Source organism: Falco peregrinus, chromosome 4 (assembly GCF_023634155.1).
Source record: "Falco peregrinus isolate bFalPer1 chromosome 4, bFalPer1.pri, whole genome shotgun sequence".
In the NCBI taxonomy this organism is placed as follows: Eukaryota; Metazoa; Chordata; class Aves; order Falconiformes; family Falconidae; genus Falco; species Falco peregrinus.
In genome coordinates, this window is record NC_073724.1 from 101027197 (window position 1) to 101315554 (window position 288358).

General features: G+C 38.1%; 2 protein-coding genes across 9 annotated transcripts; one reads left to right on the forward strand and one right to left on the reverse strand.

The window, feature by feature from the left end:
• Positions 1–2478: 2478 nt before the first annotated feature.
• On the forward strand, positions 2479–62574 carry SACS (sacsin molecular chaperone). Of its 2 annotated transcripts, XM_055802354.1 has the most exons (10): positions 2479–2678; positions 18612–19150; positions 29168–29318; positions 32211–32298; positions 35361–35446; positions 39130–39241; positions 40565–40711; positions 41994–43476; positions 45111–45202; positions 49160–62574. In XM_055802354.1, the coding sequence occupies exons 2-10, from the start codon at positions 19128–19130 to the stop codon at positions 60718–60720; spliced, it is 13743 nt and encodes a 4580-aa protein (XP_055658329.1). In that variant the 5' UTR covers positions 2479–2678; positions 18612–19127; the 3' UTR covers positions 60721–62574. The 2 variants fall into 2 exon arrangements, with proteins under 2 accessions (XP_055658329.1, XP_055658328.1); XM_055802353.1 differs by lacking the exons at positions 2479–2678; positions 18612–19150 and adding an exon at positions 25215–28909.
• Positions 62575–64528: 1954 nt separating this feature from the next.
• SGCG (sarcoglycan gamma) lies at positions 64529–203325 on the reverse strand. Of its 7 annotated transcripts, XM_055802362.1 has the most exons (11): positions 203124–203325; positions 165859–165946; positions 164001–164129; positions 134240–134366; positions 133630–133827; positions 116507–116608; positions 112846–112933; positions 99356–99475; positions 90808–90880; positions 69881–70004; positions 64529–68304 (listed from the first exon to the last, which is right to left on the reverse strand). In XM_055802362.1, exons 5-11 carry the CDS (start codon positions 133822–133824, stop codon positions 68131–68133), a joined length of 876 nt encoding a protein of 291 aa, XP_055658337.1. In that variant the 5' UTR covers positions 133825–133827; positions 134240–134366; positions 164001–164129; positions 165859–165946; positions 203124–203325; the 3' UTR covers positions 64529–68130. The 7 variants fall into 7 exon arrangements, with proteins under 7 accessions (XP_055658337.1, XP_055658338.1, XP_055658336.1 ...); XM_055802363.1 differs by lacking the exon at positions 164001–164129 and having other exon boundaries at positions 133630–133824; positions 134326–134366; XM_055802361.1 differs by lacking the exon at positions 164001–164129 and having other exon boundaries at positions 133630–133824.
• Between the last annotated feature and the right edge of the window lie 85033 nt (positions 203326–288358).

Here is a 288358-nt window from a genome sequence, read left to right on the forward strand (position 1 = left end):
ACCAATAAAAGTCGTGTCAAACTCAGCAGCAGCAATGAGACTTCTAATTTTACCTGGTTTTCACAGCTGGCATGGTGAATGCATCAATCAAATATTTATTTTTGCTTTTGTTTTAAAATGTCTCTGGAGGGGAAATTCAGCCTTCACCTGCTTCCCACATTGGAAGCCCAGCTGCTCTTCCAGGCTCGGTTTCCAGACTCAGCTGCCATGCTTTTGTGAGAAGATTGCTAATAATGCTAGCAGTTCCCAATCTATTTTTCACTCTAGGAAGGGAATTTCAAAGGAGGACTCTTGATGCCTGCTGCTTAAAAAAGATTTGAGCACTTTGTGAGAGAATAATTTTAAAACATTTTAAAACATTCTCTTTTCAGTGTCCTGTCCTACATTGCCTTCTGTCCTCACAATGCTTCCTGTGTCATCCATGACTTCATTCTCACCCCTCTATATGGATTTTTTTCTGCTTTCAGCATCTGAGATTGATAAGCAGGGCTAATGCCACCCTGCTGACCTCTGTGGCCAGCACAGCCCGAGGCAGTTGCAACCAACACGCGTGCCCTGCTTGGGAAGCAAAAGGTGTCATTCTCAGCGTGCCACTGCATTGAAGCCAACGCTTTCGGCAGCTAAACTTAGGGGCAACACGACAGCTGTGTGAGATCATTGTGCTGCAGGAGCTTAGCCAGTGGGGCAGGGTTCTGGAGACTGGCACTGCATGTTATCCTGGCTAAACAGTCTGCTCTGCCTGGTTACAATGTCCTTTTGTTTCCTTGAACTCAGAGAGGATTTCTTACTGTGACCGTGGTGAACTTTCGTAAAGCTGAGATATGATGACCAGAAAAATATGTTTTTCCTGGTCTCTGTGGTACAGAAACCAATACTGTAGGGCCAGTTTTGTTGCTTACTTATGGTCAGTACCTCTCGACCTTTCTCTAAATATTTAGACAAGTGCTCTCAACATAAGGATGTTGGCCTCCTCTGGTAAACTGCTTGTGATAACACAAATGATTTCTATCAGATGTACTTTAACATGAAACAGGCCTTGTAAGATTAATAAATCCTTTTATACAATGCTGCAGAGGCCTCTTGGTGTTCTCAGTGTTACTTTAACCTTCAGTATGAGAGAAGTCAGCCTCAGCTCCTTGGCAGGAAACAGTTTTTATTTTTTTTAATCAAAAGCAGCAAAGTCACAGTAAAGTCCAGGAATTCTCTAAGGAGTCGTCCTCTGTCTGTATAAAGCTGCAATAGCACTGTGTTTTCTTCCTGTCAATATTTGTTTTCTCTGCCTCTGCAGGTGTTACCCTGTAGACAAGCTATTTCTAGTGCATCCTGTGCAGCCAAGGACTGCAGAGGGGAAAAGGGAGCTCCAGACTCCCAAGAAATCCCTAATCTCACACTTTCAGCCAGTCCCAAAGCTCTTGGAAAGTGCTATAGCACTGAATATAGCATTTTAAATGAAGACTGCCAGGGGTTGGAACCGTGTGTTTCTGGCTGTGGGTTGCTGGACCATGGGGAGGGACAGCACTCCACACTGGCAGGTGGAGTTCAAAGCAGCAGGACTGGCAAAGTTAGAAGAGCCTTCAAGGGAAAAGTTTCTTGGTTTTCCTTGGAGGACAACCTGACAGGTTAACATGGGTGACTAAGGTGAGAGAACGAAAAAAATCTTAGCAATGCCTTCAGTGGTCCTTTTTCTGTTAAAGGTTGTATTTGAGATCCCCAGTTCTTCTGAGGTCTGCTTTGTGCAGAGTTGATGACACAAGTAGAAGTATAAATGTGAAGTATCTAAGGAGCTAAATTTTAAAATGTGTAAGTGCTAACAGCTACCTGTGCCAACATGGAAAAAAGAAACCTAGCTTGGGATGCTACTGGTAGCACATAGACTTCTGAGCCTTGATGTAATCAGCACTGATGAAATTAATCTAAGGCAGTCCTACACAGCGCCAGCATACTTTACTGTTGGTAAAGGAAAGAAGCAAAAGCAGAACAGTAATGGTATTTACTAAAGCTGCTACACAGACAGAAGTTTTCATGGGCGACTTCTTCAAATTGTGAACATTTTGACACAGCAGGATAGTTCAAGCATGAAATAAATAGGTAGAAATCCTGTTATTTCTATAATTTAAGCTGAAAGAAATGTCAAAAAAAGAAATAGTGCAGCAAAGTGTCAGGAAGTAAATCTGAATTAAACAGAACAGACCATAACATTGGATCTGTTACAGGAGATACTTACTTCAAATACATGTTATGCCTTGAGTAACACCTCTTCCAAACACCAAATTTTGCCCTTCTGTCTCAGTAGCCTTCTCCACCCGATGACTACCCCGTGCCTGCAGTTTGTATTGCACTCCTGAAACCTGAGGTTAGTCAGGACCGTGTCTCTTTAAAAAAAAAAAAACACACAACACACCACACACACAAAGAAAGAAAAAAAAACCCACGCTGGGAAGGGGGAGCTAAAGCCTCTGCTGCATTGGGCTGTGTGGATACAGGGTGGCTGCAGCAGTGGTCACGCATCCCTCCACAGCCTGCTGATTTTGCGGAAGAGGGGGGGAAGGATCATTTTGCGGTCCAGATGCTGTCAAACACAAGCAACCAATGGAAGAAATGGCACAATGAGCAGACAAGCATGTGGAAGCAGTTTATGAAGAAATAGTTGAATACCGAGCTTCACCCCGGCTGATGCCGTAAGTACGAGCTCAATAGCCGATCCCGTAGCCACTGCAGTTGTTTGTGGGAGATGTTTTATGGGTGTCCCTGGTGCTTTTTGCACTCACAGGTGGAGAAAGCATTGACCGTGACGTGTTTCATAGTGTATTTTGGCAAATAACTGTATTGTCTGCGTCTCTGCAGGATTTTGGGGTGACTCGCGAGCTGCAGTGCGCTGGCAGGGTGGGTGAAGCATAGGACTCTTCGCACATGAGGTTGTTCTTTCCTGATGGCTGGCTGGGCTCTGCTCTGTAGATGTGCTAGCAGACTGCTGCAGTACCACCCTCTCTGTGCAAAGGCCTCTCTCTGAATTTCAGCGCTGCCTTCAAGCACTGGGACACAATGCATTTTTTCATGCTACAGTGGCTGACTTAATTTTAAAAAATCCTAGAATTACTTGCTACACAAACTTACTTCATGCCAAGTACTCTATTCTTAATTTTTCTGATGTATGCAGTTGTAGAAAGCTTATGAAATTCCAATAGCTTTGTGTGTTACCACTGGGAGACTGGTTCATAACATAGCTCTCCCAAAGACAGTGCCAAGTATGATTTATTACTCAAAGGAATGAATATTTTCCTATCACTGGTCTGTTTCTAGCTGAAGTAGATGTATGTATTTTTAAATGTAAACATTTGTTCTCATGGAAATCCAGCATCTTGTTCTTTGGCAAATGATTTTGTGTTTTTTATTCTGCACATGCCCTAATGATCTAGTACAGCTTTAAAAACAAGTGAAAAAGCAGAGCTAGAGCAAGTTTACTGCACTGTGTTTCTCAGCAAATTTTTTTGGTAATCAGGCAAAAATTTTTATTGTAGCTAAAACTATACACGTCAGTGGATTAAAAAACTAAGCAATGAGTATCATCCTTGTTATTGTATGAGAATATTAATTTTGCTTTCATCTAAGTACTGCATGGTGATTTGCTTTAAACCACAGAATATGATCTATTTGATGGCCTCTGTGGTTGTACCTTGACACTTACCGAGCAGCTGCAGAAACCACTACCACTGGGAGATCTCACTCCAGCAGCAGGGGAGGTAACAGCAGGGTAGCTGGGATGAGCAGCGGTGCTGGCGTGTTAAGGAGGATGAATAGTTGATGCAAGGAGGAGTCCTTTTTCGTGCATCTCTTTTTGGGAGCTGGCAGAACTGCAGCTCCTGATGCTGGTGTCTGCATGTAGCTACGCATTTCTGCCCCTATTGCAACAATGGCCTCAGTGGGGCTGTAAGGCAGACGTTCCCTTACGCTGGGGAACCCACAAGGAAGGTTTCCCGTTGATTTTGGAGTTGCACTCACCTCGTCGTATTCTTAGGGGTATTACAGCTCCATCAGCTGTTTATTTGAAAAACAACTTCTTATTGCTTGCTACCAGAAACTGAATTGTAAGAGGCCCAATTTAGCCCTTAATGAGCTTGTAACAAAATACTGCTACCTAGGGAGTGCTCCAGCAGTGAATGTGACTGCTGAGGCTGTGGTATTGTCAGTGCTCTTTCTGTTCCTTTCTCTCCTGTGGCTGGATTGTCACCTTCCCAACACCAAGCAGCATCTCTAGCTGTAAACAGGATTTCCAAAGACTGAGAGAGTAATCATTTGCATTGTCATGTGAGTGTTTTAAGAATACAAAAAGTCAATCCCACATAGAGAATTTGTGTTCCCATGCTAAAAATGTGCAGGACCGTCACGTAATTTAATTAGATAAAATTGTTTTATAGTCTGCTTACTGTCCTGTGAAGATGGTGGGAAAAGTTCAGCTCCTGTGTGCTTCCATTGTTTTCAGTAGAATTACACTGGGGTGAATTTGGCATTTTTGGGGCTAGTTCAAAAAACTTTTCTTTCTCTGTCCATCTTTCTTAATTGTTTTCCTGTTTGTCAGGCATTAATTATTATGGCCTTCAAGGCAACAGGCCCAGATTCATAAAAAAATAATACGAAGGACCTAAGATGTCCAAGTTAGAACCATGCTTGCCTGAGGGTCCCTGTAAAATCAATGGAAAAAACAGAGGCCCTTCCAGGAAAACTGATATGTTGCATACCTAAAATTAGCCAGTGGTCATTGTACTCCACAGTGTTTGGGGCTGCATGGACCTTGCTCTCAAAAGCACAGTTTCTAACATACTAGATGAGTTTTTATGTAAAAACATTAAAAAGTGTAGGGTTTTGTAATCCAAAAGAACATTTTCTTGAAGAGTTTAGATGGTGTCTAGCTTTCCAGTTTGTTCCAAGGGTTAATACAACACATGGAATTGAGAAAAATGCATGTCAGACTTTGAAGTATTTGATCTGTTGGAAGACTTAATCTTTTTAGAAATATGTTAATTCATTCAGCAATTTTTTTTGTTATATACACAATTACTCATCAATTATTTCTGCCTCCGCTAAGAAATAAAAGTCACACATTAATTTGGTACACTAGGTTTTCTCTGTAAATCATACTCAGATTTTTCCTATGAGTGTATATTTAATGGATATATTTGCATTTTAGTAGTCTTGAACTAAATCTTTAAATGGGGTGCTCTAGTTTATTAACATTTTTCGTCTTCTTCTTGATCAGCCCAATAGAAGACAGTCATTATTAGGAATTTTTAGCAAGTATGTTGTTGGTTGTGATGGAGGTACACCAAAGCTGTGTGAGGGAGGAAGGAAGGTTTCACACTGCCTGTGAAGAACCTACATGTGTTTACATACAAAGAAATGTGCATCCATGAAGGTCAGACTAGAAATAAATAAGGCTTAGTTGTCTTCCCTAAACTTACCTGTAGAAATTGTCTCCATCCCGGTGAAACCAAAACAAGGCAGCATTTCTGATAGGCGATGATTACACTCAGGACATGATGGGGCAGGTGTTTTGAGCTCCTCTGGTGACCTGTCAGGATGGCACAAATGTGCCCCAGGCTCCTTTCAGTGGTAAGATTTGGCTTCTTTTTTCTTACAGGAGAATGATACAGTTGATTGCATATCCCAGTTACCATTTATTTGAGATAAGACAGCTGGTGGAAAATAGTAAAGGTCAAAGCTTTAACACTCTGGTCTCCTGTGAAGAAGGAAATACCAATGTTAGTATTTGAATTACTAGTTTTAGTCAAAGGTTCGGTGAAGCAAAGGGAACAGCTTGTACCTTGTTTTAGGACAGGCTAATTTACCTGGCTGTTGCTTCGTTAGTTATATATGGTACACTGTGGAGCTCTGCAGCATTAACAACAACATTATTGTCGGGTTTTAACTAATGTAAGCTGAGATCCTGTAGAACATGCTAGTAGCTACAGAATGGTCTGATGCTCTTCACAAGCAGTCACCAGCTGTCGCTGAGTCCTGTTCCATAAAATCATTTGCGCTATGAAAGAAATTGCTAATGTCAGATGTCTGGAGACCTGCTGGGAGAGAAGGGGAATTACAGCTGGGCTCTCAATCCTTGCTTATGCTACCTGTGCTTTCCCCATAAACTGCTCCCTATAAACCTTCCCCTTCCTTCTCAAATTTCTCCCTCCATATTGTCTTTCTTCTCTGTCCCAGCACAATTCCTACATGAATTACCACTTCTGATCAACTCTCATGAGGGTTTTTTTTGCAACAGCAGTGTCCCTGGCCAGCCCCCATCCTCCAGCAGCATCTCACATTTCTCTTACTCCCCAAGGGTGAATTTGCAGGCTCTGGCCATATCTGTGTTACTAAATAAGAGAGCTACGGAACAAATATCTGCTCAGGTCCTTAGCTCTCTCCTTTGTGCTCAGAGGTGCAGCCAAGCTCACGCCTTGGGACCAGCACAAGCATGTGCTGAGCCAGGCACTCTGTCTAGAGCAGTCCATGAACAAGAGATGGAGCGAGCTGTCCACTGGAAGGTGATTTTTGCACTGTAGAGCATTGTGAAGTCTTTTTCCAGGCACTCATAAGTAATTTTCACTTTGTCACCTTCACGTTCATATTGCATTGGCACTGGAAACACTCGCCTGGCTCTTGGCATAGCCTTGTGTTACCGCAGCAGTCCTGTGCCGTGCAGTGTCTCAGCCTAACAGTGGTAATCCACCACAGCAAATTAGATTTAAGAATTGAAGAACTTAAAGTGTTTTCTGGTTTGTTTTGGTTACTTCTGTCAACATTAAGCTCACCTCTTTAAATCATACTGGTTGTCTGATGTTTATACAATGTATGTGTATGTACATGGGGACTTCCCCCAAACAGCAGTAGCCGTGTGGAAAACTCATCACTTTGGGACATACACGATTATATACAATAAATTACTTGGTTGCATATGTTAGAAAGCACTCCCCTACTGCAGAAAAATGGATCGTTAGAGCTGAAAGAGCTTTTCCATCTCTTCTGTGATGCCATGAAAACTGATTTATTTCAGTTTCTCATTAGCTGTGACAAGGATGATGTCAGAGAAGTTGTGCATGCCCTGTCTCATAAATAATAAATGAGAAGGACCTTGTCTCCTCTTTCTTTAATGGATCAAAGTTATAGCTGGATGGAAAAGGCACCAGCTTGCTTTATGGAACATAATGGAGTAACAAAATTGCTCAGACTCATTTGAGTGTATTGATCCCTGGGGATTCTGCCTGCCCCTTTATCTTGATATCTGGCATCTCTCTCACCATGTTGTAGAATACGACTTTGATTAAGAAGAATAACGATAAGCTCTTAAAGTTTTATTAAAAACTAGAAATAAGAGAAAAAAAGGCATGTTCTTTTTGGTTAGCCTAAACTCTGTAATATAAAAGTCTTCCAAATGCCCTTTCAGTGGAGCTTCATTTATTAATTGTTAATGTAACGACTCCAACCTGAAATGTGCTTCTCATTTCTTTCTATTACAGTGCTTGCAGCGAGAGAGAGCTTTGTTGTTATAAGCTTCTCATTAATCATAATTTTCACTAATAAGGTGCTGTTTAATCAAGTAGTTCAAAACACTCTGCAAACACTCGTGAATGCAGCTTTATGATACCCCTGTTGCTTAATATAGCTGTTTGTGAATAACATTATTTCTGTTTCATATGCTGAAATGTCCATATTCAGTCCCTTGGTCTTTTTCTTTCAGTGTTAGGCCACCTTTGTAGTATTTTTAATTAGGAAAAAAAAAAAAAAAAGAGCATTGAAATATGTGTTTAGAAAGTAATACCTAGTATTGGGTATGTTGTGAAGTGATAGAAGAAGAGACGACAAAGTACAGGCACACCAAATCTTGGCAGAGTTCTTCTGAGAGTATTTTTCAACAACAATTCCTGTTGTGAATGCCTCCTGCTAAATAAACAGGCTACATTTCAGTGCTTTCACACTGGTTTGCAGCATTAGCAAAGGAGTTCAGTACTCTCAGCTTTTAAAAGATTTTCTACCCACTGTCTTGGCATGCTGTATGGAGCCAATTCTCTGTGTTAATCTTGCTTCTGCAACATTTGGCATTCCTAGATGAAAATTTTCAGCATAGTGTGTCCCAGTTTAGAGACAGGCCCTCCTACTTATGAAGAAGCACTTCATACAGATAAATTCCCTGCTTAAAAGCATACTAGTCATAGAGAGAAAATGCCATACCATTTGTCATCAATTTTAGCTGACAAATGGCATAGAAATGAAAATACTTCTGGTCATGTCTGTCAAACTATTCATGCTTCTATAAGTATGTAGTGATCATAGGAGCCTGTTCCTGCTGCTTTTATATAAAACTGGACTTGGAAGAACAGAAGAGAAGAAGAAAATGTATTTATTTTTTATTAATAACAGTAACTGAGAATGAAATTTGACCTTGAAACAAACACTTCAGAAGTATTTATCTGTTGGTCTGAACAACACCCTGGCACACCAGGTAGATGAACATCAGTCATATGTCTGTCCTGGATCTTAAATATTACAGCCTCCTCTTCTGCGCTTTTGTAGTTACAGTCTTACCCTGCTGATAGCGATCCAGATGCTGCTGGGCAAATTATTTTCCTGACTTGCCACTAGACTAAGGCTGCCCTGCTCTATGCTTTCCTTGATTCCTCTCTTTTCCTAAGCATCAAGCGTAGGCTGCCTCAACCACTGTGCTTAGTTGCCAGCTGGGGTTAAACCACTATGTTGACAACACAAAAGTATTCCCAACCCATAAATACAAAATCATTTCATTCTAACCAAGAAATAAGGAGTGAATGCAGTGATCTGGTGACATGCCCCACAGGCCAATGAACTTAGTTGCTCTCAGGTAAGAGGGTAGATGTGAATGTCAGAACTCAGAGCTTCTCCCCACCCTTCCCCAGCTGCCATTTTCCAGATACACAAATTTAGAAACTCTCAGTTTAGATGTCCCAAGGGATTCCCAGGGCCTGGCTGTGCACAGAGGGCTTGGATGGGATCTCCTGGAAGAGAGCCGTGCTCTGATGTCGTAAGCTGTAAGAGCCTTCTTAGGGAGAAAACTGATCAGTCTCCAAAGCTGCCACTTCTCTGCTTGCATCTCCTTTTGGAGGGCTGCCGGAGAACCTCACTGCTCTTACGATTCATTCTTACCCACTCTGGGCTTGGTTTATTCTGGGACAATTTAAACCTATATATTTTTGTGCCCACAGAATCTAATAGGTCAAATAGGACTACTGCTTTTCCTGCGCTCATTCCTCTAATAGATTTACGAAGAATAATCTCACCTTTTCTTTGCTATCTTTTCTTCCATTCTCTTTGGCTAAAGAGGCCAGTTTCTCTTAGTCTCTGCTTAGCGGACAGGCTGTTGATTCCCATGGCGGTCCCTGTGGTTTCAAGGCATGTCTTTGGGAAACTCTCATTAGCTTCTTATTATTATCTGCCATAAAGGTGGTTCTGTATCTATGATTATTGTAATAATTTTCATCTTTTCCTGCTCAACTGATAGTTTTCAATGTGGTCAGTGTTTCTAAACTTCAGGAGATGAGATTTATGCCTTTTCCTTTCTCTGGAAGACAGTTTTTCAATGGAAGATATTAGGTTGACTGCATATTTTGTTGTATTTTAACTCATTTTGCATTTGCTTTTATGTCTTTAATTGGTCTTTCCTTTCTAAAGCCTTGCACACTCTTGACATTGCACAAAGGATCTGTAGTTGCCCAGATCACTTTTTCCCAGTCATACAGTACTAAACTCTGCTTGATTTATTAAAAGTATTTCCTACTAAAACTGTGATTTTGTATTCCAGAGTTCTTGGACAGAGATGATCTCATTTCTTCCAACCACAATGAGTTAACTCCCACCTCAGTTATGGAATTTCAGTTTCTTCAAGTTTTTTTCTACTAGCCATGTCATTTGATTGCTAAATTGAATTTAGCATATTGAATGCTAAAAATAAAAAAAAATAATTAAAAAAATCTACTTACCTCTGTTACAGGTTGCGCATGAGACTTTGTAAGTAAAAAGGCCGTATCTCAAATTATGCCCAGAAATCATTTGGAAGAAGCTGTTGCTGAGTAGGAGAGGCATCATTTGGTGAAGTCGTCCACCACACACAATCTGCAGTCCAAAACCGACAGGGTCCATGACATCCCTGATGATGAACCAGAGCTTAGTTTTGTTAGATGCAGTTATGTCAGCAATACACACTTGCCTCAGCTAGACATCCCTCAAAGCAGGGCTGTCTGAATATCTCATACCTCCTGAAGGAGAGAATGACTTGGCAGGGTCATGATGCTATCAAGATTATCGCATCATAAGCTTTCCAGTAATTCAACATGAAAAAAGTTTTTTTTTTTGCAATAACATCTGAGGACAGGCTAAGTGTTAGGAGAAGGCTTGGCTTCTTGAATGCTCCTTTGAGAGCTGGTAATATCTTCCCCTCCTTGAAAGTGCTGGGGGTATTCTGTAACTGTAGACTTGAGATTTCCTTGTCAGGCTTTTGTCAGTCAAGTGCAGATTTCTGAGTTGTAGGTCCAAGAATTTCAAACCTTGAAGAAGATACTGCAAAACACATTCATACAGTAAATAAATAAATCACATTTATGTATATCTGATACAGTTAGTGTTTTGTGGCTATCAATCTTGCCTGAATCCAAATATCTGTAAACAAAAGGGGGAACCTCCATATAATAATAAATGCTTATTTAATGAAAAAAATATTAAGTCAGCAATTGAAACAGCTTTGCTTCTTAGGACTTTCAGATTGCTTTGATAAGCAATTTCTTCCAATTTTCATTGCCATAATAATAATAATAATAATAATAATAATAATAATAATAATAATGAAAAAGACCCAGAACTGTCCTTAGAAGACAGAAAGTCCAACTAAAACCACAGCTGCTCCTAACAGCAGGCTAACATCCTTCCTTCCTGGTCCTCTGTGCTGCAAGGTGATCAGAGAGGAAGATGCCAGGCCAGAGAAAGTGGCAAGGCTAAGCTATCATACTGATAGCTGAGGTTACACAGTGTTCAGGGAATGGTAATGCCTAAACCAAATATTCATTTTACTGATTGAAGACAATTTTTTTTAAAGATCTGAACCCATCTGCTCCTAATTTAAAAGTTGAAGTAAGATCAGTAGGAAGATTTGAATATAGCTAAACCCTTCACCTGAAGGTAAAGTAAAAATTATTTTTAAAACATTGTGTGAAAGGATAACTTTCCACATATAAGCATTACTTATGATAATTACTTGGAGTTTGATTTACTTAATGGGTAATAAATTTTCTAAGTATATTTTTTTCTGCTTTGGATATTTGAACACAAAGACTTTATTATTTGTGATCATCTAAAACAAATAACCCAACTCGTATGCTGATTCAGTATACTTAAGCTTGAGTTGCCTGTTAGTAGTTTACCAGGTAAGAGGCAAAACAGGTAAAGAATTCAGGTGCCAAGATTAGGTATTCAGAATTTAGGGCATAACTGACTTTATGGTAAATAGATAATCTTCCTAAGTTCATCTTTAAAATAAGTTCATTTACTGTTTCATCTTAAGTGCATTCCTGCAAAGTGCACTTCAGGGGCACCCTTAGACTTCATGTGTCTGTTACAACGGTCTTTTGTGTACAGCACTGTATAGTGCCTTTAGGTGACCGTGAAGAGCATTAAGTTTTCCTTCTATTTCAGCCACTAGTAATGTTGCAAAACAATAATCAAGAGGTAAGCTTTCCAGGGTACTCTTGAAGAAAAGTGCTGGAGGGAGATATTTTTGTAGCGAAAAGAATCATTATAGAAATCCAAACAAAATCTAATTAAAAAAAAAACAAAGAGAAGGAAATGTGTAAAAGTACTCACCACCCCCGGGGAATCATATTTTCAGAACACTTGACCGAATACTTTTTCTTCCAGCCCTGTATCAAAAAATTCAGCTGCCATAATTATACTGAAATTTTAGTGGTTTTGTACAAGGGCTTAGTTCCTATCCTGCCCTTCATCTGGTTTCTTATCAGGGACTCACAAGACTGGTGTCCCACTGTTAGATAATTCATAAACTCTTGTATTAGCAAGTTTGCACGGAACAGTGTGTTCCTATGGTGGATGGCCCAGAGTAGTTTAGACCCTAGAAACTATACAGCTGCATTAGTGTTCAGCTTGGACCTAGAGTACCCTGCTTTAGAGCAAGCAAAGCTTTTGAATTAAGCTGGGTATCTCTAAATGGCATTGTATTGTGCAATCAAGTCATAATCCATATTCCTGCTGTTTTCTTCTCTGCTTAATAGCCCCATTGTTCATATGTTTTTGACTGCAGAGATCTTCAGGTCTCTGTATTATGTTTCCTAGAAAGCCTCAGTTTCCCGTTTTCATTCGAAACCCCATTACATGGTTCAGAACTGACTCTAAACACAAATGGGTTTCCTGTTTGTCCTTTTATGTGGCACCCATTGCTTTCAGTTTCAGAGGAGAGGTCTTAAAATCTCCAAGTTTCTGGAGAACAGCAGTGAGGTTTTAACAACCTGACTCTTTCCTTCAGTTGGTTTTATTTTTTGGTTGGTTGGTTGGGGTTTTTTAAGCCTTTTTCTCCAGCTGCTCTTCATTGTTGAGAAATCACTTTGAGATACTTCTATTGGGTATCTAAATTTTCTTCATCAGAATCTGATGAAAGGATTCTTTATGCATAATTCAACCACATAGTCCCAGATGGTTATTGTAAGGTCATTTGAATACCACAGGATCAAACTGTGAAGTAGTCATATTATTACAAATAATTTTTAGAGTGTTCATATTGTTGCATATAGCCATTCTTCCTGAGTCACCTTTTCTGTAAGTGAAGTATTGCAAATCTTGTGTTAAGCACATTTACTTCTTGAGAATTGTGTTTCCCTTGTTCCTTTGAGAAAGAAAAAGATGAAGCTGGCGCAGGACCTGTTTTTTTGTTGCAAGTAACTTAGTCTTATTCTTGAGAGGAAGTGTACATTTTTTTGGCCCCTGAGACAAATTTCCCTCCACTTCATGGCTTAGGGTAGCAACCAACTAATATATCCACACAGCACTGAGCTGCAAGGAGGTACTGGCTTAATCTTGAGAACCATAGGGCTATCAGCTCTGCTTAGTGCAGTGATGGTTCGTTACTGCTTTGCTGCTTCTGATTTTGGAGCCAGCAGCTGCTACGTTTGCTTGGATAACTCTAACTCTGAACTGTTTTCCAGTACGTGCTACAGATTTATCCATACCTAATCTACTGCTTACCATTACAGTCTAACTTCACCATCTGCTGCTGGAGGCTGTCATCTCTCTTAATAATAGTTTTCTCAGTTAATTAATTTCAGTGGCTGGCAGATGACCACCACACTGTGAGACAAAGATCAGGAGAGGGGGCTCACTCAGCCTGAGGGAGCTACGTAACCTTGCTGCAGATAACACACCTTAGCCTTGTTTTGGGCTTGCCCTGGGCTCCGGTGCAGGCTTTGATGAGCAATGTGTCTGTGTTCTCACCCACACTCTTGCTGGTGCAGCTTTTTTCTTTTCTGAGTCTCGTGGTTTGAGTAGATGCTAAAACTGCCTAAATCTAAACCAGATGCAATTAATTCCTAGAGCACCTTCATAAATCAGACTTTTCTTAAATACTTGGTTGGAAACCTCGTTCCTGCAGTCAAGGCTGAATAAGTTCCCAGATTTGTGATTAGCTTGGCAGAGCATTCTGTGGTTTTTGACCCCTCACTCCCCATGTGGCATATAGTCACTAGCTCAGGTTTAGCTGGAATTTTCTTTGTTTATCAAACCTCCTGCTATTCTAGGAACCTATGGCAATTATGGAGCTGCTGGTCAGTGATTATACTACTCAATGGGATCTAAGAGGGATAATTGTTGCTCTTTCTATTGCTGGTGTGGCCTTGAAACGACTAGGCACAAACAACAATATTTGGTCCAGAAAAACCCAATGACGACAAAATTGGCCCCACTTTTCATTTGTTAAATATTCTTATCCTTGTACATATATTTGTCATGTTTCATCAAAAAAGAGCAACGTCCACTGTGCCAAATATATTGAAGACATCACACTCTAGATAATCACTTTTGTACAGCTACTATCAATCTGTCCTCTGTATAAAAATCAACAGGAGTGCAGCATTTTGTTCATTATAATATTAATAGCATTATTCATAAAGTATTCCTAGTATTAATGCTATCAATAGTATAAAGTGTTGGCATTTTTGAAAGCTTTTAGTTTACTTCTAATCTTAAAATTGTGTATGATAAAGCATGAAAGCTCATGTAATGTATGACATTATAAATGCAGAGAGGTGTGCATTGCTGATGGCTCTGATTTATATTTGCTAATGGCCTGGGCTACTCATTTCAGTTGAATTTTGTACACCAAAACTGTCTGGACAATAAACATATTAAGGACATACCTACTTTACTTCCAGTATTTCTAGCTCACTGGCACATTATTGTATTACACTGTTTCAGGTCCATCTCAAATTTCTGCAGAACAGTTGTCTCTGAGAAGCAGCTCTGTACATTTGTGTGGTACCTGCAGTTGTGTGATAGCCTTGAATTTAATTTAACCTTTGATAGAAGTGCATTTTGAAACCAGCTAGTATACTAGTGCATTGACAGGAACAATTTGTACATAAGAGGTCTCTGTATTCTCTGTATTTGATAGCTGGATGGTCTTTTTCTTATGATTTAGCTGCTTGCTCTGGACTGTGCATGGGTCCTCCTATTCATAGTGAGTGTGCTCTAGGCTCATTCAGGTCTACCACTACCATTGCATGGAGGCAGATTTTAATTATGAGAATTAAGCCTGTCATATGTTTCTGCCTAAATAAATCCAGGAGAAAGCCAAATTTAGTGAAACAGTAGAACCATTCTGCATTTATAGTGGTACACTGGAGATTGCAAACTAGCCCTGAGATGACACCATAGTACTTGAGGTCAGGGATTAGACCTTGGGTATATTCAGTTTCCAGCTTGTTCTGCCTCTCTCGGCACTCATTTGCCAGCCTTCAGTTTTGCCAGGTGTCCTTGCTTTTTGCCTTTTTTAAAGGATGTTTCTGTCACACTAACAGGTTTAGAAGAAGGCACGTTTATAGTTTGTGTCATAAGGTGCATCTGCCTGTATTTGCTGGCAAAACCATTATTGGTAAAACCAAAATGATGTCATATGCATGAGGTAAAGACTTGTACATTTTCATTCAATTTACAGTTTACTGAGAAAGCATTTTGGGGGGAGAGTGAAATGTCCTGAAACAAAAAAGTGCATTTCCCCCATCCCGTTTACACATGGACTCTTTGTAGCTGTGATACTGAAAGGAGCCATGATTAGTGTGAGGTGATGGAGCCACGGCGTGTCCTTGAACCTTGAAGACAAATGGTAGGTACAGCCAAGGTTACCCGTGAATGCAGCAGATGGATGGGGCATCTTGGGCTACGCACACCCTGCTAGTGACCCAGCCATGCTGCAGCTCTGGTAAGCTCAGCTTACTCTCAGGGTATGCTGCTCACAACTGCTCTCCTGCTCGAGGATATATACCTTCTGTTGTTGTGGTCTTGTTTATTCCAACAGAGGTCAGCATAAGCAATAATGGTTTTGTGATCAAATTGTGCTTTTAAACTGTATAAAACATAAAGTGAGGATTAGCTACTGCTGTGCTTTGTTCACGAATTTTCTCCGCTAAACTTTGGATTGTGTTCAGTAATTATGATGGTTCTTGCATGCTTCCCATGCTACTGGATGGAGTATCAACAGTTTTGATTTAGTTGTTATTGCTGAGGAAAGGAACTCAGTGTATGTGTAGTTTAGACTGTATGTAGTAGAGTGTGAGTTTTAGGTTGATGCCAATATTAAAAGGATGGATAAGGAATTGAACAGATAGTCAGATAACCACTAATGATTTTCACACCAGAAATTTCTGGAATGGTATTAATATATGTGTATCTACCTGATTTGCAGGTAGAATTAGGTATTTGCATAGCTGTGCCTGTGGCTTCATACCTACAACTAATTACAGGCATCCATAAAAATGAAGACTGTTTTTACAGATTGACTACTAAACCTCCTTCACCAAAATTCAATTAAAGACAGACATAAAATCCTCCAGCAAAGGTGTTTCCTTTTAAAAACTAATAAAACAGACAGTAGAATATTGGCATAGGCAATGGTTGTAACTGTTTTTTCCTGGGACAGATTTATGGTTATGTCTATACTAATAAATTCAGTGACAGAATGTTCTCAGATGCTGCAGCTCTATGTCATATAAAACTACAAAGTAACCTGTATGACCACCTCAGGCACTGAAGAAGTGTAAGGTCAGGAAGTTAAGTATGCCAGGGTCAGTCTGTATCTGGTATCTGACAGCCAAATTGGCTCTCTTTCTTACCATAGGAGACAACATAGAGATGACTGTATCAAAATCTTTCTAGGATTGTAACGTGATCTGGTAGCAAACTGACAACACCATTTGGTCACATCCATGCTGGCAAGACCAAGCTCCTTCGAGGACTAACAGAATTATTTGCCAGTATAGAGATGTCACTTCGTACTGATATAACTTGCTCTTCTGCTAAGCAAACTGTTTGTTGAATTAATAATTTTTAGACTGCTTTCAGGTATTTTGGACCTATACATTTTTCGGACAAGGTGCCATTGCCAAAAATCCTAGAAGATATTTTTATTTTCTTAGGGTGTGTCAGTACCGAGAGCAAGTAACATACCGATTCATTTGAAACAAGGGGCCTTTCAGTGTCCTGGGAGAAATACAGGAATTACTGACTTACAAAGGATTTAGCTAGAGTCTTGTCAGCATGCAAGTCATGCACAGTCCTACGTGCGAAGTCATGCACAAAATTGCAATGAATTAAAAAGCTTCCCCGCAGCAACATAATAAAGGACAATCTTTGAAAGGCCAAACCCAGAAATAGAATGCAGACTGAGAAAGTGTGTCACTCACTAATTATGGAGAAGCTGTCTCTTAAAGTAATAATTAGCTTTCTATTATAAACCTATTTTTTTCTTTTTCCATCCCCAAGACAATTGAAGCTGCTCAAAACACTTTAAATGTTTTTCAGGTATGATTTTACTAATGATGTTTTAGGAAGAACATATAAGCTGGCCTAGTCTTTCAACTATGGCTGCATCATGGAGTGCCATGTCCCCCCTGAGCCTGGCTTTCCACCACAGTCAGAATACCTTTCCTGGGTGCTCCCCTCTCAACTGCAGCCCATTAAGCAGCAGGGCTGCAACGGTTTTACTTTCGATGGAATCATTCATACCTGGGCAAATGAAGCTGGATTTGCATGGCTCTTTGCTTAAGTCTGTGTTACTTAAGTATGACTTAAGTGTGGAACTTCTCTTTGAATTACATGCTAGATATACATCTCAGCATCTGTAGAGAGAAAGAATTATATTGAAGTCATTTTGTAACACATTATGCTATGTTAAATTATCTGTGATGCTTTTCACAGTAAACATGCATTCCGAAGTCATCTTCAGTCTGTATACTTTGATGTTGCATTTACTAACTGAGTAGGTAAATCCCCAAGTATTAAAAAAAATATAAATATATTTAGTTCACAAATTGTAGCCTCTTTTCTTTCATACAATTTGTATTTCAATATCATGCTTTCATAGTAAATTAATTCACCTTTTGCAATTTAGCCACAGTCGCTTCTCCTTCTGGGGCAGGAAAGAGTGTCTCTTCATTACTGTTTGAAGAGAGCCGTACAAAACTGCACATTATGGAAAAACTTGCCGACACTGTCAGAAGCTCAGAGAAGGATTTACATTTGCACATATGCAGAGCAATAATGGAATACCTCTGCTGTCCTCCCAGCTCTCTCAAGTGTATATTCCTTTGGTAATAACTTTAAATGTATATTGAATGAAACGATTTCTGCTGCTTGATAGCACATGCCTTGCCTCACTTATACACTGTTCTGGTGCTAGAAAAATTCTGTGTGTCAGCTTGAAGGAAATGGTTCCCGAAGGTATGTGCAGCAAGGGGGGATGTCGACTTATATAGCTGGGAGTGGGTATTAGCTGGGAAGACTTCGAAATCCTCCCTATGGAAAGTCATTGCAAGCTAGTTAATCTCTTCCCCTAGCGGAAAACCGTTTGAATAGAAACGCAAAATCCTTCCTCATAAATGTTTTTCCCAGCCTGTTATTTTCTTTGATGGCATAATTTTATATCAAGGTTGTACTAGATACCCTGGAGCTCCCGCCCTCCCTGCCCCCCCCCTCTCTTTTTTTTTTTTTCTTTTTTTTAATGCAGATACTAATTCAAAGAAAGAAATTGAGAACTTTCCCATTTTTCAGTGTACTTACTACAGCTACATATGTTCATTATTGTACTGATTGTGTGATACTGTACTGGAGGAAAGCAGGAAACCTCACTGCTCTTTTTCAGTTCTCCATGTGCTTAGAAGTAGTGTAATGCACAAGGCAGTTTATAATTAGTACCATGACTCAGTTAATACTGGTAACTGCAACCATGCCCTCAGAGGAAATGACTTCTCCATATCCTTCAGTTCAATACTGTTTTGCATTAATGGCCCACCCCTTTTGTCTTGTGTCTCTTCTTCCAGAACTGCTAAGCTGATGTTAAGAAGTGTCTTCTAGCAGGTGTGAGGGAAAAGACAAGTCAGACTTTGGCCCTCAGAATACTCTTCCAACCGTGCCTGCTTCCAGAAAAAAGGAAGACAAAGCAGAAACAGCAGCTTCCAGAATTCCACTCCTTCTCCAGAAGATAAATATAAATCAATTGCACAAGAACATAGCCTGAATTCAGTTAAAGAAACTAAACAAGACCTCCTTGCTTTCTGAGACCTGTCCTGTTAAGTCTGTTCCTAATTCTGTGAACAATTAAGCAAGTGGCTTTGAAAGAAAAGTGGAGAAGTAGCAGATGGTGAGGCACACAGACTTCTTTGGCAGTTCAGGGGTGGCATGAACATTGAATTGAGTTCCATATGCTTGGGCTTTCTACTGTCCACTGAAGAGGTTATGAGCCACCAAGCAAAGAAGATTAAAAAATAATTTTCTAGTCTGTAAATCCAACATCTGCTTCATGTTCCTATCGAGAAGATATCAAAGAAAAAGAGACAATGGAGATCGAGGATAAGAACAGGTAAAAAAAATCACTCCTGAGAGAATTTTCTGTTAGGCTAACATGTTCTTCCTCAGAACCCCATGGTCAGTAAGTTAAAGACTTGAGTCTGAAACTTGCCTAGTGTTTGTACAAAATTGCTACTTTTGAGGGTGAAATTAATTTCTTAAGTTATAAAATCATACATAGGTGGCAAGTTCTGCTGCATTTACTTATGAATTGTCTGTGAAATTAATGAGAACTGCTTGAAAAAATCAATCAGCCCTGTGAGTAATTAATTTATAGTCTAACATTCAATTTGCATGTACAGTCAATGTTCACTATGGCAATTTTTGAAAACACACGAAAGAAAAAGTCTTCTTCCAGCAGTTGCCTAACTTTGAATTTAACATATTGTTTTACTGGGAAGAATGTATGATCTCCCTAACAACTAAAAAGCTAAGCAAGTTCACTGTGTGAACAGTATCTAAAATCATATGAGATAAATGCTTATTTGGATGTTAAAGTTGTAATTAGAAGTGTTCTCATTTGCTGTCAGTGGGCCTGCGGGAAGACGACAACCTCCACCCTCAGCCTTGCAATCTGCAGGATCCCCGCTGGTGTGGGATAACATGCAGCCTCTGCTTTTTCCTGTTAAGAAGAGGTGTTTTTGGATTGTGTTAGAAAGTTGTTGTTAGCAACAGCTGACTGGTGTTTCAGGGTCTGTTCCACTGGCTTCCTGAGTAATTTTGTCGTGTGTTCCTATTGCAAGGTGACTGTGGGTTGGAAAATTTGGGGGTTTGAATCTCTCTCTTTTTCTTCCAGATTACTTAACTAGGCTCTTCTAATGCAAATTTTGTACATCTGGAAAACTCTGAGGTTTAGACACTGCATAAACCATCCATGCAGCAAGCTCTTCTATAATCCAGTAAGACATGAAGGTCCTTAAAGACCTAGTTTGATGATCAGCTTGGTTGGAACCAAGGAGTGAAATAGGACCAGAGATGAAGCTACAGAACTGCCAGGGACAAGAGCTGGAAAGTATGGATTGTCCTAGGCTGAGTGGCAGGGCCAATGTTCAAGCTGGAGACTGCATTGGAGAGTGGTGGGACTGGGAAAATCAGGCTTCAGAGCTGTAAGCCAGGGAGAGGCAAGCAGACTTGACACATACTTGACTTTTACATGTGAATGGCTCAATCTGTTCTGCTAAAAGCAGATTTCTTGCAGTGAGTGTTATTCATGCTGCCAACAATTTAAAATGCTATTTTTCAATATTGACATTCTTGGATACAATTAAATGATAGGCTTTGTTCCACCAAGCTCTTAAATGACAAACGTCCTGCCACGTTGGTTATGTAGGGATTTTTGCTCATTTGGTTCCATGCAGTTTATGGTTTTTATGCAAGTCTCAGTTAAATTGAGCTTCCATCAGACTATATTGTGATATTTCAGAATCTCCATTTTTTAAAAAATTGTTTTTATTTCAGTATCAGTCAATTATAAAAAATTACACATCTCAAAGATTTTCGTACAGTATTTTACCTGAGCTTCAGCTTTAATATTGATATTGTACCTGGCTATGTTTAATGGTATTCAAGTATCAGTTTTCAAATTGGTGTGCAAATTTAGGGCTTTAGATGCCTAACTTGGTGCCTAGCTTTAGTGTGCCTTTGTGCCCTTGTGATGTTGCACCAAATTAGTTTGCTTCTCAAATTTTGGTGTATGCCCTTTGTCTAGCATGCCTTTAATCCACTGCAAATATATGGCTTTTGGGGCAGAGCCAAGCTTTTATCCTTTTTGGAGGTTTTTTGTACAGTGCCTATAATAACAAGACTGCTCCCAGCCAGAGCTTCATGGAGTTAGTGATATATATAAAAAGACTGTAACTAAAGTACAGACTTCCAATCCAGGTTTTGACTTCAAAATTTTTTAGACTTTTTCTCTTCACTATATGTATTTGCTGCTATTACATTAATTAATGGTAACAGGGTTGCAATTCCTTTATCTTGCCATTTTCATTCCTGTTCCTATCAACACACAGATGCAATGCAAATATTAAAAAGAAAAAAAACCCAGAACTTCTTTTCCAGAAAGATTGTTCCAAGATTCATCCATTACATTGTAGATGGGTTTTGCTGTGATGTTACTCTGTGTTAAGCGCATGCTGCTGTTGATCTGGTTACTATGCATCCACAAAGATCTTTGGGTACTCAGGTGCTTTGAATTGGTCAATGACCTGAGGGTGTGAGTGAGTGCACTGCAGCTCTTGCAGTGTTGGAGCTCAGATGGGGATGCAGTCACACTACAGCTTTAGTTACCACAACACATCAGCTCCTAATCCAATCTCCGCTGACTGTGAAACCCTTCACTGCTGCAATTTTTTTTTTTTTTTTGGTGTGGCTACTTCTGTTCCATTTAGACACAAACAGGCTAATTGAAGAGAAGTTAACACAGGATTAGTTTACTTGCACTTAAGTCATACCCATATTTCAATAGAGATTTTACATAGATTATAATAGCAGACACATTGTATCTAATCAACTCTTTCCATAAGTATGTGCAAATATAAATACTTATGCATAATAAATAAGCATACAGTCTGTTGTACATCTAAAAACCTGCTCTGTAGCCTCTATAAGTATGCTGTTCCCTGTTTCACTTTCCTTAACCTCTGTAGAAGACTCCCTTGGCTTCTACATTTCCTGCTTCTCTTGTGTCCAAATATACAGAGGTATGCCAAGGGAGATGCACACCGTATCTGTTCTGCCACACTGACAGGGATGCAAACAATGATGGCATTTCCAAAAGCACCCTGTTCCCAGCTAGTGAAAGTTTTACCATTCAATTCACTGGAAGCAGTTAGAAAGTCTTTATGTCTTATCCTTGCTGAAGCTCCAGACTAGCACACCCTCCATGCTGAAAATATCACAGCTGCCTTGCGCTTTGTGTCTCAGCTCCATCAAAATGAACCAAATTAGCTCAAACAGCTCAAATGGTAAGAATTTATTAAATTGGGCAATACCATATGAACCAGGGTAAGGGGCAATTATGTAAGAAGTTTCATCAGTTAATTGGAAAGAAGAGTGAAATGCAGTGGTGGTGTAGGAGGCTGGAAGTACTTGATGATTTACCACATGCTACTTTATGTAGGACAGGACATGGAAACACAGCCTCTGATTGCCAGTGAAAGATTCTGCATCTCCTGTGTATGAGCGTGTTTGGAGCAGTATTCACTTGCAGTTGTGTGACTGGACGTGTTATGTAGCCCAGGAATCCCTTTCACTTCTCTGTGTTTTCCCAGAAGAGGATGCCCTGTGTTGGTTCTTCCCCTTTTCCTTCCTTCCTTCCTATCACTTGGCCTTACATATGGCTCAAGTTTATTCCTCTGTGCCATTCATCCTTCTGTTGTCTGAAGGATAAATTGTTGCTTGTATTTCTGTATGAAACCCTGTCATGAAGGAGACAGACCTGATACAGAGGTGGTAAAGAGCTAGCATTATCTGAAGGGATATTACTGGGTATCATCCACTCTCTGATGTACAGATCCTTGCAGAAGTACTTGAAGTTGTGGCTTTTCATAATTTAAGAAAATGATGTGTCTTGTATTTCCTTCTGTTTGATATTCTAATTTTCACCATGTACATGGGGCTTTGTTCACTGATGCCTAAAAAATACTATGAAGTTTTGGAGCATGATTAGATGCAGTATTCAGAAGCAATAGGGATGGAAAAATACTACTTGAAATGTTTAACGAATGTGTAATCTGAGGCTGCTGATCTCATTTTAATTATTGAGCAAATTTTCCTCACTTATGTAGAAAGATAATAGCTTCATTAAGTACTCCAGAGTGAAAATAAGAAAAATGTCTTAAGGTAAGATGGAACGCCTCCCCCCCCCCCCCCCCCCCCCCCCCGCCCCCCGATAAGCTGATTACTGTGTGTCCTAAATGGAGGTAAAAAACCTAGGCCTCGATTCATTATGGTATTTAGGAACCTAGGAACCTACATTAGGCACTGAAATCAATTTTCAAATTTAGGCTCTGCTTTTTTGATGTTTCAAGGTTAAAGTGGGTGTTCTAAATCTGGCCCTTTTATTGGCACCAGAGGCCAAAAGAAAACCCACCCATAATTTAACATATTGCTTATTAAAAATGCATACCAACAGCAATTCTTGCAACACGGTAGTCACTCCTAACGCAATTCTCTAAAGAGCAATTGAGGAGTTTAAACCAAAATGGTGATAAAAATAATCTTTTGCATAATTTGAAATGCCAAGCATTTTGTACTGGTATTCTGCTGTTTGTACCATCTGGAATAGAAAACCCTGTGATGCTTAGCAATTCCCATTTGTGGAGTAATGGCTACTGTAGTATAGTTAAGAGTAAGGTTAGGTCCTCTTTTCAAAGGCTTAATTTAAAGTAGCCTTAGTAGATCTAAGTAGATCTGAGAGGAAATTTTGCTTTGGCATTTGAGAAGATTTTGAAATTTAACCATCTGTTTGTGCCTTCTTGCTCTGCTCTTTATTTGCAAAGAAAAAGTAAAACAAGTTTTATAGGTTTTTTTTTATAAGTGCTTTCCGTTAGCATTTGCTTAGTGCTGCCAAGGAACTGGCCTGAGCATTAAAGCAGATAACTGAGATCAAAATCATTAGATGGAAATAAATGTTTCTGGTGCCTGTGTCTTTAAATCTTTTGTTTGTTTTTAGTACTATTTCAAAAGTATCCCATTCTTTTGATATTTGATGTTTAGAAATATATCAGCTTGCAAAAGGAATAAGGTAATACTTTCCTCCAGTTCTTTAATACTTGACTAAGCCATGATCACAGAGTTGTTTTCCTTAGAAACCTATAATGGTTTCACATGTGGAATGCAGAGTAGGAGAATTGATTTAAACTCACTGCACGAATCTATAATAAAATAGTTTCAGAAAAATACTTAAATTGCACGATAGATTTTTACGACAGAACTAGATATTTTGTTTGAATCAAATGCTTCACAGGCCAGAGGGTTTTTTTGATCATTTGGACTAGATAGGTCTATAGTAATTTCAGTGATTTCTTTCAAGAAGAAATTACTTTTTTTTTTCTGTTAATGGAACTATACAAATAAAATAGAAACTTTCCAGTAAGGAGTGGCTTTCCAATGACTAGCACGTGTGTCATCAGCAAATATGTTTATTCTCAAACTTCTTGAAAAGGCATTAGTAAGCAAGGATAAAGCAAGCTCCTGGCAATGACTACAGACCAATGCAATCCGTAATCTCCGGCTAATGTGAAATACACAATGTAATGTTCAAAACATCTGTTAGAAACATTTAAGGAATCAATTTAACAATGAAGGTAAGTGCTTACTCTGTCATAGGAAGTTTTGATTTCATGTTTGGCGTGCACCATCTTAAATCTAGATGTAGTTGTTGAGTCACTGCTACTTGCCTGCCAGCACTGCAGAATGTTATTTGCTGCACTGGAAGCTACTGCAGCAGGTTTCCTCTTGCATTAGTGACCTAATCATATTTGTTTCTTATCACACCACACACTCCTTTTGCAGACTCCATTCCATCTTTCTAAGCACACTGATAAGAAAGGTAAAGGCCTTGCATCCATCTCTTTCTGCTGCTGCACACTTCTCCTTAATTATTGGCAATATGAGATGGTTCTGCTACACAGAAGTTTCTGTTTTCAGGGAACTGTCACTATGAAAATGGCTTTCATTTCATTTTATAAAAATACTTTAATGTTGCAAAGACTCTTTCCATATTTTTTTTTATTTATTGCATATTGTCTTCTTGTAAGGGTTATATGACCTCATTGTGAACCAAACAGAGCACTTCTTTATAGCCACAGGAGAATTTTCCGTATGTATTTTTAAATGTAAATGCTGTTCTGCTTGGAAAAGTGGTTATAAAAATGTTATAATAGGAATTTCTATACGTAGTATTTAAAAATTCTCAAATCAGTCCCAGTCATTTTAGATTTAGAAGATTTTTTTTTCTACCTGCCGTGACTATAAAATTCCCACCTGGTCAGGTCAAATAGATTTTTTTTTTTTTTTACATTGTCACATACAAACATTAACAGTAGTTCTGCATAACAAATACACTTGTGATAACTTTAACTAGGATTGCAGAGCTTCCATAGTTCTGTATTCCAAAGAGATAAGCAAAACTAAAAATAAAAAAAGGTTGGGGTTTTTTTTTTGTTGCAAAAATCTGCAAACTGGAACAAGTACTCCCTTTTGGTGAGACAGTGTAATTTCTATATAGTCACTTCTCTAGAACATTTTTATTTAGATACCAGGAAAAAAACAACCACCAACCAACAAGCATTTACAAAGGTCACTGTCATAAGCTGTAAAAAAGATAGAGTTTGATGATAGATAATAGGGTATGTATAAATTGCTTTGTAATAAAAAGGAGATAGATATTCTGCATTCCTTGCCAGATGAGTGGCCAGGATGTTGCTAATAGAAATCAGTGTTTTAATTAATGGAGTGGCTTTAAATTCCAATTAAGTTTCTGCAAATAGGTTTCTACTGAAACTGTACTTGGAATACTTCTACTTTTTTTCTTTTTTTTTTGTAGAGTTTGAGAAGAGCTCATTTTCCCCCACTCTTTGGATCTGGTATCAGTATTGGTGTTCATTTTCCTTATTTTTGTAACTGAAATCAGTGCCTTCTCTTGTTAGGAGGCTATGACATGAAATTGGTAATTTGAAATTTTGGCATCACTGAAATTAGCAGGAGTCTTGCTTATTATCATCAATAGCAACATCTAGTCAAGAAAAAAAATGGGATGGGGCCCCAGAAGGGGCCAGAACTCCAAGGGTAACTGGCATAGCACAGCTCACGTCTTAAAAAACTTGTCTGTGGGCCTAAACCAAAATGTCCTTATCTGTTCTTCCAGTGGAGAGTTGTCCCTGGTTTACATACCATGTTGGATCATTTTCCTGAAGACTGGTGGTTGTTATAGGTCAAAACTGCACCAAGAAGCGTGACAACAGTTAAACAGTGCAGGTGATCAAAGGGCTGCATTGGAACACATGCCCTAGTCATGTTTGCTCTTGTAATACAGCGGTACTAAGAGGATGAACATCTTGCTTCTATCTGGATGGACAGAAAAACAACCCAACCCAAGGGCAGAAATAAACAAAAGGGAAAAAAGAATTAGAAAACACATAATAAAGGAGAGGCAATGAAAGTTGTCTCATAGTAAATAGAAATGGGACATTCATTCCTGCCAGTATGAAAAAACCAGCCTCCCTTGTAACATAAGGATCAGATTTATGAGGGGAACAGGTATGGCTAATTTCCATGAGCTCAGGATACCAGCTCCTTCCTCTGTCCAGAACCTTGCACAGCTCCAGTTCTTTATCACCAGTCCTCCCAACTCCTGCCCTGCTACTACAGAAGTCACATACTAGGCAGGGTCTGTGACACATGGAGCTTACTTCTCCCAATATTAATGTTAAATCATCACAGGACATAACCTGGGAGTATTGTCTTGTCCTGGGATGTGACATGGGTTGGGGAACTTTAGACAATCACTGACAGCAGGATTGTCTGTGCCCCTGAATGTGTCCTACCATTTGAGATGTTCGGCATAGAGAGGTGGCTGTAGCTGAGATAGCTCTGTTCCTCCCCAGGGTCCCACTCGAACAGTTGTGCATGCTTCATAAAATGCTAGATCACTCCTGTGATCCCAGTGGAGAAGAATTAGATTTTGCCAGTGTGGGCTGGTGGTTCAACTGGTCTGGAGACTATTTTAGTAGCTGATATGGATGGGACTGCATCAGGTTTCAACTCCTTCCATCTTGCTCAGTCATGCACATTTGTGCCCCTCATGCCGCACTTTTCCGCAGGTATCAAGACATAAAAAGATGAACATGAGAGACTGGAAGGCAGCCTTCTCATTCCTTTGGATGTAGTGTGAAAAAATCTGTGATGACAAATGTGAAGGGGATGTAACAAAACTGAAAGTTAAAACCATGAAATGATAAAAAAAATGAACAAACTCCAAAACTAAAGCAGAGTTAGATCCATCTTGTTTAAGTTAAAATAGGGCTGGTTTGGTTGTTTTTTTATTATTTGTGGTGAAAACAGGATCAGACCCACACAATTTCTAACACCTGTTCTAACAAGCTGTAGTATTAAATATAAAAATATTACTAATGAATGAAATAAGGCACGTTGCAGCACTGGCAAAACGCTTGTCTACCTCCATACTGTGTTAGATCCTGATCCACCTGACCGTAGTGAGATTTAAGCTGCATTCCACTTTAGCAGGCTCATCTTTTCTTAGCTTGATACACTTTCTGCTCATTGTATCTTTTCCCCCTTCCACTGAAACTCTGATACTTGTTGCTGCCAGGTAGCAGTTTTAATTCCCTGTCATTGAGTAAAGTCATAAATGTTTCAATTTAGTTAGGGACTAGCACTGAGAACATGTTGGGATTAAATGGAATTGTTGGCTGGTAGTGTGTAGTCCATCTTCCTGCTCAAAGTGGGAGGATCACCAATACTGGATCAGGTCAGACATGGCTAAGCCTTGAAAATACGCCAATATGAAGACTGCCTCTAGACAACCCGTGCCAGTACCGCACTACTCTCTTAGTGACAGGTTTTTTTCCTGCTGTCCAGTGTGAACCTCCAAAGCTGCAGTTTGTTGCCATTGACCCGTGTTAGCAATGCCCGTGTGGGCATTGACCCATCTTGCACTACTCAGAAGAGTTCAGTGCTATTGCCTCTGTAAACGCTTTTCAGGTAGGTGTGGGATGTTAGGGTATTGCACCTTGGTCTCCTCATCAGACTAAACGAGCCCAGCTCACCCATCTTCTCCCTGTCAGTCGTGTGCTCTGGGCTGACTGCGTTAGTAGTCCTCTGCTGGGATCTGGAGCCGAGGAAGCCCAAGATGTCACATTCTGGTCCCAGTATCCTAGGTCCAGACTCATCAGCACTGAGCACTCATTTCCCTCGATCTGCTTGCCACCCTCCTTCTAGAGAGGACGCTGTTGCCTCATACCCAGCCTGGTAGCCACCAGCCGCTTTGAGGCAGGGCTGCGGTTGGGCCCGTCACTGATGCACAGCCCATGGCGCAGAGCTCCGCAGGCGACAAACTTGGGGGGTTTCTGCTGGCCCCCTCAGCTCATGGGGGTCGCAGGGAGGCTAAAGCTCCATGCTCAGGAGAGAGAGCACCTTCCGGGAGTCTGGAATGGCTCAGAGGCTTACGGCGCACCCTGGAAGGTAAAGCAGAAGATCGATACCAATAAATATTGACGACCAATGAAGCGACTGGCCGAGGAGCGGAAGGATTACGTTTCCTTCAGTGCGCGGCGCCCCTGAGGAACACGGGGTTTACCAGCGGTAACTGTGTGTAACCGTGTGTGCCGCATGTGGCCGCGCCCGAGCTGCCCGCCGGCCTGCCCCGCCGCACGGGGGCGCTCGCCTGCGGCGCCGGCGGCCTCATGCCGCGCAGGCCCGGGCGGCTGCGCTCACCGCCTCGCCCCAGGGCCCCGGCAGGCGGCGGCAGCGACGAGCCCCGCGAAGCGGGCACAGGGCGGCGGGCAGCCTGCCCCAGCCCCAGCCCCAGCCCCAGCCGCGGGGCCGCGCAGGCAGGGCCGGGGGCGGCGGGCGGGCGCCTCTCACCCCCGCGGCAGCCGGGCCGGCCTCTCCGCCGGGCCGCTGCCCCTGCCCTCCCGCTGCGGGCCGGCCCCTCCCTGCCGCTCCGTGCGCAGCGCCGCCCTTCCCCGCGCGGGGAGCGGCACGGCGCGGCAGCAGCTAACGGGCCTTTGTGCGCCGCGGCGGGCATGTGAGTGGCGGCGGGGCGGGACGGGGGGGAGGCCGCGGCCGTGCGGCGCTGCGGGAGCGGCTCCGCTCGCAGGCTCGGCGGCTCCTTCCCCCGCCGGAGCGGGGCTGGGGGGGCAGGCGCCCGCCCGCCCATCCCTGTCGCCGTGCGGGCTGCGGCGCCCGTCTCGGGCCTCCGGGGTGCCCGAGGGCGAGGGCTGGTGGGCGGCGGGGCAGGGCGCTGCCTGCCTCTTCTCGTCCGGTGACCGTCGTGTCGTTGCAGGCTGGCCCGGGTGACCGTCCTTCATGACTGCTTGGGCTGCAGGACCTTCGAGCTGCCGCCTTCCGCGGCCGTGGGGGACGTGAAGGCGCGGATCGACGCGGAAGCCGGCTTCCCCCGCGCCGAGCAGCGGCTGTGGCAGGGCGGCAGAGAGGTGAGGGGCGGTGGGCGCCGGCGGGGCGGGCAGCCCGCACCCAGCTCCCTGCTGGGCTCGCCGGGTCCCCTGGTGCCTGGGCAGCACGGCGGGTGCGGGGCCCGCCTGGGGGGCCGGGAGGTCGTGTGGGCAGGCAGCCAACCCTCGATGTGTCAGCTTCTGTCGTTCCAGCTTTCTCGAATCTTTACTTGTATTTCTTGGCGGGGGGGCGGGCGGGGGAGCAGAAGACTCACCAGAGAATGCTGATGTGCTTTTTCTGGCTTCCGTTCAATCCTGAATTGATTTCCTACCTGCTGGCCAGCTTCAGCAGCGGGGCTGACATCGCTATGGCAGGAAGCTTTGGCAGGTTAAAAACTGAGGCCTGGGTACGGAAGGGAGAGTCAGATGAATGAGTGACCTTGCTCTGTTGACCTCAGCCTGGGGTCCCTGCTCCAGTACTGCTTGGCGTGCTCCCAGCCAGGCTTCCGGGAAGCAGGAACCTGGAGGTACTGGTGGGATGAGATGAGTAGAGGCGAGAAGGGGAGTGGGAGGAGGCTGGAAATTGGGGTTTAATAGGGCAAGGAGACTTGCAAATACATAGGCAAGAGAAGGCTCCAGGGGCACCTTTTTGTGGCCTTTCAACCTACAAAGAGGGCTTATAAGAAAGGAGAAAGCCTTTACAGCAAGGCCTGTAGTGACAGGACAAGGGACAATAGTTTTAAACAGAGAGGGTGGATTTAGATTTGACATAAGGGATACATATTTTAGGATGAGGGTGGTGAGGCACTGCAACAGGTTGCCCGAGGAAGTTGTGGATGCTCCATCATCAGAAATGTTCAGCCCCATCACTGGAAATGTTCAAAGTCAGGTTGTATGGAGCTTTGAGTGACCTCAGTTAATGAAAGATGTCCCTGCCCATGGCAGGAGGGTCGGACTAGGTGATCTTTACAGGTCCCTTCCAACCCAAACCATTTCATGATGCTACGAAAGAACTAGATGTTAGTAGTTATATTGCTCAAGAAGCTTTTAAGAACCTAAATGGGGAAAAGAAGTAGTCTTTGAGGGCCCAGGTTTGAAACAAACTACGCATGTAGTTTATCTTTTATTTTCTTGCCTGGTTTTATGGGTATTTGATTTTTGTTCTCTCCAGGCCTTCCTGATTTGGGAAGCAGAATGTCTGTATATCACTTTCTAAAATTTGTCTGGAAGTGAATATCTGAGCAGCACTCTGTCTGGCACAGAAAGCTATCTTTTGGCAGGGAATAGTCAGTGAGCTGACTGTAATAGCTATTTGGATATTTATTTATTTTTTAATATTAAACTAGAATACATATGAGGATATTTATTCTGTACTGTAGCAATTTTGAAAATTCTTTATAAACTTTTGAACTCCTGTTTATTGAGATCAAATTATTTTTTAAATTACATAGGTAGTAGAATATTCATCAGTCAATTTTTTTTCCACTGTAAGCTGCTACGTGCCATTTACAGTTGTTAAATAAAATCCAGTATCTCTTTTTCTCATAGTTTGTTACTGTGTTAAACGCTTAATGTGAATCTATTCAACCTCCTTGTTTCTGCTGGTGTTTTGGTACAAAAGTTGTCCCTGAGAAAATTAGGTTAGTCTATCCCTTTAATTCTTCGTGATGGATTACAGCATTCTGTGGATTCCTTTTGGTTTTGTGAGTCCTGAGTAGTTGGTGTACTCAGTGTAAGCTATTTTACATCTTGAGACAAGATTACCTGAAGTATAATATTTCTGTAGGAACTCAGAATGAACACACTGTTTTTGTAAGTACTAATTAAAACTGTTGTTAAGTAAAAAGGAATACAATTTTTTTCATATTAATGTTTTCAAATTATGACTACACACTATGGATTAGGACTGTTTGTTGCTTATTAAATAGATTGTAAGAATCTATGTCTGTGTAAGCATCAGCTTTCTAGTAATTTGTTTTTACCCGTCAAAGTGGGGAAGTAGTCCTGAACTTGCTATAAACGGAGATGAACATAATAATATAATTTCACATATTAAAATTTTAGTATAGTTTACTATAAATGGAAACTAATGTGAATTGGTTAAGTTTCTAATTAGCACAGTACAACTTCTAATTCTACATTTGTTACCATGGTATACAGGATAACATTTATATGACTATTTTAGCATCATATCCTATATGACTGGGACACACATATAATGTGAAACTAGAATTGCAACAAAGCTGTTATGTGCTGTCATTACTGAACAGTTTTCCCAATGGCTGTTAAGGAATTTGTTGCTTAGTTTGCCCCAGTTTCTCTGATGTTCCAGAGAGTCCGTAGGTCTGCATGTAGAGGTAATGTGGAGGTGAGGCTGTCAAATTCTTCATAGGTGTTTCTGTCACGTACTTTTGTCTCTGCTGCTTTGATCTGATACTGCTTAGTTTAAAACTCCTATGAAATTGCATATCCGTATGTACTTTTTGGAGTACATAGACCATGTACTTCCTGGATATGTTTATTTTCTTTACGGGCATGTACATTAGAAAAGTAAGTGCTTTAGTTGTACACTTCCAGAAGTTCCCAGAACATGCAACTTTTCAACCGCCAAAATGGCAGGCCATGGCCTGCTCTTAGACAATTGTCTCTGTAGACATTTTTTCCATTTGTTTTCAGCCATTTTTTTGTCCCATTACTAACAAAGTGATACTTCACCTGAGGAGTATCATTAGGCAAAGGAGGCCATCCTAGACATTGGATACTGAAAATGCTGCTCAAACTGAATACTTGATGTTTCAGAGGATTTGTGTACTTTTAGATAAAACCAGATTTCATGGAATAAATATGTAGGAAATGAAGGTTTTTTTTGTGTTTTTTTTTTTTTTTAATGCTGCATAATGTTCTGATCAAGATCTGTCTTATTTTTTATTTCAGTTATCTGATGGTATCAAGATTGTGGATCTTCAGAAGTCTCAAAATCAAGTTTTTCTAAAGCTTCAGTCAAAAGGGTTGAAAGGAGGAGGTATGAAAAATACTTGTCTCTGTTTATGAACTGGAGGGTCAAAGCGTTTTTGAATGGCATGTGGAGTTAGTTGAAATTACTCTCTTATCAAAATGAGAAGTAATTATTTTTTGTCTTAAGTCCTGGGTATCCCTTCACTTGTTCTTTTCATTATGCTCCAGGAAAATTAAACTTCTCTTTTTAGGTGCCTTGGTGTTTAATTTTTTCTTTGTAAATTCATATGTAGAAATTAGAGTATTGCTGTCCTTTGGAATCAGTAAAACTTGCCTGGCAACAGCATTAATAGTTGCCTTTTTTCATATAAAATAAGCTGAATACTTGTAAGCAATTCAGATAATGGAAGGATATCTTTTCTGTAACTACTGTGAAAAAAAACTGGAACACTGTAAAAAGCTTTTGATTTCCTCTGATTTTTGTTTGTTTGGTTTTGTTTTGATTCTCTATGTTTAGTTACATTTTTGTTACAAAAGTTTCATATCTGTTGGTATGGTATCTTGATTTAGCTTATGATACCTGAATGTCTTCAGAAATGCTCTAATTAAAATCTTTAATGATTATGTTACTTGGTTGCCAGTATTAATATTCTTTTAAACAATAACTTTATTATAAGGGAATGAAGTAAATGCTAATGGGATGAGAAGGAAACCTTTCTTTTCATGCAGATATTTTATTTGGAGTCACAAAATGTTTTATTTCTTAGCCTATGTAAGCCATGAGTGTACTGGATTAGGCTTTTCTAGTGACAGAAGAAAGTTAAATCTTTGTATGTTAGCCAGAAGTTCATATTCACATCCTCTAGAACCCGTAATGGTTAGAAAATACTTATGAAAGTGAACCTTATAGTTCTGTGGCATCAAATGAGTGTCTTTCTCTCCTTCTTGATTTTTTTGCTCTGATAATTTTTTGCTGTGTGTAGGCTGTGATAGACTACATAAAAAGCTTTTTTTTTTTCTTCTCTGAGCTGTTTTGTTTGGGGTTTTTTTGCCATGCAAGTATGTGGAGAAGACAGTGAAGTAGCCCTAAGGAAATCTTTCATGGGAAGGAGAAACTATTGCTGGTTTTGGTGCCTGGGAACGGAATATTTTTTTTTGAGATTTTCTTAGAGGTACCACTCTAAGCAGTCCATGTCTAGATGAAGCGCTCGCATTTTTCTGGCCCACAACTCTCATGTAAGTCAATCTAAGAGATCTGAAGGCTTTAGTATCAGCATTTTGTGTTCATTCTGGAGTCCTTCAGTTCTGAGATTTTTTTTCCTTATAGCAAATGAATCAAGGAAAGCCCTGAATTTCTAACCTCAGGAAGTGCATGGTCAGTAGTGCCAAGCACATTGGTTGCTGAAGTACTCTGAACATCACCCATGTCACCTTTGTGTTCGCTCAACACTGGTGTCTATCAAATAATGTACAATCTTTTCATATGATCACAGAATAATTTGTCTTGGAAGGGACACCGGGAGGTCTCTCCTCCAACTTTCTGTTCAAAGCAGGGTCAGCTCTGAGGTGAGATCAGGTTGCTCAAGGGTTGATCTTGTCAAGTTTGGAAACCCTTCAAAAATGGAGACTGCACAGGCTCTGGGCTCCTGTTCCAATGCTTGACTGCCCTTATGGTGGAAAAAGTTTCTCCTTCAGATTTGTGGAACCAGTTTTGTGTTAAATATGACCAGTGCTAATACTCAAGAAATATCAGTTCAGCTTTTGATAGGATGCAGTAAGTCATGATCTCTAGACAGGGTAGTTTTTGTGACATACGTGGAGCAGCTCTGCTCTTGGATGTAAAGAGTTAGAATGATGTGTATCTTCAGTCCTATCACTTTGAAGTTACTTGTCTTGTTTTTGTGGTTCCCATAGTGAAATGGGTAGTTTAAACACTTCCGCCTGCCTGCCCAACTTAGACTTGGAGAAGATTGGTTTCTTGGTTTTAGAGAACTTAAGAAACACCCAGGCTTTCCTACTGTTAATCAGTTCACCTTATTTTGGAAGTTTGCATAATGCATGTTGACTTCCATATACTTCTATATACTGTAAAAATAATAACAGAAGTTAGAAAACACTTTCCACTCTTTCAGCTGTAAGTTGCAATTTCTTGGTTTTTTTTTCATTGATGCTATTAAGTTACCTTAAATAAGTGATACAGAAATTTTGTAAAGACAAGACGTTTGATGTTGTGACGATGTTCTCCCAGCAAATAGATCTATCTATCCCTTTTTTCCACATTGCTGAGGATTACATGGTTGGTTTCCTTATCATATAATTGTTTATTCTATAATAAATATAATGTGTGTATTTGAATCTGTGTGCTTGATAAACATATCTATGCAGAAGAGGGGGGAGAGAGAGATTATTTACTTTATTAACTTTAAAAGGAAGTGACAGATGGGGCATCAGTTGAGGACTGCATCACTAACATTTGTTTGGAGCACATGTTTTAGAGGGTTTGATTTAGTGAGCTGCTCTTTAGCCTCAGACTGGAGTTTGAATTGAAGCGTATTGAGTCTTTCATTCTCTTAGAGAAGAAATTCATGATGCTTGGTAGTACCTTTCTGAGACTCTTTTCCCTCCTGTGCTAAGAAGCCCAGGTACCACCAAAGCTAGCGCAAGGCCTAGCACCATGGTATGCCAGAACAGGAGATGGACACTAGATCCAAATTGTACTGAGCTTGTGCGTAGCTTTCAGTAGGATCACCACTGGCTAGTTAGAGACACTCTTGCCCTAGAATACTGTCCTGCTACTTAAAAAGCCGTAGTCCTTTAGAAGTTGCTGCATTTGAACATCCAGTAGTTGGGAGTATAACTGGTGCCAAGACTTAGCTCCCAAATTTTTTTCCATCTAGATATGAAACAAGATATGTCTGCTATTTTGATAAAAATATTTATAATGTATTATTACAGTTGATTTTGGAAATACAAGATTGTACAGTATCAGGCCTTGAGTTAATTTTTTAAAAAATTTAAATCTCCCATAATTGTATAATGAGGTTGTGTGTGTGTGTGTTTGTTTGTTTTTTAATCTGAAATTAAGTGCATTGCAGCATAATACACAGATTCTTGTTTGTTTGTTATTAGGTCGTTTTGGACAAACAACTCCACCACTTGTTGATTTTCTTAAGGATATTTTAAGAAGATACCCAGAAGGAGGACAGATTCTTAAGGTATACAACAAATGGTATTTTTAGCAGTCATTTAATGTGCATGACATAATACCATTAGTTTAACACTTTCCAGTAAATCTTGCAGTTGTATCTCATTAGTTATTCATTGTAATAGAGGAGATACATGTTGCCATTTCTGTGGACAAGGCAAAGTGAGTCGTGGAATTGTGTTTTGGTTTGTTTTTTTATTCCTTGTGTTTAATGTTTCTGAGTTTGCTTGTCACAGATACCATTATAATTTATAAAATATAGATAAATAAAAGATAAATAGATAAAAATAAACACAGAAGTAATAATTAAATCAGAGACTTCATGATGTACTTTGAGTGAGCTATCAAAAATATTTATTTTGCCTATTACTTTATGGTTCATGTCTGCTATAAACTATGGTCAAACCACATAGTAGTATATAAAATTTTGGGAAGGTGTTATCTTAGTATAAGATTAGGAGAAGCTAGGGATCTTAATACAAGATTTTGCTGTGGAGTTTCTTGGTAGCTAAATACATTTTCCTTGGTGAACTATGACAGTATCACGAAGTTTCATTATTAGATTAAGAACACTTTCAAGATGGCTTTTGAGTGGCTTTTGGGAGACTTGCTCTAGAGTGATAAGCATAATGAACCCATCAGTTTTGTATGGGCTGAAAAATATTTTTAGTCTAGACATTGGTTTTCATAGTGAAAGAATGTCACAGGATTTTCTGAACTGAGGTTAGTGTTCTTTGTGGTGTTTTATCATTGGTCCAGGAGACTGCGAAGTTTGCAACATTAGGGCATGTTACGCTGTCGTGCTCTACATTTGAATGTTGAATGTTACATGTACAAGCCTAACAATGAAAATGACAACATTGATTTAAGCACTAAAGATTTTTTTCAGTAAATAGGATGGTGAACTGGTAGAATGGAGTTCACCTCACCTTACTTTAGATATGGCTGGAGCACCTCCCCTGTGAAGAAAAGCTGAGAAAGTTGGGGTTGTTTGGCCTGGGGAGAAGAAGGGTCTGGTGAGACATTATTGTGGCCTTCCAACATACAAAGAGGGCTTATGAGAAAGATGGAGAGACACTTTATGCCAAGGCCTGTAGTGGTGACAGGATAAGGGGCAATGGTGTTAAGCTGAAAGAGGGTAGGTTTAGATTGGACATAAGGAAGAAATATTTTAGGATGAGGATGGTGAGACACTGGAACATATTGCCTGAGGAAGTTGTGGATGCCTCATCATTGGGAATATTCAAAGTCAGGTTCAATAGAGCTTTGAGTGATCTGATCTAATGAAGGATGTCCCTGTCCATGGCAGGGGTGTTGGACTAGGTGATCTTTAAAGGTCCCTTCCAACCCAAACAGTTCTATGATCTCAAGAAATACAAATAATTCCAAATTTGTTAAATCCCACAAGGGGAAAGACAGGTGCCTATAGGAGATGATTTGTCTGATTTATCATAGCTTCCTATGCTAATGTTTGAAAGTGTCATTTTGAATTTTTTTTTTTTTTAAGAGCGTCTGGGGTGTTTAGTTCATGGTTGGATGTTAAACTTCTCAGCCAGGATGCTTCATCACATGGCTGTTAGGAGATTTATTTCCTTAGTATATGGGAGTACTAGGTTCTAACTAATTTCATTTGGTACAGATATATGTGTATATCTATCTGTATACATAAACCACACAAATACAGATGGTGTCAGGTGATGACAGTTCCTGCTGTCTCTTGGAAGGTTTTCTTTGCAACTGTGGAACTAGAAGTTGATTAATTTAGTGTGAATGCTTAAGATAAGCATATCTTCAATTGTTTTGGCAAACTGCATCCTGGATATGTTCTGAGCAGTGTCTATGCATAGGATGGGTGCTTACATTTTTACTGTTTCCTAGTACTAGTTGAATCTGTAAGATGCATTTGAATCATGAAAGGTTCAGACCTTCTTAACAATTTAGACCCAAATTTTCATTCCAACATGAAGAAATAAGGTAATTATTCCTTAATGTCCTTAGAAATCAGATAGGTATATCTAAAAGTAGAAATGTTTCTCTTTTCAACAGTTTACAAGTTAGAGTTAACAGGCTGTTATGGAGGGATTACTACCAGGAATTTTGCTGATCTGATTGATTTCACTGTTCGGATTCTTCAAATACAATGCTATTACCGCTGAATGTAGCAGATGCTCCGTGTCCCACAGCATGAATGCAAGTCTCTGACTACATTGTGGTTTCCATACTTAGTATTTAATATTTCTAGAGGCTTTGGCTATCTTTCTGTGTCTTCTTAGATGATTGCTGTGGTCAGAATTGCGTGGTTTTTTTTTAATTAAATACTTGTGGAGATTCTTTAAAAATGTATTACTTACGCTGAACTGTGGGTATATTTCTTGCTATCTCATTGTGCTTCAAAATTATGTAAAGTGGCAATATAAACAGTATGTTTTGGTTACTTGTGTGGTATGCCTTACAGACTGAACGTATTGTCACAAAGTGAAAAGTCTAGTGGATTAGGGTTTTGAAACCAGATATTGAATAGCAAGGAGCTTATTTTACTGTCAAGAGTGTGTTAGAATGCAACCTAAATATCTGCTGCTAGGTGATGTGTTTTCCTTAAGTAAAGATTCATCTTGCTAACAAGCCTTTTATTTTTATGCATAATTTAATGGAGTTTATGTTGTATGAGTACACTGCATGTGATGTGATGTATTTACATAGCTTTTCAATTCAGCTGAGATACTTCCTTATGCCAAACTTAGATACACCCACACAAACATACACACATGTGTGTACGTGTGTTTATATATATGTACATGTGAGTGTGTATCTTTGGAGCCCTGATACACTTTGATTCAGTGTAAACAGAACATTGTGTGAAGTTCAAATTCTGTAGGGATGTATAGTCGTGCTTATGTGTCTGCAGCGTATGCTGTTGATGTAAATGTGACTGGCTAGGCATACTTTATTAATGGTAGTGTTTACAGAACTAGTTTATTGACATTTTAGTTATTGGACTTTTCCATAGCTCTCACCACTACTAATACTATTTAACAAATACTCAGTCTTAATGTAAGCCTCTTTCTATTGCATGGGCTTCATTCAACAGGTGAGATCTGTTGGCTCATGATTTACAGAGTTACTGGTCAGAACCCTTTGGCAGCCCTTTGCTGAAAGGGTGTGAGAAGTGAGCACCATGGCTTTTGAATGGTTGGTTCATACTGTGAAATGTGAACTTAAATGGAATTCAGCTGATGTAAAGAAGAGTGCTGTATATTGCCCTTTTATGACTTGTTGCTTCACTGTTGTCTTACAGCTGTTGTGTGGGCTTAGCAGTGAACATTGATATTTTTGTTGTTATAATTTTTTTGTGCTGTCTTGCATTGTTTTTAGGCTTGAGCAACTCTAATTTGGAATAATATAGCAGTAACAGTTTAGTAGCTTATTTCTCAACTTTGTAACTGTTAGTGTGTGGAATTTGAGCTCCAGATTCAAATAATGTTTATAGTATTTGTCTGAATACTCCTTTTATAATGATGTCTGTTTTCTTTCAGGTAAACTGGATAAAATAATTTTGGTTGAAAAGTATGAAAACAATTACACTTGAGACAATTGCTTATTATTTTCTACAGCTTAAATTGGAGGGCCATGGCTAGAACATGCGCAACATTACTACATTATACTTTGTTTTTGTTTGTTTTTTTGCTGCCTCAGGAACTGATACAGAATGCAGAAGATGCTGGTGCTACAGAAGTTAGGTTTTTATATGATGAAACTCAGTATGGAACAGAAACTCTGTGGTCGAAGGACATGGCGCAGTATCAAGGTAAACATATTTTTTATTAATTTTGGCCGTTATTCTTCAATATGCATGTGGTTCTGTGTGTGTGGGGGGTTGTTGGTTTTTTTTCCCCCTCTCTCTTTTTTTTTTTTTTTCTTCTTGCTGTATGGAAGTGATCACCTTATTAGGTGCATATTTTGTCTATGTCCCAATATTGTTCTTTTCCAAAGCCAGTGTGGCAGTTGAAGGCCTTAAACTGTTTTCTTGTAGATTGTCAGTAGCAGCTTTCCCACTGCTTCCAGTTAATGCTGTTTGAGAAAGCCTTCATGTTCTGCTTTATTCTAAGTCCCTTCTTCCAGGGTGACTGTGTATCCTGTGGCTTATTACCCTGGGGTCACTCGATATTCCAAAATACAGGAAGAGATTTTTAGTAGAACAAATAAAGAAGGCTTAATAGGTAAGACCTAGGAAAAAAGAATTCTTGGGGTATTAGACAGTAATTTTTAGATTTTCTGTGTATTAACCTCTACATTTTGAGAGCTATCTCCAGTTCTTAATGTAAAGATGACCCTGACCCCTTCAGCGTTCTCCAGGCAGTTCTGTTTTCTTCCCTATCTTTTTCTCTCTCATACCAAACTTTGCACCATGCTGCCTGTATATTGCAAATGGAGTTTCTTGTAACTTTCAGGTTTTTATATCTTCTAATACAGCTTTGTGATAGAGGTCATTTATGTATTTATCAAACAAATTAGTTTGCATAATCATCCTAAAAGGCATTCAGCATGATTTGAAGATTACAGTGATGGATGATCCACTGCATCCTGTTTCTAGCTTTTTTCAGTTGTTAATTAGCTCCATTGTGTCTTCTAATTTGAATTTGTCTCACCTAGACACGGGTTATTGTTATATCTTGCCATGTATTCCCTTCCAGTGGAGGTTTTATTAGACCGTGTTAGTACATCTTTCAAACATCCTTTTGATAGACTGAACAGATTGAGTTTAAGCCTTGTGCCACAGGACACTTCTTTCAGACGTTTTGTTGTTTTCTGCATTATGTTCAGTTTTTCAGAATCATTCTTTTAAAATGTGGACACCAGAACTAGATACCACATCAGAATATAAATCTCTTAAGTAGCATATACGGAGGTAAATCCATCTCCTTGCCTTTAGCTTTTGCTGCTACTCTGTATCTCCCGTTCATCACCAAGCGTAATTTGATGTCAGCTTGAATCATAGCTTTCCCATTAAATTTGCACATGCATAATTTAAAGAAATACTTTCTTAGTTCTGTAAGTTCATTTCCTAGAAATTTTAAACAATAAAATGTTTCCTTCTGCCATCTTTTTAACACTTGCCTATTTATTATAGGGCCAGCGTTTTATGCATACAATGATGCAATTTTTACCCCTGAGGACTGGCATGGTATACAGGAAATAGCAAGAAGCAGGAAGAAAGATGATCCCCTGAAAGTTGGAAGATTTGGAATTGGCTTTAATTCAGTTTATCATATAACAGGTACTCTCAGTAGATATTTTAAAATGAAAATGTTGACATTTTAAATTGTTTAATTATTTTAGATATTCATCAAACATTTAGTATTTTCTCTATAGTGCATTTTAAAATTGGATTGCTGGCTAAGTTTCCTTAAGAAGCATTCATATTTCCTAAAACTCTAGAAGGTATTATTTGGATTTTGAAGGTTTTTGGAGGAGATTTGTTTCTTCTAGTAACATCAGTACTTAGTCCCTTATACTGAAATGAACATTCATTTACAATGTCATTTCAGTTATGCACTGCTTTTTATATTATAGAGGCCTATAATATAGGGTAGATATCTAAGTAGAAAATAAGTGCAAGTTTAGACTAGACTGAAACTTTTATGCAGGTTCCTTGCATACTAAGCAGTGATTTTATTTCATGGTAGAAAGGATATTCTGTAGCAGAAGTATTTACATTTACATTTGAGAGAGGTAGTGCATACTCTTTTACAAGCTGGTAGTATTCAGTCTTGAAACCTATTATTCTGGCAAAATGTTTTACCACTGTACAGAAGAAGCATATAGCGTAAATAGTGCTTACAGTCTACATAGTTATAATAGTACAGAATAAGAAGCAAATTTTTGCTGAAATAAGATCTTTAGCTTGTGAAGTTAGCTTGTAAGACAGGATGTTTTTTCACAATATTTTATCTAGTAGAGCATGAATAAAAGCTTAGTATGTTCAGTAGTTTGATAATTCTGGGAATTTATGCTTTTAAGTGTGCAAGATTACTGTTTGCAAGTCAAGATCTGCAAGTATGAATTTAATAGAATACATCTTTAGTAATTTTTTTTCTTCCTGAAAATATTGGAAAGATAGAATTACAGAGTTGAAAAAAATTATACTTTCTGTTGCTGACTGTTTGTTAGATTTCAAATAGTTGAATGACTATTTATATGTTTAATTGCAGAATAGGGGTGTGCTTGTTTCTTCCCTGTTTATAAGCACTGAATTATAAGTTATCAGAGTCATAGAATCATATCATGTAGGTTGGAAAAGACCTTTAAGATCGAGTCCAACCATAATCGTAGCATTTCCAAGTCCACTATTAAACCATGTCCCTAAGTGTCACATCTACACGTCTTTTAAATACTGTGGAGATGGTGACTCAGCCACTTCCCTGGGTATTATACTCATTCATTACTGTTTTATAACATTTGGGGTATTTTTCCCCCTTTTCAAAGTTGTTCCTTAAGCCTGTATTTGAAAAATGTGTTGCTTTAGGATTATTAATAGTTGTTGTTTTTTATGTATACAGATGTCCCTAGTATTTTCAGTGGTGACCAGATTGGAATGCTTGATCCCCATCAAACCCTTTTTGGATCTCATGAATCAGGCCAGTGTTGGAATCTAAAAGAAGATAGCAAGGAAATCAATGAACTTACAGACCAGTTTGCACCCTTCATTGGTGTATTTGGCAGCACTAAGGAAACATTTAAGAATGGAAACTTTCCTGGTACCTTTTTTCGTTTCCCACTTCGTCTGCAGCCTTCCCAACTGAGCAGCAATGTTTATGACAAACAGAAGGTTTTAGAGCTGTTTGAATCTTTCAGAGCAGATGCGGACACTGTGTTGCTCTTCTTGAAGAGTGTTCAGGATGTATCATTGCATGTTAGGGAAGCTGATGGAACTGAGAGGCTGATTTTTCGAGTAACTGCTAGTGAGAACAAGGCCTTGAAACATGAAAGACCCAATTCTATCAAAATCTTAGGAACTGCAATAAATCAGTATTGTAAGGGAGTTCCAAGCAATAGCATAACATGTGTGACATACCATGTAAATATAGTTGTAGAAGATGAGAGTGTTAAAGACTCACAGAAGACTTCTTGGTTAGTATGTAATTGTGTAGGTGGTCGAGGAATGTGTACTGAATTGGACTGTTTAGCTGATGACTTGAAATTTGTTCCTGCTATTGGAATAGCTATGTCTTTATCAAGTAATGGGGAAGAAAAAGCGGCTGTAGCAGACTTTTCAGGAAGAGCATTTTGTTTTCTTCCTTTGCCTCCAGGTGAAGAAAGCAAAACTGGACTCCCAGTTCATGTTAGTGGTTTCTTTGGTCTCACAGACAATAGGAGGAGCATCAAATGGCGAGAGTTGGATCAATGGAGAGATCCAGCAGCTTTGTGGAATGATCTTCTTGTGGTAAATATAGTGCCAAAGGCATATACCACCCTTATTTTGGAAGCTATCAAGCGAATGGAGACTGAGAAGAATTCAGATTTTCCATTGTCAGCTGAAAGAATTTATAGGTTATGGCCAGATGAGAATAAAATCAGGGTACCGTGGAAACCGATTGTAGTACCTCTCTTTAAAGAGCTGCTCCAGCATACAGTTATTTACTCAGTGAGTAATCAGTGGATAAAGGTAGAACAGGTGCACTTTTCTGAAATGGATGAGAGTTTGGAGTACACACAGTCTGTTCTCAACTACCTCCAGAATTCAGGGAAGCAGATTGCCAAGGTACCAGCAAATATTGCTAGTGCAGTGCATCTTACTATTTCTACTGCTAAAGCTGTGAAAAAAGTGACTCCTGCTGTAATACGGCAAGTACTGAGGAAGTGTGGGCACAGTGGACCTGCTGAAGAAAAGCTTCATCTTTTAGAATTTGTGCTTTCTGATGGAGTCTACAGTGAACTGATTGGATTGGAGCTTTTGCCATTACAGAATGGAAATTTTATTTCTTTTTCCTCATCTGTGTCAGAACAGGATGTAGTTTACATAACCTCAGAAGAATATCCCAGGTATACTTAATATTTTAAATACTGTTTGTTTGGTTTTGGTGGGTTTTTTTTTAGTTTAAATGTTAAAACAGAGCTTCAGACTGTTACTTGCTTATAAGCAAACAGGATGATAAGCAGCAGCCTGTACAGTAATGAAATAATGCATAGATAGAATTCATTTTTCTGTATATATGTACATGTTTGTGTGCAGATGTCTCCTTTGGAAAGTTTTACAGCTGCTGGCCATTATAATTTTATAAAGAATTGTGTGATCTAGGCTTTAAGGGAACACCTCAGGGTACATTTCAAATCACCATTTTTCTGGCAATTATAAATAGGAGGAGGTTAGAAATGTGCATACTAGGAAGTACATTAAATTAGGTAATGATAAGAGTGTTTATTAAACTTAAAGTTTGAGATTGCTTCAAGCTGGTTTGTTTTTTTTTTTTGTATGTGTGTTTTGTTTTTTTTTTACACAACATGCTTACTTTCAGTGAAGGGCTTAGTACTAATAACATACTGGTTTCAGAAATCAAGCAGATATTACCATGGTAAGAAGTGGGCTTGTCTTTTACATCTGCTCTCCCTATGTTCTTTCCAGTCCCTCTCCAATTAATTTTTTTTCTTTGCTTATTTCCCAGCTGCATCATGTTCCAATTTGGTTCACATTTTATCAGCCAAAAGAGCTTGCACTGACACTGTACAGGAGGGGATAGCAAAGAGCAGGCTAGCTGGAGTAAGTGACCTTCAGGTCACTGGGGAGAAAGCATGGCTGTTGGTAATGGACTCAGTTTGGTTAGCCTTATAAAACCGGTAAAAAACCATGTTATACCAGGCATAAATCTACTTGTTAGCTATGATAATACAGAAACTTGAAATAGTAATGCTTTATTTGCTTCTATTGTTGCTTGCAGTAATTATTTTTAATTTGAATGTCATAAATATGATAACTGACTTACATTAGGTGTTTTAAAACCACTTTCAATTTAAGAGTTTGGCTTTTTGCACATTCAAATTTGGAGCCTGCTGAAAAGGTAAAATAAGCTCTTAAGAATTTCTGTTAACACCTGTGGAAGAACAGGATTCTGTGTTGGTTTATGTATAATTAACATACCTGCTGTCAGAATTAAACTGGATAGTTATTTTTTATTTTAGGAAGACCAAAGCCCTGAAAAACTATTTAAGTGCTAATATAAAGGAAGGGAAGCGCAGGATGAGATGACTTTTGGTGACAGTAAGATGTGAAGTCCTAGAATTACATGTTGTATTTTTTGTATGCCTTCAAAAAGAATCTTTTAAGAGAGAATAGTAGGTGCAGTTTTACTTTTGTTTTTAAGAACATAAATAGATGAAAATTATTTTCTATTCCCAGTTTTAATATAAAAAAACCCAAACAACTTGCTTAGACCTGCTTTGAAAAGAACTGTAGTTGGAAAATTAGTTTCTTACTACTCTGTGCTTCTAGATGTATGATTTATTTCATTTATAAAGAAACACCCACTGAAAGCCCTATTCTGCATATGTAAGTGATTGCTTTGCATGCAACTGTTTTGCCATGATGATTACCATGCTGGTAATGGCTGTGCAGCAACATAAATGATGCTTTGCTAAAGTGTGTTTTGTTTTGTTTTGGTTTTTTTTTGATGGTGTGATAGATCACTCTTTCCTGGCCTGGAAGGAAGGTTACTTTCTGATGACTTGAAGCCTGAGGTTCTAGCTGCTTTAAAAGAAGCTGCCAAAAGCCGAGGTAATATGTCTCGTATTCTCCATATAGTGAAACAAATTTCTAATGGTTGAACACACTAGTTGTCAACTCAGGTTTAAAGTAATGTCTCTTTTGAAATTGAGTTCACATAAACAAGTTGGTCATCAAGGTATGATAGCCCATATTGTTTGAAGTGGGCATGACACAAATGAGAATTAAATCGACAAAAAGGCAAGGGAAGAAGGATGAAAATTTACAATAAAAGAATAGATACTTGCTTAGTAAGGCATGTGTTCAAGGTTCAGTAATTTTGTTCAAATAGTATTCCGCCACTCCAGATGGTCTGAATTGTATTTTGCATATGCAATAGCTATGTCATGATTTTGGCATTGTAGATCATCTCTTACCTCACAATTGCAATGACCACATCAGTGTATTTTTTTAAACCAGGTGAAACCAGCTTAAGCATCTAGCCTCAAGCATACTGTAGATCACATAATTTCATCAAGTCTTACCTCAGCCTTAATTCATAGCTTGTAGTTGTGTCCATGTGGACCTACTGAAATACTTCCTTCCAATCTTGGTCAAAAAACTTTGTGAAGAAGTTTGCTGCATCTGTAAATAAGATGCTTCTATGTTTAATTGCCTTCACAATTTATTTTGCTTCTTTTCTGTTTGGAATTTTTCTATAATTTACCTTTCCACCCTTGTGTTTCGTTTCAAATTTACCAATCAAATGCATAGTTTTGAGTCTCAGAAGTCTTTCCATGTAAACACAATTTGCAAACAAGTCACTCGTCAGCTTATTTTTAAACAGTACAAGAATATGGTAAGCTAATCTCCAATGTCTAGAAAATGTGCTTTAAGAAAAAGATTCTTATCTCTGGGTTTTTTTTAATTTGCTCATTTAATCAGAATTCTTTTTTAGACTGAAGATATTAGAACCAGACATAGAATACTATAAATCATTGTCTTGATTTGCTTTTCTGAATACCCTTTATCATGGTCTTCAGTCATTCAGTCACAGTGTATTTCTTCAGTCTGTGTTCTGACCTTTCCCCTTCAATCCTTTATATGTTCTCTGTTTATTGTTCTGCTTGTTCAGTTGGAAGCCTCCTTTCTCCATGGCTTGATCATTGCTTATTATAAAAAATAATAAGAAAAAAGAAAGATAATTCTGAGACAAGATGATAAATTTTCAAAGTATGGCAAAGCGCCCATGAAAACACTGAAAGAATTGGGAGTGACTTATTGCATAGTGTAAATATTTAAAATAATATAAATTGTATAGAAGATGTGAAATCAGTGCTGAGACTGTCAATAAATATGAAGAACAGCAAGTCTGAAACTGCTATAGAGAAAACCTTTGTTCTAAAAAGCAGAATTGTCAAAGCCTTTGGGTATATTATATGATGTGTGTCATGTATATTGTTGCAGTAGAATATGATTGTTTTAGTATTTTTTTCCTGTTACTTTTTCCAGTACTGTTTGTAATTTGTTTTAATGCAGACTATAAATTGTTGAAAGTAGTGATTGCTTTAAATTGTGCATCCAAACAGTGAATATTCTTAATCTGGGATAGAACCATAAAGAAATACTGTTTATTGTAGTAGTAATTTCTGGGACTTTAAAAGAACAGAAATATATAGGGATCAAGACAGTCACAGTGAGATTAGATGGATAGAGGATTGTATGGAAGACAAAATATTAGGTTTAAAAAATGCCAGTTCCTTGTGATGATACCTTAAATTGACTTTTGAGATGTCCTACACAATAAAATAAAAAATGGACCAAAACAACGAAAACAAAATACAGGTTTGACAGACTATATGCCATAATACATCTTAAACAGAAAAAGCAGAGGTGACTAAAATTGAAAAAACCCTATGTATTCATAAAGCAATCCCTTGCTAAGCTCCTTTTGGACATTCCTTCACTTCCAGGCTTGGTCTCTGAGTTGCAGCCAAGGCTATCTACTCTTTTTAGTTCCTGGGAAGTCTTTTGGTTGCATTTGAGGTCTTGCTTCTGTCTCTCTTCTTCCTCTGGCAGTTTCTTTGAATGATATTTTTCTAGGGACTTGTTCTTCGTTGGTAGTATTCCTCTTATTGATCAGAAGAACATATTTTTGTAAATTAATATGACAAGGTTAATTCTTCTAAATATTCTAGAAACGCTTAAGGACTTGAAGATAATCCTTTACAAGATTTTAGAGTCCTACTTTTCATTCTACCTCCTCCTAAGTTATTCTTCATTCTATTTTGCATAATTGTGAAGTACAACTGCAGTACCATAGAAGTTGTGCGTTATTATAAAAAGTATTAGAGGGGCTTTTGGTAGGTTTTGAAACCTTACCTGTTGCAAGTTTTATTTACATAGCTGTAGAAATTACATCAGAGAGATTCCTGATACAGTTGCAGAAATAGAAACTTCCTTGTATTATTTGAGAAGATGGGATGCAATTTTTAGAATTGTTGTACAAAGACAACCAGATCTTGTTATCTGATTTTTTTCTCTCCTAAAATGTGTACTGTATTTTTCTAATTAATAACTGTTGCTGTATTTAGTGTGTTAATGTGTAACTCACAGGATGTTTTCTAAAAATGGATTTGATTATATTCTAGCCCAACAGCTTCTCTGGGGATTTTCAGGTATGATTATTAACAGAAGATGTACTGGTTTGGATTGAAGCTTGATATTGTGTGAATTTGGTGATGAGCTATTCTCATTACCCCAGCTTTCTTGTAAAGAGAACTTGCCAAATAGAGCTGCTAAAATATAGCTACCAAAGATTAAATAATTGAGAACCTTGTAGTTACATGGACATTATCGATATTTTAATTTGTTTATTTATATATATTTAAATTCCTATGCAGGAAGATTTCCAGTATTTTAAGATCACATGTATAGGTTTTAAAACAGGATTTCAAAAATTCTGTGCTCAAATAATGGGATTTAAGCTTAGCTTTTAAGTAGATTCTTAGCTTGCTGATCCACTGCTGCAAGTATTTCTCACTTTCACAAGGCTGCAGTGTTTACCTGTGTTTTCTGTTTAGTAGAAATAACAGAATGCATAGCTCTGTAGGCATGAACTGAAAGAAAAAAAATCTTTTCTGAAGGATATCTGACTACTGACTTCCAACAGAGCAGGGACAGTAGATAATACCTTTAATTAGACTGTTGATTTTAAGGAAATGGCAGTGCTATCTAGAGGGAAGAATGATCTGAAATTCAAATAGATTTCTTGCTTCCATTTCTGTCATTGTTTTTTATGTCATTGAGAGGTAGTGGTATTTTTATATTCTGTAGCATTTTCTTACCCCTAGACATTATGTAGTTTTTAAATATAAGCTGTCTTAATGATAATTAAGAAATAAGTGTTAAGAGGGCTTTGATAATAAGAATAAAAGCACATACAACTAAACTTAATTTCAGCATTCCTTGCACAACTGAGTTTTGTTGCTTGCCAGTTTTAGTGTAAGATCCTCTGCATCTGAACTGCTTTTTGCTATATCTAATAAATAATCCTTCAGATCTATTTGAATTTTTGCAGCTATAGACAAGCAAATACATTAGGCTCTTATTTACCACTAGGGAAATAAGTGATGTAAAGAATCAACCAAAAAAACTCCCCAGAAGTTTGAAGCTTCTACTTTGATTGTAAATCTGTAGTTGCTATGTATGCCTGAGTTATCTTAGTGTCAAACTAACAAATGCAATAACATATTTATTGTTTCCAATTTGTGTTTATTTTTATATTAATATGGAATGTATTTGCTTTTAATTAACTTCTAAAAGCAAGGGGGGCTGGTATCTGCAGTTCTATTTAACAAACCATTTTTTTTCCACAGGAAGAATAGACAGGACACATGTCAGACTTTTTTTTTTTCCTTTCTCTTTTCTTTCTTTTTTTTTTTTTCCCTCCCCTAACAACCAAAAGCACTTTGTTATGTAGTACTGCTCTGTGATTTTCATATCTTTGTCCTTTTGTGGTAATTTCAGGAAGGCCATGCACTCAGCTGCAGCTTCTGAACCCAGAAAGATTTGCCCGGCTCATTAAAGAAGTTATGAATAGTGTGTGGCCTGGCAGAGACATGGTGGTACAATGGTATCCAGGTTTGGAAGACAAAAGTCACCCATCAGTTTCCTGGCTTAAGATGGTCTGGAAGAACCTGTATATACATTTTTCTGATGACTTGAGTGTGTTTGATGACATGCCGCTTATTCCCAAGACACCGCTGGAGGAAAACCAAATGTCTGTGGAACTGGTTAGATTTAGGAATCCATCACCTATCATTCTGGAAGATGAATCTGAGACTCAGCTCCCGGAATATTTAGCTGATATTATTCAGAAAGTTGGTGGAGTTGTACTTAAGAAGCTGGATATTTCTATCCAACATCCACTTATAAAAAAATACGTGCATCCACCATTACCAAGTGCTGTTTTACAAATAATGGAAAAAATGTCCTTACAGAAACTATGCAATCAGGTTGCATCATTCCCATCAACGCATAAAGATGCTCTTAGGGCATTCTTAGCGAGTTTAACTGATGCAAGTGAAAAAGAGAGAAGAATTATTCAGGAATTGCTAATATTTAAAAAAATTGAAAAATCATCTGATGAAAGTGTCCCTGTTTTTACTGGGCTAAAAGGTAGTAAGGTATTACACCACACTGCCAAAATACCTCCTGGTCTAAGATTTTCTATTCCAGTAATTGACAGCAGTGATGAAGCTACTATTCGTTTAGCTAACCTGCTGAAAATAGAACAGCTAAAGAGCACAGATTGCTTGAAATTTGTTATACAAGACATAAGAAGTGATTTTTATTCATACAGTGAAACAACACAGATAATGCAATGGGTTCTTGAAAATCTGACTTTTCTGAAAAATGAGAATACAGATGTGATAGATTGGCTCACATCACTAAAGTTTATTAAGGTTTCACAGGAAGGGGTAATGTCAGCAAATGAACTCTTTGATCCTGAGGTAGAACTTCTGCAAAATTTGTTTTATTCTGAGGAGGAAATTTGCTTCCCTCCTGCTATCTTTATGTCTTCAGATATACTTCATTCTTTGAGGCAAATAGGCTTAAAAAATGAAGCTAATCTTGAGGAAAGTGATATTCTGAGAGTGGCAAATAAAATTGAAAGTTTGCATGCGAACTCTAACACCAATCATGATTTACTGTTAAGAAAAGCTAGAACTCTTTTGATGATTTTGAACAAAAACCATACACTGCTTCACTCATCTGAAACAAAAGCTGCACTGAAAAAAATAAAATGGATTCCTGCATCTAAGGAAAGACCTCCAAATTATCCAGGATCCTTAGTTTGGAAAGGAGATCATTGTAGCCTGTGTTCGCCACCAGAAATGTGTGATATATCTCATGCAATTTTAGTTGGTTCCTCAGTTCCTCTGGTGGAAAATGTGCTGCTGGATATACAAAAAGCACTTGGCATCCCCACTAAGCCCAGCATAAAAGCAGTCTTAAAACATTTCAAGGTGGTGGTTGATTGGCACGGTTCTAAAACCTTCAGTGATGAGGACTATTATCAGTTTCAGCATATCTTGCTTGAGATTTATGGATTTATGCATGATCATCTAGAAGAAGGCAAAGAAGCTTTTAAAGCCCTGAAATTTCCCTGGGTTTGGACAGGTAAAACATTTTGTTCCCTCACAAAAGCAGTGATAAAGTCAGTACCTGATCTTGATCTCCAGCCTTACCTACATTATGTGCCAAAAACTATGGCAAAATTTCACCAGTTATTTAAATACTGTGGTTCAATTGAGCAGTTAACGCCAGACCATGTTTCTATGGTCATTCAGAAAATATATCTAAAAAGTGAGCAGTGTCTCTCAGAACAAGAGAGCAAACAAAATCTTCACATTATGTTGAGCATCATAAGGTGGCTGTACAGCAATCAGATTCCTGCAAGTCTGCATACACCCATGCCACTGTACAGTGGCAAACTTCCTTACAAACTTGCAATGAGGCCAATTCATGAGTGCTGTTACTGTGATATCAAAGTTGATGACTTAAATGATTTGCTTGAAGATTCTGTTGAGCCAATAATTTTGGTGCATGAAGACATACCAATGAAAACTGCTGAGTGGTTAAATGTCCCATGCCTTAGCACAAGATTGATTAATCCAGAAAATATGGGATTTGAGCAATCTGGGCAAAGAGAGCCTCTGACTGTAAGAATTAAGAACATTTTGGAAGAATACCCTTCAATTTCAGATATCTTTAAAGAACTTCTTCAAAATGCTGATGATGCCAATGCAACAGAATGTAATTTCCTGATTGACATGAGAAGAAATATGGATATAAGGGAGAATCTTCTGGATCCAGGAATGGCAGCGTGTCATGGTCCAGCTTTGTGGTCATTCAATAATTCTGAGTTTTCAGATTCTGATTTTCTAAATATAACTCGATTAGGAGAGTCTTTAAAAAGGAGTGAAGTTGACAAAGTAGGAAAATTTGGACTGGGATTCAATTCTGTTTATCATATCACTGATGTTCCTATTATTTTGAGCCGGGAGTTCATGATTATGTTTGATCCAAATGTTAACCATATCAGTAAGCATATTAGAGATAAATCTAACCCTGGGATCAAAATCAACTGGAGTAAACAACAGAAGAGGCTGCGAAAATTTCCCAATCAGTTTAAGCCATTTATAGGAGTTTTTGGTTGCCAATTACCACTGTCTGTAGAATCTCCTTACAGCTACAAAGGAACACTTTTCAGGCTGTCCTTTAGAACTCAGCAGGAAGCTAAAGTGAGCGAAGTCAGTAGTGCATCTTACAATACAGCAGACATTTATTCTCTTGTGGACGAATTTAGCATTTGCGGTCATAGACTGATAATATTTGCTCAGAGTGTAAATTCAATGGTTTTGAAATACTTGAAAATTGAGGCAGATGATCCTGGGGTGGCACAAGATGTTGTCACTATAAAAAAAAATCTCTGTTCTTCCAAAGCCTTGACTGCACCAAATATAAGTGTTTTAAAGGAAGCAGCTAAACTCATGAAGGTCTGCAGCAGCAGTAATAAAAAGCTTCCCACTGAAACACCAAAGTCCTCGTGTATCTTACAGATCGTAGTAGAAGAATTTCACCATGTATTCAGGCGGATTGCTGATTTACAGTCTCCACTCTTCAGAGGTACAGAAGATGATCCAGCTTCTTTCTTTGAAATGGCTAAATCGGGACAGATAAAAAGATCAGCTGATGAATTGCCACAGAAAACAGTAGATTCAACAACATGGCTTATATGTTCTTGTATGGACGTTGCAGATGCTTTAAAATTTTCATTACATGAAAGTGGACGAAGATTAGGTCTTGTTCCCTGTGGTGGAGTAGGAGTGTTGCTGTCTGAAACCCAGGATCAAAAGTGGCTTGTGAAACCTAATTGCAACACCATAGGTGAAGTGTTCTGCTATTTACCTCTACGAATAAAAACAGGCTTACCTCTTCATATAAATGGCTGCTTTGCAGTTACTTCAAATCGGAAAGAAATTTGGAAAACGGACACGAAAGGAAGGTGGAATACAGTATTCATGAGGCATGTTATTGTAAAAGCCTACATAGAAGCACTTTGTGTTCTACGTGACATGGCAATCAATGGCGAGCTAGTTGACTACAGTTACTGTGCAGTGTGGCCAGATCCTGATTCAGTTCATGATGATTTTTCTGTAATTTGTCAAGGGTTTTATGAAGACATAGCTCATATGAAAAGCAAAGAAGGAATCAAAGTATTTTCTGATGGTTTCTCTTGGGTTTCCATGAAGAACGTAAGGTTTTTAGATGACTCAATACTGAAACGACCAGATGTTGGACCATCAGCCTTTAAGATCTTTCTGAAGTACCTTAAGAGAACTGGTTCCAAAAATCTGTGTGCTGTAGATCTCCCATCTTGGGTAAAGACAGGATTTGAAGAAGCAGGATGCAAATACATATTATTGGAGAACACTTTCTCTGAGAAACAGTTCTTTTCTGAGGTATTTTTCCCTAATGTTCAGGAGATTGATGCAGAGCTGCGTGATCCTTTGATGCGTTATGTTCTCAATGAAAAAGTTGAGGAGTTCTCAGGAATTCTTCGTGTTACTCCCTGTATTCCCTGTTCGTTGGATGGACATCCATTAGTGACACCATCAAGACTGATCCATCCTGAAGGAAGAGTTGCAAAGTTATATGATGCCGAAGATGGAAGATTTCCTTATGGCACCACTCAGGATTATCTTAACCCAGTTATTTTGGTTAAACTTGTTCAGTTGGGAATGGCTAAAGATGATATTTTATGGGAAGATCTGATAGAACGTGCAGAGTCAGTAGCTGAAGTCAACAAGATTGATCATGCTGCAGCTTGTCTCAGGAGCAGTGTTATATTGAGTCTCATTGATGAAAAACTAAAATCTAGGGACACCAGAGCTAAGGAGTTTGCTGCAAAATGTCAAAGCATCCCTTTCCTTCCTTTCCTTAGCAAGCCAGCAGGCTTCTCACTGCACTGGAAAGGCAGCGATTTTCAGTCTGAAGCGATGTTTTCAGCCACTGATCTTTTCACTGCTGATCATCAAGATGTAGTTTGCTTAATACAACCAATTCTTAATGAAAATTCCCACTCCTTCAAAGGCTGTGGTGCTTTGTCATTAGCTGTCAAAGAATTTTTGGGTTTACTGAAGAAACCAGCTGTTGATTTGGTCATAAATCAGTTAGAAGAAGTTGCAAAGTCATTTGATGGTATCACATTATATCAAGAAAACATCACTAATGCTTGTTACAAATATCTGCATGAAGCAATGTTACAGAATGAGTCAGCAAAAGCTATGATAATTGAACAACTGACAAACTGTAGTTTTATTCTGGTTGAGAATGTGTATGTTGACCCAACAAAAGTCTCTTTTCATTTGAATTTTGAAGCAGCGCCCTATCTCTATCAGTTGCCTAATAAATATAAAAATAGTTTCCGTGAGCTATTTGAAAGTGTGGGTGTAAGACAGGCTTTTACAGTTGAAGATTTTGCTGTAGTTCTGGAATTAATAAACCAGGAAAGAGGGACCAAACAACTAACAGAAGACAACTTTCAGCTTTGCAGGAGAATAATTAGTGAAGGAATATGGGGCCTCATTAGAGAGAAGAAGCAGGAATTTTGTGAGAAGAAGTATGGTGAGATTTTGTTACCTGATACTCGTCTAGCACTTCTGCCTGCAAAATCTTTGTGTTACAATGACTGTCCGTGGATTAAAGTTAAAGACACAACTGTTAAATATTGTCATGGTGATATTCCAAGAGAAGTTGCAGTAAAGCTTGGAGCAATACCAAAACGCCATAAAGCTTTAGAAAGATATGCATCCAATATCTGTTTTACTACCCTTGGAACAGAATTTGGCCAGAAAGAAAAATTGACAAGTAGAATTAAAAGCATTCTTAATGCCTACCCTTCAGAAAAAGAAATGCTGAAAGAGCTCCTTCAGAACGCAGATGATGCAAAAGCTACAGAGATCTGTTTTGTGTTTGATCCTAGACAGCATCCAGCGGATAGAATATTTGATGAGAAATGGGCACCACTTCAAGGACCAGCACTGTGTGTTTACAACAATCAGCCTTTTACAGAAGATGATATTCGAGGGATTCAGAACCTTGGAAAAGGTACAAAAGTAGGAAATCCCTGCAAAACTGGACAATATGGTATAGGTTTTAATTCTGTTTATCATATTACTGATTGCCCTTCTTTCATATCTGGCAATGATATACTTTGTATTTTTGATCCTCATGCTAGATATGCACCAGGTTCAACATCAACAAGTCCTGGCCGCATGTTTAGAGATTTAGATGCAGATTTCAGAACGCAGTTCTCAGATGTACTGGACCTCTACTTAGGAGATCACTTTAAACTGGATAATTGCACAATGTTTAGGTTTCCTCTTCGAAATGGAGACATGGCGAAAGTATCAGAGATTTCCTCAGTCCCGTGCTCAGATAGAATGGTCCAAAATCTTTTAGATAAGCTGCGTACAGATGGAGCAGAACTCTTAATGTTTTTGAACCATATGGAAAAAATTTCTATTTGTGAGATAGAAAAAACAACAGGAGCACTGAATGTGCTCTATTCTGTACAAGGCAAAATCACTGATGGAGACAGACTGAAACGAAAGCAATTCCATGCATCTGTAATTGACAGTGTAACTAAAAAAAAGCAGCTAAGTGAAATACCTGTGCAACAGATTACTTACACAATGGATACGGAAGACTCGGAAGGAAATCTTACAACTTGGTTAATTTGTAACAGGTCAGGCTTTTCTGCCATGGAAAAAGTATCCAAAAGTGTGGTTTCAGCCCACAAGAATGAGGACATTACTCTTTTTCCACGTGGTGGGGTAGCAGCTTGCATTACTCACAATTACAAAAAACCCCATAGAGCGTTCTGTTTCTTACCGTTATCATTAGAAACTGGATTACCTTTTCATGTGAATGGACACTTTGCTCTGGATTCTGCAAGAAGAAATCTGTGGCGTGATGACAATGGTGTTGGAGTAAGAAGTGACTGGAATAGTAGCTTAATGACAGCACTGATAGCACCGGCCTATGTTGAACTGTTGATTCAGCTGAAGAAACGGTATTTTCCAGGCACTGATCCTACAGTATCAGTGCTGCAAAACACACCTGTTCATGTTGTGAAAGACACTTTAAAAAAATTTTTATCCTTCTTTCCGGTTAATAGACTTGATATTCAGCCGGATTGGTATTGTTTGGTGAAAGCAGTTTACAGTTGCATATATGAAGATTTGAAGCGTCTTTTACCTGTTATGCGAGCTCCAAATATTGATGGTTCTGATTTGCATTCTGCTGTTATCATCACATGGGTTAACATGTCTACTGTGAACAAAGGCAGGCCATTCTTTGACAATTTACTACAAGATGAATTGCAGCATCTCAAAAATACAGAATACAACATCACAACACGGAAGACAGTGGCTGAAAATGTTTACAGACTCAAGCATTTACTCTTAGAAATTGGATTTAATTTGGTATATAACTGTGATGAAACTGCAAATCTTTACCACTGTTTGGTAGATGCAGATATTCCTGTCACCTATGTGACACCTGCTGACGTCCGACTATTTCTGATGACATTTTCTTTTCCAGACTCTAATTGCCACATTGGAAAGTTACCCTGTCGTCTTCAGCAGACAAATTTGAAACTCTTCCATAGTCTCAAACTTCTGGTTGACTACTGTTTTAAAGATGCAGAAGAAAACGAAATTGTAATTGAGGGCTTGCCACTCCTTATTACTCTGGACAATGTTTTGCAAGTTTTTGATTCAAAGCGACCAAAGTTCCTAACGACATACCATGAACTGATTCCATCTCGCAAGGATCTCTTTATGAACACATTGTATTTGAGATACAACAGTATTTTACTTAACAGTGAGGTAGCGAAAGTCTTTGATATGAAAAGTTTTGCTGAATTGTTATCATCTGTGTTACCTAGGGAATACAAAACTAGAAATTGTATGAAATGGAAGGAGAACTTTGCAAGTGAATCTTGGCTTAAAAATGCCTGGCATTTTATTAGTGAGTCTATAAATATTAAGGAAGAGCAAGAAGATATGCAAGCAAAATTTGATGATGTTGTTGAAACCTTGAAGGACTGGACTTTGCTCCCAGGTGTAAGGTTTACTGTCTCAGCTAATCATCTTGTTGTGCCAGAGTGTGATGTTCTGCTGCCCCTCAGCATTATGCATACAGCTGTTTTTCCAAATGCTCAGAGCGATAAAGTCTTTCATGCTTTAATGAAAACAGGCTGTATTCAGCTGGCATTGAACAAAATTTGTTCCAAAGACAGTGCTTTAGTGCCTTTGTTGTCAGGATGTACAGCAAATATAGATAATCCTTCAAGCATTCTGAAAGCCATACAACATATGATACAGACATCAACTTTTAGGACTGAAAAGTTAGCAGAAAGTGACTTTGAGGCTCTCTTAATGTACTTCAATTGCAATTTATGTCACTTGACATCTCAGGATGACATTAAAATTTTAAAGTCTCTTCCATGTTATAAATCGATCAGTGGCCGATACATCAGTATTTCAAAATATGGGATGTGTTATGTTCTCACGAAAAGCATTCCATCAGTAGAAGTAGACAGATGGACACAGTCTACTTCATCAGCTTTTCTTGAAGAGAAGGTTCATTTGAAAGATTTGTATACTGTGCTTGGCTGTGTCTCTGTGGATGATCTTGAAGTGTACTTGAAACATCTTTTGCCAAAAATTGAAAGTCTGTCTTATGATGCAAAATTAGAACACTTGATCTACTTAAAGAATAGGCTAACTAGCATTGAAGAAGCTTCAGAAATGAAAGAACAGCTGTTTGAAAAGCTTGAAGGCATTTTGATCATTCATGATGTAAGCAGTAGATTAAAACCTGCAAAATATTTTTATGACAGGACTGTGAAAGTCTTTGAAGTTATGCTTCCTGAAAAATTCTTCATACCTCAAGATTTTTTTAAGAAACTAGAGCAGCTTACAAAACCGAAAAATCAAGCTGCATTCCTTCCATCATGGGTAACTTTTCTACGACATATCGGATTGAAATTCATAATTTCACAGCAACAGTTATTACAGTTTGCTAAGGAGATCAGCATGCGAGCGAATACAGAAAACTGGTCTAAAGAAACACTACAGAATACTGTCGATGTCCTCCTTCATCACATATTTCAAGAAAGAACTGACCTTTTGTCAGGGAATTTTCTGAAAGAATTGTCATTAATTCCTTTTCTATGCCCTGAACGAGCTCCAGCAGAATTTGTTAGATTTCATCCTCAGTATCAAGAAGTCAACGGGACACTTCCTCTTATACGATTTAATGGGGCACAGGTGAATCCTAAATTCAAACAGACTGATGTGTTGCAGTTGCTGTGGACTTCGTGTCCCATTCTTCCTGAGAAAGCAACACCTTTAAGCATCAAAGAGCAAGAGGGAAGTAGTCTTGGTGCGCAAGAACAACTCGAGCAAGTTTTAACTATGCTGAATGTTAATTTGGACCCTCCCCTGGACAAAGTTATCAATAACTGCAGGAACATATGCAATATAACAACTTTGGATGAGGACATGGTGAAAACTAGGGCTAAGGTCCTGAGAAGCATTTATGAGTTTCTTAGTACAGAGAAAAGGGAATTCCGCTTTCAGCTTCGAGGTGTTTCTTTTGTAATGGTGGAAGAAGGCTGGAAGCTCCTTAAGCCTGAAGAGGTGGTAATAAACCTTGAGTATGAATCTGATTTTAAACCTTATCTTTACAAACTTCCTTTAGAACTTGGTACTTTCCATCAATTATTTAAGCATTTGGGTACTGAAGATATTATTTCAACAAAGCAATATGTTGAAGTTTTAGGTCGCATATTCAAGAGCTCTGAAGGAAAGCAATTGGATCCTAATGAAATGCGCACAGTTAAGAGAGTAGTTTCTGGCCTGTTCAAAAGTCTTCAGAATGATTCTGTCAAGGTTAGGAATGACCTTGAGAATATGAGGGATTTTGCCCTTTACCTCCCCAGTCAAGATGGTAGGTTGGTAAAGTCTAGTATCTTAGTTTTTGATGATGCACCCCATTACAAAAGCAGAATCCAAGGTAACATTGGTGTGCAAATGCTTGTTGACCTTAGCCAGTGTTACTTGGGCAAAGACCATGGTTTTCACACTAAATTGATAATGTTATTCCCTCAGAAACTGAGGCCTCGCTTACTTAGCAGTATTCTTGAAGAACAATTGGATGAAGAGTCTCCTAAAATTTGTCAGTTTGGAGCATTATGTTCTTTGCAGGGAAGGTTACAGTTACTGTTGTCTTCGGAACAGTTCATCACAGGGCTCATTAGGATTATGAAACATGAAAATGATAATGCTTTTTTAGCTAATGAAGAGAAAGCAATAAGGCTTTGCAAAGCTTTGCGAGAAGGTTTGAAAGTTTCCTGTTTTGAGAAGCTGCAAACAACATTAAGAGTTAAAGGTTTTGCTCCTATTCCCCACAGCAAAAGTGAAACATTTGCTTTCCTGAAGAGGTATGGAAATGCAGTAATACTGCTTTACATACAGCATTCTGACAGCAAAGACATAAATTTCCTGTTAGCATTAGCAATGACCTTAAAATCTGCAACCGACAACCTGATTTCTGATACCTCGTATTTAATTGCCATGCTGGGTTGTAATGATATTTACCGGATTGGTGAGAAGCTTGACAGTTTAGGAGTGAAGTATGACTCTTCTGAGCCATCAAAACTTGAACTACCAACACCTGGCACTCCTATACCATCTGAAATTCACTATACGCTTCTTATGGATCCAATGAATGTCTTTTATCCTGGTGAATATGTTGGTTACCTTGTTGATGCAGAAGGTGGTGATATATATGGATCATATCAACCAACTTACACCTATGCAATCATTGTTCAAGAGGTAGAAAGAGAAGATGATGAAAGTCCCAGTTTTCTAGGGAAGATTTACCAGATTGATATTGGATACAGTGAATATAAAATAGTGAGCTCTCTTGACTTGTACAAATTTTCAAGACCGGAGGAAAGTTCTCAAAGCAGGGATAGCGCACCTTCTACCCCAACCAGTCCTACAGAATTTCCAGCACATGGACCAAGGACAATTCCACCTCTCTTCACTGGTAGAGAGAGCCACAAAACAATGTCCTCAAAACATCACTCTCCAAAAAAAATAAAGTCAAACTCATTGCCAGAAATATTAAGGGAAGTGACATCTGTGATTGAACAGGCTTGGAAGCTTCCAGAATCCGAAAGAAAAAAGATTATTAGGAGGCTCTACCTTAAATGGCATCCAGATAAAAATGCAGAGAATCTGGATATAGCTAATGAAGTTTTCAAACATTTACAGAATGAGATTAACAGGCTGGAAAAGCAGGCCTTTATGGATCAAAATATGGACAGAGCCTCGAGAAGACCATTTTCATCCTCTGCTTCTCGATTTCAGTCAGACAAATTTTCCTTTCAGAGGTTTTATACTTCATGGAATCAAGAAGCAACAAGTCACAAATCTGAAAGGCAACAGTATAAAGAAAAGTGTCCATCTTCCACGGGGCCATCTTCCTCGCAACGCTTTTTCGTCCCACCTACATTCAGGTCTGTTGGCAATCCTGTAGAGGCACGTCGATGGCTCAGGCAGGCCCGAGCTAACTTTTCAGCTGCAAGAAATGACCTTCATAAAAATGCCAACGAATGGGTATGCTTTAAGTGCTACCTTTCTACTAAACTAGCCTTGATTGCAGCTGACTACGCTGTGAAGGGCAAATCTGACAAAGACGTAAAACCAGCAGCCCTGGCACAAAAAATAGAGGAATATAGTCAGCAACTTGAAGGGCTTACAAATGATGTTCAGACATTGGAAGCTTATGGAGTAGATAGCTTAAAAACTAGGTATCCTGACTTACTTCCTTTCCCACAGATTCCCAATGACAGGTTTACTTCAGAAGTTGCTATGAGAGTGATGGAATGTACTGCTTGCATCATCATAAAACTTGAAAACTTTATACAACAAAAGGTATAAGGGATATGAAGAGTTTAGGGAACTGTTTTGTCAAGAGCTTAGGTGTTTCGTGTGATGAGATACAAATGCAACTGTGCAGATTACTGATCATCCAAGAGGTTACACATTGCCTAGCAGTTTAAAAGTGTAGTGCACAAAGGCGGACGGTACTGAAGTACTTAGAATTGAAATGTATTTAAATGTGGTTTTTTTTTTTTTTTTTTTTTTTAAACTGAGCCTGCTGTATAAGCAAACTGTAAAACATGAATATTTTTTAAAATTTGCAAGGAAACTGAGCTGCAAAAATTAGCTGTATGTACAATATTGTGATTAATTGGCATATTATTGAACTGCACTTTATATAACCAAAGCTTAGCTTTCTGTTAGAAGAAGCCTGTAATTATAACTCCTTATTAGATTTTATTTCATTTAATATAATGTTTCCAAAATGGTAATGTCAGTTTTCAGTGTACTAATCTTAAGACTGGACATACAATGAAATAGGAGATGGGATGGAAATTAAAATAATTTTGGAGGTATTGCTCCAAAGCATTTCTGTAATCTTTTGTGTTCTGTGGTTATCAGCTGGATCTGATTATCGATTTGCTGCACCATCACGTTGTGAACATTTAAAGGATAGTTCAGTACCTGTGAACTGGTACAGTTATTTTAATGCTGAATAATGATACTTGATTTAACATGCAACTTCATGTTATGCATTGATTGCATTTACTTTTATTATAAAATAATTATTTAATTTACTTTTTTTTTCTAGAGCCTGTCATCTTTTGTTTAATGAAAAATGCATGCGGATGATATAAAACTGATGAACATTATTATATGGTGTTTTATGATTTTTTTTTGAACACCAAAACTGTTTTCAGACATCTAAATGCTTGAGTTTCTTTTCTTCCCCGCCCCGCCCCTGGTGTGTGTGTGCCTTTGTGTGTGTACATAAATATATATATATTTTTCCACAAACATTGATAATAGTACAATTCAGTAACCCATTTTTGGTGTACACTGAGCACTGGTTTTTGTTACATGTTTAAGGGTGCTGCAAGGTAATGCTCTTTTTATTTTGCTGTTCACTACAGCCCTAAAGAAGTCTGATTTTTAGTTCACAGTCTTTGTTTTATTGTTTGTAATACTTTTGGTAATGTCATGCAATATGTTCAACATTAGCTGTTTGTAAAAAAAACTTTAAAAAAATAAAAAAAATATGGAAGGATAATGCTAAATGGAGGGATTACTCTTTGCTGGATCAGTCACATTTGACATAAATGTTAAATGCTTTCCAGTGACAGGCTATTACAATTGTTCACTTGACAGCACAGTGAAACCATAATTTTAACTTACAGAATACAAAGGAAAATAAACCACAGTGAGCTTGCAGGGCTGATAGAGCTGTGATAGTGTTGTAATCAAAAAACAAAACAAAACCTATGATGAAGGCTTCTTCAGTTTTGTGCAAATTATAAATGGCTTGTTCTCTTCTGAAAAACCTCACAAATTGTAGTGGGAGAAAATGTGATGTTTGGAAAACAATACTGCTTCTGATTGTGAAGCCCTATTATTATTTCTGCTATTAGATAATAAGTGCCATAATTTTAATAAAGAAAAATGCAAACATGTATTTCAGTCTGATGTGTTTTGGTTTTATTAAGTAGACTAAATTTACCTATTATTTCAAGCTTTCTTTTATACAGGTAAATACACAATCTTTTTTTCAATTAATTCTGAAAAAATATACAAATATTATTAAAAAGCAAAAAGCTATTTTCTTGCAATGACAAATGTTTGCAGTTTTCTCAAAGAAATTGTACATTTTGATGGTTTTTCTTTTCAATAAATAGCATTTAAGTAAAACACAAATCATGGTGTGCCATGAAATAAATCAGTTAGTTAATTCCCTACGTTTTTTAAATAGATTCCTTTGTGGCTCTTACTTTGTGCATTGTCAGGCTGTATTCAGGGTAAGCAAAACACTAACAAAAAGAAACAGTTCCTGTGCTTTTCAGTTTAAATGGAGCTAAAACATAAGGTAGCATGCAAACAAGAGAGGAGCAACATGAACTCTCAGTTTTAGGTGAGATCTTGAGGAAGGAGATCTTTTAAGCACATAACTGAGTTTTGTAAGTGACTTACGTTGCCTTACCAATATTGTTATGAACGACTAAACTGTCTGTGCAGAACTATTTTTAAAAAAAGTATTTTATTTTGTATATATTGTTGAGTGATGACACCGTGAAGAAGAAAATGGTCCCAGTTCTTAGGATCTGGAGCAATTTTAAATATTGAACCAAAGTAAGCAAGGAAACCTGAATGACACAGAAAAATTAATTTATTGTACTATTTCTGGGTTGATAGCATCAATCAGTTGCAAAAAAATTTACGTATGGATGCAGAGAGACAGGCAAGAGTGTCTCAATTGCAAGTCTCTTTATTTTTTTTAGTTGCTTAACTCACTGTAACAGCTAGCCTAAAGAGTCCTCACGAGACCAGGAAATCCTATTGCGATAGAAACTGATTTCATAAGTGCCATTTAATTCCTGCATAAAAATTAAGAAATAAATAATGAAATAATTGATGCTTCCATTTGGCTCAGCTGGGAGCCTCGGGAAATGCAGAACGTTATTTGTTTCTAAGCTGGGCATGGAAGCTCAGAACAGGTAGTATGTAATGATTCTTTAGTAGGGGTGTGTAGAAGTAAATGTTAGCATGTAGGTTCCACAGAAATACGTTTTACAAGTAACTCTGCACATTACACAAGTTCACAAGGGAGAGAATGTCTTTTCAGCCAGGTATATGTCCTAGTTTATCTTCCACAAGTACCAGTAATGTGTCTAGGAAAAGCAGCTTCGGTAGTCATGTCTCCCAGGATTGTAGTTGTGAGGTTTAGCAAAGATCCTGTAGTGGTTCAGGAAACCGGTTTAACTGTACTTCCATAGCTTAAATCTAAGGAACTGCAGTTGTAATAAGCCTTGGAGGTTTCTTACTCATCTTGTGGAAGCTTTAAAAGTTTTCCTCTCAAACAATGGCATTAGCACCAATTCTAAAAAGCACTTGCCTCAGCGATTGGTGACAAGATAGAGACCTTTTATCAACAAAATAGATTTTTGCATAGGCAACTACCGAAAGAAAAACAAATGGGTTTGTGGTATAAAGAGATGAAGCTTTGCAATATTTGTGCTCAAATAATCATCAAAATCAAGTTACTATGGTGATGTGAAAATCTGGATTTAAGAGCTATTAGGATAAGGATTACATTCACTTGGTACTTGGGTTGCTTTTAATGAGGCTTTAATAAAATCTACTGTAATTGCTCCAATTAAAGGAAGGTACTATCAGCTTTGAGCTTTCCAATTGCTGGATCTGAACACGTTGAGGATGGCTGGATTGGCATTGTGGAACACAGGCAGAAGTAGTAGTTCAAAAATAGTTAAATGACAGCCACAGTAGATGTTTTCATTTGAAGACTCACATTTTTGTCACATGGAAGTGTCTGTCAATGAGTTTTTCATCAAAACTGCTTATCTTTTTTTTGGTTTGCTTTCTGGGTAATTAATTCAGTAACTCTGACACAATTTTTTGCTTATTTTCACCTACTACAGATGAAAACAAAGGAATTACAGATGTCCAGTGAAATCTAATTGTAAAGCATTTTCTAAATTCTGGAAAGTGGTTTTGTAGTTGGGACCAAGATTTTTGTTCATATTTTTAAATATTGTTAATTTCACATTCTTACTCTTGGGAAGATAATTGTGTTTTAAAAATGAAAACATTAATTTAAGCTGTGTTTCATTTGAACACAAAAGAAGCAGCAGACTTTTCAAAATGTATAAAGTTTATTTAAGAACTCAGTTTTCAGTTAATTTTTGCAATTCCTTTTGCATAAATCTATAGGAAGATAGGCAAATGTCAATACTAAAGAACTGTGAAATAGAAACAAAGACGTTTTTGTTTGGGCAATCACCAATAAAGATTTACTACCATTTTAATATTTTTACTTTTCCACTGTGTAACAATCCCAACCAGTTACAAGACTGCTGTAAATAATTCTTTTTGAGGGAAAAAAAATATGCAAACAGTACAATTCATTATGCTGGGTAGTGGGTTTTTTCTTCTCCATTTGGATAACGCTTTTGAAAATAAACTACAAGTGCGTGCTCTCACTTTCCTGTGCCATAATTTTCTGTTAATCTGTAACTATTTACTGAAGTTTGATTCAAGCAGAAGCAATAATTTTGAAATATTAAAGAGAGATGGAATGACACCCACATGGAGAAACCAGAAATTATAATTCAGTGATGTATCAACTATATTGAGATTAACAACAATTCAGATCATCGCGTCAGCTGATTACACTGTGGTAACTTTGGCATAAACTTTGTTTCTCCACTAACTGCACGTAAAAGAAAAAAATCCCAAAGATATTCTTTAGTCACAAGAAGTTGCCATCCATGCTTTAAAAAACATGCACAACTGACATAATGCAACTCTACATTTTCAGTGTCAATTTTGTAGCGTAATGGAAAGAGGAATGAAATTTAAACAACGAAGGGGGCAAGCTGGTGATTTGGATGATGGCAGAACTGAGGACACAGCAGACCTCTTCAGTTTTTCTGTACTACTCAGAATCCACCTGTGAACTGAAGCAAGTCCAAAGGGTTTATCTCCACAAGAAAGGCAGCAGTTACTGCCGTGTCTAACTGAGAGGCCATAACACATAGTCGTGTTGCTAGCCAGGGAACTGCACCCCGATTTTGCTAGCTGTATGCCATGGCTTTGTAAAAATGTTATCTAAAACAGAGCAACTTCAACGTAAGAAGCGGCAACAGAAGTGGCTTACAAATACCCAGTAGTTCAGGGATTAGGTTACTGTTGTGATACATGGAAAGCCTGGATTCAATCCCTTGCTTTGTATTAACTGGCAAATCACATTTGAAAAATGTGCTTCCAAAACAGAAGCTTGAAATGCACAACTGAAAATGTTGTGTTTCCATTGCCAGCAGAATAGGCAGATTGTAACTAACATACTTACTTACAGTATCTGGCTAATACTTAGGAATTAGATTAGGTGAATGAGTAGTTTGGTATGACATGGAAGTGGGCGTGTGTTCCTTGATGTCAGAAACACAGATATGGTGACAATTCAAATGCCTAAGCAGTGGCTGGATCCTCTAAGGGCTGAAGTCCCAGTTTTGCTGTTACACTACATCTGGAAAAGACAGTAGGTAGCCCTCCACGTGACTTGTAGCAGCAGTTTTTAGGTAGCTGGCACATCCAATGGAATTTGCTGTCCTTTATTTTAAGACTCATACTTTTTATCCAATGAATAACATAACTCTGCTCATAATATGGTTTGCAAAAGCTTGCACATGAAGCTGGAACGACCTAAAATGACTTTAAAGGAATGCTGAAGAGACACGTTTCCGTTGCACTCTGTCTCAGCTGAGGGCTTAGTTGAGAGAGAGATGTAGTTGAGAGACAGTTGAGAGATATAGCTGTAGAGGCGAATATTCCTCTCTGTAGGGCCAACAGCCCTGGGCGCACACCTGGATATATATGTCTAAGCCCAGGAAAAGGGGATTTCAGAAATGGAAGATGTGTGACTTCCTACTTCTCCCTTAGGGACTATGTTAGCCATCAGAGCACTCTCCAAATAGCATGGGTGACCCTGATCCACTTGCCTCCTTTGCCTGAAGGGACCCAAAAGCTAATTTTATGCACGTCTCCTACTTTTCCTATTGAAGTTCTTCTGGTTTGCATTAATTGCTGAGGGCTCCACCCTGCTAATGAAGGACAATTTCAGTATTGCACATTAGACTCATTGGATAAATTACCAAGGCTGCCCTTGGGGCAGGAATTACCCAGGGCTTTACCACAGTAACAGTGGATACTGTTAACTGGGGGCTCTTTCTCAGCTCAGTCTTTTCTGGGTACCTGGGATCATAACTGAGCGCTGCGTTTCTTTGCTTGTCCACCAGAGCTGAAGTAGCAAGTTTAAAAACCAGCACAGTCTTAGCAGTTCTTTTGTTCTGATTCTCCTGCTCGAAGGATGATGATTCTTTCCTGTAATGGATGGACATTCTGTGTTTAAATAACAACTATGAGTTAAAATCTTTCTGCAAATAGACACCAAGGCACTATGTGATAGCAACTCCTACCTGGGTAATAATATTATTAAGTGTATACAAAATAGCATCAAAGGAGTTAAAACCCCATAAGGTTTAAACAAGAGACTATTAAATCAAATCCTGCTACCCAGAGGTGTGCAAACAATTTATTTGTGTTCAGTGCAACACTGTACAGGGGAATAGGTCTGCAGTGGTGTTTCTCTACAACATCAATAAATAGTTTGGCAACTCTGGTGAGCATCTATTTTGTATCCAAAGTCCTGATGTAAAAAATAATAAAGAGTACTTTTACTCTCTCCATTTGTGATAGTCTCTCACTCTGACAGGATCAGAAATATCAGTCAACAGCTACAGATGGGAATGAAACAGTCCTCTTAATTGAATCCTGTGGGCTGCAAAAAAGGATTTTTTTTCCCACCGCCCAAACAGTTCCTTGTGTCAGACAATCTGGAGCCACATATTATTTCTCTTTTTACTCGTCCAGCTGGCAAATTGCCTTGTTGAATTAGCATGTCCTAAAATATAAAAGGGTTTCAATGAGTATGCTGGTACAGGCAGAACAACAAACTATTGCTATTATAAAATATACTAACATATTTCTCTGCTGTACAGTGAACAGATTTGAGACACAGGGGGGAGGTATAAATGACTCCTGGAGCTTTTTGTATTAGTTATTTTTATATGAATCTCAGTAATAAGCAAATCAGCATATATGTTGCCAAATTAAAACAGAAAGCTATTAGCAAATTAACACCTTTTACATAGAACTTGTACAAATACCACATTTTTTGTATCTTGTGTTATTGCAAGAACAAAATTGCATAGACCATTTGCTGGCACTTTCTGAATTCCCCAAATAATGCGTTGTCTTAGCAAATAGTTCAAGTAGTTCCCTCAATTTAATTTCACCCACTAATGCAGTAAGTGTTTACATGTAGTGAGAGAAAAAAACCATGTAGCTCAAAAATATTAACAATGACATAATAATCTGACTGAATAATAGTTCAGCAAGGAAACATATTCCTTTTATTTTTTTAATGCTCTCTGTAAGGCTGTTTTCCAAGTGTTACTGACAGAACATATAATTTGATTCAGATCATTGTTCTGAAGTTGAAATGTTATTTGTGCTCTTCTCCTTTCACCCTGTAGTCCAGAACTGTAGATAGAGATTTGTTTCCTAAACTGAAGTACTTTGTTTTTAAAATTCTGAAAATTCTGCTTTCAGTAATGCTCTTCAGCAATAATATAAAACTGAGACTAGCAAGGGGATTGTGCAGCCTCTTCTGGTGCCTCACTGGCAGACACGACTGTATTCTTGGCAAGTGGAGCCCACGCCAGCCACCGACAAGTAGAGTTTTCCGTCCGGACACACGCAGATTTCGTAGAGCCCCTGAGAAATACCAGATCCACCCCTTGTACCCTCAGGCAATTTGGGCAGTCGCACAGTTTCAGCATCGAGCAAAAGCTGCATGGGAGAAAGCATGACAAATGGGCTTGTTAGAGATAATAATGCAATAGCGTGTCACAAAATGACTTTGTCTAGGCAGTGGTTTAAGAATAGCCTCCTACTGCCTATAGAGTAGTTATACACAAAGCTGCTCTGAGACTGAGGCTCTGGGCAGACACCAGAACATGGGAGGGATAATCTGGTGTCCATCCTCTTCCTTAGCAGAGACCTCTTGAAGTTCGAAAAGGACAAGTGCAAGGTCCTACATCTGGGTCAGGGAAATCCCAAGCATAGTTACAGGCCAGATGATGAGTGGATTGAAAGCAGACCTGCAGAGGACTTTGGAGTATTGGTGGATGAAAGAACAGTATGACTGGGCAATGTGCACTAGCAGCCCAGGAAGGCAATCACACCCTGGGCTGCATCAAAAGCAGCATGGCCAGCAGGTCGAGCGAGGGGATTCTCCCCCTCTACTCCACTCTCATGAGACCCAGCTGGAGCGCTGTGTTCAGCTCTGGGGCCCCCAACAGAAGACAGACATGGACCTGTTGGAGCGAGTCCAGAGGAGGGCCATGAAGATGCTCAGAGGGCTGGAGCACCTCTCCTGTGAAGGCAGGCTGAGGGAGTTGGGGTGGTTCAGCTGGGAGGAGAGAAGGTTCCAGGGACATCTTTGAGCAGCCTTCCAGCACCTAAAGGAACCTCCAGGGAAGCTGGAGCAGGACTTTCTACAAGGGCATGTAGTGACAGGACAAGGGGGAATGGCTTTAAACTGAAAGAGGGCAGATTTAGGTTAGACATTAGGAAGAAATTCTTTCCTGTGAGGGTGGTGAGGCACTGGAAGAGGTTGCCCAGAGAAGTTGTGGATGCCCCATCAAGGCTAGTTCAATGCCAGGCTGGATGGGGCCTTTGAGGAAACTGGTCCAGTGGAAGGCGTCCCTGCCCATGGCAGGGGGGTTGGAACTAGGTGGTCTTTAAGGTCTCTTCCAATCCAGACCATGCTATGATTCTATGACAAGAGTCAGAGCCCCTGCCTGCACACTGAATAGTGGGACATAGATTCTGCTGCTGCTGCTGGACCCAGGTCTGTCCTCTGTCCTGTCCCAAGTGCTGGAACATCACAGCTGTGCCACCTAGTTAAGGATGGACATACAGGCTGGTCTGGAGTTCCTCTGTGGAAGAAGTGGCACTGTACAGCTTCACAGAGGGGATAAACAGGCTGTTGTGTGTTGCGTGCTGCTGCTGCTGGGGCAGCTCTTAATGATGTCTGCAGATACCTCCCTAGTTTAACAACTCTGGGACCGAGTGTCTACCTCTGGGCTGAGGACCATGCTGGGATGCCTGGGGATCACTGTGCTAGGGGGGAGCTGAGCGCTCTCAAAGTTTTATTAGAAAACATTTCTCTAAACTAATACAACATTATGTCATTTGGTAGTAGTATTTAATATGACCCCTATGTAGAAGTCTTATTATTGGCACCATTAATTTTAATATCCTAAAATCTGAGGAATTAAGAGAACTTGAAAGACTTGAAGTCATTAGCTATATTCTGACAGCAAGATCAACCAGTTATGGAAACAGAAGAGCTTGTACTCACCACACCATCACTGCTGTGTAGTTTGATATCCATCTGGGAAAGAGCTTCAATATTCCCAGCTTGTGCTTTGATATTAATTCCTCGTGGTGCATCCATGCTCAAAGATCGAGTTGGTGATTCCAGCCTGAAAACAGGAGCAGGAAATCTGAGTAGCACATTCCCATATGTTCCTTTATTTTTGAAAAATAAGTAAATTTTGAACAAGCACTCGAAGGATCTCGCCTGAAGTCATACAAAAGAAGCAGCTTCTTTTTTCTTCAGGCAGACTTGAAAAAGGAGGTAGCTATTTAAAAACACCAAAGTATTCAAAATGAAAAATACAGATGAATTCATAATACAGACACAAGGTATTATTTCAGAGACAACTTTATGTTATTTCAGTATAAAAGTAATGTATTCTTTAAAACTCAAACCCATTTTTTGATTCTATAGTTTGAATTTATATTCATTTTGACATAATAAGATATTGAAATTAATAAAAATAGTGCAGTCTGGAAGTCTTTTAATCAACAAGAGTTTTGACACTGCTATCAGTCTGCTATCAGTCAAGATAGCAGAACCAAGATTTCACTCTGTGTGTGTGTGTTGTTTAACTAGATGGCATCTGAAAGTTAAAACCCAGTAACTTTATCTGAAATAGAAATTATGCAATAAACCAGAAAGTTGCAAACCCTACAGTGCCACAAGATGGCAGACAGGTACTGTATTAGCTGAGTAATCACCTCGCTGGGTCAGCTGTGCAGCACTAAGGATTTTTATTTTCCAAAGAGATAAGGCTTAGTTTCTTCAGAACGTTGGTATCATTTCCACAGTAAGCAGCAGGGATAGAAGTATTAATAAAAAAACATGAGAAGGAAAGAAAAAGCCTAAGCTCAGCAACAAGGTAGTGATTATATTGCTTCTTTTGACCGTCACCTAGAACTGCTTTGCCTGGAGGCACTGGGAACACTGCAGGATCAGGGTTGATACCTACTGGGTTTTGCTCCTGAATATTGGCTCACCCTCCCCAATGACACCAGCCTGAATTTTACATGATCAGCCAACATTAGCCAGATGAATATTAAGGCTAGAGAAAATGAATCAACTGGTGTCCCAGTTCACATCCATGTTACCTCTTCTATTCTGTATGTTTTCTAGAAACGTACAAAACAGTGTGGGTTCCATCCATCGTGCAGAACTCAGACATGTGCCCGGGTTCACAGGTCTGCACGTGCTCACCCACTGTGTCTTCTGGAAATGTGGAGTGGGGGGGTCTGCGCGTGCACGCACTTGCACACGCACTCCCAGCAGATGCTGTGATGGCTCCGTGCATGCTCAACAGCTGCCAGTCTGGACGAGTGGACTGTGTCCCAGCAGCTCCTTTGCTAGGTATGCATCAGGTCACGAGCCCTGACGCTGCCTGCCAATCACACGTTATAGGAATGAAATGATTTTGCACACAATCCTGATGTAGCCGTCTGTTGGGTTTCATTTACTCAGACTGCTTCAGTTCTTATTTCTTTTTGCAGTTAGCTCATTAAAACTAGAATTTAAAGAAGTCAGTTTGTGCTTGTGAGAAATTTCAGTTATATCTTAGAATACTGAAGCAGCTAAATCCAGCTGGTATCTTAAAACCTAAACCCATGATATCTGAGCACAGTCAAGCACAGCCACTGAAACTTCATTTTTTTATCCCCAAATCTGAAAATAACTCTGGCAATACTGGCCTATCACTGCTGGCCAGAGGTAGCAGGCGATTCTATCTTCTTTGATCTTCAAAGGTCCCTTCCAATCCAAACCCTGTGACTCTGTGTTTCTACGATCTGCCTCTCCCCGCCATCTCCTGGGTTAGTCACCTTCAATTAGTTTAAACGTCAGATTGATAATTTAAATTCCTAATGATGGATAACTGCATCATAGCTCCATATTGGACATAACCCATGACTCTGAGATGGCATGAACTTCTGCCGTGATTATGCTGAGTACAAGGGCACAAGTATGAGTCTGTTCTGTATCAGACATCTAATACAGCATTAGCAATCTTCATTAACTAGTGTTGGTGATTTAAGAACGCTATGACTTATGGGAAATCGGTTTTTCTCTGAGTGATTTACATGGGAGGTTTGTTTCATTGGGGTATTTTTCAGTGCACATTTGTATGCGTTATAAAATGGAGAATTAATGAAAGTTTGTATTTTCTATATTTAAAATTTAATATATTTTCATAAGTTAGTGTCAAGGTAGTTGAATATAACTGTTGCCATAGTTTTAGCAAAAAGCTATAAATCTTGAAATAGCTCGTTTTTTTGTAAAGTATTTCACCTACGTAAGTAATCTATATGTAGGCATAAATTTTTATTTCTAAGCTCCACTGAACATTACAAGAAGACAGACTGGGTAAGATTTTTGAAGAGCGTATCAGACCTGGATTTTGAAAAGCAATCAAACACTGGAGAAATATTTCTTACTTTATACCAAAATTAATGCTGGCAAGAAGCCTACAGACTTCGGAAGCATTTACAGATTTATGGTATCACTTACATATAACTTAAATTACGTGGCAGAATTACATTTGCTATATTAATCACAATCCTAAATTTCTGCTGTTTATAAAAAAAAAAGCAGTAAAAGTAAAATCACTGTAAAGCAGGGACTTTAAAGCCTTCTGGAACTATTGTGTGAGAGAGATTTTAGCAAAGGCCACATTCAGTAATACTAACGATGTGTATCTTCATACAGCATTCAAAGGTTCAGCGTCTCAGGTCTAGATGCACTAAAAGGGGAATGGGTACTTGGTGTAGAAATGATGTGAGAGTTGAACCTTGACTTTGAATGTCCCTTCTCAGTCCCCATTTGTTCCTGAAGACGCATGACTTCCTCAGTCCTTTAGACACTGACCATAAAGTTACCTAAAATTCTTCAGTGGTCCTGGCCCTGAGGCACTCCCAGTTTGTCACTGGTGGGCAGGTTTGGACTTCTCCTGTATGCTTAAAGGTCTGGGGACCACAGAACTGCCCTAGCAGAAGAGCTGAGTGATGGAGATACTTGTATGAACTCACAGCCTCTCGGGAAGATAAGAATAGAGCACTGCAATTATCAACACTGGTGGTGTTTTAAATACATATTTATAAAGCAAAATGGGCTTTTTTTTTATCAGTATCAGTGGATCTACTTGAAACAGATGATGGGAGGAAGTTGCTCTGCACTGCCGTTTGTGTCAGTCAGTCAGGAGATACACGACTATGTGCAGATAATGGCTGATAAGAAAGCTTCGGGATCTATTCCCTAGGCAATAAAAGGAGGAAGAGAGCAGGCTGGACTGAGCAAAACGTTGATGTGCGTCCCTTAAAAGTCTTGGCAAAACAATAATTTTGTTTGCTTGCAAATGCTGGAGGATGCTTGGAGACTGAGGAGACAGAAACTAATTGTCTTAAGAGTTTTTGGTCATTTTATAGTGTTTGTTTGAATTTGGGCAGTAGAATGATGAAGGATTATATTGTTATCAGTCACTTTATCTTTTAAAATTACAGGCACATAAATTACATCTAACAGAATGGAGTGATGGTCTTTATCATCTAGAGGAATTAATCTATGTAATGTACTGTCCTAAATGAGACATCTGTCACAGCCTGGATCTCATTTGGGAAGATGGATTCTGTACTTAGGAGTAGCTTCTAGGTACTGGGGTAGCTGCCAGGGGTCTATTAGCAAGTGGTGTGGTGCAAAAGGAATTGATTTGGACAGCGCAACATTTGATGCCAAGGACCTGACACCCCCATTATATGTGTCCTGAGGAGTACCTGGACTTGCTGTTATCTGACCCTGAAGACTGGATGCCCAGAAAGGCTGGAGCGCATTAGGCATTCTCCAGGACAGCACAACCCCTGGATTAATTTGATCCAAATGTCATCCTGTTCACCTACCCCAAGCAGTTTCACAATGAGAACCAAGATGTGAGGAGCTCAGGCAGTTGGGAGATATCCCTCAAAAGCACATTTCTAATTTGAATTAAGACACTCATGTAGGCGTATCCCCAGACTGTGAAGCAACAGAAACCATATCTAGGCCCACTTGCAGTGTAGGTAGCTTGCCTTGCTCTCCTTCACCCCAACCCCCGCAGACATGGGTGGGGGACTAGGTGGTCCCTGCTAATATTTCACAGCTCTGTCATCTGCTGGATGTCAGTCCAACAGTAGTCTACTGCAACTAAAGCAACCGATTACAAGGAAGGTAATATTTCTTCCTTGCTGGTAAGATTGTTCCAGAAGCTGACTATACTGTCCTGGCTGGCTGCCATGGAAATTTGGTGCTGAGATGTGCAGAATAATTCATGAAGGACTGTGTGAAAGTCTTCTCAGGGAACCTGGACAGCATCCAGGCTCTGGATCTGAAACCATCCCAACAGCCTAAAGGCTTGGAGATTCCCACCTTTCCCTACAAGCATATTGCTAACTCGTGGAGATACCAGATCACCAGAAATTGCTCAGATGGCTGTTTAGGGAGGACACGAGGGGAGTGACAGCCTGCTGCAGTCATGGCAAAGAAGCAGCTGATACTGCCTGTGCATGCTGCAGGAATATTGATCTCTTCTTTCATCCTGTTCTGGCAGGAGGTGGAGGGATTCCTGGTTATTCTTGTACCACAGTGCATTAGAAGGCTGGTTTCAGTACTGCAGGAGGAGCACCAGAGTCTGCTGGAGACCAGGTGCCCTACCACAGTGTGGGGTTGCTTGACTCTGAGAGGACAGAGGAATCAGTGAATTTGGGGAATAGTTTATTCCTTCCTTCTGGCCACTTTCTGTCCTTTCCATCTGATGAGTCAGCATGTCTCCTGAATTCAATGGGGACAGAATTACTCGGTATGACTTTAGATAAAAGTTCCCTACGTGTATGCATTTCTGCCAGCACCTACTTGAGGAAGAACAGGGTTACTGTAAGTGGACTGGACAGGTAGATGGACACTGCCTCTACAACTGTGGTGCACCCAACAACTGGTGTGCCCATAAATCCACACAGCTAACTCTTCCCCCCCCTTCCCCCTTGATTTTTGGTTAAAACAGGCTGATCAATTTTACCATCCAGAGAAGATTTTATGAAATGTAAGCCTGGCACTTCAGTGTTAAAGGAATGGTAAAGAATTTAGCATTGTATAGTGTATTAAGTATTTGAGTTAAATATGTTCTTGTATCAGTAAAAGAGAAACACCTATGTATTTTGGCCCCAACTCAGCTTTAAGTAAAAAAGAAAAGGGCCCTTGCACACAGGAGAAAATGTCAAATACAGTGGATTCGATTTATTTTACTTTAGATCATATTATTTCACAGCATTACGTTTGTTTAGATCATTAACCGGATATTGGTCTGGTGTTCACCTGTAGGGTGGGTTCTTTTTTGTGAAGCCCTTTTAAACACTGGAAGAACACAAGGTGGGTTCAGGCAGATCCTCAGTGCTGCCTAGTTCGTAATGTCTTTTCATTACAAGTTTTTCACAAAGCTTTCTGGTATTGATTTTTATGAAAGTTCATAAAATACAGTAATCTATCACTTCCACTTCTCTAATATGCTCAGTCTTTCTCCCATAGTGGTTTAGTACAATCAAAGTAAAAGGATCCACACAAAAAGATACACTCTCTCTCTCTCTCTCTATATATATATATATATAAAGGTTTGATTTGAAAAGAAAGTCGTATGAGGGAGCAGAAGACAATGAAAGATCCCATGCCCCTTGCTGCTTTGTAGGACTGAAGATGCAGCTTCACTCTTGTTTCTAGGCATCGATAGGGGAGCATGCATGGGAAATGCAGTATCAGAGAAAAGATTGAAGACTATGAAGAAAAAAGAGGAGATATAGAAAATGAAACTCAGAAGAGCTGAAGCTGGAATAATGGTACTTGCTCAACGGGTGTGTATTTCAATATTGTTCTTGTTTCCCTTGAACTTCCATGAAGATGCTACAGTAAAACATGATGACCACATAAGGATGTCTCCTACTTTTCTGAGTAAACAACTGTTTGACGCGCCTCTCAGTAAATGACCTCCATGACTTCTCAGAGTTAGAAAACATTTGAAAAAAAATCAGTGCTTTGACTATACTGTTCCAAGGCCAAATAAAGCCAGTACAGTGAGTCCAATAAGGTTGGCAGTTATGGCACAGAAGATCTGATCCTGCAAGCCTGCATTCCTGTGAAAGTAAGCACTGTGTGACTCCACTTGTACATGTGTAAGACTGGGTTAATCTTTTCCTGAGATTATGAATATATGTAACTTTTCATTCCTACTTTATTTTCATAGAATTGTAGAATAGTTTGGGTTGGAAGTGACATCTAGTCCACTGCCCCTGTCATGAACAGGGACATCTTTTATCCCTCCTGGCAGGAGCAGCTGAGTGAACTGGGGTTGTTTAGTCTGGAGAAAATGAGGCTCAGGGGGGACCTTATTGCTCTCTACAACTACCTGAAAGGAGGTTGTAGGCAGATGGGGGTTGGTCTCTTTTTCCCAGGTAAGAAGTGACAGGAAACAGCCTCAAGTTGACCAGGGCAGGTTTAGATTGGGTATTCCTTCATGGAAAGGGTAGTGAAGCATTGGAACAGGCTGCCCAGGGAGATGGTGGAATCACTATCCCTGGAAGCATTCAAAAACTGTGTAGTTGCTTAGAGGCATGGTTTAGTGGTGGACTTGACAGTCCTGGATTAACAGCTGTAATTGATGATCTCAAAGGTCTTTTCCAGCCTAAATGGTTGTATAGTTCTATGTTCTTCAACTAGACCAGGCTACTCAGAGCCCATCCAACCTGGCCTTGAATGTTTTCAGGGATGGGGCATCTACCACCTGTTCAAGTATTTTACCACACTCATCGTAAAAAAATTTCTTCCTTATGTCTAGTCCAAATCTTTTAGTTTAAAACCATTACCCCTTGTCCTATTGCAACAGGTCCTGCTAAAATGTTTGTCCCCATCTTTTTACCAGCTCCTTTTAGGTGCTGAAGGGCCACAAGCAGGTCTCCTCAGAGCCTTCTCTTCTCCAGGCTGAACAACTCACAACTGTCTCAGCCTGTCTTCACAGGAGAAGTGCTCCATCCCTCTGATAATTTTTGGGGCCCTCCTCTGGACCTGCTCCAACAGGTCCATGTCTTTCATGTGCTGAGCACTCCAGAGCTGAACACAGCTCTCCTGGTAAGGTCTTAGGAGAGCAGAGAGTAGAGGGGGAGAGTCACCTCCCTTGACCTGCTGGCCACACTTCTTTTGATGGCACCCAGGATATGGTTGGCCTTCTGGGCTGTGACCACATGCCAGCTCATGTCCAGCTTTTCAACTAGCAGTATCCCCAGGCCCTTCTGCACTGGGCTGCTCTCAATCCCTTCATTCCCCAGCCTGCTCTGACCCAGGTACAGGACCTTGCACTTGTCCTTGTTGAACCTCATGAAATTCACTTGGGCTCACTTCTTGAACTTGTCCAGGTCCCTCTGGATGGCATCCCATCCCTCAGGCATGTCAACTGCACCACTCAGCTTGGTATCATCTGCAAACTTGTTGAGGGTGCACCTAGCCCACTATGTCGTTGATGAAGATATTAAAGAGAACTGGTCCCAGTACGGGTCCCTGAGAGACACCACTTGTCACCGATCTCCATCTGGACATTGAGCTGTTGACCATTACCCTCTGGATGTGACCCAACCAATTCCTCATCCACTGAACAGTCCACCCATCAAATCTGTCTCTCTACAATCTAGAGCGAAGGATGTTGTGGGGAAACCACGTCCAAAGCCTCGCAGAAGCCCAGACAGATGACAGCCATAGCTCCTCCCTTGTCCACTGATGTAGCCACTCCATCATAGAAGGCCACTAGCTTGGTCAGGCAGGACTTGCCCTTGGTGAAGTCATGTTGGCTGTCTTCAGTCAGGTTCCTGTCCTCTATGTGCCTCAGCATAGCTTCTAGAAGGATCTCATCCATGATCTTCCCAGCCACAGAGGTGAGGCTGACAGGTCAGTAGTTCCCATGGTCCTCCTTTCTACCATTTTTCCAGTCACAAGGGACATCATCTGACTGCTATGACTTTTCAAATATCATGGAGAATGGCTTAGCAGCTACAACAGCCAGCTCCCTCAGGACTCCGGGACACATCTCATCATGTCTCTTAAACTTACAGATGTTCAGGTTTCTTTTCTTGAGGGAAACAAGAGTTAGGGGAGCAATGGCTACAGGCCTTATTACAGTCTATAAAGACACAGAAGCATTGAGGTTGCATAGGGGACAGCCTGTGAAAATGGGGCATAGAACACAGATGCTGCTGGCACGTAACCAAACAGCTTTTTCACATTAAGGAAGAAACCTTCTGATGCCTCTGGTGTACAGAAAAGGAGTCTTGCCGTGAATGCCTGCCCTCGAGTTCAAGTCTGACTTTGGAAAGGTGAAAGGGGAACTGAAATTAAATTAGGAAGTGATTGGAGGTTGTGGAGCAGAGGAAGAATAGGAAAGGTAAGAAATGAAGGAAAAAAGGCCCCAACCCACAAGCATAAAAGCAGGAAAAGGCAAATCTTTAACCTGTCAAGGAATTAATGTCATGAAAGTCAAAAAAGCAACCTAGAGGACTCTGTGGGCTTAACTGGCCTTGGTTCTCCGTAGGTGTCTGCTTTCAGCCCTGCTTTTGGAATGCATGTTAACCTTTAAAAGGCAATAGGAGTATATTGGCTTTTCGTTTAGTCTGAAAGCAGTCTAATTCACCAGCAACATCGCTAGACCTTGTAAGAGAGTAAACCATAGGCAGAGCATGCACTAGTTACACAGGAAAAAGAGATTGTTGGCATTTATTTATGGTCCGAAACCCAGAATTTCAAACCATGTTCTCTCTTTATGAGGAAGCTGGATTCCCGTTGACACAAGCTGAGCAAAACTAAGCTGGAATTGTAGAGGCGGATAGTGAGCAGCAGGCACACACCATTGCTGGCCAATTCCCACTCATATTCACTGATTTCCCAGCAGCTTGCTGTTTTGAGGTCAGGCAAGTGGGGAGCGCGATCAGGATGTAGCAAGAAGAATATGATTACCTAAAGCTACGGATCTTGGTCTTCTGCCTTCTGGCTTTTAGTTGTTTGCCAGCAAGTCCAAAGGAAAAGAAGGACAAAACAACAGGGCTGAGACCTCAGTCTTGGTATATGCCTAATTTCTGTTTTGTTTTGTAAAATTATTTTCTTTGGAATGGCTCCTAAAATTAGATCTTCTTGCAAACAGGAAAGATGAGTTTCACAGCATGTTCCAACAACCCTGTATATCTTAAGGACATGGAAGTATTAGTATTCAACAGTAAACTCTTGAAAGCTCTTATTGAATGTCACAAAATACAAAACAGTAATGACTCATTAAATCTTCTTCCCTGATCAGTTTCTGCACAGTAATGGAAACACAGCAGTTGCTTAGTCAAGCCTTGGCACAAAATTCTGGTTTGACATACCTACTGTAAATCTTTCAAAAGCTGACCGATTTTTCTTTCTAAAGTATCCCATGTTGCATCACAAGTACTGAAATTCCTCATTTAAAGGTGGAATAATTGCTTCCTACCTGGATGACGCTGTCTTCCATATTTCTTCCGTGCACTTGGATGCTCTAAGTATGAGTTTCACTGAGTTAAACTAAATGAACTATAATGAAAAAAATTGAAAAACAGCATCTATTTTCCCCTGTCAAGTCCATTACTTGGTCAATGGTTATATTACATCATCCCAATTTTTGTAGCTTAGTTCAAGGACCCCATTTTCAAAGGGTTATTGCTCCTGGGAGTTGCCTGCATTAGGACACATACTCCATTTCAGTAAGGCTAATGTCAATACCTACATCTCCCTTAACTGAATCTCAAGTTAGTCTATTATTTATGTGACTATAAAATATAATATGCAAACCAGTATGGTTTTAATGAATCAAAATTAATTAAAAATTATTTAGAATGAAAAAAATAACTTTTATGCACTTTCTTCCAAGTGCATCTGGCTATTTCTTTGTAGACAAATTTAGAGGAAAAGTTATAGCAGCACAAGATACAGCTTAATATGAGAACTGTACTTTCAACTTAAGCATGCCAAGGCTAATACCTCTCAAAAATGAAGTTTCTCTGCCAGTAATAAAAAACATCACCATCATCTTGCGAAAATAAAGAAAAGTTGTCTGATAATATCATAAGAAAACAGTGCACAAATGAATCCAGAGACACATACTATGAGGGTGACTGTTTAAGAGGCAAGTATACATACATAGGAACTGCATTAAAGAAAAATTAATTGGATGGAATGAAGCAGTTGTACATAAAGCACCCCATTTATCTAGTAATTATAAAGCTTTTCTAAAAACATCTTCAGTGGCACCATGTTGCAATTTGGAGACTGTAAAATAATGGAGTAATTAGTTGTAATCTGATTTTAAAATTAACTTTTTTTCTTGACTCTCTTCTGCTTATTGCTTAAATGCATTAATGAAAATGTCACTTTGGAAGGTCTATCATTTTGTCTCAAACCACTTGGGAATGTCTCAAAATGGGCTGGGCTTCGCTGGCAGTTTGTAACATCTCTAACCTCTAAAAAATAAGTCGCAAATGCACATTGTAATGCATGGAAACATCCTGAACACTTCAACAACAGCAGAGCTACTCTGAAATAATTACTCAAGGATGTGGTAGGGTCTGCTTTTGCTGGCAACATTCTTTCTTGGGACAATAATGTTCTTGACATTTACATACATACATATACTGACAGTCCTAATGAGTGAAGCACTAGCAGTTGTTACAAGAGGGCTACTAACAGAAGTATGGGACTTTTGTATGGCATGTGTAAAACTGCTGCAGGATTTTTTCTTTTTAAAAATAATTCCTTTTGGAAAAATAAAAATATGATTAAGTATTTTTTTCTGATATCAACAAGGTGTGAAGTGTTAATAAGGTATAGTTAGTTAGCTTAAAAATTAAACTCTCAAATCTATAACACATTCTGTATGATCAAGGAAATATCTTTTTAAAAGCTGCTTACATTTATAGCTAAATTTTCTGGAGGGCACAACGTTTATTGGATTCCCCTCCCAGATGTCTGCACTGGTAAGGGATAGGAGCACTTCATTACCTGACCACTTCATGGTTGAGTTCTCAGTTGTGGAGGTGAAAAAAAGCCCACTGAACCACTTTCCTATTTCCCTTTCTGTCAGCTCTCAGGAAGGAGCTGTCATCATAAGTGACACAGCTGGTCTTACTGTGCTTGGCTGGAATGAACAGGAGTCACAGTGAAAGGATAAAATCCCATTGATGCCAATGGAGTCAATATTTCATGAAGAGCCACTTGGTGGTGGAATGGAGAAACCAAGAAGTCAGATCATAAATACTCACTACCCTCAACTAAGCATAGCTCACCTACAGGGAATGAATTTTCTAAAGATAAAACAGTCTTAAAATGACCTTAAAGAATCCTGAGCCGCTGCAGTAATGGATTCTTAGACTTTTTGTGTGTTTTACATTAGATGATCACTGGATAGAAAAAAAAAAAATCATAATTAGATTCTGTGGATATATTTATTTGTCCATAGATAAAGGTATCAATTTATCCATGTATAATCCTGTATTTAAATTACTTTATCCACAAACTTACTACAGTCTTGTAACTCAGCTTGGATAGTGAGTTGGGTTTCTTACTTGTTCCACTGCTGAATCTGAGTGCCTAAATTTCAAGTATTACAACTTCAGAACCGAAGAACCCAAGAAACCAACCAGGACTGTGTTCCTTTAATGACTTCTTTGTTAAGAACTCCATGAAAGAAAAGCACAAACAATATAAGGTTTTTATCCTCTCTTATGCCTCAGGCTGTGGGCAATCTGATGATCCAAGATTAGAAGAAAAGAGAGATTGTGCTGTTTTCCTGATACAAATGTGCCGGTTTTTAAGCTTTAAGAAAGAAGTTAAATTACAAAATTTAATGGAATGGTGCAGAGCAGTACAGAAAAATCAGAAAAACCCTCAGAACAAGAATTGCTGGAGTCAATGGTACAACTGTAAAGGATAGTATACATGTGAATACAAGGATGGAAGGCTGACGCACAATTATTAGAACTAGTACAAAAAAGTCTGAATTTGATGCTATGCAGAAGGTTTTGAAGAAAGAAGAGTCAGAAAATTGATAGCAATGAAAACATCAAGACTGTACTTTGAAATTCTCAAAGTCTTTAGTGAGTATAAGACAGCTATGGATTTTTACCAACTTATAAGGAAAAAACACTTCTTTTAGGTAAATATGATGGTGTCATGACTTTCCTGAAAGGATAAAGTTCTAGCATGGCCAGGGCCTCCAAGCTAATTACTAGCCAGGAAGCACTCATTACCTTGTGCCTGATATCAAACAGGAGCCAGTAATTGGCAGCATTTGCTAATCCTAGTTACAAGGTTATATAAACTATGATTAACAATTTAGATGAATTTATGCAATATAGGGTTACAAGTGAAAAGCTTTACTCTGGGATTTGATCATCTCCCAGCACACTGCGTGGCCTTGTTTCTTATGATGAATTTTCATTCCTTCAGAGCTTAACCAAACATGGCATAGTCGATAAGTGCACGGTTCCTCTACAAAAAAAAAAAAAAAAAGTAGTTGCCTATACTAAGGAGTATAGGTGATCCCCCGTGCACTCTTCAAAATGAAGAGAGAGAAACAGGCAGTGCTAGGACATAATTACTCTGATCAGTTTTAGAGGTCTTATGGCTTAGGGGTGATCTCTGTGCACAAGCACAATTACAAAACCTGATCTGAATAACAGATGTTTTCAGTTCCCAAGGTTTTGTTAACAGAACTTGTTTTATGTAAGCGATATAAAAGAAATGTTCAAAGTTCTAAGACAAACGCACTTACATGTTCTCTTAAAAAGAGAATTAAACAGTAGCCAGTTTTATTGGTACTCTGAAAAGACTATGAGATTTAAAACATTTATAACCTACTCAGAAACACAGCAGATATGATTATTACAGTGTAGTTACCTGTTTACTAGTTCTCCATCCATCCTAAATATTAAGGTGTTTTTGCCTGTTTGTCCACTGTCACTCAATACAGTTGTTGAAGGAATGAAAACTAAAGATCGGAACTGAGATATGATTAAAATAGAAGCTTCTCTCAAGACTGACAGTTGTGATAAAGATGGTAAGCAGAGCTAATTCAAAAGAGGTCTCTGTGATGACCTCAATTTTATGATGTGCTGACTCTCCAGGTAATTAAAAACGGCCAAAGCTCCTCTGAATCTGATTGAATCTGGCACATCACAGATGTTTCCAGCACGGCCATCTTTTTCAAACGACTTTAATGATATTACAAAATAACTTACTGTATTATAAAATTTTACTGTCATATAATAACAGTATTTGCATCACTGTTGTAAAAAATCTGGTTAGTATTTTCATAAAATTACCCTCCAGGTTAAAATTTGCCATGCCTTTCTTTTATATATCTCAGGCTAATTTTTCTTTAATATGCAGAGGCACAGAAAGATTTCAAGCTAACTGGAATTCTTTGGTACATGCTGTTCATAGTGTCCACTTGTCCTGCATGAAAAGAAACACTCAAGTTAAGAGGGCTTTGCTGACAAGCAGGTCATACCCCTCCCCTCTGGTGATTCATTAGTACAGTGGCTGAACGCGCCAGATTCCTCACAACTGAAGTATCACAACTGCACACACAGGCTGAGGGACAGGAAAAAAAGTGTGAGTAGTGACAGTGCACATGTACAATATATCTTGGAAGAATTACTGTTGTTAGGAAAACCCTTTTTTCTTCCAGTGTTTGCCACATGCACGTCCTTATGGTGGGTGACTCCTGTTTCATGCCTCCCCCGCCAGCTCCGTTGATATACGTGCAGACAGGCGAAAGATAATGTAAGGGATGCTCTACCCAGCTCAGCATTACATCTTAGACCAGTGACAGCACAATCATAGACGTACAAATAGAGCTCCAGGTGGTCATCTGCAAGGTGTCTATAACTGTGACAATCATTAAAGAAGTTTTCACGGCAGCTTGCGCTCTGGTAGAGTATGCTGTAATCACTGATGACAAGTTCACTTTAGCAATCTCACTGAGCAGTCTGACATTGTCAGGTACTCAGTTCAACAGCGTAGGCGTAGAAATCATTGCGAGTTTGGTCTTTGCACTTCTGACATAAGCAGCCACAGAAAATACATAAATGACTGCCCCATACAGGCAGCAGAAGTAACTCTCTATTGATTTTAATGTGTTCAGTGACATCTCTGAAAAACTGAGGCTTTAGGAAGAGTATCAGCCACCTGACTGGCTTAAGTCACTTATGACAGTGGGCAGAAACCTGGCCAGTGTTCAGGGAGACCTTACCTGGCAAAAAGGACACTGACATCAGTGCATGGATCTCCCCTCCTCCTGTTATGGAGGTATCTCTCTGTTGCTCACCAGTTTCAGAGGCCAGCAGTCCTCTGCAACAGGACACATGCTGTAGGTGCTCAGGAGAGCAGCTCTGACTGCCAATACATCCATGTGCAAACAGGCTCACTAGGAGACCCGAGCCTCTGTTGCCACTGGACACCAAGTGTCCCTCCTACCTCAGGAGCGAAACCCCTTCCGTGAGAGCAGTACAGAGTCCCTCTGAAGACTCAGAATGAGAGAAGGCAGGATGACCTCATCTGCAGAGGTAAGTCTATCTCCTGTGGTCATATGGTCCATAGGTAAGACGATATCTATGCCCTGCAGGTTCATAACTAAACTGCAATGAACAAGATTTTGCAAGAAAATGGGTCCACACAAATAGCTCGTAACATAAGACAGGGAAAAGAGACTGTGCTTGGAAAATTCTTTTTGCTTTAGGATTAATATTCTCAAGTAAAATCACTGCTTAAAAGACCAGATGTGAAGCAGTACCCAAACCTTTGCTAATAAGGTATTTTTAAATACCTGAGTGAGAAACGCTTCTGAAAAGGTGATAAACATGATGCCCTGTATCATCTGATCCTTCTAAACTATGCCTTTTCACAGATTTGAAAAGATTTGAGTCCATCAGATGAATGGAAAGAAATTTGTTAAGCTTCTAAAAAAAAGTATTTGATGATGTTCTTAGTTAACCTGAATACAGTAAGGTACATGAGTGCAAATTTATATCTAGCAAATTAATGCCAGGGCTCATAGAACTGCATTGAAGTAGAAATATCTCACTAGTCAGGGAGCAGAGATGCTTTACAAACACTGAATCATAACTGCAGACTTACTTTTCCATTACATAATTCATTCTCTTCTGACTGGGCTTTTGATTTGCATAATGAATGCAAATAAAAATCACCGTACTTCAGCTAGACAGTATTTTCAGGCAATTAGCATGTAAGCATTAGTATTACTAGTATGATTAAGCAATGATCTAGCAATTATTTTTATCCTGGTTGCCTTTTATACATCTATTTCCAGATTTCCTTCATAATTCTTATGCATAGGGCCATAAAACCCCACAACTTCAGTTTTCAGCCCTTCTGTCTTATTACAGTTTAACCCTACCAAACACTTCAAAAGAAAATCATATTATCAATGGAGAATGGAAAGGATGAAAGTAAGCCTTCATAAAGAATCAGAGAGAAGTAGAAGCCATAAGAAAAGTTGAGTTATTGCATGCTACAGAAAAGAAGTGAAAAATAAAGAGGATATACTTATTCTGAATACATAGATAGGGAGGTCTACCAGCAACCCATCAGTACAGTAACCTACCTCAACCAAATACCTAGAAGGCAATAACCTGAGGGCATAATTATACAATATTCTATAACATTAAGTCAAAAGCTAGAAAATACATTCTGGTATGTTTTTAAGTGCCGGGCATAGGTATTTTATTAAAATATGAAGCAATGCTTCTGAAATTATATATTTAAGGTTTTTGTGAATGCCAATATCGTGCATTTGTTTAAAATACATGTTTCCCTGGGAAATACTGAAAGCTTTTCAGAATATACCCATACGCTGTTAAATACACCCATATATATACACACACACACATCTAAAATCATACCCTGACAAAAGCTGACTCTCTGAAACAGTGACATCATTCCTGCTATAGTGCTTTTCAGATCCAAGAAGGGTGGAATGATGTGGGCCACTTTGGAACACAGATGTAAACTCTCAGTTGAAGTACTGGCAAAATACCACAAAAGGTACTAAAAGTGATTTCCTACAGGATCTGTGCTCAGAAGGCGCAGTGCTGGCTGTCAGACATCCATATACAGCAAATATGAGAACGAAGCCAGTACTCATTCATGAGCATTATATTCATTATGCAGGGTATACAGTTAGTTAATAAATGGAAAGATGACGCATCTGTAAGCACATTTCTCTAAATCTGGGAAATGCGAATGCTCAGTTCAGAAACATTCTTCTGAGACTGAAGAGGTTTGCTCATCCATTGTTTTCCCTTAGAAAACTGCAAGCCATGTGGATCACAGAAGTGAACAGTATCGAAATGACAAAACCATGTATGAATTGTGTGTTTTTCAGGGATATAAAATATAGGAGGAATAGAATAATATGCTAAATAATATTCTAAAGTGCTATAAATTATCAGAAAAACATGTTGCCATCAGACTGGAAATAGGTCTAAACGGAGACACTGGTTTTCATATAGAGACTGTTACTTGGTAACTGGGGATATAAAAGGGTACGTGTGCTGTCATGAAACTCCAGATAATATCAGAAGAGGTTACTTCCAGTACCTAATATGGAACCTGGGGAGAAGCTGGCTTTTACGGAATTGGTATGAATATCTCTGTCTACAGCAGCCAGTTCCATTAGTTGCTGTTACGGATTTCTCACCTACATTTTGAGTCACAAGAGACACCTGAAAACAAGCTTCTATAATTCAGTTTGAATTCCTTCTTTTGGAAAGCAAGGTACCTGTTTTCATTAAAACTTTGCCATGATCCAGTCAGAGGTGGCAGCTAAACTTTAGAAAATCCCCAGAAGATCTGACCAAGGCAAGTTCCCATCATGCCAAATGCACATCCAAGTACAATAGCTGTGGCCACTTTCATGAAGAACCACGGAAAAGGTAATGCTTTCTAACTTTTTATAATATTCTAAATAATATATATATAATATATTCTAATAGATGCTTTAATATGTATAATGCTATGTTACATACAATACAATCCTATTGATTCTGCTATTCAGCAAGGAGTTTTGAAGCATCCATCCCCTCCTCATCTTGAGGGGAATGAAAAGTGTATCTGTTATCTCTATTTACCAGACTACAAAATAGTTCAGCAGGAGTAAAAAGCTGTATTGGGGCAAAGTCTCTGTTGAATGTCAGTCTTTGCACAACCGAGTAATCTGGCAAGAAACAGAGCAAACAGAGCAGATAATCTAGTGGTCAGGACATTCATCTGGTTCTTCCTCCAGGATTACTTTTTAAATCCTAACTGGACCCCCCTGGTCTCCTCCTACTCTTGGCTGAATGCCCTAAGCACAGGAATAACTTGTGCTTCCTCTTGCTTGCTCTCCTGAGGTCCTGTGACGACACCGATGAACAGGTTCAGCCAAAGGAGAGGGAACGTGACCCAGTAGGTCGGCACTTGCTGTCACAAAGACAGTCAGGTGCCTACACAGCTGCTAGGTGCAGGAATGCATCAGGCAACTGAACTGCACAGAGAAGTAGGAGTCCAGACGTACTTCTGTTCTAACTAATTACAACTTGCTAATTTTAACCAGGTACCCCCTCAGCAGTGTTTGTGTGTGGAGGATATTTCCTGGATATATCCAAATTTTCCCATTGACGGTAAACATGTCATTGAGATGTTTGTCAGACACTGTTTTTAGGTCTCCACTAAGTCCTAAGTTTTAACAAATTTTGTAAATGGAAACCAGGTATCTTACTTAGATATAAGAACTCCAGGAAAGAAATTAAAAAGCAAGCAATGTTATTTTAAACCCAGAAAAGCTTCAATTTTGAAATGTAATTTTTTTTTTTGTTATAACTCTTTCTACCAGCTGGAAGTAGGTGCAAGACATCTCCTTTTCTTTACGGGTGAGTCATGAATTCAATCTATTAGGCTGAAAAGGACTCTATATGCTTCCTTCAAATTACGGAATGAAAAGACCGTTACTGACCACAGTATAATTGCATTGCTCTGTCTCCATTACTTAGCTATAAAAAGATACGTTCTAACACACTTATCTGTTTCCAGAAAAGCAGTCTATCTTGAAATTCAGCATTTGGACAGGAAAGCCAGCAGAATGTGTAATTCAGAAGGCCATTTGTGTCAGCTTTGTTTGCAATCCTGCCCTAAATCTGAATGTCAGAGAATGAATGTGGCCTCTGTTCATATGACACAAGCTGAAAAGTTATGAGCATTAACAGCTTTCCAGTCAGCTCCTTGAAACATGCAACTACATTTGAAGTGGGTGGGTTTTCTTGAAGCAGTTTTCCCTATATTTAATGCTGCACACCATAATGCTTTATATCACATTCACCCAGCATATCACATTCCTATGGCACAGCACAACCACTGAAGGAAAAATAGAGGAAAAATAGCAGAAGATTAATAGATGGTGAAAGTGTGGAGGTAAGGCTTGAGGTGAGCAAATAAGTTATATTACCTGTAACTGGGTACTTGCTACCTTAATCTGGAAATGAAGCATATTGAACTTCAAAATAAAAGAAATACTTAAAATTGCATTTTAAATTTTCATATTGAATTGCTTTTCAGTTGGTAGATTCCTGTATTTAACAGTATGAAATGAAACAGAATATTTATAAAGCATTACAAAATAGCTATTCATTGGTAAACTTGTCTGAGCTCCTTCATAACGGCATATGCATTAATTTTGTTTACCCTGACGTTTAAGATTACCCTTGGAAGTAACCTTTTTCCAGCACAAACTTTGTAAATTGATCTTTTCTGCCTACTTCTTAACTTTGCGTCTGCACTGCAGACAAAAGCATTTACTTCCCGATCCTCCCCAGAAGCCCTCCATGAAATCACTGCCATCTCTGCTTTCAGACTTGACACTGATTATGGGTAGTAAAGACAGAAAAAACCCATATTAAAAACATTAAAGGACTGAGGCATTTTGAACTACTCTAGGTAAGAGCCTGCTAGGGCATGAGCGAGTGGCGCACACATCGCACAGCTTCATGCCCTGATATTCAGCATTTTTCTTAGGGTTAAGCTAACCCCGTTTCTAGTGCAGGTGTTTAGCAGCTCTGGGGTTTTTTGAAATACTAATGTCAGTTGCAATTGTCAGTGTTGATGTGGCCACATACACACTTCCTTGACATCGTAATAATTATTAGCCAACTTCTGTAAACTCTGGAAGAATCTGTACTCCCCACTGTTTTAAGTTAACTAAAGACAGAATTGAATGGGATTTTAGTAGTTACACCTGAGCTCTGCTAACACATAGCAACATTCTAGATCAAAATATGTGTTCATAGTTGACATGGTAAAAATCACTAAAGAGATAAGCCACAGGGTAAACTCATCCATGCAGGAGAGCTTATGAACGCTGTGAATTAGTCTTAGTGTTTTCCTTCAAATGATACCCTATTTCAAAAACAGGTGAAAAATTTATAATAATGATAGATGTATGTAGTCTGAAAAACTGTAATTGTTTTTAAACAAGTGCAGGTAAGAACTTGACACATAACATAGTATGACGGATGTAGAACAAAACTTAAGTTTTAAGCCTATTAAAATGTTCTTAATTGACGATACATTTGAAGCAAAGTAACAACCACTGAAAATAATTAATATGTATCCAATTAAAATTTGCAGAGACTGCCTTGACTTTGTAATTACAGAATTCAAAGTCTACTTTATCAAAATTGAGATAATCACAGGAAATGACAAGTTTCTAACATAATGAATCCAATCTCTACAAAACCAGACAATCTGTTCAGTACAATGCAGAATCCTTACATATTGGTCAAAGTCTGTCACATCCAAATTCTATCACAGTAGAAGGAACACTTTTTTGAAAGTGGACATCAACATGTAAAACCCAAGCTCATTCTGTCTTCAAATGCAAGCACAAGGTATCTTGCTGTAAGTAAATCTTGAATATCAAGGAGAAAATTAAAAGAAGTGTCTTAATAGTCTCCCTCTCATTTGAATTTTCAAATCGAGAATGGCAGTCACCAGGATACAGTGTTCTTGATAGCTTTAATCATCGTCCACTACTCTCTAATAGTTATCCCTACTGGAGAAGAAACACTAAGAAAAGAAGTTATGACAGAAAATAGCAAACTGCCAAAGTATGAAAGGACAGAAGTATAATTGTTAAAAAGATCCTGTTTCATTTCAAATTTTCCTTTGAACTGGCTTACAAAATGAAATATAACATGTTCATTAACAGAATGTAATTTGAGTTTATTACCTCATCATCACCAACATATAAACTGATTTGGAATACTCAAAATGGCATAGAATAACGCACAAAGAAACGGTATCCCAGAATTAAGGCTCTCCGAAACATACAAAGTAGTTTATAATGATTTTCTCAACTCAAACTGCTCTGTAGTCATACAGAGATTTGCACATTTCCAAATTTTTCTTATTAATCTGCTTCCTCAGATTGCAACTAGTTTCTAAAAATCTTAACTAATTATAGGCTGATGAGCTGCTGCAGACAAGGAACTTCTATTGTAACACAGTAGAAAGTGTCATACTTAAGTTTTCAAAGCTGAAAAATAGAAGTTTACAGAAAAACATGCCACAGTCTATTATGTGGCTTTAAATATTCACCATCAGCAATATATCATTCATAAGATTCAAAAATGCAGAGCAATGTATAATTTTTCCTTCAAAACAATAACTTGTCATGTAAAACTGAAAGTCATTAGTAGTTCTGTAAATGCTGTTGAAAATCCTGTGTTCAGAAAAATGTGAATATTTATCGCAAATAATGTTTACTTATTAGATTTATGTTTTTATGTATAAATTCTTACCTAAGCTGTTTAAAAGCTTCTGCTTTCACAAGTGGTGTTTCTACAGAGTGCTCAAAAAGTGCTCCTTCAGGGCCTGAAAAAAAAAAAAGAAAAATGCTATATTGTAAAAACTCAAATGTAAAAAAATTGCAACAGTGATTCATATGGCCACTTTGATACCAAAAATTGAAATAAGAAAACATACTAACAATAAGACAATTAAAATACAGCTACCATCCTATCACAATATTGACAGGTAATGTAGAAGTACATGTATAAATTCTTAAAGTGAAATCTAAAAAGCCTGAAGACAAAGAAATTTTAAAATACATGGGACAACAAAATAAGTAAATAAGATTTTTACTATGTAACTTCCGTTAGAGTTAATAGAGATAATTAAAATCCCACAAAACCTTTGCAAATATTACAGACCTAAATAATCACGTTTATTTTAGACTATTCTATACATAGCACAAATTCTGGCATGTCACTTCATTAAAGATGCCCCCCTATTTTTAGGCAGACTTGCTGAATACAAAATGGTATTTATGCACATAAACCAGTAATGACTAAGGGATCAGATAGTTTATCTCTTGAAATAAAGGTAGTTTCATCCCAACAAGGAAGAAATAGTGGGCACCCAATTTCACCAGAAGCCTCCCTGTTGAACCTGAAAGCTCTCCAGGTAACTCCATTTCTGCTCTCCTGAGGACCGCAGCCATCACAGTGTCACCAGCTCAGTGGCCATCTCCCACCCAAGCTTCACTAGGATCAGGCAACTAGCTGCATTAGTACAAAAGCCCATCAGCAACAGAGATGGCTCAAAAAAGCAGCTAAACACCAGCTGCAGCAAGGGTGGAGTCTCTCACCTTCTGCTCATTGGCTTTGTGAAGGCACTCACCTACAGCTGGAGAGGCCTGAGGCTGAGTGGCTGCCTTAGAGGATTCACATATCTAAGCACTTTCCAGGTGGATATGTAGCAAGGTACTGTGTTTTAATTGTTAGGCTATTACTCAAGGTGGCTATTCTGGCTGCTCTTTGAATTAAAAGAGAATGCAGTAACCCCCTGGAAAGAATTCAGGGCTGGAGAAAGCCTTAAGTCAGGGCTTTGGACTCCATCTAAAGAAACAAACTCTTAAGACACCTCTTGAGTGGCAGGCTGGTGAATCTGCATGCATGCATGCATGTGCATTCTTATTTAAATATTAATATTATCATAGGTAACATATTAAGTGCAAATATACATGTAAACAAAAGAAAACTGGGGTTTTTTTATGTTGTCTGGAAGACCTGATGAGATTGGGATGAAAAAGTGAAAGTACATGTAGAATCAGGCAGAGGGAAGGAAAGCCCAGGGGAAATGGATTATTAGAAAGCATGGTGCAGATGGTATAGATGTGGTATTAGATCTTATCAGGTGTCACATAAAGGGAAAAAATAATAAAAATTAGTGGGGGCAACATGGTAAAAGAGACAAAAGTAAAATCAAGAGATACCGTTAAAAATGAATACGTTGCTGAGCCAACTGATAGGAAGATAGCCCTGAGGAGGAGGACTTGGGGATGTTGGTGGAGAGAAGCTCAACATGAGCCAGCAATGTGCACCCACAGCCCAGAAAGCCAACCATGTCCTGGGCTGCACCAAAAGCAGCGTGGCCAGCAGGTTGAGGGAGGGGATTCTCACCCTCTGTTCTCATGGGACCTGGAGTACTGCATTCAGCTCTGGAGCCCCTCGCACAGGAAGGACATGGACCTGTTGGAGTGGCTCCAGAGCAGGGCCATGAAGATGCTCAGAGGGCTGGAGCACCTCTCCTGTGAAGACAGGCTGAGAGAGTTGGGGTGGTTCAGCCTGGAGAAGAGAAGGCTCCAGGGACACCTTAGAGCAGCCTTCCAGCACCTAAAGGAGCCTACAGGGAAGCTGGAGAGGGACTTTTTACAGTGTAGTGATAGGACAAGGGCAAATAGGTTTAAACCAAAAGAGGGCAGATTTAGATTAGATATCGGGAAGAAATTCTTTCCTGTGAGGGCGGTGAGGCCCTGGCACAGGTTGCCCAGAGCAGCTGTGGCTGCCCCATCCCTGGCAGTGCTCAAGGCCAGGCTGGATGGGGCTGTGAGCAGCCTGGTCTGGTGGGAGGTGTCCCTGCCCATGGCAGGGGGGTGGGACTAGGTGATCTGGAAGGTCCCTTCCAACCCAGACCATTCTGATTCTGTCACTTCATATGGGCTGGGGGAAAGTACTCAGGATGTCCTAAGCAAATATGAAATATGCTGCTTTTTGAGAAGAGCTCTAACTGAAATCATGATTCCTTAGAATGAAATCTCCTTAGCTTGGATTGAAGTGCACAGAATGTAAGAATTACCATACTAAATCCCTACATCCAGGAAGCAGGGATTTCTAAGCTTCTGTTTAAATTTTATTTAGCTGTTGATATCCTCTTCATCAATTTAGATAGGTAAGCATTTCTGGAATTGGCTAACTGGCACAAATGTAACACTGGAAAATATAAAATTCATTAATTCAGACAGGACTTTAACCCTTATTCATTAGCATTAAGATTATTTTGCAAGATAAAACCTAATGTCTGGCCTGACATAGTTAATTATTCTCCTGTTCTTGTATTTGTGCCGGTGGGTGTTACTAGGTGGCAACCTTACACATTGGAGATGATGATAAACCCCCAAACCTTAACGAATTAAATACGTTTGTCAGAAAATGCTGATTTGGTAGAACTAAGATATTTTACAGGGATAAGCTGAAATGTCAAAATGCCTGACTTGTTTTACTTGCCAGCTAAAGGTGGCAATGAATTCACGTTTCACTCTGAGCAGAGACTTCTGACATTGCGGTCCTCTGAGAATATGTCACGGTTCCTCACTGTACTTCATTCCACTACGTCCTACCTGATAATTCTTAGCTAAGCAAACATTTCACTGTTTTCTTTGCTCATATTTTCATCTTGGATTACAGTGAATAAGTTGTAATTTCAGTGAAATATATAGTGTCACAACACGATTTGTGCTAACAAAAGACTTATCTTGTCAGTAACTCTGAATGATCTCCAAACATATGATTTATCAGGGGAGATAGCCTGATCTTAATGTTTTCCAGTTGTAGCTCTGGGAAGTCTTTAGGTATGTCTGTGTTAGGAGGTAACATGACCTGAAAAGGGTGGATTTATACAGGTAATATACCTGGTGCTGAAGATCTGCTGCTCATACTATAGAGTTTTAGGGGATTTTACTTCGGACCAACTCTAGTCTCATCCTGTGGACTTCAGGCATATTTGCAGTTCTGATGAAATAAATGCATTCTTGCAGCCCATTTCACAGTTCAGGCTCTTCCAAAAGGAATCCACTGTATTCACTCCCTGACTCCTCAATGGTATAAAACAGTGGGATGTGAGAACTGTCAGAACCAACAGATCTGCAGCACAAGTGCAGTCCTGACTGAACAAAATGCTGTTGGGGAAGCACATTTTAGTTTGATGATTGTGGAAGGCATTTTTCCCCCCCCTTATTTTGTCTTTCCTTTTTCTTACTCATGCATGCATCTCCTATACCAACATATGATCTATGGTGTGCTCTTCCACTTGAGTATGGTTTGTAATCCATTTCTTTTTCTGTTAGACAGTTTTTAAATTTTTTCAGCAATTTTCAGTATTAGTTTAGCTGTACCGTGTCATAGGATGAGGTATAATGAAGATACAAGTGAATTCCCATTCTTAGATAAGCTGCATAGTTTCTTAAAATGCCAGCTGTATGAAACTGTATAGTTTGAAATTTCATGCCTTGCTACACTGCCACATATCCTTACACAGAATGACCGTGGTGGTAGAATTTGACTGTGTGCCAATTTCTTGATATCTAAATAACAGTATCACACAGTGAGGATCTTGGCGCAGTTTCTGGATGCAAGATCCATCTCCACCTTTTTTAAGGGCTATAGGAATAGCTGAGCATTTGATAACACTGCTGTTCTGGAGAGAAAGACTTATCCATTGTCACCTGGCTAAAGAAGGTCTCACCTGCTTCTTCCCGATCAGGTGGCCTGCAGTATACAACCACCACAATGTTGCCCATGTTGAGCCACCTTCTAATCCTGACCTTATGCTTATGCTCTCCGCTGGCTCCTCATCTGTCCCAGGGCTGAGCACCATGCACTACCACTGCTCTCACACATAAAGGGCAATTTCCCCCTCACCTTTCCAGCCCGTCCTTCTTGAAGAGCCTCTATTCCAGTGAACTATTTTGAGTGGCACATTTGTAAAGCACCTTACCTGTTTGCATGTTATAGTGTGTCATTACTGCAGATACAAGTCCTCAGGTTGAAAGCACTGAAACGGTCAGTGCATACTGGAGCAGCTCCAGGGAACCTAATGCTGTAACACTGCTTTACTGCCATTAAAAATCTAGTCTTATGTTTGCATTGTTATAAATTCTCCTGCTATGTTTGTGTGTAAGACCCACATTTTTTATTTAGTCCACTTGCTATAAACCATATAGTTTCAATTATTAGAAAGATCAGGGAAGGAAATAATCACTTCCATTAATATTTCGCAAAAGTAACATTAGTGGATACTCACAATATCATGAAATGGCATATCTAGCCATCACAGCAATAATCAGAGTAATAAAAGGTAAGTGGAGCCTAGTAGTTTAACTACATGAACACAGTCTATTACCTGCTACTGCTAACAGAATAACAAATACTGACTTCAAAAGGGAAAGACATGTCTCAAACTCAGCTGGGTGAGTTCTGTCTCCACAATAGACACCACCAGCATGGGCAGACTCTGAAAAGCTCTACTCTGTGCTCTGCCCAATTTTTATATAATGCCTCTGTCACTTTTAGAAATTCATACAATCACTACAGCACCTTTTACACAGAAGTTCACATTTGGTGATAAAAAATGAATAATGTTTGTTCGCATTTGAGATGTAGCTTGATAAGATTATAAAAGACATTATATGAACTATTTGTCTGTCTATGAAGGGGATGTGAGCTGATAAATCAGTTGCCTCTTCTAGTCCAATTTTTACATTTTTATCAAAGTCTGGACTTGTTGCATTAAAGATGACCAGATAGGCACTGAGAGATGTCAGAAACAGAAGACTGGCAAAACTGATTGGAGGATGGAATATCTATACAAAGGGAGATTTGTGAGGCCTGAGTGCAATTATGGTTGCTGAAGCCTTGTTTGAAATAAAGCAGATCCTTGTTTTAGGGATCGGCTCCTGTCTCTTGGTCCTCGATGGCCATGATGGTCTAAGCACCACTGTGGCTCACAAACAAGGCAGAGAGAACAGAGAGACTAAACTCCCCAGAGAAGCCCAATTGTATTGCTAGCTCTCAGCATGTGAAAACCAACAGCACTGGAGTCAGCACTACAACCCAGCAATTACAGCATTTAAATTAAAAAATATCTTTCTGAATGGCTTTATAAAACAGCATTGTCACTGCAGCATTCCCTCCTTGCTGGAGGAGACTGAAGCCCATGCTTCGCAGTGGTCATCTCTGGGGATCACACTCTGTCCTCTTCTTTTTGAAGGTAAACTGTGAAAGAGGATGAAATGAGAGAGCCAGAGGCAGAGCTTTGCTTTGCTGGTAGACATCAAAAGTGCTTGCTCCCAGCTGTCCCCTTAGACTAGGCACCTAACATTTTGTATGGCATTGCAAGACTGCTGTCCTGGGAGGTGGGACTGCAGGATGGAAGTCTCCTGGGTCAAGAAGGGAATTCAGCCCAGGTCTCCCACCCCCTAAAACATACACCCTGCTCTGAAAGCAGGTTTCCCCAAGTAACAAGTGATAGGATGAGATGAAACAGCCTCAAGTTGTGCCAGGGGAGGTTTAGATTGGATACAAGGAAAAATTTCTTCACTGAAAATGCAGGAGGATTCTGTTTCCAGCCAGTGCTGTGACTTTACTCCTTCTGCCATGACGATATCGTCAGTTATAAAGTGACTGGCTCTCTGCCAGCCAATACACTATTACAAGGTGGGTTTCACTGTCACCAGTGCCACCTGAATGTATAAAACCTTACCAGGACAAAATGCTGATGTTTGAAACCTCTGTAGTGGCATAACAGATGTCTGCAAAAGACATGTTACTGAAACAATATTAAAGAGGATGTAATTGGAGGACATGCTCCTTCAGGTAGCATTATTGTCATGAAGGGTTAAGCTAAGCTTCAGTTTCATACGCTTAAATCTAAATATCTATGATGTAGGTGTCACAGATGAGCTAGGGGCCCAATTTAGTTGCCTAATCATATGTACCTACTGTCATCTAAAATACCGTTGTACATCTTGTGGGGCCTCCGGCTGCCGTGATCAAAGGAAGCATCTCCTGTAGTACATAGAGTGATATCATGAGGTGTCTCACATACCCTGAGGTGTTTCAAACACTTCTGGATGCTTATGTTTTAGCATTTGAACTCAGCCACTATATTCAAGACAGATGAGCAAGTGACTGTGCTCATCCTAAAGCAGACAACGGCATTTGGTTGGCGGAAGAGCTCTCCACGTGCCAGCTCCAGGTGTCTCCTTCATGCTTGAGGCTGCACTGACTATGCTGACTGGAGGTTCAATTCAATTGTCTGAACATGGGCACCTAGACCTGTCCATGACCCCGTGGAGTATCTGAGACATTTCACTGATCATGGCTTTCCCCAGGCATTTGCTCTTTTTCGGAAAACAGGAAGATACTTCTGCTATTTTTTTCTACCACATGGGCGAGAAAATGTCTGACTGAAATCGTATGAGGTTAAACGTTTCAAATTGTTGGAAAATGACAGTTCCTGAGGCGCTGGGTTGGATTAGCTTATTCTTACACTTTTTCATTTTTCCTGAAATACCATAAATCACAGACGTTTGCTCTCTGCTGTATTATATTTTAGTTCTAAACTGTTAGGTTTTCTTACAAATCTTTACTGAGCTTTTCATAATTCACATAAATGAGGAGTAAAACCAAATAGTTCACTATATTGTACATAAAAAACTGCAAAATTTTATTCGTGTATATTAAGCCTGAGGTATTCTGTTTCTTATGGCATGAACTTTTCAAAATTTATTTCACATTGATCTTGTTCTCTATCTACAATGTTTAAAAAATTATCTCAGTATGCAAAGTATTACTAATTTATCCTTCATGCTAACAGTATCATATAAATCACAATTTTAATAAATTAATTTGAAGCAAAGTAGGCATGAATCTCCTCTCACTTATATTAATTTTACACTGAAATAACCTCATTGACTTTAATGGATTTGCTTTTGAACTGTACTAAATTGTGAAAAAGAAACAGGCAATGTGTCTTTCTACAATGTCTGCTAAAGTAAACTATTATCCTTGTAGTGTAAAGATTAATATTGGACGAGTCAGAATACATGCTTTAGCATAACAATGTCTACTCGTGTATGAATGATTTTTACTTACTTTGAGCAGAGATAGACCTTTTCCAAATCAGTTAACAATTATGCAGTTTTTCATATCTTTGTTAAACATGCTTTTCTATTAAAGTTTAGCATCCCTTGGGCAAACAATAATTATTTGATATGGTTTCCTGGTTAAACAAAGTTGTAATTTCAATTAGGTTAAAAACTAAAAAACTTAAGATAACACCCTCAGGCGTAAACAAAATTTATTAACACATTTATTATAACTTAACTTTGGCTTTGAAACACTAATTGTATAGTAACTACCACATTTGTAGTTTTGCACAGTGAAATTATATGAATATATCTATTCAAATTAAGACTTCGAGATTTCAGAGGACCAATAATTAGTTAAAGTTAAACATGAGAGTTGCAATCAGGTTAAAAATATTAAAAATGTAACTGAAAACAAGCTGCAGGATAATTTCAGTATTTCCTTTGATGGACTCTTCTGCTTAAAGAGGAATCACACCTTAATGTATCTGTTTTAATGCAACCTCACACCTGGAAAATGAAGGTTGAATTTATCAGGTGATATGAAACGAAATAGCTTTTCATGCAATAACTTCGACATCTTACTTTGTAAGTGAGTACTTTGGTGATTTGCAGAAACAGTCTAAGACAAACTTGTCTTTTGACAGATGACATTTTAAACATACTACAAATACCATCCTGTGACATATGTGCTACACACAGGAATACAGTGGCTTCCACTTTGAAAGATAAAACCATATCAAAATATCAGAGAATCTGAAACATTTTCACGAATAAAACTCAAAAGAACTCAAACTGGGATATATAGAATTTTTTCAGCCTCAGTTAACAGTGTGTACTGGAAACACTAAATAATACAGAAAAAAATGTGCTAGTACATTCCAGTCACTACTGGCTTTAAAATAAAAATACACATATATGGACATAGGTACATATTTATATATATATAAATAATTATTATTTTGCTGTTAAAAGTTCTTACTGATTATTTATTGAAAAAGGTCAGAATATCTACAGTTTTCTATTTCCTAATGATGTAAAACGAGAACATGTGTTCACATACAATGACATATTTAAAAATGCCATTTTAATTGTACTTTTCTTGTGGCTATTATTTGGACATTTCTTAAACTATTACAAACCTGTGACTCGAAGTTTATCTGTGCCAATTACAACCTCATTTTCATCCACTGTAAAAAGTGGCTTGCCATCCTTTGAGTTGATCTGAAATTGCTGACCGTGGAATTCTACCATTTTAGGACCTGCAAAGCACAGTAGAAGAACGGAATAATTACATCAGCTTCCTTCAGTTTTCTAAAACAATTGCTAATAATTTGAATTATGGTCTTAATAATTTAGTGACTCATTTAAGTACATTAGGCATCACAAAGCACACAGATATTCTAAGGATAGTGGCCCTATAAGTACTGAAATTGGATATGTCTATTTACATGATCTAATTTGTTGTTCAAAACTGTGCCTGGAGAGTCATGCTTTCAAGTTGGGTTTCCAGGGAATTTACTAAAGCCCTCACGAATCGACTGAGACAAACATTCATGTTCTTGGTGTTGAAACTGCTAAGATTCTTTGATCTGTCTGAATCTATCTTTTTTTTTTTTTTAAACATAGAAACTAATTATCAAAGTCTCTGCAGCATCCTCCCTTTTGATTAGGGAGTCTCAAATGCTTTAAAATTACAAACATACCATACAAGAGCAGAACTCTCAGTTCCCTGTAACAAATGATAGTTTAGCTCCACATATCTAACAAATGTTACTGATTATGTTCTTGGAATTTGTTTTCAAAAAGCTACGAGAATATTTGCAATCGGATCTGGTACTCCAAAAATTAAAATGATTGTGTGCAACACCGTCTTTATATGCTACCAGATCCTAAATTCAGTAAAACATCCTGTTTTACAGTATTGGCTTGGTAAGCAGGCATAAATCAAGCCCTTAATATTCCCCTTTCCAACAACCAGGTCAATTAAAAATTCACATCATGTAAGTTTGAATGTCTATTTGACAGGGTCATCATCTAAATCTATGTTCAGATTTAAAATTACAGAGAATAGTCAAAGCAGTTAATACTCCTTTTCAGCAATTTTTAATAAAGGTTATGCACTGACTGTGCATGGGACCCAGAGGCACTTGAGCTGCTTCCTTCCCAGTAAGAACCTGTCTTACCATGCCTGCATCCCATAAATGTTAAACACATTCCAGGCAGTAATTCTCAACAGAAATAGGATTAAATTTTTCTTTCCCATTAGATCTTATATTAAAATGGCATTAGGTGATGGATGATTGATACTGCCAAGAAATACATTCAGGTCTTTCCTAAAATCTGCATGCTAGCTAATGTGAGAGATGCATGCCATAACGTTCTATACAAATTCCTTATTGCTTCACTCAGCAGATGCAAAGTATTGCTTTAATTGCCCACCAAGTGCGGAAAGGGTTATAGAAGCCATAATGTCCTAAACTAGGACAACAATTCTAAGGCACAAAACCCAATATTGATTCTACTTGAAAAAGGTCAGGGCTGACCTCTGCAGTACATTATACTCTTTTGGACATGTGTACCCAGGTACAGCCTTACTGATCTCAAGCTGGCTCTTCTCTAAAGCTCCTTTGAAATTAGAAGAGCGTAGATTTAGATTTGATACTAGGAAAAATTTCTTTCCTGTGAGGGTGGTGAGGCCCTGGCACAGGTTGCCCAGAGCAGCTGTGGCTGCCCCATCCCTGGCAGTGCTCAAGGCCAGGCTGGATGGGGCTGTGAGCAGCCTGGTCTGGTGGGAGGTGTCCCTGCCCATGGCAGGGGGGTGGGACTAGGTGATCTTGAAGGTCCCTTCCAACCCAGACCATACTATGATTCTAAAATAGTGAGATGGCGGAAAACCAGAGAAAAATCTTAGACAGAGGAACAAGAGGCAGAACAGGATCTGTAGAAAAGTGCTCAGCCTGACTGAGCAGTAATTTTTAACAAGCTAATGAACACATCTATACCAAGAAATTAGAGAAGGCCAAAGCAGAGGAGACACAAGCACTGCCAATTTCTACTGATCCGGTTAGCATGTTCTCTGGCACTGTCTTGACCTGTGACCTCCCAGACAATGCCCCTGACCAGGGTCTGTTCCTCACAGACAGTGGGGATAAAGCTCTCCAGTTGTGGAGGGAAGTGGGTTTAGCTGAGAGTTGTGCCACGCCATCTGCCCCTGGGACAGGCTGTGGGTACAGGCCTGGTTTGGTTGCTGATGTAGACATAGCCTATCCCTACTTGCTGCATACTTTCCTATTTTAGATGTTTCTGGTCACCCTGTGAGTAACTCATTGAGGTGTTCAGCAATTTTTATTGCTTAAGAAAAGTTTGGTGCCTATTGCTCTTAACTCTTTTTTTTTTTTTTTTTTTTTTTTTTTTCCTGAGGAAGCATCAGGAGAATTTAAACATTGAATTTAAGCATGTAGAGGGCAGTTAGGCAGGATCTAAGATGGGTGTATTGTGAACTATATCCATTATATTTTAAAGCTAGACTTAAATAAGAAAAAAACTCTGCCAGCACTGAGAGCATTCAGTGTACATTATATACTTTCCGAAGGAGTCTCAACTGGTGGCTCTTAGAATCTAGAACTCATGGCCTTGCCCACGCTGAGTTTGCATCCAGATTTCTCTCCTGTTTGATCCTGGTCCTTACACATTCGAATAAATCTTCAAGAAGAATCTTCAGGTCCATAGTTTTCTCAAGACAAATGCCCCAGTAAAGTGGGACAAGGGCTGTCCTATAGACAATCCTCATTATCCAAGAATGGTATGGATAACTGATGTATTTTAAATCTTCAGAGAGAATGCTAGGGTAAACCAAACTTAAGTATATGTTTTATTCATGCTAGAGATGAGACATATCAGTATATGCAGAACAAACTTCAAAAAGCAATAATAGGCTTTTAAGAAATGGGAATAAATTTATATTACCAGAAGTAGCCATTAATTTCTCTTAGTTGTATTTCACAATACGTGTGCACTAGCTATACAGCAATAACACTAATTGTATTGTGATCAAAGTGAGGTTAATTGTCAACTCATAAACAGCTGCCAAATTAAATATCTGAAACTTTAATCTCTTAATTCCTAAATGCATTTTGTTTACAGCCCTAGTATATTAACTACATGTAAGTCAACTGATACTATGCAATCATACTTGTTGATAAAATCCTACAAATAAAACTTTAACATGACTGAACGCAGGTTATAGCATTTGATTGCTGCCAGGGGTGTCAGAGGAATTCTCAGGTCTATAGGCTATCCTTGCTAATCAGGCTGACCAATAATTGCACATTGTTTCTTTACATTTCCTCCTTTAACACCTGCAGTTCTGATTTAGAGTTGGTACATGACCATCGCATCACAAACCTCTTGACACCAAGGATGCCACTTTAAATGATGACAAATTGTTCCAAACCTGATTGATTTATTGCCTGCAAAACAGCACACTGCTAAACAGTCTTCCTTTTTGTTTCTCCCCCTCAATCTTGACTCCCCTAGGGGTTTTCCAGGGAAGGAAAGTCTTTTGTTCAGTCAAACATTTAAATGAGTTCCCTGCTACTGCTACCTGACCTTTGAATTCCAGGCCAATATAGGACAAGATGGCAAAGAATCTTCCATCAAAAATAGGGCCTGCCATAAAATACATATCCACAAATGTTTAATGTCAATGAAATTGGTAACACGTAGGCAGGCTCTTCAAATCCAGTTAGTTCTGCCAAGTACTAAATACTTTTAGTTTGTCTTTAGACCTTTCAGAAGAAAAGGCTTTCCAACACAAAGTGACTTACTCAATTTCAGATCTTTTCTTTTCTTACTCTCTTCTGCTAGCCGTTGTTTCTGATAACCTATGGCTGTCACCTACTCTGTATGTTCACTCTTCTCCTACCACGTAGAATCAGTGAAATGTTGAATATAAGTAAAAATCCTGAGTGCTTTGGGGTATTGCTATGCAATTTCATTATTTAGTTATTTTTACTCAATTAAAGCACCTAACTTAAAATAAGATCTCATTAAAAGTGTATTGATAATGTAATACTCCTACAGATTCAGTTCTAGTTCCACGAGTAGTAGAATACCAATAAATGTAAAGCCATTACTTTCAGAAGCATAAAAATAGCCAGATTTTCATATGGAATAGTATGGAAGTACTTGCTGATCTTTTATTAGAACGAATGCATTATTACAGAGAACATGAAGCACGCTGCATATATACATTTTATGTCCATATCACACATCTCTCATCACCTTGAAAAAACATCTCTAATACATTAATAGAAAACTTGCTGCTCCTGTTTCCTCTTTTCCTCTCAGCTCTCCTTTTATGCAATGGATGCAAAGATTATGTCCTCTCAGATCAAGGTAAAGATGCCTTACTCTCATCACTTCTTACACTTTTCTGTTCTCTATGGTTGAACCCAAGTCTAGATATCTTTAAAAAATTGGTTCTGAATGATGGTTGCAAACACTGATCATGCAGACACTGGCAACCCAAACTAGTGTTAGGTATTTAGGTGGCAGTACTTCCTGCTCTCAGAGCAATTTACTAAATTAACTAGATTAATCTAAATTTACTAGATTAACTAAACATCTTTATTCATCTAGGTAATATCCTTATAAAATACTTAAATATAAATAAATAAACTGCTTAAATATTTCACTGTAAAATGGATTATTGCATGTAGAAACCATGGCAGGAATAGGAGATCATGCTTCTCAGGCAGTGAACTGACAAAAAGGCTATGGTGTCAACTTTTCTCTCAGGCCCAATGAATCCATAATCTGTTGCACGACAAATAACTTCAACAGGAAAGGGTGAAACAGTCCTCAGACATGTAAGGTGAAAAGGAAAGTACTAAAGGAGATGAGGCATGACAATTTGAAACCCTGTATGCAGAGAAGACAGCTGATCTGAGTCTCTCATCCCTGAGCGAATACTTTAACTACTCTATCTTCTGTATAATGGATCATTCTTTTTCCTCCAATTATATATTTATTTTTGTTAAAGCAAGCCATTGGTGTATTTGCATAAGGTCAACTCCAACGCTGTTTCAGGAGTATTCTAAGCATGCCTATTGGATCTGGGCAGAGGACAGTGTGAGAGGACCGATTAAACAGACAAGGCCTGGCTTGCTGTCTAGTGCTGTTATATGTACTTTGGTGTTCTTTGCCTGGCCTTCAGCTTATTTTAGATGCCACAGAGTATCTAAGACTTCTACATCAGACTAGAGAGTCTGACATGGGGTCTGTAAGCAACCTGAGCCCTTCCAGAGTCTCAGCTGAAGACTGGGCAAGATAGAATCACAGAAGAATGCAAGTCAGGGGCCACCTCTGGAGTTCACCTAGTCCTACCTCCTACTCATGGCAGGGTCAGCTTGGTTGGAAGTTAGATGAAGGTGCTCAGGGTCTTGAGGTGGAATTTTAATACCTCTGAGGAAAGAGATTCAACAGCCTCCCTGGGCAACTTGTTCCCATGGTTAACCATTCTAACAGTGGTATTACCCACCGCCCCCCTGTCCCTGCCTTCTATCCAGCTGCATTTTGCCTCACTGCAAACTACAATCATTGCCTCTTGCCCTTTGTCTGTGCACCTCTGATAAGTCTGGCTTCATCTTGTCTCTAGCCCTCCAAGTAGCAGGCAGAAGTTAGGAGCCCCCTTTAACCTTCTGCAGGTTAAAAAACCACAAATTCTTCACCCTCTTATGCTTCACATGCTTTCACTTTCTGACCTTCCTAATGGCTCCCCGTTTGAGTCTCCTCATTTTGCTCATAGCTCTGTCACACCAAAGAGGACTTAAAACAGTATTGCAGATGCAGTCCCCCAGGAGTGGAAAGGTGCAGCTATTAGACCTCTCATTGCCACAAGGTACACTGCAGATATATGTTCAAGTAGTCCACCAGGATGGAGGGTGTGTGTGTCTTCTTCTGCAGACCTGCTGCGAAAAAAGGTAGGGATCTAGCTCCTTTTGGGCCACTGAACTGCCTTTGGGAGTCTTGTTAGCTTTAAGAAGTACTGATACACTTGAAATGACTAGGATTTTAGATGTACTTAATTATCCAAATTCTATAATAGATTATAGTCACAGTAAATTTTAGCTATTTTAAGCTAACCTTCACAAATTCATCTAGCCTTAACCAATGGCCAGTAATTCAATCTTCCTATTACTTTAAAGGAACGAAGTACAGGAACTGTTCTTACCTTTAGCTACCTTCAAATTATCATCCAATGACTTACGTTAATGATTACTATACCATACAAGCCAAAATATATTTGGGGTTGCAAATTTACTGAAGACCGTGAAAGTCAAGAAGGTAGTAAAATATTTAATAATTCCCCTTTCTTCACTTACTTTGAATTCCTTTCTCCCATTGAAATACAGAGAGAATGGGGCTACTCAGATGAGTAATTGCTCTCTGATACGAGACAGGTATCCACTATCTAGTTCTTTCTCCAGATAAAAAATGATTTCCCAAACATTAGCCTTTCAGAGCTAAGCTCTGTAGACTTACATGCATATTGCTTTTCTCTGCTGGACACAGAAGAGAAGTGACAGCACAGGATTCAAATATGCTTGGCCAGGTTAAATTTCCCCTTAACTGTGATGCTGGAATATTTAAGCAAGCTGGCAATACACACAAACTACCTGATTAACTTTTAGAGGATGTTTAAAAGTCTGGCTAAAGTCAGCATTGCTGACCCTGAACATCATCACATATATCTTCACAAAGATTATCATATTTGGGGACAGGGTGTGCAAGTTTTGCTATGCTAAGTACCTTACTACACATGGTACATAGACATCAATGACATTTTTTTTGCTGAAGAGGACACTTTTCATTTGAGTCTAAATATTAAACTGTAGCTGTAATGACTGAATTACATTTTTCATAAATAAGTTTTCAAGGTGATATGCATAGCTAGCTTTAAATGTATATTGACTACTACTAACTTTTTTCTGCTGTTTGCTTCTTTTCAACATTGTATCCATTCAAGTACACAATGGTCTCACAAAAGACTAACAGCATATGCATTTACTATAAACAGAAACACATCTGCCATGGATTAAAACAGGAAATCAGAAAAGTGGGTTGGTTAAGAACCCGTAGGATGTTTTAGCAGCCACCTGTGATTCTCTAAATATTGCCTGATGTAAGACAACTAAATTTTACTTTTAAATAAAACTAGCACATATGTCGTGATAAGATCATATTCATTGGTACCGAAAAATTTTTAAACTTCTGGAAGTAAAAATCCTTACTTTAATCCCCTTGGAACAAATACTCTAAGTTCTTGATCATAGGAAGACTTAATCACCTCAAAAATACTTCAATGAAGTTTCTGATTTATCTTTTTGTTAATTACTCCTATGTTGTATCTTTCCTTCTTATAACCCAGCTGGACAGCAATTAAAATTGTGCAAATAATCATCTTCCTGCAGTAGAAGGATCTTCAAGAAATATGTTCTGGCTTTTATCTTAAAGATAAGAAAGAATTTATTTGGACAAAAATGGAGTTTTTAATGAAAGCCTTCTGGGAAAAATAAAGAAGGAAAAGCTAAATCATTTTACAATGTCATTAATTAAGTCAAGTTTATGCAACTGGCTTCAGGGTTTTCCCCGCAAGAATACCATCAAACTCTTCTTACATACATCACGCTTCATTAACACTGTTTTCTTCCTATTATGTCTCTGATGAAAAAATACCGTAACATGAAAAAAAATAATCAAAATGCCGATAAGAGAACCAGAAATGATCTGACATTGGAAAGCAGTAGTTTATAGATGGCAATTAATGCTAATGAAGCAATATATTAGGTAGTGACACTTATCTGTTTCCTTAGAATGTTGCTCCTGTTTGAAAAAAGAGGGGTGGGATAGCACAAATGCTCTCATTGTAACAGCTGTTCAGATTAATGTAATGGATATGAAAATAGTCTCTAGGCAGAATTCTGACTGTAATTCTGTTTTCAGACTGCATAAACCATTTAGACTTTTACCATATTCCCATGCTTTCTGAGTGGTGCCGATTTCATGTTTCAAAGTACAGACCAGCAATCTAAATAAATTCCCTCTAGCTTTAAAATACTTTGAAGTGAACCCCTGACCTGGAGCTACTGATATTACTGTTCCTTGGTGTAAATGATTGAACTAGGAGGAAGACCAGCAGCCCACTGTACTGGAATCTGTTCTCACAGACCTTGCATGATTTTGGAAGCCTTTTTCCTTTGTGGTTTATTGTTTTTTCTTCTGAAAAAGCCATATTACAGGCAGGACTTAGGGTCTTCTGTAAGTTGAAGTCTCCTTACATGATCCTTGAAAAATGGACCTTTTCAAAAACTGGCCCTACTTTTCAGTAAATATAGTTGGCACCATGTTGCTTTTCACCCACTTAATATTCGGGAATGGAACAACACTGCAAAAATTGACTGGATTATATTAATCTGCTTGTAGGCTATATATGTAAGCATATATTTACTCAGGTGAAGCATCATTTACTGTTTGATACCAATGTTGCTCTTAAGTATGTGATCACTGATTATATTGTCTATATGTTTCTTTTATATATATTATATATTCTTATCATTCTTTACTGAAAAAATTGAAAAATTTACACTAAGTTGCTCAGGGTGTAAATCAAAGGTGATACATTTCTTTTTTATCCTGCAACTGACCAAGGCTTTGACATAGTTAGAACAGGAATCTTGGAGATAACGGTTAGTAGCTTTCTTCAATTGCTTTCTTGGATTTCTTGGATTATCAAGATTGGATTATCTAGATATTTCAGTTCTGAAGGTTGATGAGCAAGCTGTGATAATGACATCTGAATCTTATTCATGATTTTAAAGACAGGAGCTGTTCCATTGAAAATACTTAACATCTGTTCTGTAGACATCCTTGCCCTGCCTATAAGCATCGCTCTCCATGGCTTTCTTAATACCCTCTGACTCTCAGTTCTGTACCTTCCCACATCTATGCCTTGCTTAGATTCCTTTCTTGCTATCTGTGGGCCAACATGATTTTTTTAAGTTCCATTTCTCCCAGAAGTATTTTCAAAGCAATCACATCCCCATGATCCCTTAACTAAAAGTCCCATTTGCTTTTTTGCTTTAAATTATTATTTTTTAATTATTTACTTGGTTTTAATATGCATTTCGGTGATATATGAGGTTTAAATGATTTTAAAGAGGAAGTCAAACAAAATGTGTATCTGTCATCCAGAGGGATACCAAAGTAAAAAGAGTAGAGCACAGAATTAGTCTGTTTTTTTAGTTATGAACCCTATTATTTTGAAGGTATTCTTTCCCTGGCAAGCTATTAAATGTATTTGCATTCAGTGAGGCTTCTGAAAGCAGTGTAATTATGGAACACTGTCCAAACCACAATGAAGCCTATAGTATAATATAGCCTATATAGAAGCACATATAGTGCTATAATGTCCAGATAACTCCTGCAAGAAGCATGTCACGCAGGTAAACTGGGTAGCATGTAGAAATTTTAAAACAAGAGTGCTCATGGTGGAAGTTGCTTGCATTTGATGTCATTTTACTGTATCTGTGATTCATGAGGGAAACCTTTTTCATTTTTGCATAATATTTGCCTGTTGTCCTCGAGTGAGTACTTCATTGAAACTCCTCAAGTAAAGATTTGTTTCAGATCTCTCTTGTGAATTACTTCTATTAAAGACGGGGTATTTAAATCTGTCTTAGTAACATTAAAATATTTTAACAGGTCATTTAAATCCAATCTTCTATGAGTTAAAAGGTATTGTTGTTATGATCTTACAAGTGATACTGTATTATATTGTCATCTTTGGAATGATCCCAAACTTATCTATACAGCTCCTTCACAATGGCAACTACTCATATTTGTAAGATGAATAGAGTATTAAAACATAATTCCAGCATGCCGGCAACTGTGGAAGGCATTAATTCTTTAGCAAAGTCTTATGCATATGAAGTAAATCAGCCAGCCACCAATTTTTCACACTTCTTATATGGGAACATCATCTTATGCGCATGCATTTTATGACTGGCTAAGGACAATGGCTAAAAATACCGATGGTCATTTACTTTAATAGGCTATCACTTTGCCCCAGCCACTGTTGTTTGACCATATATTTAGATATTAACAGAGTTCTTTATCAAGTTTTTACTGCTCTTTGAACATTTTTCTATCAGGCTAAAATTAGAATGATTTAATATTAGTAATATTTCATGTTAGTATTTACCATGGTACCAACTACACCAGACAGCACATAAGACCAATTATTAACTAATTCAATACATATAATTGCCAGTCAAAAAGATTAAACATCAAATATTTCAAATAATATGCAAATGCACTCTAGCACTTCATTTTGATGTAGTTTTGATTTTCCCAGACTCAAATCATTATTTCACCATCTTATCTAAGTACTTCTTGTAGAGCAAGCCAGAATGCTGTCAGAGAACTTCACTGCTTCAATGTTGAATGTGAAGTGGCTTTGTACACTGAACTATTTTAAAAGATTTGAGATGCAGGTCTTCCAGTCTATATTCTGCTCTTTCCTACTGGTTTCCTCATATGCTGCCTAAGCTAGATACAGCCTCTCTGCACAGCCTGACAGCCTTTTGTCTGGACAACTCTTAAGTATTTGGCTTTCCCTTAGGAAAAGGTTGAAGAGGCTTGAGATGATAGGGTACAAAAACTACTGAACGGCATGTTACTGGGAATAGAGCCAGGAAAGCCAGGTGATGAAAAGCAGAGAAATAGAATTAAATTACCAATAAGAAGGGAAAATATGAAATATGGGTGATACTTGCTATAAATGATTCACCAATGATGAGACAGTTCCCATCCAGCAGAATTCTACCTGCTAAACACCACAGTCCATATTCTACAACATTTCCATTGACCCTTCTCTGTCTATCAGGTCTTCACAAAGTTTTCTTCAATCTAGATGCCTCTAGCCTTACAGAGCAGATGTTTTAAACTTTCTGTTTATTTAAGGCAGCACATGCCATCTCACTTTCTGTACAGATCTTTGTTAATGCTCTCAGAAGACTAAGGGTAACTGGGAAGGGAAAAAAAGAAAAGATGGTCTGAGATTTGTTGTTATTTTTGCCAGGCTTAATTTTCTTAAGGTAATATCTATACCCATTGGCTGGCACAATAAGTAAAGTATCTTTCATTTCAGTAAAATATATCCTTTACACTGCTTCCAGCACTGAAGCTCTCTTTGTTAACAGGAAAGATACACTATGGGTGAGTATCTGAGACTGCTCATTTATGGACCTCAGTTACAGTACAGGTGCCAAAGTCCAAATGGGCCATATCACTCTTCAGCGCTGACATTTCCCCACCCCCCCCACCCCAACAAAGTTTCTTAATTGTTCATGCAGAAACATTGTCTGAGAAGCAATACACCTTCCACCTGCCAAAGGTATGTTCTATTTCCAGCCTGAAATATGGAGGTGCCATATTTCCATAGGGACACAGTCCTTTAAGTGAATCATATTAAAATATGATGACAGAACGAGCAGCAGAAATGAGAGCAGCTTTTTTCACTTTCATGCAAAAGCACCCATTAACGATGGGGTGACTTGTCTGACAAGTGCCTAAACTCAATACAGGACCAAGTATTCATGAACATCTTTATAGCACACCTTTCCTATTAGCAGTTCTAGTTCATGCAGGCTGGACACAGCCTGTCAAACAATTCATCAGGCCTTTGGGCTACTGTGTAACATGATTTCACCTGTAAATTTCCCAGGCTGGCAGGGATCAGGTTGGATAAATTAGGGTGGTGGTCCATGATTTGTTCTGTGGTCTGCTTTTCCCAAACGACCTCCTGAGAACTTCTCATCAGGCAAGATGGACACATGACCACAGTGCAGATACACATCTGGTCCCACGATGGGTAACCACAAACACTATGTAGCAGTCAGAATCAACAGCATACATATTGTGTCACAGAAATTTTGACCATGTGATGTGTTTGGTTTGGTCATGTGGTTACTGTATAGTTAATTATTGCAAACTGATTTAATAACTTTACTAATAATATGAAACTGTACATTTCATACCTTAATTCTTACCAAAATTATATATGGATGCAACTATCATGTTTTCATAAATACTTAGGGGCATCTTCTTAAGAGGAATTATTCAGATCTTTATCAATAGATTGAATAAAAAAAAAAAAAATTGAAAACATTTAAAGGCCAAATCGTGATTAACTGTATAATTATACATCTTAAGTGGAAAAGCAGGCTCCTTTGTAAGTTTTAAATTACATATTTTATCTGAAGTTTGTTTGAAAACAGTGAGGCTTGCAAAATGTTCAATAAATTGATATAATTCTTCAAACAGGAATTGCCACAGAAGTTACACAGTCTCATCAGCATGGAAAAGCTGCTCATGAATGCTCATCTGGGTCCCAGTCTAGTAAACTATTTAAGCATATCATGTTAGTCATACAGTTAAATAAGGAGAAATTTATGCTTTGCTGCATGAGGTTCTTAGAAGACACAAGTTAATTAATTGTTACATTTTCCTCCAAAGTCAATAAAAGTTGAAAAATATTAACAAAACTAAGAAAAATTCCATTGTGTCTGACCCATATTGTTGCAATTATTGCCTGAAAAATACGATTTAAAAAGTTAAGGTCTGCTCATTCTTGCTGCCAAGATCTATCACCAACACGTAGCTAGACCTATTGATTTAACTTAGTATACCAAGGTATCTTATTGCTACCAAATATAGTAAAACATGTACATTTCCAAGTTGTGAACTGGCATTTTCTTTTAGGACATCTGCTTCAATGTATTTCTCTCTGGAATACTAGGAAATTGAGAGAGACATAGCTGTATTCTGTTGCATTTTCTTTCTATGATTTGCAACTACCAACAGACATTTACACAAGAAAGAGTAACTTCTGCAGTGACCTTTCTTGCATAACTGCAATAAAGAAGTGCTTCAAATATTTGAATTTGAATCTCCACCTATCTCCTATGAAGACAGGCTAAGAAAGTTGGGGTGCTTCAGCATGGAGAACAGAAGGCTCTGGGGACACCTTAGAGCAGCCTTCCAGCACCTAAAGGAGCCTACAGGAAAGCTGGAGAGGGACTTTTTACAGTGGCATGTAGTGATGGGAGAAGGGGGAATGGCTTTAAACTGAAAGAGGGCAGATTTAGGTTAGATATCGGGAAGAAATTCTTTCCTGCGAGGGCGGTGAGACACTGGCACAGGTTGCCCAGAGCAGCTGTGGCTGCCCCATCCCTGGCAGTGCTCAAGGCCAGGCTGGATGGGGCTGTGAGCAGCCTGGTCTGGTGGGAGGTGTTCCTGCCCATGGCAGGGGGGTGGGACTAGGTGATCTGGAAGGTCCCTTCCAACCCAAACCATTCTATGATTCTATGATTTACAGAATTAACGCTTAACTGAGAAATTGAAAAGATACTGTTGGCGTTTACTGAGTGGCAGCTAGACTTTTCAAGTATTACCATAATAGTAAAAAATAATCACATATTTAGTGCTTTATTTCTTCAAAGTGCCTTTCAAATATTCATTACAATGTTTCCAAAACAGTGAAAAAGGAAAAATCATTTAGACTTACCAACATTTAATCTGCCTGTGACTTCCCCATTTGAATTGCGAGCATTCACAGTCACATTGTGAGTAGACTGGAGAAGCAGTGATGAGTCCTGAAGTATGGAGAAAGAAAAAAAAAAAAAAAGAGTAGATTCAGCAGAATAATTAGAAATGTTAACAATTTTCAAAATTTATTCTAGTTATTACATTAAACTCAGTCACTGAAAGAGCTTTGCAGCTACAAAACCATACACAGGTGTTATCAAATAATCTGGGCATATATTTTTGATTACTTTCACTATATGAGATTTAAAAGAAGAAAAAAGTTATAGAGAATACTTCAGGTGAACAAAATCTGTGTTACTGGCCCAATGAACATGGTTGCTAACATTTTATCTTTTGGAAAAAAAAGCTTAAGTACTAGATTTACTACATTTCAATACATAATCAAGACTCCTACAGGACAGCCATTTAACTGAAGTGTGAGTACCCCAGTCTGCAAATTTATACTGTCATATTAACTTGGTGAGAAACATGCATATGCATTCTGCTTCCTCAGTGGTCCGTGCAGCCTGTAAGCTTTGGCTTGATTTTGGCACCTAGCACTGACTCTCCTGGTAAGGAAACTCACAGTGGGTGATGGAAAAAGTGGCAGGTTGGCTAGCTCAAAGCTGACTGTAATAGATGACAGTACAGATAAGAGTGTCAGTCTAAATTAAATCATCTCCTTGTCCACCACTCAGAAAGATGACAGAAGTCTATCAGCAGATTGAACAGCATCACCTGCGTGTCCACATCCCTGCATCATGATTTGAGCCTAATACACCCTATGCTGTTCCGTATCTGGTGTCCTAGTATACAAAATCACATCTGAAGGTCACAAAGCAATGGCACTCATGCTCAGTTTAACTCTCCTCACAAGCTGCATCACAGCTGGGACATTTGCAGAGCAATCAGTCTCATGCCTATCCATCATTGTGTGCTACTTATGGAAGCTAGAGCATGCCAAGCAGGTGTAATTGGTATCTTTATTCATCCCTACCACACCACACCACAATCCAGACTAGCTATGGTAGGCAATTCAAACTTTCATGTCATTCTTAAGACTGCAGCCAGTGCGGAATTACTTTACCAAAACATCCCCTTGTGTTAACTCACGGCTTGGTGTTGTGCTTGTTGAACTACTCCCATCATTTCCATAACTTATTCCCAAATGTTCCACTCATACTCTACACTTCAGGCCCGTTGGAGCCTCCTCAACCTTCTCCTTGTCTTGACGAGCAGACAAGTAATTGTTTTGAAAGACCCTGCTGCCCACTGTGCCCCATCAGACTAGGCATGGACAATTAGTATGAACTGGAAAAAGAAGGTCAACAAAGATCAGGTAAATATATTACGTTTAAGTACATGTGCTAAATGACTCACAAATCTGGGCATTTTTGTTACACTTATTTGACAGCTGCTGGTTGATCTAAAAAATAAGTTAGTAATTTGTAGTATCAAAAGTAAGTGCAAATCAACTGTTTTCTAGACCTGTGGCTTCCACACGTGTATTGTTGACTAATTAGAATCTAGTAACACATTGATAAATGCTCATCTTTTATCTTTCTATGAATATCTATTAGCTAAGATGCAGCGGTGTTGCCCACAACTCTTGTGTCGGGCTCATAATGAAGCCATAAACTTGTAATAGGCTCCAGAGATGATGCACAGCAAGTAGATTTTCTGCTACATACTTTCTTAGCACTTTGGAGAACTCATTAGGTGAGAAAAGCTGTTAGGATACTGCAAGGAGAAAACTATTAAGGCAAGGGAGAAAGCTGATATGATAGCTGTGAGTGGCCCAATTCTCTAACAAACAAATTTGGAAAAAGAAATCATAACAAATAAGCAACTTTATGAGAACAAATATAAAGATGGCACTCAGGAGATCAAACTATAGCCAACTAAGCCTCCAGAGAGTTCAAATATTTTAAAAAGCAAGCAAACATACAAACAAACCCCGTCTAATAAATTATCAGTTCATAGGGGGCAGAGACATGCCATAGCCTGAAGGCTCTAATTAATGCATCCTACTAATGATCATGATGGGTCATTAAACAGCTAAGCTTATATTAGATACTGCCACACCTCTTTTATCCTATACTGTACTAAATGTATTAAGAGCTGGAAGGAATATTAAAAGAGCACGAACGGTAGTTTAACATTGCATAACGATTTTTGGGGGCAGAGGGAGTTCTTCAGTATTAGCTATTCTGGTCTTAAAAAGTTACATGTCTTATTGGATAAACACCCTTAAGGGAAATTCATTTAAGCACATAAATAGTTCTCCCACTGCCTATGAGGCAGAAGAGAATACAGCATAAGAAATAAAATGGAAATATAGATTTACTAATGGAATTTCACCCTCTAAGTAAGAGCTGTTCTGCTACTGGAAATACCTGTTGCAGAAAGAAAAAGAAAGGCTTAACAGACATCAAATATGTTGGCATTGCTTAAATTTCAGTAATCGAGCATTTTAACAACCTCATTCTGATAAATCTATCTATATTTTCTCTTGCTATAGTGATACAAACACCAACTTTTCCCCTAGGTTCAGAAAAGTCTCATAGCTGGCTATCTCTTCTTGTTGAGGAAGATTATATGCTTGAAGTAATGAAAGAGCTATATTTGGCTTTCACTATCATTGAATACTTTATTCAGTGAAATGTCCCACTGGTTGATGACAATGTTCCTAAAACATGGCTTTATTTTGTGAGCATTTGGATTACAGATGATAGTTTTGAAAAATATTCATTTTGTTGGCCAGAAACAGATATTGCTCTACAAAAAAATTTACTGGAACAAGTTTCAGAGTTCACCTGGATATTTAAAAACCAATGCAGATTCTTTCTTCCTTCGTCTAAACCCAGTACTTCAATAAAAATTTTTCATACCATTTCCATTCTCAGTGCCATTTTAAATTCAACCTGCTTGATATTTTCTTTGACCAAGTATTTTATTCCTTTTTTATCTCAATAATAACAAAATTTTCTGCCTATGTAAAAAAGATTAAATCCTAAATCTTTTAATTTAGTCTTGCAGACTTTATATACATAAGTATATAAAGATATCATGTATTTAATATTGTTGCCCTAAAAGTGACAAAACCCGAACTTATTAGAGAAATTGTAACTTTTCCGATAGGATCCACTAGTTTTAGAAATACTGAAACCAATCTGTAATGGATGGATAAACAAAACAATCAGTTTCACAGGGAAGCCTGCATCAAAAAATAATCTCGCTAAAAATAATTTTAAAATTCTTACATACTCTTAAAATTTCAGCATTACTTACACACACTGACCTTTGTAACTCCTTTTTGAGCTACTTTTTATCATATGCCTAGGAGAAAAATGTTAATTCTACCACAGCATCAGAACATTGACCTTGCAGCTTCTAAAGCATGCAAAAAACCGTCTGCATGCACATACACCCCCCCCCCCCCCATATTTCCATGACACACACACACATTTCCATGACACACACACCCACACAGACAACCCCCCCCACACCCACACACCCCCCACATGCCCAAACCCACACCCACACATACTTCCATGACAGATGCCTGGACTTTGCCTAAATTAAACTGTTCATAAGTGCATTAATATTTCTTCAGCATTATTGAAAGACTATCTGCTTACCACTCGAGAATGGATTTCTTTGGCATAAAGAGGGAATAAGAATTCTGATTCCCCTTCCAGACGAAGGCCTTCTTTAGTAACACGCAGGTGTCCCATTCCAGTCTGAGGAGAAGATGCAAGAGTTATACGTATTTCGTTATTGTTGTTGTATTTTTTTTGTTCTTCTCATAAACTCAAAAATTTGCAGAGCTGCCTGCCTCTAGTCTATTGATAAAGATACCTATACTAATGCATTTAAAATTTTGAGAATTTGCCATTTCTTGCAGGAGTACGTTTCTTTAAGAAATTATAGCTTTTAAGAAAAATTTATAAAGGTCGGTTTTGGGGTTTTGTTGAAGAAAAAATACAGTATTACAGCCATTAAATTAAAAAGAAGTGCATTTATATTGGCTGCGTTGAAATAGACTTTGTACTTGCCTTCTAAAAATGCCATGAACAATAAAATTTTACACGAGTACTCACATAAAACAAACCTTAAGTTAACATCTCAAGGTTTATTCTATTAATAATGTATTTTACAAGGAATGTAATAATTCTAACTGTATTGAAGCGACAAAGAGGGATTTTTATTTGCTTCCATTTTCAGTAATTACTTCTTTTTAATTAATTTTTCATTCCTTGGTTTATTTTTTTTTCTGCTCTAATTGTAGGTCAAGGCTCTAAGTCTCACACTATCATCTTCTTCTCTCTTTATCACCTGCTTGTCAGTTTTTGTACCTTCCTCATTCTTAAAGACTCCCTCCCAAATTTAGCCCAGTTGTGCTCTTCCAGCACATATCTTATTTCATTCTTTTTCCTTACTTTTATGATTATCATAGAATTGATAATGTGAAAGATGATTGAGGAATTACTTCAGTAAATACTGTTGACGACTTGCAAGCTTCAGCCACAAGGTATTTCACTGGTATTTAGCTAATTTGTAAAGGATTCACCACTCACTCTACCATAAAAAGTGAGAGAAAACTTTGCAAAAAATTTGCAGACTTACAGTTCAGCCACATGTGAAAATATTTCAGGTCAACTGCTTTAAACTACAGGGAGTAGGTGGAAGGGCTAAATAAAAAACAATAAATCCAAAAAGTATTTCCACTCCAAGTATTTTTCAGGTTGTCTCCACATAAGCAGAGAAGAAGAGATATATGACAGGCCACTGATGATGATACATCAATAACCTGTTCATCTAATGAATTATGCCTACCAATGATAAAAGTTAAAACTTTAAGAGATTGCCATTGTTTTCAAATATTCTACGTTCTGACAAATGAGTTTATGTATTTATCTCTATATAAAAAATGCTAAATAATGTCTAACTAGCCTTCAATGAAAAACTGCAGCTATTTGAACAGGCTTTAAGAGAGACAAAGAAACAAGCTTTGTTAATTCCATAAGGTAAGAAATACTAATGTCAGCAGTTCATTCCACTGGAGAGCACAACTACGATTCCTCCTCAGCAAGGATTTATTTCAGGAGAGAGGCTTTTAGAGTAGTTATTTATGGAATATGTTACTCGGGGTCAAATATTTTACTGCTTTGAAATATATAATATACTGACTTTTCTCAGTGGAAGCAGACACAATTTTTAAATGCTACACCATTGCAAAGCTTTTAAAAAGTACCTGGTATATACTGATACATCTCATGAGGCAAAACTAAAAAAATACCTGTGATGAGTCCCCTACGGATTTCACAATCACAATTCCTAGCCAGCATGGAGTAATTTAGAAAGATGTTTTTCTAGTGAAAACCATGGATATTTTTTTCTAATTTGTAATACAAAACAGAGATCACTTCAACACTCTAAAAACACACAAGTTTTAAGACAAACACTTTAGAAAAACATGACATGAAATGTCAGGATATTCTAAAGAAATACCACTATCAAATGGCTTTCGTTTAACTAATTTTAGGGTCTTGTTATTTGCTCTGATCTCATGCCTTTTCCCATCAGGTGAAAGTAGAATATACTACACATCAGGTTTAAACAGTTTGCATATTTTTCTGGAATATAAAGAACTAAATAAACAGTGTATTATAGAGCAAGTATTAAAAATGACATTGACAAATCTGAAATTTAAGAAGGCAGAGGAAGAAGTAGCAATTAATTCTTGCTCTGAAGCTGATGGGGAAAATTAAAAAACTCCTGGGTGGCAATCTCCATCCTGCCTTTGGCTTTGCCAGGAAGAAATGTTTAGCAGAGAAAAAAACACGCTATAATGACGTTGAAAAAGAAGATTATGCAATTTACTCAGCACAGCCTTTCTAATGGATTCAGATTTTTCAGCAATGATTATTCTAAAAATGCTATATAGACAAAGGAATGTCTTTGACATCAGGAATAATATGCCATATGACAAAACTTAGCAATTAACTTATCTATACGTTCTTATTTTTCAGTAAATCCAGTCATATCACTCAGGATTACTTTGTACGTCTTCAAGTATGTCCTATTTTTGTCATCAGATTTTTCATTTAAGCATTGACACAAAGCTCACATTCTCACATATTTGAATAAGAGCCTCTTATCCATTCTCATTGACCACTGGGACGTGCAAAAACACACGGAAATTTAGACTTGGTTTACCTGCATAAGTGACTATCTGTGATGACTAACAGATAAAGTCTATAACATGCATGAGAACAAGAAAAATGTGGATTTCATATAATGATCCTCACTTCTATTACCTTTGTGACTAAACAATTATTATTTCCTTAGCATCTCAAGATTGTAAAAGTACTGAGTTATGCAGTGCTGTGATATGAGGAAATTCTATTATGCCCCTTTTATAATTGGCAAATTGAAGTTACGTGGAATATAAGAGAGGGATTTAGGATAAACAACCACCCTAATGCACTGAGATCCAATGAGAAGTTCCATGAAACAGAAGAGTATAATAGTTACACATAATCTCTTGACAACCACTCTGCTTCTTACATTACCAGTTAGGAGAAGGCAGTTATTATTTACTGAGTATTGTGACTTCCTCAGTGATGAACAACCTTGATGCTTTCAGTTTCAAGGTTTTGATTCCATTCCTATTCAAATCATTGAATTAAAATATTTCTATTATTTCTATTGACTTGGGGAAAGTGTCCAGGTATCAGTTAGATGTGGATTTTGATGCAGTTATACAATAAGCTATTGATTGTGTGTGTGGGAAGTGCTTCACTGAACATAGATATATGGCAAGTTTGGATTCTTGTTATCCTGATGTTGGTGACTGTCACTGCTTGAGTGTACTGGCCCTGAGCTATAACACATTATTGTGCATATAGCTTTGAGACTCGTTTTCTAATTACTCTCAGCCCTCAGTGAGGCAGGGACCGAGCTGTATAGAAGAGGAGGATGAAATGGTACCTCTGTAGACACTAAGCAGATTTTGCTATTGCTGCAAGGAGTTGACTGGCATGGAAACTGCTGGCAGCTGCCAAACCCTTATGCATCAAAGATGCAATTTAGCATCAGTGTTCACAAAGGTGTGACCAGTCTTCATTTCAAAACTGCTATGCATATTCTAATTGGAGTAACAGGATGTCTTCAACCGCACTAAAAGCATTTTTCATCATTTGAATATGCTCCCGAGGACCTAAGTGCTTGTAGAAACAGAGACAAGGCCTTCTACAAAAAAATCCAGCTGAGAGTGTGTTCAAGCCTCATTAAAGCTCAACAAAACTGAATTGCTTATACAGGGGTACTCCAAACAACCTGAAATGAGTAGCCACCACTACCAGAATCCTAGGTAAGACTCACTGTGCTATGGAGCATCTGGATGGGAGGAGTGTCTTGGGTGGGTTATCATTCTTTTCGACACAACAAATATAAAATATTTTTCCTCCGAAATAATGGGAAGCAGTTCCGTCCTCCACAAAGCCAGCAGAGGAGTGCAGTACGTCCACAAGCCATGGAAAGGCCCTAAAGTTTCTTTCAAAGGACTGTAGAAGGACTAAGTCTTTCTTCAGGACCAAAAAGTTCCAAAAGCCATACTGATGGCTCTGGTGGTATGGCCACCTTCTTCTGGCTATGAATATCTGTGTCAAAGAAAAGGGAGAAATGACTGGATAAAAGCAAGTTTAACAGCATCGGTATGGCTAGTGCTAAAGGCCTGTCTTGTTAAAACAGGATGCAAGAACTTTCCCTCTTTCACCTGTTGTTATAGTGGGACCTGCTGCACTGGCTCATGACCATGAAAGTCACGTGGAAGGAGATGCACAGTGCCGTAGGACTACTAGGTGTGGAAAGAAGATGTAGCTCTAGGGCTTTTGCACTCACAGCAACTTGCCCTCAGGTAGTTGAGCATCATGCTGTCTATGGATTATGGAGTCAAAACAGCATCAGATAATATTTTTGGGACTTGTTTCCCAAGCCAATATAATAATGTAGAGGTCTGCTGCTGTAGGCATGTGGCTTTAAAAACAAGGATGAGGCATGAGGAACATTCATTCTGTTTACAAATAGTATTTCTAGTCACCTCAATTCAACCAGTAACTGTAACTTACGTTTTCCTGTCAATATAGAAACTGAAACACATGGGGGCTGACTATATTGGGTCAACCACTCTTCATATAATTTCATATAATTTCTTATAATTTCGTATAATTTCATATCATATCATCACTATTGCTGCACCTTCTGACTTCACTTCAACTGCAGTCCTCAGACTCCTCTGGACAACAGAAATCAAACTTCTGGTCTATGTATCAGCTAATAGCTGCACAGGAAGATGTCTATTTTCCTCTTCTGGGTAGAGATCAAATACTGGAAAGATAGGCATATCCATATATTCGCATGGTTACAACAAAAAGATCTCCAAGTTGATTCAAACACTAGCTTTAACACACACTCAATTCCAATCAAGTGGCTCCTCTCTCAGGAGTTAACAGCATGTTTAATTTGTAGTGTCTGCTCCTTGAATATTCAAATTTTCCAAATATTAAAAATCCACACATGCTGTAGTTGCTGATTGGAACTGATAACGATATTAACTTCAGACTAGAGAGGGTGCAGCATTTCCATTCAGGTAACGCCTTTTCTTACTTACAGGATACTTACATCCTACTTCTAGGCCAGCCCAGGGAAAGACCTTGGCAAGTTCAGACCAAGACATCATTTGTTGTGCCCCAAAGCTAGTTCAATTAATGGCTTTATAGATCCAGCTTTCACTGCAGTACTTCTTGCAGAAATTACTATTTGGAGAACTTGCTTTGCAAACAAGAGTGTACTGTTTCATTGAGATAATAGGTCTGTGGGTAGAGATTGTTAAAAAGCAATCAGCAAAACAGGATTGGTAATGAATCTGATGAAACTCTCTGTTTGACTTACAATATCTATTTTGGAGCTAAGTACGTGCTTGGTATAATAATAACATTACTGATGCCTCATCTCGTTTTCTGTTGCAAGGACTCTATTTCCTGGGCTCAGACAGAGAAGGTTATCCGACTCCTCTTCTTAGGTGACAGTGGAGTCTTTTCTGTCAAAGACATGGGTCAAGTCAGAGCCCTTAGCAACAGCAAGCACTCCTGGAACAGAAGTTAGTTTCACCTGGCTTAGAGCTGGATACAGACTAAAACATTCTTTACAGATACGGGTAGAAAGAGGGTAGGTAATATTCCATGATCTAGAAAAGTAGATGGCCACTTTGAACTCAGTATTTATTTGAGGAAATGAAAGATGCAAATTCATCACATCGTTGACATTTGCTTAGTTTTGATAAGATTCCTTTCATAAAACAGGATTAATATTTAAGAAGCATACTGTCAAGATATTTTCAGGTCCTCCTTGTCCTGATATATACAATAACAGACTTTCTTAAGTAAAGAAAGGTATTAATTACAACAGGTATTACTCAAGAGGATAAAATGGCTTCTCAAAACAGATTCGGTTCCAGCTTCACTTCCTTGTTCAGTGAGGACCAAATTCCGTCTGTTCCTACAGACATTTCAAAGCTGGATAATACTCAGCTAATAAAAATGCCATTACATCTGGCGTTACATCTCCTGTGACTGATTTACTCAACATTAAAAAAATAGACCAATACTCCCACTGCTACATGTATTTATTCAGGAATTGAGTTTTCATAAGTTGGCTAATTCATTTTATTGTATTAACATTTGTAATTATGCAACTTAGCTAAGGAAATGGAATTAAATCTTTTCCTTTGATTTGTAAAGGTTGTCAAGAGGATTTTCTTCAGAACAACATCGCATGATCTTTATTTTTTGAATTCCTCTGTGGAATCAGGGATATTTGCACGGTGTATATGATTACACAGACTACGCATTGATTCAATATTGTAAATCCTATCATTTGTACGAGGGGATGTTTCATCTTATGGTCTCAGTGCTCTATGCCTTGTGTAAGCACACAGTGACAAGCATCTCCACCCTGACAGAATTTGCTGTCTAAATAGTCAAGATGATAAAAATGTGAGATGGAAGAAGGACAAAGAGATATTGCATTCATCACAAAGCACTGTTGAAGATGCCTCCAGCTAGCTCTGTGTGAAATTAATTAATTAAATAATTTACCTTATGTTTTGTCTTGCAATTATCATTCACATTCATTTTAAAATATCATACAAAATGGCAGCCACTGCAGTATATTACAATTAAAAACAGATCATCTCCATTAACAATCCAACTTAATTTTGAATTACCCAGACTTCCCCTCATCTTAGTATAACTGATAAATTAAAGTTTACGAGCAGAGTTTTGGTCATCTTTGCTAAAGGCCATCATGGCCACTTTTTGATTCATGGTACAAAAATTTAGTAGGAACAGATTTTATACATAAAAATATAATAATCTAATATGTTTCTCTGGTGACATTATTGATAAATGCATTTTTGTAAATCTCATCAAGCAAAATGTAAAACAAATCTGTTGAATTTTCCCTATACTGTATCACAGCAAGCTCTACTCCAGCACTGACAATAATACCAGCTTTAAAATAATGGCATAAATATATGCTATGCATCAATAAAATGGTAGCTTACCATGTATTTGTATAAATTAATTTTACAATGTACACAAAAAATAACAGCAATGACAAGGAAATGAAATATAAAGTTGGAAAGGGTGACAGCTTTTTGCAGTTCCTGTTGGATTACATATAGAATTGACAATTTCCAATCCATACCCTACTCCATAGTTAGGACCTGATCATATATTTTCAGATTTTTTATTTGGTTGAAGATGAATTTTTTTTTTTTAAATAAAACCCTGTTTTTCACTCATGAAATAAATATTTCAACATAAAAAGCAAGGAGAAAGTTTTAGGAAATTCATGTATTTCCCAGCACAGATAATGAGGAGTTTTAAATCAATTACATTTTCATTCTGTATTGCTTAATTATTATTACACTTCATTCAACTACATTTTCCCCACAGCTTTATGTATACAGAAATGTATATTTGGAAAAGTTTAGTAGCAGCAGTCAGTGCACCTAAATATAAGGCAATTTAAGTGTGGACAAACACGACTTCTCATAATCGTTCTGTCTGAGCAGACTTGAAGGTACAGACAAGGTTTTTAACCAAAAGACATTTTAAAAGCCAAAAAAGAAGTGCTTGAGAATATATGAGACCATTGTAATATGTACACACGTTATATACGGAGATGGCACCTGCATGCTCCCTAAAAAGGAAGTAGGTCAACTATTAGAACAAAAAATGAATCAACAAAACAGGTGATGGAGGTTTCAGGTCATTAAGGAAGTAAATGTGTGAAGACCTGATAGAGAACTGTGGAAAGCCTTTGAGGAAACAAGAATGTAAGGACTTCACATTTATTTCTGTGGACAGGGCAGGTACGTTTCTTAAACACAATGGGAAAACATGTGCTAGATAAAAAGGAATGGAAGAAATTGTAGGAGTGGTCATGTGCTTCTAGAATTTACAGGCTTGGGGATTTGTAAAAACAGTAGTAAGGCTACTAGTAAGATCTTTGTTACGTATCTGAAAGTCTTCAAAGACCTGCAGAGAATCATAGAAACCATTGGATTTTCTTGTTAATTCACACCAAGGGAAACAAAACTGGTGTATGGCTTAGCCATAGGCTATTGAATGGTTCTTCTGAAGAACTATACAGCTGGTTCTGACTCTGTCTTCTACATACTGGTCCACTATGGAAAACCTGTATGGAAACAGTTTCTGTGTGCGGTAAAAGAGAGAATCAAAAAACCAGCAGAACTCCAAAGGTATAATTCAATATGAATACTCCTGAAATTCTCTGGCAGGCAGATCTGTACATTTTAGGAGAACATATCTGTTTAATGGGAAACTGCTTATTACATAGGATTTATTGTCCTTTCCTAGTCTTGTCGTGCTCACAGGTCCCAATCTGGATGGAGGCCCTATTGTGCTAGACATTGCAGAAACACATAGAAGGTATTCATTAGCTGCAAGTACTAACATGACAGACAATACATGAACTAGAACATGACATACAAAGGGTTTAACCAAATGTATGTCTTAGGGAGCCACCATTTCCGAACAGCGGTTACTTTCCTGTCTGACTGATTTACTGAAGCTTGGCAGGCTTAGGTCATTTCAGTGTCAGTCTCAAAACTGACATGTCCCAAAAGTTGCACATGGAAAAACGGCAGTTCAGGAACTCTGCATAGTGAATGTTTCTGATCAGATGTCTGGATTTCATACATGAATGCATATGCAATTATTTGTATATGGAACACAGAAACAGGAATTAGATCCAAGTTTTCATTTTCTTCATCTTATGATTGATTCAGTAGGCTGGGCTTGACTTTGGGTACTAAATGGCAGAGTAAGTGCATGCCACAGCATGTCCCCCATCACTGTATCAGCACCTCTTTGGGAGAGTGGATTTTGAGCAGAAGAGGGCCTGCACACATCACTCTTGTAAGCACTCAGGCGCCTGAGATCAAGGTTGGAGCTCACACGCAGGCAAGGTGCAATCAGGTATGCACTTGGATCCAGGCACTGGGAAAGAAGCCTTCAGGTCCCACATTTTGCAAATGTTATTTGTTGTCATCAGTGTGCTCAACCTCAATCTGTGTCAACCTATGTTATTCTAAGAAATGTTACAGTAATTTTTCACTCAATATGTGAATTTCTGTAATAATATTGCTGAGTAAATGATAATTTGAAGACACATTAAAAGTCTTTATGGAGATTTAACCTCTTCTATGAATATAGAATAGAATATAGCTAATAGCACTAGAAAAATCAGACTGTTTCATGGACACAGACATTTTCCAGGTCATTCCTGAACCACACAAACTGTAAATTTCACCAGCTCTATCATTCATCACTACTATTTCCTACATTAGAACAGCTCTGCTTGCTCCTGGGAGCAAAAATACATGCCAAAAACCCAAGGAAATGTGCAGTTGAATGTTACTGATTGTGTCTGAGCTCAGAAAAGAAGGTACATCAGACCATAAGATCAGAACATCTGTTTTTCCTTTGGCAGAGTGTTTGCCAAAAGCAGCTTCATTAAGTTTTCCCATACAACTTAAAACTAGCAAAGCAGAATCAAAACCTGCAGTCAAGCCCTCACGAACTCATCTGTCCACAGACCTTACACCTGCATGTACACTAGAATCTCACTGTACTCACATCTTTGAAAACTCTTTATCAAGATTACAAATTATACCAAAACCAACATTTTTTTATTTAAACAAGTGCTCTTCCACACTCTTCCACATTTGATTCATAATATAATTCAGATTAATAAAATGCTTTAATAAAATACATTTTTATATGTACCTAAGTATATATCACAGTACTGAGAAATCTTACTTTCTTTGATAACAGCTTTTCTGCAGTAAGTATTTCAATATCTTTCAAAAACTACTCCTTCCATAAAATATTTAAATATTCACCACCTGACAGAGAAAATGGGAATGACTGTGGCCTGGTTGAAGGCAAATTATATTTAATGTATTGGAGAGATAGCAAAATACAGCTGTTCAGGATTATTCAGAGTAGAAACTATGGAATATTGGTGTTCTGATATGAAAACATTTTATTAAAAATTAGGATGAGAATTTGTGAATAATTAAAGAAATATTTCATTTCATTTCAGTATTAAAAAATGTAACATTCTCAAAATGGCAACTAATTCCATGGAGCACTGTTAATCATAAAACGCATGGAAAGGCTGTACAAGTTCATTAGTGTATGTCTTTGCAGTGAAGGAGAACTCTTGCCGTGAATGAGTGTTTTTTACCACACATTTTTATTGCTGTCTGGTCTGGTTTTAAATGTTCCAAATGATTGGGCATCTCCAATTTAATAAGGCATGCTATCACACAGTCTAGTAAGTCTCAGTGTCAGAAAGTGTTACTTGATTTTCAGTTAAAATTGTGCTTTCTTAATTAATCACATTCCTAGTTTTGTATTTTTCATATTTCCTTAATTACCTCCACCTTTGATGCCTGAATTTCTAAGTGCTTAAATCGTTGTTCACGCAAGTATTTGATTATAATCAGTTGGTTTTTTTCAAAATATATATATTTAGATCAAGATCAGTATCATTGTCAGCCAACTAATGTATATATATTATATATAGTTAGCTTTTCAACATTTTTGTCATACAGTTAAATGTAAATAAATTGATATTGCTTTATAGAAGACTTTGAAAAATATTTTAAAAGAATTTTTAATACTTTTGCTGTATTCATTATTAATTGCCCATGAGAACCCAAGAAGATTAGCAGAGTGGTATGTCTGCGATAAAAAGTTTCTGGGAACAGATATATCAGTAGAGCACTCATGCCAAAAGAAGAAAATACCTGTGAATAATATTTGGAAAATCCTGTATGTTTGTCTAACTGTAGCAATTGTCCTATCTATTCTGGTGCCAGAAATATGTGTGCATAAAAAGAGAAACTGCAAGTAAAGACCATACTCTAGCCTAAATATGCACACACCTTCCAATTCTCAATGTCTATGTCTTTTAGCCCAGCTGAAGTGCAGGCATGAGAGCAGGGTAAACATTTGGCCTGTTCTTAGGAAGAACTACACTTAGAATATGCATTGGTGGATTGGACATTTTGTGCTTGGCCCTCCATATACCAAATTAATTCCTGTCACGATAAGGTGATCCACAGGTTGTTCCAAGGCTTAGTATTAGGGCTTGACTCTCCTCATGTTAGTGACTCAAACCCAAGCAAGGTTTAACGCAGATGGCAGGAGAACATGGGAATGAGTGCAGATTTGAATCACGTTTGACTGACAGTGCATCTAAAACTACAAAGACCTGTCTGCCTCTTTTACTCACACTGTGTTTAAAATTTTTGTCAGAGCAGAACTTGCGCTACATGGCAAAAACCACACTGCAGAAAGGACACTACGTATTCTGGGGAACACTCTTGTTTTATGACTATCATCAACATGAGATACTGCACAATTGCCTTGACCTATCTCATTCCAGGAGATTGTGATAGCTGTGGCATCCACAAAAACCCATGGAAACATGGGTTTCTCCATCAGAGACTAAAACTGTTCCTGGCATTATGATAATGTAGCATAACCTAAATTATATCATAATTGAATTAATGTGGGCTTTCTGAACACGATTTGCTAGTGCATCAGAAATGGTAATCATCTGATCAGGTGCTTTTTTCACACCTCAGTTTTAAAGTACTGGCATGACAATCTATAAAATTCAACAGTGATCTAAAAATTTTGGTCCAGGGCTTCACTGATTACAATGTCGACACAATGGATCAGTATTATGGGCAAAGTTCTGACCAGGTGAGTACTAGTTCTCTATCTAATAGCAGGGTAGAACAGCTAAAGACCGTTATATTCAGGAGAAAATGTGAAATCAGTCTCATGAACTTAGTTTTCTCTAAGGAATATAAAGATAATGGAAAAATAAAAATGTAGAAAGAAAAAAACAAACACATCAGAAATCACTGAGGCAGCAATGCAAGCAAAAGATTATAGTAGTGAAATTGTATCAGTTACGTAACAAACTGAGAAGCCAAATACCTTGTTAATGCCTCCTACTGACCAGCTAATCTCTACAAAGCTTTCAGATGCTCACTGTTGTATAAAACATTGTTATACAGATTAGCTCAACATTGTCCAACTTTTCCAAATTTTTTGCCAGTCATGCAGCCATCTAGAGTCATGCCAATATGGACTTTATATGTTGGGTAATTAGTTACGGAGACACTTAAATAATTTAAGAATTCCAAAATACAGATTTTCAAACGTCCTGTTCACTTGTCCAACAGATCTAGGAATACTAACATTTCCGAAGTTAAACTATCTGATCACCATTGGACATGAACACAATCAAAATCTCATAAGGGACCATTTTACAAATAAAGCCTACAAGGAAAAAGAGGGGCCATATGAAGAGGTACTCATGTCCTTTTACTTAAGAACAAGTGGCTGCAGGGCTCAAGTGGGTTGTTGTACTCCCGGATTAAAATTCCTCCTTTCACTGAGAAAATCTGACTTTATATCTTCTCCCAGAGTTCCATGCCCTAACCAACCGACTATAGTACATTTGATGTTGGGAATCTTTTACTCTCTAGTAGGTTTTTTTCTGCTTCATATAAATTTATTAAATATTAATTAGAGCAGAAGCTACAAGAGAAACTTCTGTCTCCAAGGTGGGTACAGTAAACGTCTGACAGCTAAAGCATGTGTTATATCCAGTCCAATACAAAATCAGTTTTTCCATGTAAATCAAGACAGTTTCAACCAGAAAGACTGAGAATTGCCCAATTCTATAGTCTATATCACAATAAGGATCTGGAAAAGAACAATGAGAGTAAGGAGTATTCTTGCGTTCAATATATTCAGTATTCTTCTAGTTAAATATTTCAGGATCTGATAGTGTCTAGGAGGATGAACTTTCATCTCATATGATAGTGTCTAGTCTAATATAGCTGATGGCCTTGAAATTAAAATGTTACAAGCTAATTAGAGTCAGTGGACGATTTTAAAATTACGCAGTCATTTTAATCAATTAAGACAACAGGGTAAAAGAGGAATATATTTTTTCCGGTGAAGCATTTATCTTGTCTTTGTCAGAAGCGTAAAACAGATTAGCAATGAGTTTTTCAGAGGAAATCAGTGGTGTAATATTATTTAGAGAAAAAAAAGAAATTCTGTCTTGGCAACATCAGATGGCCAACCACAAAACAAATCTTAAAAGCAAAAATGATATTAAAGTGCATCAATATTTCTCTTCTGTTGGGAAGCTCAAAACTGGAGGCTGTATTATATGCATGTCTAATGAGTGCTGTGTAAAGGGAGATAATAACTTCCTGGAGTCTTTGCCTCTGCCCCTGTTCATACAGCCCAGGAAACTTTTGGCCTTCGTTGCTGCCAGGTTCACTGCTGGCTCATGCTCAGCTTGCTGCCCACCGGCCCCCAGGGCCTTCTCCAAAGAGCTGCCCCAGGCCAGGCAGAATCAGCCTGTGCTGGCGCCAGGGGCTCTTCCTCTCCACAAGCAGGACTTTGCATTTGTCCCTCTTGAATTTCATAAGGTTGGACCATACCTCCAGCCTGTCTAGGCTTCTCTGAGTGTCAGCCTGAGTCTTGAAAGTATTAAACAGTACCCCCAGACTGGTATCATCCGCAAATGTAGTGGGCAAGCATTCTGCCATCTCTTCTAAGTCATTGATAAAGTTGTTAAAAAGGATCAGTCCCAGGACAGACCCCTGCAACACTTATTACTGGCCTCCGTGTAGAGGAGGGTAACACATTAAACCCAATCTCCAGGGTCTTTTTCAAAATTTCTAATTTTCGTGCAAAACTAATTCTAGTATTACTCTGTTTCACCTTATTCACCAAGCTGAAGATTTTTTTATATTATATTTGATATAATATGTTCGAATCAGTCTTCCCTAAAACAGCTGAATATAATGAATTCACAGTGTTCTTCTCTCACATCCCCAAAAAACTTGAGACCCTGTCCACTGGAACTCTGGGAGAGAAAAAAAGAATGAGATATATCTGATCCCTGTAAATCAATTTGCACACCTTGGGGATGCTCATACATTATGTAACTGGAACAGTACGAGAAAAGGAATACATTCTCTGTTCAGGTTGCTCCCCTTTAATCTAGATTTTATGAAATGAAATTAAATTCTGTCCAGTTTAGTCATGTTCGTTTAATACTGAAGACCTCTCAAACAATGGAGTTTAGAAAAGTCTCCATCTTTCATCATTCTTCCAAGTTTCTACAAGGAGATTAAAATTTATTAATCTTGCAGCATATCTATGTCTAGTTCACGTTCTCCTTTATCGGCTTAGCTTGTTTGCATTTGTCACACTGTCTGGTTTTTGGGATTGAGACAGGAGATGTGTGCATGGATTCATTCCATGCCAGAGCTTGTTGAGGCTCTGTTCATAATTTCATTATTATTTTAATCTGCAACTATGAATAGACATAGCATGTGATTTTTCTATACTGCAAGTTATTATTTAATGAAAGATTTAAGGATGCCTTCCAGAAAAAGGAAGTAGTTTTTATCATATAACAGTAACTTTGATATCTAAATAACAATTCTGTCAACTTTGAGTGGGCTCATGAAAGGGCTGTGCTATAGAACTATGCCAATCAATCACTAAAGCATCAGCACCCCTGTGCACTATACTGCAAAACTGTTTTCCTAATAGAACTACATACTACCATCATGTTATATTTAAAGCTTTCTTCGGGCACAAACTCTCTTCAGAAATGTACTATAAAAATAACTTTAAAAACGTTTATCATGTTTTTCTGAATATGTTTATCAGCCTTAGTAATACAACTTGTTTCTTGTAATATTCTACAGAGAAATACTATTTTATTAGCTATTAATATTCTAATATTGTTAACAAGGATAACATTTTAATGTATTTTTAAAAAACTGAATCTGAATACTTTTAAAGTTTTAGCTAAAAATACAGTATCTATTATTAATATTAAACATGGTAAGTAGTATAACCTCTACATAATATACCTTGAACGCATAATAAATATAAAGTGTTATCACAGCTGACAGACTAATATTTGCCAGATAACTGGTGACTGCATAAGATAATATTTCACCATTACTTTTCTATTCTTCCCAATAATGGGCATGTTTAATTGGATAAGTAGGATATATAAGAATCAACTGACTAGACAGCAAAAACTTCTCCAGCTTGGAACACCAGAACCATAAAAATCTATTTCTGTGAATATATTGTTAACTCTCTTTTTGAAACATTAACCAAAAACTTGGAGGGATAAATGCTTAATTCCATCAGGAAAAGGACCTGATGATAGTGTTGGTAATTTGTATGTGTTACACACGTTCTTTACAAATCATATTTCCTTAGACACAGGAAAGGACTGTGATGCTTCAATTATACTTCCAGACTTCAAGCATGCAATTAACATCTATATTCTTTCTTTTTTTTCTGAAGAGGGTAGCAGGGCTTTTCTGTATGATACTTCTCACACCTTCAAGAGTTACTTCTTGTCTTGACAGATATACTCCATTATAACAATACCCAGAAAAAAAAGTTCTCCGTTCTTAATGACCTCATACATACTTCTGGTGAGGACTGTGACATACACGTGTACTTTGCACAAATGTTCTCATAGCTGATAATTAGCTGAAATATAGATATTTCCCTCAGATTATCCCAAATAAGTGAAGGCATTACATTGAAGTCACTATTTAACTGGGTATGTCATGAATACCGATTTTTTAACAGAGAATTAGGACAAGTCTTATAATCACGGCATTCATAGTCCACTCTGTGAAAGAATGAAAGCCTGCACTACTCGAGCTGTTATTTCACTGCTCTTCTTGCCAAGGCGGAAGGACACTGTTCCTCAGCAGATCAAGGCATTTGGTGCCTCACAGATAACTAGTAGGAGACAGGAGTTCCTAGAAGTGAAGTTTCTGAAACTATTTTTGTTAGTCCTGACTAACAGACTGATACTAGAGAAGAAACACCTAGTTTCGTACAAAGAAACCAGACCAACAGAAAATAATTTTAAAAACTCCTTAAAAATAAAAGCCTGAGCCACACAGAAAACAATTTTTAAGTTATTCATCTTCTCTGTGATTCATGATGTGCAGTCACTAAGTGCACATCTTCCATGTGAACTGCATAACAGAAAAATTGTATGTGATCGAAGATGTTCTGCATTGTAATCTGTATGACAGTAACAGTGCTGAAAAGAATTTATGTGGGGGAAGAAATTTGATGGGAAATCAAGCACTAGCAACTATAGTAGTAAGTAGGACTTAAAAATTAACCTACTTACTTTATAGTAAGAGAAAGTAGAGTATAGACATGCTTCTACGAAGATAAAATGGCCTTCACTTAGTCACAGAGGTGTAACAATGATAGATAATGGGACCTTTAACATTTTCTCCAGTAGCAGGGGCAGCGCTGTAGGAATTTACTTTTTTTTTTTTTTTCTTGTAACAAGTCTATTCAAATCTTCTGTGTATCACGACTGCATGTTAGGAGCAAATTAGCTTAACTTCAATATTCATTGATGCATTTTATTGCATTCTGACTAAAGCTACATCTTGCAGACATCTGAAAGCTACCTTTTAATCTACTACATGCAAAATTACATTATAAATATTAAAATATATATGACAGTGGAAAGTTATTAAATTTATTCCTGAAAAATATAGCTGCTTAGCCTCAAGCATGAAGTAGTAATAATTACCTCTGAGCTGTAATTAATTGGGCAAATAAATTGTTACATTTTAGATGCTGATAAAAAGGAGAAGGAAGCTAAGAAAAAACAGCGACTGCTAGCAATCTTTCAACACTAAGGAATTCTGGTTGAGATAAAAGTTACAGCAAACACACATATAAAATATAAACTAAACAGACACTGAGACAACAGGAAAATACATTCTCTTAGGATGGTTAGAATTCACCTTAATATAACGTATCAACAACCTCAGTATTTCAAAGATTATTACCAATACAGAGATACAGATCAGGAAGTATGTTCAAAGAGAATATACTTTCAACCGAAGTACAAATTACAGTTGAGAAGGAAGAAAAAAGAACCACCTATTGCGCACAGAGAACCTGATGTATATACAAAAACAAGGGGTGAGGCTGGGAATAGAAGAGAACATACAAAAAAATGGAAAACTAAAGAGGACACTTACTGGGGAAAACCACATCACTTTAAGAATCCAAATTGTCAAAGAAAAATTCACAACCAGGATGATAAGCAGAAGGAGAACAAACAAGTAGAGGCAACGCTTTCTCCATCCATAAATTCCAATTTTGTAGACATATTCATTCTTCGGCCTCTCTAGGCTAGTGCCTGGCGTTGTTGTAGTGTATTGTTCACGTACCATCTGCTATGTAAAGAAAAAAAAAGAGGCTGCTTAGTTGTTCAAGGTAAATTATAAATATTTATATAAAACCCCAAAGAAAATATGAAGATATAATTCTAACAGCAAGTTACTAGAAACTAGAAACTTTTATGAAGTTTTACCTGGATAGCATTTTCATCATTTCCCTTTCAAATTACATTTACATCTTACTTTTTGGTACACACGATGTGATGTTTTAATATATGGACTGCATCAATTGCCATTTTCAGGAGGCTTAAATTTATTTTATCCTATATAGAATGGCAATACTTTCTTCCCATTTTTCATAATATTCTAATTCTACCATCACAAAATATTTCATAGGATCGTATCATCATCTGTGGCTCATAGAACAATTTTATTTTACTGTAAAAATAGTTACAAGTGATAACAGTACCTTGTGAGCACAGGTTTAAAAACACTTCTATATATTCTTTCCTCAATTCAGTAATAAAATGCATTCTTTGTGTTGCAAAACTTAACTGTGTATCACTGGAATGCCAAAATATGTTAAGCTTCAGAATCTGTATATAAAGAAATGAAATGGTTCTTAATAACGTAAAGGAAATAATGATTTCTCAATTTATCAGATATTCACATTTAAAGATATATTAGCAATAAAAACATTACTTATTGGGTTTAAACAACTTCTTTCACTTTATGTTATTGTTCTTAAAGAAGCATTCTTTGAATTTAAAGAAATCTTATGAGATTGCACTTCCTTAAAATGTGAAGGTATTCACTAACTTCCACCTTTACAGCACAGAGATAACCAACAACTCAAACCATTCATTAAAGCTTAAAATTTCAGCCAAACAAATAAAATCTCAGCAGCTTACCTAGAACAACAGTGGGCAACATCTGTCTCATTTCCACCAATATAAACCAAACCAAAACAAACACAAGAGGATGTCAAAAGGAAAATTCTTATTTTAAGTTCAGGCACTTCCCATGAGCTAAGTATATCCACAGGCATCTTACATCAAAAACTGGTCAACTTTCCTACAGTATAATGTTCCCAAATGACAGTGCCTTCAGACAAGTTTCAACCAAGGTCTCCTCTCAATTCCAAATTTACTCCTGGGAATGAGATTACTGTGCTCTGCTCACACAACTTTCAAAACGTGATCATATTACATCTTTGCCTAGCTGATTAATTACTCTACGTCATTGAAGATCTTCTCAGGTCTCCTGCAGAGCTATCCTGTGTCTGTAGCAAGCTTGGGGCTCTCAGTTCTAACCCTCATCTTTAGAAAAATGCATTTTTTTGTTTCTGTAGCTTCTTATTGAACTACAAGACAGAGAATGAAAGAAAAGTTTACAATCAAAAAGAAGTTCAAGCATTATCTCTTTGCATATATATAGTAGTCATATTATTTCTGCACTTTCAAAAAGCTTTTGATTTGTTGTTTATTTACATTAAAAATGAGATGATCATCAGCAGTTCATAACGTAACTGTACTACAGCATTATGGGAAAATATTCTAAATAATTTTTGCTGCGCTCAGTCTCAGTTGCTCATGATACTGTATATATAAATCTTTTTATCTGCTGAAAATATTGAAAATAGCATAATGATTTATTAGTTGAGAATCAGATTCTGAAATAACATCACTGCAAAACATTGTAGATTTACAAGATGTTTCTTAATATTCACCACATGAACTATGCTTGTTTAAAACTATCAGATTGCATTTTTCAGTTCTGTGTATTACTCAAGCACCTGGTACTGATTATAGGATACCATTTATATGTGAGCCGCTACTACTTTTTTGCTGTTTTCCTGCTAATCATTGTATAACAAACCATATCGCTCATGCAGAAGTTTCCCTTTATTTTAAACCTATTTTAACATTCTCTGCCAAGTAAGACTAATTGGCACATTTACACATACAATGGGTTTCATAAAATGCTTACGAAAACCTTCACCCATACTTCCACAAAGATTTCTCTGAACACTAACTTACAGGATAGGATGCAGTTAACTGTTATCTGGCAACACCAACAGATCCACTTTGAGAAACAACCAGTACAGTTCTTGCTCAGATACAGTATAACTACGTAATACCCTACTATAGGGTATCCTCTGAGTTTCTTACTGTTTCCTTCATTACACATACTTGTTAGGTGTCAGTATAATAAGAAACAAGATAGATGACAGCTACAGAAATTTCTGTAGTAACAGAAGCCCCTTTCACAAGACAGACTGCTTCTGCCTGTTCCTTGGGTTGCTGTTTGCTACATCTTCAAGGCAAATTTCACAGCAGAAACACCATTGATAAAGAGTAAATTAATTCTCAGATCTTCATGTTTTTATGTCAGCCTCATCACAGTGGTCTCTGAGGCTGGGATTCATCTTACAATGTTAGATACCTAAAATTTAGCCTTCAATATTTGAGCCGGCCAACCTGGACTCTCTTTATGGTCAATGGAGATAAACCCACCCTGCTGGGAATTATTTATCTGACTTATTTCAGATGGATATTTCAGACACCTAGTGAACGGCACCTGAGACGTGTTTAACTTCTCTCCATAAAAAGAAAAATAAAGAGCCTGGGATGACTTTTTTTTATGTACATATCTACATGTTTTAGACATAAGCATTTGGTCAAACTAATTCCAACCAGAATAATTTCCAGAAGCATGTAATTTAACAGGAAGATAGGATTCTTTTGACTCCTCTTCTCCTCTGTTCCATTTTTACCCTGTAGTCAAACGTTTATTGTAGGAGTTGAGGGTTTTCCACATAATGTATTATGTACTGCTGTTTAATGAGGCAAGGTCAAAATCCATTATGCATTTCACCAAAAAGCCTATGAGTCTTGTGATTGTTTTCAGCCCTTCACAAATTCCACAGGGGAGATCTTCTCCCAGCACAGCATTGTTCCTTGCACAGATTCTTTTTTCCTGGCAGAAAACAGTTCTGCTTTTCCCGAGCATTACTAATCCTGCCAAAAATTGCTCTGGTGCTAGCAAATGGGTAATGCTAGCCTAGAGAACTGACTGCTTTGAAAAGGATTAAATTTTTCTACTTAATATAATATTTCATTATTTTTAAAGAGAATTAGTGGCCCAGTACCAAGTAATTACAGGGGAAATGCTTTAAGAATTGGTGCTATTGGACTGTTTCTTCTGGAAGAATCAGCTTCCCATATTACTAACTTACATGTTCATAAGCTGAAATCACATAGGAGAACGAGCTCAGACCTGTCTGGAGAAGTCAAGAGAGAAAGTCTTTTATAGGTTTGGGTTGTTTTAGGAAGCTGGGATGAAAGCAAAGCCTTAGACAGGCAGATCTCATGGTTGGCTGGTGAAGTCGCCCAGAGTTCAAGAGACACTCTTAGAATGGAAACAACAGATACTTAATACTATGATGAAAAATGTGACTGGAATAATCATGAAACCGTAAGTTGGTAGTGTAGGAGCATACTAAGCAGACACTAAGAAGGAAGTGGTTACCTGAACACCTGGGTGTACACAAGTTAGTGGGAGAAGCCAGAAGTTTGCAGAATGAACAATGACTTCACTAACTGTTATCCTTATACTCTCTTACATGGAGGCAGCAGAGAGTGATGGACTACAAAGAATAAGAATCATCCTGGCAACCTATAGTGCAGATAAAATGTCAATTTAGTTTCAGAATCAAAATTCTGATGTCATGCAAATGGGCCTTGAAAACATGTATTATTTGCATCAGGTCAACAATACCGTAAAAAAATCTTCTATTAATCGGAAGTGTAATTTCTTAGTATTCCTACTCAAGGGCCCACACAATCAGAAGTCAAATAAGATTAAGGTCAACTATTTGCACATTCCTTACGTATTTTTGTATATGTGGCCATAATTCATGGGCTCGAGGTCTATTATGGTAGTTTGCTATTTTAAAGTATTTTCCAATTATCATCGTCTGTTTTACTGGGATCTGTTTTTATCCAATTCTTGTCCACTTGCTGACTTAAAACAGATACTTAATACTAATTAGCTGCCAAAGATTTGTCACAGATTTTAAATGATGGTTATAACTTGTGAATTACTTGTACACTGCAGTTACTTTGACCACATGAGATTTTCTCCTGTGTTCAGGTGTAACATGTTAAAGTGTTGCATGTAATGCATGAAATACATGTCTATAGGAATATACATATGAGCTGCTGATGAAAGAGCTGTAGGTTCTCTACATTGTGTTAATAAAGCTGCCCTCTAAAAATACATAGCCACGACAACATTTCCTTGTATCTATTCCACCTTTTCCCATGCAAGACCTGGAGACTGGCTGTAGAGGAATTGTAGAGGAATGAAGGCAGGTTAATTAACATTGATAATATACAGCTGTGGGCTGGCTTCAGGGGTGGTGGGTTGGCTGACGTGGATAGGGTTTAGCTGTGGCTGGTTCCTGCTAAGTAGTTAAATAGCTCTAAGGAGTGTATGAACAGGAGTATGGGATGAAGAGAGTCTTGGAAGAAGCAAAGGGAGGAGAGAGAGTGCCCTGGATGTAGGAGAGGCCCCGAGAGAAGAAGGGTGCCCAGATGAGGAGAGGCTGGCTGGAAGATGAGCCTCGAGAAGAAAGAATACGGATGCAGTAGAGATGAGAAGCAGGGTGGACTGGCCTGAAGAGGATGAAAAAACAGCATGGACAGCAGATGAACTTCTGAAACCTTGTGGGGGATTGGTGGCCGTGCTGGGGCAAGGCACGGGAACTACTTATTGAAGTTAAACTGGTATGGGGTGGTAAAAGCCATCTTGTAGCTGGCTAGTTTTGAGAGTGCTGTGACAACTGGCCTCTCTGATTACCATGATTCAGAGGTCAGGCGACTTTTATATTAATACCTAGATATTGAAAAAAGTCCATTAATAATGTTACTGCTGGATTGGGTTAGTTTAGATATCAAGTTCAAAAAGCCATTCTGATAGCTCTGGAATATTAAGACAGCTGTGTTTTGAAGAAGGAATTTGCAAACTTATCAGTAAGCCTGCTTGGGAAAGCAAGCCTGAATAGGAAGCTTGTTAATTGCATTATTTTCAGAAATTATTTATCTGTAGGAATTGCTGAAGACAGAATACTATTACAATTACAGTAAGTACTCTCATTTTATTTCAATTGTAAAAACATGTTTTCACTGTTTTGTTCATAAATGGCCATGCTATTTTCTTGAATATAAATAAAATTATCCTTAATGCACAGTTCAGAACTGTACTACTGAAGTAGTTTTTCATACTGTAAAGTAACTAATAATAAAATTATTAGAAAGCATGATTTAAATATAAGACTACTTAGTTGGTTAATTTTATGGCTATTAATGGATTTCTAATTGGTTATTATTAGCAATTTATATTTTTGGACTGTTTCTAACTGTTGATTTTCAGCAAAGCGACAAAAAGCTTAGCATTCAAGAGAACCTTTTTTTAAATCAGAGTTAAGAAGAACTGGTGAAGTTTGAAGAAATTTGCATCATGTGGTCATACTGTATATGTTTGTTAGAAAGGGAACTTCAGTCCTCAGTGCTTCTACTCTTCCTTCTTTACATGAAGTCTATTCATTCACATGCAAGAAAGAAAATTCACAGTATGTGTGGGGATGAAAGAGGTGATAGTGCTAAACTGAAACAGTTCAGTAGAAAGACTATTTCAACCATTTAAACTAAATTCTTGTGCCACTATAAACAAACTGAAATAAAACAACCTGTCAACTCAGGCAAGTAAGAACTAATTCTATGATCTGCACAGAGTAGCTTCATGGAACATTATGCTCATTAATGTTTCTATACAATACATTGGGCTAGATGGTTATTATGGTATGAACATCAGAAGTACATTAAGACTTCACACTTTAGTGGCATTCAGGCACACACAGCTCTGCCTTTGCAGAGGACAGAAATAGCCCACCAATTAACAAACAGAAGTAGGGGCAGCTGCAGTATTTTCCTGACAGAGGAAGAACAGCTGTGGCAAACATGTTGTTCAAAGAAAGAAAAAAGAAGGGAAACTTTTGGAATCCATATGGAAAAGCTTTCAAGACAAATCAGAAAGGCAGGAAAACCTCAAACTTTCATGACTAGATGAAAATTTTCTAATTCCTTTCAACCCTTCCTCATTCCAACATATTGTATTTAATCATGCCTAACCCTGCTTTGCTGAGATCTGTGTGTTATTTAGTATATTACAGTCTGAATTGTGTCATCAGCTCAAAAAAGATGGATCCCTGCAGCATAATTTGTGGAAACTGGCAAAGAAATTCATATGGCCTAGTTAACTGTTTGCATACCCTGCAGTGCAAATTTACATAATAACTATGACACGGTCACAATTAACAGCTTTGCATATTTTAAGTACCACTGCAATAGCTGACAGGTAGTCACTGACAACATACGATGAAGTGCAATATTAAAAATGATTATCTAATATATGTGTACTTGTGAATTCATTTACAGTAAAAATGTTTTAAAGCTGTTTTCATTTTCAACTTTTTTTTCCTCCTTTAACAAACTCCCAAAATATTTATTGAATCAGAAGAAGTAATTTTTGTGGTACTTCCTTTAGAATCAAAAGGTCAGGCAAAAATACTAGACAGACTTTTTTTGTAATTTTTAATTTTTGCATGCTTTACTAACATTTTAATAAGTAGCTAGTTTCTGCTATGAGAATTCCCATGTCTTTCATGTAGAATGATTTAACTAAAAAAAAAAAAAAGTGAATCTTCTGTCTCTGAAATTCAGTCACCATTAGAGCTAAGTTTCCTTGAATGACCTTGGGTACTGTAATGGGGGAGTAAAAATTAAAATCTCGTAATTACTTACTGTCCTGAGATTTCTAACATATATGTCACTCTGTCCTGGTAGACAACAAAATTCTTCTCAAGAAAACAAAGAACTTTGATGTAGAAGTGATTGGATGGTGGTGTGGGTGACACCCCAACATCTAGAAAAGTATCCCATGCACAAGGCTACCGGCTAGACCTTGTGGAGCTCTCATTGCTGTTAGAGATTTTAGAAATAAGTCTTTCAGAAGAGAGAAAAGAGAAGTCCATACAGCCATTGTTTTCACCTACCAATGAAAGACTGAGATCCAATAATGGTGTCAAGATCACTTCAGTGATTATATAAAGGACAACAAGTACACCAGGAAAATGGAAGATGCATAATGTAGTGCAATCAATATCAGTGAATTCATTTTTCCCTTGATTTAAAAGTATTTACATGTGCACCAGAAGCCAGAATAGATTCATTCTGCTAGATCCCCCATTTTCTTTAATTGTGCATTTAACAAAATGTTTATAATTAAGCTAGGTATGAATTAAATTACTTATGAATCACTTAAATGCTCAAAGCTTTCAACTAATACAAACAAACAAACTAGGGACTGCTTAATCTACCTTCTTGTCATCTACAGTACAACAGAAGACAGGAATTCGTTATGGAACAATGGTGTTACTGCGTTCAGTTGTTCATGAAGTGATGAGACGTAGTCTTTGATTCATCATGTAACAGTTTTCCCAGAAAAGAATCATACAATCACAAAACCTGAAAGCTGGAAGGGACCTCTGGAGATCATCTAGTCCTATTCCCTGTTCAAAGCAAGGTTAACTTTGATACCAGAATTGGTTGCTTGTTAGACAAAAAGGTGTAACCGTAAATCACAGGAATTTATCTTCTTCAATAGCCTTAGTGTCTCTGAATAGTCCTGCTAAACTCTGATTGTCTACACTATCTGTGGCAGGCTTACATGCAACTTGAAAAAAATATTTACATTCTTTCTCAAGCTCTTAAATACTGCTTGGACTCTTCTACCGGTTGCTACATTTAGCCTCTTGTGAGTTTTGATCATTTTTACCCCGTTTGATAAAACTAACATTTTTTTATTAATACCTTCCTGCTTCTAATAACTTCTCTTGCCCTGCTATTTAGATACACTGGTTTAGCCATAGCTTTTAAATATGTATTTATGCTGAAAATCTGATAAGGTATTTTGAAATAGTCACATGCAAAAAATTGTTTCCTTTTCACAGGCTGCTTCCCTTTTAATAGTGCCCTTTTAAAGTTACAAACAATGACTAAGATTATTTGTCTCTCATTACACCATCAAAGATTTTTATTCTAGCATCAACATGGCCGATGTTACAATACACTCCTTGACAACAAAATGAAAGAGACCTTGTGCACTGCTCACAATTGTCAGGAAATGACTCTGCTTCCTGTGAAACTGCTCCCAAAACCAGTCATTTATGGGATCTAAAAATGTGGTCTGAATTTTGGACCTAATTATGACATTTATACTACAAAGTTAAAAGAAAAAAATACAATTTCCTCTCAAAGTGTTTCTCGCCTACTACAGCAAGTCACAGTCATTGTAATCACCCTGATCAGGTCATTGGCAAACCATACTGACAAACAATGACTTTAATATTATCAATCATATTTATACTGTTAATATTATTATTCTTCTGTTTAGATTGCACATTCCAGTCCATGAGCATGTTGATATAACTGCTGAGTTGTTGATACCACTGCTATATCAATCTGTCTTTACAGTAAACTTCTGTTAACACATGGCACCACTTGTATGTATGTCCTATTCCATCTTTCCTGTATGTTTTTAACTTGGTGTTACCCACTGACTGTTTTCCATCTGTTATGTTTTCAACATGACTATTCAGGTTCATTTAGTTTCTTAGCTTCCTTAAGTCTAACCATTTTAATTTTCCTATTTTGAGGCTATAGAAACATGTATAAATTTCCTGTATTTCTCAGTCTTCTACCTTCAATTTAAGTAAGACTGTTCGTTCATCATATCCTACTGCCAGGTTCTTTTTTATCCTGTAGCTGAGGATGTATGTTTTCTATGACTTCCCTCTTCATATCATTCAAAATGTGCTCCTCTGCACTATTCAGCTTTCCCTCAACCTCAAGTTTAAAAAGCTCTAATCTTTTCAAAGTTATTAGGTGCATGGTCCCATTTTGGTTAAAATGAAGATGACACTCATATTAATAGTTCCCTCCAGTTCAAAAATATTCCCAACTCCTAATGAATTTGAATCCCTTTCCTTACTCATGTACCCTTTTCTTTCCACATGGTCTTGCATGTGGTAGCAAAAGCGTTTCAAAGATTGCTACCATGGAGGATTCCTGGTCTTCACTTACCCACTCAGTCTAAGCTTTGCCTTCAGAACCTCTTTGCTAGTTTAGTTTTCTAGACTCTCAGTAGCTTTAATCCCCTCAGTTTCAAGGTTGCAGGCTGGCATCCTCTCTTGGGGTCTACTTGACTGAATCATCAATTTTGCAAAAAATACTGCTGCCCTCTTCTACCTATCAGTCAAACCCGAACAGCAGGTGCAACTACTTCTGATATAGCTTCCCCGGCTTTGCCTAGTGCTGGAATTACTGGTGCTGTAACTACATTCAGAGTGAAGAAATGAGCTGCTTTCTCCCATCTTTATTAAAATTCTAAATATATGGCTCCTGCAGATCTGAAATCCAGCTGCAGTAGCCAGATTTGGTAAGAAAGGAAGGAAAAAAGATAAATTAGCCAGCTATGTATAAAACAGAGTTTAAAATGTGGTTCTGTTACAGTCACAGAGGGATATTTTATTCCTATTCACTTGACTAAGATTCTATGCTTAATGAGAAGTTCTGCTTCCAGCATAAAAATATAGTACATTACCTGGACCTGCAGGAAGTTTCATTCTACTTAGATGTTACTAACATAGACGCAAATGAGAAAATGGTGATTTCCAGTTTAGTATACCAACCTGAATTATATTCCACATGGCCTTCATTCTCCTAAACTTTTTTTCCTTCCCCACTTCCCCCGTCCCCCAACTTCAGGACTGTAGTAATGAAGTTTGTTTTCTATCCCAGGATGGTGCCTAGTTTAACTACCATATTTGATTATATTCTTTCCCAAGTTGTCTTTTTGCTGGGATGCAACTCATTTCTTCGAACACTGACCCTAGTAGCTGCCTGTCTAGGAAATTAAGTTTAGAAAAAACTAATGAATCAGCCAAGATAACACATGTAGAACTTTTCCCTGACACTCTCCTCTTTCTTTGTCCCCTCCTAATAAAGAACTATTTTAATTTAAGGTGCTTCTATTGTCTTGAAAATTGGGCTGGGATGAGATTGAATCATTCCAGCTCTCAATAATATTTAAGCATGCAGAAACATTACAGTGGGGACACTGGTATCAGTAACACGTGTTAAGCCTTGCAGGACTCCTTAATATAACTCTCACTTACTTTTAAATGGAGGAGGAAACGAGGGATCTACAAGTGTTCACTTCCCAGCTACAGAACGTGTTTTACACTGGCATTAGCTCCCAGTCAGGGATTCTCCACCTGTGCAGCTTCCAGAGATCTATGCTCTTTTGCAAGTTGTTTGCTACTACATGGCTCCTTTTAATAATATTTTAGGGAAATACTGCTTATAGTTCACCCACCTGCAAGAAAGTCAGGCTAGATGTCATCTGGAGCAGTCTTAGAAAACTGAAATTAAGAATTCTTGTCTTAAAGGATGTAATCTCAGGATGGGAGAAACCCAAGGAACCCTAGTGTAGTCTACTGAGACAATGGGAGTCAAATTCAGAATAATAGTAAAGCACAGATCCTAAAAAGCTCTCTGGCTCAGGGTCCAGCAACAACTTAACCGAAAGTGTAACTCCAGTGAACTCCCAAGCTTGAAATTGCTTCCAGATTTTCAAGTCTAGGGTGGTTACATATAATGCGTTCAGAAGCCACGCAAATGGTTATAGACTGTCAATTCCACTGCCACAACTTTCATACCTTGCTCCCTGACTTGGTGCATTTTCACCCCTCCCCTAATGATAGTGATGAACAAGTCAAGAATTAAAGAATTAAGAATTCTGCTGAAGAAAAAGGAAGGATGGTCTGAGGACAGTGCGACACAACTTGCAGGGTAAGAGGAAAAGGCAACTCTCATTGCTCATGCTGGGAAGGGATGCCTGAAGCACAGAGAAGCCGCCACTTAGTTGCTACCTCAGGAATACTGGCTCCACAAATTGAGGCCTGAAAGTTAAACACAGTATTTCACATACATTTATTATTTTAGCTGATAAGAACTGTACAGTTGTGCACCTTAGCAGTGCCTTCCAAATACTAGAATGAATCACAAGGGGATGATTATCTATTCCTTTTTCATTCCTTTTTCTCACGTGTGAGCAGAAATAAGAATGAAGGGAAATAAGAATGAGATATGAATGCAGAAGATGCTATTGTTTAAAAAAATCTTTCTTGGTAGTGCTAATAAGCCTGTTTTCTGTAATCAAAACCTCAAATATATGCCTGAACAATAAATCATGGATCAATTTATTGTTCATAACACTTAAAAAATCGACTCTTAAAAAATTCCACAATAATAAATACCCTTCTTAATCAATAAATCATGTATTTTGACATGGAAGTTACAACATAAAAATAATGAAAGAAAACTAAATAGACTGGAAGAATAAGTGAGTAGCACCATAGTTAAATTCAACGCTAATGTTAAGAAGAACTGTTTAATTGTCTTTGTTTATACTGACAGGTCTTTAAATGATTAGCTTGAGCTCTGCATCACCTGTCTTGAGATAGGTAGAAGAAAGGAACAATTTTAGGCAAGGAATGCTGAGAGCTATCTTGTCCTTATGGAAAGACCAGCAGAATTGTCCTTTTTCCTCTCCCTAAAATTTAATGAAAACCCTGTCTTTATGGAAAATAAGAACAGTGCACATTTAGTCTACTATGTAAAGGGCTTTCTCACCAAAACTGACAAAACAAAATTAAATACACAGGGATGATTTGAGGATTTAATTAAGTTTTCCATCCTAAAATTATAGTCTTTACAGGATTATAAATTACACTGAGAGCTGAATACCGCTTCCTCTCTTGCTCTGATCATTTGGCCCTTCCAGGCATCAAAGGGCTTTTCTTCACATGAAAATGGAAGGTTTCCCTTCGGGCTGTCATTCTTTGCAAGTAATACAGCTTTACAATGCAATCCAGGTATTATCTGACACTCCAAGAAGAGAAACGGGGAGAAGAGTGCTGACAAATTTACAGAACTTTTACTACAAACTACCAGAGGTAGTTTTTCTTCACTAGGACTTCAGTTCTTTTATTCAGTGACAGCTAAATCATTTCCTTATTCAGAACAGACAGACAGGCACATTACACTGGATGCAGATAAGGCCTTTCTGTTCAGTTCTTATTATAGTAATTTACTGGAAAAGTCTGGCATTGAATTCTTATGGTTGTTTGCAAGTAACTTGATGAACAAAATTTTGAATTAATCAAATTATAGAATTTTGTATAATTTTAGATATGTAAAATCCAACAATTTTTTTAGTTACAAGGCTGTGACAGTTACTGTCTACAGTATATAAATGATTTTCTGATGTGAACTCTCCCAGACATCCAATTTAAAATTATTATTAAAAATAATTGAACAATCAAGCAACACAAGAATAAGTTGAAATCATAAGTTAAACATGACAATTTAAAACACGTATTTAGTCAGACCAAGATTTAGCAACATCTTGCTGTATCTATCTGCCCAAGTCACTCAATAATGCAAATTAATAATAGTACCACCAGCTGTCAACACAACTTGATAAAAAAAGTTGATTAATTTCAGTACTTATCAACATCTTTGAAAGCATTCTGAATTTTTAATAACTATAGAGATTAAAATTAAAGGATTTTTTTAAACTGGTTAACATTCACGGCAATAAAGGGGAAAAAAGGAGAAAAAATTCAGCATGAACTAAGAACTAGAACATGTGTCTAATGTATCTAAAGATACTTCTTAGGATACAGCTCTATCATTGCAAAGTCTTGTAAATTTGTAAAGTATTATATAAAAATTAGCAATCCTTTTTATTTATCTGCTTCTTCATATATTAATAATAATTCTAACAATGATGTTCAAACTATTCTCTTCTCATCTCTAAGAACTATTAATTTGCTAGTCCACAGCACTTGATAGTGAATTGTTTACTAAATGAGTGAATGCAATTTCTTACAAGTCAGCTCTTCAAGCGAGTAGCTGTAAAAGAAACAATTTAAGTATTTTTTCTGAAACAGAAAACTAGCACTGAAACAAATGGGAATGTTGTAGTCTAACAGCTAGTAGTTTCTGAAATACACACAATGAGATATTCTATGCAAAGAACACAAATTAGCTCTCAAGTCAGTCCTCTCTCCTAAGAAACTGACATTCAAAAATAGACAATGCAATTACAAATCTATGGAGAAAAGGAAAGAGGAATAGTTCTTTTCTTTGCAAGTCCACTGATCCCTGCTTGACACCGACCAACATAGCATGTACATGCACTGGAAGGCTGGGTTTTCATAAATATTCAAATCAGATATTTAACATTGTCATTGCTTCACTATAATTAATAAGTGACAGTATGGCTGTGGCTTCTCTGTTTTACAGAATAAGGGAGTTAATAGTATGGATGCCAGCCACTCTATTTGTGTCTGACTCTTCCACAGGCACATTTAAATTAGTAGTACAGATCTAGCTTTTATTTTGGATTTTTTTTAAAGTACTTGACTTCACTACCATTAGAATGCTCTAAAGTCTTTCAATTTCTGTTTTATGTAGCTTCCTAGATAAACCCCCCCAAACAAACACAGAAGAACAACAAAAAAAAGAAAACGTGACATACTATTCACATTGAACTGACTCATCTGCAGAGTTCTCATCTTTAGACCTAGCACAGATTTTGGTAAAACTCATTGCAGGAGCAGATGTTAGTCCTCTCTACAGACCAGGACTAGGAGAGAATGAGATATTGTGGCAGCACCATTTTCTTATTTTTATTTACAGCAGGACAGCGATAATACTAAGGAATGGCAGATTCCCTTCTGAGCATTTGGTGGAAGCGTCTTATTTCTATCCATCTGTCCCAGAAGCTGTATCAGCTCTTCCCATGTAAAACTACCAAAATTTCTGTTCTTTCTTTTTCCCTTCTCCATGCAGTAAAGTCTCAATTTCTTACTTATTTTATAGCCAGACCTAGTCTCCTTTCCTATCAGTTGCATTTGTCCCAGGTTTTGTTAAATCCTTCTCCTTCCCTACTTTCTTACAGTCTTAACATCTCTCTTTCACCCCTTATACAATCTCAGGCCTCCTTCTTATGTCCTCTGCCTCTTTGCGTCCGTTACAATTTTCTGATTCCTTTTCTCAACATATTTGTCCAGCTACGTAATGTTTTCATTTCTATCTTAAAACGTCTCCTTTCCTTCTGTTCCTTTAATCTTTATATTTGTTGGTAATTTCAGTCTCTTCGTCACATCTGCTCCTAGCCTTCCTCCCAGATCCAATACTCTTGGCTGATCAGGCTCAGTTACTGTTTCTCTTGAGAACAGGTCCCCTGTCTCTTACCTGCTTCTTTCCTCTCCTTGTTTGGCTTTTGTTCTTTCTGCTTTAAGATCCATCTCTCTTACAGAGACCAGAAGAGGTGTAGGAAAACATCTCACTGACAGTACAGATTCTTACGGGAGACAAGATCTCAGTTCCCATTTCCCATTTCCAGATCCAAATCTATTGCATGGAAAATTGTGCTTCACCTCTAAATTCCTATAGGCTTATAACTAGTTATTCTGTGGTGATAGCACATTAATCTGGTCCGGAGAAAAGCTGCAAGAAACTAAAGCAGAAACCTAAAAGACTGCCTGAAACATTTCTCTTAGGGATGCCAAACTAACTGTGATTTTTAGGGTTAAAAAATTAGTTAAGTTTTTGAACATATTTTTACAGGGTCATAAAATGCATACCTTGTTCAGTACATACCACTCCTGATTTGCTGACTCAGGCCATTTTTTACACTAAGAATTTTCCTACCTAACATCTAGAATATTAAAGTAAGCAGGGTCAAGGGGTGTGCTGTGAACATCCGTGCTGTTTCACTGATAGCAAGCATCCTGGAATAGCTTGGCTTATATCACCTGGCACCCTGTCAGATACAGCAATGGCCACTTTATGGTCTGGGGATTGCATCAAGAAGGGCTTCCTAAAGGGCACTCCGTTTTGCTGGGGATAAGAATTAGTTACACAGCTGCAAGCTATGTCTTGGCATTTGCTGAGGATTAGCCTTTGTTAGCAGGTGCTACTTACTCAAGCACCTCTCCCTGCCCCGCCCCCCCCCCCCCCCCCAAAAAAAAAAAAACCCAACAAAAAACCAAACCAAACCAAAAAACAAACCTCTGTTGAAACAAACATTATCCTCATCTGCCATGTAATGGAACTATTTCTTCTCAGTTGGTTTGTGTTAATGAAAGTTTGTGATAGCACTTAAGTGATCTTAGTTAAGTCTATTGGACAGAATAGTAGTAAGTTCTAAAACAGTAAGCAACAATCATTTTCCTATATAGATTAAACTTCATGGACATTTCACTACCTTTCTTTTTATAATCATGGTAATCTCAAAAAACTGTGGTGAACAAGAATGCCATCTGTTACACAGTTTTAAACTACTTCTCAGAAAAATGTTCTTGCTTTTATAAAAGGGAAAAAAATAATTCCTCATTTGAAATAAAGTTTTATAAACTTGTGACAGTCCAGATGAAGTGAATTGTTTTGCATCATGTGGTAGCTCCATCAGGCCATATAATATAACTACAATTTAAGGTTTTACTTTAAATTTGCATGTATGCACAAAAGATGTCATTCTAACTGACAGAAATTCTGGAATGTGCTCTGATATTTATAGGTTCATTTTTCTTTCTTCCCTGCTACAGTCTTTCTAGTAACTACTCAAAACTGTAAATTATTTGATAATTTCTACCAAAGGTAAAACATACTTGTGCTATTTAAAGATATATTTCTGTTATGTATTAGAAATTGGAAGCCTGGCAAACAATTTAACATTTCAGACATTTAATGAAATTCCAGTTCTTACTCTTGATAACATATCTTTATGCCACAATCTGTTATACCTGTGAAAGCAATACATTCATACCTGGAAAAAAGTGCCAGACAAAAAATAAGGACACGTGACTGCCATTCATTTCCAGACTGCTTGACAGAACTACTCCTGTATTCTCAAGTATACACTAAAATCTCCACTTTTCTCCAGGGAAAATCTCTTTCATTTGTATTTACAGTATCATTGGCAGGTCCAGAAAACTACAGCACTGTGAGACAACTACATAAACATGTATTTTTAAGACAATGCCTTTGTTCTTTAGGCAAAACTGTTTCATATTACATTACAATGGATTAGGAAGATATCTGCAATACCCTCCGAAGTCTAAGCTTATAGGACATTATTCTCCTATTCAAAAGTGGTAACTTATAACATTCTTCCCCAATTGCTTGCAAATATCTGATGGTCTCTGTTTGCCTACTTTACTTTTTACATATTCATAAGAGACTTCCTTTAAAATCCCTTAAAAACTGTTTAAAAACAGAATGAAGGTCAAATTTTGGCTTAAACTGACATTATTGTTCATTTATTTATTCAAAATATCAAGATAGGGATAATCTGCCTGGGGGTATTCTACCCACTCTGACATTGCTAAAATTCTCTCTATTTGCATACAAAAATTAATAGGAATTTCACATTATTCCAAGATTTATGTGTGTTTCTTATTACTATTCTACTCTGTACTCCAGCTCTTAGAAGAATGGACAGTAGGAATATATAGTTGAAGCAAAGCTAGAATTATGCAGTTAGCAATACCTAAAAGCTCTTGGGGCAAAAAATTAAGATTAAGCCATATTTGAAGGTATCATGCTTCTTTTACCAGAAACACACACAAATACCTTTTTTGCTTCTAAACATGAACGAATACCATCTGGTCTTGGTGACAGAATAATTGTTAATTTTATTGATTTGTCCCAAAATATATTCTACTGATTTCTTTATTTAGGACATTTCTTCAGAGTCATCCTTCAGAAAGAAAGGGGAACATACAGAAATTTCCCAGACTTCCTCAACGGGGAACATTGATGTTAACTCCTTTAGGATTTTCTTTTTGATAGCTCTGTTCAGGCTCATAAAATATAAAAATTCAGAGTATATCAAGTACTCAAATGTATACTATTCATATACACAAATAAATAGATGTCAATAGAAAAAACCCACAAAGGAACAAAATGCATACTGTGGACTGCATGAAGGCACCCCAAAATGCTCCTATAAAGTATTGCGTTGGCTACCTGCAGCTTCAATCACCAAAAACATTATCCTCAGTATTTGATAATTTTTAACATACATGATAACTGATTGTTAGAAGGTAACTAACCCTGCACATCTTCTGATGAAGAAGCTGTTCAAGTCTACCTTCAATTGCTAAAATGCATGGAGAAAACAAACAAAATTCAACATCAAGACAGTGATTCAGGTATGGCTAGGTACATATAAAGTTGTTCAGGAAGTACCGTAAAGCAAAGTTTCTGTCTTTATGGTCCCCCCGATCAACCAATATTAATTTAACACCTACCAAAGCTGACTCGTGATACTCTAGAGTGATCCAACACAGAAATCCTTAGATGTTACAAACAGCCACAAGACATGAAGAACTGGTCCTCACTACCTCTGATCATGAAGCGGTTCAGACATGGTATTTGAACAGCCAGTTTTATGATCACAGCAATAATATTCAGAAACAAACTCAGAATTTGTGCTGGCAGGTAAGTGTTTCATCTAAGAGGAGCACTGGGAAATGGCAAACTCAAAGCCTAGTTTATGCTTACCACTTATATCAGCAGCAAAGATGAAACAAATTAGTGACAGTGCACAAAGGGAATAAAAAGAGAATAGGGTAGAGGGCCTGGGAGGTGTGTCTAAAAATCCTTTAGAAACAGCGAAGAAACAGTGAAAGCTTAATTAATTATTTGTACTATAAACAGAACTAGTAATGAGGCTTAGTTGAATACAATTTGTACCTTTTGTTCTACAAGTATCTACATCAATGCAGTAACCTTGTTACATTTGAGCTCTCCAAGCCCTTTATAAAAATTCCCTGGGCAAAATATAATACCAGTCCTAGCTAGTTTAAATTGTGTGTTCTGACGCAGTAGATGCTATTCACATGCCAACAGAATGTACCAGGACAGAGTTTTCCTTTAATGAGGGCATTACCTCACAATAAACTTGAAAAAATTTTGTTACTCTCAAAACCTCTATGCCTTCATTTTATCATACTCAAATTTGGCTGCAAAATAAAAAAAAGATGGTGGGGGGTGGCAACCGTGAAGTGAATAAACAGTAAGTAGAATTTCATCAGCTTGAGAAAACATGATAGATGAAAGAAAGAATGGAAGCCTTCTTAGAGATCTCCATCACATTGCTCTCTCTGACCCTGGTCACTTCTGTTCTAGGTTGTTATATGACAGCAGTGATACTCTTTTGGTTGTACTTACTACTTTCTTCTTAACGTACTCAGTTCAGAGATGGAGGAGGAACAAAAGAAGCACACAGGATTCAAAAGGCAGGTTGATTATGGAGTTGTATAATGCACTCTTTTGACCTCTACTGTTTCCCCATGAATTCCAAATGTTTCTTTTCAACTAGTGGGCAATGAACTGGTGTTTTCAATGAATCATCCATTATAACCCCAGGAGCTCACTATGAAGTTCTAATAGTTCAGATACCATCACTTAGCATTTGAAAGCAAATTTGAAAGAATTTGCACATCCCATCATGTGCAAAATTTCACATCTGCCTAGACTGAATTCTATCTGCCATTTCTGTTTCTAGTCATTCAGTCTTGAAATGCCCTTCAGTGAAGTAAAAAAAGATGGAGAGTGGTAACCTGCATAGGCAACTGGTAGCTGATAGTCATTGGAGGACTTCCTTTAGCAGGAGACAGAGGCACCCATTCACTGACCTGAATTTGATGTCCTGGGAGTTCTGCTGATGGCTGAGCAATCAGATACAGGATACTGCAGAGACTTCTGAGGTTTATCCAGCCCTTGCTGCTCACCACATGGGCAAGCAATGATACTCCTAAAGATGAGCACATGAAGAGTGACTGGAGCTCTGGGGGACGGGTATAAGGGCCAGCTGATTTTCTCCCCAATCCTTCCAGTGAAAGAGAAAGATTCATATTCAGTGGTCATATCCTGCATGTTAACACCTTACTACTTAGCTGCTGTCAGAGGCAGAGCTTTGGCTTTTATGACCACAGAAGCCTCTTTAAGGAGGGAGAACTATTGAGAAGAGATGGGATCCATCTGACCAAGTTGGGCAAGAGCATGTTTGCTAACTTACTGAGGAAAGCTTTAAATTAGATACATCAGGAGAGGGTTGCTACAGCCTTAAGAGAAGTAAATGCATGGGGGGGCAGCAAAGAAGTGTCCAAGGAACAGCTGATGGAGAAGGCTCTTTCCCTTTCCTTATAAGAGAGGCATGACTGGGGCCCATCCCCAGTGTCTGTACAGAAATGAACACAGCATGGGGAACAAACGAGAGCAATTTGAATTTCACATACAGCTGCAGAGCAATGGTTCAACTGGAATTACAGAAAAACACTGGATAGCCTGCATGACTGGAATGCTGCAACAGATGGATACAAGCACTCAGGAAAGAAAGGCTGGGAAGGCAAGGAGGAAGAGGTTGTTCTGTGTGCGAAGGGCTGAGACAAATGCATACAGTTTTGCTTTGAAGCAGAAAAGGAGACATTCAGGAGGTTATGAGACAAAGGACAGATAAAAGGGCAAGTGATGTTCTGCTAAGAATTTGCTACACTCTCTGATCAGGCACAACAGAACGATGGACTAGATGATTTCTAGAGCCCCATTCCAATCTAGATTAATCTAGGATTGCAGTCTTTACAGCTGGCCTTTTATCACCATTAGTCCTTCACTTATTTCATTCTTGTGTTCTTTCAGAGATCTTTGGTGAACATGTGATTTTTAATAATACTATATATTTTATCTACACGTCCCCTATAGATAAGCTTTTTCTATAGTCTTTTTTTTTTAAAATAGATCCTTTGATGAGTACCCATGAAGTGGGGTTCTAGCACAGAAAGTGCTTCAGTTTTTTCCACAACTAACAAACAAAAATAATACATTTTGCATGCTTCTTATATCCTTCACTTCTCTGACCACTCTTTTTAGAATCCGATCATCCATTGACCATACAAACTACCAAGCAGGTTTTGGTGCTTGTCATGTTTGAAGAAAGATTTATTGTCACTTATGGTGTTCATTGTTCCTTAAACATTTTTGCCCAGCTGTATTGTTTTCAGATGTAATTTGTCAGAGTTCACAATCTTTTCTATTTTGTTCATTTGCACACAACTTCAGATTTGGGAAATATGACTTCTTGCTTCTAATTATTTCCCTTAATCTGCTGATTTGCCATGCTGAGTTACTTTTGCCCTCTCTCAAACTTTTTTTGATAGATAGCATATACCAAATCTGTCCTTCTGATATAATGCCCCTAAGTATTTTCTGGGATACTTTCAGCTTACTTTTTGGCAAGTACCTTCATCCTTACGCAGGTATTTTTGAAGCTGAGCACAAGCCGAGTGTGTTTTTTTTACTTGAAATGTACACACCAAGTACACTTTACATATTTGACATACATAATGAAATACCTTATTCTGTGTTGGGAAAAGGGTGAATCTAAGTTAAAATCTTAGATTCAGTTTTGCCAATATAGAGCTTTCATAATTTTGTATTGCAATAACATCTTTCCATGAAGAACAGGTAATCTATATTATGTCCAATTCACAAAAATTATTTTGCCCATAATCGTCCATTTACTCATTTGTCTGAAAGACGAACAGAATTTGCGATGTGTTTTTGACTGCAATTTAAAGTGTTTCAAGGGAGCTAACGTGTTTCTAATATGCACCACCATTGTACCAAGTATTTCCGATAGTAGTCCAAAAAACCTGTCTTCTCTAGATAAACATAGTAAAGTCATAATAGTTTGAATCAAAATTATATTCCCTCATAAAAGAAATAAAAACAATATCATGATTTTAAGAAACAGGAAATCTGGATGAAAAGTTCAAAGAATAATCTTAATATACTTGTTTTGCACTACAAGGTATGCAGTTTTTAATTTATTTCAAGAGTATTTATTTAGCATCCTGCTTATTTGGAAAGAACATCTAAGAACTCCCCTTAAGTCCTAACATTCAAACTTTTATTCTATCAGATCTGCAGTAGTACTCCTAACTTGGGTGATTAAATACAATTCTGACTACATTAGAGCGGTTTCTATGTCACTGGGTATCTGGACATTAAGAGAAGAACTTTATTTGAGTATTTGACAAAATGGATACATCCCATGCTGTTTGTATTGCCATTTAAATTGCTGCTCTGAATTACTTTTTTGGGTTTGTTTTTTTTTTTGTTTGTTTGTTTTTTTACTATATTACTTGGATGCTCTCGATTACTTTCAATTCCTCCTTTATCATCAATGTACAGTATCTTAAGAAAAGAAACAGCACAAAGTTTTACTTTTGCAGACAGAAAAGTTACCCTTTGCAGATCAGATCTGGTAGTTTGTTACTTCCAGTACTTTGTACAAAATTTCATTTCTTAAGGACCACTAAATGCAAGTAAGAATTGGTTTTGTGGCCTTCAGTTTTCCTTGCCTGGAGATAACACAAGGAATCTCGAAACACGGGCAGGCATAAACTTTTTTAAAACTTTTTTGTTATTTGTCATGATTTTTCTGGTTATTTATATACTATGGGGAAGGTGACAGATGTGCGAGAATTGCAAAGCTAAGTCATGGGGAGGAATGGGGAAATAATCTTCACTGAGGTTGCTGAACATACTGAAAGGATTTAAGTTCTTTATAAATGTGAAACAAATGAAAGCAATCCCACTGATGGAGAGAAATTATGAAAGAATCCCCGCTATCATAATTTTTGTGGAAGTCCACCAGACAAAAAATAATTTTAGATATGTTTAAAAAATACTATTAAAAAAAGCAATTACATCTTTTTCTATTTTTTTTTTTTTTTTTTTTTTTTTTTAGAAAAGATGTGTTTTTATTTTCTAGGTGTGTGATAACAGAACCCTTCTATCATGTAACGATTACCAGCAAGGCCAAAACGTATCATTTAGAAATACTACTCCTAATGCAAGTCCTGCTTGAACAGAGCTTTTAGTAAAAGTCCTTTAACATCCTCAGTGTTGTTCTCAGGAAAAGTATTTCACGTCCTCAGTGCTGGGAAGAGGTACTTTCTGAGAGTGCAAAAAGAAACAGCTCTATTTAAGTACATAGAGAAATATGCATGAGCATAACCTTTTCTCTTTTTCCTGTTTTGCTGCTGCATTTATGAAAGTTCTAGTTCCAGGTAGCATGCTGTTATCTCTGAAGAGGCATACTTCCAGTTCATACAGTAGACTTCAGCACGTTATGAAACAGGTAACTCCTTTCTGTGGTACTTTCCTATGCTGGTTGAGGACCTTGAAAAGCTGTTTATTTAGCCTTGCTAAGTGATTTAACATCGTAATTGGGAGTTTTACTGTTATTCTGTGAAGCTTTTCTTGAATGGTGAAGTGAAAATACACCAAAGAAATGAGGAATGAAACCAGAGGCAGAGGCTAGAGGTGAAAATTAATCCTCACGTCTTTCCTCCCTAATTCAAGTAACTGATCAGAGCCACATTTTTAAAAAAAATCTGAAAAAATACTTTGACCTTGCATATAGAAAATCACAATTGTACCTTTTTTGACAAGTCACATGAAACTAACCCAAGATTTCAAAATTCCCTTTCCTTTTCAGCAGCAAGGGATGCAAAATGCTTTCCTATGTTTACTGTGTCTCATTGTATATTTTAAATCTCTGCCCTCTTCTGAAGAATTTTAAATGTTAATGAACACAAACTGATGTGCTTCTGTTGCATTGCAGTCCTGGCCAGAACAGCTTCATTACTCATTTTTACTTACACAAGGGAAAACCAGATTAATTTAAATGTGTATTAGACACATAAGGAAATCTTCAAAAGACATGTACTACAGAAGCCTTTTTTGGTGATGTTAGTTTCAACTGTTTAGGCAGCAACTGGCTCTTAGGTTTCTTCAGCAACAGTGACAAAGCAATAATGAAATGCAAGAAACGCAGAAGATGAAGAACATGGCAAAATATATAAATACTGTTTTTGATCAGCATGCCACTTCTGGGTTTAAAACCAATAGGAAAGCCATAGCTGATCTTTCAATTTGCTGTAAAAACAAATGAAGCATAAACAACACCCAGAAGTATGTATGCATTCCAAAATAAACTAAGAGCAAAATCTCTCATCTGACATAACTTATATACTTTTTGTATCTCAAAGTAGAGTGTTCCATAGAAAGTATTTGATCCGAAATGGAAATAAGCAGTTACCATTGTAATTATTAACTTCCAATTAAAGTTGATTTACTGATGTAAATCAAGTACTGTAATGTGAAAAGTAAGACTTATTTTTGGCATATTTCTTAATTTTAAAGATCCTAATTTGGATAACTGGAAAACAATTCCTATTTGGATCAAATAATAAGCACATTACCTTCTCCAAGAAGTATGTCTGTAGTTCCCAAAGTTATTCTTTGGGCACACACAGGAAAAGAAATTCACAGAACACAAGTATAACTTGCCTTTTAAAACTCAAATTAGACATTGTTTGCTCGTCAAATATAGACAATAATGCCTGATATGTCAATCAGTTTTTGTAGTCTGAGATCTCTACCAGAGAAACCACCCAAAACATAAAAAAAAAAAAAAAAAAAAATGTAACAGGAAAGTCTAATAACAATATTAGTATGCTATTTGCTTCCTATGTATCCACTGCAATATTATTTGCAGTTTTGCCCATGAATACTGAGCAACAAACTAGCTCCAGAGCTTTAAAATTTTTAACCATCATCTGTGAGAACAGAATTAAAGGCATTAAGACCAATTCCCTAAACTGTTCCTTGTAGGCTCAAAGAAAACTGCAGCTCATGCTGAAGTACTGGCTCTGATACACAGTTAACAAAAATTCTTCATGGCTTTTGTGCATGCTCAGATCATTTACTACCTGCACTGTAGGCCAAATTAGACTCCTATTTCAAGAGGACAACTTCACTGTTTAGGGATCACTAATCCTGAAACCCACTTTACAGACCAGCAAAGCCTTTACTTGGAAAAGCAAGTTCCACAACAGCATAAATAAGAGGTCCCAGACATATTTAAAAACATCCTTATCTGATATGTTTGGCAGATAAATTCCATTGTGAGTCAGAGGCAAGTGGCAAAGCATTTATATTTTGATTAAAGCCCTCTGATACTTGTCAACAACAAATTAACATTTCACTAATCCCAGAATAGTGGCGGTGACTTCTCACATAAGGATTTCTCCAGGAAGAGAAAAAGCTACAAACTAGGCTTTCCTGAACTCAAATTCTGGAAAACTATGCAAGTTTCTAATGGTAAAAGAAAGATAAATAATACTAGATCTTCATTGCTGCAGGTTTACCTCATCCAGGTTTGAAGGTGGTTTGGACTGTTCTCTACTATCTGGGCAACAATACTCTGCCTAGGATAACTCTGATTCCTCAACTGCCAGTTGAGGAACAACTTTACACATATTTATGGAAAGTAATCGTGTGTCAGAAATGCTTTAGTTCAAATTACTGACAACTGAGAGACTGTTGTTAGCCTCTAGCATACAGAACTAAAGAGTGTCCTCATGGCTTTAAAATCTACTATTTCAATCTAAAAGAAAAAGATGGGTAAAATTCAGCTGAAATTCAAAATCATCTCCCATAATGTTGAAATCTATTTCAGGATGGGGAAATTGTCTTGTAAATGTTCTCATTTCTTTTTAGCTGTGAATTAACAAAATATGAAAATAGATATGTAAAAAAGAAAAAGTCTCCACAGTATAATTTAAGTACAGTAAATTAAATACTGTGAGTAGACACTTGGGGATAAGAGAAAAAGGTTAAGTAGTGGATGAATGCAGGAAACTAACTTGAGAGACATAAGTGGAGATTGTAAAATATGGGGAGAAAGCACCCAGGGAATGCTGAAGAAAGTCACAAGGGAAAGGTAGCAAAAGATAAAGCAAAGGAGGAGAGAAAAATTCTGCTTTCTGCTGCCTTTGTTTTCATTATTTTACATTCTAGCCATTTATAAGCTCTACTTACTAAACAATCCTAAATCAAAGCTTATTTCTAGATAATCTTTTGTATGTTAATTTTGAATATTTACCTAAGTCATATGTTACTAGGTATCTGAGGATTTCTGATACAGGAAGACAGTAATTTTAATTATCTTAATTTAAATAGCATTTTAGATGTTTTCAACATGGCTAAAGGGATATAGCTTTGTCTTCCATAAACCTGACTCAAATCAGTTAAAACAAATTGCCAAGTGTGAATCATAACAATATCAGTTCAACAGATGTTTAAGTGAAACTAAAATTAATAAAATACATGAATCTAAATGTAAAAAAGTACTTTCACAGATCGCAAAAGTTGTTACCAACAGAATTTCAATGAAATATACAATTAAAAAAGAACATGGGGTACTCAGATAAACACAAACAGTGGTTTTATCAAATATATATAAACAGTTTTTTCTCTGTTATGACAATACATTGTCTTATACAAATTCATGAATATAAGAACTGCATTTCTGTTTGGAAGCATTATCTTCACACATGCATTGAACATAATTATTAAATGACTCATGAAATCATGCAGAATGAAATATACTATTTCATAATGCAGTTCTGTGTTTAAGCAAGATAACAGTTTTCAGAAGCATTCTTTGGTATTTTCATTAAATAGAAAATACCTACCATAACTGAACAAAACTAGGAGCAGAATGAATGTTACAGGGAAGAAAAGTTTTGTGGCTAAAAAGAAACATATTTTATCACACCAAACAGCAGGAATGGACAAATAGACAAGTTTTTTAGCATATAGCCTCTTCATCAGGTCTATTTTAGCATCTGAAACTAGAAAAATAGCCTGAAAAGTAGTATGGGCAGCACAGCTCTACCATCTCCTATGCTAGTCTTGCTGCCCATCCTATAGAAAGTTTGGCTCCATCTTCACAAAACTATATACTACATCCATCCATACTATGCAACACTTGGCTCTGGGTGCCCTCTGGGTAAACCTTCACCTCTTTATCTCTCAAATATGACTGTCTTTGTCTTTTTGTAGAACTAGAATATATGCTAGAAGTGTTGGGGTATAATATGATAGTACAAAACTTATCAGGATATTGTTACAGGAACATGGGGGGAACCTAACCTGGAGCAGCCTTGTCTGCCTAATCCATGCTGACTTTTGGGAGTGTTCACCATGCTCTCTCTTTCTTGTTTGGCACTCATGCCAAACCCTAGTCATCCTCTTCCTCCCCCACATACTGCAATCTATCCTACCATTTTCTTACCCCTACTACAAAAACTTTCACTCAGGCAAACAATAACTACTTTTTCTGCCAGTCTCCCAAATATCCTCCTGTGACCTTTCAGCTCATAGGGAATGCTGATATTAAAATAATACTCATTCTTAATTTTTTGCTTTAAACTCTGAATCTGTCCATTTCCTTCTTTGAATTTCCCAGTAAAATTCAAAGTCCAATATTACAGTCAATTCTTACTGATTTATAGGAACTTATGCCAGCCCATCAGGGACTTCAAAATACTTCTAGCTACCAATCTCCCATGATATATCTTATTTGGTACACTGTGATGCCCTCCTCATACTGAATGTAGGCATGAAATCTGAAACACTGCAGATTGGATCAGCTAGTAAGACAATCAGGGGAATAATGAAGACCAGTAGGCAAATAATAATAAAGGGAATATCTTTCTGAACAAATTCTGAGTATCCCAGAAAAAATAGGCTGCAATAGACCTCTGCAGATCATCTATTCCAGTTCAGAGCTGGACTGGAACAGACCTTTGGATGCAGCTTGCCACCTACAGCCTCACTAATGCAGTTCAATCTGCAGTTAGGGTCCATTACCATAGCTGCACTCTGCTGACTTAGCCTTGATTCAAGACTATTTATTTTCTAAGAACCACTTCCATCTTATTCTGCTTTCAGCAGTCAGGAGTCACCAGAACATTTTTTTTTTTTTTTTTTTTTTTTACTGATTACTGCCCCCCACTTCAATCTCCTTATCCTGAAAACTGAGGAAACTGAGGGTGAAGTGAAACTTCGCAGACACGTCTCCTTCCATCAGCAGCCATCACTGACAGAGGATGCACGCTTCTTATAGCCCGGCCTAACAGCTTTGAAATTCAAAGTCAGACCTCTGTGAAACTTTAACTTGAAACAAAGACTGATGTACACTGCACAGCCAGCCTTTTCTGAAAGTCACTAGTATCCAGAACTAATAAACCAGTGATTGAAGAAGTCTGTATAAAATTTAGCATCTGCCACTCGCACTACTGGGAAACGCTAAGGTGAAGAAAAGGTACTAAGACTTCTTTTGTTCCTCAGAGCACTGACCACACAACAAATAAACAAGGAGGAACCGAAGAGTTTAAACAGGCATTACTACAAGCTGATTCCACCTCTACATCCCATTACTGAAAATACATATATACATCATTCTTACAGACAACCTTCAGGACATACATATGCACACACACAAACGTATTATACGTCTTAGTGAAAACCATGTATTTTATGGGTAACACCAGCAATATCCAACACTTAGCATATACCACAGTCAATTTTTAAAAATACTGATGTACTTCAGTTTATATTCCTCTTCATATTCTTATACAGAAGTAGTACTTCATCCACCTCAGAAAGATAACTAAACATGGCAGGAAATGCAGCAGCTGTTCCAACAGCTTTTGGCAGATAGACAGAAAGGTTTAATGAGAAGACTGGCCCAGGTAGCCAAAGTTACAGATGAATTAAATAGTGAGAATATTGTTACCCAAGCTGAAAATTTGAACAGGATATTGAATTAACCTGATATCCAAACTTCCATGATGCTTTTAGCCTGGTTTAATAAATAGAAAAGCAACCACACTCTATGTCATTGTCTAAATCATCTGTTTCCCATTCGTTTCCCTCCCTCCTACAATAGCTTTTGAGTTTCTAGACCAATTTCAACCAAATTAAACAGACAAGTAGAGGTCTCAGAAATACTACATTTCTACAAACTTTCTGAAAATGAGACACGAGAGAAGAAGAAACCCCATTTATGTCTTCACTGAGAGACTGCAATGGGCAAGAGGACCTTACTAGACATCAGAAAACCTGTATGAGAGAAAGATCTTGTAAATGTCTCTGTTATGGAACACCTTCAGACACTGCTTGTTAAACATATAAGGCAATCAACTTTCAGAAATATATCTACAGAAAATCCAGCTTACTTAATTACAAGTCATGAAAATAATTAAAAATTGTAAGACATCAGCACCTGGGATTTGTATCTCATGTAAAAGGCATTACTTTTCACAGGAAGGAATAAATCTCACAAGGCTATTCAAGCAAGAGGATCTGCATACACCCAACTTTTCTGTACCTTTTGACAGAGGCTTGGGTTTGTATGATACACTATATCCATTTATCTCTTTCCATTGTTCATCCAAAACTCTTTTCCCTTATCTTAAAACATACATTCTTGCATGACTATTCTCAACACTAAGTATAATCACACATATAAACACACAGTATAATAAACACCAAGTATAAACACTAAGTATAATACCGCAATAAGAATTAATATTGTATCTTCACATTGCTACTAAAGCCTTAAGATTATGAATGAAAACTAAAGTAAAACCTGCTTTTAACCACTGAGTTTTCAACCAGGAAAAAGATGCATGTTATTAGCAGAAGTGTAAACGTTTAGAAAAGAGATTTTAAATGGTTCCCTCTAATGCTGGGCTTAATTTAGATGCTTTTATTTTTAATTTAATTCCATGCAGTGGTTCTTACCCTTTGGTGGTATTCTAGGACCATTTGTTTATTAGATAACAGAAAGGAGGTCTGTATCTAATATGTGAATGTCAAATTTGTTTAGAAGATAAACAGACGCCCATCTCAGCCAAAGTGGCAGCAGTTGTAACTATGCATCACAACGAAAACTTGAAAAATCTTGACTGCAAACTTTCAGAACTCTATAGCATATATTTACTATAGTTTACTCGTGGATTACTCATCTAGATGTGGCTATGTAGGCCAGAATTCATCTCACCAAACACAGGTAACATAAGCCATACTTACCTAGGCCCCCTCCACAAACAATAGAGAGAGGCAGACACTTCTAGGATGTGATTAATGTCCTCCTCAAGTAGGAAGAGATTTAAGATAGAGATGGTGAAACCACCCACACCTATAAATAAATAAAAGGTGCCTAGCTGACTAGTGCTGATGCAGTCAAATCACATCCCTACACTTTAGCAGTACCCTGTTTTAAGAACTTATGTGCTCACTGTGATGCATGATTAAGTATGCGGTGCACCCGCTGGTGCATTTAGAGACACTAAGTATCACCCAATAAATCATTTGATAATAAGTCAGTAACCCACTACTAGTATAGTAATTTTCTTTCAGTCAGAGAAACTATTAATGAGAAAATGTATTTGAATTCAAGGAGTTTACAAACTTGTAAAAGGAGTTCTGTATACACATAGTTGTACACTCCATATTAGTTCAAGTATGCTTCACAGAAGTTAGCGCTGATTTTGGTAACAGTTCCTCAGATGGAAGGTTACTATTACACTGTCAAGCCAAAAAGAACCGTTCAGTAGAAGCATGGATCCATTCTTGCCTAAAATGAAATTTCAGTACGTGATAGATAAGCTGAAATAAATTTAGAGCTACAAAGATCAGAGGTTTACTACTGCAAATCAGATACTATGTAAGTTCAGTAATACGATATTGTAAAAGACTTAAAAAGTACTAAAAGTTAGCTTCTTAATATTACACAAGTGCAAGTTTAAACCATACAATTTCGTACTGCATTTAATTGTAAACCCAAGTATAATTAAACTATCAGAATCTAAAATAATAGTATATAAAAATGAACACTCAAATTTAGGTCCTAAAATAACTCACATAAGCATCAACACAACCCTTAAATGAGGACAGAATCAGCCTCAAATGTTGCACAGAAAATCAGATGGGGGAGAAGCTCAATACATCCATGAAAGAACAAACAAAAACCAACTCAATAATTAATATGCTAATATATTAATACAGCTATAAAAAGAAATTTTAAAAATTGTTACTTACCTTAGAGATCTGAAACAACGTGTACTTCTGAATAAACTACAATCAGTCTCTTCCCAAGAGAGAATTGTCTAACTTTTCCACTACTTTCAAATCTGGAGTGGAAGATATTTTAGGCCTGGCCAAATATCACTGGAAGAAAATTCGTTCACATGTTTGGCTATGTTTTGCATTCCATCCTGTTGCTTTGGCATACAGACACAGCTAATTATAATCTGTGACATAAGCAGCTAATTCTACTGCTAAAATGGTTGTGTACTGACTCCAGAGATTAACTGCCCCACTGTAAGACATAACCAATCCATAATGCATCCTATAATGGCCCAACCTGTCACATAATGCCAACTGCTTTATTAAAATCTGAGAATATGCAGCACTTCATAGAATCTGCACATAAAAACTATTAACACAGTTAGCTGCTAACAGTACACAATGTAAAATTAGAAGCAAAAAAGACTTCTGCTTACTTTTCCATATATAACATCGAACTAAATTTTAATAGTAGTTTTTCTGAAAACTTAATTTTAATGCTAACATTATTCTAACTATACTAGCTGGTATATAAAGTCTCTTTAAAAAAAGGAAATACATATAATAGTTCTACAATAGCACATATGAACTTTATACAATAACTACACTAACAATTATCCATCTTTCCAAAAGGTTAAGCCATTCTTGGAATTTAAGAAAGATGCATATAAATACCAAGAGATATTAAAAAAAAAGTTGCATATATTACATATTTTAAGATGATATTATAGAAATTCTGCAAACTCTTTTTTCAGTGCCATTTAAGCTTTGAGCTCTCAAATGCAGAAACAAGAATTCCAGCCCAGCATTGCTTACATTAGACTGACTACACAAACTAACCAACAGACTTTCTGTTCAACCTATGATATTTTAGAATCTGTGCTAGTAGCTGTCTGCAATTTAAAAAGCATTAAAACGTACATTAGTAAGATTTACAGAATAGAAGTTTTGTGCTATGTGAAGCACTGCAATCATCATCCATATGTTTGGAAAATTTTATTTCTCAAAGCACGTTTCCTTTTTTCTAGCCATGCACTCACAATGTTACCATGCTTTAGATATCAGACATTTAACAGCTGCGGATCATAAATTTAGGACTGACACAAATCCAACTGATCACAGGCTCACAACATACTTTTTTCCCCTTTATGAATTCTGTGGCCATTAATCCTTTATCAGACTCTGTTTACATATACAAATGGAGAAGTTATTTTCTATACAAAGGAATTAATTCACCAGTATCTGACAAAAGTGACAAATATTTTTTGTAATAAAATATTTATCAATATCTTTAAAACAGCTTTTATATTTAATCTCATGGGTTTATGAAAGATAAACTGGGATGAAAGCATTTGTATATTGTGTTAACACCAAAGATTTTCTTTAATTGAAATTCCCTGTTAAGTACTAGAGGAAGAAACCTGTAAATCCCAGATAGTTTTGAAGGGCTCATTCTTTAGGTGATCAGGTATTCATGTCCAGGGATTTCCTGTAAAATCTTCTGTCCACTCTTGGAGAAAAGCAGAGGATCAGATACAACTGAATAGAAGACTCCAAAAAAGCAACATTTAACTGCATTTTATTATGTTTCCTTTTGGCATATTTGTAATTATTTGATTGCTCAATTTATAAAAAAAGATCAACTAACATAGTGCCCTGCTATAGAAAGAGATTAGATTGTATAATGCAAGAGCTCTCTATTAACTTTTGTATTATTTCCCACATGTATTTACTTTTCTTGGTCTAGCTTCATGATGTCTTTTATATGCTTTTCTACCTATCTAGTATCTGCAAATTAGAAATTCTAAAAATGAAGAGAACAAAGAAATACCTCAGTATCTTCTGAAGTTCTCATGAAGTAGGACTGAAGCAAGAGCAACTGTCAGTGAGTTCTGTATCATCTGAAGGCAGCTGTCTTCCTATTTAAATGCAAAGAATAGAAATAGAAAGAAAAGATTTTCATTAGTAAAGGGGAAGAACAAGATACATTCCTGAACTGTCCTCCTGACTCTTTAACTGACAACACCTTACAAGTGATGCACCAAAATCCACAGACTAAACTTGTGGAACACAAATGAAACAATGAACACCCAGCACTGGTTTGGACTGCAAATGTTCATGACAGCACAGTCTACAGTAAATGAGAAATAAATGTTAGTCAAAAATCTATGTGAAAAATAATAAAAAATATTTCTCTTGCAATGTTAAAATTCCATCTAGCATTAGAATGCATTAGTATAATGAACTATGACTTCAGTTATGGGGTTTCATTGCATCTGTACAAAAACTAAGTCTCTGAGCCAAGGAATTATCTTCACAGTTCAAGAATGCTGATGTCCTGTTCCTCAACAGAAACTGCCAACATCCTTTTTCAATTGGATTTTGAAAGTCAATGACTGATGACTTAGTCCTAGAAAGGTAACTAAGCAAACATTTATCTTCCATTGTCAGAAACCACTCATACCAGCATGTGTCTTAATTAGCAGTACTTGCAAACTTATTCCAGGAAAAAAAAAACAATGGGAAAAGATACATATAGTGTGGTTTGAATATTATGCCATTAAAATATGTCACTTTTTTTTAGTGCAAAAAAATAGAATTTTGACAAAAATACTGTGCACACCTAAAGATTTCAAGAACATCTGCTTATCCCTCAAAGTACAAGACAATACAATAGTGGAGATTACAATGACTACCACATATCCATTTAATTCATCTCACTAAAACAGACATAGAAGCCATTTGGTCCTATCTTTATCAACTTCTTAACTTATTCAGATATTTTTCAAGTCTGTGAGGCCATAAATGGCATAGAATGAGGAGTGGATATTGTCTTAGGTTTGGCTGGGATAGTGTTAATTTTCTTCCTAGTAGCTGGTATAATGCTGTGTTTTGGATTTAGCACTACAATAATGTTGGTAACACACTGATGTTTTAGCTGTTGCTAAGCCGTGTTTACACTAAATAAAAGATTTTTCAGCTTCTCACACCAGTCCACCAGGGAGCAGGCTGGAAGGGCATAAGCAGCTGGGAGGAGACACAGCCAGGGCAACTGACCTGAACAGGCCACAAGGATATTCCATACCATATAATGTCATGCTCAGTACGATGTCAAAAGCTGGCCAGGGGCTGCTGCTCATAAACTGTCTGGGCAATTGGTAGGCATGTGGTTAGCAACTGCATCATGCCTCGCTTGCTTTGTATATTATAATTCTATTATTGTTGGTGGTGTTATTAATATTTTCCCTTCCTTTTCTGTTCTACTAAACTGTCTTTACCTCACTCATGAATTTTAATTCCCCCCCCCCCCCCCTCAATTCTTCTCCCCATCCCACTGCAGGGAGGTGGAGGGGTGGGTGCTCGAGCAAGCAACTAGCTGTATGGTGTTCAGCCACCTGCCAGGTTAAACCATGGCACTTCATATGCAGTATCTTTCTTTTTGTGCCCTAAAATTAGGCAGTCCATCACAGTCCCCCCTCAGGAAATAAACAAGATTCCCCAAGTCTCCTGCATTCCCAAACTTGCATTGTAACAGATAGTTAATAACAAAGTTAACTAAGAACAGAGCCTCTACTGCTGAACAACTGTAATTATGTGGCAAACAGTAAACCAGCTAAAATTAGGTTGTACAGATATATAACTCCAGATGAAACCGAAGTTTTGCCATATGAAATATTAAAAGATACCTTGATAAAAGTTCAGAAAGGTCAAGTAGTACAGCAAAAGCAATGTACATTAATGATAAAATGGCATATACTTTGGAAAAAAAGTAAAATTCACATGCAAATATATACCAATTAGAACTACCAACTGAAAAAAAAAATATTATCTATTAGAATCACTGAATGTGAAAACCAAAACCAACCAACATGTCAAGCAATTAAAGTGGGGGGTAATTTTAATAATAGTCAGAAAACATAACAAGTGATTAGTTACTAGACATCTCTGGACTTCCAAGAACTGAGAGGAAATGTTCAAGTCTTCTCAGTTCTTGTTCTTGTGCATGTTAATCACTTGTGAGTTTGAATAATGATGCAACAAAAAAATCATCTTTTCAAAAAAGACTTTTTCCAGTTCTCCTGACTTTCCACTGCTGTTGAAGGCTCTAATATGATATGAAACAAGAACTGTTGGAAACAAATTTTTTAGTGTTTCCCTTCAAAGCATTTTGAGTCGGCTATGTGTGATGTGCCTTTTAAATTTGCAAGGGATAGGACAGCAGGCCATTTATTGACAGAGACCTTGCCCCTTCCTAAGAATAGGGCTATGGTGCATATCTAGAAAGGTACGTCATCTTCTAAACCCGAGCAAAACAGTGAGTCAAAGGAGGACTTAATCTTTCACATATAAATAGAAAGAAACATTTGAAAGTTACTGTTGTGCCTATTAAAGCTATAAAAATGCAACTGTTTTAAATAGTTACTTAAACAAGGTGGAGAATACTTGAACAGGAATCTTTGGTAAGCACAGGACCCCCAAATATACAAGGTTTTAAGAGAGATCTGCCTAGACTGTTTCATTGCATATCTATAAGGAGGTGCAAAACAGCTTTGAAACTCAGAATATTTATGTTTTATTAGAGTATGATTGAGAATAAATTACAACAGAACAATCTGAAAATGACTATGCAAGATGAGGTAAAAATAAAAGGACTTCTAAATAAGTATCTAACTGCCCAGCATGTCAGTGCAGGTCCTCATGTCTAGTTTCCAGGAATTTTTTCCATCTGTGAGCACAAACAGCTGGCTGTAGGTCTACTCCCTGATCATCCTATCAATATTTCAGCTTTGCTTCAGCTGTTAACTTCCCAGTTCCTTGCTGCCACACTCTTATCCTTTCTATCTCCTTTTTTTTTTTTTTTTTGGCCACATTCTGTCACCTGCAATCTCCTCCCCATATGTTCAATGGCTCCAGACACCTCCTGTTTTAGCTGCTCTACTGACTCGTTTTTCAAATCAACATAGGCACAAAGTGAATTTACATGAAACAGACTAAAACTGTCACAAAGGGCTAGTAGGGGATTTTTTTGGTCCGGTGTTAAATGCTATCTTCTGCCTGGATTAAAAAACTATTTAATTTGTGCGGGTTTAATTCTGTATGATCCTTAAAGAGGTTAAGTAGTGAGGCAGCAAGTGAAAAGCTGCATGCATACTTTATGCTCACTGCTGTACTCTGTGCGAAGATGAGCCTGACAGACAAAAAAAAAATAAAGATTAAAGGAATAAATGTACAATGGGACAAATTGCTTTTCTAAGAGCAAATAATCAAGCTCAGGTTTGTAGACCCTTTCAAAGACTCAACCTGAGGAGGAAAGACTAATCTGGAGTCTGTGGCTTGCATGCAGACTGGAAGACACAATGGAGAGACTGTGCTATAATAGTATCTTAAAGGCAGAAGATGTTGCCTAATGTAATACTGGGGAGAAAAAAACCCGCCAAATGTTAAATTTGTTGTTAGAAAGCAGATTTGGAATGATTTTGTATTATTGCATGGTTAGTAGACTTCAAGCATTCTCCTAAATATGAAATTCAACTACTGTTGGATTGAGGAGTTAATTGTTAGCTTTTCCTCAGGAAGAAACCCAGAAATGTGTACTTTGGTTTATATGAAACTCTGCAATAGTCTGGACAGGAGTGAAGTGCTTTTTAACAGGTTCATTATTGTGTGCATTGGGATTTTTATTTTAGGATACGATTCACTGTGCAGCTACTCACAGGTCCATCTGCAAGAACTATGACAGTCAGAATAGTACATTTACAGTGTATTCTGCACAGTATGTCAAATCACTTCTACAACAGATACCAATAGCACTGGCAATCAACAGAGAACCGTGTTTCATGATCTTTGGGCATAATATTTCCTTTTATATCACTTGTCCTTTACTAAAAAAAAAAAGCAAAAACCCTAGACCCATTAAATGTCCAGAGCAGGATAGTCTAGTCTTCTGCCTTGGGATATCTGAACTGTGAAGAATTAAAGTGAAACACACAGCTGTCACCCAGTATATGTGGCTGCATAAAACAGAAAACTGAATGACTGTCCCTCCACGGTAGAGTAGGTGTGATACATCTTGGAAGGTCTGCATCTGTACCCATGTACAGATACAAACCCTAAAGAATACGATGACTTTACCACAGTCTTTTGCTTTCTTTCTAATTCTTTTATCTTCTTGCATTTTTCTTGTTTCCTTCTCTACTCACAGATGTATAGCTGATTGACAGATACAAAAGCCCCCCCCATTTTCTTTTATCAGTAAACGTTATTTTTCAGTAACATTACATTTGATTTTGACATAATAAAGAGGTGTATCTAATCTGCATTTGAAATAAAAGCATATAAAAGCATCTAGAACTCTGTTTAAATCCTGTGATTCAGTGTCTATGTCATTAGTTAGACTACTTTTTTCATTCAGTATCAGCATGCATCTTTCAAGAAAGAAAGGAAGCATGAGAGGAAAAAAATGATTAGGTAAGGCACACAAGAAGAATGTTTCTTGTTCCAAAAGACGTAGAAGAAGAGATGGAAATGTGAAAATTACAGTGCTCTGGCCAGGACACTATAACAGGAACCATGGTCCCAGAGCTCATTCCCTGACAGACTCAACACTCAGAAAGTTTTAGTGGATTGCAATTTTATATTTGTGGGATGGTCTTACTACAGACCAGCATGTATGCTCAAAGACAGAATAAGTAAGACTGGCTGTTTAGCTAGTATAAATCAAATACATTCGTTATGAGTCCTAAAGAGAACTTTTTTGAATTTCTTTTGTGTGAAAGGTTCAGTTTTCAAAATCTCAGAAGTGCTTCCAAAAAATGAAGGAAAATGTAAAAGCTAACCAAACCCAGAAGAAAATAAATAAAATTGAAGGAGTTAACGCAAAGGTATGTGTTAGTTAATGTGTAAAATGTACATAAATCTTGCTCCAAGAGAAATGACAATGTTAGTATAAACCAACAAGTGAGCAAAGCAAGCATACAGAATCTATATCCTAAATTTTATTTAGCAATAATCTAGTCAAAAAGAAGTTTTAAATATTTTCATTTTATATGATTGCTTGTATTCACAAGTTCTGTCGAATATTCAGTGTAAAAGACAAAAAGGAATAATGAAGGTTTCAGCTGTATAAGAAAGTTACATGAGTTTACAGGATCTATCACAATTAGTCCTTATATTTACACATATAAAACAGAACTGTGAAGTGAATCTGCTTAAAACTTTCCCTTACAGTGAGCTACTCAAAGTAAACTATTTTTTTTTTTAAAAGTTAGTGGAAAAAATTTCACTATAAAATATAAGGGCTTTTTTTTAATGGAGAACCTGGAAGCAGCTAAGTAAGGCAGAATATAAACAGAAGAAAGCTTACAAACAAGTCATTCCCTGCCTATTTCTCTTTGTTCAGAGAGTACCTGCTCAATGAGAAGAATCCTTGCTTTCAGACCTGATGTCTGTCCCCTCAGTAATTTTATGAGTTGCAGAAAACTCTGGAGTTTTCTTCAGAATCCAGGTTTCCATTGTATCACCTGTGAAATCTAACTTGCAGCTCTGCGACTTTACAGCAATTTCTGCTCTTGACTGTTCCGCTGAGGCTGCAGACTCCTAGACCCTTGCTGTATTCCTCTCTTTTTACTCCTTGGTAAACTTGTGTTTTCTGAAATTGTTTTTTCTGGAGTATTTTTCAGTGTCCTTATGCAATAAACAACCTTCTCTGCTTTCATGAGGTCTTACCTGATTCAGTCACTCTTACTAATGAAGCACAGCAAGTAAGAACAAGAAGATCCCGAATTAGGCAATCTGCCATACCCACCTATGTTTACATTAGGATGAATTAACTAATGGACAAAAAGATATTCTTCCCAGTAGTTTGAAAAGTATATGGCCACATTATAACCAAATTATGCGTTCTCTGAAATCACATATATTTCCACTGTTACTGAATGAAATAGTATCTTGCAGACAGTGTAGGCAAAACTTTTATCCAGTACTGATTATCTCCTGTGTTTTTTTGGTAGCCAAGAAGGCAGCATGTTCCCAAAGCATTTTATTTTTCATTCAAAACTATGCTGTAAAACTCTGAATAATTAATGACTTCCCACTTTACAAGTTGCCATTGTAAAACTGTTATGAAGTAAATTGCTCTTTATTTTGCACTCAGAATCATACTATACCCTATGAGTCATTAAAAGAATGTCAAAGAAAAAAGTCTTAGCATTTTAAAATACCAAAAATGGGGGGAGGGTGAGAAAAGGCACAATAAAAAGCATTTTCAGTATTATAAAGTAAAATAGCCTAAAAAACACATACATTAACTGTTATTTTGGAAACTAGAAATATACAGTATTTTGTAGTGTTTCCATTTTTCACTCTGGAACCAAGTTCAAGTCCCTCACTTCTAAACTGCTACAGTCAGTTTAGACCTATACCATACAGGTACAGAATCAACCCAGCAAAACAGTTCACAGAAAGAATTCCTCACCTCGAAGGCCTGGACAATCTTTGGTTAACAAAATGCAGCTACATTTGAAAATATAATTTAATTGATGATATTCCTGAGATCACTCCATAGAGACTCTGCACTGAACCAAATTTAGGAATGCCAGACTGCTGTACTTAACCCAGAGTCACTTTTCTGGATCAAGATCATTGTCCTTATCAGACAAACAATGGAAGCTCAGTGTTTAGCTGAAATCCTCAGTCTTCACCTCTTCTGATGTTCTAGGAAGACAAAAAGAAGGCCAATGGAAAGCAAGCAGAAAAAGGACAAACAGCTTTTCACACCAATCACCATAATAAAATAGGTATTTGTGCTCAGATCCATGGAAGAAACTCAAAAGAGCCTTTAAAGTGCAAGAGTAGAAGTGTACAGCAAATCATTTTTAAGAATCTGGTTTGAAATTCTGAACTTGTACAGAAGTAGAGCCTTACTACCAAAGGTTAAGACACAGCCCTTGATCCATCATATTTGTTGAGATATCATTTGCTACAAAGACTGTAAAAATAACAATTATTAATGTTAATAATATACCCCAACAATCTGTTGGCCCTACTGAGATTTTAGCTTTGCCAAAGTGCAAGGAGAAAAAATTAGGCACATGAGAAGTGTATTTAATTAGAAACTTGCCATATGGCATAAGCAAGTAAATCATAAGCGTAGCCCTTTTAGTATAGAAGGAGCTATAATCAACCAGGGAATAGACCATAAGCTATTTCTTGTTTGATTGAAATGTGTAAATTAGGCATGGGAATAGTGTAATTATCTAGTATTTTGAAGGGTTATTCATGAGGCTGAACTGTGGGCAATGACAGCAAGCAGAGTAACCATAGTAAAACCAATGGCTTAAAACTGACAGATATAAATTAATAATTTTGGCAGCCTTCAAGAATCTGACACCCTACCTTACTAAGCAAAGTTAGAATATACTTGGAAATTAGTTAGATTAGTTTAAACAAGAAGTAAAAGCACACCTAACATTCTTTCTGGAGTGCTATGTGGAGCAATGTTTATTATAATTGGGATCCCATTCTGACAGGCTATTTTGAAAAAAAAAAAAACCAAAAAAAACCAACACCAAAAAAAGAAAAGCCAAGTACAGAAATGGGCCACAAAATGAAGTAGGCTCTACTCAGCTGCTCTCATTATGCAAAACAGGACACAACTGGTTTGATCTTAGTCATAAACATTATCAACAAATGTCTAAGTTTTTCCTTTAGTGAACTTGTGATTCATAATGGTTTCAGATTACTAGCCAAAGTAACATAAGCTATGGTTAAAAGCCCTTTTCCCTGTTATTTAGTCAAAACATCTTACTTCTTATCTTTATTCCTCATGCTTATTTAGTTTTGCATGAGCTAAACTGATAACAGCTGCATCCTACTTCGTATGACCATCTCATTTACTGCCTGGATAACTATACTACCAAGGAAGGCTGCTCCGTTTTCAGCTGTGCAGTCAAACACCCAGTCCATTAGGTATTAGAAAACAGTTGTAGAAAACCAAATATAAAGCCAAGTCACAGATCAGCCCCTCCATCAGGAAACAACTTCCAGAAATGCACTATTTCCTAAGATAAAGGTGTCTGACAGCCTTTGACCTACTCTGTTATGTTTTTAAAAACCATCAGAGCAGACAAGCACCAAAAATCAGTGTAAAAGTGTGTTACACTGGTCAGCTACTGTAAGAATGGACCCTTTTATTTACAGTATAATTACCTGCATACCCAGTTTAACCATGACATACAGCTATCTACAGTTTGTACCATTTTCTAAGGAAGTATCCTTGATGTTTCCTGGAATATTGATAGGAAGGAGCCTTAAGGGATGACCTATAACACATGAGTCATCAGTGCCAAAGCTTTCAGATTTTCAGAATGTGTACATACCTTTGGGGCTATCTTACTTTAATTGTGGTTTTAGACTTTACATTTAACTGATTTTACCTGCTTCACCGGATCCTTAAAATTTGATTCTGAGCTTGGCAAAAACATCAATACCAGACCACTTAATTTTTTATATTCTCAAACAAGCTCTAGTAGATACTTAATGTAATTCTCCTTCCTGATTGTGCTTGGATTTTAAGCTTTTTCTAAAGTCACAGACATACTAGTTTACTATCAATAGCTGGTAGTTCTTATTTCTTATACAATTTAAGAATCCTTGGCTACTTTCTATAGAATAGCCCCAAAAGAAGAAAAAAAAAAAAATCAATGAAGCTGCATTTTAAAAACAGATATAGAGCTCAATACATACCTGGGTGCATGTGACTATATATAGATATCTCCCAAAATTCCCCCGCAAATCTCTATTAGTTGCCACAGGACCAAACAAACTAAATGGATGGTGGTTTTTTAGGCAACTGAAATAGTTCAGGAAGAAAAGTTCTGGCCAATACTATATTCCGATTTTCTCCAGAGAATGGTACAAGAAGAGATGCAGTATTTTTGGATATTGTGTTCTCCTTTAAATTTTTAAGGCTGAATCAAGGAGGGATTGGCACTTTGACACCCAGGCTAGAAGAGAAGTTGCCTCTAGCCATACTGATTTACATGATGGGGTCCCTGAATATGTCATTAGCTGAAGACTAGGAAGTTAGGGAAGACAGAAATCAAGTGTTGCATTTGTGATAGTCAGCATCCAGCAGCACATAGGAATACTCTTTCTGCAGTGACACGGATAGCCAAGTGACTGAAAAAGTGAAGACAATGACTTACCTTCAGGTTACATACTCAGAAACTGTTTGGAAGAAGTTGAATGAAAATGTGTTTGGACTGTTGCTGGGGAAGCTGTTCAATCATTGGGGCAGATTGTAATAATGCTTCACGTGAATGCCATACAATGAGAGACTAGGACAAGAACAGGTGGTAAAGCACTGTGGGAATGTTTGACCTTATTCTGGGATCAGCTAATAGAGGTACTCTCACTGTCACAGGAGACACCCTGAACAAATAAGGAGCATTCCGAGGATGCTGTTTCAGTAGCTAATTTGCTATGTGCTATCGGCAGATACCAGTTCTGCTCATGATGCTTGACTTGGAAGTTAAAGGTTAACAAGAATGGCCTTTAGGATTTTGATTATGTGTGCAACAAATTGTACACACTAAACATTTTCCAGTAACATGTTTCCCAAGATGATACAGGAAATTAGTACACCCATTTAATCATACAATGTAACCTCTACAGGAGAGGCCAATTCATAAAGTAGAATTTTCTTCATTTAATTGTATCTCTTGGCTCAAGCAGCATTTTATATCCTCATATATTGCAAAGTTCTTGTATTCTTCCCTTGCCTTTCACTGCAAAAGAACAGATTTAACCACCTCTCATTGCCAGTCACTGGTTCTCTGGCAAGAACCAGCTGCCTTCTCGATGAAATCGGTGGTGGTGGTGGTGTTTCTTCACTCATGTTCAAATAATCTGTGTGGGCAGTCTTGCATGGACACTTGGTTAATCCTCAAACCATGGCTTAGAATGGATAAATCACATGAGGATCTATATATTACATCCATATATTTTAATCAAACGCAAATGGATCAGGACACAGAGAAATATATGAAATGGTCTGCACTAAGCATTATATGTAGACATTCTGATATGGACTTTAAAGAAATACGCAATCCGTTCCTGATTAGCTAGGCTATATTCCCTTGCTCCAATAAAAAGAATGAAATAAAGTAAACATCTAATTTATGTGAATGCCATCTAAAATCTGAAGTATTCTGTTAATGTATTCTGTTAAGTACCACAAACAAGTCTGTCTATCCATACCACACATTGTTACTTTAGACTCTAGGCCGGACAAAATATCATGGATCACATGCCTTAAATTTTAAAGTTTTAACATTCACAGATGCATTAATTTTAAAATTAATTAGAAAGCTTCAGTTGTCACACTATGTTACTCCAAATTACTCACAGTGACAAAATTGGTTTCTGAAACCACAGTATTGCAGAGATTCGCACGTGTATTAGACTGTATTTTTTTGTACTTCCTACACTGCAGTGGGATCACTGGCAGATATAAGTGTAAGCATAAATTTAAACTTTCACTTAACTGCAGTCCATGTAATTATCTGTTTGGTCCATATCTGACAAGACATTTTTCAAAAAGATTCACAAATATATTAGTATGGTCTCATTGATTACATCAGTGGGTTTTGTTTGGTTTGTACTATTATTTCTACTTGTGATGCGTTCTTAAAAGTAACCCTATACCTTATATAGCTTGCTGTCTTTTCAAGCAATCATCAGCATTTGGAACCATGATTTGCATATGGTCTATAGCATATCTTTAAATCTTCTCCTTATACTAGCAAAGATAAGCAGGTAATTTGCATTTGTTAATTATTTTATGGTTTACCAAAAAATATGGAGGAAATATGTCAACGTAATTCATATTTACTTAGAGCATCAGTGTTATACACTCATTTATTTTTTAAAAAAAGTCAACATAATTAACAAAAAATATTTTTGGCTATATAAATTTTTAAATGGCACATTAAGAAAATAAATATGACAAGCAAGGACAGATTCATAGTTCCACTTCCACGCTTGGTAAAGACTAAAATTAACATGCTTACTTATATTCCTCTATGAAAAATATAACTACCTTAAAATAATTTTTTCAAATGCTCTAACTGGAAATGCCACATAAAATCAACTGCTTGTTCTGTGTAGGCCCAAGGAATAGATCCAGAGGAGAGCAAAGGACCCAATTAGCAAGATGAGCTAAAAAATAGCAAGACTAACAGATGGACACATATGGAAGCTAATAGTGTGTTAAATTCTTATTAAGTAAAGTTAAAAAAACCAAAGCAACCCTTATACTTATTTTGCATTCCCAAAAGATAACTAAGCATAATTGAGCTGTGGGTGGTTTGGTTTTTTTTTTGTCTTATTAAAACAGTAATTTTCAATTATCAATGCAGTGAAGGTTCTGTGTCATTCCCTCAGAACCAGTAATCATTTCAAACATACCACTGTAAATCTTCCACTGCCTATACAGTAAATCTTACTTTCCATGTTAAAATCTGATTTAGTAGTAGCTATTGAACTCCATTTGAGATAAAATCTGCTCACATTATATTTACTTTTCAACTGCTTCAACTAATCTACAAAAATATGCAAAAAATGTAGTATAAAACCGAAATACTCACTATCTACCATGCATCTGTTGCTGAAGTAGATGATTTTACAGCTTTTTACCATAGGGCTTAATTCAAGACATAAAAATAAATTCTCTTTTCATCAAGCTCCTGTCTGTGAAACTAATGCAGCATTACATATGGGAATTCTTGTACCAGCATTCATAAACACAGCACATTGCAGCTAGGTGGAGAAACAAAGCTTATCTCCAATGTCTTTTTTACCTTCATCCAACATCTTCCGTATCTTCTCAACTGAAAGGGCTGTTACGTCTCCAGTCCCTTCTTTACACTGATATTCTTGCTTAGTTGCATTTTTGAAGTGCTTTCTCATGACTGTAGCTTTCAAAACCAAGAGGGGAAATTCTCCTTACCAGTAATGGTGTTCCTGCCTTGGATAATTCACAAGTGCATTTTAACAAAGGGTGTAGTTATCCTAATCACAAAAGACTGAAGTCTTACCTTGCAGTGTTCATAGGAGAAATGCTCTGCCCCACTAACACTGCATGAAACAGAACACACACAGCTGCCATTTTTGTACCACTGCCACCTTCAATCAGTTCCTTTCAGATGCAAAGACGTATGCAGAAAAGATTTGCCTTTTCTATCTAATGTATGTATAGAACTAGAAACCACTTTCTTTGAGGGGCTCAAATAAGTATTCTAACAACAGATGATGGCTTGCACCACCCAACCATCAGTTCGAACAGCTCTATTATAAAAGTGACTGTAGACTTTGGGAATGGCGCAGTGCTTGACAGGTGGCTTTATGGCAGGATGTCTGAGGTGAGATGTTAAAGAACAGCTACTGAGGTCACTCAAGTACCAGTAATATCATAACAGGTTCAAACACATCACCACATGTGTTAGGACAAATCGCTATACCGAAACAACAGAACCCACTTCCCACAGTGGAAATGAAGACTTTGGGAAACCTTCTGTAAGGCTCATACATGCAAAGGTAAAGAACAAAACAACAGAGAGCTAGCTTGAGAAGCACAAGGCCAAAGAGCACCAGGAGGTGAATCCTCTAGATTAATGGTATTTTGATGCAATGAAGAAAGCATCAAGGAAACATACTGAGAGACATTCTGTCTTTCAGGAGGACAACACAGCAGCTGGACTACATGCTCGTTGAAGGTCTCTTCCAACTGAAGTACTCTGTTCTATTTTAACATAACTTACGTTTCTGTAACCTGGATTTCATTTGCCATACTACTGTCTCAGCACTTAGCATTAGAAGCTCCTTCTGAAGCTAATCAATTGATCCTAATTCTTACTACTTTTGAAATATCAGACCTCCGAAACCCTACATAGCCTTTTTTCTACGTCTTTTCTATGATAGTATAAGTCATGTGCATTGTGCAAGACCTGTGTCATGTGAACAGATCTCAGCACAGACTGTTGCAGATCTCCAAAGACAATGCTCCTCCACGGCAAAAATTTAGCATATATTCTTACACTCTTAAGTTTTAGCCATCTGTTTATCCTTTCAGTACCCTACTACTTGTGCCATGGTTGCTCAGTTTCTTAAACTTTTGGTTAGGAAATCTCTTGAAAGCTTTCTGGAAATCTGAGGAACCTATAATCAATGAGATATTTTTTACTGATGTAATTTTCCATGTGCAGGAGCACGTGATGTCATGCATGTCAATGAAACAAACTAGTATTGCTCAAAAGGCTTATCTAAGATTTGAAAGCAAATATCTCTAGCCAGATTCCAAGCCAAAGTATACAATCATTTGCTTTATCTGGTTCTTTTCATGGCTGCTTTGCCTTCATGACACATACTTCAGAAACTTATGAATTTATCTCACTTTTACTTCTCAGGGTACAACAACAACAAAATCAGTCAAAAAGCTGCATCTAAAGCTTCCAGATGCATTGAAGAATAGAAATTACACATGACAATGCTAAAGACTGACAGAATGCAAAGAAGCTTTTATTTTAGCATCCAATTTTCTGAGAATTAAAGAACAAGTACCGAAGTGGTAGCAGTATTAAAATGAAGGTTGAAAACTGTCAACTTTTGATAGGAAGATTATTTTTAAAGTGTTAGAACTTATTCAGATGTTCCTCAGTCAAATGAGAGCAAATTAACAGCTTAGATGTTCAGGTTTAAATGGGATAGGTACACACTAAAATACAAAGAGAAAAGTCTTTAAAAAGAGGGAGTTTACAGTTTATAGAAAGGCAGAAGAAGCTATTATACGAAACAAAATTCCATAGAATTGAAATAGTTTCTATTGTAATTAGAACTACTAATGTAAAGAATGCTACTTTATTTGGATAAATTTACCTATTTAATGAGCCAGTGCAAGGAATTCTCAAATCTACTTTGGCAACCTATGTATGGTGATTTACACACTCATTCTTTTAGAAAACAACCTTGCGAATGAACCTGCATGGCTTTAGACTCTGGAGATAAAAGACAACTATCCAAATGCCTAGATTATGTAATACAACTTGGTTTCAAGGGAAATACGAAAGACTAACACAGCTTCATGAGGGTTCTAGGTAGGTCTACTGAAAATGAAAGTACTCAGAATTATTTAGAAATCCTGATACAGAAAAATGGAAGCAAACTATAAAGATGTATTTCAAGATGTAAAACAGTCTCTAAACATTCCTGAAAGAAAGACCATGCGTTTTTATCAAATATATCAGGTAGTTAAAACTGTAGGGTTGTTAATTTGTTCACTACAACCGTTACCCAATTATTCCTATCTTTCAGTGTACATTTTTTTCTTACGAAGTTTTTTTACGTACCGTTCATCATACATATGATGAAAGAAATATTAGTGGCATGTATATTTCTTTGAAACGGGATGCTTTACTCACATTCACACTGTGTGCACACCTAACTGCGCATTGCTGTCTGCACACCTATCTGGGTGAAGTAGCATGTCATCTGGATGCCTTTTGCATCAGCAGAAATATGCATCACCTTACCTTATAGCATGAAATGCAAGAAAAGAAAAAAAGGCAGCGATCGTCATTGTATTTTCAATTCCTTTTAACCCCACATCTCCTAGAAGGAGGAATTCTGAAGGAGATGTAAGGGAAGGCTAATGAATGTGCATTTAAGTAATATATACACAAAAAGGAACTTTCTCCATGTCTTTTAAGTACTTTCTAGATGTACATTCACAACACAAGCAAGCTAACAAAGCTCTGCCATACTTACTAAGTGGAAGTTGGTTTTAAAATTCTCTGAGCACATCTGCTCTGCCAAACAAATGCAGCATCAGTCCTGCACGCCTCTGCAATAACAAACTGGTTACTGAAAATGTGAATGGAATGAACAATTGCCATTCTACAAACACTTAAGTTTAGTATCTCTTTTTTAACAATTTCACTGATATGGTTTGAACAAAGCAGAGGCTCAGACAGAACCACGTAGGAAGCTTTTAACCATCTGGACAGCCTCTGAACAGACACAGTGATGCCCTTTTGATTTCCTGGTAACAGAAACTGCTGTGGAAAATCATCAGAAGGGTCAATTAATCCTATCACCCTCTCTCTTTTTAAACCCCAGGCAATACTGTATGAGGAACTGTTTTCCCACCTCCACCCCCCAAAAACTCCAACCAAACCACAAACAACCCAAACACAGAAGAAAAGAAGACAGAAACATCCCGATTCCAATTCCATCCTGGAATTCCAATGCAGCTTTGGAAGTTTGAAACGATTTGGAAAAAATCCTGGCCAAGGAAACCTACTGAATAACAAAGGAAGAGACATGAGAGAGCTTACATACCTCTAACTCAGCCTGATACAGATGATAACTGTAGCTAGAACAGAAGCCTGTGACACCTAGAAATTTTGAGTGTTCTAATCAGGGTATAATTGTTATTAGTTTTTATAGGTATATTTATTATTAGTTTGCCTTGAATGCAAGTGTGTACTAAAACTACTGTAAAAAAAAATGTAAAGTAAGTGTACTGCAAAAAACTAGACATTGTTACCAAAACCAATACGCAGGTATTTTGTAACATGTTGATGACACAGCCAGAGACAATGCGTAAGTATTTGTGAGCAACATGACCACCAAAAGGACAAATTAAGATACCTGCAAATGCAGTAGGCCTTCAAGTAACAACAAATCGACAAAGAACAAAACAAGCACAAGATATTAACAAGATAAGAGGATTGCAAATAGGCAGAACATCCTGTCAGATACACAAGAAGGACAACTGGAAGGAAAATAAACTAAGCAGTCTCAGGAGATGGTAAGACACTCCTTCCCCCTTTTAGGGGGAGAAAGGCAAAGAGGACAAAAACATGAGGAGGAAATACAGATGAAAAAACAAGCCTACTTCAGTTCTAGCTTCTCTTGTCAAAGGGCTTTCAAACCTAATCATTTTGATCTCAATGACTGAAACGAAGCACCATAGTCATCAGTGCTAATTGTATTGTACCATCCTCAGTTTTATATATTCACAGCTAACCTGGAATACAATTGCTAAAGACTCATATTTTCATATATGTAGTGATAATGATGTAAATACTAACTATCAACACAAACTGTGTTGTTAATTTATGAATTTGGAAAAGTTTTGCTTTAAAATTTAAAACTGGCCTGATCTGTCAGTCTTCTAAACACTCCCTTCCATCAGAGCAGCCTGCAAATCCCTGATTTTCTATATGTGTGTAGATGCATACATCTACATACACACACACATCTACATATACACACATAAGAACAACATATACTCAGAGTGGTGGAATTAGTGTGAACCTGAAGTATTCTTAATCAAGTTTTAGTTGGACATGGGAGTCCTGATCGGTAGAAAATGTTAAGCAATAGTCTACAAATAAAAAGCTATTGTATCACTCTGTTCACTCCTTTTCTGATTTACAAGGCCACCACAGCTCCTGAGGGCCGTCCTGAGTGCATGGGCTTGTAGACGTAGGGGTTACAGAGTATCAAACCAGATTTACCATTCACCACAATCCCAGAAGCCACGTAATTCACAGCAAATAAAGCTCGTTTTGCAAAAACTGACATCTTCCGCTTTGAAAAAATGATGGAGAAAGAATAGAAAGAAAACGAAGCAACACAGAAGGGAGGTCAACAGTCTATTTTCTTGTTGCAGACTAGTAGTCTATCTCTTGCTGGAAGAACTTAACAGGTGGAAAGAGATCATTTACTAGCCAAAGACCTACACTGATCAAATCTTCTTACACAAATAGTTGGTCAGGGTGGGTTAATGATAAGTGTACTGGTTTTGCCTGAGATGGAGTTAATTTTCTTCATAGCAGCTCAGATGGTGCTATGCTTTGGATCTGAGACCAAAAGAGTGGTTTGGTCTATGTTTCAGCTATTGCTGAACAGTCCCATGGCCGCCACCGTTTCTCACACTGCTACACCAACAAATGGGCTGGGGGTACATAAAAATTAGGAAAGGACACAGCCAGGACAGCTGACCTCAATTGACCAAATAGATATTCCATACTATATGACATTGTGCTCAGGAAAAACAGCTTGAGGAAAGGAGGAGGAAAAGGGGTGGCATTTGGAGTTATGGCATTTGTCTGCCCAAGCAACCATAACACAGGATGAACCCCTGCTTTCCTGGAAAAGATTAAACATCCACCTGCCAATGAGAAGCAGTGAATTAATTCCTTATTTTGGTTTGCTTGTGTGTACAGCTTTTGCTTTACCTATTAAACTGTCTTTATCTCAACTTGTAAGTTTTCCCACTTTCACCCTTCCAATTCTCTTCCCTGTCCCACTGGGGAAAGGGACCCAGCAGCTGTGTGGAGCTTAGCCACCTACTGGGGCTAACCCACAATAGTGGGAGAAACAGCAGCTCCTAGATGTGATAGCCATTCTAGACTACTTAGGGTGACATGGTTTTATTTTTAGTAACCACAGCAGTACCCCTCTGTCCCATACATGGTCTGCCTTGTGGCTAGCAGCATTGCTCTTACAGTAGGATACTGTAGTACTGGAGTAGTTACTTAACTACTTAACTAGTAGTTACTTAACTACTTAACTAGTTACAGTTACTGGAGTAGTTAAGTCCCCCATAAGTAACAGGTTGTGTCATCATGTGGCTTCCTCCAGCTGTTTAAACTACATACATATACAAAACAATACTCACATCTCTTTCTAGATATTGTAATTATTTGTCTGATCTTTGGATTGCAAGAATGTATTACTTACCTTTACATCACTAGTTGTTTACTATGCTACAGCTGTTAATTCTGAATTGTCAGGGAAATGAGACAGTATTTTATATCCATAGATTCAAAAATACATGAAAAGGTAGCAATGCCCAGAACTTCACAATACAAGAGTATCCAAGTGAGAAGAACACTGGACAGGAGGGAAAGGCATGTAAGCTGGCTGTAAGCCAGCCACAAAACGTCAAGAAACATCTACTCACATTTCTGTGCCCTGGTAACTTTCCCAGAGTCAGTCCCCTCTCCAGGCATGATCCGGTCCAGGGACTGGGAAGTTCACACCATTGGCACAACTGGCATTTTAGGACAGGGTGAAGGACTTTTATCTAAAGACATGCAGGTGCCCAGAAAATGCAAAAGCAGGTGTCAGGTACCCTAGGCTTCTACACAAAAAATTTCTAGATCTAATCTTGATCTCACGACAATAGGACAATCTAGTTCAGTTTTCTCAACCCACATTCTGTGCAGTGAGGGCTGACACTTGATGAAAGCAAACAAGCAAAGAGAACCATCCTTGGCAAGACAGCCATTTCTTCCATACTTTGCAGTACAACATGATCACAGATGCCAAATTACAAGTCATGTTAGCTCATGCTGCTGTATCCCATAAAACAGGATAACCCTAAACACTCTGGGATCACAGCTTCACCAGTGGTGACAGTTATAGCAACATCATGTCTAGGCAAGTACTACAAACCAATGGCTTGTATAAACATACTGATGGCCATCACCTGGCATTCCAGAGGTAAGCAGTTCAAGAACAAAGCCTATGTTGTAAAAGTCCAAAGTGTTCTGAACCAGCTGCTATGCCATAGTACACTCCTACTTACCGCTCCAAAGAGTCTCAAGCTTGAGAAGAATAGACATGAACCAGTTCCCACTAATCATCTCACGAAACGGGTATAGTCAGTGGACATATTTCTCTCTGAAGACTTTTTCTGATTACACTACATTATGTTCCCTGTTACTTATTCTCTGTTACACCTAAATCTTTTATTCTTTGCTGCACAATGATCCAGCATGAACAGACCGGCTTGAGAGTTAAACCTATCTAGTATTAATCTAGCCTGGGTGTTAGGGCATTCTCTTGGAAGATGAGGCAGTACGCTCCAATAGCCAGTAACTTTCTGCATTTGGTTTCTTGCTTCCCTGTCTCTTTCTCTAGCCTATGATCAAAAAGGTGGACAGCTCATCAACCATACCTTTTTCCAAGTTATAGTAAATAAAATTCAGTACTCCCCAGCGTAAAATAACTCCCTTGCTTCTGTTCTGAAGAAAGAATTTTGGACTTCTAAAATGTATAGCCACTGGACTATACATGTCTAACCATATGTGCATTATATACCAACCCATAAATTATTTTAAACAACTGTTGAACTATGCATAGTAGGTTATATTTAGCACAGGCAAATGCCTTCCAAAATATTCCCAATAAGAAGTACCCTTGAGAAAAGAGACACCTTGCTAGTCATTGTGAAAAGGTAACCACTCATTATGAGACTATTTGGTTTTGTGTATTTTGTAAGTTTGTATACAAAAGGCTCAATGTTACACACAGTATTTCCTTTCTTATAATCTAATAAGGATTAGATTATATTTAGTTTGGTTTTACGTAGCTTACAGCACATAAATTGCAGTTATTTATGGTACTCATTGACATCTTTCAAGAACTTTAAGAAACATAGCCCATAAATACAACTTAAATTTTTAATATAAAATCCTGAAAACAGTCTGCAAAAACACATCATAATGAAGAAATTTACATTCATTTGATTATGACCTATAATTTTTCAGGATGACAGCTTGGGCATGTGGTGTATTTGCAAAGATCATGTATTCCCCTCTCAGAAGGACAACCTCCATAGCATTTAACCTGTCCCTGACATCTGCTAATGATTATTATGTCCATTATTACCTATATATGTATCCTGCACCAAGTATTTTTCACAGTACCTTAAACAGGTATGTTTTAAGAATATCAATATTCAAAACATTTAACATTTACAAATATATAAGATCTGTTACAAGACTCTGACTTACAGTGAACTCAACAACAGAATTTGTCTTTTTACCTGTGCAATGTATGCAAAACCTGCTTTTACAATTTCTTGTAAAGAGTGCCTGCTCATTAGCAGTGCATGGGTGTAACTCACTTGACACTTATCCTACTATCAGCTACCCTCTTTTCCAGAGAACTTTCAGTGTCAAGCTACAGGATGAACTAACTGTACCAGCAATAGCAGTCCAATCAGCTTCTGGTGCCTCCTTTTCTCAGGATCTTCGGGACAGAAACCAAGGAACAAGCACTGTACTGGACAAGCCCTGCTGGTGGTGACATGTTTCCAGTGTGCTGATTTTCAAATGACCAAAAAGCTCACTTCCTATCACAGTGACAAATGCAATCTCATGCCAAAGGAGAGGTCATAAGTTTTCAGAAAAAGATAGTGGCTGGAACTAGACAGCCATCACAGAACTATCCACAGCCTTTCCACTGTATTGTCCCACAAAGATTTTTGGGAAGAGTTCAGCAGTAGGGCTAATCAATTGTTTTTGATGGCAGCAGCTTACTCCAAATTCCTTCGAGTAGCACACGTGGAACTCTACAATGAATATGGAGTTAGCCTAGTATTTCTGGAGTGGGGAAAAAATATTTTTTAAAATTTATTAACATTTTATTTTCAGCTTTGCAGCAATATAAGGGAAAAGTTTAGGCCTGGGAAGTTTGGTTAGATGCTCTTCCCTTGGCCAGTTACTGCGACCTTGTTTGTTACTTATAAAGGAAAACAAAGTTATGGTATTTTTGTTCAGTTGAAATATTTGAACTGCCTGCTAGGATTGCTTTTGATTAGTAATTACATGCAACGTCAAGCTGCTTTGACATTGTGCAGTTTTGATAAGGTGTTTCCATGGTTAAGCTACCAAAACACTATGACCTTAATGTTACTATCAACTCAAGTTTGACATAAATGGGAAAAAGTGATTTGTGTAGCCAGAAAATATTAAAAACTAAAATGTATCAGCAGGTCTAGCTGAGAAGTAAATATGTAAACAAAATATAAAAAAGTGTATGTGTGTGTTCTTATATATCTTATTAATTATATATATACACACACATAAACAAAAAGGGGGCTGTTTGAAGCTTTTTCTGAGGTAATGTTTACTATATTACAGGATTCCATTCTGCCATACCTTGCTAAAAGTAAACAAGATAATAGGAAGGACTTGTGATAAACCAGAACATTTTTATTCCAGTTATAAACATGTTCATTCTGCCATCTATCTGCTGAAGTAACCCTGTGAATTCTCATTACAATTTCAGCATGGCTGGTTGTTAAAAAAAAAATAAATTGGGAAAGTTAAAAAAAAAGATAATTGGATTCTTACGTGATTGCAATATAGTCTGACACTTCTAAGTAGTGCTATACCTTCTGCCACTGAACAAAAGGTTACATGGCATGGGAAGTGTCTCCTGTCACTAAATAAGCTATGAGATTTATCCACTTGGCAAGCTGGGCCCTATTTAGTCTTACTGTACAGAAGTTCAACATTATAATTTTATTATAAAATCAGACACAAAACCAGAGAACAACTTCTCAGTAATATATTACTATGTACTCTCTGTATTTACATTAGATCTGTTAGATTTGCTATTAAAATGTAAGGCCAATATTCTGAGAGACACAAGGCACTCCGAATGGCATGGAATAGTGTCATGTCTTATTTAAGTATTTACTTCTATATACAAAAAGTGAACTATTCAAGAACAGTAAGTCACCAGAACCACACCTTTAATTACATTTGTTTAATTCTGGTAAGAAGCACTCTAAGACCTCTACCCGTGAGTAGAATGTTTTCCTGCCTGTAAACAGACATTTCTGTAATGGAAAAAGTTCAAACATTTGTTAGTGGAACAGACCATAACTCAATAATGATGATGGAGAAGACATATAAAATTTAGAAATACCAAACTCATTGAAACAAACCTCATGGTTTCTTATGACAGCTGTGGTGAGAAAGACTATGTATTAATTTCCTACAGCACACTAACTACACTATTGACTCTTCAGTAAGTCAAACGTCCACACACTTCCATAACAAAATGTTTTACCTGTATCTTACTTAAAACTAATCTACAACAACCTCCTGAAACCAGTTAATGAGAAATCTTCCTCTAGGCTAAGCAAAACTTCTCTGCAGTTTCTCCTTCCAGTTATTGGAGCTCACTGTAGAATTTTGCTATGCAATGAAGCCAGACACCTTTTCACTGGGCTTTCAAAATTCAACTGGCTTATGCTCAGGCAACGAACAGAAAAAGTTATCTATACTAAAGAGGAGTGATAAGATTCCTTCATAAGAGGTAAGAGATATGAAGAAAGGGGAACAGCATGCAAAAGAGAAACCAAGAAATAGGATAAGAAAAGCAAACAAAAGCAAGGGAATGAAAAAGGGTGGAGAAGATGTAAACAATCTGTAGTGGTAAAGCACACTGGCAAGGAACAACTGGAGATAATGAAATGGGAGAATACATAGAGAACTAAGCAGAAATACAAAAAAAAAGGAAGATGAAACAGCAAGGTGGAAAAGTACACACAACCTAATGCACAACCTAAAATTCAATTCAATTTTTTCTAATTTTTAAGTGTATTGTAGAGCAGCTGACTGCCTGCAAATCCACTGAAAAGTATGTTTCAATGGCCTAGTAATAACATACATAGTTGAGAGGACAGCCTGCTAATGCCATCAGCATCTCCATTTACTGAAGCGATATAGGGCAGTGTTGCATAGGTATGGATGATGACTGATGATAACTCACATGAGGAGACAATATAATAACATTTACAGGTTTTATTGATCAAGTTTTAAAATTAAAAAGAGAAGAAGACATAAAAGTAACGGAGAAGTCATAGAGACAATGACAGTCATTTTAGCATTACATAAGCAAAAGCTATTAAAACCTTTTATCTGTCAACAGAGAGCAGAAGTATCTCATCAGAAAGGAATTTGATGCCCACTATTTCCTAGGAGTAAATAGAAAGTACTTGCTGCTACAAATCATTGGAAGCTTAAAGGTTTCGACTTTCCTTAAGAACTGAAGGGGTTTGGAACAGAGGCTTGTTCATTTACATGATTTTATAATGAGTCAATTACTGAAATTTCAACACTACTCCAGAAAATTTCATAGTCTACTTAAAAGCTGGAAAGCTACAAAAATTGTCTTGCTTAGATAACAAGTCAACACAGACTATCAGTACTACCACCTCAGTATTAACCCACAGTATCACCAAAACCACTTACTTCATTTTGGTTCTTGACTGAATAGTCAATATTCTAAGGGTCAACTACTGTGAAACAGAAGTTAATCTTTTTCTCAGTTTGTAGAGGTGAGCTCACCTCCATTTACCTACAGGAAATACTACTCCTTTTTTTCCCCTGGACACAAAAGTGTTTCAACTACTTCCACTTTAATATTTTCTGTTGGATTTGTATCTGAGCACTCTGTAACATTTACAAGTGTCATGTCATTTTCATATGCAGCCATCATCATTCAATTAAACATTTGATCCTCATAGATTTTTGAAGCATTACTTATAATGAAATCCTAAACATAATGCAGGAAAAAGAAATCTAAACTTTTCCATTTTCAGCTGCTCTACTATTAACTCAAACTCTGGTTTTAGAATCTCTTACTAAATTTTTCATAATAACCTAAGTATTTCACAGTATGTGGCAGTTCTTGAATTTAAAGTAGTTATCTGGACAGATAGAGAATATATAGCATGGAAGTTTAAGGTATATTGGCAAATACAGATGTTCAGAAATACAGATCTTTTAGTTATTTAATTAGTCTTGTGATTTAATACACTGTTACAAGAGTCCTCTTTGCATAATGTCATTGGTGTAGCATGGAAAAACTATGCCAGTAAATAAAGACAGTGCACACATCCTCTCGCAGCATTGTGCTTGCTGTGTCGAACAGTTACATTGGCAGCAAAGTCACAGCAATTTCCACAATAGTTGCTGAAACTCACACACCTGCAAATATCTGCACATAGCTATATGCAGACAGCTAACTCTAACTTCTGATTATCTCCAACGATATACAGGCTACTCTACGATCCCTAACTCTTTTGGGACATACTGGTGTTGAAGGCCAGGTTGGATGGAGCTTCAACCAACCTGGTCTAGTGGAACTCTGCCCCCCACCCCATTGGAACTAGATGATCTTAAAGGCCCCTTCCAACACAAACCATTCTATGATTCTATTCTATGATATAAAGACATTCCTTCCACGTTAAAGGAGATTTATTTCATCTGCCATAAAAGGATACCATTTCCCAGACTGTTATCACAAAATTATTATGATTTTAATATCCATTTTGAGTAGACAAACGAAACTGCTGAATATCTTTCAGACATTTTTACATACCAGCATTGTGTTCTTTCTATTATCAACAGTTTGAGTTTAAGATTCTCATTTGTTCCTGTCAACTGATTCTAGAGAATAATGATAAAGTGTTTTACAAGAAAAAGAGATAATCTTTTCTTTCCATTTGAATCACCCTATTTCCTTAATCTTCTGTGACTATTGAAGATATCACCAGTTGCCCCTATTTCTCATGCAGTACCAATTGCTTTCTTGTGACAAAAGCCTGGAGCATCTCAATTTTATCTCATTATTTTTTTCTCATTAAAGTCCTAGATTATGAAAAAGTGTAATTCAGGTATTTAATGTTAAATGAGTTTACATCTTAAACTAACAGGGGGAAAAGACATGCCAGCATCTCCTTTAGAATAATGTCTGTATTAATAAGCTATTCAAAAGGATGAACAGAAAGAATGAATTCATCTTCCAGAGTTAAAGAAAGTCACGTCAGCCTCTTCAAATATTATGAGTATCAGGCAACTTCTATGTGCTGTTTGTTGCAGCTGACTGCAGAGATTGCTTGTTACTACAACCAACTTCAGCCAATCCACTTATTGTCAGGTATGCATTTTCTTTTTTCACATGACTGCAGATAAAATAATAAAAATATTCTCACTGATGGTTTTAGTTAATTTATTGCTTTCATATAGTCATTGTCATTAAAGAATACCATAGAAATGGAAGACAGTTAAGTAAGAAACAGTTTCTTATTGCTTGTATACATTTTTTTCATTGCTATACATACACATGTATGGCATTTTTATGCACCACAGAAAGACAGCCTGGTAATTTTGAGTCAATGAGGTCAACTGGGGCAGCATACGTATTTCATGCATTTCCAGAACCTGGAGGACTTAACAGAGTAACAACATTTTGAACCATTTCCTTTATCAATAATTTCTTGAACTCACATTCCAAACTTCCAAGATCACCGGTAGAAAAAAATGGGAGGAGAGGCCAAGATATGGAATATATCTGTTATACACATGGATACCTTTTCACAATGCAATCCCCAAAACTATGGCTCTTATTTATAGGAATAATGATTTTTTATTCATCAAATTAATGTACACGTATATATTTTGCTGTTGAAAAGTTTCAAGAAGTATCATTTCGGCTTTGGGAAATCCAAGTGCAATTCACATCAAGATTGGGAAAAAAAATCTACATGGATGTGTCTACCTGTCAGCAAAGCTGCACTCTGTCAATGGAGGTCTTTTTCAGTTGCCTAAAAAAATGTATTTTAAGTGTCTTAGGGTACCTAAACCATCTCCATGGAGCTACCAAATACGTGAGACTCCTGTTCTGCAGCAACAACTGCTGGCCGGATAGGACACCACAGGGCCCAGTGCCCATCTTCAGTAAACTAAATTGTGCCTTAATTGCCTACTTTAAAAGTTGTCTTGGAACTCTTTTCCCGAAGTTTTTATCAGCTACAAACACAAGCACAATATTTAACAAATATGCATACTGCCAATTATGCCGTTCCTCTGGTAAACAAGAAGAAAGCTGACAGGAAAATAATCTTGCAGAAAGAACACTACTGCAGATCAACCCTGAAGACAGCGTGTGTGATATTCTTCAAATCTTTCCAAAGTTTTAGCAGATCTCAGTAAGTTTAAATTGGATTCAAAATTCTTCTTTAGAGTAAGTTAACAGGGAGAATCCTGTTTGTGCAGACAGTTGCACTGGTTGAGAGATACCTTGATATTAGAGCTGAAACTTCAGTAGGATCTTTATCCCTATGAAAAATCTTCATATAGGAGACATGTAAAAAAATATTTGTAGCTTCCTTGGCCCCTGTAAATATTAGTTCCATTTTTGCAACTCCTAAGAGACAGGAAAACCACACACTAGCCCAATTGCCAAGACAAATTCAGGTTCCAAGGGGTAGTCTTCTGGTAACTACTAGGTCTGTATTATCTTTTTAGAACTTTTTGGCACATTGGTAACAATATAATTGCCAGGAAAACTGAATGAATCGTAGACATAGCTATGAGGTTAGCCTCTAGCGAACTCATCCAAAGTTGTATTCCTATAGCTTTACTAAGTATTCCAAAACCTCTCAGAGCCGCAATTTAAATGAAAACAGGATTTTGTATGCAGCCATAAAAAAATATTTTAGTCTAGTCACTTCTGTTTTTAATTAGGATTTTCTGCACACTGTGCGAAAAGACTCTTTGAGTCCATGCTCATCATTTACACAGTGAGCTGGACGCTGCAGTACTCATGGTAAAGAGACTGACCCTGAATCAGAGATTATACCTGAAAATGACAGTACAATCAATAAACCCTAATGATGGATAGATGAGAAGCAGATTTCACAGATGGCCTCGACTCTTGGATATTTGCATGAGGAGCTGATGTCTGGATAAGCATGGACCTTGAAGTAAGCCTGCCAGCCAAGAGTAGATGCAGCAAATGTCTGCTGGAAACATGGGCTGGTAAAACAAGAAAAAATTTCTGCACTTGTTCACCAGCTTGATGATAAGACTAAAGAAAACACACGAATCAGCATGCATATCCAAAAAAGATTATCTGGCAATATAAGGTCTTCAATCAATTTTGCATTCATCACAGATAAAAGTTTGGCACGCTCAAAGACATATGTGCATGTGCCAAGTATATAAGCAACCTGAGACAAGAATTTACTGGCATGCTTAGGCACACTTGCATTTTTTGTTGGAATGGGGGACTGAATGGATTTGTTATTAGCAGATTCTTGGACAGTTGAGCAAAGAATAGATGCCGGGTTTGGGTTACTGACCGAACTGGCTGCAAACTAACCTATCATTCAGACACCAGAAAGACCTACCCCAAAAATCCCTGAATACAGATCCAGGAAAAAAAAACTGCCATACTTTATGCGCGCTTCCAAAATATTCCAAGGAATTCAGTAAGTGTTGTTGTGCTGGTTTTGGCTAGGATAGGGTTTATTTTCTTCACAGTAGCTAGTATGGGGCTATGTTTGGATTTGTGCTGAAAACAGTGTTGATAACAGAAATGTTTTCGCTGAGCAGTGCTTACACAGAGTCAAAGCCTTTTCTGTTCCTCACCTCAACTCACCAGTGAGTGGGCTGGGGGTGCACAAGAAGCTAGGAGGGGACACAGCTGGGACAACTGAACTCAGCTGACCAAAGGGATATTCCATACTCTATGATATCATACTCAGCATATAAAGCTGGGAGAAAAAAAGGAAGGTGTGGACGTTCAAAATTACGTCGTTTGCCTTCCCAAGTAACCATTATGCATGATGGAGCCTTGCTTTCCTGGACATGGCTGAGACTTGGAGACCTCCTGCCTGCAGATGGGAAGCAGTGAATGAATGCCCTGTTTTGATTTGCTTGTGTGCATATGTGTGACTCTTGCTCTCCCTATTGAACTGTCTTTATCTAAACCCACCGGTTTTCTCACTTTTACTCTTCTGATTCTCTCCCCCATTCCACTGCAGGGGGAGTAAGCAAGCGGCTGTGTGGTGCTTAGTTGCTGGCCAGGCTTAAACCATGACAGCTGCATAACAGACATTGTATAATGACAGTAACAACTCCAAAAAAGTGTTAGATAGCCCCTGTGTCTTAGATAGATTACCACAAGATAATCCCAAAATTGAGAACAGTTCAGCAATCATTAGGTTCGACTCAAAGATACACAGCACCATACTTAAGGGGAGGGAGGGTTGTTTTCTTTTAGTATATGTATTTCATTTGTCTCAGATTTAAGATTAACCTCCATTTACGGGAATAAGAAAGCAATGATAGTGAAAACTCTCTTACATCCATATTTCCTTAGTTATCCAAAGGCTAGTATTGCAAAAAATACAATGTATTCCTATTCTCATAAAAACAGCCTCTAGGTAGGGATTAGAAAGGCCAGTGCAAGCTGGACAAAGAGCAGAGTCATACATATATCATAACTATACAGTATTAAGAACCCAGTAATCCATGCTGATGGGTTACTGCAGACACTTCAAAAGTGTAATGCCTTCCCCTAAAAAGGCAGGTCTGATGAGACTTCTATTTTGCTCTCTGCCATCAGTCAAATTCACTGTTAAAACAATGGCATCCGCTAACAAAAGGGTGTATGTTTTCCTTCTAGCTGGAGGGTGAGGGAGGAGCTTCACTGCTGGTCTGAGTAAAGCTGACTCTGCCTTTCTTCTGAGAAGTTAGAATTCAAGATTTCAGTAGTCTCAAGTTTGCTATAATCCTAAACATGCAATACTCAATATTAACATGAAACCAACTATACAACTTAAAATGTAGTATCTTTAATTGCATTTTCAGTTTCGTAATGTATGCCCTTGCATTAGAATCAGTAAAGACCTGTGCAATACTATAATGTCATAGATTTCAAAGCAATGTTCAGTTGCATTAAGAACTGAAGCACTTCTTCAATGCTCAACATGAAACAGTGTTTTGGAACAGGGAAAGTCCTTATTGGTATCTTGGGCAAATTCTTTGCAAAACTTGACTGAAATGTCGTGGTAATTCAACCCTTGAAAAAGTACGATGACAGAGTCTACTTATCCTACACTACAGTTTTCTTTTGGTCTTTTTTAGTGGTATTTAAACCAAGCAGTACCACAACCTAACATCATGACTATTAATTATGTTTTAGTTCAAAGGAGTAATAAGTGATTCAGACCATCTAAATTCTGCACTGTAACTTTCTCTACACAGACTGAACAAGAAGAAAGTACTGAATGTTCTTGAATTAAAACACTTCATTTGACAAGATAATTTAATTAGATTCCAGTAGAAGGCTATGTGAACACATTCCTTTGAGACAGATGTCCATTTGCATCTGAACACAGCATCAATATCATACAGCTGAACAACGGTGGCCAAATTTTGTATACCAAGTCAGTATCTTGTCTCTAATAAAAAAGATACTTATGAAAATAATGTAAGAAACAGGTCAAGGATTGACACTTCCATCACTGGCACGTTCTTCTACTCTCTGTGCTTGAAACTGAGACCTCCTAGCCCAGGAACTGCCTCTGGACCATCTCCACCTGATGGCTACCAGTGAACTAATAGTCCATCAAAATCTATATACACTGCTTTGACGTACTTAATGTATGTGTCCGCTATAACATCCTCTGACAATAAGTCTGACAGCTGAATTACTTAATAATTTGTTTTATTTTATTGCTGACTGGTAATTTCACTGACTGTTATCATACAATGAGAAATGGTGAATAATGAGCCCATCTTCACCTTTTTTCTTGCCACTCAATGTCATTGACTTCTGTCACATTGCCTTTTAGCACTTCTTTTACAAACTGAAGAGCTATAATCTGTTTGATCATCTGTTGAAGAAGGTAGAGTATCTCCTTGACATGTTTTCTGTCTTTCCCCGAATTGTTTAGAAACTGGTATCTTTTTTTTTTGACACATAATAACTGTAACTATGTTATTTAAAATTAAAAGAAACATATCCATTTTTTCCATTATATAATTTTTTAAATATTGTTCTTGGTTCTTATTCCACTAATTTGTAGTACTCCATTGATTTTTCTGACCACCACTGAGCTGTGAACTCACATTTCCAGAAAGTTATATTTAATAATTCCATTACTCCTCTTCAAAGATCCAACAGTATTCAAAAACAGATGACTAAGGGCAAGGGCTAAAGCAAAGATCCTCTGAGAAGTTACTTTAGCATCTACTGAGAATGAAAATTACATGCCCAGGAAATAATGCTGCTGTTTTAGTAGCAACTACCTTGATTAATGCACTATCATTCAGCTAAAGCTCTCACCTTCCTACTAGCTTTCTTCTTTAAATAATTTATGAATTCATTAAACAGTATATGTTCCAGTATCTCTTATCCTAACACCTCACTGGCAGTCTGTCTAGTTTGGGGTAAAAAATAACCATTTATTCCCACTCCCTTTTCCCAGGTTTTTAAGTAACTATTTGCCTTTTAGAGAATCTTCTGTCCTACAACTCAAGCTGAGAGTTTTGGGTAATAAATATTTAAATAACTTTGAGGAAATTCACTGATAGTTCTCTTGTGCATGTTCTTTATTAATGTCAGGAGGTAAAAACTAAACAGTTATCTCCTACATCATTACTCCAGAACTGTTCATGTCATATCAGACTTCAAGGAACGGGTGGGTATGCTGAAGCTTTTGACAAACTGACTATAGGAATATACATATGTGCCCTCTCATTGCTAGCAAAGGAGACCTCAATCAGATTTAGTACAAGCAACTTGGAAAGCCCACTCCTTTAGATTTTAAAGCAGCTCTTCAAAAGTGTAAACTCATTGTAGATATGTGATGGAAGAGGAGGACAGCAGCAAGAATCAAAAATACCCTTTGCAAAATACAACTTTAAACAGAGCAAGTGGAAGCAATAGATGACAACACGACAAAGGGCTTCTGTAGGGAATTTTCGTTGACAAATAGTGCCTTGTTGCATGCATTGGACTTCCTGAAACTCAAAACACTGCAATGAAGCAACTGTTTCTGTGGACACTATTGATCTTGATTCAGACAAATCCCAACCCATGCTGTAAGCATCCATATTTTCACTGACTGGGAAAAGTGAAGCAGCACACCGTCATGCGTTTGGTTAACCTGCCAGAGAAGGGAAGCCCTGATGTCTGAAGGAATAATCACTCAATGGTCAAGTAGCTGCCATCTGAGTGAATTTACTGTAAAGTTAGTTGGAAAATATGAAGCACCAGGAATATGTATGCTATCATAAGTAGACATACTAGACACTATCATATATACCATACATATATACAGAGGTAATTTCCCAACCATAATGTTTTTTCTCACCGATGTGCACTGGGGTTTCATGCTGCTGCAATGAATCTGGTGGAATCACAACATGGGTGTCTGTGTAATTGCCTCAAATAATTTTACAGACTGATAGGAATAGGAGAAGATTCTTCACATTGACAAAACCATTAAGGTTGTTCAATTAGACTTGTCTTACACTGACCAAAGCAATTAAAAAACTTGCTGGGATGACCTTGCATTAGCCAGTCAGTGAACTAAGGGAAGGAGATCCCACTGTCTGCAAGGCTTAGTAAACTATCACATGCCTGAAAAGATCCTAAGAAGCCCTCTGAACCTCCTCCTAGGTCTGTGAAGAACACAGGTCATCCAACCATGAATGTCCCAAGAGAAGTAATAATATGACCTTGCACTTCAGACAAAAAGATGGCTCTGGCCAGTGACAAGACATAGTAAATGGTTTTCTAAAAACCGAACCTTCTTTCTAAAGAATAGAAGGCTTTAGAACCTAGTGTCAGCTCAAATAATGAGGTGGTGGCAGGCCATCTCTGGACTTCCACAATGGTTATACCATACCCTTTTCAAGACCGGTTACAGTCTTCTTTCTCAAATAATTTTGAGGAGTCTCTGTTTTGAAAGTAGAGTGGGAGATTCCAGAAAAAATTATTTAATCAGCCAGATCTTTCCATTTCAATTCCTTTTTCTTGGTGTTTGATTCAAATACTTGCAGGTTTTGAAATCAGCACCAGGTAAAAACTGAGTACTTTTTATTTATGTGTGCATGCACCTCTGTGAAAAATGTATATAAAAAAATGCAGGCATCTTCAAATCTCCTAGCAAAAAATCTTCATGCAAAACTTCATAGCCTGAAGAAGTGTTGTGTCTAAAGAAATCAAGCCAGGGAAACACTATTATGCTATGATTTTTCACAAATTACATTTTTCATACATAAAGTTGCAAATCAGTTTGCAATTCCTCATTAACAAAGAAATTTTATTTTGGGAAAACTGCCATATAGTTATGTAAATAATTTCCCTGTTTCTAAAGCCAACTAAATTGCTAAGTTTAGCATAAATATATATATATGCTGTTCTGTATTTTTTTAATTAGTGTGGTTTTTTGTTTTGTACACATTACTCAGTTTCTTGAATCCTGAAACTTTCCTCAGAACTCCTACTCTAAAAGCTATCTAATCTTCTACAACAAAAGAAACATGTTTTTACCAGTACCTTTTATGATAATGAAGAACAATGGCATTCACTATACAAAATCTAAATTCCACATATCAGCTCTTAGAAAAGAAATAGAAGCTGTATCTCCAGGTTTATACAGACATGATATGATTAAGTGTTCAGAATTGCTTATAATAAATGTTAATCTTCAGAAGCAGTGAACTCTTAATGCATAACCACTGTAATTATTAAGGTGTTTTTGTATGACTTACATATTTTGCAGTTTCGAAAAGTAATTCTTCAATTTCAGAGGCTGATACACATCATGTGGCTTAAATTAACGGCAATATTGACAAATATATTAATTTGGAACATCAGTGAGTGTTTCCACTGAAGTGCAACAACAACAAAAAAAAATTACATGTTCAGTATCACTCTGTTATACCTAAACCTCCATGTATTAGCAGAAGGCAGGTAAATTTAACATCAAATTTAATATAATGACAATTTGTAAGGGACTGTAGATTGGTAAGATTTTCAGGGACATACACCCCTAACAGAGAATCAGTTTTAACACTATTTGTAGTTTTCTTCTAACATTTTCATAAACGAATACAAATGTTGACCTTTATGACTCCTAGAAATTATCTAAAACATAGTAGTTAATCAAACAGCTCAATAATTTGACATATTATACCCCATTATCTGGCAACTAAAGTCACTATGAATAATTGTCAGAAACTAAAAAGCAAAACTGTTACTTATATTACCTTGGTAATTTTCATGAGGTTTGCAGACTGCATTTTAATTACAAATAGTACACATGAAATGATTGCAAGGTACACTGCCCAGGAGTGTTTTGACCTGACATTCAGGAAAAGGTATTTGGTTGGTCAGTGAAAACTATTGTATTAAAAAGAATTTCTAAACTAGAAGCCTTAAGAGCACCTCCTTTCTGCGTAAGCTGTGATGTTTTGTAACAAAACCTGTATAACAGAAATATATACTACTTCTGCTTTGGGCTTTATAATAGTTGGCAAAAGACAGTAATACCCATATTTATACAGTCATATAATACCTGTGGATGGAAACCCATTGCATTGGTTTTATTTAAAAAATAGGCTACAATACCATATTCAGAGAATCATTATCACCAATACATTGACAAACCAGAAGACTTTCTTAAGAGAGGCTCCTCCAGTCTGTCCTGATAGATAAGGAATATAACTTTATTAATAACTTCAATGAGAGAGTATACCTGTCAAATCCAAGCATGACATTAGCCCAAGAACTAGAAATCCCAGCATACAGGACTAAAATTCAGAATGATCATGCTAAACTGAAGACAAGATCAAGGAGAAAATTAAGATGTAATTCAAGAAGGTAAATGGTTTAGCTAAGAATAATCAACTGAGAAAATACAGGATAAGGACAAATAATATATATATGTTCTTCAGAATGGTATTTTAGTGGTTAGTTACCAAGAGCTAAAAGTGATCAGCAATAGAATATTCTTGCATAAAAGACAGCAGACTGCCTTGAAGTGTAAACTCATCTTTACAGATTAGTTACTAGTAAGGTTATGGCTTTTTTTCTTTATAGAGGGTACTTTACCCAAGGAATACAGAAGAACTGAAAGGAATTCATTAGAAAATATTAACTACCAGACATCTTGAAAAGGTGACACAAAAGAAAAAATTAAACTGTGTGGAGATGTAACAGAAGACAGGGAAAAAAAACCAGAAAGGATGTGCAAAGTGAAAGCTCACTCTGCTCATTCTGCAGAATACTATTTGTTTGAGGCCACCCAAAGGAATCCTTTCCCAAAAGCTAGCCTTCACTTTCTACAGGCTTATAGTATGTACTCCTCAGTGCCCGGGTGTTGAACTAGTAACTCAGATGGAATTTTCTTAAGTCAGTATTCCATTTTGTATCAGTCTCCTGCTTCTACAGAAACACTACACTCAGTTAACTAGTTTCACCATGATTTTACCTAGCCCAACCACACCAGACAGGTTTAACAATGAAGTTAACAAACATTCTATTATGGTTCAAGAGAAGCCTTCAAGAGAAGGCTTTAAAGTAGGGCAGCACAAGGTTTGTGAACAGAACTACAATAAAAATACTGTATATGCAACCATAATTTTCAGGTAAAAGCAAATACCTCAACTGTTTCACCAGGTATACCTTTACCCCAAATCTTCAAGGTATGCAGTATCTTCAAAAGCTGGTAACTTGGTAACTTAGTTTTTACAGCAAAAGTTCATGTCCAAAGAACCCTCAATTCCTAAATTCCTTCTTTCTCTTTTCCTTTTAAAAAAACTTACCACACAATGACATTTTATATGCCTCCCTTGCTTCACCTGACCATTTTTATTGCTTAAGATTTCACGTGAGGTAAAAGAATATTTGTTCAACACAGTTATGTTTAAGCTCCTGGCTTCTAATATGAACTCAGCTTTTTAATAGCAATAGCTACATACCATGTGGACATGTTATCAGAACAGAAAGCTTAGTAGCAAACAAAGCTTTTTGCTTCAGTATGTTATAAAAAGGCAAAATTCCATACTCCACCCCTGCATAGCTTAAGTGCTGCATCAACAGCACTTTTCTGAGTTTAACTGAGATGCCAATATAAAAATGAATTCAAATACCTGTTTACATTACTGAGCACTAAATCCACAGGCATCCAAATATTAAACCTGTACTCAAAATCTTAAATTAGACCCTAAATTACTACTTTAAATCCTTATTACCTCTTAGTTACATCCTAGCAGTCATTTTACAAGCAATGTATTCACTTTCACAGAAACACATTGAAGTTAGTCAATGACAGTTTAGAATGACACCTCTTAATGCACTACACATGCTCACTCCTATGCAAACCAAGTTTTAACTGTCATGCTGTCAAGAAAAATGATAATTCCCTAGTTATATCTACCTTTTCAAGATATTAAGAACTACAGAACATTTTACAATAGAAAATTGTTTCATATGTTTAATAAAATCTGCCACTTGCATGAAAGCCCAGAGAGATGCTACATATGAATGTGACAATGAAAAGAAAAAACCCCAAACCCAACCAAAGAACAAAACACACAAATGTGGGAAGCATTTCAAATTTTGTACATGCCCATACTTCTCTTTCCTAAGCCCTCTCTCAGCTTAATGCAATACAGAAGTCCATTAATAAAAAACTGAGCGTACATAAAGCAGTCTCAGAGCTGCACTGGGTCATTAACTGTGATAGACCTTCTTAGGGAATGTAACTGTGTGTTTATTAACAGAAGTCCCAATCTGAAAATCACCTTTAGTGCCTTATCAATGTCCAACGAACATATAGCCATTACCTGCAGTAACATATGTATGCTGCTCAATATAGTCTGCTTTTGAATGGTCCCCTAAATTCAGTTCCAAATTTGTTATATTATTAAAAATACCCACAAAACCCAAAGAAACAACAACAACAAAAAAAAAACCAAAACAAACAAAGCCAGAAAGCTATATACATACTTCCCTGACCTAATGACATCAAGCCCATTGCATATAAGTTTTTCCATTGGCTTCTGCAACATTGTGGGATTACCTTGGAACTTGAAAATTTGGAAGTAAAATTACTGCAGCTGGTTAATTCTTAAAGTAGATTATCTCTGGCTTAACCAAGGGAGTTAGTGCACAACATTCTCTATAAGAGGGACCTCACCTTATTGGAAATTACTTTAAATCTTTTTACTCTCAGGGCAGCTTGCAATGTACACTTCTCTGCTTCGGCTGGTAAGGAAGGAGGCTTTTGAAGGTATAGGGGTTTCTATTTGTTTTTCTTTAAGATGGTTCAGTGTTGTTTTTTCACTTTGTAGCAAAGGTACTTAGAACCTCTGTGGTGCACTCCGGTTCACTTTTTATTCCTTAAATGACTTTAGAAGAGCTAAGCAAAAATTACGAATCTAACTTACTGTCCTTTATATGAATTATGAGCAAAGAGGGAAGAAAATAATTGTGAAACATTTAAAGTGGGATTTAATCTCCAACAGTGTTAATGATAATCCACGTATGTTATTAAAAGTTTATACTTGAACCACAAACGTTCAGTTAAAAAGCCCCAGCAAAGTGTGATTCAAAAAGAACAGCGGTGCATTTACAGTTATGTCACACAACACAACAAACGCGCTTAAGTCTCAAGTGTGGTGCTATGCGTTTCTTTCTGGTTAGATTTTGTTGATCGTTTCCTTTTCCTAAAACTACCTAAGCTGGCACAAGGAGGCAAGCAAATTTCACAGAAGACTAGTATGTAGCTATTAAAGCCGCCGACATTATACCCCTAAGAATACTTAATCCCACTTCTCCCTAACGAATGGCAGCTCAGCACACAACAGCGAAACAAGTTCAGGGAACTGCTGGAGTAGCGCTCCCGCCACGCGGAGGGAAGCTGCGGCACCCGCTGCCCGCCCGCAACAGCGCTGCACGCCGACCCGCCCCCCGCCGGGCTGCGCCCCCCTCCCCGCGCACAGCCCCCGCGGCGACCCGCGCCCGCTTCTCTCGGCCCCTCACCCCCGCTGGAAACTTTCTGCCGGCCGCAGCACCACCGCCGCCGCCCAGCCGCAGGCGCTGAGGTAAGGGGGTCCCCGCCACACCAACGCCACACTTCCCAGCCCTTCCCCGCCTCGCCCCCGGCGGGAAAAGCATGGCTTCAGAGGCACGGCCGAGTTTCTAGAACACGAAGCGCGTCCCGCCGAGTAAACCGATGTGCCACCCCCACACCGCGGGCTGCCTCCTCGCCTTCCTTCTCTGCCCGCCGCCCCTCGGCGAGCAGCGGCAGGGTAACTTTCCAGGCGACGCTTGCCGTCTCCCGCCACTTGAGGCGGGACGGGACGGGACGGGGACGAGGCGCGCGCAGCGGAGGGGGAAGGCGTGCGGGGCGGTTACCTGCTGTCCCCGCTCGGCTGCAGGGCAGGGCAGAGTCCCCGCGGTCCCCTTCATGCCCGAGGGGCCGGCGAACCGGCCCTGAGGCGCAAGTCTTCATCCAGCTTGCTCCCGGCCGACAGCGCCTCCTTCTCTCGTCCTGGCGGGGCGGCAGCCCCGGGCGCAGGGCGGGCGCCGCTCGCAGCCTCGCCGGCGCGGCGGGGAGGGAGGGCAGAACCGAGGGAAGGAGGAGCAGAGGCCGAGCGAGGGGCGGGGGAGGCGGTGTGCCCTCCCTCTCTCCTCCCCGCGCCGCCGGCTCCCTCCCCGCCCGGCCGCCGCGAGGGAGGCGGGACGGCGGCGGCTGAGGGGGCGCGCACTTCCCGCCGCGCGTCCCGCTCCCCCCGTGGCTGCAGGCGCCCGGCGCGGCCCCACACGCCGCAGCCCCGCGGTTCTGAGGGGGGGAGGTGCGGGGCGCTCCCCCCCGCCACCGCCGCCCCGCCGCGGCCCTGTCTTCCCCGTCTTTCGCGGACGGCGGGTCCCCAGGGCCCTTGGCCGCCGGCGGGGAGGGTAGGGCGGGGCGGGGAACAGCCAGCGCCTCTGGAGAGCGCCCCCGGCCCGCTCGGCGCTCCGCAGGCTGCTCCTGGGCGGGGGCCGGCGGCCGGGCAGAGGGGTGGGCTCGGGGTGGGCACGGTCGGGGTCGGGAGCAGTTTTCCTGGAAGGCTCTGGGATACGCGGTAGGAGGCGGGGCAGGGCAGGGGCTGTGGAGGGCACCAAAGGAGCAGGGGTGGATGCCGGAGGAGGACGGGGGAATACGTGATTGGGAAATCTGGGAGAAGAAGAAGGGATCTGGGAGAAAGGAAAGAAGAAAACTGCCCATGACAGAGAAGAGTGGCTTGCAGATTGGGAAGACAAATGATAAATATTTTTTTCCTTTCTGACGAATTCTGAATGATGTACAGAAAGGCTGAGTGGAATGAATACCAATGGGGTAACTGAAAAAGAGAAAGCAGTAGGAAAAGATTGTGAGGCAACAAAGGAGAAAATGTATTATGGGTGTGAGCAAAGGCAGGGGTTTGGAAGGTGAAAAGAATGATGAGATACGGGGTTTGGGGAAGCCAAAATTGTATAGGGCTTAGGAGGAAATGCATGTGAAGCTGAGATGATGGGTATGGAGAAGTCAGGCTGCTTTATCATGGGGGTTAGAAAAAATTGCTGCCGAGGAAGGGACTTTAATTTAAAAGGGATTTTAATTATGAGAAATATGCACGAGTGAAAGCATTGGAAAAGCAAGAAATAACAAGCACTGCAGGAATAGTTGGACAAGAAGGGACTTGGATATCAAGAACAAGTCACAGCTTGAAAGAGCTAGCAAATTCAAGCAGAACGCATGGAAGTGTTTGGTTGAAAGGAGTGGCAGTATTGGTTGTATATGGAATAGAAAGTACACTGTCCATAAACTTTTTCTGTAAGAATTGTGCAGTGTATCTTGCCGTTCTGTGGCAAATCACCTTATACCATATGAGTAGTGGAGAGCTGGATTCCAGCTTTCCAGACTGAACTCACCTTTACAACCAGTGTAGCAAAGTGAATCCTAAACATCCAGGAGCAGCAGTAAAAACAGTAGTGCCTACAGACTTGATGTCATCTTAGTCTTTGGAGAGCGGAATTGAGTTTTAACTTTTAGCCAACCCATGTGAAGCACATATGGGCATATAGATTCATTACTTTTAATGTTTGCTGGTGGGAAGGGAAGCTCATGCTGCTGAACTGAACTGCTGATGGTAGTTCATGAATGACTCCTGTCCCTTAAGTGGAAAATGACTGAGATATGGGATAGGATACACACAGGGATGAATGAACCTGGAACAGGAATTACTGGGTTTACACTGAAGTGTGTCATTAAAGTATTTACTGCAGAACGAGAGGAGGAAATGCTGAACATCAGACCCATCTCTTAATCCAGATTACCATTTTATGTGCAGAATAATCCCTTCCTCTGTTGACTTTCTGCAACTTTCTGGCATGACCTACAACAGTTTAAAGCGTTTCTCTTTTTCAGAGTCTCATTCCAGTCTTTTCCAACCCCTTGTCTCTCAGCTGTTCTGGGACAGCTGTAGTGAACTGTAGTGAACTTGTGTCTGGCACAAGACTTATGTTTTTATGAGTGATTTACAATAATCAAAGTATTGTAGGCACGAACTAGCCAGAACATAGACTGGATTAAAAAAACAAACAAACAAACAAACAAACAACACCAAAAAAAAAGCTACCTGCTTTAGTGTAGGACTATGTAATCCGTATCTTTCCCTTTGGTTTTCTCTCATCATTATTCTTCCTGCCCTCCGTTGTGCAGAATCCTTCTTCTTATGGCTCATCAATCCTACCACTGTACCAATGTCTAAAAATAATTTAAAATATTTTGTATTTATAGATACTTTTACAATATCTATAAAAGCTTTACCAGACACCTGGAGGATCATACTTCAGTAGCCACAAAAATGGTATGCCAGTCTGGACTTCAAGGTGCTGTTGTAGTATTGGTGAAAATAATAATGACAAATAATAAATGTTTAGCTGGTTGTTCATAGGAGTTGAAAGCTCCCTGGACTTGCCTGTGAAGTTGGTACTCAAGACAGATGAAAATCTTGTACATATGAAAGAAAGAGAGCTCAGCATTTTCAAGTTATTTCTGAGCTTGGTTGTCCCTGTTTTTTTGGTGGTCATTATGAAGATCTGTAGCTAATCGTGAAATCTTTTGTTAAAAGCCCCACTCAGAGGTGCTATTTGCTACCTGTTTGTATTGTGTGTAACAAATCTTTTTTGCTCCCTGGAATCTCAATTTGAGATAATGTACTACGAATTTTTTTTCCTGGATACACTAGCAAGTTAAATCAAAATCAGTGGAAAATGCAGTCATTTTCTTAAAGTATGTACTTGCTAACATACCATAATGTGCATGGATTTGTACATCTAAAATATGATTTAAAAAAATATTGGTGCAAGTAAAATACAGTATGTTTTAATGACTGGGACAGCAGTAGAATTTGATATGCTGATCACCTGGTCTCAAAGGTAGTAATAATTTGTGCAAAAGAATCTGTTCCATTAAAAATGAAATATCATATTACTGATAGCAACTATACAATCCCTGAAGAAATCTGGTTTATTTTGAGTGACTGTATTCACTTGCCTTTGAAGACAGATTTCTTGTACAATGGAGCAAGCAATGAGTAAGATACAAATGTAAAGACATTTGGTTTTGTAATTAACTGCCTAACATGTTAATGTTAGGTTTTGTGGCATCTATACCATCATGTAAACAGTTGAGTTCACCTTCTCCTTCCCCACCTGTCCCTGTCCCCCATCCACCCTGCACTGGCCACGTTGCTTATGTATTTTTTTGGATTCCTACTCAGTTGTAACAGCAGCTAAATGACTTTCCCAATAAAGAAACTCAAGGTCAGACTTGGGAATAGCTCATACTGACAGCATGGATCCACCTGTAGATAGCTGGCTCATAGCAGCTTATTCATCGTTCTCCAAAAATGAAACCATTAAGTTACTGTATGACTTTTCATTGTGCTGTCATGTGCCATGCTGCCATTAAGCTGCCAACATACCGCTACCCTTCAAAAATACATATACTGGACTGTGAAATAGCCATGTCGTTTCTGGGAAATCTCTCTGGTGCATGCTACGTATCCAATACAGTTGTTTAAGCACTTATATAAAAAAAAAAAAAAAAGCAGCATGTTTTGGTGGTTTATGCGTGAGTGATCAACTTCCTTCTGAGAAAAAAATCTTAGGTGGTTTTATGAGGCCATCTCCCTGGACACCATCCAAACTGGGTAAGTTCAAAGTCCCAAAAATTCAAGGTGGTCTACCTCAGGACTAGAGGATGCAGCTCTGTATCATTACCTGCTTCTTCTCTGAGACCTATACAAAATATAAAGCAGTCGCCTTCTACCAAGCCCTTAACAGCATATTATCCCCTTCAAGAAAGACAAGCTATCTGAGCTCTGTGGTTAGTTATCAGTAATAGCTCCCCTTTTGAAATCTGAGGACAGGATGACAAGGTCGCGTTCAGACCCACTGACCATGAAAAGGACCCAGCCTATGTATGAGCTCCAGAGGACTGAAGCCTTTGGGCAGCTGTACTACTTATAACCCTGAGCTCCTGAGGCATGTAGAAATTCAAACATACTCCTCTTCAGTTTTCCTGTTGCCCATTATATTCCTTAGGCAGCGCTTGGAATCCATCATTCTCTCTTGAAGTTGTTTAAACTCAAAGTTTAAATGGCATAGCCTACAAAAAGCCAAGTGTAACACTTAAGCATTCTGGAGAGTGTTTTTGGAGATTCCTGGCTACCCATGTTGGTTCTATAGGAGCTTAGGCAATAATTTGAGGATTCATTTGTAAGTAACTGAGGTTTGCAGCTTTTTCTGACACCTTCTCCACTGGGTCCAACCAAGAGGAAACCCAAATAGGATAGTTCCCTTGGTTTTCATTCCTGGCAGGCAGTAGGGATGAGGACCATTCCAAATCACATTCCCTCTGTCTAGGACATTTTCTCCCAAATTATCCCTTCAGACTTTGCATGCCTGCCTTGCTCCCTTTTTTCTTTCATTCCTCTTGCCTTCCCCCCCCCCCCCCCCTTATTTTTGAATGTACGCTTTCAAAGATTTCCTGCTTTGATGGATTTTTACTGTAATTAATTCAGACTACATATTTTGCTTGTCTTTTTTTACCTTTTAGATCTGACCAATATGAATTGCACTGTTAGCAAAGTATACACAGTTCTCATTTCTACCAGTTCTATACCAGTTTATATCGTATTATTTTCTTCTCAGTTACTGTTTTATCTTTTTTTTTCCTCTATCTGTGGAGAAAGGAATAAACTAATAAGATTTTAAATGCCATATCACAGTTCTAAATAAGGTATTATTCATTAAAAATAACCTTTTAGTATGACACATCTTGTTACAATAGGGCACACATTGACCGTAAGTTATTTTTTTAATTAATATTTTTAAATTTTGTTTTTACTCTATCAGCTTAAACAAAAGCAGTCAGTGATACAATATTGTTGGATAAGTGTTTTGGTAGTGTCACAGTAAAAGTGGTTCAGAAGCATGGAAGAGTTATTGTAAAGCAATTGTAGTAGAGTGGCAATTACTTGTAAAAGTCATTGTTTCACAATTATCTATATTAAATAGTGTATTATATTTAAACTGGTTAACTACAACAACTAAGAATTACTTATCTTTTTTTGAAAAATGGATTTCCTGAACTTACTAGGGTCTTTCTGTCTGTAGTCGTACAAAGAAGATAAATCTCTGTTACAGGTGTTCTAGCAGTGGCTGTAAACAAACCCCTTAATGTCCTTCTGAAAACTGAGTTTACAACATCATTAACAAGATTTTTTTTGTTTGTTTGGGTGTTTTTTTTCTGTCTAAATAGTACTCTGTCTCTTGCCAAATTGCTATGGACGTGCATGTAGCATAACAGTTTTATTTTCAAGCCTTTACTGTCAGCCTCACAATGTCCTTCTGGGACACTATATAGGGAAATGTGAATTCCTTGGGGTCTTGTAGTGTTAATCAGTACTTTTGAAATTTCTTTTGCACTATTATTCAAACTTTAGGAAGAACTTCAGAAGTCTGGAAGAGGAATCATTTTTGTTTCGTTAACTTGCTAATTCTTTGTTATCCAGATGAATGCATGCCCACTATATGTCTTTTAAATGTACCAAGTAATGGTAATAAAAAATCTAGTGCTTCAGCTATGTTACTACATTGATTGTTATTTTAAATCATTTTTATACTGTGCAGTAGTTGTGCTGGAATTACTTCTATCATGTGTTATATCTGTCATAATATTTTAAGTTACATTGTTATGTGCATCTTTGTTTCGCTTAGGTTTTGCTTTTAAGAATATAGATGACACCTCCCTGTAAGAAGCACAAGGAAAGTAAATAAAAATAAAGAAAGCAAATATTGTTCATTACAAAAATCAAGAGAGAGAAATTAATACACAGTAGTACTAACATGAACATGTCATGAATTCTACCCTATTTGAAGGCTGTTAGGAATATATACAACTCACTTCAGCTGTTGTACTGAATATATTCAGTTATGTTAATGGCTAAATATTTACAGGTTGGAACATTATTTTATATACAGTAATGCAGAGAAAAAATTCCTTGGAAATACCTAAAGATAAAACCATTTAGAATAGTTCATGAGAATCAGTACAGGATTCATTAGAAGTGTATCAGGTCTCACTCCACAGTCTCACACACTGCCCTGTGCCATTGTTTCTGTCCTGACTAAAACAGAAAAATTTGGACTGTTATGAAATCCTCATACAATTTGGAGTCTTTCAGAATTGCATATACTTAATTAAAGAAACTTTCACTTTTTAATCTAAAGGCTGCGAGGTGAGTGACAGAGTACACTCCAAATTTTCCCTTCTGTGCTCATAGAATGATTTCTATTCTATGTTCTTACAGAAGTTCAGAAAGATTCTGAAGATAGATTCCAGTGTGACAGATCACTTACAACTTGTAAAAAAATATATGAGCTTGTAAGAGCCCTCAGTCTTGTGTTTCTGCTGTTCTGAAACACAATAGACAGGTGTATTTTCCCACTGAAAAGGAAGGTATTGTAGCAAATGGCAGCCAGAATAAAATAGCTACTTTAGAATTGCAGCTACCTCTGCAAAATTAAAATGCAGTTCCAGGAAAGTGTAAGAATTTTCAGTAACAGTAATTGAGATTATTTAATCATGAAGAAAGCCACTATTAAATCACAGAATTCTTTAACGTATTTTCTCTGTTAAAAAAAAAAAAGTATCTCAGCCTTTATTTTAATATTAGATATACATATTTTTTCTTAAACAAAAATGAGACAGGCTTTCCTTCTGTGTAACTAGTGCCAGATATAAAGTTTTGTTGCAAAATATAAATTAATTTAGGGTTAATGTGATAAAAAATGTAGGAGTTGCTTATATAGGCATAAAGCGAGAAAAATATTTCAAAATCTCCTCTAAACCCCCACTATTCCCAATTCTGCTTCAGCTTTTCAACCTTCTGTGTTACAAAAAGCATAAATGTAGTTTCTGATTAACTTGTTATTTCTAGGATCTGCATTTCCACTGTTGAATTTGTGAGCATGTTCGTTTTATTCTTTAGAATAGCAAACAGTGAAGGAAAGAAGGGTTAAATATCCTTCCATGGGCAGTGTTTGTTACGTCTCTGCTTAATCTATGTGTTACTTTAGATTTCACTATGGGAATCCTATCTTTGATTGTACGTTGTGTATGGCTTAGATACCTAACACATGTTCCTGTATTTCATACTGGGAACTAGAGTCTCCATTAGCTATGAATATTAACTGAAATCCTATGCATTCTATATGTATATCTGAAGCTGTATACTTGGAATTACCTTCATAGAACCATAGAGTAGTTCAGATGGAAAAGGAGCTCTGAAGGTCATCTTAGTCTGCTCCATACTCAAAGCAGGTCTAATTAGGTCAGGTCGCTCCAGGCCATGTCAAGCTGAGCCTTGAACACCTACAAATCTGTAGACAACCTCTCGGGGCAATCTGTTCCGAGACTGGATAACCCTCAAGGTAATTTCCCCCCACTAATATTTAATCAGAATTTCCTGTGTTCCAATCTGTGTTTTGTTTCCTCTCACTGTACCCCAGTGTACCTCCAAGAAGGGTCTGGTTCCACATTTCCTGTATCTGCAGATCAATTTTATTTCCCTAAAATCCATTAGTGGTTATATTTCTAAGTGATGAAGGAGCCAACTGTCCATTTATTTATATAAGATATTGGGAGAAGCAGAGCCACCATTTTTCCTCTGAGTCTTTAATAGAAGCACTCAGAGTGCTCTGTGCAGAGCTTCCATGTTGGGTACTTTGGGCTGCTGAGTCTATTTCACTTCGGCTCAGGTGGGCTCTCAGCACTGAGCTGTGGAAGCTGAGTTGTTCTGAATACATGTAGGTTTTCAAACTTGGTGACCAGAGAGCTTTACATCAAATCAGGAACCCAGTAAGGTTAGGTGCACCAAAGAGATTTTTTAGCCACAGTTTTGTCTTAGGCACCTAATACCCATGCAAATGTCGGGTCAGTTGGCTAACTGTAGGGTCCAGTGCTCTTTGATATGCCCTAAGGGTATCTTACCCGGCACCCAGCTGCCACTCCAGCAGTGCACAGCTTCCCTCTATGTCCTTTGTCATTTTTCCAGCCCCACATGGATTTCTTGGACAACCTAAGACATCTCAAATTACATGAGACACTTGTATGTGGGTGTATGCTTAAGCCCATTATTAGTGTTTTGCTCCAGTTCTAAGGGTGGGTTCAGTTTCAGATTAGGAAACCTACATGCAAGTGCCCATATATATCAAACTGTAAACTAAAGGCTTAAACTTCTGTTATCATCAGTGGGGATCTGGAACTTTATTCATTTGCTTATGCAATTAATTGAGCATGGTGTGCTCTAGCATATCCAAGGCAGCCATGGGATCTAAAAGATGTGAGATCGGATTTGTGGGAAACCACTGTCCTCCTGGGTTGGCAGCTGCATGCCAGTTACAACATCCTACAGGATCTCAAATTGAAGTAAATGTTTCCTGGCTAGTTGAAAACTTGTTACATTCTTATTTCTTTCTTCACTTCGGGATATACTGCGGAAAATTTTTCCCTGTTCTGCTACTTCTGCTTCACTGTGTATGTCACCCTGCTGTCACCGTTCAATTATCACTTAATTGAAAATGAGCTTGAGTATGAATTGCATGCTTTATCAAAATTAATCTAAACATAAATTTTAGTTCAATAACATACTTTGATGTCATTCAGTGTTACTAGTAAAGATACTATGCATTTTCCATACTTCAATGATACTTACTTCAAATCAATGAATAAATATTTCATTAAATATGCGACAAAAACATAACAAAAAATACAATTCCTTCCTTACACCCAGTTTTTGTAGCACATGGAATGTGTTTTGCAGACTTTTTCTCCAGTTTTGTTAGGTGCAGTTGCTTCCTGTTTTCCTATCTTCCTTTTAGTCATCTTTCTTTAAGGTTTCAAATAAATATGTATAATGCATCTACTTATATATATATAGACATACATTTATCTTTTGCAATGTATACAACAATAAATCATCTCATTAAGTAATTTGAGGGGTACATAATGAGCATCTTTGGGACATAAACTTTATTGTACATATGAGCTGAAGTCTTCATAACTATCCTTGAAAGTCTTTTTAGACTAGTGGGATTAATTACATATCTCACAGATGCCTGTCATGCACTCTGTTTACACTATAGGGAAATGAAATAGGATAGTTAATTTTCTTTTATTCTGTTAAAATGCCAAGGTTTAATTAAACTGCTTCAGCTTAAGTATTGCACAGCTACTTTCAGCTGTCATGAAGCATACTAGAAATTGATTTGCCATTGCCTACATGCCCAAGAAGGCATTCAGCAGGCATTGTAATTTCATTCAAAATTGTTTTTATTAATGATAGCTGCTTTGCAATTTCTAAAATTTGTACGAGAAACAGAGTGTATTAAAATAAGTTTCATCCATATGCTCAGGGAGTAAAAACAATGCAAGTGCCAAATAACTGAAATTTATATTCAGTTTTGAATTAACATCTGGGTTTTGCTTTTATATAAGATTTTTATAATACTAAAATTTCATGCATTTTTTAAGATTTTACATAATTATTTCAGTTATACAATAACAATTAGGCAATGTCATGAATTAGAAAAATAATTGCAAAGCAATAAAGCCATCATTTTTACAATTATGAGAAATAATAACATATCAACAGACAATGAAAACTAACCACCTGCTTGAAGCAATACCTATTTATCCGTAATGTATAATATCCATGATACTGAGGATTTTCAAAAACGTTGGCAAAAGTAACATTAAGGTTTCTCACTTCAAGCACTCTGTACCCAACCTTCAGTGATCTGAGAAAAACAGCAACCATTCTGGACAAGAGAATGCAGCAGCCACTGAATCTGCATTTCCATCTAGAAAAGCACAAAGCCAAAAGCTCAATATACAGGGAGGCTCTCAGCGCTCTCGTTAAACGCTCAGGGAAAACTGGTGTTAACAAAACCCTTTTTTCCTTTACCACTCATGTGGAGTAGGCTGTGTTTCTAGTGAAAGCTCTTGCTGAAGTCTGTGCGCAGCCTGCTTTCAGCATGCACAGAACTGCCTAGAGCTTGGCAGTATTAAGTATCAGCTTCTGCGCTAATGAAAATTTAATGATTTCACATGAAATTTAATAATTTGCATAGGAATAATTGCATAATAGGAGTAATAATAAAACTAGTGCTGTCTGCACGGGTCTCACTCCCTGGGTTGGGATCCTATATTAGGCCCATTATTGGGATTTTGTGTTTGATCCAAGCTTCCTGCTTTGCCTTCCACAAAGATAGTAAAAAAAAATTTATTTCTGTGGCTCTGATTAGCATGGCATCATTTGGAAAGTTGTGTTTCTCAGATGCCAGGAAAGCATAAAAATTCTGAAATTTTTAGTCAAGGTACTGAGGGCTTTTGATCCCAACCTACAATTTAACTGTGGATAAAGTGTTTAAATGAGTGGGAGAATGAGGTTCAAATACCTAATTCAAATCAGACAGAAGCTGAAGCTGTTTCCCAGTCAGTTCCCTTTAGCCCGGTTAGAGACATCTAATTCTTTTTGAAAGGCTGAGCTTGGATTCATTTTCCTACTTGTAGTTTGTGCTGCCTAACTTACTTTGTCTCTTGCTTGTTATGCAAGCAGACCTTCTTTCTTGTCTACCCTTTCCCTCCCCAAGTATTAAGCAATTAATCTGAGGATGTGGTTTACAACACCAACAACCTATTAATTGAGCTTTGAGCTTTTATGCACCTCTCATCAGGGTATGCATGTGAGGTGAGAGTGCATACCTCTGAGAGTGGTACATACAACTGCAGATATAATGAAAAATTACATTGTGATGATCTTATCAAAACACGGTGGCAGAACAAATTAATTTTAGGAAACTGAATGTAGGCTTCTAGGATATAGTTAATTGTATTAACTATTAAAGCAAAGTAAATTGAATCTTTAGGGACTACAGCAATAGAGAATTTTATAGTATTTTGATAAGGTAAAGGGAAGTGATCTATATATTACATGTGTGGCCTTCACCGATTGTTTTTTTAATAAACATTGGGCTATTAAAACAGTCACAACTGTGTAGAAACTGTTGTATAATATTTTAGTTTGAGAACCAAGTGGAATAACTGGTTTTAAATATCCAATATCATTTTGGGAACAGTGGGAGGTAGATCATCATATGGTATAAATTGGCATGAATCCTTTCCTTTTCTTGGATGCGATGCTGATGAGAATCTGGGCTATAGCCTTTAGACATGAAGAGTTAAACCAGAAAGAAAAACTCCTTTTATGCACACCCATCAAACACTTCAGTGATATTTCATTTAAAATAAAAAACTTCAGCTGACATAACACACCTTAAGATCTCCAAGTAAAATTTTCCTCATAGTTGTGTGGTTTCTGGAACAGTAGAGATCCTTGCATTTTAATTTGCCAAGGTTTGTCTACCACACTTGGTTTATTTTAAAAGCACATGCCGTGAAGCTGAAAATACTTTTCTGGGAGATTACCTTCACTTTTTCCCCTTGCTTCAACTGTTGTCTGCCTCAGATACAGTAAGTGTCATTATTTCATACTTGTTCATGCAGAGATGCATTTAATAGGCTCACACGAAAAGTGATCATTAGTTGATTGACTGTAGCTTGATTGCCTGTGGATAACTCTTATAGGTTTATTTGTTCATTTCAGCAAGGAATGGAAGCCTCTACACCTCAGTCTGCACATTTATGAAGACAGCTTTTATTGGCTTGGGGAAACACTCATACAATAACAAAATGACCAGTACAAAATGTTCAGGTAATTATATCTTCAATAACACATGGGTATTCATAGATAAACACATAATAAACAGAGAACAGAGCACAGAGGAAGAAAGCATTGGACATAGTCAGTTAGTAGTCAACTTCGGCAATAAAGCTAGAGATAGTTCCAGAGTTGTAAGCAAATAGTGTTTGATATTTTTTGAGGAACTAAATGCTGTGGAAGAGAAAAAAGTCTTTTAAGTGGTGTATGGATAAAGAGCTGGGGAAGGATGATAATGATGGGGGGAAATGAGACTGCAACTGCACTGAGGTAAATAAATAGAAATTACTTGTCCAAGTACAAGATGGGTTTTTTGGTGGAAAAGTGAAAAATTTCAAAAAATATCTTTAGAATGAAAATACCACCCTCTAATAAAATGCAAGCGATTTAATTAGTATTTACGTTCTGTATTTTAATAAGTAGTTCTGAAAATAATATGATAAAATAAAAATAGATTATACCTACATTGTTTTAACTATTGGAAACATTTATGGTTTTTTCTTTATACACCTGATTATTTTAATAAATTGAAAAAATTGCACAAAAGCACTTGGTTTATTTGTTGTTGCTTTATATTATGTGCACGAATCCTCCTGACATTAAAAAAATTAACATTTTTCCTACAATTAAGTTAAAATTTCCTGAAGTTTCCTAAAAATAGTCTGTAAGATCTGTATTCTCAGTACCAGTCCCATACCAAATGTCTCAAGAATGTGTGTAGTTTTGGATGTTCCAATAGAGTGAAAAAGATCCTTTTATTTTGCTTTATGGTCAATATTTTAGGAGCATAATCAAATAGAACATGTAAACTTTCTTGTAAGAAGGCTCTGTCCAGGGTGCCAGGGTTGATCAAGAAGTAAAACATACAAGTGGTAACTTAAGGTACTCACAACATAAAGACATCTATAAAATACGAAAAATAAAACATCTAGATCTATCAACAATTTTGGGCAGGCTGTTTTCTGAAGATATGTTAGGCAACTTGTTAGCAGGATGCAATAATACTTTAGAACATTGTTTTCAAGATTCCTTGGGAAATTTCTAGTCTTTGGGAGAGGAAGGAAGGCCTCAGATATGCTTCAAGAAATGTTCAGCAAGAACCTGTTATAACCTTTAACCAATGATTCTAGAACGAGTTGGTAGAGGGACACTGTTTGTTCTTAGTGTTGTGACAAGCAAAGATGCCTTGCTTTCTCAGTCTGCTTTCACTGGTACCAGCCCTGTGCACGCACACACACACAATTCTTCTTAATCAGTCTGCCTGCCTGTCAGCACACCTACATGTTCATGATGCTTCTCTGCATTAACAGGATTTGTGAGTGTATTTGTAAAGAAAAGCAAATAGATTTAGTCTCACATAATAGATTTTAGGAGCTATGTATTCTTCTCATCACTCTTATGAATCAGTCCTGGAAGTTTCCTTGTTTTCCTATTTCTGTTTATCTTTGAATTTCAATATACATTTATTATTTCTTACAGCTTTGCATAGAACTTTTTACAAGTTAAAAGGGTGCTTTTATCAGGTTACTGATAGAATAATGGGAATTGAAATTAATCTGAGCAAAAAGATAATTTTTGTGTTTCTTTTATGACCCAGGTGGAATGAAGTAGCAATAAAAGGGGTGAAAGCAGCATACAAGCTAGTTTGTAGATGTGTGTAATGTAGTCAGTCATTTCAGAGTGAGTAGCAAACAGCCATCATTCAGAAATTTAATTTTAAACAGTTTTTTACTGTGATGTTAGTTTGACATTTTGCCATAACTCAGCACAAGTGCTCATGGGATTAAACCAGATAGTGCATTTTTCTTAAACTGGCAGAATTATTTGCTCCTTTGTGCAATTCATATCTCTCTCTATTGACTATAGAGAAAGCCTGGACTATGTAAAGGTCTTGAATAAGACTAGATATGTAAATGGGGATAAAATGAGGAAACGAGAATCCTAAACAGTGTATGAAATTTTTTATAAATTGTTTCCACTGACAATATTTGAAAAAGCAAGGCCTTTTTATGCTGGGTAATGTTTGCACACGTGTTAGCATATGGCTCCATAACATGTCTGTGACATAACTACAGTATGTTTACTTGCAGAGGTTCTCCCAGTGATGCACTGATGTTATAAGCACTACTTAGGTATCACAAAAAAGTAAACAAAATTATGGTATTTTGTGCTGATCTATCATGCCCATTCCCACCAAGACAAATTCTGGGGGGAGTAGGACTGCTAGCATTATAATTTTAGTGGTACGAACAGTACTGTAGCATTAGCTCTAGGGACACATTGCAGCCCCATTAGTTTTATCTTCCCATGATTGAATAGGAGAGCTCTTCTGCAGATGAAATTGTTCCACATATGCTTTGTTGGGTAATTTGGGCATTCTGAGTAACAGTTGAAGAGAACAGGGAGAGTACTCTGTTTCAACTCAATACAGTTCTGCTGAAGAAGGTATTTCATGAGGATTGTCCTGACAGATGCTCCATCTCATTAATTGTAACAATCTAATTAAATGCATGCAGTAGAAAAAGACTCACAGTCAAACGCTCACATAGTAACTCTCTTGTCTGTACAGTGTCTCTTCGGAGTTGGCTCCAGCTTAATTATGAGAGTTGTGGAGTGTTGATGCGCAGCGCAGGATAGTTGCATCCTGTTTTCCCAGACCACACCATCTTTCTCTTAGTGTTAGTTTCAGTCCGATAGTATCACTGGCGTGTCTCACCAGAGGTCATCACAGAAGCATGCTGCCACCTGGCTGTCATTATGAGACTAGATTAATTTGAAGATGAACTTTTAACACAAAAAGTAGTATCTGACCAATTACTGAGCTTCATGGCCTCAGAGATCCCTTTTTATGTACAGCTCTTCTATCACCACAAGTTTCCTAATCGAACATTGAACACTTTTCTGCATCACAGTGCATCTTCAGAGATGTTGTAATGATGCTGGTCAGTGCTGATACCTTAATTCCATTTCAGTTTTTCTCTGATTAATACATGTGTAATATTTTTCTTATGGCAACTGTCTCCACATAAGAGACTTTATTTTCTTCCTTAGACTTAATGAAAATCATATGTGTGGTATGTTTTGCTGATATCTTATTCTTTATCATTTGGAATTCATGCAGGTAATGGTGCATAATATAGCAGAACAGACTAACATATGGATCACAAAAGAATAACGGCCTATTCCTTGGAGAATATAGAGATCATCTGGTCTTCCCATTTATACTTTTAAGTAACTGAGAAAATAGATTAGCCTATATTGAGAATTTAGTACGTAGTGAATGAAAAATATAACATGAGATTAGTGGGTCATACAAATTGAATACAACATATTTGCTTGATGAAGAGTAACATGTCTTAATGATTTTTTCACACCCTTCAGCCTCTGGACTATAAACCTAGTTTGAATCTTGGTTTGAAACAGTGTGGAGGGGCCAGTTAGGAGAGCAAATTCAGAACTGCTATGGTATTTTTGACAATTTTCATTGAATGTAAGTGAAAGTAATAGAACCTCATATTACTTGGAAAAGGGGTATTAACTAGTTCTGATGCACAGATCTGTCCTAGTTTTTAAAATTGCTCTGGATTTATATGGGATAAAATCTGAGTACAGAGCGCATAGATCACAGATTGCAGCCATAAGACAGGGAGCTTGCATGTGTTCTCTGCCTCTGGAAAGACAGACACAATGATTAGGTAAAAGGAACAGGATGAATCTCGGAGGAAAGGAAGCGATGTAAGTTATGCAAAGAGCAACTGATTAATGTAAACACATTGTAAGTAAATAATTGATTAATAGGCATGACTAATACATGAATTAAGTCATATTTTTCAGCTGAAAACACTATGGTTTCACATTTTAAAACTGTGTAATTACAGTGATTATGTATGCAAATCAGGTAATGATACATACAAGTAGCCACTTAGATGCACATCTAGCCATTTGCATATAAATTTGCATGCAATCACATTATAGGCTCATTAAGTACAGAACTTTGATTAATTTTGTGGGCACTGCCATTCTCTGAATGAGGTAGATCCTCAGAGAAAAGTAATATATGACCGTACAGTTAAAAAGGTGCCTAAGCACCTGAAAACAGATTTAAAGTTACACAGACAAACCTTAATTCTGACATTTTCTAATCTCTGCATGGTTAATTTTACAGCCTTAATGTTTTTGGTTCTTTTAAAATTGCTTTTAAATTGTGTAATTAGTGTTCAGACTGAGCCATACATATAAGCATTAATTTTTATGTCTAAACAGATTTTTAAGATGAGATCACTGTCCTCCTGATTTTGAAATTTACTGTTCTTCAGGACACTTTAGACTGGGTGAATTTTAACTGATTTGCAAAAAGGGTGGCATTTTCAAAAGCACATAAGTAACTTTGAAGCCAGTTCCATTTTCACAATATGACTTAGTCATTTAAAATCAAAGTCCTGGAGACTGCCACTGGGGTTAAGACTCTGGGATCACTTGCATGTCTCTGGATACCCTGTCCAAATCTCTTTGTTCCTAAATGTCTAAGGAGCATACTTTAATAGTTGTATAATTACTTAAAATATTTATGGGTCATCAATGAGAATTTAATGTTATGTTGTTATTTGACATATAAATTGCTTATGGCTACCTCTATCTAAATGCCTTTTCAAATTGGCCTTAAATCACTTGAAAAAAATTGTAACTTCAAATTCCAATTAACTTAGGTACTTTACAATATTGACTCAATGTATTAACTCTCCAGATTTTAGTGGTTTTCATCAGTCATCCATCAAAAAAATAAATAACAAAGTAGTTTGAAATCTTGATCTTTAATCCTCACAGTAACCGCTGTAGCATGAAGACCTTCGGAGGAAAATCTGGAGAACTGGGGTCTGAGTTTCTACTTGATTTTTCTTTAATCCATAAATATTCCCCATTGTCTGTGATTTGAAAATATTCTAAAATGTAAAGTGTTATTGAAGAAGAGCAGTCCCTAGGTTCTAAAAGGTACCCGCAAGTCCCACAAACAATCATCTGTTGGTTAATCATGTACCACTTTCACTTTTTAAGTATTTTTATGACAGATTTTATCTTCTCCCATGCTTGTGATAAAATTTGTGAGTCTACAGTTAAAGTGGAAATCTGTGAGACTTCCATGGGTGCCTGCAACTGTTAGTTTTAATGTTATGTCAGTTTGGATATTCTTGCCTCAATTAACAATTAGAAGAGGCTATTGGATCAATAGTATTTCAGGGTTCACAGCTGTGATATATAATGTCTGAAGCTCAGTGAACCTTGAACCCTTTGTCAGCTGTTGCTCTTGAATAGCCTTCAAAAAGAAAATCACATTTTAAATCTGAAAAGACAGCTTTGTTACCTTTTAGTGGTGGAATAAGACTGAGGAGAATAGAACAAATTGTTTGTGTGGACTTCTGTCAGTAAGCTTTTTCCTGATGAACTTCACTCCTTTTCACAAAAGAGAAAACCCCTCTTTGTGTTAGTCCATGAAATATTCAGTCAGGCCATATAGTTTGGCTTTCATTCAAAGTTGTGATTGCTTTTGAAAGGAGGCTCAGTGTTTGTAAATATCACTGAGTCACAGAACAGCTGAGATCGGAAGGGACCTCTGGAGATCATCTAGTCCAACAGGGGTCAGCTAAAGCCAGTTGCTGAGGGCCATCTCCAGTCAGGTTTTGAGTATCTCCAAGGATGGAGGCTCCACAACCATTCTGGTCAACCTGTGCCAGTACTTGACCCCATTCATAATAAAAAAGCTTCTTCATAAGTTTGAGTGGAATTTCTTGAGTTTGTGCTCATTGCCTCTTGTCCTGTCACTGTGCACCACTGAGAAGAGTCTAGCTCTGTCTTTTTTACTAACCTCCCATCCAGGCCTTAGAAACATGGACCACGTTCCCCATGAACATCCTCTTCTTGAGGCTAAACGTCCCTTCTCACTCACTTGTATGTCAGATGCTTCAATTCCTTAAATCCCTTCAGTCACCTTTGTGGCTCTTCACTGGACTCACTCCAGTATGGCCATGTCTTTCTTGTACTGGAGAGCCCAACAGTGAACACAGCATGCCAGAGGTGGCCTCACCAGTGCAGAACAGAGGGGAAAGATGACCTCCCTCAGCTAGCTGGCAGTGTTCTCCCTAATGGCGGCCAGGATGGTCCTGATCTTCTTTGATGCAAGGATGCATCACTGGCCCATTTCTCCTGCCTGTTGAGTTCCCTCTCAATAGCAGCACAACTATCTGGTGTACCAACTTTCCTCCCAGTTTTGTATCTGAGGGTGCACTCTATCCCATTGTCCAGCTCATTAATGAAGTTGTTAAACAATATTGACTCAGTACTGACCCCTGGGGTGCTCCACTAGTGGGTGGCCTCCAGGTGGGTTTCCTGTCACTGGTCATAATGCTTTCAGACTGGTAGTTTAGCCAGTCTACCTCATTGTCTGCTTACCTATCCTGTATTCCATCAATTTGTCCTTCAGTATGTTATGGGATACAGCATTGAAACACTTGCTAAAGTCAAGGTAAACAGCATCCAATGCTCTTTTTTTTGTCCACCAAGATAGTAATTTTATGACAGAATGCTGTCAGATTGGTTAGGTTTTCCTTTTGTAGATCCATGCTGACTACTCCCAGTCACCATCTTGCCCTTCATATGTTTGGAAATGGCTTCCAGGAGTATATGATCCATCACTTTTCTAGAGATCTGAGGTAGGGCTGACTGGCCTGTAGTTCCTGCCTTGCCTTTCTCAAAGATAGGAGTGATACTTCCTTTCTTCCAGTCCTCAGGAGCCTTGTTCAAGTACCATGACCTTTCAAAGATGATGAGTGGCCTTGAAATCATAGAATCGTAGAATGGTTTGTGTTGGAAGGGACCTTTCGAGGTCATCTACTCCAGCCCCCGCTTCCATGAGCAGGAGACATCTTCAACTAGAGCAGGTTGCTCAGAGCCCCGTCCAACCTGACCTTGAATGTTTCCAGGTATGGGGCATCTACCACCTCTCTGGGCAACTTGTTCCAATGTTTCACCACCCTCATTTTAAAAACTTTCTTCCTTATATCTAGTCTGAAACTACTCTCTTTTAGTTTAAAACCATTACTCCTTGTCCTGTAGCCACTCAAGTCCCGTGTGCAGCTTGTTTGCTGATCAGGATGCTACCCTAATCCACCTCTATCAAGGGTAAACCTTCCTTGCTCCAGACTTTCCCTCTGATCTCAGTGGCATGGGATTCCTAAAGAAAAGTCTTATCAGCAAACAGTGAATAAGGTACTAAGTACCTCGGTCTTTTCCAAGCCCTTTGTCACCAGGTCACCTGTCCCATTCAGCAGCAGGACTGCATTTCCCCTGGTCTTCCTTTTGCTGCTAATACACCTGTAGAAGCCTTTCGTGCCCTTCAAGTCCCTTCTCCCCAGATTCAACTCCAGATAGGCTTTGACTTTCCTAATCCTGTCATTGTATGCTTGGACAGTATTTCTAGCACGTGTTCCTCCTTCCACCTCTTGTACATGTCCTTCTGATGTTTTAGTCAGAGCTCCTTCTCACCCATGCAGGCCTCCTGCCACTGTTGTGTGACTTCTTGTGCATGGGTGGGCCATTCTTGAGCATGGAGGAGATGGTCCTCGAAAGTCGATCAACTCTCCAGGACCCTTCATCTCTCCAGGATGGTCTCCCATGAGATACTTCCAAGCAAATCCCTGAACGGATTAAAATCTGCTCTTCTGAAGTGCAGGGTTGTGATCCTGTTATTTGCCTTTTTTCCTCTTCTCAGGAGGAACCCTCTCTCTCTTTTTTTTTAAAAAAGCTTCTTTTTGTTTGTTTCTTTGTTTCTTTTTAAAGAACTGTGTTATATGGGTCCTAAAGCCCATTAATTACTTGCAAGTATCGGAGGAATGTTAATTGTAACAGAAAGTTACAATTCTTGAAGACAGAAAATATGGTATACTTAATACTTAAATTGTAGTTTGGCTGATTCTTGGAAGACTTGTGATGAAATCACATAGCAGGAGAACTGAAAAAATAGTAATAAACTAGGAGAATAGGTGCTGTGTTGGAATGAAACATTATCGTTGGCAATGACTTTTAGGCATATTCCTATTATCCCCATATGCAGTACAAGGAAATAGCTGATGCTTTTAAAGGAGATGAAAGGTTATTTTACTTCTCATGGATATCACTGCTTAATAGAAAACAAATGAGAATCACTTGCTACAAAAATCAACATTTAAAATGCATTTCATTTGGTGGTAAATAGAGCAAAGCATACATGATAAACAAGTTCTCTTATTTTGTAATATATTCAGAACAGGACTGTATATATATTTAAGCTTATACAGGACCTTGAATATTTTAATAGCAAACTAGAAACTAAAAATAGTAGTAGTAATGAATATTAAACATCCATGTTAAAGCATGAACTAAGAAATTCTTCCTTTACAGTGATCTCCAAGACATTTCCCTGTGCTACACATAGATACATACACACAACCTGCATTCAGTATGTAAACTACATATATTTATATCTTTTTGCTCAGTTCCAATGACATATGAAGCCAGTTTTTCCTTTTCTATATGTAGGGTACTCATACATTCCTGAAGCGATATGATAGTTCCAGAATGTGTTTAAATGATGAGGTTTTATTTAAAAGTATCCATTGTATAATAAAAACTAATTTGCATTAATATAATGAGGTATTTAGTCTAAATTATTCTAGTGAGAGTGGCTATGAAAATTGTTTTGAAGGATTTATTTTCCACTTATGAGTTTCTTTCTTAATGAGGATTACATCCTCAAAGGAGAACAAGTAATTGATAAAAATAGTTTTTTGCCTTTCAGTATTTTCACTTCCATTATCTTATTCTAGAATAAGATGTTAAATCTTTACAATTCAAGACAATTAAATAATAACCATCCCTAAATCCTTACTGTAGTCAAAGAGTAATTTTAAATTGTCAGCTACTGGCATTGTAATACTCACCTCACACAGTTGTTCAAAGTCTCCAAATTTTCTTTGTGGCTTTGTTCAATTATATGGAAGCAGTTCTCATTTGATTATATTATACAACGAAAACAAGTCTCTGGATTTGCCACTAGCTTGTGGCTTTATTAATATTGTAATAAAGTAATTACAACGCAGTGATGGGGCTTGACTACTGCTGAAAAGTCATAAATCCAAAGCAAACACAAAAATCAGCCGTTTTGTGCATGTATGTAGTACTCCTTGGGTGCATCCACGGTCAGTTTTGCCTACATCAGAGCTGAAGTGTATAATCTAACTTGTCTGCCATTCACCTTGCAGGTACCTCCTAGGAGGCCAGAGAAACAAAATTCTGGATGAGATCAGTGGTGCAGGCTGAGGTAGAGAAAGGAAACTATTTTCATATTTTGCCTTTTTTTTCCCCCTCCTTTAACCATAAACTGTAACACTGTTTCTTTTGTCTTAGTTCAAAACATGGTTAAAGATAATTTGTTCAAATCTTAAAGTCAGAATAAAGACCTCTAATGAGTTTGTCTTAGTGTTATATCTGGTATTGTGAGCTAATTAATGTTAGTATTTAGATAAATAATTTGTTTGGGGTCAAGCCTTCTAAAATAATGTAGTTAATGAAAAAGTACAAATAGGAAATCTTCTTTGCCTAGATTCTGCCCTGCTTTAGTCTCCAAGACATCAAAGCAACATTTATTTTTCATTAACTGTCATCTAGTTAAAGGAAACAATTATTAAAGATAATCACCATTAGAATACATGAACTTGGTAAAACCTTTTTCAAAAATTATAACAACATTTTTCATGCACTTTATGAAGAGCTTGTTGCTGTTTGGCCTTGGCCTGTGATTTTGACAGGTGGAATCACACTTGTTGGGTACATGATCTAGGAACGTATGTATCTGTCATGGAAAACTTATGCTCCCAAATGGGATAATATTGATGTCCCAGTAGGCAGTACTCCCTTGTCTGAACTCACAGGATTAGAAAGCACTGTAATGTCCAGGTTTTCAACCTTTTGATTAGTTTGGATGTGGAAGACCACCTTTAGTTAAAAAAAAAAGAAAAGGTTTCATATTATTCTTGCAAGAATTCAGGTTCTGAACAGTGTAGTGCAGAAAAATGTAAATTAACTTGCTAATGCCTTCCTAAGCTTTGTGTTCCTGTATTGACTATCCAGAATAATGTTTTGTTGCTATGTTTTTTGAACTAATGCTTCAAATCTGTATGCTTTTTAACAGGAGATAAAGAGTGCCTTACACTTCAAAACACATGCTTACAAAGTGTTCTGCTTTCCATTTAAAACTCAGGCAAGTTCAGCAAAAAACTTTCAAATCTCATATATATGTATATACACACACATACATAAAGTAATTACTGTGTATTTTTCAGGAAAACTATTTGCAAATAAGTGTTTTATCTGCATGCTTCTAAGTAGAATTAAATAGGTGATGTAGTTATTCTAATGCAGAAGTTTCTTGTATAATTCAGATTTAACCTTATTGCTAAAAATTCTTTCCTTTGTATCCTTTGAAAAATTGCTAGACTTTCTATGGCATCTAGGTTATACTGTATCTCAATTTTGAGAAGGAACAATAGTCAGTTCTGGGAAGGGGCAAACAGAATTAAAAGTTAAATGAACATTTTAAAGACATCTAGAATGTCTGTTTTTGAGAAAGGGATTTCTGAACTTTGGAAGAAATCCAATGCAAGCAATTTATTAAGTGTTCGAGGGATATGTAGTGGGAAATTACAAACTGCTTAGTTTATCATCAGTTGTAAGAAAGAATTAAGTATGATTCTAACAGATAAAAGGATTCAGATAGAGGATCTTGTTTAAAAATAGTTTCACTGCCATTAAATGGCCAACATTCCACAAGGAAAATAGTCAGGTTTTCATTTATATGAAGCTTTTTTATGGATGGAATCTAAACAGAAAAGCTGGTGACCAAAAATAAGTGTTTGTTTTCTTCAGAAATTATTCTCTAAAATCTTAATATTACAATAATAACCTTTAGAATTATTGGTAAGCAGTTCTGTTTTCCTTAATGGAACAGTTCCCAAGTGTGTACAAGGAACAGAATGAAGAAGTCCTTCTTCTTTCTTCCTGACCTTGTCTACATGTGCTGGTCAGGTTCTTCAGGCCCCAGATATTTCCAACTAACAAGGAAGATTGTTTATCCATAATTGACTTTGAAATGTTACAATAAATTTTTGTGCCTTATCATATTTTACTCAATTGTTTCCTGATTATCTGACCACCAGCTTTATTCAAAGGCTGTGCCCGCGGTATTCAAGACCATCAGGACTGTGTCATGGGTCTTCCTTTTTCCTGACGACTGTTGTCTCTTGGTGCAGGGTACTGGAATTGTACATAACGACTTCGCTCTGGTCTGTGTCAAATGGGAAAAAAGGCCTTTGTCTTAAAGTACTCTCTAAAGAGAAAATTAACTTCATTGTGGAGCTCTGGGTCCATTTTGAGCCCATCTTCAATAGCAATTTTTACATTAAAAGATATACAGTTATGTATATTTATGTGTGCAATCTACACATCAAAAAGTAACTGATTGATTGTAATAGGTCTGTTGCTTGGAGGCTTTAGGTACAATTGTCTAGGTGACTAAAACTGGAGAAAAGATAATTGTGATACTGCCATGTAACAAAACAGTTGTAAAAATAGTCTTTTATCTCTTGAGTGTGTCAGAAAAGCTGGTTTGAGTGCCTGAGCTGCAGTCCCAAGCAGCAATGCGGTAGCGTTCTACGGTATCATTATAAAACTGCAGTGGGAGAGAGTGTTGCCACGAGAGATACTCTGAGGACCTGACTGACAAAACCAGAACAGTCCTTTTTCATTAGTACATCGTTTAGTTAGGAGCTGGGAGAGACCAACTGCACTGAGGCCAGGCCACTGTTACTGCAGGCAATCATGCCTGACAGGTCTCTTTAGAAACTTAACAATGTTGATTTTAGCTAATGAGAGATTCGTTCATCCCACACCAAAGCTATCCCTAGCGTAGTTCCAATGCAATTACTTTTACTCCCATTTATGGTCTGATTTATTGAATTACCAACAAATTTCTGACAGAACTGGCATTTTGCTTCCATGCTGCTGCCTTTAGATCACCTGATGTATGTGACTATGGACAAATAACAGATTGTCTTTGGGATATCTTTGGAAGCTGAGTTGGGTTGAAGTTACACTCCTCTGGACAACAGAGCCAGCCTAAGTACTCTTGCTAGGTTTATTTTCAGTGTGATTAAGTTTTGCCTGTGGTTGTACCAACATTTGTTCCAGTACAACAGTAAGACAGGCGGTGGGCAGAGTAATGTTGTTCAATAAGTGTAAGCTCATGGTAGCAGCCCAGCAGACACACGTCTAACAAAGGCCTAAATTGGTAGCTGGGGCATTCAAAAGACTGGGCGAAGCAACTGGGGTGTGGTGAGTTACTTTCTTTACTGAGATATGGCTTCTGGGGCTGGCTTTTCTGTGAACAGAGCAATTGCAGTGGATGCTCCTTTTCAGGACTTAAGTACTAGCTTATTTTCTATATTCACATTACAGTGTGTGGAGTGTCATGACTCCAGCTGTCAACAGTTGCCCAGTATTTCCAAATAATCTAAGCTCAAGAACTGGACTCGTGCTTTCAACGAACTAGGGGACTTTCAGGTAGAAGCAGCTATTTTTAAAGCAATTTTTAGTGTTCCGAAGTGGGGTTAGACTGTCCATGTAAACATTGATTATTCCAACCCTACACCATTCTGGTTTGTGTAAGGAATTTTGTCGATAACTTTCTTTTGAGTGTATTCAAAAGAAAAAATAGGAGGAGGATGTGGTGGTGCTATTTAAAACTTGACTGGCCATTTGAAAAACGAATTTGTCTCTTAAGTACAATACTCTACTTTTTGTGTTGTTCTGTAACTAAGCCTACCTATTTGGTAGCAGAAGTTAAGCATGATGAACTATTCAAGAAGAAAGGGAATGAATACACAAAAGAAAAAAAAAAGAAAGCATGATTAAGCTGCAGGGATGAACTCTCAGTATTATCATGGCGTTTAAATAATTTCTTAATGTATAGAGTGGCTAGTCTTTTAGACTACTTCATGCTTCCCAGTTTCACAGAATCATGAAGTGGTTGAGGTTGGAAGAGATTACTAGAGGTCATCTTGACCAACCCCATGCTCAAGCAGTGCCACCTAGAGCTGGTTGCCAAGGATCATGTCAAGACAGCTTTTGAACATCTTCAAGGATGGAGATTCCACAGCCTCTCTGGGCAACTTGTGCCCCTGCTTGGTCACCGTCACTGTAAAAAAGTGTTTCCTGGTGTTCAGACAGAGCCTCCTGTGTTTCAGTTGGTGCCCGTTGCCTCTTAACCTGAATTTGGATTTCTATTGCTCTTTCTTAATTTGTTAAATTCTGTTGTTCTGTGAATTGGCAGTTGAATTTTCAAGCCCAACTTAAATATTTTAAAATTGAAGAGAACTTTTCAATTTGGCCTAGATGTTTCTTTCTTTAATCTCAACACTATTCTGTCAAGAAAACACCTTCCTTTTGGTAGACATTTTTCTACACTCCTCGCGTTAATTCTAAATCCTAACTAATCCATGTTAAAATATTTCTGGGTCAAAGTCACACTTTTACCAAAGTAATCCTGTTTTGAGGATTCAAACTTGGTGCATAAAGTCTCAGCTGGCCTTCAACAGAAAAGACCTTTGCATTTAGAATGTGTATTTTACACATCAATAAATTACCAAAATACCCTACCACTGAATATATCGATAGGTGTGAAATCTGCAGTCCCTAAAACCAGTTGGGTTTTGCCGTTTCAATTGGGATAAACACAAGCCATTCAAACTAAGTATCTGTGATTTAGTAGCATAAGAGCTATTAACTTTCTGTGGGATTTAGACTTGTAAGTTACAAAAGTTCTTGAGAAATTTTCTGAGACCTCTGTGAAATATACTGTGGCTAGATATAATGAAGTAACTAATTATCAAGTGTAACTTTTTTTCTGGAATATGAGGTATTCTATAATAAACTACTAATCCAATTGAAAACTGTAATTACTAAAAACTGTTTGCTTCCATCAGATTTCAAATGTCATCAAAGCCCTTCTCTGACCTTATACTTTGCTGTCTGATACTTTATTTTTGTCACAGAATGGTGGTACAGGCTTATGAAGATGACTCATTTAACAAAAGGAAAATTAAATTAAGAAGTAGGACTTCATACAGTCTTGCTTCCTTAGACTTCAAAGATGAAGTGAAACTGTTTCAAAGCTTTCAAATAGCTAAATTATTCTCACTGCAGTTTTTACTGATTCTTTATCGTCTCATCTGTGAGGTTTACATTAATCATAGCTGGAGACTTAGGCTCCAAGATGTAGCCACGCTTAGGAACACGGAGTTCTGAGGCCAGCTCTTTAAACATTCAGTTCTCCCCTAAAACAGTTGTTTAGCATCTTTCTGTGGAGTAGAAAGGCTGCAGTGGGAATCCATTCCACCTGTTTTAGGCAGCTGTCATGACTGGAACGAAAGGATTGCCCCATGTAGTGCCCATCTCTTCCTACTGACCTAGAGGGAGTCCCGGAGGCTTGTTTAGATGGGACATACAGGTACTGCAGGTTTAGCACGAGACACTAATCCCTCACAGCTGAAATACAATGTAATTTAATGTCTCCACCCTCACAGCTGAAATACAATGTAATTTAATGTCTCCAACCTCACAGCTGAAATACAATGTAATTTAATGTCTCCAAAGGGTCTCTGGCTGTGTGTGTGCAGAGGAAACACTTTTTCTCACATTTATCTCCTGTTCTGCTTGCTGTTAGTGGTATAACCTCTATTGATACCAGCTGTACTGCCTCCAGTCCACACAAACCAATGCGGCCATTTTTGTCTGCCAAAGGATCAGAAGAATCCAAGTACAAAAGAATGGTGTATTTCCCTGAAACTGGCCAGGTTTTGTTGAGTTGAAGCCACACTTTAGTCATCATGCTGCTTACATAGGGGTTAGAAAAATAAATAGCTTTTGCTATTCCTTTAGAAACAGAGCATGGATAAAGACAGGATAAATAAAACATTGTATGTCCTTGTTCTCAAGGAGAAAGTGATCATTCTTTTTGCAGAAAGTAGTGGCTTAGATTGCTTGATACCATATGAAATATGTCACCTGAGTCAGTGCTGACTTCCATATACCAGGTTGTGAAAATAATGCTAATTCAGTACAATTGCAAACCAAAGCAGAATGTGGCTAAGCTTGTCATTCAAATGAAACATTCTGGTATTGATAGTACCACATACTGAAAGCAGAGCAACTTGTGTAGTATTAAAGAATGTATAAATAATAAAATAATTAATAGTATTTTCATACAGACATTTCAAATATTTTACATTGTCTGATTTAGTGAACTAAGCACATAGTATACATTTCTGAATATTGCACTTATTAATAATCTTTGGGGTTTTCCCCACAGATTTCAATGGCAAATGAGACAATTTTGATCCGTGCTCTGACTGACTGCCCAACCCAGATCATGCAGTTCTACAGCTGTGCTTCAAGTCCTGCTTCAAACTGGTAACTTCTCATTGGACACATGTCCTTCCAGAGGGATCACCAACCTTGATCCACAAAATTCGAGACCCACCCAAACATCTTAGCAGACCTTTCCAAACTTGCTAATTATCTTCAGTTTTGATGACATACGAGTAGGGAACTGAGCCAGTACACAGTGTCTGAGACTTTGGTCAGGTATGAAGAAGAAAACCCAAAGCAAGTCAAAATTACATTTTTGCTCCACTTCAGCTAATTTCTACCTTCTGTAAGACTGCAGATATTGGAAATGTGTTCTAGAGTTCAAAATATGGAAAAAATACTCTCTAAAAAATTTTGCCAGCTCATAATACCATAACACAAAGCCAGCTATAATGTGAATTTATAATTACAGTTACCAGATGACAGTTTCATGTAATAAAAGTAAATCTTTTTTAAAAAAAGCTGGTGTGTTGCTTAGTAATAAACAGAAGACTGCCAGCTGACCAAGGAAAACACTGTCAGAAATAGAAAAGTATTTGTAAAAAAAATTCTGAAAGACATACTAATATAAAATGCTAGTCTCATCTCCCTTTTCTCCCTGTACCTTTAACCATAGAATTTAATTTTTCCTCCTTTGCTAAAAAACTGTCATTTTCTATCCTAACTTTTGCAACATAGGTCCAAACTACTGCCTTAATTAAACAAAAGAAAACACAAAATTCTAAAAATTCCTTATGTGATTCAATAAAGTTATTCATATCTGTAGCATACACACAAGTCAAAGTAAGATAAATCTATTTTACTAACAAAAAAAAATTTGTTGCTGACTTCAGACCCTGTAATGACTAATAAATGCAGTGAAAGCATAAAATCTGTTCCCTTCTTAATATGCTGTAACTTTTTCCACCACTGCAAAGCCCAAGGAGTTTTGATAACTTTCAAAGTTCTGTTGATCTTAACCTTTGCAAAACTATGATACAGTGGTAGTATCTTCTCCATATTTGGAAGATTCCTATGAATATATAAACATTCACCATTCCATATTCCTAGTTTAGCCTTTTTCGTGTTCAAGGTGTTTTTCATATTGTTCTTTTTTTCTTCTAAAGTTTAAAGTGAAAAAAAAATCCAAAACACTGATACATTATCCCTCCAAAATGGCAAACAAAATACAGCAACTGACCCAACCTCAGCATTTTTAGGGTTTTCAGTACACTTTTTAAAATAGTTCTTATTATCAAAATAACATGGGTTGGGCTCTACTTTAACTTTTCAGGGTCATGCTATTAGAATGATAAAGTGTCAAGAAATCCTGCAGATACTTGTGGAGCTCTGTAAGGATGCAAGAGTCTGGTCACACATTATTAATTGCAGCATGAGTCTCTAAATTAGCTTATCAGGCAGGTTAACTGGCAACAGCAACTACCACAAAACCTCAATTACAACCACCTTCTTTCATGTAAAGATTAAGAACAGCTGAAAACTTGAAAATTATTTTGCATTACAAGTAAGCAAATTGGTAACTAGAGAAAAACAGGTATCAGAAATGAAATATAAAACTGCAAATGCTTTTAAATGGTAAAAATTAATTTTAGCTAGGTTATCTATCCTACAGTTGCAACCATTCTCCTGTGAAATTTCTTATAATGAACTCATTTGAAGTTAGCAATGCCTCTATATAAATCTTGTTCCTCTGAAAAGAAAAAAGGAAGACTCAGAATTTCCATTAGATGTTCCCAGTTAAAACTCAACACTGTAATTTTTTTTATATCAATGCTGTTTCCCAAGACTGATGTTGAAGTGAATTAACAACATCTTATTTTATTCCCATGTCACAAAGTGTCTCACATCTTCTGGGTCCTCACAATGAGATCCAAAAATGAAGCTGAATATAAAGCAAGCAAGCACAGAATTATTCCTACCTCTATAGGGGGAGGTTTTTTCCCTACTGCTTCTGTGCTTGTTTTCTTTCTGGGCTTACTGAGACTAAGAACCTGTGCCAGTGTAATTCTTCTTGAGTGGAGGAAAGTGAGCTGGATGTTGGTGTCCTCTGCCCTGTGACTCAGTGCTCCCTGTTATACTGACTGGAATTTGAAACAGATCATTAGATTTCTTCTACAGTTTAAAACTTTTATAAGCATAGACACACCATGGGAGTGTGCCCACATGATGACCTGTTGCAGCTTGTGCTTGTCATCTTGTATTAATAGGAGAGAAATAGCGAAGTTAGGTGTTAAACATGAGTAGCTGTAGGCAGCATATGAATTTTTGTGTATAATCTATGGAAATGCCACTGCAGCTGTGAATGTCAGTTCCATTACATCAGAGGCGGAACTCTGCCAGAGCTGCTGTATCCTCTGTGGCAGAGGATAATGTTTTATGTATTGTGGTCTCTCTACTAAACAAGATGCTTCTTCTAAAAGGTGCTTCTCTGTGTTTTGTTTCTGCTATTTTGTCTTTCGTGGACAGTATAGACAAATTTAGGGGGTGGAGGAAAGGTCTGTGGAGTTACGTCTGCATGCATTTGCTTCAATAATTAGTCTGGCTTTCAAGAGCCATGAGCAGGCTGCTGCCTACTCCTGGAGACTGGATCAGTGACAAATCAGCTGTTTGATTTCACCGGACTGTTCAGCATGAAGTGTTTCTTGTGCTTCTTAAGTATTTCTGTAAGAAAATGCAATCTAAAATCTATAAAGAATTTTAAAAAGATGTGTCAAGCTAGTCATCAGACCTTAATATATATCACAAAAAAGAAAATAGAAATATATATAATAATGAAACATTAAAACAGGATGTAAAGACAAATGACTTTTTTTAACCTATGCATACCACATTCCTCCCTGCATGGGGAGCAGACTTGAAGTCTATGCTAAGTACATATTTACCTAGGAAATAAATTCTGACTCCATGTCACGGTTTGATGTTGGTTTTCACATCTCTGCTTAAAAGTTATAGTCACTGTCTCTACCAGCAGCTAAGCTGTTAATTCATCCCAGTAGCTCTGCTCTGCTAGCTGGAGATCTAGCAGCAAGGCAGAAATGTTGCTAGCAAGGAAACTCATATACCAGGAGATACCTGTTCCACCTTTCCCTGCTGCAGAGATGAACACAGCTTTTCTCCTAAAGGGAGGTGCCCTTCTCCAGATTCTTTCTAGCCCCCAGGTGGACCCCTTTCAGATGACACAGGAGTCCAGAAATCTCTGTTACCTGACAAAATCTTTGGGTTCATCTTCTTGGTTGCAAACCTAGCAATCTTAACATCAGCATCTGCACAGGTTCCCTACCAGGAGTTATGGAGCGTTATGCTGCCTTCTCAAAAAAAGAAAAAAAAAAAAAAAGAAGAAATTTACTTGCCAAAGGGTATGACTCAGAGTTTTAAAGGGATTTAGAGCAAAGTAAAAGTCATGCAGAGCAGGAAGGTTTCATGTGATTAAAGGCAGATGGCTACAGCTGGACTAGTCACAGTGGTCATGCTTCATTGTCAGAGAAGAGACATAGACCTGTCTGATCTGGGGTGATCTAAAAGCCTTTAGTTCTTCCTCATGACTTTGAATGATCCAAAAGTGAGCTCCTCAGAAGTAAGTGTGCATGTTGTAGTCACCTAAAGTTAGGCAATGAGAATGTCACCCATTCTGTTCCACCTTTGTCAGCTTCCAGTCTGCTCACCACAAATTTGGGCATCTCAGCCTTTCTGAGCTGACGGCTATTGCTGTGACGGAGAAATGCTTCAAAATCCTTCCCTTTTGTAGCTGTTGTCTGGGAGTTATCAGTCTTCTCCTTGAAGCGATTTAGTCATTGAAACGACCTATGTCCATCTGGATAGATAAGGCATTTTCTAATTAACAGATTCTCCTTTTTTTCTCTAAGAACTGTTACCTACATCATAGCCTTGTCTTCTTTTTGGTCTCTTCTACAAATCCTCTAGATGCAGCTCCATTGTAAATTTGCTAGTTTTCTACTATTAAAAGCACACAGATGGATAATACAACTTTAATGCAAGACAACACTGAGGTTTACCACTTGGTAATCCACAAAGCAGAAAAAAAAATGTACTTGTTAGCAAATGTATTTTCTATGTTTGACTGAATAGTCTATAGCATAATTAATTCTAAGCAAATTAAATTCCGCATATACCATTGTATATAACATACTTTGCTTTCCTGTCACCTTTCCAATTATCTTTTTATACTTCAGTACTAAAGAAAAAATTTTAGTGTACTTGCCTTACTGGTTCACCTCATGCATTTTCAACCACTGGGAGCAATTACTGATATTAAAATTATTAGGGAGTGTGTGCAATATGTGCTATAATTATTTCAACATTTTTACCACTTTAAAAATAAAAAAGCCAACACTGTAAACCTGTTACATTTTCTTCTCTTTTATATTGGTTTACAAACTACTACAAGAAGTTGTTTTAAAATCTCTTTAGTCCTATAGTTTTTGGCCTACTTGTCATCCATCATTTTTAATGTTGTGTCAGTTTATGTCACATTATTTATCTCCATTACTGAAAGTAACTCTGGCAGCACTAAATAATAATTGGTAACTAGGAAAATCTTTCTCATGACTCAAGAGGTCCCTTTTTAATATCTCTGCTTAGATGATAAAAGGAGAAGAGGCTTAATTTGTTTTCTCTGGTGTCTGTTTGTTTGGAAATTTTCTTCATAAGTATTCCCATAAGCAGCGGTAACATTTCAATGCACATAGGTCTTGTCACCATCTTTCCTTTTTACAAGCTTTATTTGGAGAGGCTTGTTGGAGCTGGTGTTACTCAAACCTGATGTAATGCCACTTCTCAGGGTTATTTATATATCTATATATCTGAGCTCCATTACCTTTGAGAGCCTGTGACTCAAGTCCTGATTCGCTCTGCTTCATTCCAGTAAATACCTCTGTGTTTTCTCCCAACCAGGGCAATGAGGAAAACATCAGAAAGCATGTGCCTGTGAAGGAGCCAATGAGGAGATGTGCCATGCGGGACTTTGTTCTCACCAACAAGGAGCGGCTGGTAGGGAATATGAAGCTTAAGGGCAGCCTTGGCTGCAGTGACTGTGAAGTGGTGGAGATCAAGATCCTTAGGGCAGCAAGGAGGGCACACAGAAGGGTTACCACCCTGGACTTCAGGAAAGCAGACTTTGGCCTCTTCAGGGATCTGTTTGGTTGAAGACCATGGGATAGAGCCCTGGTTAATATAAAAACTGGTTAATAACCAATCAATTTAACCATTAATATTAAAATAAATAACCATCAAAATTGGTTAATAACCAAGGATCACCTCCTCCAAGCTCAGCAGCGAGGCATCTCAACAAAGACAAAGTTGGGCAAAAAAGGCAGGAGGCCTGCATGGATGAACAAGGAGCTCCTGGACAAACTCAAACACAGAAAGGAAGCCTACAGGGTGTGGAAACAAGGACCCTTGTCCTTATGAGATAAAAGGAAGACCCAGAGAATTACAGGCCAAGCCAGTCAGTCTCACCTTGGTGCCTGGCAAGATAATGGAGCAGATCCTCCTGGAAACTATGCTAAGGCACATGGAAAATAAGGAGGTGATTGGTGACAGCCAACATGGCTTCACTAGGGGCAAATCTGGTGGCTTTCTACAACAGGGTTACAGTGTTGGTAGATGAAGGAAGAGCAAGTGACATCATCTACTTTGACTTGTGCAGAGCATTTGACACTGTCCCACATGGCAACCTTGTCTCTAAATTGGAGAGACATGGATTTGAGAGACGGACCACTCAGTGGGTAAGGAATCATCTGGATGGTCCCACTCAAAGAGTTGTGGTCAGTGGCTCAGTGTCCAAGTGGAGACCGATGACAAATGCTGTTCCACAGGGGTCCATACTGGGACCAGTGCTGATGAAGATCTTTGCTGGCAACATGGACAGTGAGATTGCATGTACCTTCAGCAAGTCTGCTGATGACACCAAGCTGTGTGGTATAGTTCACATGCTGGAGGGAAGGGATGCCATCCAGAGAGACCTTGACAGGCTTGAGAGGTGAGCCCTTGCAAACCTCATGGAGTTCAACAAGGCCAAGTGCAAGGTCCTGCACATGGGTCAGGGCAATCCCCAGTATTGAAAAAGGCTGGGCAGAGAATAGATTGAGAGCAGCACTGAGGAAAAGGACTTGGGGATGTTGGTGGGTGGATAGCTCAACATGACCCAGCAATGTGTGTTTGCAGCCCCGAAAGCCAACCATGTCCTGGGCTGCATCAAAACAAGTGTGACCAGCAGGTCAAGGGAGGTGACTCTCAGCCTCTACTCTGCTCTCATGAGACCCCAGCTGAAGTACTGTGTTCAGCTCTGGAGCCCTCAACATGAAAAGGACATGGACCTGTTGGAGTGAGTCCAGAGGAGGGCCATGGAGATTATCAGAGGGCTGGAGCACCTCTCCTGTAAAGACAGGCTGAGAAAGTTGAGGTGGTTCAGCCTGGAGAAGAGAAGGCTCTGGGGAGACCTTAAATCAGCCTTCCAGCACCTAACAGAGGCCTGCGGAAAAGCTGGAGAGGGACTTTTTACAAGGGCATGTAGCGATAGGAGAAGAGGGAATGGCTTTAAACAGAAAGAGGGCAGATTTGGATTAGTGCCCTGGCACATGTTGCCCAGAGCAGCTGTGGCTGCCCCATCCCTGGCAGTGCTCAAGGCCAGGCTGGATGGGGCTGTGAGCAGCCTGGTCTGGTGGGAGGTGTCCCTGCCCATGGCAGGGGGGTGGGACTAGGTGATCTGGAAGGTGCCTTCCAACCCAAACCATTCTGTGATGATAATAATACTTTCAGAGAACGTAGTGATGAGAGAACAGAGGATCAACATTCCGCCCAGCAGAGCTCCCTTTTTAGCTTGTGAAACTGGCAGTTTAGCATAGAAATTGCTAATTAACAATGAAAAATAATAGTATCAAGTATTCATTTTAATCCTATATATTATTTTTATTTCCATAGCACTTAGGACCTGTATCCATAAACAGATACCTGCATACACCAAGCCCTGTACAAATAGAGGTTTAAAAAATGAAGTCTGCCTCCTCCCCCAGATTTCTGTGTCAGTATAGAAGGAAGGGAAACAGATGGGTACAAACAAAGGGATCGTACAGAAACAATCAAGCTTTCTTGCTCAGCATCATAGACCTTAGCAGAGGTTTAGGCGCATTGGCAGTTTAAATCATGTCAGGCACTTTTAGTGTATAAACACAGTAAAAGGAGGGTTTGATGGAGAATCAAGAGGTGGTTTTGTGCCTTTTTACGTGGAGCTCCTTCCAAGTATTGTTGGTAAAGTAGGAGAAAGCAAGTCATTGTTTGACTTGAAAAGGCTGCAGTCAGTTTAAAACATGTTGGTCAACACAAGGCTATTCTGCCTCTGACATTGCATCAGTAGGGGTGGAATTTTTTCCACCTACCTCCCTAACACATAGACATGTGGTCTATCCTAGTCACTCAGGCTCCATCAATAATCAGGAAAGAGAAGGAGGCAACCTTTGGAGATGTGTCTCCTCCCACATGAGCCATCTCCAATGGATGAGCGGTATCACTTGTTCTGTAGGGGCCCCTGCCTCCTGCCCTTGATGCCCATGACAGAGCTTAGCTAACAACCTTGCATATCTAACTGCTAGACAGATAGAGCTAGAGAGTTTGGCCTATGGGTAGGATTTCTTTTGTCTTGGTTTAGCAATTTACCAATTAGGCAGTTCAACTTGGTTTTGAATGCTTTAAATTTAAAATTATTTTGACAGTTAGATGGTTGGTCTTTGTATTAAGGTGTAAGGGCCCTTTCTGAGAAAAGGCTTTGTTCATTGTCTGGGTGCCAGGTTGCAGAGTGATTATGCTTTAAAATGTAGTGAGGAAACAACTAACACTAAATATGGCTCTCTGAGCTCACCTGCAAATCAGTTCTGTGCACACCTGTCTGCAATGCAGGGCGTGCCCAAAGCCTCCCACATAAGTATGGGGGAAGAAAAGGCCTCCTCAGATAAGCATGGAAGAAGTAAATGGCTTGGTGGACTGTGAACCGGCTGCAAAGGTGCTTTGCTGTGTGTAGGCATATTCCAGGGCAGAACTTGGGTGGATAATTGATTGTGTATAACCAGCACTTATGTATGCAATAAAAGATGTCACTTGGGGTCTGTGCCTTCATATACCGCATTAAGGCTTTTAGTATGCATATTTGTGAAGGTGTACAAAAAGAAAGTTTTCAGAGGCTTACCTTAAAGGTCTGCAAGTTTCCATAAAAAATATTTGAACCTCACATCCAAAGCATATTCTATAGATATATTGTACACGTTAGAGCATATTGTTCCTGCTGAAATTATAACAACAAAGAACCATTCAGTAAATGCATGCTTTAGATTTGAAATGTTTAATGCCAGGTAATAAGGGTAATTTAGAATGAAATATCTTTCAAAACAAACCAGACAGGTTTTCACATTTGACAATATTGTATGAATAGAGCTTTTCTAATACAGGAGTGATGTAAATATATCAGCCTGTATGATGAAATATTTTTAGTATGGTCTAAGATAGGTAAAGAGTGGTAGAGTTTGCAAAAGCTTGTGTAAATCAGATGGTTCAGGATAAAAGCATATTGAGGAATTTTTCCCAGGAAAACAGGAACTTTTCTGTTCTTGATCAGAAGGCCAAATCTTTTTGAAGTGAGGTGTTTAACTCATCTGTCAACATTTAAGTACCAACAGGGGGAAAGATCCGACTTGCTCTGACCCATCTGCTGGCATAAACAATAGAAACCAAATTTTGTATTGTTATTTGAGAAAAGGCATATATCTTTAACTGGACTTCTTGAAGGGAAGAGGTTAAATACTTTTATCATGTTACGTTGAGCTGACCTAGATGTTCCTTTGGGCTTGGTCCATGCTGGTGTAGCAGTACTGCTGTCTGCCATCGGCACCTGGTTCTTAGCTACCCAGTCCCAGAGCAGCATACAGCTGCTGGGTGGCCGCGAGTGTCTTCTCCAGTAGCAGTGGGTGTCGTGGTGAAGCAGAAGCTTTCTCTGTGATGTCTCTGCCCTTGTCATGTCCCTGATGCTGTGTCATGTTTCTTTCAGCACAAACAAAATGCACTTGGGAATCCAGACAGAACTTGTGAGGAAGATGCATTGTTTGAATTGCGTTCTTGTGCTGCACTTATGCCTCATTATGTTTGTACCGGTTAAGATAGCATGCCTGGAAAAGGGAGAAACCCACTGGGTTTCCATGTTGGGCAAGACAAAGACAGTCTTAGGCAGAGGGTAATTTTTCAGCTGCATTTTGCAACTACATAGCACTTCCTGTGCTGTGAAATTATATTTATGTCCTTCTCTTTAATCTTTCTTAACACAAAATTTGGAGAAATTTACTAATGTTCCTGGACTGACTGAAGCTACTGATGAAGCAAGAAAAAATGAATGTATTTGTATGTTTCAAAATATCTTCATCAAATCAATTCTGCAAAGGTTTTGCTTCTCAGGAGCACAACACTCCAACAGAACAACTGTCCCAGGGAGAAGTAAATAATTTTTCACATTTTATCCTTGTTGATGTTTCAGTTCTATTACAGTGGCAGTTGCTAACTGCTAAATAATACAAGTCACTTGTCAGAAGTTTCTATTAGCATGTTATTATTTCTGCTGAAAAAGGGAGATTAGTTTAGCACCTCAGTTACAGGACCTAGGCAGGATTTCATACAGAAAAACCATCAACATGTGTAGCACAAAGTTTTCTGCTAAGACCAGATAGATAAGGATGGGAATTTTTGTTTTGACTGTTAAAATGAAGTAGCATCAAAATATAGATAAAGTCTGCAGTGCTGAGCTGAAACATTAGCGATAAAATTATCAGATTTATAAATGACAACTATTTCTTTCCTTTTATTTCAAATTAACTTCAAAAGACTTTGTTGTTTGCTTTTTTAAAATGTTCAGTCATGCAACAAAAGCTCTCCATTCTCTGATATTAACTGGTTACAAGATGAAATTGTGTGAAATAAAATTTGTTGTCAGACTAACAGTACACAATATTATGTTAGAAGCAGCATCTAAATTAGGCATTTCCCTTAACAGTAATTAAGATTTCACCAGTCATGAAGTCATAATAAAAAACTTTTCTATGCTATTTATTTGACAAGCATGAAGTTTTCTATTCTTTATTCACAGTTTGTAAACATTCAATTACTCTGACTGAAGCACTAGAAGGACACAGTCCTGCACTGAAAAGTTTGTAGTCTAAAAGGCAGAAGACTGCAAAAAGGATTAAAGCACACAGGTGGCTGTGATTAAGGTCTTTAATGATGGTGTCTTCTATAAATTCCTAGCTAACCATTAGTTTTTACTATTTTTTTATGTATCCTGAATCTTTTCGACTGCATCTCTCATTTATCTCTTTGTTCTCTACTTCTAACAGACTTACTCTCCACAGTGTATCCCCAGCTTTCCAGCTCCCTTAACATCCATCTTCCTTGCCTTGTTCTGGCTTTGGAACAAAATATAATAACAAAACCCCACCATCAGAGAGAGACCACAACACCAATCTTGACTCTGAATGTGGAATTCTTTTTGTTTAATCCAGTAATTCAAAGGAATCTCTTTTCTTCACATGATAGCCATATGCCATGAAGAACACACGTCTTTGTTTTGGGGCAAAAGAAGTAGAAGGGGCTGTCCATAACAATGGGGATTGTTCATAGTCCCCAGGTTATATGATTCATTTCCCAGAGACCGAAGGATCTGAAGTTTCCTCCTGGTATGCACTTCTGCAGAAGCAGATCATAGACTGGCCATCTGATAGTGAGGTTACTGCAGTGGCGTGATAAACTGCTTCTGTTCCCAAGTATGAATGAGAGACAGCCCTTGGAACAGCAAATCTAGCCAGAAATGATGAACTTCATACACAGGAGGTTTTATACTTTTTACTGTCATTCTTGTCTGATCTTTATTCAATGTCCAAATACATACAGGCTTTTATTTTTAAATTACAGACTGCTTTTTTTTAATCAGCTCAGCAACCCAGCTGTAATAGATATTCTAGATATTTCAGCAACCAGCAACTCTCATTCCCGTGTTCACTGACAGACAGTCAGAAGAGCTTAGCACTGAAGATAAGATCTCCTTAGTCATCAAAGCCAGTTCTCTGCCCTTGCAGACAAACAGGACACAAAAATCCCCCTCATAAACTTACTTAATTCAATTCTGAACATGTAAGAAAGTTTGTTTCCCCTTACACTTTCTGGAAAGTTGTTCCAGACAGATCTGTGGATACATTTGTTTCCATAGCTTCAGAGTTAAAAGATACTTGTGTGCAGTTTATTACCCCAGTTGTTCCCGTGCAGCCTCTGTTCTTTAGCATAAACAGTTTTATTTGCTCCTAGCAGTTAACCCAGGATACATTTATAAGCAGCCATATATTTTCTTAGAAGGCATTTTGCCAGGCCGAACAAGGAAAGCCTTTCACACTCTGATCCCAGTGGTGCTATTCTGCACCTTTTCCAAGCCAGAAGTCATTCTTCTTAAGCATTGGCGGTAAGTGCTATGTGCCATACCAACGATGAGATGTCCTGAGCACCTTCTATACCAGCACTGATGCTTCACTACCTGCACAGCCAATACTGCCTAGTATTGTATTTTGTTGTTTCATACCGATAGCTCATTGTTAGCTCCTCTCATGATCATTTCCATTCATTACCTTCTAACTTCAGCCCAAGTTCCTCTTACTGTCTCCAAATCCTGGATTCATCCCAGCCAACTAGTTTTCTTAGGGCTGCGTGCTCCTTGTGTAGACTATGAAGAGATGCAAGCTCTTCCAGCAGGGGTTCAGAACAGAATTGCCCTCTGGAAATGCCTCTTGCTGTCTTTTTTAATTGGCTTCTGGCCAACAGACTTCTTAAGCAGCTGAAGTGAGGTGCCTGTTAAAGGTGGCCAATACAAAGCTGAGTACATGGCACCTCATCCATTCCCTGTGATCCTTGTCCTTAGGGTCTTTAAGCCTCTGCTGTAAGTGGTGAAGATCACCCTCAGTATCAACCATGCTTCTGTTTTATGTCATGGGCAAATTTGTCAGCACAAGATGTGTCAGTTTCATTCGTGGAAACATTAAAAGTTACAAGGCTGAGATGTAATCTGCAGCAAAGTCTGCAAGCAATCTGTTTGCATGCTCCCTTTCAACACTTACCTACTGTGGCCTTCTCTTAACGTATCTCCTTCATGTCCTCCGGTTTCTTGTCTTGCAGTGACCCAGATCATATTTGTCTGTTTTCTTAAGTATGGCTATTCCTTTTAGTAGTCTCCAGACAGCTGGGACATTGCTCTCCAGACAATGGGTTTGGAACACTGAGATACCTGAGCACACTATCCAATACCTGTAATTTTGGGCATCAGTGTATGAGATGTTTATTTCAGAACTTGCAGAACAGCTGCTCCGTGTGCCACCATGCCGGCTGTGCCAATTATCGACAGAATAATTCCTCATAACAAAGTTAAAATCTCCAGCAAAAGACAAAAAGTCATCATTCTTTAAATGCCACAAAATAGATCAGGGGAAACAAACTACCAGTGTCCTGGGTTTTCCTTTTTGTTAAACAAGGTAAAGCCATACGGTGTTAGAAAAACCTTGCTGCAAAATCTGCAACTTGATATGGTGGCTCTTCCAAAGCTTTGGAAGACAGCTATCTTTGGCCAAAATTCACTAATGTTTTGGGGGTTTGCTTCCACTTAAGTTGAGATAATTTCTATTCCCATTATCTGTCCTGCTTTTGCCCCCAAATTCAACATCCTTATCTGTATTGACAAGTGAAGCAAGTGCTCGTTTAGTTTTGAGGGTGTTTCAAGATTATCTTTATTCTTGATCTTCTCAACAAATTTATTTTTTCCTTGCTTTATTTAGATTAATATAGTTGAGAAATGTTTGCTGCTATTTCAAACAACCTTTGAAAGCTCTGGCAGAGCTTGACTTGCTGTCCTCTTGTACTCTTGATATGTGACTCTATTCTGACATTTCAGTGGGAGGTGAATGCTAACCTCTTCTGAAAATCTAGCTCCAGGAGTGAATTCTATCCTCATAAAATTTCTAGCCTCAATCCTGAAGTATTTTCAAAAGCATGCAAGAAATAAAGAAGGTTAATTACCAGTGACTTTAATGTAAGTCATTTAGATATTTTTGAACTTTTTATCCAGGGTGTAAAGAGTATCAGTCACGTAATCCAAATCTTTTGTAGTTAGCTTGTTCTGTATACAGTGATGAAACAGGCATTTATACCTTCCATATTTTAAAGTGTAAAAAGCCTAAAATTTTTCAGAAACAGCTTTCCATGTGTACTGATGATCAGCATAATTTCATTACGCGTTCCTTATTTACCATTTCACACTTTTGTTTTGAGTTAATAAAAAAATTACAACATATCAGCTTGTCATATTTTCACTTGCTGGTTTATCTAAAAATTATCAACATTTGTTTTATTAGAAATTAGTAAAAATTATGGTATTTTAGAATAAAGAACTGCGAAGATCAACACCACCTACTAAATCTTTCTGGGGTTTGTACTAACAATTATAGACTGTTCCTTCAAACTATTTTGAGGCATTGTTTAAAATGAGATACTGTTTCATGATTCTACATTCTGGATTACTGGGGAACCAGCTGCAAATATCCTGTCACTTTTAATATAGGCAATATTTTTCACTTCTGTTTCATATATAACCACCGGCCGTAAACTGAAGATTTAAAATGCTTTTTAAAATGAGGTCTCTTGGTATTTTTCATTGAGTATATACACTGTGATGATTCTGACAGCTGGATAAACACTAAATAGACTTTTTCTTAAAATACAATAACCTTATAGAAATTGGAAAGTGAGAATCTGACATACTCTCAAGGTTATATAAAGACAAAGCAATTAAATACCAAGACTGTACATAAAGGAAAGACTTCTTGTCTCTAGACACAAGCTGCATGTACTGGGATGGAGAGCACAGATGACTTATTCTGCTGGTACCAATACACATGCAGTTCTTACAGATGCTAAAGTATTACCCTTATGGCAGAAGTAAAACATTACAGTTTGGGTCATGGATCCTCCATCTATTGGCATAAAATATGAGTGACACAAGAGAATAAGATTAACTTGACAGCTTCCATCTTGTCTGGCAGCCAAACTGATGACTGGAATGGTTAATTTATTAAAAAGCAGTAATTTCTACACAAGCAGAGAAGGGAAGTTTCATGTGCAGATCTTTTTTTTTATTTGGCATTATATGAGTATTTCATATGGGAAAGCTGTTCTATGCTGCCTTTGGGAGGTGCCCCATCATTCCCAAGCGTCCTGCTTTGAAACATTTTTTGCTTGTTTCCTTTCAGTTATTAAACTGTTCTTATCTCAACCCACAGGTTCTACCTTTTTCTGATTCTACCTGATTTCAGGTTCTACCTGATTCTGATTCTCCCACTGGTGGGAGGGAGGGCAGCGAGCAAGCAGCTGCGTGGTACTTTGTTGCTAGCTGGGATTAAACCGCCACACCAAGCCATTGGACATGTTCTCTCTGTGTCCGTACTCTGACACCTCAGTCCGCTTGGTGAGGATTCAGCATGCTTGTCCACCATATGGCAGGAGTGGTTGTCCCTGCTTTGGCTATCCTGTAGCCCTTGTGCCATGACAACACTGACTCCTTTTAATACACCCTACCCTGGGTGCTCTGCATCACACCCTGTGTGGTGACACTGGCGTGCTCCCTGCATGGGGGAGCGAGTCTGACATGACCAGCCCCTCGCCCCTCACTGAGGTCCTTCTGCTTCCTGCTGCACCTTTGGACCAGTGCCTGGGTTTATTTGGACGGGGGTTGTTTGCACCCTCTGCATCTCAGAGCACGTGGCAGAGATGGGCACCAACGGGCTGCTGTGCTGAGGCTGGACTCAGGGGTCAAACCCCATTCCTGGTAGAAAGGTGGGGCGCTCCTCTACCTGTGCACTCCCCTTTACCCTCCCCAAAATTCCAGCCAAGGCCATGGCCGCAGCCAGACTCCGTTTTACCCACACAGAGACGCAGCTTTGGCAGAGGGCCATGAGTGACTGGTCTGTGCGTACAGGGCAGCCAGGCATACCCTTTTATTCAGACCTACCCTCTTTAGTGCAAAGGCACCACATTCCTAGATCCATGCAAGTATCTGGCAATTGCCCAGCCACACCAGAACAACTTCTTCTGAGGCCACCCTTCCTTGGTCAAGAAGGTCACCATGGTCCTGTACTGCCCAGTCACTCTCACTGATTCACTTACTCAGATTAAAGTGAGAAAAAAATCTTTTTGGCCAGAATGTAACCAAAATACAAAACCCAACGTCTCTTTTAACTGTAACTGTAGTGGTTTGCCAGGCACAGTAGTCTGGAATAACAGGGTAGCAGGGATGGCAAGCAAAATACACCATAACCCAGGTATCTTCAGTATTAGAGAGGTCAGCTCTGGGAGGCTTGTCTTATCTTCAAATTCCCAGAAGTGCCAAGCCACCAAATAGGTGACAGACAGTGCAAGTTTGGTAACTTGCCGTCTGCACATGTTAAGCACAATTATTGAGCCAGCAGTTCCAAATGGCACAACATACCTTGACAGGGAAATGGGGTAGCAAAACAGCTTTAAACAGAAAGTGATTACTGGAGGCTTGACCCTTTGTCTTACGCATACAGGGTATGATGACTTGTGTCTCAGTGGCTTTGTAGCCAGGATGCTCAAGGAACCTGAGCAAGTAGTATTGCCTGGTCACTGAGTCACATCTGGCTGCCGGCAGGACAGGAGGATGTCCAAGTTCAGTGGGGTACTTCTGTATTGAAGACAAAATTGCCTCACACACAACTGATCTTCCTCTGCCAACCAGTTATTAATGGTAATTAATGCATTTATTTTTAAAAGCAAGGTCTGTAAAGAATATGAGATTTAAGCACTCAGTGAAAAACTGTAGATTATCTCTAATGCCTATGGAATCAGTAAGATCTGATGATACATCCTGGTTGAAAATCTAAATTCTGGTACCTACAAGTAGCCCCATGAACACCACTAAATTCAGTAGTCTCCCTCTATTTCCTGTGCCTGCACAGGAACTTGAAATTTGGTACAAGTATAGCTATTGGTCTTATTCTTTATTTCATGATCTAAAATTCTAGACATTTACATGTAATTGAAATAACTGTTATAACCTCTATCATCCAGTATCATGGAAGTGTCTTTCAATATTCTCATGTTATTATTTCAAAAATTTTTAGGGATGCAAAAAGCTTCCAATTTTAATCACTTTTTAAGAAATGTGACTAACAATTTTTGTGCTCTGAAATTGCCATGAAAAGAAACAAAACCAGCAGTAGAATAAGTATTTCATTCTTTCTGGCATTTTGCTCTGAAAAACTAATATGAACCACTGAAAAATGTTATAGCATCTGACCTCATTGAATAGTAATTTACAATGCAAATACATGTAATTTTCCTTAGGCATAGTAGACTCAAAGAAAAGAAAAAAATAAAAAAGCAGTTCTGCTCTGTAAACAAACAAAAAAACTGCCCCGAAACTGCTATTCCAATCTTTTTTTTCTTTAGCAACTCCATTTTCATGAAGATTATATTATAGTGTTGGTTTTCAATGACTATACTGCCAGTCTTATGTGGAGACTTTAAACAATGGTAAACATTAATAAATAATGCTTAATTTTAAGATCTCAAAAGGCAGAAAGTAACTGATTCTTTTTAACAAACCTTTAATTTTCAGTTCAAAATGAATAGGCTTTTACTATCTCTTATGTTTTAAACTGTGGTGAGGAACAGATGTGTTGGTAATTGAAGGTCTCAGTGTCTGTCCCAAGAGAACGACAGCTCTAGGCTCTTTCATGTGTTTGTTGTGAAGTGATGGAAGCAAGGAAGGAGGACCAGAGCAGAGGTGGTAGGATCCATGGATCTGCTTCCCTGGGATCACATGAAAGAAACATGATCATAGGAGTTAACTGTGAAATATGGTTTCTTACCAGCCTCCTGTCGTTGCCCGTGGAGCCCAGTATTCCTCATCTCTAGCTGGCTGTATGCAAGAAACTGGAAAGCATTTTACCAAAAAACTTGGTCTGTGGAATTTTTCTCGGTGATCAAATTATTTTTTTCATTTCACCTCTACTCATTGTTAGTGCTAGTGTGAGTCTTGACCATGGTGTCTCTCAGACATTAAAGATTTACAGTTAGGTGAAACCTAGTATGTCGCACTGAGTAATAATGCAATAAAGCGTTTCTATGTTCTTTTCAAACCTAAGGCAGATACTTCCAGTGGCCTTCCTCCCTTTCAGAGCCTGTGGCTTCATCTCCATTAGGGCTTTGAGCTGGAGCAACAGTGAGCTTGAAGGGAAGCCGTGAGTGTCCTCATTTCCCATGTCTCAGAATTTGCAAAGCAGTTCTGGGTGGGTGCGGACTGGATTTCTTTTGGAGGAAACTCAATGGGAAGCTCCCCTAGCACGTGCATTACATGCACTGCAACCACAAACACGAATAGACATAGGAACCAAAGACTGGCCCTTCAAACAGCTTCAAGCTACATGCTTTGTGACAGTGTTCGACCTAGGAGACCAGACTATATCTAGCCAGACAATATCCCTGAGCCACAGGTTATGTGGGATTAGGGGCTTCAACACCACCTTTATTGGTCTAATAATCCAATCCTTAAATCTAAAATTAGGTGCTTGTGTAGACATACCCTAATTCTCACAGCTAGATTCCCCTCTTCCTAGAGGAGTCATTTTATATACATATATATATATGAGTGTAAGCACAAGGACTATCAGCAAAATTGAAATTATATATTTTTCTACTTCCTGAAAATGCTGTGATGTTGTTATCCAGAATGTGATTTTCCATGAGGCTCTGTTATTCATTCAATTTTCCAGTAGAACTGATTGATACTGAGTGGGTGGCAATCAAGTAACCTGCCAAGGTCACACACTGAGTCATTGCTTTCCCTAAAACTGTACCCTAACACCCTGCTGACTAGCAGTCCTGCTTAATACAGGCAGCCTCCACCTACTAGGAATTAATAGAAATGGCCATATGACTACCAACCACTGAAGCAAAATGAAACAACATTTAACGATCCCCACGTTAATGGATGTAGTTTTCAGGTGCATACTATACAAGGGCAGAAACAATTCTGTCGGCTGGCTTACCAAATAGCGTTTTCTTCTGCGGCAATTGGTCATGTTATTTTATTGGCCAATTTAACATGCCCAATGCACTTTTAGAGTTCATTCAAAAATATTTTATTTTAATAAGGGTGAATAAGTACTTAGAATTAAAAACATAGCCCTGTGCTGCTCTTATTCCTGACCTACTTTGATAAAGGCAAATGTGAAAGTTGCCCTGTGTAAATTATAATGTGTAGAGGAGTGACATTCTTTTGTCTGTGCTTCTTGTGACAAAATTATTTCTTACATTCTTAGTGATGCCTCATCTCCTGCTGCCCAGGTATACTGTTTTGCTCCATAGGAAGTATAATGTGAAGAAAACTACACTTTTGCCATTCAGACCAGAATAACTGAAGTGTTGTTCTTTTTAGTCAGAATTACTGGAAGTATTTCATGCCACTTGATTCTTCCTTGTGCTCAGAATCATCAACTAAACGTATGAGAAAAGGGTAGTGAATGAAGCCTGTAAGTTAAGAGAAAATAATTATGAAATGCTTGATTATGTCACTCAGTGGCACTGTAAGCATACTTTGAAGGTAAGTATCAGCTTAAGGTCCCAAAATCAGGGATGATATAGAGAAAAGGAAATAATCTCTGTCAAATTTAGAAAAATTACATGAAAATAAAAAGAACTTGGCACAAGTTATAAACACTAAATTGTTTAGGTTAAAAATAAATAAATAGTATATTGCCAGATGGCTTTACAGCCATGAGAGAACAGAGACATACAAACTTAGAAAACTCACCTACCAACTTAGAAAACATTCTCTTCAGTGCACAGCAGCATCTACAGGTACAGGACCCTTCCCTATCCCCTCATTATTCCTGCACATGGAAAAGATGTAAAAGAAGCCATAAAAAAGGTTGTGATCAGAAACAGTCACAGGAAGCCCACTACTCCTTGTTCTGGGTCTTTTTATGCTGTCATGGTCACATTTTGCATTGCAAGGGGAGTAGTCCATCCTGGGGTAGTGTCCAAGAGTCCTCCAAACCTAGAAAATCTCCAGCCTTACCCAGAGACATGCCCCTCATCCAGAATGAGGTAGCACCGCTGCAGCCCATCACCTCAGGTGAGCGGGTCACTGAGCTGTATTTCTACCAGGGGATCTCTGCTCTGAGGTTACTCTGCTTTTCCTGAGAATGCTGCAGACCTGCCAATCAGACAGTAGAAATATCAGTCATTTCCATGAAACCAACCTGTCACCCAGTGAAAAACAAGTGCAGGACAGAATGTTCAAAGATAAACCACAGTTTTTTATTATGCTGTAATTCATGCAACTGTCCATTTAAAAGGCATTGACAAGACCAGAAGTATAGCTTTGTGGAAAGGAAAATCTGTCTTCTTGTTGGGAAAGAAAAAAAAAAAAAAAGTTTGGTTCAAGTAGAGAATAAAGAAAGCAGCCACTTTAAGTCTTTAAATATCCACATTATTTTACCTATGTGATTAAAAAAAAAATGTACATTCATTTTTTCCCTTGACTAATTAAATGCAATGCTTTCAAATGCAAATAGGCAAGTAAGCAATGCATCTCTTAGTGAAATTAACATGATACAAGGTTAAGGCACCAAATTAAGGCAATGATCTTTGGAAATGCTGACTATAAGTGTCTGTTTGCCTGATACTCAGTGTGCAATCACACTGTGGTGGGTTGACCCTGGCCGGACACCAGGCGCCCACCACAGCCGCTCTGCCACCCCCCTCCTCAGCCGGGCAGGGGAGGGAAAATACAGCAAAAGGCTCCTGGGCTGAGATGGGGGCAGGGAGATGGCTCAGCAGGTGCCGTCATGGGCAGAACAGGCTCGACTCGGGGAAATTAGTTTCATTTCTCGCCGATCAAATCTGAGTAACGAGAAATAAACCCGAATCTTAAACCACCTTCCCCCAGCCCTCCCTCCTTCCCAGGCTGAACTTCGCCCCTGACGCCTCTCCCTCCCCCCTGCCAGCGGCGCAGGGGAGCAGGGCCTGGGGGTTACGGTCGGTGCCGCCCCCGCCGTCCCGGCCGCTCCTGCCCCTCGGGGGAGGGTCCTCGCCCCCTGCCCGGCCCCGGCGCGGGGTCCCCCCCCACGGGAGGCGGCTCCCCCCCACGGGAGGCGGCTCCCCACGGGCTGCTCCAGCGGGAGCCCTTCCCAGGGGCTGCAGTTCCTCACCCCCGGCCCCAGCCCCTCAGGCCCGGCCGGCCCCGGCGCGGCCCCCGCGGGGTCCCCGGCCCTGCCCGCAGCCCGGCCCCGGCCCGGGCTCCTCCCCGCGGGGCCACGGGCCCTGCCCGGAGCCGGCCCCGGCGCGGCCCCCGCGGGTCCCGGCCCCCTGCGGGCACCCCCTGCCCGGACTGCGGGGGGGAGCGGCTCCCCCGCGGGCTCCGTGGGCTGGGGGCACAGCCTGCCCCGCCGGGGGCTGCCCCGCGGGCTGGGGGAGCCGCTGCTGCGGCGCCCGGAGCCCCCCGGCCCCTCCGCACCGCCCGGGGCTGCGGGGCTGCTGCGCTCACGCAGTCTGCTCCGCTCTCCTGCTGCAGTTGTGGAGGTTGTGGGGTTTTCCCCCTTCTTAAATACATTATCCTTGAGGCGCGACCACCATCACTGAGGGGCCAAGCAGTGGGTCCCTCTGGGAGCCGGCTGGCACTGGCTCCATGGGCGATGGGGGAACCTTCTGGCAGCTTCTCACAGAAGCCCCCCTTGTAGCCCCCCCCTCCACTACCAAAACCTGCCATGCAAACCCAATACATGCTTAGAAAACATTCACAAACTGACAGGTTGTGCCTGACGGTTTTGAACACCTACCTGATAAGCAATTCCTTATTAATCTTCAGCATCTCTTCTCTCAGTGTTCTGTTTAAATCCAAATCACCAAGAGGTATCTCCTCAGCCCAAGCGTTTTATGTATTATGTCACATAGTATGTGGTGCCTAACATTGCTCTCGCTCCAGAACAAGAACTAAATATTTCTTGTTATTCCAAAGATCTCTAGCCATTGCTGTAATTTGAAAATGTATTTCATTGTCTCTTTGTAACAGATTATTTATTGTTAGATCTTACATTGACACTTTGTTTTCAATCACTCTTGAAATTTGCTGTGCATATTCTTATGGAGAATTCTTATGAACAGAACAGAGTTTTCACGATTCAAGACACACTCTGTGACATTGTCACTTTAGAAATTCCTCCGTAGACCAACCAAAATTAAGAAGAATATGGTAATCCAAGCTGTTCAGACCTACATAAGTTTCAGACTAGCCTCATCTAAGGGACCTTTCAGACACCTCAGCAGAGTGTTCCCGAACAGCTGTGAATGTATGCAGGGTTATCAGTTTCAGCTAAAACAAGTTAATCATCTGAGAGGTGATCCAGGAGGATATAAAAATAGAAACAGGCTGGTTTTTTTCTACATGCCTCCCCCTCTTGGGCTGCCTAGCAGTACAGGAACTGTGGAGAACCCTCTAGCTCCAAAATGGGAGAGAGGGATTAATAATGCTGCTTTACCAGGAGATCTCTGCACCTGCTGTGAGGGGCCATACATTCCCTTCGTCACTCACTGTGGTGCTCCAGCTGCTGAAGGTCTGGGGTGTTTTTAGCTCATTTGCTGTGTTGCTGCATTCAGAATTGTTTTGTGTGGACAAAGAGCAGAAATGGATCCCGCAGAGAAAAGCAAAAGTGAGGAGGCCAGGAATTTCAGATGCTGTCCGGGAATATTTTGCAGTCCAACCAGTTAAAAAAAACCAGCCTGCCTAGTGGACTGTGTGCTTTGCCGCAACGGGGTATCTAAGTCTATAACAGGATTTTTTACAGTGTTTACTGGAGCCTTTGTTTTCTCCCTTACAAACAGATCAACTAAAAACTGATCCTATCAAGGAAGTACAAATAATTTATTCATTAACATAGTTACTAAATAGGAATAAGTCCATACAGAGAGCTATTAATGAGAATCTTATCTCCTAAAAATATTTCTGCAGAGAAAAATAGAAGTAGCCTATCGTGTGTGGATGTAATAACGCCCCCAAAACAAGCAGATCAAAACTTCCAACAAGAAGCAGAAAGTCTGTTTGAAGTTATTTTTTTCACTGGAGAACTATGATACAGGTCTTGTGTCACGGATAAAGACTAGTAGCCTTATGAATCTGGGGTCAATCAGATCATTTACCAAACAGTTATCAGTTACAGCCTAAAGGGATGCTCTAAAGAAAGAATACCTGAAAATGCTTCATTGTTAATGCAGTAGATAATATTCAAAAAGATTTAAAATGAACCAACTTGCTTGAAAAAGACATTTTCAGATTCTGAAATCTTTCCAGAGCTTTGTCCCTTCAAAGACAATAGCTGGCAGGCTGCCTAAGAATGTGAATGTGATAAAGAGAAAACTATTACATCTGGCACTTCTTTTGCAGGAAACTGTGACTCCTATGTCTCATTTTTCTGCTCTGCTTGATAATATAATTCTCATGAAAGGAATACATGGAACTATAATGAAAAATTAAATGATTGTGCATTGAAAGATAAAGTTATGTGAAACTCCATTGTTTCAAAGTACTACACAGTGCTTTAGCAGTGTGGCTGTCCATTGAAGTCAAGATGACTCATTTGCCTCCAGATATTCACACTATCTTGAGTTGAGTTCAGTTGAGTCTTAGCCTCTGTCTACCTGGACATGCCTCTAGGTGAGTAATTTCAGGCTCTGTTCATTCATGGGGCAAGTGTCACAGAACTGCATCTAAATTTTACTTCTAATCACAGGCAAAGCCCATTCAGAAAGGGGATGTGTGATACTCCAGTGTTAAAAGTTCAACTCCTCTTTCCTGTTCCACAATAAATTTCTGCAACACCTGATTCTCCTTTAAAAATAAGAAATATGAATATATGCAAAATATTTCTAAAAAATAAAAAGTACAATCTGCAACTATATTGGGATATTATTGTTGTTATCAATCCATCAACTGCAGGCAAGCTGCAGGTTTACGTTTAGGTATTTCTGGGAAATAATTTATTCAAGTCTCAATCCAAATTGTACTAATTTCATCGGCATTTTTTTATTGACTACGGTGGTCAGCTTTTGAATAAACCCTTAACATCTCCCATTAGATGAGTACACTGAGAATTTCATCTGCCTCATTTATTAGAAGAAGCACTGAGTAATTTTTTCTTATGCAGTAGCATCAAGTAGCATTCAAATCTGGAAAATAACATCAAGTGTCAGAATATGTCTATTTCTCAAAACATGGAAGCATTTGGAAACACTTGAAAACCTCTGTACTAATGAGGGCAGAGTGCTCTTTGCAGGCGAAATGTCACCGCTGGGGAACTCGATCTCCTGCGTGCTCCACAGCGGGGTGTGCTGCCCAGTCTCCTGTGGGTAAGTAAAACTCTCCCACTGGGTTGCAGGACTACAAGATGAATAATGTGCTCCAGAGTCAGAGAGAAACAGAAGGGAATCTAAGAGCTGCAGAGTACTCCAGCCATGATGGAGCACAAGACCCAAGTTCAGGTGTCAAAGATTGATTTCATTTAGACACGTCCTCAGAGCACTCAGAATAAAGAGCAGCTTCAGGGCAAAGCCCTTCAAAACAAGTGCTATCTGCCACTGAACCCAAACATTGCTCTTCAGGAGACAAACCAAGTGTCTGTATTTTTGTGACATTATAGCTGCTAGATTCATTTTAAGCTAATCTGGCAAGTTTTGCAAAGAATAACAAGGGGGAAAGATCAAAGTCATTTAAAGGTATTCCCGAACTCATAAATAACAGTTTCTTGTACAGATAGATGACATTCAGGGACTGAGTTAAAAAGATCAAATCAGCATCACTACTATATGACCCCAAGGAACAACAATTCAAGAACTTCTCCTTGAGGGACTGCTTCAAGGCTATAAGCAGCTTCAGATCACTGGTCTTTACAAAATAGTTATTTTATGTGGACCTGATGAATAACACTTCAGCCAGGCTAAGGCCAGCTCCAGTACATGCTTATCCTATTACTTTCACCTACGCTGACAAAAATTATGCTTAAATGTCAAATAAAGAAATATATTTCTCTATGAATGTCTGTTATCTTAGGATGAAAAAATGTCAGTCCTGCCAAGAGTAGCAAAGATAATGTAATGTGGAGATGTAAGTCAAAAATATTGGAACATTAAAATCACATTACTAATTATATTTACAGTAATATAAGTTATAGCATGGAAGCACTTTACAGCTGCCAGTAGAAAAAAGAGAAAAATTATTGCAATAGAGACAACAGCCTGACCTGGGACAACACAACCATCACAGTCAGCTGGACAAGTAAATAGGACAACTGGGAAATGACAGTTATATGACCAACTTTACTTTTAAGGCTTGAGGATAAAGACATTTTCTATTTTGTAAAGACTCCTCACTTCAGAGAAAAGGTAAATACGTTGTATGTTAATGACTAGGAGTTGCAAAAACATTGAATAAGGAGCTCTTAGTCATAAAATGAATGAGTTGTGGAATCCAGTTTCTTGTAAATGCAGTGGAATCAGCCTAAAAAATTATAATTCACAATTTCATTATTAAGTATAATGAAACATGAGCTTGTAGATCAAACACACTCATCACTAGAAGCCATGAATCAAAGTAGCATTAAAGCACAGACATTTGACAATCTGATGTAGATACTGAAATTGATATTGGGCTAATTAAAATGTTCAGTAGAATACAGAATGTTTGAGATTTAAAGATGTCATAATAAGCTGCCAAAAATAAAGATTTAAAAGGCTGATAAATCAATTCCCTAAATAACTTAAATCCCTCACTGTTTCTTTGTAGGGTTTTGGGGTTTACTTCAAACCCAGCATAGTGTTTAGATAAAGGAGAAGTTGCACAGAAGAAGATGCTTATTCCATAGGCCTCTTGAGATCGTCTAGTCCACCCCATCCTGCTCAAGCAGGATCAGCTAGACTATGTTGCCCAGGACTGTATCCAGTTGGGCTTTGAATATCTCCACAGATGGAGGCTGCATAATCTCTCTGGGCAACCTGTTCCAGTATTTAATCACCCTCATAGTGAAAAAAAGTGTTTTCTTGTATTTGGATGGAATTTAATGTGTTATAATTTGTGTCCGTTGCCTCTTGTCCTGTCACTGGGCACTACTGAGCAGATTGTGTCCCCCTCATCTTAATTTCTGCCCAGCAGGTATCAGTACAAATTGATAAGATCCCACTAAGCCTTCTGTTCTCCAGGTTTCCTTTTAACCTCAGCAGAAAAAAATATATTTTGTAATTCAACAGGGAATTGAGTATACCTCACAAAATTTGGGAATTAAAATACTTGGAAATTGTGCCTGCCTGCTCCAGGTTTTTAATCCAAATGAGATTACAGAGTTTATTCCATCCCATATTTTATGGATCATTTTGAGAAATCTTGGAGACACTTTCTGCTTTTGGCTCTTTAATTGTAATAATATACTAATGGAAAGCTGTGAGCGTAGTTATCTTCAAAAAGTTTGTTTCCCTTTGCTGAAGAGAGGATTCTAAACAGTGTCTCTTTGTTGTGTTGTGTCTGTCAGCAAAGAAACATTCTACCTTGAGATCCTTACACATATCTACATATATAGGGCTATAAATAAATGAGCTAATTTACCAGAGGGCCCATAGCTTGGCCTTTAATTATACTCCCACAAAAAAATTCTACTATCAATCAATTGAAGGAAAAAATGGATGCTGCCTTGCATAATATGAAGGCACAGTTTACCTTTTGTTCTGTAGATCACAGATCAGGAGTTGTACCATGTCTAAATTCTAACATTTATGTCCTCAAATAATGGTGCTTGGGAAGTTATACGTGCAATTAATTTCAAGCCTTGTAGATGTTTTGGATCCACATGGCCATTACTCTAATGCAGTCCTGAGAGGAACCAGCTCACTGTTCACAGGAGAGCACTGAAGGGAATGCTGTCCATGGGGTCCCAGCCCCTCTCCAGAGGACGCTGTATCCCAGGGATCCCCCTTGCAGTGGACCCTGCTCAAAGAGCAAGTATGTAGACAAAGATCCTCTACTGCAAAATGTGTGTGGGGTCATGCCCAAAAAAGGTGACACAATACCCCTGAACCCTTCTATAATTTTGAGGGTGCCTTGGACACTAACAGAAGACATCATTTAGGTTCTTTTAGTAATTAGTAGTTCACTGTCAGCTGAAATTAGTCTTTATTTGCAGATTGAAAAACTCTAGGAAAAAATTAAGTATATTAGCCTTCTTTAGTGATCAGAAAGCAATTAATATTCTGCAGATCTCTGTGTTGGATACATACTGTGTTTTCGCTTTTTTCAGAAGAAAGAAAAAATAAAGTGAGCATCCTGATGACAATACTAAGTAGCATGTGTTACATTGCCAGACATGCTGGAAATACCCTTTTGTTGGAGAGGTTACCTGGCAGTTTATTTGGCTGCTTTGCTGGCAGGAAGAATGCAGCAATATTTCAAAAGTGGCTGAAAAACAGTTAGAGCAATTTCACACAGCTGAGTATTCAAAATGAGATAATAGAAATCTTGGCATTTAAATCTGTGAGCATATTGGTTGTTTTTATTTTTAACTGCATTATTAGGTGTTCATCGTAATTTTGAAATCTATGTTTTGTTGAAGTAAACAGTGACATTAAGATCCCTCCAACAGAATACTCAATGAATAGTTTGACTTCTTTAAAATCAGACTCCATACTTCTGTACCTGATTTTTCCACCTGAGTCACGTTTTAAAAGAAGCTATCAGAGCATTTGAGTGAAGGTGCTCTCAGTTTAGGTAAAACTGATAATTATTATGAAGGCAAGACACTCAAAGCTAGTAACTCTCAGAAACAAAGTTGATGATTCATTTTGGACAAAATTAAAAACTTAGTAACACTGAATACATTTTTCTGTATACCTACACACTCACTGGTTTAGAAAAGGCAGCAAACAGTTTAGTAAATACCAGAAATAGTATAGTCACTTAATGTGCTAAGTGTGAATATAGTTTGCATCAACTGCAGACATACCAGGGAAGATTATTCATGGAATAGAAATCATATTAATTAAATGTGAAGATGATAACAAACTCAGAGCTTTTCTTAATATTAAGGAAGAAAGCAAAAATGGCATGAGAATATTGAAGTATTAATATGTTCAGTGAATGAGAATTCAGCGTTCCTATTAGAAAAAGGCAACATAAAGGATCTACTTGAAAATCTTCTGTGATAATCAATATAAGAGAAACATGAAAAGTAGAGAAAATAGTGGACATCAAATAATATGTTAATTTGTAACATGATACAGCAAGAAAATAGATGAAAACTGCCTGTGCAGCTCCATTGAGCTGGTGGTGGTCTCATCTACACAACTCTATCAGAACAGTTCCTGAAACATTGCCTTCATTTCAAAGGGTCTCTTTAAATTAGTGAAGTAAACAAAATGAAAACAAGTTCGGAAACAACTGTGAGGAAGGACTGCTCCAACAGAGGCTGTTTAAAGACCTCTCTATGCTCCTTCTGGCCAGGTGATTACAGGGGTCCGCAGTGCTGTGTTAGGTCATGGGTCAGCAGAGTAAAGCCATGCATGGTCACTGTAAGGTATGTGTGTACACGGTTTTATGAGGGCTACAGATGGCTGTATCTGGGAAATATACCTATTGGTTCTTGCACAGTATTAATTCCTTGTCCAGTTCCACGTGTCTGACACAGCTAGTAGTTTCACCAAGCTGGACAGCTGAATGTGGCACGTGGTGTTCCAGAGCTGGAAAGCAGATAGGACCCAGCGCCTCTGGTGAGAAGGTGTAAGGAAGGCATCAAAGATTGTGAGATTTAATAAGTCTGCCCAGAGGTATGGGAGGCCTTGCTACAGACTGCTTAATTTAGTAGGCAGATTTCATCTGATGAGGGACACAACTGCACCGATTTAAGAAAACTAATTTGGGGTTGAGGCAGGATCTCAGGTTTGGGTTTTTTTTGACTAAATCCTCAAAAACCCTCTTGAGTGCTGGGAAACACTCTGAGCTCTCTAAGGAATGTGAAGGTTTTTTCAAATGGACATCTAAGGACAAAGAGAAGTAATAAATATGAAAAGGAAAATACATGTTGGGAAGCCAAAACTGGGATCTAATACACTGTAGGTGTGACTAAAAACCATCATTTGAGATTTCCAAACCATCTGGAGAGAGAAGATGCAAAGATGCCAATGGACCATATGGAACCATTTTGATACGAGATTTTTGAATGCTGTTGATAATCTTTGAGGTCCACATTTAATGTCGATACCTAGTGTTAGCAAAATTATCATCCTGCATTGTTACTGTTACCATTATTGTTGGTATTGGTATAGTAAGATTCTGATTCAACATGATAGTTAAACACATATGGGATAGTAAACCCAAAGTCCAATCTTAATACTCGAAGTACTTTAAGTATGTACCATTAAAGTCAATGCCATTTTTTATAGTCAAGTACTTTGGACCTTATGTATTTGGTCTCACTGTGATGGAGTTGATTTTCCCCACAGCAGCCCTCATAGCACTGTGCTTTGCATTGGTACCTAGAAAGCTGGTGATAACACACCTGTGAGCAGCGCTGCACAGCATCAGGGCTGTCCCTCCAACCTTCCCCCCTCACCAGCAGGCTGGGGGTGGGAAGATCCTGGGAGGGGACATAACCAGGACAGCTGACTCAAACTGATCAGAGGAATATTCCTGTACTGTATGATGTCTGCTCATCAATAACAGCTAAGAGAACGGAGGAGCAGGGGCAGGGGACATTCGTTGTTAGGACATTTGCTTTCTGGAGCAACCACTGCACATACAGATGCCCTACTTCCCAGGAAGTGGCAGGACATTGCCTGCTGTTGGGAAGTACATGATAAATCTTTTGTTTTCCTTTGCTTCCACATGCAGCATTTGCTTTAATTTATTAAACTGCCTTTATTTTGACCCACAAGTTTTTTGCCATCTTCTTTTCTCCCCACCTTGTCCTGCTGAGGAGAGGAGTGATAGAGCATCTTGGTGCACATCTGGCATCCAGGTAACATCAACCCACGACTCCTTAATACAGTTTAATGACAATTCCAAAACATTTCAAAGTCAAATCTTAGTGATCCTTAAAACCAGGTTCCAGTCCCTAATTCTGCTACCCTAGTTCTGTAAAGTCTCTTCATCTTTATCAGAAGAAAGGGTACTTGGAAAATAAATGTAGTAATCTTGGAAATAAAAGACAGGACACACAGCTGTGTTCTGTTAAAACAGAAGAATGCATACAAAAAGGATGTAGGTCAAAATATAATTGCAGAATTTTGAGTAATAATTTAAACTGGTTTAGGATAGAAAGCCACACTGCAAGTGATCTGTCTGGATCTGTTTACTCTTCTTCCTTTGTGGCAACAGGTGAACTATCTGCATGCCTTCAAGTAAATGTGTTAATCCAAGGGTTATCTGTACTCCAGCCCCGTCTTCTGTACACTGGAGAGGGAAGATTAAATTTTACAGTCCTCCCTGGTATTCTGAGTGAGAATAGAAAATGCCAGAATGATCTGCCCAGGACATGTGGCTACTGAAAGGAAACCTTGGAAAAGCAATGAAAAGGCCTGATTTGGAAAACTGCAGCCACTGTTAGAGTGGCTATTCAGATTATTTTCCCCACTAAACAGTCCTGACTCTCAACTTTTTCTAGCAAAAAGCTGAGCATGAGTCAGCAGTGCACCACTGCAGCAGCAAGGGCAAGTCAGATCCTGGGCTGCATCTGCAGGTGCATTGCTAGCAGACAGAGACATACTCATCCCATTCAACCCAGCACTTTCCAGGCCACACCTGGAGCACTGTGTCTAGTTCTGGTCCCCATAGCTCAAAGAAGAAATGGACAGACTGGAGAGGGTCCAAAGAAGAGCCGCAAAGATCGTCAAGGGGCAGGAGAACCTACTGTATGAAGTCTTTTCTCCCTGGAGAAGAGAAGGCTCAGGTGGCTACAAAGAAGAAGTCTCTTTTCCCAAGACAAGAGACAATGTGTACAAGTTGTACCGGGGAGGTTTCATCTTAATATAAGAACAATTTTTTTTACAGTGATAGTAGCTGTTCACTGGAACCACCTCCCCAGGGATGTGGTAGAGTCCCCATCACTGGAGGTTTTCAAGATGCATTTGGACAAAGAGCTGGATGATGTCACTCACCTAAACTCCCTTTCCCACAAAAGGTTGGACCAGATGGTGTTTTGAGGTCCCTTCCAAATTGGTCTGTTCTATAATTCTAACCTAGTTTAGAAGAGCTGGGCTAGGTAACAACTAATGCTGTTTTGGGGCAACCTCTTGAACGTGATTAAATACCATCTTAGGAAATCGCTGTGAAAAATACCTTTGACAAGACTACATTGATTCAAGCATGACTGTTTTTCACTGAATCCAGATGGGTAGTTTATGTAGCTAACATTAACCACATTTTCTTGACTGGGACCTTTCCACAGAAATAAATGACACCATTTATTCATCTCTGTTTTCCTATAACAGAAAGGAAAATAGGCTAAGGGTGAAATCTTCAGCCCAGCCTCAGACAGTTGTTATGGTCATGTTATTTAAAGTGACCTAGGCACCTGGAAGACTGAGTATCATTGCAGAAGACCTAGATAAGAACTTGCAAATCAGAACTGGGAGGACGGAGTTGTGTTTCATTTAAGGACTTCACCTTAGGGTTCCAGGTTTTTTTTATTGTTCAGGAAGAATGCTGCCTATCTTGGACTTTTGGGGGTATAAATAATGCAGGCAATTACATTTGCTGGCCATAAGCAATGGAAATAAAATCTAAAGATCAATCCTGGTAGAAGTATTTCTAAAAGTATAGTTCTGAATGGTTTAAAATTATTTTGAAACACTATGAAATATATCATAGTGATTTTTTTTTTTTTACAGTTGTAGAAGAAATTACACCCTGAAGTAAAGAATGTGAATAAAGACTACACACATTACTACAGATGCTGTTTCTGAATGAGGAATATTCAAAGCTGTCCTGTATTATTTATTTAAAACTGGTAATTTTTTTTGCATAAATTGCTAAATAAACAGCAAAACGAAGAGGCATGGGTATGTGTTACAATAGATTGATTCTGTACTAACTTTGCAAAAGGATAGTCCTAAAAAAGTATCTACTGAAAGAAAATGTGGATGGTTTCTCTACTAGGCTGCCCTATGGTAACCATGGAAACTGCAGACTTGCCCAGGACATAAAAGAGAACTATATTGCATTGGACACATTTATTTGTTTAGATTTGAAGTTTTACAGCAATGAAAGCCATATAACATTGTACGGTGGTTCTTTCTCAGGATTGTGACCTCCACACTGCAGCAATACTCCCTGGAAATAAGGAACTCTGTAAATCTCTGGTGATCTGGTACAACAACAGCTGTTATTGCTGTCAGGTCTGTGTTCCTGTGAAGCAGAAAATCATTACTGATCAATAAATCAGACTTCTAAGGAAATACTGGAAGATGATGGCATCATCCCTCACTCTTCCATCCTTGCAATGAAGAGAGATACAGTGAACACAGGGGCTGCCCAGCAGCATCTCATCCCTGCAGAGATGCACAGGAGAAGTAGCCCTCGAGCACTCAGCCCCTCTTTACAAAAATGGTATGTCACATTCAAGAATTATTAGCTCATAAAGATGGCCCAGATCCCTGCTGTCTGGAGACATGGAGTCACGTCTATGCTATAGGTGCTGCTATGATATCCAACAATTCTGCTTTGCTTCGAAGTCAAGATGATAGAAAGTGTAAGGCAGCGAAGAACTGGACAACTGAAACTCAAGATGCTAAGAAGCTTGCTCCTAAAGAAGGGAAGAAAAGTCTAAAAGAAAAGGAATTTTAGTACAGTTTTGTCTGAGAATTTCTTCACTGTAGCATTCAGTGATGAGGCAGCTGCACAAATGTTTTTCCTAAATAACTCCATGACAAGAAGGGATACCGTTTTAATTGTCAATTTTGTCAAATCTCATTTGGAAAAGACACTTAAAAGTTCAATTGGTGATACATTTTAATTAGAAGGTCTATTAAGGGTTTCAGATTGACTGTTGTTTATATATACACACCCCACAACTAGAATATTAGCTATAATGAACAATTCACCCCAAAATCCTGAATTTGCTAAGGATTATTGAAGTGAATTGAGGGTTAACTTGTGGAATTAAATTTATTTTTCTCCTTAATTTAACTTAAACAGATTTTTAATGCACTCTGGAGAGAATAATATTTATTCCCTGGTGACTAACTATAACTAACTGCTGCTGTGCAGGTTATTAATCAGATATGTGCCCTATGCATTACAGATGAAATCAAAGTTATCCTGAATTGGAGACACTGCTGGATTTACTTGAACATTCCCTGCTGCTTTAAGCATCGTGTGGCCAGCCCAGCTGGGTGAACAGCAGAAGCTGCAGCTGTGAGACAAAACAAGCAAAAAATTTGAGTTTACAACTTAAAGTAAACCTCTTTGGCCTAAAATTCTTGTCTTTAAAAACAATTTCTAAGACAGGTTGATTTCAAAACAAAAACATTATACAAATCAAAATACTGAAGATTTTTAAAGTATCTTTTTTTTTTCTTTTTTTTTTTTAATCTGAAAATATTCAACAAATAGTATTTGTAACATAAGCAGTTTTGGTTACACTTTGCAGCTAATTGTTGGCTGTATACTTAACAACAAAACTTTTGCCAAGATTTGGTGAGCTCTTGGTAATACCACAAAAACCTTTCCACAGAGCACAGGATTGTAAGGAATTAGATCCAAAGAAGCAGACTTGAAATACTTGAAAATAGATTTGTTTCCTTGGTATGATTCTGTACTGAAAGGTGATTTGATGGCTGTTTTTTGGGGTTTTTTTTTACATTTGTTTGTTTTCATTAGAAGTCAAGAGTGTTAATTTGAAAAATAAAATGCTATCCTTTCTAATCGCCAAAACTGCTTTTCTTCCTTTTAAATTCCACCTTTTCAAAATTCAGTGTTCGAAAATGGTACAGGGAACACTTCCACATACTGTTGTGACTTCATTTACCTTTTCAACAATTTAAACTGTTTTTCACCCTTTGCATATTTTAAGCGAAAAGGTATTTCATAGCATTAATTATGAAATATGTGCATAAACAGAGAAACAATATTGGTGCGGACAGTTTATTTATGCCTTGAAGAGTTTTGACCTAATCTTTCTAATTTTATTCCAGCAGCTCTTTCTTAGCTTTAATGTGAATTTGGCTTGAATATGAATTTGGGCAAGTGTCCAAGAATGAGGAAAGAAAGGGTGAACTTTCTGCTATTATGGACTGTAAGTCTGAAAATTAATAAAATGATCTGGAAAGCTGCCAAGGCTGTAAGTAGTGTATTTAGTAATCTTAAATAACTTTGAAAGAAAACAAAATAAATACAAAATAAATAACCTGATTGTCAACGAACAAACTCACATGGACTTTCAACATGAAAAATAAATTAAAGCCGTATTTAAATTTCAGAGATGACAGATAAATGGAATCTTTCATCACACTGGTCAAACATAATTCCTTTGTTATTTAGGGTCTTCCAGGTAATTTGAGAAAAAGGATAAATGTGTAGTCTAAAAAGCTAAGACAAAAGAGAAATATTGTTTGGAGATCATAGAAAGTAATTAAATGCCAACTCCCTTGGAAATTATTAATATGAAAACTCTGTAAACATACTCTTAGGATTATGGGATTATTATAATTTACAAGCGCAATGCATTCCTTTGTCTTTACATGCCGGAAGAGCATTTGACAAGGTTGAGCGGTCAGTTTTTAATCAAGTAAATATTTTTAAAGTGTTTCAAGGATACAGAGGTGCAAAATGAGTTTTAAAGAGCAGTGACCTTGACATGCTTTGCAAAGAAATTTACTTCCAAAGATAAGGTAACAGATTTCAGAAATTCATAGCTGTTTTGAGAGTTATATTTCATTCCATTTCCCATATTTGCTGGTGTCCTCCCAAGTAATCATAGCAAAAATGAAAACATTTTGTTAGGAAGTTCTTGATGTCTGTATGTGCCATTTACATTGTAAATTCTATTATTTGAGACTGTGCATTATAAAAGGGAATTTAAATACCGATACATGAGCTGAAACTGTATTATAACTACAAAACATATGGACTGTACTTGTCAGAGGACAGGAGTATACCTGTGCCAGTCGCTAAAGAGTTGAACATCAGTAAGCCTCACCACACCAGGCAAACTGAGCCTTTGCTGGGTGGCCTCGTAGGCTGTGAACTTTGCCACTTTTAACCTTCATTGAGAGTGTAACTTGCAGAATTACTGATATTAGTAGAAAGTGGGGGAAATCCTGATCATATGGCCAATCCTGTTCTCACCAGGCGTTAGCGAGCAAAGAAACACTGAATTAAATTCTGTGCTGCTTCTCATGAGAGGGAGAGCACAGGATGTACAGCCTGGGAAGGGGGTGGGTATTTAAGGAAAGGGCATGTTTAAAGAAACCCTCTAAAGCAGGTTAAGTGAATCTTGTGAGAACACAATGCTGCATACATCAACGCATTGGGACCCCACTGTTGAAAGGACCCCTACTTAAACTGCTGACAAGCCTAATACACTGATGGGGTTGTGTAAAGAGCTGGATTAGAAACCAATGTCTGGCCCATTTATTTAAAGTTGTTAACTGTGGACTTTACTCCTCTTTATTTTTCAGTTTTTCAAGGAAATTTATGCTAGTAGGTATTTAGTATAGTTTTATTTTAAATGCTTCATTAAGTTCTATTATGGCTGAGAATACTGGTGGAGAAAAGGCATAATTTTTCCTAGGTTATTATTATTATCTATTTATTGTTCCCTTATTTAAATTTTGGGGCACTTATTGCAAATTAAAATAAGTTATTTTCAGTAAACTGGAAAGTGAAGTAGTGTGTGATTCCCCTGAGATTTGGGAGTGCTGGTGGCTTGCATATGCCATTTGTTTTGCGAGTGAATGAGAGCATCACATCATGTTGCTCATAAATATGCCATTGTGATATACAGTAGATTTTAAGTCCCCAAATGCAGCAACCCATCCACATCTTTTTCTTGATCATAAACTGGAATTAAATTTGTTCAGCTCATCTCTTAGCGTAACAGGGATTCCTCCCCTCTAATTGCAGCAAAGGTTTCAAAATATCTCCCTTGTTTAAAAGACTTTATTAGGCTTTTCAAGCTGTATTAAATTCAGTAAGGGTTATGTCAAGTGATTTGTCACTCTCAGCAAGCCAGCATGAGAGGAACAGTAGATTTATTCAGGGTATTTTTCCAGTGAATGCATTTACAGCCTCCACATTTATTTTACATAAAGCTAAGCCAATTCCTAGAGGTTTGTTAGAAATAATTTACAACAGAGTCCTCCTGCATATTTTCTTTCTTGATTTCTGTTTCTACATCTCTTCTGATCATTGAAAAATCATCCCCAAGTGGATGGAACTGGTTCCTTTGAGAACACCTCTGTTTTTCCAGGTCACTTCAGAGGACACGGGTGCTATGTTTGGAGTGATAAATTAAACTGCTTTTGACTTACATTTTCCTTTTGCTTGCTAGAAATCTCCCAGATACTTTCATGACTTAGAAGAGGCCATGGACAATAATTTACCTCTCAAGTATTTTCTGTTCTTTATACTAGAAGAACAAAAGTTTATGAAAAAGCTTAGTATACAAAATTAAATTGGAAAGTATTAGTGAGTGTTTTAAATAATTCATTTAATCATTATTTTCCATACCTTCCTTTTATCTCTTATTCCAACACAGCAGTACTACCAGGCCAGTAGGTATATTTTTTTCTGTATTTGAAAAGTAGTTCTGTGAATTTTTTCTAGTGCCACAGCTGAGCGCTTCTGCATAGTTGTGCATGTTCAGGAATGACACGTCCAGCCGATGGGAGGTGATAAGAAGGTCTGTGTGTGCACGGTGTAGTAGCTTCAGTACAAAACCAGATCAAATGGCATCCTAGGATCTGGTGCCAGGGGCTGTAGTCAGACCTGGGTTGGAGTTGTGCCTGCAATGCTGGAAAAACAGCAGAGGTCATTCTGGTCCATTTGCTATGAAAACCAAAGGACAAGGAGTAAGGAGCAGAGAAGTCCAAGTGCTGCTCCATCTACTCCCTTGATCTAAGGCTTTACTATTTTTCTCTCAACAACTAAATAAGAGTATTTGGTTGATTGTGACTTCAAAAAAAAACCCAACAGAAAACATGGCCATTGTCTTGTGAAGGACCTTGTAACTCTGCTGTTTGCTGCTTTTTGCAATTAACTGGCATTGCTCTTCCAAGTTACAATGTTTAATAGGTTCCTTTTGTATCTCTTTGACATGCCCTGCAACTTGTTGTGTTGGCAGACCCACGTAATACCTTCTGAGTGGATTTTCCTGCCATGGACAAGTTTGCAGGGCAAGTACTGGCTCAGGTTGAGCATCAAAAGAGGCACAGAGGAGAAATTATATTATTTACAGAGTACATCTTGCAGCATTGTTTAAACTTTTTGAGAGTGAGAGAGGCTCCATGAATGGGGTGGGTGGGTGTGGTGGTGGTGCAGTAGGACAGGTTGGGATGCATCCATGGGCAGTGCCTCTTTGCTTATATACCTGATTTTCTTCTTTGGCATGGGAGATATTCAGAATGGACATAGGGAGAAACCTTTTCCCCATGAGAACAGCACATCTTGGCACAGGTTGCCCAGAGAAGTTGTGCAGTTGGTGCCTTCAGAGCATTTTCCAAACCAGCCTCTTCCAACCTGGATTGTCCTGTGATAGTACAGAAAGGGAGGAACTGCCTTTTGCCAGTCAGAATGCTAGAGGAGCTTTAAGTCAAGATTATTCTCCTTGTATGTATGGACACACAGGTATTATAAACACCATTCCTCGAAGATTTACTTTGTAGTATAAATACAGAGGCAACGTACAGTAAAAATTAAATTCTGAATATATTTATGGTGAACCATTAATACAGCTAAGAATACTTAAAGAAAAAACTGTTCCAGCATTTCCCTTTCTCAGCTGAATAGTCTGATATTACTATGTAATTTCAGTAAATCTAAGTAACAGTCTTGCTAGCTAGTGTCCGGCTCCAAGTGATGTGGATATTTCTATATCCACAGATGTAATAATATTAAGTTCACATTTACACTGTGATAAAAGACTAGCCAAAATTGCCAGCTTTTGTGCAGCAGAAAGATGTAAGACTGAGGGTAAAGCAGTTAAAAATGAAAGTAGTTGAAAAAGAAGTAGTAGTTAAAAATGGAAGACCTTCTAGGTGACGTGGTCTTGTCTTGATACAGCAGTGCTACTTGCATCAGTAGACAAGGTGGCTAAGAAAGACTAGAAGGACAGTTTTGTCTGGAGACAAATCCTTCTCCAGGAACTTCTCAGAGTTCCAAGTCCATGGCACTCACAGGACCAGAAAAAATCACCTCTGTCCATGATCCTAGATCTTAAGGGTAAGAACATGCTTAGATATTCTGCTGGATCATGACTGAATTTACTGTAACATGTTCAGTCTGATCTCACTGAAATCTGAGTGAATATTCTCTCCAGCATTTCAGGATCTGTTCTTATAAATCCATTGTGAACCTCTGCCTACATGGCTATACCAGGGAACAAAGCACATTACACTCAATAAACTGAAAACCAGCAAGGAAGTTCTTGACACACGGACCTTGAAATGACAGGCACACTAAAGCTCGCAAGTGCAATAGATTTTAATTATGTGAACACTTTATGTTCTGCATCACATGAACCATATAAAATCTAGCTTAATTCTAATGTATTATTCATCAGGTTTTCTTTTTGTCTGGAAATGTTACAATAACCTTGGTTGAAAAGACTGGACATTACAGCCTCACAATGCATGTGGAGAATACCCACCCTGCCCTGTTACCAGAGGAGCACTACCCATTGTCCTGTGTATAATCCTATTGAAATATTTTGGAAACTTGATGATGAGAGGATTGTATTTCAGACTTTTTCCTTCAGCTTTCTTTTGGGAAAACTAAATGGTCAACAGAGTTTTTTCATCTTATATTAGTTCAAGGCAAAACCAAAGAAAAAAGGTATTTGCATACATGTATGTATCTGATAAGAATTGTACCTCTAATAATTGTCCCCACACATTGCATTTCCAAAAAAAAGATTAAAGCCCTTACAGTTTAATTTATTTTTAATGTACTCAGATATCAATGATTTACATACTAGTCACAGTAGCACAATCCTGATTCTGTAAGAGTTGTGTTGTGAATGTCCTACAAGATTCCTATTGAAGTGAATGGTAATTAAGAACTCTCAACACAATGGAGGATCAGGCCTCATAGAGGGTACAGTATAATGTAACTCCTCTATACTAATTTCTTTGTTGTTCTGGTAATAGAAAGATTTTTCGTTTCATTCCTTATCAGTTATTTGCTGGATCCAATTTTCTCTCTCAAGACTGTGAGCAAAAATGTGTTGCTGACACAGATGAATACATCTGCTTTCATTGATGTCGTGCTTATCTGCACCAGCAAATCATTGACCTCAACCACAGGAACAATAGTGATTCTGTTATATGAATAGACCATGTTACTTTAGGCGCAAATATTTGAATAATGAACTGAGAAACTCCTGTATTATTTCTGTGATTGTTGCACATTGTTTCTGTGCCTGCTGAGTGCTGTGGCATTACACAAGAGACTGCTAAAAGGAGCAAGCAGGCAGGGTGAAACGATGACCTTGGTGTGGGGCAGGCCACCAAGAGCAGACAGGTAAAGACTTAGCACGGGTGAATCCCAAGCCACTACCTGGGTGACAGGAGGACACTAAAAAGTATATGTGAAATGAAAAGCCAGTTTCCCCACAGCCCTAGCAAGTGCTGCCAGGTTGTGGTCACTCCATTCAGGAGAGCATGTTGTGGTCAAGATACTCACAGAGTCAGCTGTACCAGAGAGAGCTGTATTAATGGCAAAATTAAGATGAGATTAAGACTAATTTCTGTGCAGCTTGTTTGCTGTCTCGAGACTCCAATGTGAAATACACCTTGTAATCAGAAGACAAACAAAAATATTAGCTTGTGAGTAGGTGCCTGGTCTTACAGGGTGAGATGGAACAGGAATGCCTCGGAGTCCTGCATCTGTCTCAGCACAGCAAAACAAGGAGGTGTTTCACTTTGCCTTGTTTTGGCCATGCCAAGAGGAATTTGACTTGTCAGATGGATCTCAGAAACTTAGAAGAGGCCAGGGAACAACAATGGACATCTAGTAAGAGCAAAATGACTCCTCTGTAACACTGTTGAATTAATCATTTTGCTTCCAATATTCCTCTTGGAACTGTTCGCAAACCCATTGCTTTTCAACGGCATGCTCTCATTTTTAAATACTGGGATTATAGCTTGTGGTAAAACACTTGTGATAGTAACTGATATCTCTGTTCCTTGCTGACATTGAGAAGACAGTATATGTCTAACAATGTGTTGATACATTTGAAGAATCCATTTTTTGAAAATAAAATTCATTTTACAAGTTTTATATAACCTTTATTTTCTTGGAAATTTAAGAGGTGAATTAAAGCACCTTCAATTCACTATTGCTTTAAAATGGTTGATTTGATAGTCAGAGAGTATTTAAATCCTCTTGACTATTCAGACAGTGTCAGTCTTTTCTTATTTCGAACAGTCCAATGGCATCCTCTGCTTTATCTGGAATGACTATTGAGGGACTGCAAATGCAAAAAATGTCCTTGATAAAATACTTTTAATTATTGCTTCTTTGTTCATTGAACAAAAAACTTTTTTCTTTTTGGTCCAGCAGTCTTCAAGCTTCTAATAATCATTCAATGCGATCCCATCTTTGCTTATCCTCAATGAATCTGGTTCAGTCATGGTTTCTATAATTTGAGAATGTGATTTAAATCAGATTAGAGAAATTCCAGCCTAACCAATTGGTTTGCATGAACCCTTTCTTTTGCAATCCCACAGTAGCATGACCAGGTGAGATGGCTGTATATAAGGCTGTTCATACTAAAATTTGCTCTCCCAAAGTAGGTTGCCTTGTCTTTGAACAGAGATATTCATAAAATGACCTTTTCAAGTTATCTTTCAGGCTTTTCCTAGTAGTTGAAGGAGTCTGAAAGAGTAAGTGCTCTCAATAAATTACTCATTTTCTCCCCAGTATAACACCATTAAACCCATTAGAACTCCTTAAAATGTACTTAGAAAACAAATAGGTTTCTAGAGTTTTGCCAGGCTTTGCATTAAACACTCAAGGTTTTCTTTGTTAGCCCAGTACTCAACAACAGGGAAAACAGCAAGAGGTAAGTTAATAAGTATTAGTAATGAAAGCAGAGAGGAGGAAACGAGAATGATCAAAGTTATGGAGAAGCTTCTATAGAGGAAACAACATGTATGAAGACTCTGCAGCTTGGAAAAATGTGGGCCAAGGAAGAACATTTCTATACATTTCTATATTCTATACATTTCTATAAAATCATAAGTGGCAAAAAAACGAGACAGAGAAAAAATATTTGCTGTCTTTTTGAAGAAAAGTGAAATGAAATCACAAAGTGAATATTTCAAGATGGATTGAGGAAGTGGTTGTTCACACAGCAATGGTAAAGCTGTGAAACTCCTCTGCAACTGAGAGTGGGACACAGCTTACAGAGCTTTACACCAAGTAACAAAGGTAGGGCAAATGCACAGAAGAAAAAGTTACACAGGACTATTAAATAAAAAACAACAATAAAAAATGCCAAACCTTTGGCTCAGAAAATTTCTGATCCATAATTTTTGGATGTGGGAAGAATATATACAGGCAGTATCACTATTTGCTTCTCCTCTTTTTCTTCTTTCCTAGGCACTTAGCATTAGTCATTGCCAGGGACAAGAAAATGGGCTAGAGGAATATTTAGTCTTACTCAATAGAGCTTCTTTTGTGTTACGCCTTTATATAAGTTTCACATTGCTTTAGCACGCTTGCTATTTCTAGAATTTTCTTCCATTTTCTTGGAGGACTGGTGTATAGGATTTTTCTTCCCAAAAAGCTGCGAAAGTAGCATATACTGCATTAGACATTGTAAACAAGCCTTACCAGTTGTTTTTTTATGTAAAATAAGAAAGAATTTCTGAGTAATTTTAAGCTTTAGTGCCAATAAGTTACAAATTTAATTTCCTTTTTCAGAAAATGTTTTGTATGCCTAAGGGTTTTTCTAATGGTTTCTGTCATCATATGCTGTTTCCCTTTAGTATTAGTGACTTCTTAATATACTATTTTACATTGGCATTCTTGTGAACCACTTAGACATTTTTATCATTTGTCCTACTTTTAACTTTTCTTGAGCTCTGTTTATGAGCTGACTGTCAAAGACTGTTTTACAACACCCTTTAGAAGATCTTTCTCTGTTCTGTCATTGCGATTTATCTAAAAGCAAAGAAGCCATCGTAATTTTTGCAAGTGAATCTCAATCCTGGAGAAGATTTAGTTTCTTAAACATGTGATCTCACTTCCACTGGGATGTGATCCAACCATGCTAAAACAGCAGAATTTTTACCGCTTCATTAACAAATTTGAAAGTTACTCTGGAATAAATGTATAGTGTGAATAAATTACACAGCCTTATTCCTCTAGTAGAAACCATTGATCAAACTGTGAAAATAAAAAGGTTAAATACTTCATTATATGTATCTTTTTATTTCCTTTATTTTTACCATGAAATAATATACAACTGAAGTTCTTCTAGACATAATTTTCTTTCACAGGGTATTGCAATAATTCAAGGAAACACCTGATGTAAGAGTCGCTTTTGAATTGGGAGTGTGTGTACAATGTTGTTACTAATAACTGAAAGATGTCCCTGTTAATAAGACCAATTATCTCTTCTTAAACGGATATTTTCTTTCAAAGATATACATTTGACAGATGTTTCTTATTATTTTTTCTAAAGCAATATATGTCTGCCAAAAGAAGGTCTCTTTCATTCCCCTCAGAAAATGGTAAAATAATTTAAGTGAAGATATTTTAGTGTATCCAGTGTTTTCTTCCCTTTAATAGAGCTAATTAAAAGATGCTCCTTTAAAAGAAAGAGATACATTCAATTTGTCAAAAAGCCTGAAAGTTTAGTCGTTCTTGGGTGTTTGATAGGATTAGGCTTTATTGGCAAAAAGTTTTTTTGTAGGTCTATATGGAGTGTACCTGAATATAGCTTGACTGTCAGCCTTGTACACAGACTCCTCACTGTGTGCCAGTCCCTGCCTCTCCTGCAGCCTCTTCAAGTTAATAAAAAAAAAAAAAGAAAAAAAAAAGAAAAAAGTTCTAAATCAGCTCTAAATGGCTGCAGATTGCTGAACTCTAACTTTCCAGACAATACACCTGGATGTGTGAACTATTTCTTTTGCAGTCTAGACCAGGTGCATTTCCCACCTCTGGTGTTATCTGTTAGGGATTGATTACCTCCAGGTTCTGGAGTTACCCACCCAGGATGTGCTGGGTACTTTGGCCTCTCTTTTCTCTGCTGTCATTCCAGAGAGAACTCTGATTCTTTCTCTTTAGCTTTTATTTTCTCTGTTTTAACATACAGGCACTAGTTCTTCTCAAGTTTAAACAAGCTATAAGGATGTATGAAGTCACAGTTACTATGCAATTGGTAGTGACAGTCACTCAAAACCTGTAACATTTTGGGAAAAGCAAATGCAGTTATTGCAGCATTACCATGCCACTATTACATCAAACTTCGTACAGACTTCTCCACAGCTTTACCCTAATTTTGATTCAAGTGTTTGACAAGTGACATGACATTCATCATGCCTATCTTGCTGTCTAGACACTGGGTGTTTAATATAAACTGTCTCTCTAGATCCTGTTCGCAGGAGGTATCTCCTTAGTGGGATTCATCCCATCTGTGTTACATAATATCTTGAAAAAGGGTGAAACCCCTCTGTCATTTTTCTGTCCCTCGAAATACAGAAACACCTGAGAAAACTGCAGGTAAGTGACAAAACAAGACATTACATTGCCCCATCACAGTGACCCTGACAAGAAGACCATTGCACATGGAGCAGCTGGTCTACACAGCAGTTCTCCTGAGCACACCCAGCTCTGTGCTGTGCCGTGCTGTGCCATGCTGCGTGTACAGTGTAGCTTTCACGTCTGTGCTGAGCTGCACAGATCCCTTGGCTGTGGGATAAAGTCAACCAGCTTACCGTGGCAGTGCATCTTGCAGGCAACTCCCACCTGCTACTGGTAATTATACCAACTGCATGGCCTTGCCTTTATCTAAAAGTGGAGCAAGATGTTCTCATGTGAGCCTCGTTTGACTGTAGAAATGATAAATAGAGTTGTTTACTTGTAAGAAAATCCTACAAAAGCTTGAATGACAGAGAGGGGTTAATGTCTGCTATGGACAGGGTCTGCATGGTGTGCTGCACATGGGCTGGAGCCCTCTGATGCCGCACCACCTGGGGTCCCTAGCATCTAAAAGAGATGTAAGATTATCTATGCTGTTCTCTTTTTACAGTGCTAGCTGTAATAAATAGCATTGTAAATGATACCTTATGGAGTCTGAGTGCCTTTCTTACTGGAATCATAAGGGACCAGCACCTGCTAGTGTGAAACACCTATCTTAGGCAATATTAATACCAGAAGGCAATAGCTACTTCTTCTACGGCATGAAGAACACAGAATACCTGGTTCCCATGAGACTCCTTTAACAAATCTTATTTTCAGACTGTTGTTGCATATGAAGCCAAAAGCTTTTAGAATTTTGGCATTTGAACTTTTATTATTCCTCTTAAATAAAAAATTCTGAGCAAATGTAACAAGATTAAGTCTATTGCAAAACAGAGTTCTGTATGTGCATATGCGGATGCTAGCTTTCAATTACCCAAGTATAAACATAACATTGACAAAAGTTCTTAAACATGAAAATACTTTTTTTTTTTTTAATTCTATATCTCAAGCAGCCAAATGGGATTGACTGATATTTCCAAAACCATTCTTTAGGCTGAGAAAAATTATGAGAAACTTCAGCCTAAAGATATTTTTATTCGGGAAGGAATTTTTAGTTTGAAATAGTGGTATTGCAAGACAGACATTTCCAGAACCTCAAAGCCAACCTATGTTTGATGGGATCAGGAAATTAATTCAACAATGAAAATCTATAGCACAGACTGACACAGCTAAGGCATTTACCAAGATTGGCCACGTGGTTTTTTTTAACCACTGAAGATAAACGTCTTGCATTTAAACCCAGTGAACAAATCACTGATATGGTGGGAAACAGATAATTTCCTGGTAGCGGATCCTCTAGATATTAATTTAAAAGCTATAAGTACTAGAACAACAGAAAAGGTTGCTCCTCTAGTCCATTAGTTTGATCCTTTGTAATCTAATATGAATTAGATTTAACACGGTTTATGCTTAGGGCCAGCAGTTTCTCCAGAATGAAAGCGGAGAGAGATACAGTTGGTTAAGTTAGTTTTGCTGAAATTATTAAAAATCGAACTCTTGCCATACTGACAAGGGAAGTAATTGGCTTCTTATTTCTAAAACATCATTCTAGATAGCACAGAATAAAATCAGACTAGGTCTCAATACTGCTGAATGCTGTGTCAACATGATCACATGTTACCTATTACATAGGTTTCTCCTAGACACACTACGACACATCCAGGTATGTGTGGTGACTGTGGGTGTCCATCCACTGTGACACCACGAGGCAGTGTTCGTCCTGTATGGTGTTCTTGTACCATTATGCGACATGTTTATTTAGGCAGTCATGTTAAGCTTAAAAAGCTGCTTTGAACAGGTGCTGGACTTTGAAAGACAGATGGTTTTACTTCAGCATGCCTTTGGAGTGAGTTTTGGCTTTGAACCAAGCTCACAACACCTCAATCTGGAAACATCTGTGATAACTGCTAACAGAGCTGAATTGCTCCATTTTACTACAGTAAATGAAAATGAGTATGAAATAAATACAGATAGGCTAGCACTAATATGAAATGCGGGCCTGAACTACCTTGATCTATGTTAAGGTATGTTTTAAATTTAAATCTACTTGAACTGCAATTGCTTAGGCATCTTTAGGTGAGAGTCCAAAGTCAGGAAATAATTATCTATCAAAAGCAAAACTCAGTAGGAGAAAGGATTGGGCTTTGAAGCCTTCTCATGGGATACTGACATGGTTGAAACAAGCCCCTTCAACTTTTAAAATAAAAAATTCAATAAATTTCCAAATGTTATTTAATGCTTTCCTTAAGATGTGAGAGTTTTTTTAGCAAAGGGAAAAAGAAAAAGAATTTTTCAGATATATTAAGACAGACCTTTCTGTAGCTGAGCTTTATTGTTCTTTTATATAGTTGAGTCATGTAAAATGTCAACATTTCAACTTTTGTTCTGTTTAGTTAGAGACAAAATTTTCAAAACCTCAGCAGAAGCTCTCACAGGATGGGAAGCTCAACCTGCTGGACCCAGGCCTAGTTTTGAAGATCTTTTGCATAGATTTACTTTGAAAAAATTTGAACAATCTGTTCCAGGACTTCTAGTATTGTTACTTTGGAAATAAAGGTTTGAAACATTAGAAAAACAAGGTCGCTGGTGGCAGTAAGAGCTTGATTAGATGCAGAAGGCAGGATTTCTCTGAGCAAGAAATAGAAACTTCTAAGGCATGGGACACTTAATCCTGAAATAGACACACAAAATAGGTCACATAAAACCTATCCTGAAAGTGCCTGTTTCCTTTAGCTGGCTCTAAAGAGATGACTAGTTTGGATCTAGGCAGCTACAGTTTAGACACAGAGGTGAGATGAATCCCACCCACAGAGACTAAAGAGTGTTAAGATAGCAGGTGGCATCTGCATTGTCACCAAGTGAGGATGTCTGAAGTGTCTGAAATGTCATTGTCCATTTATGATAGGCAACATGAGAGGTGGGATGAAAATGCGACTGTTCACTAGTAGGATGGCCAGAGAAATCCGGGAGACATATGGCCGGGGGACACAAGACCAGAGATACTAACTGGTTTATGGGGAGCATTTTTATGAATAGATAAATAAAGAGGAGGCTTGAATTTGAGAAAATCTAGAATGGTTTGGGTTGGAAGGGACCTTTAAAGATCATCTAGTCCAAAAAATAATTGTCAGATATTCTGAAACAAATGATACCTAAACCACTTCATGGAATGTGTAGCATGAAAATTAAGACAATTTTAATAATTTTTGCATCTCAGAGCCTTGCTAACTAAAACTTGGGTAAAAGAAGGTGAAAGTACAGAAGAGTTCTCCTAGGTGCGACCTTGCTGAAGACTGTCCTAATGCTGTCTCCCACCAACCTCCTGACCGCCCTGGCAGAGGCAAGAGGAGGCTGAATCAGATAGGCAGCAGGACTGAGGAAAAAAGCTGGGAGACTTCCTAGGAGAAAGGCTGTGAGAAGGCAACAGGAACCAGAGGTGGTCACAGACGGAAATGTGACACTGCTGTCCTGGGGCAGAGCACCTCCATGCCCTTGTTTCTGAAGATAACAGAAAGGGGAGCAAGTGTTTACAGGGAATGGAGGATATTTTACCCTTTGCCCAAGAATAGGTTAATTGTGAGTGCTGCTGACCGTGGCCCCATCTGCCTTTTTGCCAGGAGGCCATCGGTTTTTAAAGTGAGAGTGGTGTGCCTCAGAGACTAAGCTCCCACTCAGTAGAGGAACTCATCTTTGGCCCGTGCCTTTGACCATGAAATCGTACCTGTGATACTCAAATCACTATATGTTTCAAGTAGCTTTTAGAAACATCTTTCACTAGATCAGGTTGCTTAAATGTCTGTCCAACTTGACTCTGAACATTCCCAATGATGGGGCATCCACAGCTTCTCTGGGCAACTGTTCCAGTGCCTCACCGCCCTCATTAAAATTTTCTATCCAGCATAAACCTACCCTCTTTCAGTTTAAAGCCATTGCCCCTTGTCCTGTGATCATTGGGACCAATGTGATCAGATCAAGAAGGGGTGAGGCAAGAGTTCTTAGCAACAGTATGGAAAAACACTGGGCCCAGCCAGGAAGAGGTGATGTTATGGGCTCCAGAAGGCCAAAGTCCTTGACACCATGGGGTGCCCAGCTCCAGAGAAGCTTGGAAGCTCAGCCATTGAGGACCAGGATAATCAGCATGGTAGGAGAAGGCATTGCCTCTCTTCTGCCATCATCCCTGAAATCAAAGTGTATCTGTGACATGTTTTGATCTTGAGAATTGGGAAGATTGAACGGAAAGCATGTGTCGTCAGAGTTTTTTTCATCCAGCTTGAGCAAGAGCTTATTTTTCAACAGTTTTGCTTTTAAAATGATGTTGTTCCTTTTCAAAGAAGACAGAGGAGAGGCAGTGAGAGGTGAGACCACTCTTAGCTTTATGAGCTCTTATGGAGCAGTGGTCTGATTTGCATCTCTCTGGAGAGTAGGTAGAACTAGGCTCACAGAAGGAAATGGCCAGGCTTACTTAGCCAGTCATTTAGATGGCTGCCTTCAGACTTGCCACATGTCTGTTTGGATACTGTCTCTTGCTAAACAATAGCAGCACATTTTTTAAGAAAAGGTTCTGTTACTCCATTTCAGCACCTACAGCTTGGGAGAATTTACTGGGCAGTCACCTTTTGTATCTACAATGCAACACCCTCACTGTAGATGATTTTATTCATGGACAGTATCCTAGACACTAAAGCAACAATTGTTTTCTTTGCAATGCAGTGCACTGAGCATAATTAGAGAGCTTGAAACATACCTAAAAATAATTTGTAGGACAACAGCATCTAATTAGGTTGTCAGAAGCCTGGCAAGTAGCACTAACTACTGTCAATTGTAGCACTGAAAGAACTTTAAGTGAATAAGAAATGTAATTTAAATGGCAACATGAGGATGATGAAACTAGTTCACATAACTGACGGAAAACAAAACCTACTTCAGTCTATGGTGGACTGTGCCCAAAGTCCCTCTGTAACTTAACATTATAAAAGCATAAAGAAGTCTTTTAAACAGCTTCACCTGGTTTAAATATGACAGATGACCCATGGTTTCAGTTGCAGGCTACAGTTTTTGGACCCAGGTGCTGATGACTGTGATCGCTTATGGCAGATTCATTTTGGCAAAGGTCGCTGATGTGAATTTCCATGTACTACTGCAATAAGAAACTTTTGCACACTTCTTTTATCTTTCCTTTAACAGAAATGTCTCTCAGGTAACAAACTAATATATTGAACGTGTTTTACATCTAGCAGAAGTCCCTTTCATTTGTCACCCATTCTCTCATTTTTTTCTGGGCTGCCCAGCCATCCATGAACAAAGTGGAAGTGTTTCACTCTTGCTTTAAGCCCCAGCAACTACACTTACATAAAAATCTGAAAAGTAGTAACAAAAACTAGCAAACCTGTAAGGAAGCAAGGTTTAAGCATTTCTGAGTAATCCTTTTTCATTGCGACTCCTAAACGACACATACTTTCACAGGTTCCCTGTGTTGTTCAGCTAACAGAGACACTGCGGGTCAATACTATTAAATAATACTGCTTTAGCTGGACACAGATACCTCTTCATTGTATCTCCAAAAGAGCCAAGCAGAAAGAAGCAATTGTTTTGTCCTTTGGTCAAGTCAAAGTACCTGATGGAAGCTTTTATTTTCTACCTACTACATTTTCAGAAAGAAAGTTAAAAAATAAAGTTGACTAAAACTGTGGGTGGGGAAGGGGGGTGCCCGTCTCAAGGAAGTTTATTTCTGCTCTAAGCTACTTTGCTATGAATCATGAATTACACTACTTGAGTAAATGGCATAATTTAGTTAAAAAAGAGGCAACTGTAAATAAAAGCAAGTTCTAATGATATTGATTTACAGCAGAATCAGGCCTCAGTTATTTCAATACACTGCCAGTAATACATATGTGAAGCTCAAATAGGTCCAGTGAACTGAGTAATATTCTATTGTCATCTATAAGAACACAGAAACTGCTTCTGCTTGCTATTGAGACCTGAAGGAAACAAGTATTTGACTTTAGTGGTTGTTGTGTATGGAAAATTGCATAATGAATTTCTGATCCCTCCAGGTGGAAGATGTTACCTCGTTTACTGTTTTAAAGTTTTTGCCAAATATGGATGGTTCTGGGTATAGCTAACAAATTCTTATGCTGCCAGCAAGTAATAAGGGCTACTCCCTCAAATGTAAAAATATTTCTGTGGAAGTTTCCGAAGTAACTCTTATCTATGAGGCAGTATTAATTAAGAAGTAAAATACTTAATTTATTTGAAGTATTTTAGTTTTGAGATCTGCCTCTACTGATTCATTCTTTGGCATTAGTTACAATTTTTTTAGAATTAAAGTTGCATGTTTAAACACTATATCTTTTATTTATGATAAATATATACACAATGAAAAACTTGAATTTTGCAAGATACATTTACTTCTTGTGCTCAATACATCAAAAACATACCTCTCAACTTGCTTGCGCACCCGTCTTATCTCAGACTGTTTATTGCTCAGCTAGAGCAAGGAAGAGAAGACAATATGGATAACAGCATTCCTTAAATTCAAATACATTACTTTTATCTATTGTTATCTGATTAGTAGCACTATGATTTTTTTAATCATCTATTGTTCCTTATGAACTTGTTATGGCATTTCATTCATTCTACCAAGGCACTGAGATACTCAGCTGAGTACTTGTAAATACTCCTAAGCCCGTGGTTCTTTCACATGACATTTCAAGTTTTTAGGACCTAAACATTTGGCTAACATTTCCCATAGGGTCATTTTGAAAGATTTTTGATGGGGGAAGCTTAAAATATGTTTTATTCTTGCTGGGATTCTGTGTAATCTTAAAAACGAGATCTATAAATCTGTGTGACACTGAAAGATGTTTATGGTATCAATACACTGAAACACATTCTCATAAAAATGTCTTCTGTTTTTATTTTTTCCATCAGAAAAAAAAAAGAAGAAAATTTCTTTATAAGGGAACAAGCAAAGAAAAGACTCAAATGCTTCAGTCTGAGCAGAAAGACCATATACTCCTATAAAATGTAGATCATTCTTTTCTCACCAATGGCAGTATCATCTTTCTAACCTATATGTGATTTATGAGCATTGCTGCTTACACCCAGGAGAGATATGCTATTTAAAAAGATAGTGTGTGATTCCATGACAACTGGCAGGTGCTTTATAAAGCCTTTCTTTGTTGAAAATGTGCAGGTGTGTTATTATACTTTAAAATAGGAGAAATGGAGCTCTGGTGGATTTTCCTCAGTGCATGAGGAACCTGCAAATTAAAGTCAAATATTATTTTTATACCTGCCTATAGGACCAATTGCAACAGCTGCAATGGAAAGTCAAATAAAACACACTGCCCCACATGCTGCTATATAAATATAACAAGTGCAATTTTTTTAGCCAAACTGCTTTCTTCTTTTAGATGTTGCTGACTACAGCAGAATCATGAGTCTGTGTGCTGTCCTTTTCCCTTTGCTGACAAGTCAGGGAAGCTTTTTTGAAAAATACAAGAAAACTAACTTGCAGGTAATTTTCTCTTTTTTCCACTTGGCTATTTCATTTGTTTTAAACTGCCTCATTTAATAAAGAGTAAACAACCACTTAGTATTGTTAGAGATTTGAATTTATGTGGTATCTAATTTTCAAATTAGCAGGAAGAACTCAGATGGCCTCTTGTGTTTGTCTGACCCCTGGGATCACTGGCACAAATTAATTTCCCTGTTGCCTTTAGCCTCTCAGGAACACAAAAACTAGTGCTAACATCTTAAAATCAATATCTATCTCAGCTTCTGGAGCACAAGATCTCTTTCCATTTGAACAACTAAAAAAGTAACCCACAGGACTGGACCGTACACATGCAGAAAGCCTCATTTCTATTGATCTCAATAAGAATTTCTAGTATTTTGAAACCTGGAGGTTCAGATCTGAATATAACACCATCTTCCTTAGCTGTAAGAATTTAGAGCTTGATCTGGTGCTCCCTGAAGTCAATGGAAAGACTCTTATTGTCTTCAGCTTAGTCTGGGTGACATCAGGAGCTCATGGTCCAGCTGTGCAAGCCACAACAAAGTAAAGTACTCCAGCAGTTCCCTTTGCTCCTCGTGAAGGTTGGTCATGCTTGGAAAGTAAGAGAAAAAAGATTGGCAAGATAGTACGAATGAGATAAAAATAAAGAAACAATTTTTTTTAATCTCTCTGTTCAATTTTGCAGCACAAAAGAAAGTTTATTTTTATCACTGAATTGTTGATGTGTTTTTAAAAAGGCTTCACTTGTCTGGAGTTGAATAAAACCCCATGATTTTAAGTGAGCGGTTCAAAAGTTTCTCAGTAAAAATCAGATGGATGGAAGAGCTTGATCTGTTCAGTATATTGATAAGGGCTGTCATAAATGGGAGCAGCTTCTCAGCTCCTGCTCATGTCTGATAAGGATGCCCTCAACACCTTCTAGCAATAACCTGACTTTTCATAAGCTGTATTAACTCTGATTCTGTGTTTGTTTACTTTGTGACTGCAAAGATAGCACTACCTCTGGAAATACGGGTTGACATTGGGAACATTTCTGTAATTGTGTTTTCAGATCTTTCTCTTAGTGACTTACCTACATCCTGCCAAGAAAGATTCAGTCATTCTGGCAAAAGATAGCTAAAGTCATTACAGGATACCAGTGTCTCTGTGTAGGAAACCACATACGTTAGCCATGGGCAAAGACCCCTCTGCTTTGAATGAGAAATCCATAACAGCTCCTCTTACCTAAGTAGAGAAAGCCACCAGAGGTCAGCGCTTCAGTTTGTCTCCCATGAGACACCCATGAAGGTATTGCCACCTTGTGAACAGCAAGAAGCCTTAGACTTAGCTCAGATTGAGAGTGGAGCGACTCAGCTTCACCACCACTTCCTAAGTACTGCGGGTTTTACTTTGTTTTCCAGGGAAAACTTCTGTGATCCTATTCTAGCTCTGCTTGTCTGTTTTGCCTCCCAAATAACTTCTCTCCCCAACAAACACTAGCTAGTGGCACCCAAACTGGTGAAAGTTCCCAAAGCAATCTGCTTTCCACAATTGCCAAGAGAAAAAGGTGGCTGGGGCAGCCTGCTGAGGACCTCCACTGATGAAAAGGTTGCAGTGGAGGTTTAACCTTGATTAGACATCAGAGGATCCACGTGGAGCAAGCCATTATAATATTGTCAAGAAGTGAAAAGCTTCATTCATAGATCTCGCCGTGCTTAGACATCAAAGTCATCCAGCCTCAAAAGAAATCTGTGGGGAACCAGGCCTCCTTAGTTCTCGTATTGATCATACTACTTTTTCTGAAAGTTTCTCATCCAAGCTCTGGCAAGGCCTGACCTTGCAGAAGGAACATGATGTACAAACAAGGCAACGGGCTACACTTTCTTTCTTACTCTTAAAGTTAACACCAGGTGAACAATTAATATCAAATCATGTATTTGGTAACTCATTTTGTTTTCTGCAAATAACTTTTCCATCCCCCCAAAATATTACTTTTGAGAAGATAATATTAATTTTTCTAATATACTCAAAAAATCTCTGATTAATCATTGTCCTGTGACTTGTTTGTGAAACATTCTGTGTTTGCTGTTTGTGAATCAGAATCAAAACTTTTCAATTGGGCACAAGGTATAAATCAGTTCTTGACTCAAATAGAAAGTAAATACAACATGAGCACAGACCCAGCCCAAACAAATTTTGGAATTCAAATGAATCTTCTAGGCAATTTCTAGGCAATGTATGTCCAGACATAATCACATGTTAAACAAAGAAAGTGCCTAGATGATACCACTCTTTTTCTTCAAGCTACAGTCTGTCTCAGAAGGTGTCTGTTAGATAAGGCATTTTTTTTGTTTGTGGAGTTCCCATGGCTACACTGGAAATTCTTGCAAAGGGAAGGAGAACAGAACATGCAATTTATTATCCATTGCTGTTTTTAAACTACATCAGATAATTAAAACATGCCATTATACTTCCATAAAGTTCAAGATATGGGTTTCCATTAGCTGTTTTTAGGGGGAGAAATGATTTTCAGAGAACAAATATGTAGTTGGATGAAGGACAAAAGACAATTCAGGGAATTACAGTATGAAATGTGCACCTCTTTTGCTCAAATTGCACTAAAAGTTTTGATCCTAAATGCAGATCTCAGAGGTATTGATAGCATGTAAAAAATAAATATAAAATATATCAAAAACATTTTTTACTTTCAGAAGACTTTTGTACATGTTACATTTTATGAATGATCCAAAGGGTAACCTTTACATTGTTTTAAACTACTGACTACTAGAAAAGGTTAAATAAAATTATCACCAGTAAAAATTATTTTCTTTTAAAATGGTCAAATGGAAGTAAGTAGGGGAAATGACAAAGTCAGCAGTTGAGGAGAAAAGGCTATATAAAGAAGTAATACAATCTTTGCTGCATTTTTTGTCTAAATATTTTCTGTGAGAAAATGATGAAGTAATTTATTTAATTTACTTTCTTTTTTTTATTGTAGTCTACCACGTTTTGACAGGCAATATTTAATTTTGCAACTTCAGTGGTGAACTATGTGTTTCAATTTTTAATTCCATTTTCAAGCTATGATTCCAAGTAATTTAAGAAGCATTACTTCTACATTAGCATTAGTAGCATTACTACTGCACACACACAGGTTAAGCTGCCTATATATATACATATATAAAATATATTATTTTATAATATATAAATATTCCCTATTTATAAAACTCCCTATTACTTGGAGTCCAACTTGCTTTCATTTTCTATTACTTTCTTAGAACCTTCTGGTTTCCCCAGCATCCTCCTCCCCTCTTCATCAGTCTTCCTAATGGGGTGAAGAAGGACTGATGGAAAGGTTTATACTCCATGTAAAAGAAAGGCATCAGAGATGAGTGTTCGTGTAAATACCTGCCTAGGTTCAATATTTGCCTAGGGACCCCTCTCCTCAGGACACACCCAGGTTAAGCTGCCCTCGTGTGAATCTGCTGTTGCCCTGTAGGCTGTGCCATCATGTAGACCACTCAAGAGCCTCCCTGAAGGACTTTTGTTCTCTCTTGCAAGTCCTCTGTTGGGCAGCACCCTGGGTTTGGGGTCCTGCTCCCTTTGCCCAAGGACAGCTTCCCACCACACCACCTCCAGCCAGATGTGGGCTGGGACGATCCTCTCAGCTCTGCCCTACTGGGCAGGTTCTCAGCTTTGTGGAGATCACTGGGAAGCCAAGAGGCTTTTCAGACCCCGTTACATGGGCACAATGTCTTTGTCACTGGGTTTGTTAGACATAGTGAAATGGGGGAATGAGGTTCTGCAGGCTGCAACTTCATCTGCTGTGTTCCTGTTACATGGAGCAAAAAACCTCCTGCTCCATTATATGTTTTTCTCCCATTAGTTTCACTCTAATCTGGAAAGCTTGAAGAAGAGATCAGATACTGCATGTTAAAAGACAAGGTAACCATGGGGCTTTCTTGAGAAAATGTACATAACTCTCTAAAACCGCTATGGAAGTGGGAAGTGGAGAACCACAGTGAGCCCTCCCAGCTCCCTCATGCAGTGTGCAAAGGGCCGCTGCAGTGCTCCCCAACCCCATGGGACTCCCACACCTGCAGTGAGCCACTGGCAATCCCAGCCCTGAGAGGCTGGAGCCACAGTGGAGCACGGGGGGACATCAAACCTGCTAAAGGCTCTTCGGCCTGGGGAGACAGCAGCTCCAGTCAGGACTGTTTTGGCCAGATTTGTGTTTAGGTGCTGGACAGTCAGTGACTCATTTCTAGAGGACACTGACCTTCTCCACATAGAACACTGGGCAGGTGCCTCCTGCTCCAGAGCTTTGGCTTTCAGTTCCTGCAAAGGGACATCCTGCATTTGGCTTTAAGTCCAAAACAACAGGAGGTAAAATTATAGAAGTACAGGGCTGTGTCCTTATCCATTTGTACTTCTATGGAGCACCTAACTTGGTATTTACAAGATGGTAATTATATTATTTTAATGTTGATGGCACATATTTACAAGAATGTAGCTATTTGATTAAATATAAACTGGTAGATTAAATATCCCATTTACTGTGATCTCACTAAATGCCTAATTAAATAGCGAGTGAATATTTATCAGATTTATTATGGTTTAACAAATATGTGAACATTATATATTAATACTTTAAAACACACCATTGATATTGTACCTCATTAGTTAAAAGTCTCTCTGTTAAAAGCACATTAAAAGTACTTGGATTGTCAACAAGCCTGGTTCCTAATTTATATTACCTCAGTAGTGGTTTATTTTACCCTGTTTACAGATCCCCAGAGATTTACTCAAAAACCCAACAAAAAGTAACATTCAGTTCCCAGCTGTCTAACTTCATGGAAATAAAATGCACAATCATTCCCTTTACGTTTTTTTGAAGCTGCAGTCCAAGATACAAAAGCTCACCTTGAAGTTATCTGAAAAATTCCTATGAGAATATCTATGAAAATCCAGCATATAATTGAAGTCTAATAAAAAGTCTTCTTTATGATGCACGTTTTGCTAAACAAGCAGAGCCTTACTAGTAGAGGTGCAGCAGCTAATGACACTTTTTCATTAAAAGTATGTTTAAAAGATTTTTTTGTTGTTGTTGGGTCCCATAATATTACTGGAAAGAAAAGGGTTTCTGTTTTAAATAACGTATCTTGGCATGAGTTTGGCAGTTACTACAACTATGTATTCCATAAGTCATGCTAATCTCTTTGGAATAAATGAGAGTCATGGATATGATATGCCCCTGCCTCCCTACATCATCACAGCTTTAAATAATATTTGAGGTTTCAAAAAAATTTCTTGTCTTAATACTATGACTAATATATGTTAATAAGTCTTTAGAATTTTTTTGTTAAAAACACAGTGAAAAGAGGAGGAAATAGTTATAAATGTGAAACATAAGGCATTTGAGTATTTCCATAGTATCTTTCTCCTCTTTAACTATGGTGTGTTTTTATCAGGAAGGAATTCCTTTTCTGCCCTTGTGACAACTCTCTGAGATGATGCTTCTGCTGTTCTTGCACAGCCAATTTTAATATGAGGACATCAATTTTCAGAATTTTTTTATTTTTATTTTTTCAGTAGAAGTGGAAGACCAGAGAATCTTTTCCTCGGACAGCAGTGGTTTCATGTCAAGCTATTTGTATGCAGCCTCTTGACCTTCCCTGATTGATGGTTTCCTGGGGAACTCTGGTACTAGGCCTTTGCATCTTCTCATATCCACCACAGTTTAACTCTTGACATTCAGTTTACAATCAGGACATATACTCCTGAGAATCAGTTACTGATACTATAATGATGCTAAGTATTTATATCTGGCAAAGTGTTCAGCCCATGCATTGTGTTTGGTACTGTAGTTCTTTTGCTTCTGTAAGAGTTCAGTTTTTCTATCCACAAAGGTGCTAATGAAAACATCATCACTCTAAGGCATTTGTACCCTACTTGCATTTGAACAAATCCTGCTTCTCCAGATCTTTTCAAGCTTAGTGACTCCTAATGCCACAAGGAAAAATTCTACTTCCCACTTGTTTTTCACATTCCCTTTCTTTCCTAACACTACGCTGAAGAAGTTCATTCCTCTGGTTTTATCACTTGTGGTCTATATTTCTTGGTATCAAAATCTCCTTGTTTTGTCTACTTCAACAGCTAAGCTATCTAAATATTGCTGTCATTCCTGCTTATTTCACTGCTGTTAAATTACCAGTTTAGCATTGCCTACAAGGCAGAGGTTGCAGACCTTTTTACCTGCCAGTAATGCTGTGCTTACCAAACACTGTATTTCAGATAACGTAGTGTTGTTACCTCAACACCAGGTAATGGGCCTGCATTCCTCTTTTATCCTCATTTTTTGGTGGAACCAATCATCCAGTTAATTGCACTTTCTGTCTTGTCATTAATTGTCTATTCTTTCCCTGGAGGATGTACCTGTTGTACAGAGCAATGCTGAGTTCTGTTTTATCTTCCACGAAAAAAAACCAAAACACCCAACTCTGAAAGCTTAATCTATTCATGAGCAAAGATACTTTGTCTGGTGAGTAGGTTGTGTATTGTTAAAAGCTTCTTGGTGTATTAGGTCACAATAATTTATGACATGAACAACTGATCATCTCCTCCTAGGAAAGTCATGAGAAAAGAGTGGGGTTGATCAAGCCTGAGATTTTTCTTCACAATCATAAAGACTATGCAAGAAGCCAGAAATCCTTCGGTGGGGAGGGAGATTCCTACACTAATTTCATAAGCTGCTTTTCTTGATGGATGACAGGACCACAACTACTAGGACCCCACAGTTATCAGGTAGCAGAAGCAACAAGAGGGTGGCCCTGTGTCTACTCCACAGAGACAAGGATTTTTCTTTCTGTACCCTACTGAACCCTCCTGTATAATCTCAAGTTTATACTTCAAATTTGGCCTTAATATCCATGTTTACCCAATGTTATACTAAAAATAAAACTTAATTGGGATAATTTATTTACTCAGTACCTACTAATTTTTCTTGTCAAAGAAAGAAACCAGTCACTAAGTCCAAGGCTACCCAGCTGCTCAAAATCCCTTCTTATCAGAGGAGGGCCTACACATTAAGCACTACAGCCATATGTTCAATGAGCATTAGTCCTTATTTGCCTGGTCAAATCCAACAGGGTAAGCTCCAGAGGGGACT

What these genes read in the sequence shown, in the direction of transcription:
- SACS (XM_055802353.1), top strand. Translation starts at nt 28,566, where the DNA reads ATGCCGCGCAGGCCCGGGCGGCTGCGCTCACCGCCTCGCCCCAGGGCC. An exon ending in ACCTCAGAAGAATATCCCAG is followed by an intron (nt 43,477 to 45,110) that starts GTATACTTAATA and finishes ATGGTGTGATAG; the next exon opens with ATCACTCTTTCCTGGCCTGG. An exon ending in AGAAGCTGCCAAAAGCCGAG is followed by an intron (nt 45,203 to 49,159) that starts GTAATATGTCTC and finishes TGGTAATTTCAG; the next exon opens with GAAGGCCATGCACTCAGCTG.
- SGCG (XM_055802357.1), bottom strand. Translation starts at nt 165,882, where the DNA reads ATGAGAACTTCAGAAGATACTGAG. An exon ending in AGATAAACTTCGAGTCACAG is followed by an intron (nt 90,881 to 99,355) that starts GTTTGTAATAGT and finishes TTTTTTTTTCAG; the next exon opens with GCCCTGAAGGAGCACTTTTT. An exon ending in TACACAGCAGTGATGGTGTG is followed by an intron (nt 68,305 to 69,880) that starts GTGAGTACAAGC and finishes TCTCCCATGCAG; the next exon opens with CTTTTGCTCGATGCTGAAAC.